This window comes from Lemur catta, chromosome 12 (assembly GCF_020740605.2).
Source record: "Lemur catta isolate mLemCat1 chromosome 12, mLemCat1.pri, whole genome shotgun sequence".
NCBI lineage: Eukaryota > Metazoa > Chordata > Mammalia > Primates > Lemuridae > Lemur > Lemur catta.
In genome coordinates, this window is record NC_059139.1 from 23819941 (window position 1) to 24108298 (window position 288358).

Sequence of the window (288358 nt, forward strand, 5' to 3'; positions counted from 1 at the left end):
TGCAGCAGGGTGTGGAGGCAGCTGTGGTTCCAGTTGTTTTGGCGCGTGCTCGACCTTGGGCCTCGAACCTCCCACGTCAAAATCCCCCAACTGCAACTGTTTAAGAGTACGCGTATCAATTACCTGGGTACTCCGAATAAATTATCTTATGAGAGCAGTTAGGAATTGGTAGCTGCTTGTTAGAAAGAGGTTACATGTGAACCAAAATTTCACTATATTTCTTGTGGACTTAAGCGGAAATTAAAATTCAGCAGGCTTTTCTGTTTGCACATCGCTATCTTTTGGTTTTGTGTCCGCTTATTGGGAAAAATATGTTTTAAGTTGGCGTAGGAGGCATTCGCTCCGTGCACAGAGGGGACTGCTGCCGTACTTTATTTTTCCATTGCAGAGAGGGAGCAGACAGTTCCTGATCTTTTCATCCCCAGCACGTTAGGGACAGGTGCGGGTTGTTAGCGCTAACTACAGCAAAAGAGGAGGAGGGCAAAATTGAGGAGGCGAATGAGTATTTAGAACCAAACTGGCAACAGCAGGAACTTGAGGTTAGGGACTTTTCCCGGTCAGTAGCATGGGCAGAAACTAGGAGCTCACGTTCAAAGGTAACCTTGTCTTCATTAAGTTCATTAGTACAGTAAAAAAAAAAAACCACACCCATCAGCGCCATGACAGTTTACAAATGTCATGGCAACCCCTCCAAGTTACCCTAGAAGGATAAAATAGGGGAGGGTCGTTAGCTCTAAGAACTCCCACCTTTTTCCCAGAGAAATAATGAGTATTCCACTCATCTAGCATATCATAAGGTGTATATATGAAACTAGAAGTGTGGTAAGACCCCAGGGTCTTCTCCACTGGCAGAGATAGACAAATGTTCCCTCAGGAAACGTACTTCTCTTTCTATTCTATGCTGACAAGCCTGCAATAAAAGCTGCTTGTCCTTAAGGTACTGCAAGCAGAGAAAGACAAGCAGAGCAATTAAAGTTCATCACTATAATTTTGCTAATGAAGTATGTAAAACAGCAGTAGTATGATTAGAGAAAGGAGCAAAGACAGGCTTCATGAAAAGGAAACTTAAATGGATAAATCAAGGGACCCTTCTTCAAAGTGCTCTTCAGTCATGTAATAGGTATTAGTTTCTTCCTTAAAATATGGTCAAAAGGTGAAGAACTGTGAGAGTTTCTTCATAGAGAAGGATAAGACGCAAAGAAAAGATTATTGACTTCTCTTTAGAATTCTCTGTGGATTAAAAGTCACCTTAGTGGTAAACGCGTCTTAAAAAGTAAAGGGTGTTACACAAACGCAGTACTTTGTCCCGGCAGTGGATCGAGTTGGAGACCTCGGCGGCGCTTCCCCGCCCTACCGCTAGGGTGGCGCTGTGGAGAAAACCGCGGTTTCTCTGCGTAAGGCGCCGCTCTTGACGTTGGCAGGGACGCTGGCGCTCGGAGGCGGTACTTCCTCCCCGGTTTGCCGCGGGTTTGCAGTTAGCCGCAGCTGTTTGGATGTGACTACGGCTGGTACTGGGTGTGTGGCCAGCCATGGAGCGCTCGGGGCCCAGCGAAGGTGGGTTTCGTGAGGCTAGTCCTGGCAGGGTGGGCGGTGCCGGGAAGCCGGGGGCGCAGCACTAATGAGACTCCTTTCTTTTCTTCTTTTGCCCCAGTGACAGGCTCAGACTCGTCGGGATCGGACCCGCAGCTGGCAGTTACCATGGGCTTCACCGGGTTCGGTGAGTGACTGTCCCAGGCAGAGTCTTGTGTCCTTTGGCAGAGGTTTTTAAGAGCCGTAGGTTAGGAGGGGAAGCCAAGCTGTCATTTCTGTCCGGCACCTTCCGCTGTACCAACTCGGAATGTCTTTAGCTCCCGTGTATACATTGCAGTTTCTGGACACTTCCCCGTTTGTCTTCTAACCTGCTTGTCTGTTGAAATCGGCTCAGGTGACACTTAGGAGAAGCTCTGAGAGAAAGGCAGATTGCTTTTGTGATCCACTCGGAGGATATTTGCGTCCTGAGACTTCGAACTGAGGATTGAGTAGTCCTTATAGAGGTTACCCTTTTGGCAATAAATGGGCCATTAAGTGATATTATAATGGTCATACAGGCCTTTTTGATTCAAATGTTTTTTGTGAGACAAGAGTCTCAGTCTGTCACCAGGCTAGAGTGCAGTCATCATAGCTCACTGCAGCCTCAAACTGTAGCTGGGACTACAGGACCCCACGACCACACCCAGCTAGTTTTTTCTATTTTTAGTAGAGACAGGTGGGGGGGGTGTCTCGCTCTTGCTCAGGCTGGTTTCGAACTCCTGAGCTCAAGTGATCCTCCTGCCTTGGCCTCCCAGAGTGCTCGGATTACAGGTGTGAGCACCTGCCCCACCCCCCACTAATTCAATTCTTTCTCTTCCAGAATGTTTCACTTCAGTCCCTCTGTAGATCCTAGTCATGGCATCTTATGAAGTTAAGAAAAAGATCTCAAATGGTCGTAGTCACCTGTTAAAAACATTACAGCCAGTAATAATCATATGTAAATTGTTTTTCCACAATTGAGTCTTAGAGAGAACAAATGTTAGGCTAATGTGTCTAGAGCTTCTGTTAATTCACTTATTCAGCTAATGTCTTGAGTTACTTATTTACTGTCTCCTAGGTGGTGAGGGCTACAAAAGGGTAATTATAGTACTTATTTTTGCTTTTTTTTTTTTTTTGAGACAGAGTCTTGCACTGTTGCCCAGGCTAGAGTGAGTGCAGTGGCGTCAGCCTGGCTCACAGCAACCTCAAACTCCTGGGTTCAAGCAATCCTTCTGCCTCAGCCTCCCGAGTAGCTGGGATTACAGGCATGTGCCACCATGCCCGGCTAATTTTTTCTATATATATATTTTTTTTAGTTGGCCAGATAATTTCTTTCTATTTTTAGTAGAGACGGGGTCTCACTCTTGCTCAGGCTGGTTTCGAACTCCTGAGCTCAAGTGATCCTCCTGCCTCGGCCTCCCAGAGTGCTAGGATTACGGGCATGAGCCACCACGCCTGGCCTTATAGTACTTATTTTTATTTTAGTTGTTTTTTAAAACTTTCCTCCCTACTTTCAGAATCAACACTTACTGGCCAGGCATGGTGGCTCACACCTGTAACCCCCCCAGCACTTTGAGAGGCCGAGGTGGGAGGATCACTTGAGGCCAGGAGTTCGAGACCATCCTAAGCAACATAGTGAGATTCCCATCTCTACACAAAATAGAAAAATCAGTCAGGTGTGGTGGCATGTGCCTGTAGTTTCAGCTACTTGGGAGGCTGAGGCAGGAGGATTACTTCAGCCCAGCCCAGGAGTTTGAGGCTGCAGTGAGCTATGACAATGCCACTGCACTGTCATGGGATAGAGTGAGACCCTGTTTCAAACAAACAAACAAACAAAAACCCACTTATTAATAATATAAGGATGAAAGTAAAAATACTTTCATAGTCTAGAAATCAAGACTTAAAATTTAAGTTGCTTTTCAGTGTTTTCTGTTGTATGTTAAAACATTAATATACTTATGAATAAGTTTATATTATTCTTAAATACTGTGAAGATTTTTGCATATTATAAAATGCTCTTCCAAAACATTTTTAATGACCGAATAGTAGACTGCCATAATTTGTAACGTTTTTTAACATTTCTCTAGTTTCTAATTTTAACTTATCAATAATGCTAAAATGAACATTTTTATGAATAACACTTTTCTTTCTTTTTGTAAAAGGATTTTTGATGTGTATTTCTATAGGGTAGGTTTCTAAAAGGGGGACTACTTTATTCAGAAATGTAAATATTAAAAACTAACTAAAAATTGGGTATGTTTTAAAGCTTCTTGATACTTACTGCTATAGTACCCTTCAGAAAAGTTGTTTCAGTTTACACCAAAGTCAACAATGTAAGAATGCCATTTTTACCATATCCCTACCAACATAAGAGTACATATTATTATGTTTAAAAAGTAGAAAAAACAATGAAAGTAAATAAATCTTTGGCAGCCTGATACATGAAAAATGTTTTTTCAAGTGCTATTCATCTAAACATTGCTTTGGCCAGGCCTGGTGCCTCACGCTTATAATATCAGCAATCTAGCAGGCTGAGGTGGGAGGATTCCTTGAGGCCAAGAGTTTGAGACCAGCCTGGGCAACATAGTGAGATCCTCATCTCTGCAAAAAGTAAAAATAAAAAAATAGCCAAGCATGGTGGTGGGTGCCTGTAGTCCCAGCTACTTGGCAGGCTTATGCAAGAGGATCCCTTGAACCCAAGATTTTGAGGCTACAGTGAGCTATGATCCTGCCATTGCACTCCAGCCTGGGCAACAGAGTGAGACCTGTCTCTAAAAAAAAAACAGAAAACAAAACAAACATTGAGACTCTTACTAATTTCCCTGAACTTTTTCTCAAGGTTTTGTTTTGATCAGTAGGTGTTAATTCTATGATAATAATGAAACATTAGATTTACATGTCTGAGGTCAATGTTTGAGGATTTATACTTTGCCTTGGGTTGTGTTCATACATACTTGGTCTATAGATTTTATTTTATTTGATGTTATGTTATTTGTGAGGGAGAGTCTCATTCTCCTGCCCAGGCTGGAGTGCAGTGGCATAATCATAGCTCCCTGCAGCCTCGAACTCCTGGGCTCAAGCAATCTTTCTGCCTCAGCGTCCCTAGTAGATGGAACTATTGGCACATGCCACCACACCTGGCTAATTTTTCTCATTTTTTGTAGAGATGGGTCTTTCTATGTTGTGCAGGCTGGTCTTGAACTCCTGACCTCAAGAGGTCCTCCTATCTTGACCTCCCAAAGTGTTGAGGTTACAGGCCTGAGCCACCACAGTTGGCCAGTCTATAATTTTTAAATCCTCCATTCTAGTATCTCATTCCTTTACTCAAGAGTGAGAAAAGCACGGTGCATATGTTTATGCCAAGTAGGGGAAAGTTCTAAGTGTTCTGATAAAGTTACTGGGGATCAACCCCAGTTCCTTTGCTTCACTACTCACATTTAGTGTTGGTTCTTTGGGAGTTTTGATATTACGTTTAACATAATGTACTCAAAAAGTTACCATTTGTATGTTTTTATTGTTGCTGTAATAAGTTGCTATAATAAGTTTAAAAAAATACAGATTTGTTATCTTATAGTTCTCTAGGTCAGAAGTCCAGATAGGCTATACTGATTTTTCTACTCTAGGTATCAAGCCTGAAATCAAGGTGTCAGGGGGCCTAGGCTCGTATTTGGGGACTGTGGTAGGGAGAGGGAGGTTTCTGCTTGCAGTGGAGCTGGGGTCTCTGTTTCCCTCCTGGCTATCAGGCTTAGCTCCTTAAAATACCTGCCTTGCTTCTCATGTTGTCCCCTTCATCTTCAAGCCAACAACACTGCCTCAAGTCCCTCTCACATTTTGAATCTCTCTGATGACTTCTGCTATATCTTTTTTTTTTTTTGAAGTGTGAAATGAAGTTTATTAAGGAAGGACAAGATAGGTTTACACAGCAAGAGCAAGGTACGTTCACCACAGATGATGAATGGACTCCCCTGTCATAACAAGAAGCACTTCTGCTATACCTATTGTGCATTTTTGCTTTTAAGGGCTAACTAGGATAATCTACCTATTTTAAAGTCCATAATTCTAGTTATATCTGCAAAGTACCTTTTGTTTGTGTACTGTAACATTTTTACAGGTTCCAGGGATTACGTTATGTGCATTCTCCATTCTGCCTGCCACTCCAGTGTTGTTGTTTCAAGGCAGGGGTGGGGCAGATCTAGGTAAATTAGAGAAGAACAGGAAAGTTGGCTGGTTAATGATATAGTGAAAAGATTGTCATTAAAAGTTATCTGTGAACTAAACTCTTTCTTCCTTGATGTTTTATGGTTATCTTGGAGCTATGCTATAAACTACACAGACCAAGTGGTTATTGGTCAATCAGTAAGTATTAAGTACCTAAAGTTTGGCCAGCTTATTGAAAGACAATCACAGTCTTTCACTTGTTCCTGTTTTAGGGAAAAAAGCTCGTACCTTTGACTTGGAAGCAATGTTTGAACAAACTCGAAGAACAGCTGTGGAAAGAAGTCGTAAAACACTGGGTAAGAAGTTCAGATATTTGTCCTATTATTGGTCTAAATACTGTGTATATTTTACACAATATGTTGGCAGTTATAAGACAGAAAATTACAAAATTGTTGAAAGACCCTATGTGTGGTTTCTTTTGGAAGCAGGCTTGAAGGGTTTTTTTTTTCTTTTAAAAATAGTAAAAGTTATATCTAAATAAGATTAGAAGTATGAGTACTAAAATCTTTTTAAAGTGTGTTCTATGAACAAACAAGAATTTTCACTTAATTTGTAGGAATCAAAAGCAATTTCTTTATTACCTCTCCTCCCACCTCTATCTGACTCTCATTTCCCTGTTTTCTTTCCTGCTTACAGTGGAACCAGTGTTTGGAAGGCTGGGCCTGAAGTGGCTCTCAGAGCCGTATACAATACTGACTGTTGACCCAGACAGCATAGAAAATTGAGACATACAGTGAATGTAGCTGCTGCTGTTGAATCCCTGCTTTAATGAGTTATAATAGACATTTAATGAAGTCCCCAGTTTTCAGACTGGTTTGATACCAGATGGTTGGCAATTCTAGGTACTACCTGAGGGTCTTCAGAGGAGGCTGACTCTTCTGCTTTCTTTGCATCTGATTCAGATCATTCTTATACTAGAGAAGGGTTAGATGTAACTTCATAGAGCAGAAGGGGTAGGAATCAGACAGGACTCCTGGAAAAATTTAAATGAATGTTGTTATGGTACTTACAGTTGTTGGTATAGCAGCAATGTCTAATATTTGGGCAGAGAACTTGTCACAAAATATTTTTGGTCTTTGAAAGAAAAACATTTTTTTTGTGTGGCGAAAAGAAAGCTACATATACTATTTTTTAAAAAACCTTCATTATTATGTGAAATTTCAAGCACAGTAGTATAGTAACAAGGTACCATATACCTATCACTCAGATTTAACTACTGTAACAATTCATGGCTAGTGTTATTTACTTCCCCCTTTTCAGATTATTTTGAGCAAATCCTATGCGTATCATTTTATCCATAAGTATTTTTATATATATCTTAAAGTGATATGGATTCTTTTAAAAAGCTTAACCAAAATTCCTGTAAAGGACAGGAAACAACAAATGTTTTTCCTACTCCACTCAATACTTTACTTTTGACACCAGATGTGTGGAACTTTTTCCCTAAACATCAAGCAGTTCTACAGTGAACACCAACTTGGTGTCTAATAACTCACTTCAGTTCTGACTCTATCTACCTGGAGACTACAGGAGAAGACTGTCTTCACTTCAGACACTAATTGCAGGTCCCAGGTTGTGACCTGTGTATCTGATCCACTAGCTATAAATTAGGATTCCCATGACTCCCTGCCTGGGTTTGATAATATGCTAGGACAGCTTACAGAACTGAGGGAAACACTTAGGTTTACCAGTTTATTATAAAGGATAATATAAAGGTTATAGATGAACAGTCAGATGAAGTGATGCATTGGGCAAGGTATTGGGTGGGGGAGGTGTGGAGCTTCCATGCCCTCTGTTGATATACCAATCCTCTAGCATCTCCATGTGTTCAACTACCCTGAGGCTCATCAAATCTAGTGGTTCAAGAGTTTATATAGAGCATAATCTCCTATTCCCCACCCTGTTCCTGAAGGTTGGTGGGTAGGGCTAAAAGTTTCAGTCATCAATCACTTGGTCTTGCTGATGAGTATCCCTATTCTGAGGCTATCTTGGGGTCCCACCCTAAGTTACTTTAGTAGCATAAACTCAGGTGGGATCAAAAGGGGCTCCTAGTGAATAACAAAAGACGATTCCTATCACTCAGGAAATTCCAAGGGGTTTAGGAGCTCTGACAGGAACACAGGGCAGAGTCCAAATATATTTCATATTATACTGTAATATTGTTACCATATCTAAAACAATCAGACAGGGAATGTATGTATATTCAGGGCAACTTGAAGCTGTGTTCCTGGGTTCAAAAAAAAGATGGAACAAATTTAATATCCTCAAACAAGTTACAAAGATATGCTATCTGAGGCATTTAAATAGTTTATAAACATTTTAGTGAATGTTTATACTATCGTAGGGTGTCTTGTATTTACCTCTTTAAGCATTTCATACAAAATGCTTTGAACAGGGATTGTCTTACTCAGTTTTATTAAATTTTATAGTCCGCAGTACCATGCCTTGCAAGATAGCTTCTCAGTATATATTTAAGGAGATTGAATTGAATTTAGAACTGTAAAACTACCTGTTAAAAAATAAAATCCTGCTTCTTTGGAGAATGTGTTAAAATGGCACAATCCATTGGAAAGAGTTTGGGATTTGGTTGGGGGGACCTGAGTTTGAGGCTCAGCCCCACGTTCTACTAGATGAGTAAGATCGGATGGGTTTTCAAATTTCTGATCCTTCATTTCCCCATCTGTTAGGTGGGTATAATGATAAGATCTAACTTGGAAGTTTCTTGAAGAGAATAAGATGTTGGGCATAGTACCTTATAAACAGTAAAATACTTCATAAGTATTATTTTTAATTCCTATAATTTTTCTTAGTAAAGCATGTAGACATTCTTCCTAGGAGGAATTTGGTTAGTTATTAGATGTTTTAATTTTTGGAAAATTATCTCAAGAGTGTGTCTGCCTTTGATGTTTGTGGACAAATTAAATGTATTGAACTTTCTTTGTTTTTTTTGAGACAGAGTCTCGCTCTGTTGCCCGGGCTAGAGTGCCGTGGCGTCAGCCTAGCTCACAGCAACCTCAAACTCCTGGGCTCGAGCAATCCTCCTGCCTCAGCCTCCTGAGTAGCTGGGACTACAGGCATGTGCCACCATGCTGGGCTAATTTTTTCTATATATATATATTTAGCTGTCCATATAATTTCTTTCTATTTTTAGTAGAGACGGGGTCTTGCTCATGCTCAGGCTGGTCTCGAACTCCTGAGCTCAAACAATCCGCCTGCCTCGGCCTCCCAGAGTGCTAGGATTACAGGCGTGAGCCACCGTGCCCAGCCTTAGATGTAGTGTTGTGCAGACACCACCACCATCCATCTCCATAACTGTTCATTTGTAAAACTGGAACTCTATATTCATTAAACAACAATTCTTCATTCTCTTTTCCCCTAGCCCCTGGTAACCACCATTCTACTTTCTGTCTCTGATTGTGACTACTCTAGGTTACCTCATTATGTGTGACATCAAACAATATTTGTCTTTTTATGCTTGGTTTATTTCACTTAGCAGAGTCTTCAAGGTTTATTTAAAATGTAGCATAAAACATAATTTCCTTCCTTTTTAAGGCTAGATAATATTCTATTGTATGGATATCCAACATTTTGCTAATCCATTGGACACTTTGGTTGTTTCCACATTTTTAGCCATTATGAACAACGCTCCTGTGAACATGGGTGTACAAATACCTTTTTGAGACCCTGCTTTTTTGCCAGAAGTGAAATTGCTGATCACATGGTAATTCTTTAACTTTTTGAGGAGCCGCCATACTGTTTTCTGCAGTAGCTCATACCATAGGTTGATAATTTTTTTGCTATTACTGGTAAAACTTTAAGTTACATCTTTATGACTATGTTAATTTTCAGCCTCTCTAATAGTGACAAATTTTGAAGTCTACCTGTTGGATTTTTTTTTTTAATCTTTTTAGAAGCAAGAGAAAAAGAGGAAGAAATGAACAGAGAGAAAGAATTGAGAAGACAAATTGAAGATATTGAACCAACATCTTCAGGCTCAACTGTGGTCAGGGATTGCTCAAAATCATCTTCCAGGTGCCTGATTTTCTCAAAATCCTGTTTTTAAAAAAGTATACTTCAAGAGCATCTATATTTACAGCAAAGCATAATCCAAGATGTTTTATACTATATTAGAATGCATATAATAAGTTATTTCTAGAATTTAGGACCTGGACCGAAAAAACTCTCTTTCTTTTCTAAATGATTTCTTTTATTATACCATTTCCCTTTTTGCTGTGCTTCCTAGGAAGCTTAGAATTCAATTTAGTGTTCTCTTGTGATTACCTCATCCTAGGGCTGCACTTTAGGGAACAGCTTGAAAAATTACTTTGAGCCTGGAACGAGGGTCACGTTCTGGGAATTGTTGGAACTACCTTGCTGCGGTTGAGTATTTAGTTAGTTATGGCAAATGTACTGGGCCTTTCCACTACTCAAAGCATCAGTAAATCAATGCCCCTAACATTTTTCATATTTAGGAAAGCACATGTAAACATTCAGAAATCAAGTAACTTTTACAGGGCAACAGGAGTCAGTGACCAAATTGGTAATGGACTCAAACAAAACGTTGTGACTTTTTGCCTGGCTATGAATTGTTTCTTAAGAAAAATTATGGCCGGGCGCGGTGGCTCATGCCTGTAATCCTAGCCCTCTGGGAGGCCGAGGCGGGTGGATCGCTCGAGGTCAGGAGTTCGAGACCAGCCTGAGCAAGACCCTGTCTCTACTAAAAATAGAAAGAAATTAGCTGGACAACTAAAATATATATAAAAAAAATTAGCTGGGCATGGTGGCGCATGCCTATAGTCCCAGCTACTTGGGAGGCTGACACAGAACGATTGCTTGAGCCCAGGAGTTTGAGGTTGCTGTGAGTTAGGCTGACGCCACGGCACTCTAGCCTGGGCAACAGAGTGAGACTATATCTCAAAAAAAAAAGTCAACTGAGAAATTAAAAAAAAAAAAGAATTTGACACAACTATTTTCTCATCCACTACGTACTGTTTCTCAGGCTCTAGTTCATGTCTTGGCACCATGTTGAATCAAGGCATATTTTAAACTTGGAATGTATTCTGTTTTCTGTCAGGGACATTTTTGAACATACTTTCATGGACTTTATTTTTCAGAATATGAAAATATGTTAAAAATTCTTTATTTTTTTGGTTTGTGCACTGTAGAAGCAAAAAGCCAGAAATGGAATTAGAAGCTGTATAGAACCTAATGCATTCCATCCAGATTTTATATGGGTATTAGTCCTGGATAATCAGCCATGAAGTCAATACAGATCCATTTAGCTCTCAGTTCAGTGCTTACTTCTGAACTAGTTAACTCAGTTAACTTAGCATGAGTGCTAAGGGTCAACATTTTAGTTTGTAGCTCTGGATGGCTTGAATAATTTTGTATTAAAGAAGTCTGTGACTTCTAAGCCAGTACAGCTGGGAACTTGTGCTTTAATCATAAGGGAGAAAATTTGAGTGGGAATAGCTTAATATAAATTTATTCAGTCATTCAACTATTATTTATTGAGCATGTGCTATGGGTTAGGCATTGTTTTAGGCACTGGGAAGATAGCAATTAGGAAGTCAGATGAGACCTCTGTTCTTGTTGAGCTCATATTGTGGTGGGGGTATTTGAAGGGATGGATAACAAATTATATACAAGTAAATAACTGGCCAAAGAAGATAATTTAGGTTGTAAATAATGAAGATAAAGTAAGGTAATGGGGACGGGTATATACATTAAAGTTTAGTGTACTTTGAGGCCTCTTTTAGGAGGAGACATTTGAGGAAACTTGAATGATGAGAAAGAGGCTGTGTAACTATCTCTGAGAAGAATGAGCCAGCAGAGGGAACTCTCAAGTGTGAAGACCCTCATTATAAACTAAGCTTAATTTGTTCAATTAGAAAGAAGGCTTTTGGTGCTGGAGATGGTGAGCTAAACCATTGCCTGGCTCAAATCTGGAAACTGACATCTTTATGGAGGTTTACTAGCTCTTATCTCTGTGAGAATTTATTCCTTTTAATTTTGAACCTAGTGTAAAACGAAAAGAAAAATCTCAGTTTTTCTTTCAATAGATACTGAGTACCTCTGCTATATGTCAGGCATCATTTAGGTGCTAGAAACACAACAAAGAACAAAACAGAAATTTTTCCTCTCTTGGAGCTTACATACCAGAGATAGTTCATTAGAAGGCAGTGACACTTTTAATCCTATAAGATATTTGAAAGATTAATTAATATAACTAGGAATGCTGAAATCTCAACTCTTTGGTGGGGAGTGGAGGGATAGTGGATGGTGGTGGCTTTCAGAATGCCTGGAGGTGTTTGATAGAGACTTTAACGAGAGTGGATAATAGTCCTTAGGTGAGGCAGATAGAAAAACAGTTGGGAATCAGTATGATATGCCCTAGAGTAAGGTGTTTTTAGAATCTGAAAATGCTACATTTAATGTTTTAGCAACTTGGCAAACTTGGATTAGCACTGAGAAATAATTTGTATTTCAGAAATTATATGGAAATATTTTGGGAGTAATATTAACTTTATTTGTTGGCTTTATTTGCTCCTGTGGCAAACAGTGATTGGATTAAAATTTTAGTTAATAGAGGCATTGGTTATCTCAGTGGTTTTCATTCTTATACATCTAGTATTTTGTAATTCTGCCACATTCTCTTGTTCTTTTGTTTCTTTAGTAATAATGATCTAATGAGCCTCTAACATATTTGCATTAAATATTTAATGTTTGAATTAAAAATTTTAAAATATTTATACAACCCAGTTGTTAAAAGGAAAGCAAGGTTTCCTGAGAAATCAATACTATCTCCAGAGTGTATTCTTTTTTTAATTTAAAAAATTTTTTATTTCAGCATATTACGGGGGTACAAATGTTTAGGTTACATATATTGACTTTGCCCCACCCTTGGAGCTTCAAGGGTGTCCATCCCCCAGGCGGTGCCCACCACATCCATTAGGTCTGAATATGCCCATCCCCTCCTGCCCCTCCCACCTGCCAGGCACCTGATGAATGTTACTACTATATGTGCACTTTAGTGTTGATCCGTTAATACCAATTTGATGGTGAGGACGTGTGGTGCTTGTTTTTCCATTCTTGTGATAACTTCGCTTAATAGAATGGGTTCTAGCTCTATCCAAGATAATGCAAGAGGTACTAGATCACCATTGTTTTTTATGACTGAGTAGAACTCCATGGTATACATATACCACGTTTTATGAATCCACTCATGTACTGATGGGCACTTGGGTTGTTTCCACATCTTTGCAATTGTGAATTGTGCTGCTATATTGTAGCAGAGGCAGAGAGTTTCTGTTTCTGTATTTTCAGGGACACAAGTAGCAGTGAAAGTGAAGAGAGTTCTGATTCTTCTGATGATGAGTTAATTGGCCCTCCTTTACCCCCTAAAATGATAGAAGAACCAGATAATCTTATGGAGGAAGATATCCTTGGTCCTTTACCTCCACCTCTTAATGAAGAAGAAGAAGCAGAGGAAGAAGAGGAGGAGGAAGACGAAGAGGAGGAAGTAAGTATTTCAGTGATAATTTAAGAATTCGGTAGAGTAGTACCTTTAAGGTAATGTAGGGATTAGTTCCCTGCTAAACTGTTATTCATGAGTAAGAGCCAATTAAAAAAAATCTGCATTTATTACTGAGAGCCCTTATTGAAAGAGCTTCAGGGGAAGGAAACAACTCAAAAATAATAAATGGAGAGAAGCCAGTGATGTGTTAAAAAGAAATTAGTAAAAGATTTTGTTAACTCTATTAAATACATATATATGTGCATATTGAGTATAAATAATAATGATGGTGAATAAATTTGAGGAGATTTAAAAACAATAAATCTAAAATTGTTATCAACAATGAAGTGGAAGATGGGAGAGTAGAATCAGAGTTCATTCATTCTGAGGTATTATTTGGGAGGAGGCTAGAGATAATACTTAACTTTAGTTTAAGCCAGCTATGCAAGTTATAATTTTAAGAGTAATTGCCCTAAGAATAGAAATAAAATATATAACCTCCAAAATAGTGAAAGGAAAAAGTAATAAGGAAAACTAATGGTGTACTTTGTGTATGTGACACCTGGAGGAGATAATTTTTTAACACATCCCTTCTCTATATGATGAAATATTTTCAGTAATAATTATGAGATAAAATGAAAACTGATAATAGAAAAGAAACACACAGCCTTTTTAAGTCTGTCACTGTCAAAATAGATATTGTTTACATATTCATGTTCAGTACACAGTATAGCAAATTTGTGTAGCAATATGTTTATCCATAGTTGATCAAATAGTTTTTAATTTCAATTTTATAAATTTTTCTTTCACATGAAACAACAGATATGTGTGTGTGTGTGTATATATATACACAGATGCACATATACATATTTGTGTGTGTCCATATGTAAAATTAGGAAAAGAGAAATTTAAGAATAAAAAAGGATAAATTTTATTAAAAATATGTTTTATGATAAATTCCAAAAATTGCAATGTTGACCGTATCTTTTTTCCTTTGATATCAATCCTAGTGGCTTTTAGGTATCTCTGTAGTCTAAATATTTTCACTAAACTCTCTTTACCAGAAAATTCATCATCTTCTGTTATATTTGGTGAAAACTTCTAAAGTTTTCTTCTGTAAAAATCAGAGAAAATGGCTAAATGATGACAAACATTGTCATTAAATGATTCATTGCTTTAGAATGTTTTTGGTGAAAGCAAAGCAGTTGAGGCATTCAAACTTTGCCTTTCTGAATTCTTTTGCCAACCTTGTACCATCTTTTTTTTTTTTTTCCTGGCATTCGTAGAAAACAATTGAATTTACTCCTTTTGTTTATTTGTCTTTATAATCATTGTTTATTTTGAATCTACTGTTTAAATGCAGGAATGTGAAGTACAACAGGGATTAAAGATATAAAGTTATCCTTGAAATAAGCTTGAGTGGTTCTGCACCATTAAAAACATTATCTGGAAACCTGCATGGCTAAGTGTGTTTGTACATGTGTGTGGTACAGGCTGTATAACTGAGAGTTCTCCAAATTAACTTCATGTAGAATACAATGTTTATTAAAAGATAAGTAATTAAAATGTGTTAATTGAAGCTCACACGTATATAATTAAAACTCAACCGTAACCATAATATTAAAAACAACAAAAAATAGTGTCTAAACTGACAATATTTAGAATTGCTATCACAGTGGGATAATAAAAGCCAGACTTATCTTTGTCGATTTCATTATTGTTTTAAGTTCCTTTTTTTTTTTTTTTTTTTTTTTGAGACAGTCTCGCTCTGTCACTCAGGCTAGAGTGTAGTTGCATCATCATGGCTCACTACAACCTCAGACTCCTGGGCTCAAGTGATCTGCCTGCCTCAGCCTTCCAAGTAGCTGGGACTACAGGCACGCACCACCACACCTGGCTAATTTTTTTTTCTATTTTTGTAGAGACCAGGTCTGGCACTTGCTCTGGCTGGTCTCAAACTCCTGGCCTCAAGCAATCCTCCCACCTCAGCCTCCGAGTGCTAGGATTACAGGCATGAGCCACCAAGCCCTGCTCTAATTTCCTTTCTTTTCGATATATACCCAGTAGTGGGATTGCTGGACCATATGATAGTTACATTTTTAGTGTTTTTTTTATTGATATGTAATAGATGTAAATATATTTTGGGTACATGTGATAGTTTTGATATATTCATATAATGTATAAAGATCAAATTAGTGTAATTGGATTATCCATCATCACCTTGAATATTTGTCTCTGTGCTAGGAACATATGAATTATGCTAGCTATGTACAATGAATTATTAACTGTAGTCACCCTACTGATTTATGGAACATTAGGCCTTATTTCTTCTATCTAACTATATATTTTGACACATTAATCAACGTCTTTTTATCTCCCCTGACCCCCTACCCTTCCTAGCCTCTGGTAACCACCAATCTCTATCTTCATAAGATCCACTTTTTTAGCTCCTACATATGAGTGAGAAAACATGCAATATTTGTCTTTTTGTGCTTAGCTTATTTCATTTACTATAATGACCTGCAGTTGCTGCAAATGACAAGATTTTATTCTTTTTTTGTGGCTAACATTCCATTCTGTATATATATATACACCACATTTTCTTTATTCATCCACTGATGGGCACATTGGTTGATCCCATATTTAAGCTATTGTGAATAGTGCTGCAGTAATAGATAATGTATAATAGATAGGTAATGTATAATAGATATCTCTCCAATATATTGATTTTCTTTCTTTTGTATACATACTCAGTAGTGGAACTGCTGGATCATATGCTAGTTCTATTTAGTTTTTTGAGGAACCTTCATACTGTTTTCCATAATGGCTATGCTAATTTCTATTCCTACTAAGAAGGCATAAGAGTTCCTTTTTCTCTGCATCTTCACCAGCATTGTTAAATTTTATGTCTTTTTAAAAATAGCCATTGTAAATGAGATGAAATAATATCTCATTTTGATTTTGATTTGCATTTCTCAGATGATTAGTGATGTTGAGTTTATATACCTTGTTGGCTATTTGTGTGTCATATTTTGGGAAATGTCTATTCAGATTATTTTTCCATTTAAAAATTAGATTGTGGTTTTTTTTTTTTTTTTTGCTGTTGAGTTAATTTGATTTCCTAATATATTCTGGATATGAATGCCTTGGATGAATAGTTTGTAAATATTTTCTCCCATTCTGTAGGTTGTCTTTTCACTTTTTTGATTGTTTCCTTTGCTGTGCAGCTTTTTAATTTGATGTAATTCCATTTGTCCATTTTTGCTTTTATTGTCTGTGCTTTGGACCTCTTATCTATAAAATCTGTCCCTAGACCAGTGTCCTGAAGTGTTTCCTCTGTTTTCTTCTAGTAATCTCACAGTTTTGGATCTTGCATTTAGGTCTTTAATCCATTTTAAGTTGAATTTTGTCTATGCCGAGAGATAGATGTCTGGTTTCGTTCTTCTACATATGGATGTCCAGTTTTCCCAACACCATTATTGAAGAGACTGTCCTTTCCCTAATATATGTTCTTGGTGCCTTTGTCAAACATCAGTTGGCTGTAAATACATGGATTTATTTCTGGGTTTTCTATTCTGCTCCATTGATTTATGTGTCTGCTTTAATGCTAGTACCATGCTGTGTGGTTGTTATAGCTTTGTAGTATATTTTGAAGTCAGGCAGTGTGATGCCTTCAGTGTTATTCTTTTTGCTCAGGATTGCTTTGGCTATTTGCAGTCTTGTTTAGGGGGACAAATGCTCAGGACTGGAACCAGACAAGGTTGCCTTCCATCACCACTTCTCTTCAACATAGTGCTGGAAGTCCTAGCCAGAGCAATCAGACAAGAGAAGGAAATCAAGGGTATCCACATGGGGCTAAAAGAGGTCAAACTATCACTTTTTGCTGATAGTATGACCTTATATCTAGAAAACCCCAAAGATTCTGCCACGAGACTACTGGAATTGATAAATTTAGCAAAGTCTCAGGTTAAAAATCAATGTGCACAAATCAGTAGCATTCACATACGCCAACAATGGTCAAACTGAGAACCGAATCAAAGACTCAGTACCTTTCACAATAGCAACAAAGAAAACAAAATACCTAAGAATATATTTAACTAAGGAGGTGAAAGACCTCTACAGGGAAAATGACAAAACAGTGAGGAAGGAAATAGCAGAGGACGTAAACAGGTGGAAAACGATACCATGCTCATGGATTGGCAGAATCAACATCGTTAAAATGTCTGTACTACCGAAAGTGATCTATAGATTCAATGCAATCCCTATTAAAATACCAATATCATTTTTCACAGATCTAGAAAAATATTCCTAGGTATTTTATTTTTGAGGGTTGTATTTTGATGGATATGATGGTTGTAGGTTATATAATGTCTAGGAAAAGTGAATGGAAGTAACAAAGGCACAATGTACAACATTATATTAGGATGATGGGAAAATCAGCACGTTTAGAACAGTGAATTGGTAAGGAAGATCAAATCTTTGACTTGGAACTGTTACATGAGTCAACCCAAAATGCAGCTAGGCAGAGAAGTTAAATCATGGTTGGATAAGAGGTTCAGAAGCCCACTTGGAAGCTTAAGCCTTTCACAGCTGGGATTAAAGTATATCAGGAAACTGACAGTTTTCTGGTTTTTATAGGATGATATGCACTGGTTCTTTTGGACGCAAATTTTTAAGTGTTTTTGTGGTTGTACCTTTTCTCTTATAAACATGGTAAGAAAGAAAATGCTGCTAAAATTATATGGAGGTCAAGGCAAGGCTGTTAGTGATATTTCTCAACAACTGCCTTAGTTTTGAAAGTGTGCACTGATTGATAACACAAAGCTTAGTAGCATTGTTGTTGAGTTATCTCTGAAACCTTTAGGAGGAAGACAAAACAGGAGTGGGTCCTTATTTCTTTTCCGTATCTCCTAGTTCTCTTTCTGACTTACAGCACAACCAGTATTTCAAAGGTTGGGGCAAGATGGTGGGTGAAACAGCTTAGAAATTTGGAAATCTGAATGTAACTTTGCAATGGCCTTCCACTGAATTATAACTAATTATATAAATTATATTGGCCTTGAATGAAGGTCTTCAATTTTCAGACTGTGTGGTTTGACACTAGATGGATGACAACCTCAGGTGGTTTTTTAGGTTTTGAGTGAGAACAACTTTTCTGCTTTGTTGTGTGTGTTCTCATGTTGATTCCGATATGGGAGATGTTGGCAGTCTTCTAGATCAAGCAATAATAGATCAGGGATAATTGACAAAGGAAATCTACTGATTAATGTCTTTAACCTGAATGTTACTGTGTGATATAGGTAGACAAGTTAGCATGCTTCCTTTTAGGTAATTTGCAGAGCAGCATTTGAGGCCCTTGTTTCAACATTGAATTCAAATATTTCTAACCTTGAAAGAATTTTGTTTTTTTGGTAGGACTTAAGGTCTAGTAGTTCTTTTCTTGTTGATGGAGAAACTGAATTTATTTCCTTCAGGAAATATAGTTTGAGGTAATACTAAGCAAAATTACTAGGGATTGATATCAGAATGCTAGTTATGGTTTTACAATTTGGGATACATCAGAATTGTCCCATTCACTTATCAAGGTTTAACTCTTCTATAGGTTCTCTTGATTTCCTCTCCTTTTATCTCTCATATTTGTATCCATCATTATTAACCTTTTGTATCTTTCGTTTCATTTTTTGCTTTCAGCCTTTTTTACTTTCTATTCCTCTTGGCTCAAAGCTTGCAAACATACCAATATCTTCCTGTAACTCAGTTTTCCCTCCATGCTACTGTCCAACCCACTCTTTCTCTTTATTGCCCAATGTCTCAAAAGAAGTATCGATATTTGCCACTGCTACTTCATCACCTGTTTTCTCCTTAAATCTTTTTTGTCAGCTTCTGCCCTTACTGTTTTACTGAAACTCTTCTCACAGAGCTCCCCAGTCACCAATCCAAATGTCCAAATTCAGAGACCTTTCTCATTCTACAACCTCTGCAATATTGGAGACTGCTGACATCTTCTTTGAAACTCTTCCTTTGCCATTTCTTTGGACTCTTGGTTTGCTGCATATGTCTTAGACTGTTTATTCAATAGATAGTTACTGAGCACCTCTTTGAGTCAGGCACTTTCAGGTGTTGGGGATACAGTAATAGATAAAGCAGACAGACCCCCTGCTCTGGCAGTGCTTATATTTCTGCTGCAGTCTTTTTTACTACTTCAAATTTCCCTACATTGCCTCAGTTATAGGCATTCTCTAAGGATCTGTCCTTGCTTGCTTTATCATTTCACATTTGGCCTGGGTTGAGTTTCTTACATCTTCTTTTCTCATGACTCTCATGTTCACTCAGGGCAACTGCAGGCATTGCTTCATCTTATTTTAACTTCATATACAACTTTCTAACCACTCATGAAACATGTCCAAATTTAAGCTCCAAGAATATTCTGAATTCAACACATCTAACATCCAACTCAGGCTGTTAGTTTCTCCTACTTAAACTTTTGCTGTAGCCATTTAGCTGGTCTCTTTCCCATTTTCTGTTTCAATCCCTTTTCCTCACTGCTGCAAGATTAAGCTATTTGTAACACAAGTCACATTGCAAATAATAGTATCCATCCCCTAAATGAGGGAAAACAAACCACGCTGCAGGCAGGGCACTATCTGGGGATTTCTGAATGCAATTTGAGTTTTTGTTGCTCAGAAACTTATAAAGTACTGTGCTTTTTAGAAAGACATTCTCCTTAATAGAAAAGCTGCCAAGGTCATATCATGAGTGGCTAAATATTTCAGAAAATATTATTGAAATTAATGGGATAATATTCTTAAAAATAACCTTTCTTTAACCCAGTGTTTCTTTTCTTTCTTTCTTTCTTTTTTTTTTTTCTGAGATAGAGTCTTGCTCTGTCACCGAGGCTAGAGTACAATGGCATCATCACAACCTCCAGCTCCTGGGCTCAAGCGGATACTTAAGGATATGGGATATTGCTTACAAGATATTGTTTCTTTAAAAAGAAAGTTATGAAATTGCTTCCTTGTTTCTCTAAGATAGTGAAGCAAGTTTGAAGTTTTCATATAAAATTTATGAAAATATTCTTTCAGGTAGCTGAGAATTCACATTTATTTTTTGGTCATCATTCTTTGAAAAAATATTTCTTCCATGATATGTGAAGGTTGGTGTCTTTAGAAGTGTTAGTGTTTAATTGCTTTGAAGATGACATGGGAGAGCCTGTAAGCTCCTGGTTTTTTGAATCTTATTCATTTTTATATCCTTTTAGTGCCTGAATTAATTATGCCTATTAAATTATCATATTCTCTGAAGGGCTATGAACATGTAGATTTCTAGGAATTGAGCCTATAGCTCTGACAGTTATTATTTTTATTGTTGAAACTATATTAGCATCAAGAGCCTTAAATATGTTCATTTCCTTTAAAGTCAATAATATTCCTTCTAGGATTCTCTCCTAAGGAAATAATAAAAGATTTGGACAGAGCTTTATGTGCAAAGATAATTATCACAGTACTACTTACAATAGTGGTTTTCAGAATGTCTTCGAAGCAGCACTATTGGGAGTGTGGTATAGTGTGGTGGAATTGGGTCCCTCATATCAGTTTTTAACTAGATTAACTCTGTTTTATATTAGGATTCCTCACAGCTGTCTCTTAATGGGAGAGTTCCATGTCTCAAAATTGAAAATAGCGAACATATATAAAATATTAGAATGATTGGAAATAATATAAATAATAATAAGGAGAAGGACAAATTGTGGTGTAGTCATATAAAATATTACGCAGTCACTAAATATCTTTAATAAGAATTTTCAGTAGCACTGGGAAAGGATGTAAAACTAAACAGTATGATTTCAACAATTTAAATGATACATATGTGTGGAACAAAATACTTCCATTGCTTGCTTCTGGATTGTGGGAGTGAGGATATTGTTTATTTGTGCCTTATACTTTTCCAGCTTCCACACTGATTGTGGCTATGCCCATAATTAGAAACAATTAATGAGATTACAAACAGTTAATTGTCCTTCATTATAAAGCAATTATGACCTCAGTTCAAAAACCTAGAAGAAATAGAGAAAAAACCCCAAAGAGAACAATATCAAACATGAATATAGAGTAAGTCCTAAGTACTAGTAAATAAACTTATTTATTGATATCTTACCTTGTCTCAAAAAAGGATCTAAGGAAGTGAAATGCCATAAGAAAGCATAAATTAGGAAGAATAAAGGGAAAAAGGAAAATCAAGGGACATAAATAAAAGTTAATATAAAAACATGAGAAACAGTTTCTAAACACTTGTTATAAGTAGGCCACAAAACCTAGTCACCATCATTCCTCTTTCTCTCATACCTCACATTCAGTCTCTAATCCATTATTAAGTCTGGTTGGCTCTGTCTTCAAAGCATATACCAGATCTCTCCACTTCTCTTTGTCGCCATTACTACCATCTTAGTCTAATCTAATATCACTTCAATGTTAGTAGCCACTAAAGTCTCAGCTTCCACTCTTGACTGAACTACTATAATAAAAATCCAGGCTAAAAAAATTAGCAAAATGTAGATATAAGGAGGCAATATAGAATAGTGATTAAGAGAGGGGATTCTAGAGTCAGATTGGGCTCTTTCATTTTAAAGCTGTGTGATATTTGGCAAATTACTTAACCTCGCTGTGTCTGTCTTTTCTCCTCTATAAAATGAGGCTGATAAAATTCTCAACTCAAGTTGTGTGGATAGATTAAATGAGTGAATGTGCTTGGTATTTAAAGTGCTCAATTAATGTTAGCTGTTATCATTAAGGTCATTTATTTTAATAGATAGCAAAAGGGAAATTGAACACAATTTAATAATCTCTTAATAAAAATATTTAAAAATGAAATTTTCATACCATGTGAAATAATTCATTCAAGGTTCATACCAAGAGTCAGTGTTATACATAATTAAGGAGGAATAGAGTTATTCTCTTTAAAATCAGGAATGAAATAAAGATGTATCTGTCATGTTATTAGTTAATATTATTCCAGACATTTTTGCCAATTAAATCAAACTGAAATGATCAACACTACATAGTGAGGAAGAGATGAGAATATTGTTGTAGTTGATATGACTTTACCTTAAAAGGGACTAATCAAAACTGTTATAACAGATTAATAGTGTCCAGTTTAAAGGATTAAAAATGAAAAAGAGATACCTTTTTCACAACAGGAATAACAACAAAGAATTAGGCATAAAGTTAAGGAGAGATGTACCTGAATATAAAGAATCCTGTAAGGCCGGGCGCGGTGGCTCACGCCTGTAATCCTAGCACTCTGGGAGGCCGAGGCGAGTGGATTGCTCGAGGTCAGGAGTTCAAGACCAGCCTCAGCAAGAGCGAGACCCCGTCTCTACTAAAAATAGAAAGAAATTATCTGGCCAACTAAAAATATATATAGAAAAAAGATTAGCCTGGCATGGTGGCGCATGCCTGTAGTCCCAGCTACTGGGGAGGCTGAGGCAGTAGGATTGCTTAAGCCCAGGAGTTTGAGGTTGCTGTGAGCTAGTCTGACGCCACGGCACTCACTCTAGCCTGGGCAACTTAGGGAGACTCTGTCTCAAAAAAAAAAAAAAAAAGAATCCTGTAAAGCTTTTCAATACATAAAATAATTTGAATAAGAATGACTAAATCAGTAAATATTTGTCAATTTTCTTCCCATAGGGATTAAATAATCAGCCCAACTATTTGCTCACTTAAATCTGGCTACTCATTCTGAACTTTATATCTTGTTTCATTTGAGAAGTATAGTATTTCTTTTTGGAAGCCAGGAATACAGCGAAAATTTAATGCTGCCAATACAAAGGATGGATAATGGGGGCACACAGCAACTGTGCAGTGAGCATATATTTATACTCAATGTTTGTTGCTTTCAGTTATAGCAATGACGAGTTATTTATTTATTTACTTTGGGTTTTTTTGTTCTTCTTAGCCCTATGAATAGTCCTTTAACATTAATTATATGACATGTTTATATATTCTGCATATTTGATTTTATTTCATGCATTGTGAACATTAGCTACGTTTCTCCAAAGGAACAAAAACCATAAAGTTTATGGATACTAATGCAATCTTTAAACTCTTATGATTTGATTACTATATTAACATAGATGAATTTCATTTGAATTCTTTTGTGTCTGTCTGGTTCTGCTGTTTATCTGTTGTTTTTCTTCAGAAATGAAGTGTAATCTTTTTTGGTTCATTTTATTAAGGAAAGCTTCCATAAACCTAGCCTCAGCTAAGACTTTAGTCAAGCTTGACTATGTATCTGTCAAAGTTCATTTATATAGAGAATCATTGAGACATTCATAAGAGAAATGAATGTACAGAAACTGACTATTTTTTTTCTAACTTTACAGAAGAATTCTCAGTAAGAGAATCTTAAGATCTCTCAGTAAGAGATCTTAACGAGGAAGTGTATTTTTAATGCTTCAGTTAAGGGAATGTGCCTTTTTAGTGAAGCAAATTATAGCTGTAAACAAAATAAGTTCAGTTTTCCCTCAGTTGAGTTCATGATTAACATTTTTTTAGAGGAAGTTTTAGTCACTCACCCTTTCCTCTAATTATTTTCCACAACTATCATACAATTCATTCCCTAGTTAGCACAGCTTCTATCAGTAATTCAGAATATTTTTTCAAGGATATGCCTAATCTTTTATAAGAATAGGCTGTCTTGAAGTCTACTAGCTTTGAGTTGATAATGACCAAAACTTTAATGCTACTTTCCCATTCTTCAGTTTTTGCTTGTTAAAATTCTGTCCAGCCTTTAGGGACCATTTCTAATGTGATTTCTTCCAGGCAACCTCTCCAGATGCCAGCAGCATGTGCTACTTCCCAGGCTTGGTTTCTGCCTTTTGTAGCAAACTTAAACTGTTTTCCTTGTTAAATCATTATTTGTGTGCTTGTCTTAACTCCTTTGTCTCTATTTTACGTATGTAATTACCTCAAGTACAGGGGGTTGCATGTAAACAGTTATGGTAATTTAAAAAAATTCCCATAGCCTCTGTAGCTATGCCTTATATATAGTGTGTACAGAGTAAATAGTTGTCAAGTGGAATTGAACATTTTTGGTTTTTATAATTGAAAAGTTCATTTTATGACATTTGAGTTTGTTTTTTCTTTATGACACATCAGTCCTTAGTTTTTACGTGGAAAGTGGAAGTAGTGATAGAGGAGTGAACAAAAGAAATGTAAGCATAGAAGTGTAAGTAAACATCTATTTCTGTAAGAACTATTATGTATGCCTTGCCCTAATCTTACAATTTAGTTTCTTAACAGTTTAATAATTGTAAGAGCTGCCACAAGGTAGAAGGAGATTAATTAATTAATTTAATTGTATAGATTGTAACTGCTGTGAACCTACCTGGCAAACGAGTAAGAAAAAAGTTGTAGTTTTCTCTCCTTACATACTTTTTTAAAAGTGTGATTTTGTTTTTTGAGGTGTAATTTAATAATGTGCACAGATCTTAAGAGTTCAGTTTGATGAGTTTTGACAATTGTATACGCTGTGTGTAACCACCATGCTAAAGATATAGGACATTTCTTCACCCATGTAGTTCCTTGTGCCCCCTCCTAGTCACAACATTTTTTTCAAATTTTTGGTAGCTCTATAATTGGAAGGAAGATAACCAGAGTACATATTAGTAGGTACATTATAAATTACACTGCCCAACTGTGATTAGTTTATTTTTAATCTATATTTTACTTCAATTACTGGTTAGTAGTTGCATATAATATTATTGCTGAAGTCACTGGATTGGAAATGTTAATGTATATCATAATTTCTTTTGATGACAAACTTGCTTTTTATTCATTCTGACTTATTTTACTTATCTACAATGGTAATAAAATCTTTCTTTCAAATAGAATTTGAAGGCTTTTGGTTATTTTTCTTGAAACTAAATAAGTAAATAAAAATCCAGGTGGGAAGGATCAGAGAAAAGAGGTGAAAAATCATTTCTTAAACCATTCCTTTTTTTTTTTTTTTTGAGACAGAGTCTCGCTCTGTTGCCCGGGCTAGAGTGAGTGCTGTGGCGTCAGCCTAGTTCACAGCAACCTCAAACTCCTGGGCTTAAGCAATCCTACTGCCTCAGCCTCCCGAGTAACTGGGACTACAGGCATGTGCCACCATGCCTGGCTAATTTTTTTTATATATATTTTTTAGTTGGCCAGCTAATTTCTTTCTATTTTTAGTAGAGATGGGGTCTCACTCTTACTCAGGCTGGTCTCGAACTCCTGACCTTGAGCGATCCACCTGCCTCGGCCTCCCAGAGTGCTAGGATTACAGGCATGAGCCACCACGCCCGGCCCCCTTTCTTTTTTTTTTTTAATTTTTAAATTTTTTTTTATAAAAATTTTTTTTGCCTGGAGCCACACCCAAGAAGCCTGTAGCAAGTGTACTCCTAAACCATTCCTATTACTTGTGCATGATTCTCTCCCTCTCTCTCCCCCTCCTTTTTTAAGATAAAGAAGAGTGTAACTCATAATTAAACGGAGACTTTGGGATTATTGAGGATTTCATTATTCTTGCTATCCTGTTTTCCATTACTACAGAAAATTGAAAGTTGTATTTTTATGACTGTAACTAAGGGCTGGATGTAACAGTGACTTTTTCGTTGTGAGCACCTGTTTTCCATGAACTTTGTCTGACTCCCTGGCTGGCACGTTCTGTGGTAGAGAGTCCAAGTTTGGGCCACCACTGTGCTTCTCTGTCTTCTGGTCTGAGGCTTCTCATCCCCATGGCCTTAGTCATTGCCAACTACCTGTATCAGTCAGTCTCTTTTCCCTCATATGGAAAGACTTCCTTTTAGTTTTCAGGAGTTGATATGAGAATGAGATGATTCCTATAAACTTGGCAACATAGGACATATACTAAACACTCAGAATTGCTGAGTTTTGTTATTGTTTTCATCATCATTACCAATAGTTGATTAATGACCAATTTTAATTTAATTGAAACTGATTGGGAAGAAAAGTTTTAAAGAACAGTATGAGGAAGCTTCATGATTTTAACTTCAGAGGTGAATTAATGGCCTTTAAAACAGAGCAGTTTAATTACACCTGCAAGATTCTGTCAGCAGAGGATGCTAGAAGCTCTATTCCAAAATTGAGCAATGTTGCTTAGCGTTTCCAAACTGCTGTGTGAAGGTCTTCATTCTTTAAAGTGGACACTAGGGGGCAGTAGAAGTATTTTGGCAAAAATCCATTTTTTTTCCCCAACTGTCTCCTGTCTACAGTGGAAGGAGAAAAAGAATCTTTTATAAATAATGTCTTCTACAAATTGGAACTAGTGAGGCTGACATTAATGCTGGAATAATTAGTATTTTTATTTGAAGAATAATTCAGAACAAATTCTTTGTATTCTTTTATGATTTGGTAATAACAAATATATTTAAAATTTCTTATTTAAAGCTTTTTAGATAAGTAACGGAGTCCTATATAGGAATTTTAAGGATAGGCTGTTAATAATTTAAGATTTAAGTTTATAAGGTCAAATAAGGTTTATTTCTCTGATCATCAGTGTAATCCAAACTTTAAAAAATGGATATCAGATCTTGTCACTTTCTTGCTCTAAACCTCCAGTTTATTCCTATCTCATTGTTAAGAAATCCAAGTTCCTTGCCTTGGCCTCTGCATATCTCATTGACATTATCCCCTCCCACTCCCTGATATACTCACTCGTCTTCAGCCACACTGACCTTTCTGATTTCCTTTGAATAACTCTATTCTTTTTCCTGTATGAAGTCTTTCTATTTACTCTTTTCTCTACATAGAATAATTCTCAGAGCTTCATGTGGCACCCTTATTTCATCTGGATCTTTAATCAAATGTTACCTTTGTTGACCACCTTAAAGCTCTTCCCACTCCCCATTCCCCATCCCAGTGATTTTCCTGTCATTGCTTTATGGTACTTAATCATTATCTAACATTTTTTTATTGGTTTATTGTATTTTTCCTCATAAAAATGTAAGTTCAGTGAGAGCAGTCACATTGTCTCTTTTACTACCGTATTCCCAGTGGCTTGACATATACCAGGCACACAGTAGGTATTCAAAAAATGTTTGTTGAATGGAAGAATGACCATCTTTGGCTGTGGTCATGGTTATTCTCTTCTCTCTAAACATTTTATTGAATCAAAACTAGCTTTTGATCTGGTCATAATTGTCCTTTAGAAACTTGGGAGCCAGTATTCCGCCCTCACATTTCCAGGCTGGTCCCACCACAGTTCCCTTGTCAAAAGGCTGCAATCTTTTTTAAGCTCTGCATTAAAAAAACATTACCAGGTAGGCTTTTGTATCCTCTCAAGGGTCCTTTCTGCCTCTGAGCAGTGGTTTTTATTTTGTTCAGCAAACGTTTTGTGTATCTACCTGCTATGTCAATGGACGCTGCTAGTATGAACTATTTTCTTTATTGTCAGTAATTAGGGTATTTTGAGGACAATGGACTAATTTATGCAGATAATACAAAACATACTTTAAGTGCAACGAAGAAGATGGGGATACTTTTTATCTGACTGTACGACTGTAGTTTCCTCCATTACCAGTTGTTTTAATATCCAAGTATTCAGCATTAAACTCTGGTAAACATCTGTCAATATAATGTATATACAATGAATTGTAAAATTTTACTTACAGATGTAAAATTTTATTATGTCTGTGGAAATACTAAAGAAGTTCTCCACGCTACCCAAAGCTATTGTCCAATGAGGATCTGGTTGAGTTAGAACAGTTCCTAATTGAGGAAGAGAATATTGACAAGAGTGATAAATGGATTGAATATCACAGGTTTAAGAGTCTTTGAAAAAATTTAGGAAAGGCCTTGAATATTTTTTGTGAGAACAGCTTGCTAAATGATAATCCTGCCAAAGTCAAGCCTGTAAAGTCCGGGATCCCATATTATCATAAATTTTAGTTGGAAAAATTACTCCACACTACCCACAAAATAATACCTGATTCAGTCTTTGTGGATTCTAACATTTATTCTGAGATTTGTAGCAATTATGACTTAAGTTTTGTTAAAGATTAAATAAACTCGGACCTAAAAATTTAAATTTCATTTAAAAATATTTTAATCAAAGCTTTTAATGCTCTGTCTTCTATGAAAATTTGGATCTCCTGTTTTTTCCCCCCCAAGACAGGGTTTCTGTTGCCTAGACGAGAGTGCAGTGGTGTCATCATAACTCACTGCAACTTCAAACTCCTGGGCTCAAGCAATCCTCCTGTTTTGGCCTCCTGGGTAGCTGGGACTACAGGTTTATGCTACTGTGCCTGGCTAATTTTTTTGTTTTTCATAGAGACAGGGTCAGACTGGTCTCAAACTCCTAGCCTTAAGCAATCTACGAGCCTCAGCATCCCGAAGTGCTAGGATTACAGGTGTAAGCCACTGTGCCTGGCCTAGATCTTCTTTTTAATTGACTACTACTCTTGTAATCATGAAAAAATGTTATCATGTTCTCCCTTGTATCCTTTATCATTTTTATAGCCATATACTTTCTTCCGTAGTCACAGTACCCTTGTTTATTTCTACAAAAATCCATTGGCATATCTAATACTATCTCAAAACTTTTTTTTCTTTTACCCAAAGATGTTTACTACCATCAGTACTTCCTATAAAGTAATGGAATTCCTCCTCTTTTTTGTCTTTCACTTTCATTTTTGTTTTCCTGTTTCAGTTCCTTATGTCTTCCTATGTATACCTCACCTCTTTGCTGTTTCGTTCATGTTTTATTTTACTTTAAAGCTTTTCTTTTTTTATTAAATTGAATTTAGTATAACATTTTCTCTCTTTTTCTTACTCTCAATTTATTATTTCTTAAATTTATTTTGGGCTGCTTTATTTATTGATCTCATTTTGTTTTCTGCCTTCCCAACTAGAAAATATTCTTAAGAATGAGACTCACATAATTATTTTATGACTCCTTTAAACGTTAATGAAGTTAGCCACAGAAACAGACACATCAGTTTTTCAATTTAGTAGGTATAAACACAGTCTTCAAAAGTAAAACAGCTCCCTTGATCTTTCACTCCTGTTTATGTGTGTAAAAGTAGAAAGTAGAAAATTTGCATATGTCAATCTTGAAAAAGACTTTTTTTTTTAAGGAACAGGGTCTCTGTCACCCAAGTTGGAATGCTATGGCATGATCATAGCTCACTGTAGTCTGGACCTACTGGGCTCAAGTGATCTTCCTGCCTCAGCCTTCTGAGTAGCTAGGACTAAAGGCATGTGCCACTATGCCTGGCTAATTTTTTTGTTTTTATTTTTTGTAGAGATGGGGTCTTGCTATGCTGGCCAGGCTTGTCTTGAACTCCTGGCCTCAAGTGATCCTCCCAGCTTGGCCTCCCAAAGTGCTGGGATTACAGGTGTGAGCTATTGCACCCAGCCTTGAAAACCATTTCTTAATGCTTAATCTTAAAATTCAAAAAAATGCTTTTAAAATCATGAATATTTACCAACATTGTTATAATTTTTTAGTGGAATTAGGTACTCTCCTGTTAACATGTTTATAAAATTTGTATTTGAATGCATTTTATTTTTTCAAAGTGCCAAATTGATGGAATAGCATACATACATATGAAAGTAGCACCAACAGAGCTGACTTTAAAATTTGTGTATAGACCTTGATCCTTATTTGGAAAGACTTTTTGTTCATACTGTTTGTTGCTGAGTGCTGAAAGTGCTGCTAATTGTGAATTTGAAAAGAGACCAAGACCACCAAGTTGATTCACGTAGCCTACCAGGCAGCTGTTGGATGGTAATTTTGCCATTTCACTACTGATCTGGATTCGAATCAGGGAGTCTTTATTCACTTTTGTATGCCACAGTGCCTTATACGTTGTAAATAGGGATTAAATGTTTTTTGATTAAATCAAGAAGTTAGTGGGATGGTCTTGGTTTTTACTATCATAAAAAGTGGTGCTCCAACAAGTCAGGAATTTACTGTTAAACCACAGTTCTGTATCTGTATCTTTAGTGTGAATGACGATAAAGAAGTAGCGTATACTCAAATCTAGGTCCAAACAATAGTCCCGACAGTGGATACCAACGTTGTGCAGTAATTTTCTAAGCACTTAAGATGAATTAACTCATTTAGTTCTCCCAGTACCCCTATGAAGTGATGGTACTATTATCCCCTTTTGACAGATAAGAAAGCTAATAAAAGTGCTGAGAAAGTTCTCCAAGGACTTACTCCAGCAGTAAGTGGCAAAGCCAGGTTTCAGATGTAGGGAATCTACTCTAGAATCCACGTGCTTAACCATTATGCCCTACTTCCCTACTGGTTGTGACCTATCCTGCTTCTCAGGGTCATCTCTTGCCTCTTTCCTACATTTGCCTCATGCCCTACCCCTACAAACTATTAATATGAACAGTCTTTGATTATGACTGTTTCATGTATTTCAACATGCTTTTTTTTCTGTCTGAATGCTTTCCAATGCTTAGTACAACTCCACTCCTTTGGCAGTCTAGGAAAGCAGTGACCCTTGGAGGGTACATTGTGGCAGAGCTATGTCTGTCAAGGAAAAACCTTTTCATTTTTCAAAATCTAGCTTTTTTTCCCTGTGAAAAGAAAGCATTTTCTCTTTGTGAAAACCTTCATTGACTCATAAAAGTAGAGCTGAATACCTCCTTCTTTGTACTATTTCTGTATTTGTTATATTTCTCTATTTTATATTTTTTATAACAGCATTCTTGAGATAAAATTCATATATCCTAAAATTCACTGTTTTCAAGTGTACAATTCAGTGGTGTTTAGTATATTCACTGTGTTGTGTAATCATCACTATCTAATTTTAAAACATTTTCATTCCCTAAAAAGAAACCCTGCACCCTTTACTTTCACTCCCTATTCTCCCCCTACTACCCCTTCTCCAATTCCTGGCAGTCACCAGTCTACTTTCTCTCTTTATGAATTTCCCTATTTTGGACATTTCACTTCAATAGTCTTTTGTATCTGGCTTTTTTCACTTAGCATTATGTTTTCAAGTTTCATCCATGCTGTACCATATGCACGTACCTTTTTATTGTCAAATAATGATCCATTGTATGGATGCTTATCTATCCATTCATCAGTTGATAGACAATTTGTATCGCTTTTTGACTGCTATGAATAATGTTGCTGTGAGCATTTATGCACAAATTTTTGTATGGATGTGTACTTTTTAAGAGGGTGTATCTAAAAGTGGAATTGCTGGGTCATATGGTGACTCTGTTTAATATTTTGAGAAACTGCAAAACTGTTTTTTGAAGTAGCTGCACTAGTAATCTCACTAGTAGTATATGAAGGTTCAATTTCTCCACGTCCTTATGAACTTTTTGTTCATATTTTTGATTATATCCATCCTAGTAGGTGTGAAGTGATATTGTGGTTTTGATTTGTGTTTTCCTAATAATGATGTTGAGCATCTTTTCATGTGATTATTGGTCACTAATATATCTTCTTTGGAGGAGTGTCCTGTTCAGATCTTTTGTGCATGTTTCAATTGCATTATTAATTTTTTAATTGTTGAATTATAATATATTTATATATTCTGGACACAAGTCCCCTATCAAATATATGATTTCAAAATATTTTCTCTCATTCTGTGGATTGTCTTGTTACTTTTTTGATGGTGTACTTTGAAGTACAAAAGTTTTAAATTTTTGTGAAGTACAATTTATATATTTTATTCATTATGGCTTGTGCTTTTGGTGTTATATCTAAGAAGCCTGACCCAAGGTCACAAAGATTTACTCCTGTGTATTCTTCTAAGAGTTTTATAGTTTTAGTTCTTACATTTAGGTCTTTGATCCGTTTTGAGTTAATTTTTGTATGTGGTTAGATGTAGGGCATTCTTCTATTATTGTACTTGTTACAGCAAGATAAAATTACTGTAATTGTGGTATAGTTATTTGTTTACAAGTGTGCACCTCTTTTAGCTTCTGATCTGTGTGAGGACAGGGCCTGTCTTCCTTGTTTTAGGATTCCTGGTATTTAGCATAGTAACTGGCACTATGCTTTATTAAGTATAGTTTTATTAAGTCTTTCTGTGGTTTTGAATGTTTTATCTTGAAAGTCTACAGACAGATTTTTCAGAGTAAATATAAAGTATTATGAATAATAAATATGTCCCCATGTCTTAGAATGATATATAAAACAGACTATGATAAGTATAAACCCTGATTGTGTATTATTACTGTATGGTTTACTATATTGTGGCAAGTGCTGCACATCCCTATCTCAGAGATATCAGTATTCTACCACAAATTCCAAAATAATTTAAAAGTCAAACAAATGAATTCTGGACTACTCCTATGTTGAATTATCTGAGACACTGCTCCCTTTGCAGTTGACAATATTTGTAAGCAATGAAAACTCATGTGTAAATGCTAAGTATTCTTGCAAGAAACAGGAGAACAGTTTAGTAATTACTTATTACTAATAAGTAATAAATGAAAAATAAACATTGCAAATGATAGGAACATTGCTAGGCTCTTTGGGGATTAGTATCTTATAATGAAAAAAAATCTGCTTTCTAATTATGTAAGAAACTTTTGAAATGTTAATTTTGTTTAACTTTACCTGAAACAATAGTTCAGTCAAATGTAGAAAACTTTCTAAAACAAAAATGTGTGAATGTTGTGAAAAGTTATTGATTGCTGCTAAAGGCAGTGGAGAGCCATTGAAGGTTTTTGATGAAAAATGACCTAGGAAGAGTAATATCATTGTAGTGAGCAGTGTGGAGAGAAGTGAAGAAGATGAAAGTCAGGGAGAGTCTTCTTAGTGACATAAGGTGGTGTTCACAGTTCCAGATATGAAGAAATTCAAGGTAAATCATGTCATCATTAGAAGGCATGGTTTACCTAGTTTATTTAACTTTTATAAGTAAAAAAGCTTGGTTTCAATGCAGTTAAATGACCTTCTGAAGATTGCAAGTGAAGTTATTTGCATAGTCCTGTCTAGATTCCAGGACTTTGGACTTAAGAAATAAGAGCTAAAATACTCATAAAATTATGAGAAATGATAAGGCATATGTTTGTGGTAGTTTTTGAAAATAAATGATCCTTTGATATAAATTCTGTTGGCTTATTACCTGCCATTGTTGTATGATACATAAATATAGATGTCATCTTTGTGTTTATTGATGCTGTCATGCAGTTTTTAAAAGATAAAATAATTTCTGAAAAAATATAAGAATTGACTGTCCTTTTTTGTGTTCTTTAGCCCTTACACAAGTGTAAAAATGTACCCTCAAGTCATGTTACTGAGAAATGTGCTCCAATATTGTAGCTTGCAATAGGATGTAAATAATTTGAAGATAATTTAGAGGTGGTTTGGGAATACTACTAATTGAAGGATTGGAACCAGCTGTGTGAACTTGAGAAGAAATTGTCTTTCCTTCCTGCAATATTTTAGACATGTAACTTCACATTTTTGAGGAAGCTTTTAAACATTTGATAAATGATTTGTTTAAAGCTTAACTAAAGTTTATTAGAGCACTTTAGAAGTATTCAGGGCTTAATATTATGCCTCTTCTAAACATTTTAAAATTTTTATTTATTTATTTATTTATTTAATTTGTTTTAAGGATGGCGTCTCATTATGTTGCCCAGACTGGAGTGCAGTGGCTATTCTTAGGCACAATCATAGCAAAATGCATCCTTGAACTCCTGGGTTCCAGTGATTCTGCCTCAGCCTCCTGAGTAGCTGGGAATACAGGCACATGCCACAGTGCCTGGCTATTTATTTATTTATTTTTTAGAGACAGGTCTTTGCTATGTTGCCCAGGCTATACTTGAACTCCTGGGCTCAAGCAATCCTCCTGCCACAGCCTCCCTAGTAGCTGGGACTATAGGTGCATGCCACTATGCCTAGCCACATCTTTTAAAAAAATCTTTTCTTGTTTGTTCATGTGGGTTGTATCTAATTTAAAAGTTTTCTAATTGTAGTAAAATATGCATAACCAAAAATTTACCGTCTTAACCATTTTTAATTATACATTTCAGCAATATTAAGTGCATTCACATTGTTTTGCAACTAATCTCCAGAACTTTTTCATCTTGCAAAACTGAAACTTTATACTCGTTAAACAACAACTTCCAAAAAAAACCACAACTTCCCATTTCCACTTCCCTCTCTGCCAGCCCCTGGCAGCCACCATTCTACTATCTATCTCTGAATTTGAGAGCTCTAGATACCTCACGTAAGTGGGATCATATTTTTTTTTTTTGCAGCTGGCTTAATTTCACTTAGCATAATGTCATCAAGGATGATGTAGCATGTGCCAGAATATCCTTCCTTTTTAATGCTGAATAATATTCTACTGTATGTATATACCACATTTTGTTGGTCCATTCATTCATCTGTGGACACTGGGTTGCTTCTACCTTTTGGTTATTGTGAATAATGCTGCTGTGAACATGAATGTACAAGTATCTTCTAACACCCTGCTTTCAGTTCTTTTGGGTATATACCTAGAAATGGAATTGCTGGATCATATGGTAATTCTATTTTTAAGTTTTTGAGGAAGCCCATACTGTTGTTTTCCATACTGGCTGCACCATTTTACATTTCTACCAATAGTGCACAAGGGTTCCAATGTCTCCACATCCTCACCAACCCATGTTATTTTCTGTTTGTTTCATAGTAAAGTTCTTTTGATCCTAATGAGTGTGAGGTGGTATCTCATTGTAGTTTCGATTTGCATTTCCCTAATGATTAGTCATGTTGAGCATCTTTTCATGTGTTTATTGGCCATTTTTATATATTCTATAGAGAAATGGCTATTCAAGTCCTTTGCCCATTTTTGAATCAGATTTTTTTATTGTTTTAGTTTTTAAAAAATATATTCTGGATATCATATATATGACTTGAACATATTTTCTCCCATTTTGTAGGTTGCCTTTTCACTATGTCATTTCTTTGTATGTACAGAACACCTTGGTAATTTTTTCAAAACTCAAATCTCCATGGCCTAGAGCTTAAATTTTAGATTTTTGGAATTGTATATAAACTGGCTCTTTTAACTACCTCTCTGGCTTAATTTTTTTAATACATACAGTCGGCCCTCTGTATCTGAAGGGGATTGGTTCTAGCACCCCATGCCAATATAAAAATCAAAGGATGCTGAAGTCCCTTATATAAAATGGCATAGTACTATACACACATAACACACACTCTTGCCCTTTTTTCTGCCTAGCAAGTTAAACTCTAGTCAGGAAGTATTTTTGTTTGAACATTTGAAGTTCAGAAGGTATCAAGAGATTTATCTCTCCTAGATGCCCTCCATATTCACCTAGAGAGCTTCTGTTTATTTTTCCCAAGACATTGCAAATATCTCTCTTTTAAACACCACCTGTTTCCCCAGGCAAAATGGAATTGAGCACTGAACCTTGTGTATATTTGTGTCATAGCATCCGAAACATTTTCATTTGCCTGTTTGTTTACTGGTCTGTTTTGCTTTACTGGACTGACAGTTCCTTGTGAACAGTCTTGTTATTGGTGTTTTATCTTTGATTATTTTTTATTTTTAATTTTTTTTTTTAGAGAAAGAGTCTCTCTGTGTTGCCCAGGCTGGAGTGCAGTGGCACAATCGTAGCTCCCTAAAGCCTCAAGTTCCTGGGCTCAAGTGATCTTTCCAAGTACCTGGGATGATAGGCATGTGCCACCATGGCTGGCTAGTTTCTTTTTTAAAAAAAATTTTGCAGAGATTGGGTGTTGCAATGTTGTCCAGGCTGATCCCAAACTCCTGGCCTCATGTAATCCACAGCGCTGGGGTTACAAGTGTGAGCCACTGCCTCCGGCATTGTTATTGGTGTTTTATTTTTAATCTGTTGTACCTGGTATGTGGAATGTAATTAAATAATAAGTGTTAAGTAAATGTATGATTAGTGAGTGAATGGATAAATGAATTAATGTTAAGTCAGTATTATTGGGTCTCCAGAGTTTCACTAGAATAGACTCTAATTCTGGTTGCCTTTGGTCCTGCATTGGTGACTATAATCTAAATGATTTCCGGGAGAAAAGAGCACTTATTTTCAAGCTCCTTTTTGGCAGTCCTCCCACTTCCCTCCCAACTCTCAGCAACTTTGTGGTGTGTCTTTGTTATTGGGTAGACTTTCTCAAAAAAAATTTTTTTTTTATTTTAATACATTATATTTGTACATAATTGTGGGGTACATGTGAAATTTTGTTACATGCCTAGAATATATATAATGATCAAGTCAGGGTGTTTAGGGTTTCCATCACCTGAGTATTTATCATTTCTATGTGTTGGTTGTTTCTGATTTGCAAGTCCTTTGTAAATATTGTAAGGATGTTCATCAGATAGAATTGCTCATGTTACTCTGGATATGTTTGCTATCATCGTTGTTATTGGGGGTAGATCAAAGAGCCTGGGAAATAAACCTTTGGTTGGTATTTAAAACTAAACCAAAACAAAAAGCGATATCTTTTACCCTCTTCCATTAAGACTGTAGCTCTTGTTCTGAATTCTGGTAATAAATTACTTCATTGAAGTCATGTAGTTATAATGTTCCTTGGCAGGAAAATCTTGAAAATATTTTACTGTTATAGCAAATTTCACACTAAGCCATATTTCAAAAAGTCATTAGTAAAAAAGTTCTGGAAAAAGAACAGTCACCATCAAGTGATATGCTACCAGAAGATGGATTGCTACTATTGTAGATGATTTAATTGTGCCAATTATATGGGATTTTTATGAGTTATGCCTTAAATTATTTTCAGTAAAACTTTGGTTTTAAATATAAACATTTATTTAAACATTTAATTCACTCCTAATGTAAATAGTAAGTTCAGCGTTCTTGTAAATTTTTTTTAATGTTAGAAATTGTCTATATATAGGCACATTCTGCACTGAATTAAATGAAATAATTTTCGTCCCAGCTTTTTGGTGACAGTATTTCTATTTGCTGAGTGATGAAAAAGTAATTAGTTATGAAACGAGACACAGACTATAATAGATTCTTCTCTAAGTAAAACATTTAAACTGTTCTCCTGTTTCTTGCAAGAGTACTTAGCATTTACACATGAGTTTTCATTGCTTACAAATATTGTCAACTGCAAAAGGAGCAGTGTCTCAGATAATTCAACATAGGAGTAGTCCAGAATTCATTTGTTTGACTTTTAAATTATTTTGGAATTTGTGGTAGGATACTGATATCTCTGAGATAGGGATGTGCAGCACTTTCCACAATATAGTAAACCATACAGTATGGCCTTTGTCTAGAAATAAACTGCAAATTCTCCAGCTGTTTCTTTATTCCCGTTCAGTGCCTTCTTGGTTTCTAATCTCCTTCTTCACTAATTTGTGGCAGTAATGGACGATAGTAACCTCTCATGTGCAAATAGTCTAAAACAAAACTGCCTTTATTCCTCTATCATTGCAATTTTCAATCTGCTTTTAGTTTGGGATAGAATAATTTGATCTTAAAAGGGTTTTAGTTTTTGAATTCTTCAATTATCCCCTGCCCTTCACTTACCAGGCTAACTTGATGTGATAGCACCTGCTTTTCTTTATGGACATACCCATTAATCTAAAATTTGACAGTAAATTAAACATTACAATCTAATGTGATCAACAAGGTGGACATTGGGTCATTTATTCATTCCTAAAACTTGTGTGTGTATGTTTGCCATAATACCTGCTGTTTTGTGTACTTGGGATCCAGACATGATAGATATATACATAGTCTTTGAGAAGTTTAATTTTACAATTTGTTTAGGGGATGGTGGGGAGGGAGATAGGTCAAAAATTATAAGGTATTGTGATAAGTTCTGTGATTGAGATAAGAAAAGGTTGTTAAGGGAGTGCATAGAAGAGTCATTTAACCCAGAGTTTGAAATGTTAAGAAATGCTTCCAGGAGCAGGTCACATCTGAATTGAGTATTGAAGGACGAGTAGAAATTAGCCAGGTAAAGAGGAAGAGAAGTCTGGAAAAAGACTAAGATGGTACGACCAGAGAGATAGGAGGTAAGCCTTGGAATAAATAGTGACTATCATTTATTGAGCCCTACCATGTGCCAAATTCTGTATTAGAAATTTTGAAACACTTACTTCACAGTAACCTATGGGATAGATGCTATTATCTGTAGTTTGCAAATGAGGAAACTGAGAATCATAACTTTCCTGAGGTCATGACATGGTTAATAAGTGGCAGAGTTAGATTCAAGAGCCCCAGCTTTTCTGGCTTTTTTTCTAGGCAGTTTCCTTCCAGCAAAGGACAGTTTCAAGATGGAGAAGATAGTTAAATAGTTACCACACTGTTGAAAGGTCAGGTATGTAGGTTAAGTTCTGAAGAGTGTCCAGGGGCATTTGGAGTGACTTGTTTATTCATTCCAAAAATATTTACTGAGACTCTCTTATGTGCCAAGAACTGTGCTGAGTATTAGGAATAAAATGACAAATGCCAAAGTGGTAGAGACAGAGGGTAAAAGAAAGTAGAGACACTGAGTGAAACTGTAGTTTGAAAAAGCTTAATTGCAAAGGAAAAGATAGTGATTGAGCATTAAATATAGGGGAAATCAGTAGTATTTTGTTTTTAAATATGGGAAGTATTTTCTTTATTTATATGCTGAAGAGAAGGAGCCATAGGTAGGAGGAGAAAGATTGAAGATATATAAGAAAGAACTATTTGATCACACTTGTTTAAGTAAGTAAATTAGAAGATGATTCATGAATTTGTAATAGACACAGAATTTTAGTATGATTATCCTGCTCTTGAGTAATGAGACGAGTAAACAATGAAATCTCTTATTCAAATGATCGCTGTGACCTCTTATGTCTGATTTATGCATCCCACTTCTCTATCCCTCAATTATTCTGTCCATACCCCTGTCTACCATAGTATTTGTTATATTGAATTAAGGTCATTGCTGTCTCCCTCTCAGATCATATGCTTCTTGGGAAGGGGAATGAGTAGAGACCATGTCTAAAGCCACCTAACATCTGGTATAATCTTACTTTAATAAATGCTTCTTGAAGCAGTGAAACAGTGAATGACTCTGAGTTTCTTATTTGTAACATTTCTGAATAAGACTTTTTTGTTTTTCATTTTTTTAACTTTGAAGGGTTGAAAGGTACATATCTACTTGGTGAAGATTTTGTTTTGTTATAAATTAAGTACTTAACACTTTAAGATATGCCCAAAAAGAGGACTTTCAACATTTTGAATGCGGAAAGGACCTTGTTGGTTATTTTTAAAGAAAATCTGTAATGATTATTTTATATATAGGTTACAGTATGCTTAAAAATATTTTTTGATATTGAAGTATGATAAGTGGTATCCTAATTTATTAATTTCCTTCAGTTTATGATTGTCTACTCTTTGTGAGATTTTTCTCTAGGCATAGTAAGACTGAAAAAGGATTGTATTTTAGGAAGATGTAACCAAATTTTAATGTAAATAGTAGTTCTATTTTATTATTTTTTATTGGGGAATAACATTTCATATAAAATATTTGTTTTAAATTTTAAGAGCAATCATAATTGTTAGGACATTTTATTTTATTTTTTATTTTTTTATTTTTTGAGACAGAGTCTCACTCTGTTGCCCGGGCTAGAGTGCTGTGGCGTCAGCCTAGCTCACAGCAACCTCAAACTCCTGGGCTCAAGCAATCCTGCCCCAGCCTCCCGAGTAGGTGGGACTACAGGCATGTGCCACCATGCCCGGCTAATTTTATATATATATATTTTTTTAGTTGTCCAGCTAATTTCTTTCTATTTTTAGTAGAGATGAGGTCTCGCTCTTGCTCAGGCTGGTCTCAAACTCCTGAGTTCAAACAATCCTCCCTCCGGCCTCCCAGAGTGCTAGGGTTACAGGAGTGAGACACTGCACGCAGCCTGTTAGGACATTTTAAAATGCCAGTTGTAAATAATGATGGTAATTAGTCTATTCTTTCTTCTATGTTTGTTAGATTCTCTTTGATTTTTATAATACATAATTTTGAAAATTACCTGGAAAAAGTTTTATGGTTTGTTCACCCTAAACATCAAAGTATGCTTCATTGAAAATATATATGTATATACAGAGAATGTTTTAACTTTATTCCAGATTTTATCAATGCAGACTTTTTGATGTTCTTTCTTGATTTCCATCAGCTGTGATTTAAAGGAAAAACTAATTCTTAATTTCTCTTTATGAATTATATTATCAGCAAGTACTGATTTATTTTTATTTTTGGTTTAAAAATTTATTTTAACAATAAGAATTTCATATAGCCTAAAGAGTTCTTTAGGCTTATCTTTTTAGAGGTTTAAAATCAATTTATCATCAGCTCAAAGAGACCAATTTTAGTGTATCTAGAAGTGCAGAAAAAAAGATGCCCTCGCACTTGTCTGCTGTTTTTTAAGCTTTGTGTAAAAGCCAGTGATGAAATCTTCAAAAATCATATTTTTCTGTGGTATTTAGTTCCCCATAAACACATTATTTTACTCATTAACATCACAGAATTTTCTTCTTTCAGAATCCTGTCCAAAAGATTCCCGACTCACATGAAATAACACTGAAGCATGGCACCAAAACAGTAAGTTTAAAAAATTTGGTTCTTTTCTCTAAATAACAGACCTCTCATGGAAAAGTGAACTAATAAGATACAGTTGTATTAAGGCTAATTACACAATCAACTGATGTCTTGAAATCTATCGACATTAAAAAATAGGTTATTTTTATGTTTAGTCAAAATAGCCGTTGCCTTTCATTTAATGTAAGAACACGTATTGTCATTGTTATTGTTGGCTTTAAAAACCTCTTTTTTGGATATAGGAGCATTACAAGTGGAAGAAAGATATGAAACTCAAACACAGTTTTGTTTTTTATGATGTGGGAAAATTTCTCATTACCCTTAGTTTTATTTCCATATCAGTAAAAGGCAGGAGTTTATTCATTTTTCAGATGAATGTTGAGATAAGAAATGAACTTTAAGTAGTTTCTGTATGTCTGTTACTTAGTTTATATATTACATTTTTATATTGTTATATTTACTTATGTTAAAGATGAATAATATAAAATATTTGAGATGTAAGATGAAACCATCATATCTTATTGCAAAGCCATTAAAAAGTGGCAGTTTGTGCATATGAAGTGAAGAAATAAAATTATCTTACTTTCCCTTTTCAGTGAAACTACCTTTTTCTAGATGTGTGGCATGTAAAGAAATAAGAAAATACATCCCATTATGAGAGGGAAACATCAATCAACAGAGATATACCCAGAAATTATACAAATGATAAAATTAATAGACAGGGATGTTAAAACAGGGTCACTCTTCTCACAAATTGTTTCTTTTGAAAATATTATTTCCATAAAAATATATGTTAAATATACAGGGTTTATTGTTAAGCAAGACTTGACCTGTGGTTTTGGAACCACTTAAATTTTTAAAAATATTTTAAATATTTTGCTAAAGAATTTATAATCACAAGAAAAACTGTCAAGTATGCAAACATTTATACAGTTAATATGCTATCAGATCAATTGAACTGCCTTATTATAGACTGAAGTCTAAAGCTTCTTGAAAGGAGAGGATTATAAAAATTAATTCTCTTAGCATTAAGATCAAAGCTGAAAATGTGCTGGTTCTCAAGTTGAAATAATAGACTTATTTTTATGGTATCTGACATTTCATGTAGTAAACAGTAAAACAAAAAGTTTAAAATATTTTATCTCTTAGTCAAAAAGTCTGGACCATCATCCAGAATAATTTGATATCATTTTTTAGTCGTTTATGTAAATTAAAATAATTATTCTTTCAACTCTATTGTAAACTATTGTTTTAGACCAACATTTATGTGAGTTTGTTTTTTATTTCAGTGTGATTAAAATGCAACTGAGAATTAATTAGACTTTCTGTGTTCTTAAACTCTTTGGGACATAAGGATTGAGAAGTAGTTTAGCAGATCTTGTGAATAAACATATGTTTTCTAACTGGGGGAGAGTACTTTTTACCTCTAAGCTCTGTTTTCTGTCTTGCTCATTACCTTCCATATCCTTTTGGTGGATGATGAATGATATATACAGCAGCGGTAGAGATCGTGATATTTCAGAGTGTTAGCATTGAAAACCTCATTTTGTAACTTTGCTGTAAAACTTGCCGTCCTTCTTTTCTTAGCTAGAATAGTCAACTTTGTGATTTATTCTGCTGTTGTTTCTTTTCTTCCTTTCTTTTTTTTTTTTTTTTTGAGACAGGGTCTTGCCACATTGCCCAGGTTGGCCTTGAACTCCTAGGCCCAAGCAGTCCTCAGTCTCCCAAGTACTTCAGGCACATCCCATTGGGATATTGTTCTTTCTTGATAAAGGGGAATTTATCTCATATTTGTCAGACTGCATTGCTTGTGTTACATAAGGTTTAAAAATTTTTAGTCTTCCTTCTTTCTTTTAAACAAATATTTATTAGAGTTTTTATTTTATGCCAGGTACTGTGCTGGGCATGGACATGGCCTTTGTCCATATGGGGCTTACACTTTTGATGGGAGAACAGATATACAATAGAGGAGCCACAAATGAATTTACAATTTCATGTTGTGCTATAATGAGATATAAACAGTGGTGGGGTTAGCCTTATCAGGAGAAGGGTACCTCTTTGACTGTAACAGGAGAGAAGCATAGCATAATGAGCATGGAGGCAAGTGAGTTTGCAGGTAGTGGTAGCAGAAGTCACTTTTTAGATTTCTAAAGCTACTGTTCATTTATTTCTATTTTTGATTGTTTTTTTATTTTAAGACATTATTGTTCAGGCATAAAAAATGACTTAGTTCTCATTTGTATGCTTTCCTTAACCACTTTATAGTCCATATCTAATTTTAATATGTAATAAGTTATTTATATATAATCCCCTTATGTTATGAAATCAGTGTTTGCAGATGGCAATTGAAATAAGTCTGAATTATTTTGTCAGTATCTGGCTTAGTTAATTATAATAATTATATTAATTGCATTTCAAGTCTATTAGAACTGGTTTATAGAAGTTTCATTTATATAAAACTTTAATATTTTTACTATGTCATATACGTGGTAGTCACATTGAATATTCCCAGTGCAGTTCTTTCCTTCTGAGAGGGCAGTATCCAAGGACTTCCTACTTTGACAGAACGTTAAATATAGTTCAAGAACAATGAGTTACACATTGGGTATTCACATATGAGTTGGACCTAGGAAAGTTCACAGGGAAAGCAAATATCTTGTGGAACTAAATGAGTACTATTGTAATGTGATTAGTCACTTATAAATTCAGCTTTAAAAATAATTGTTTAAGGGGAATATACTGAGTCATTTGGCTATATGCACCCGATAATAATTTATACTTTGTCCTACTTTGTTAAATAGATTTCTTAAAGCTGCCAGTAGCATTACTCATTTTGGTAATTTTAGATTCCTGTGGTCTTCATTCAGTTGTAGTTAAACTATCTTAAGAGGTTTCCTCAAGATTGCATATTGAAAAAACTGAATTATTTGTGAGATTTCTAGTTATATACTAAAGCAACTTAATTTAGCATATGGTACTGCAATGATAGCTCTTTTGAGTACATGTTTGATGAGTTGGGACAAAGCTGTCAATTAGATTAAATTTAAAATATTTTTGTTTTCTTTATTTCAAAAGAAATAATACTCATAATAACAAAGTCAAATAATATAGAAAACTGGCCATCCCCACTTTTCAGAAATAACAACAGTTGGTGGGCTGTCTGTCCAGTGCCTCTAAAATAGGGGGTGGAGTTAGAGAATGGAAATAGGAGTTATAATAGACTATATGTTGTTTTGCTCCAGTTCATTTTTTTTTTTAAATACCAGGTGTCTGCTTTGGGTCTGGATCCTTCAGGTGCCCGTTTGGTGACTGGAGGTTTTGACTATGATGTTAAGTTTTGGGATTTTGCTGGAATGGATGCTTCTTTTAAGGCGTTTCGATCCCTTCAGCCCTGTGAGTGGTATGTAGTCATTTACTTAATATCTTCATATTTGAATTAATATCTTCATACTTGAAGACAGAGTGCTGTTGTCATTTGAATTCCATCTACAGTGATTTTTACCATAGTACATTGTTTATATGACTGTATGCTGCCTTTCTTATTCAAATGAAAGTAAAATAAACCTTAAATTTCTTTCCTTTAGTTTCATTAACGTATGTTTTAAAGGTGTTTTCTGTCTTTTGTTGTTTTTTTAAAAATATTTTTATTTACAAATATTTACCTTGCTTAGTTTATTTTAAAACACTCCAATAAATACTATGTAATATTACATATTTGTGTATGACATATGTTAAGCCAGTGTTCAGGTGCTGATCCTTGCTATACTCTTCAGGTATGGTCAGCTAGCATTAAATTAGAAAGGGTCTTACATGTTGTTATCATAAGCCATCTTCTTATCTCTATTTTTGACCATATCTGATCTTTTAGCATATTACTTCCTTATGGTATCATTTAACGTGTTTCTTTATTTCCTGTCTAGTATTTCCTGTAGCAGATCAAAGGCTTGATCATAATTCATATTGTATCACATTAGGTGGTATTTACTGTGTAGTTATTCCACAGTTAATGACTAGAAATTAATATAGATTCTTGGATTAAGCTGGGGATATCTGATTCCTTCATTGTAGAGTAAATATTTTACTTGAGATAGGCAAGAAAATTTGTGGAGAGATACTTTGGTACCTTGTAAATATCCAAGTATTCGTCATCCTTTCACTTAATGCATTTAGCATCCATTGGTAATTCCTACCTGAATCAGTTATCTCATTGAGAGTTACAAATTGGTGATTTTGTTTTTCTCTTATTTCACTTGCATTTATTTCCTGGGATTCTTCTAAAAGTAGGACTTCTCCTCACTAACTAATACAATTTGGTTACCCTGAAATGCAGTTCCTACTGGAGAGGTGGAATAAATGCTTAGTTATCTTTCTTTAATTACTCATTTTCAGCTTAAAGGTTGGTGGTGATAAATGAGTTGTTTCTGTTATTGGTGGTATTTTTTTTTTTTTGCTTTATGTTTTTTCAGTATCAGTATTTATGATTTTTGAGTATCAGTATTTATGATTTTTAAATTTTCCTGTGTTTCAGTCAATTGCAGTCATTGTTCTTTCTGATGTTTAAATTGTCCCAGATTTGGCCAGCAGGAATCCTAGATTGCTATGTCATTTTGACATAACCTTATTAGTTTTTAAAAGCTTACTTCATTTCTGGCACAACATGAAGTAGGCTTCCTGGTACATTCCTTTCCAAGTCCTGAAATCAGTACTCTCCCAAGGAGCCCTATTTTCTTTTTGTGGGAATGGTATTTAGAGACCAAATCTGGATGCCAGGCATGCTCGCTGATATTGGGGTATCATTGCTTCTTGACCTTTTCACTGGAAAGAGGTAGAAAATAATAGGTGCCTTTGTGAGCACGCATGCGTGTGTCTATGTTTAAATGACAAGATCACGTTGATATTTCCATTTCAAAATTTTAGTAAACTTTTTACTTTACAATATTTTTTAATTTATAGAAAAGCTACAAAGGTAATACAGAGTTTATGTGTATTCCTCACTGTTTCCCTTATGGTTGACATCTTATATTACCACAGTCTGTTTGTCACAAGAAACCAATATTAGTCAATTGCTATTGATTAATCTCCAAACTTTATTTTGATTTTACTAGTTTTTCCACTAATGATTTCTCCAAGATACCACATTACATTTAGTTCTCATATTTGTTTAGTCTGCTGTGGTCTATAATATTTCTTAGTCTTTTATTGTGTTTCATTACCTTGACAGTTTTAAGGGGTACTGGTCAGGTATTTTGTAGAATGTCCCTCAATTTGGTTTTATCTGATGTTTTTCTCATGGTTAGACTGAGATTATGGGTCTTTGGGAAGAATATTACAGAGGTTGAAGTGCCTTTCTTATTATATCAGGGATACATGCTATCATGTTTTTCAGGTTTCTTCATTGTAAAGTTACTTTTTCCACCCCTTTCCATTTGCTATTCATTGGAAGCCAGTCATTAAGTACTGCTCACACTTAAGGGAGTGGAAAAATTCAGCTCCACTACCTATAGCCAATGATATTTAAATAAACATTTGATATTCTTCTGTAAGGACTATTTGTGTCTTCTTCCCCATTTATTTATGTAATCATTTATTTGTAACAATATCAACTACGGGCTATTTATTTTATATAATACTTTGGGTTATAATCCAATACTGTGATATTTATTTTGTTCCTCAGATTGTTTCAACTGTAACCATGAGGAGCTCTTGTAGTTTGGCTCTTATGTCCCTTTAACGTGTCTTCTTTCTTTCTTTTTTCTTGGAATACTTCCTTAATTTTTGGTACTATAAGATGCTCCAGACTCATATTTTCCCTGCCCCAGTCCTGTCCTAGAATCAGTCCTTTTCCTAGGAGGATGAGATCTAGGAAACAAGATCTAGGTTCTCAGTATGCTCATTGCTCCTCAGTCGTCATTGCTTTTAGGCTGCCTCAGCAGACAGAGCTAGGAAATATATGCATATATCTAACCTATGATATATATATAACATATTTATAATTGTTTATCTCTGTATCTGCATCCCCATTAAGCTAAACATGGGTTCATACTGATGTTTCTGATGTTAATTTAGTACCACATTGATTCATTTTAACCTCTCTTTTCTGTATCGTCACTTTCCAACAGTGGGAAACCTGGCTGTCATCATCACCATCTGTTTATTTATTCAGTGTTAGTATACACATAAAGTAGTTTCAGAATTGTTAATTGTACCTCTTTAAATTTAACCTTACAGAATTTTTCCTAATGTCTTTGATTTTGATACTCAAATTCAAGAATAGAACCTATTTTTGAGAGAAGACTTTTTGGTCAAAGCATTGGCAAACTTTTGCTGTAAAGGGCAGGATAATAAGTATTTTAGGCTTTACAGGCCACAAATGTTCTTTGTTCAATTTATCTGTGTGTGTGTGTGTATGTGTACATACATATATATAAACACACATATGCAATCCTTTAAAAATGTAAAAAGCATTCTTAACTCATAAACCTTACAAAAATAGGTTGTGGGCTGATTGTGTTGGGCTGTATATAGTTTTATGAGAGATTGGTAACTAGAATCTATATTTCAAATGGATTTTTTTCTGGGCATTTATGCTTTCTTTTGTTTTTCATGTTATCAATTAATTCTGAAAGAGAAACTGAAGATAGAATAAAGATTCCACTTGTAAAATTGGACCCATTATTTATGTGGAAGTTGATAGTGTAAGGAAGCAGGGTTATATAAATTTCAGTAATCATATCATTGTAACTGTCTCTCTTCTCCTAGATAAGAGCTCATTGAGTTCAGATTAATGACAAAATATTAATTGAAATTTTTATAATTGTCAGTGTATTGGTAGATTTGTTTTATGAGTTTCCTTATTAATATTATTTTCTAAATTATTAGATTTTGCAACTGTTAGAGTAAATAATCGTAAGGCTGTATGTGGCTTTTCCCCCACAGATATCACTGATGACCATTGATTAGGATCTATTTGATAAGCAAAGTAGAATATCAAATCTATCTAGCTACATTATTTTGCTCTGTTTTGTTCGTTTACAACTAATATTATTTTATTGTATTTTTGAGACAAGTTCTCACTCTATCACCCAGGCTGGAGTGCAGTGGCACGATTGGGTTTAAGGCTGATCTGTTTATCTGTTTTTAAAAACAAAAATAGGTTGTGTATTCTCATGGTAAGAGGTTAGTGAGTTTTATTGCATCTTATGATTTCCATTCATTTTATATTAAAAGTGATTGCCACTGAAAAGATTTTCACTTATTCAAATGGCATTTGCTGTTCTTGGCATATATTATCAGTCCCTTGATTAAACCGTTTCAGAGTTCAAACAACCTTTTACCCAGTATTTTGCCTTCTTGAGTCAATCCTACATTCAGAAAAATTTCTATTACTAGACATCAGAATGGATGAGTCAGTGCTCTAGCCAGTGGGCATGATACACTGTCTTCTCTGCTAATTTAACTGAGCTTGTGCCATACTGTACGTTTTAATGGAGAAGAGGAGGAAATTTCATTGCTCTTCCAGATTTTCACTGAAGCATTTTTTTCCCCCTCTTTCTTTTCCATAGCACACTGATTTATGTAAAATTTAGTTCTACAACTAAGTGTTACTATAGAGTCAATGTGCATATTAGGTAAGAGCATGGATTCTGAGTTATATAAGTCTAAATCTGAATTTTGTCTTGACAGTTCATTTGTTGTATGATTTTAGACAAGTTATTTAATCACTTAGACCCCTTGTTTTCTTGCTTGTAAAAATATAATTGATAGTGTCTATTTCTTTGGGTTGTGATAGATGATTAAATGACATACTGACTGCATATAAACTGCATGGCACAGTGTCTGGCACCTAGTAAAGCACTCAATAAATATTAATAGTAACTCATTTAGTATTTATTTAATATGAAAGAATTTCAGTGTATGGCCTCTTAAGTTGCTGCCTCTCATATCTTTCCAGTATTACTTCCCATTTCTAAGTTTTTGTTGGTATTGTAACATTGGGTTTTACCTCTGGAAGATCAGACTATTTTAGACTGTCATCTGCCCTGATTTCTTTTTTAGGAGTACAGGCTATCCAGTTTTGGCTTTTCGTTATCAGTTCTTCATTTCCCTTTTTCTCTCTCTGATCCAATTCTCTTTATCTTTTTTTTTTTTCCTTTGCTACAATTTGTGAAAATCTCTTAAACCAATCCACTTTACTAATTTCCTACCCTTTTTTTTCCTTTTTTTTTTTTAGGCTTCAGAGAGATTGTATAATTTCCTACTCTTTTAAAGAACTTTTTAGAAGTCATATTTATTCAGGTATAATTTACATATAGTAAAATTTATTCTTTATTAAGTGTATGATTCTATATGTTTTGAGAAATGCTTACAGTTATAGTTGTGTTACTACCACCACAATCAAAGTATAGAAAATTTCCATTCTCCCCTAAAGTTCCCTCCAGTTACTTTGCAGTCAGCCTCTTCTACTGACCCCCAAGCAACCACTGATCTGATTTTGTTGTTGCCTCTATTAATAGTCTTGTTCCCTTTTATTGCTGTGTGCTATTCCTTTTTATGACTATATTACAGTTTATCTGTTCACCAGTTGATACACATTGGGTTTATTTCCAGTTTTTAGCTATTATAAATAAAGCTTCTATACTTATTCCTGTACAGGTCTTTTTTGTGGACAGGTGTTTTTGTATCCTTTGGTAAATACCTAAGCATGAATTGCTGAGTCATATGGTATGTGTGTGTTAACTTTATAAGCAACTGCCTAACTTTTTCCTAGTGTTTTACCATTTTGCTTTCTTAGCCACAATGTATAAGAAGAATTCTATTTACTTCACATTCTTACCCACAGTTGGTATGATCAATATTTTAAATTTTAGCTGTTCATTTCGGTATGTAATGATAAGTCATTGGATTTTAATTTGAATTAGTGATTCAATTAGTGATGCTGAGCATCTTTTTATGTCCTTGTATTTATTTATTTATTTATTTTTTAGAGAAAGATTCTCAACTCTGTTGTTTGTAGCTCACTGCAGCCTGGAACTCCTGGGCTCAAGTCATCCTCCTATCTCAGCCTTCCAAGTAACTGGGACTACAGGCACGCACCACCACACCTGGCTAACTTTTTTTTTTGTTTTCGGTAGAGACAAAGTTTTGCTATATTGCCCAGGCTGGTGTTGAACTCTGGCCTCAAGTGATCTTTCCGCCTCGGCCTCCCAAAGTGCTGGGGTTATAGGCGTGAGCCACTGTGCCTAGCAGATAAAGTTATATGTGTCACAAATATTCTGGTCTGTGGCTTGCTTTCCATTTTCTTAACAGTGTCTTTTGAAGAGCAGTGTTAACGTACTTTTAAATATTGCTCCTTGCCTATTTTGTACTTATGTTAGTATAAACCATGTTTTCTTGAAATATTTTTAGATAGATTTCCACAAATATTTGTTAAATGGAAAAAAGCAATTTTCAAAAAAATTCCAATTTTTTGGTAACATATAACTTATATATTAATGTTTTTTAATCACTGTGGAAAGTTTGAGAGGTTATATCCTGGAAATGGAAGTGTATTATGTGGGGGAAATGAGGAAGTTTTACTTTCTACTTTTGCAGGACATAGCAAAACAGCATGAGTTGCTGTTTATAATCAAAAGGGTATTTTATTCTTTGGAAAACAAAGGACATCAAAAACGAAATTAAAAGACAAATTATAAACAAGACAAATTGTAACACATATTGAAAGCAATGGGCTACTAGCCATAATACATTTAATTTTTATAAATCAATACAGAAAGGGATATTTGACAACTGAAACTAGTTAAAAGAAATAAATAAATAACAGCAAAAGAAATACAGTTGGTCAATAAACATGCACAAAGATATTCAACTTTACTAATAAAGACAAAAAAATTAAAATGGCAATGAGGTACTATTTATCACCTATAAGATTGGTAAAATTGAAAATAATACACACTATCCAATGTGGGGAGAAGGCAAGGGTGGGTTATAAATTACCAAACTTTTTTCCCGCATAACAATTTGATACTATCTTATCCAGATGTAAAGTGTGAACTATGGATGGCAAGATTTGGAGAAACAAGCACTATCAGGCATTGCTGGTGGGAATGTAAATCAGCACCATCCTATAGAGGGCAATTTTTCATTCTCTGCCCCAAATTACAAACACAGATACCCTTTCACCTAGTAATCCACTTTTAGGAACTTTTCCAACAGATATACCCAGGTATGTGGAAATGATCAAGGAACAAGTTTATTTATTAGAGCGTTTATATAATAGCAACAGATATGTTTTCTTGAATTTTATTTTCAGCACAAAACACCTACAGTCTGAAAATATCTTCTCTCTCCTTTAATTCCACAGCTATATTCCTTCTCTTTTATGTTCTAGAATGGTGGTTGCCAAACTATGGTCTGAGGGCCAACTCTAGTCCATAGCCTGTTTTTGTATGGCACTTGAACTAAGAATGGTTCTTATACTTTTAAAGGGTTGTGAAACAACAACAACAATAAAACTTCCCGAACAACAACGAAGAACATGAGACACAGATTGTATATGGCCTTCAAAGCTTAAAATATTTATTATCTGGCCCTTCACAGAAAGCTTGCTGACCCATCTTTAGAATCTCTTCACAACCCATTATTATTTTACTCTTCTTGATTACTCTCCCTGCCTGATAAGAAACAGGCTGAATAGATTCTTCTTACATCTCCTTATTTTCTTAAACTTACTAGCTTATAGCTAGTGGAATGTGCCTGTGGTCTGAGGAAGATTTGAGGGAGCTGGGTCTGGAAGTAATCCGTGTAGGGCAGTCTCCTTTCTATGTGATGGATGGTCTGTTTTCAGGAAAGATACTCTGTTAGGTTTCTGACTAGTTGTTATATCTTTGTTTTATCAACCCTATATCATTTCTTGAAAATCCTTTTTCACTGCCCCCTGCCTAATGTTTGTGATAACTGTTTCCATAAGGGTGGCCTTGCTGCTTTGAGAATATGCTGCCCTAGGAATTCATAGTTTCTGGGATATTTTCACATGGCTGTTGTACGTTTTCTGGGAAGTGTTTTTCTAATCACTCTGATCTTTTCCTAATAGAAATTTTTGGATAGTTTTTACTTTTCAATAGTTCTTTTATTTCTCCCAAATTTTATATTTTTCCAGGTTATTTCTTTAGGCATTTTGGATAGGGAAGTCTAATGTATTCCTAATTAGATTCCTCAGCTATTTTTCCTTAGAAGTCGTCTGTATTTCCTATTTTTAAGTTCTTAAGAATCCTTTTGCACCCTCTGCAGAAACAATCTTATATTGACAAAATGTATTTTTATATTTTTGGTTGACCTTTCCCAAGTCCTTAATTTCTAAATCTTACATAAGTCTTGAGTATTTTGGTTAGTAATGATTAAAACATGAGCCAAACATACACTGTCTTGTAGAGAATTTGAAATAACATTGTATTTGGCTATCAAGATTTTATACCCCTCAAATAATCTTAGAGAGACCTTGGAAATAAAGAAGTAATGATAATTGTTACTTATTTCAGGTACTGTGCCTTGGTGCCTTTATATATATCATTATTAATCCTTACCTCAATCCTATAAGTTAAGTATTATCTCTCATGGTTTTTCAGTGGAGGAAACCAGAACTCATCAAAGTTATTCAACTAGTACACAAACTCTGTGACTCAGGAGCACCTCTGTATTGTGCTGCCATCTAGTCTCGTCTACTAATTTTCCATAAAATAAGGAGAATGAGTCTAGTGAAGCCAAAGGGCTTGCTCGTCATCACACAGCTAGTTAGCAGCAGAATGAGGACTTGGATCCCTGGACTTCTGACTCACATTCCGGTGCACTTTTCACTACAGCAGGACACCTTGGCTCCTGAGCCCTAAGTGACAGCCCCAAACAGCTGTGTTTATCTGTTTTGCATGTCCCAGCTTGTTTTGCTAGCTGAGCAAAAACTACTTAAAAGGATCCTCAATCTTCACCTTCCCACTCCCCTTCACTTACACTCATATACTCCTACTTGTCCCATGAATAACTTCACAGAAAGAGTTGTGCAATGTCACTAAGCCTTCCTCTGGTGTCAGAGTTACTCCCTGAGAGAACATTCACTTTCTCATGACTCCAGTTTACTGTCAGATTGGTTTTCCCTCTCTTCTCTTTGATCGGAATCTTAGTTGTTTAGGCAGGAATTTGAGGAGCAGATGTTATGGCCCTTGAACAAGCCCTTTAATTCTCCTTAGTACTGTGTCTAATGATTCTTAATCCTATCCTTTTAACTCTGTGGCTAGCAGAATTAAGAGTGAAGTGGGACAGGAATGGTAAGCTTGATGCTGAACATTTCATTTTAGTGTTGGCACAGTGGACTACAGAGAGTACATGAAGAGCAGTGAAAGAGAGGGAAAACATTAAAAGTATTCTTATATAGCTGAAAAGCAAGGTGAATATTAGTGTAGAATCACTGAGATTTTGGGTTTCCCTCCAAATGTAAATTTGGTAGAGCAATTGGCCAGAGAAATGGAGTCACTATTTCATTCTCTTGTCTTCTTAAAATTTGCTGTTTTTTAGATTTTCATTTCCCTTTAAAAATAAAAATGAGTCACCAGACAAAACAAAGTAGTTACTTATAGTCCTTGATCTTTCATGGTTAGTGAAGAAAATTTTAACACTTTCTCCCAATGGGAGTACCATTAACAAAGATATGTCCTGTCAGCTAACTAGTTCGTTCCATTCTTTCTTTAGAGACTTTGGTTTAGCAGTCTGAACTTTCTAATTATCAAAGATCTTATGTGTTTGCTTGTATATAAAAGAACAAATTGGACTAAACAGTCTATAATTTTCTCAGTTCCTGATTAATTGCATGAAATTTGATCTATCAGTCAGGGTCTGATTAGGATAGAGAAATAATATGTAATTTGAGCAGGGAAATCTTTTTTTGGCGGGGGAAGCAGGGGTAGAAGCTTGCTCTGTCACCCCAGCTAGAGTGCAGTGGCGTCATCACAGCTCACTACAACCTCAAACTCTTGGGCTCCAGTGACCCTCCTGCCTCAGCCTCCCAAGTAGCTGGGACTACAGGTGTGCAGCCCCACACCTGGCTAATTTTTGTAGAGAAGGGATCTCCCTCTTGCTCAGGCTGATCTCAAACTCCTGGCCTCAAGTGATCCTCCTGCCTTGGCCTCTTTAAAGTGTTAGGATTATAGGCATGAGCCACCGTGCCTGGCATAAATTTTTCTTTAATGAATAAAAGTTTACCTTTTGTAGTATAAAATTGCCTCAGATTAATTTATAAACACTGAATTTATTTAGCAATGGGTAAATAGAATTTTCCTCATAATTCTTGAACACCAAAGTATGCTCATTTAAGCAAAACAAACAAAAAAAACAACCAATTTAAACCAGAAAAAGTATTACATGTACTTTGCTTTCTTAGTTTATTCTGAGCATTTTCTAGTCTTTAAGGATTAAATTACATGGTGAAATATGGTAGTATCCTCACTTGATGTTCTTATTGGTGAATTAAGGACCTTAATGTAAAATTGCCTCAGATATCTCTCATTTTTATAACGTTTAAGTTAAAATATAACATTTAGAAAAATACATTAAGTCTAAGTTTATAGATTGATGACTACTATAAAATGAATACATCCCTCTAATCTCCATGTAGATCAAAGAAATAGTGTTACCAACACCAGAAGTTCATTTCCCCAATATTACCCCCACCCTTCTCATCCTGACTACTTACACCATAGATTAGTTTTGCCTGTATTTGAATGTTAATTAAATGAGAAAATCTAGCATATATAGTTTTTTGTCTGGTTTCTCTTGATTATATTTGTAAGATTTATCCATGTTGTATATAGCAGAAATTTGTTCATTTTAATTGCTATACAGTGTGTTACTGTATGAATATACATCTACTTAGCTATTTTCCTCCTATGGAAATTTGAGTTATTTTTAGTTTAGGGGTATTATGAATAGTTTTGCTGTGAATATTCTTGTAGATGTCTTTTGGAAGACATATTTGCATTTATATTGGATATATACTTGGCAGTGGAATTACTATGTCATTGGTTATGCATATACTCTGCTTTAGTAGGCACTTGCTAACAGATGATTGAAAATGATTATACCAATTTACCCTCCTGCCCGTAATGAACAAAAGTTACTTTATATTCTTGCCAACACTTTGTATTGTCACCCTTTAAAATTTTAGTCATTTTGGTGGATGTATAATAGTATCTCGTTATAGTTTTATTTTGAATTTTCCTGATGCATGATGAGATTGGACAATTTTTTATAACATGGTTGGGTATTTGTATATTCTTTGTTAAGCGGTTAAATCTTTCGGCCACTTTTCTAGTGATTGTTTCTTTCTTACTATTTTATAGGGATTTAAAAGATTATATTGTGAATCTGAGGACTTTTATTGGTTAAATATGAGGCACATCTTCACTCCCAATTTTTGGCTTATTTTTTCCACTGTCTTAGTGATGTCTCTTGATGAACAGAAGTTCCTAATTTTGATGAAGTTAAAATTTGCCTTGTTTTATTGTCAGAGGTTTTGTGCTCTATTTTAGAAAATCTTTCTCTAACCCAGTGTCATTAATGTTATCATTTAGAAGTTTAATTTTATTACCTTTAAAAAGTAATAATTAAGGCCTACACTGTACCTGGAATTGATTTCTATGTATGGTGTAAAATAGTGACCAAGATTTGTTTATTTTTACCGTATAGACATCTAATTGACTCAGCATCATTCATTGAAAAGACTTTTCTCATCACCTTTGTCATAAATCAAGTGGTCTTTTTACTATCATATTGCACTGGCAAGGACCTCTGTTATATGACGAATAATGTCAAAGGGAAGGCTTTTAACATGTCAACATTAAGGAAGATATTCGCCATAGTTTTTTTCTTAATGATACTCTTATCCGATTAAGAACATTCCCTTTTTTCCTAATTGCCAGGAGGTTTATAAAAATATTAGTGAATATTCTAATTTTTATATAAAAAATTTATTGAAGTACAATTTATATTCAACATTTTGCCATTCTTAAGGGCTTGAGTTGATAAGTTTTGATATTTGCATACACTTATGTAACCACTACTCAAAATGAGAGAGAGAACATATCTATCACCTCTGAAAATTCTCTTGATCCCCTTTCTAGTCCAGGTCCCTCCTCTCCATCGAGACAAGTCCTTTTTGATTTCTGTTGCCATAGTATTTTCCTATTCTTTGACTTTATATAATTGGGATTATTTCATATATAGTTTATATCTGTTTTATTTTACTTAATCATTTATGTGATTCATCTGTTATTATTTTTTATATTTCATTGCATGAATATACCAAATATACAAATTATATATATAATATATAAAATATACAAATTAGATGACTGTTTCTATTAATAGTTTTTGGCCATAATGAATAAAGCCGCTTTCAATGTTTTTCTACAATCCTTTTTGTGGATTATGAACATACCTAGAAATAGAACTGCTAGGTCATAGGATAGATGCATGTTTAATTTCATATGAAACTGCCAAACAGTTCTCCAACATGATTTTATCATGTTTCACTTTCCCAGCAATGTATGAGAATTGCTCCACATTCTTGACAGCATTTTATATTTTCAGTATCTTTGATTTATCTATTTTAGTGAGTGGGTATAAAATATTATCTTGTGTGGTTTTTTTTTTTTTTGCATTTCACAGATGGCTAATGATATTTAATGTTTTTATAGAACATTTGCATATATACTGTGAAGTGTCTATTCTTTTTATACACTTTTTAGCGGGTTGGTCTTTTTGTTTCTTAAAAATTGTATTTTATGAGTTCTTTATATATAAAATGTATAGATACATATTTACATATATATGACAGTAATCCTCTGTATTGTGTATGGTGCTTGGCCTATTCATATGGTTAAGGTTGTCTTTCAGTAAGTTTGATCAAATACATGAATTATTTTTCCTCCTTTATGCTAGCATTTTAGAAAGTCACATGAATTAACTTGAATGTTAAGCATGTCTTGCCTTCCTGTAATACATCTTACTTGATTGTGACGTTTTTTCCTTTTTATATATTGCTGGATTCAATTTGCTAGTATTTTGCTAGGAACATTTTTGTGTCTGTGTTCATGAGAGATATTGGTTTGTTATTTTCCTTTCTTATAATGCCCTTGTCAGGTTTTGGTATCAGAGTTTTTTTTTTTTGATCTTATGAAAAGAATTGGAAACCGTTCCTATTCTTTCTGTTCTCTGGAGACCTTTGGGTACAATTTACTGTTTCTGGCTTTTTGAAATGGTTGTTTAGATCATTTTGTAAAACTTTTTTTTAAGCAGAAAGAATAGGAATGGAATTAAAACTTTAAAAAAATACATGCATTGAAATCTGCAGATTTTCTGTTAAAATATGACTTTAAGTACATGCCATAAGTTCTAATCCATTGTATTTTTCATTATCATTCAATTAAAAACATTTTCTAATTTCTATTGTGTTTTCTACTTTGACCTAGGGATTATTTATGAGTATATTGCTTTATTTTCAAACATTTGGTTATTTTCAAATTATTTAAAAAATTACTTTTAATTCCAGTAGAATTAGAGAACATATTTTGCATGACTTTAGACTTTTGGCATTTAGTAAGACTTGATTTACAGACCTGCATATATCATTTTTTAAACATTATTTGTATACTTGAATGTATATTTTGTTATTGGTACAACATAGGTAAATTAGTTAAGTTTTTTAATTGTGTTGTTCAAATCTTCTATGTTCTTACTGATTTTTAAAATTTGCTTGCAGTATCAGTTATTGGGAAAGAGATGTTTGAATTTCCCAGTGTGATTATGGTTTTACCTGTTTCACCTTTTAGTTTTGTCATTTTTTGCTTTATATATTTGGAGGTATGTCATTTGGCACAAGTACATTTAGAATTGTTATATCTTCCTGGTGGATTGAACCTTTCTTATTATGAAATGTCTTTTTTATTTCCAGTAATGTTCCTTGCTTTTAAAATCCACTCTGCCTGATATTAGTAAGAAACACCGTCTTTATTTTAGTTGGTATTTGTGTGTATGTTTTTACATTCTTTTACTTTTATACATTTTCTCTCTCTATAGACAAAGTATTTTTTCTATGTGAAAGTTTTTTATTCATTCTGACAAACTTTGTCTTTTAATTGGAATGTTTAAGTTAGTTTATTTAACTTAATTATTGATAAATTTGGACATTAAACCATCCACTTATTTTTATTTGTCCAATTTGTTTTATTTCACTTTTACTGTCTTTTGCATTAATTTTTAATATTATATTTTCTCCCCTCTGTTAGCTTGTTAGTTTATTTTCTTTTACTATTCTTTTAGTGGCTAGCCTAAAGATTATAATTTAAGAAAGTCTATTATAGATTAGTACTTTTACCACTTCCCAGTCAGTGCAAAGACCTTGAAACGTTTACTTTGTGTAACTACACTTACTCCCTCCTATCTTTTTGCGGTGGTTTCTGTGTACATTTGTCCCTCAGTACATGTGGGGGTTTGGCTCCCAGACCCCTGCCTATATTCAGATCCACGTATACTCAAATCCTGCAGTTGGCCCTGAGGAACCCATGTATGTGAAAAGCTGACATTCTGTACATGCGGGTTTTGTATCCTGAGAATACTGTATTTTTCGATCCGCATTTGGTTGGAAAAAAAAGCCACATATAAGTGGACCTGCCCAGTTCAATCTCATGTTGCTCAAAAGAAAACTGTATTTCATTTTTATGTATGGTCATATGCATTTTAAACTCTATCAGGTATTATTATCTTATGCAGTCAATATTCATAGCTTATTAATTCATTTATGTACATATTCTCCCTTTCTATTATTCTTTATATCATACTGTGTCTCTGTATGTCTTTTATATGACATCATTTCTTTTTGCCTGAAGAACTCCTTGTGGTATTTCCTTTAAAGCAAGTCAACTGCTGACAAATTCTATTAGTTTTAAGTTTTTTGAAAATATCCTTGTTTTGCCTTTATTTTTAGTGATTCTATAACTCTAGCTACTCAATCACTTACTTCCTGACCACTCTATTTAAAATATTTATTCCTGTCCTCTTGGTCTACACTATCTGCCTTCCCTGATGTTTCACCTATATACTTATTATCATTTTTCTTATTTATTAGCTTAGTATTGATTTTGGGAGAGAGGGCTCACCATACGCCTCTGTTATTGGCAATTCGGACCTTGAATAGCAGCAACAGTTAGGTTAACTTTGGATAGTTGCTGTTGAGTCCATGAATAACTTCCATCCCTGCCTCCACAGCTATTTCATTTACAAGTCTATTGTGTTAACAGTGGAGTGGATGACGACAAAGCCTAGCTGAAGTAAACCGAACTGGCCAAGTCACTTTGTCTGCATTATTGTTCATTGCCTCTTTTAAGGTTGAGGCTCTCCGGGATTAATGTGATACACAGAGCTTTATACTTGTCAACTTTCATATGTCTGTCCACATGCATCTTCTCCACATCTCCTTATCTTAATCTCCTGATCTTTTATAGGGTTTATCTCTCATTTTCTGGAGAGCTTGCATCTCACCAATGTATGTGCTACTTCCTGCTCACTTGATTCAGTTAACATGATGTCATTTAGACCATGGATCAACAGGAATTTCTTTGCATTGTCCAGATGGTCCAGATCCTTTGGAACTATATTAAGACCAAGGGTAGGAAAATTAATATAGCCATGATTCAGGCACATAAATGTATGCTGCTGTTGGTTGCAATGTGACTGTCAAGTGCTTTTTGTCCTCCTTATTAATAGGAGTAGAAAAATACACTTTACCAGGTCAGTGAGTGCATGCCACTTACCTGAGAGAGAGAGACCAATAATCCTGTCTTTATATGCTGCGAAAGAGACCCCCTGGCTTTCACGCTGTAGTCTTTAGTTGGTGATTTATCACTTTCAGTCTTTCATTGTTTTTTCTCCATTTCATTGACTGCTCCTAGCAACAGCTATTCAGTTCCTAGTCCTTTTAATTACTTCTCTGTACTTCACAAATGCCTGAAGTATCGCACCTGCCGTGCCTTCTCTTTCACCAAAAAGTTTTAGCAATTGTGATTGCACTACTGCAGCACGTTAGAACCTATTTACCACCAGTGATGGGTTCCTCTTTGCTAGCCAGTCAGTGGTTTATATAGCTTCAGCATCCCATTTTGGAGTTGACTTCATAAGACCACTTTTGGTGTCAACTCTCCTAGGTCAGGTTCTGCAAAAACACATTTTGAAATTTCAAGATTTGCATGTAGGAAGTTTATTGGGGAGTGCTTCTGGGATCAACTCCTGTGAGAGAGGGTACAAGGAAAATAGCATTAGGAAGATGGAGAAATTGAATTGGTATATAGTTGCAACAGCAGCAGCTGATCCCACAGGGTGATCTAAAGCTGAAATAACCCAACATATTCCAGACTGAAGCACAGGGCTAGACCATTTTACTGCACATTGACCAGTTGTTGAGTTTGCACTACTTTGGGATGGTAGCATGACCCTGGGTAAGGCAGTTGCAACTCAGTCTGCAAGTCAGGGAAATTACTCAGAGTTCAGCTATTAGCCATTCAGCAAGCAAAATCCTGAAAGCTGGAAGAATGAATCCTTCAGTTCTGAAGGGGGAGTTCTGGCTGGTACACCACAGCATTCACTATTGCCACAATAGCAAGATCAGTCTTAGTGGTGTGGTGAAGGTATGTTACAGTCTGAGTTTCATGCAGAAAAATCATTAATCTGCCATTCTGCTTCTGTAAACCTGCTTGCTCCTGCTTACTCAAGATACTACCCCCCAACACAGAAATTCCTAAGTGACTACAACACCCATGTTCTGCGTAAAATGATTGCAGCCCCCACGTTTTGCGTGAAGCTATTACAGCACTCATGTTTTGCGTGAACAAGATATGGCCCAGAGCCCAAACTGCCCAGATCCTGTTACACCAAAGATAAGAAAATGATATAATGCTTACTCAAGGCTTTTTGTACACATGCTTACTCAATCTTAATAATTTTCCACCCACAAACCTACAATATAAAAACTTTCCATTTCAAAGCCTTGCTGCTGCTTTCTGTGCCGCCTTTCGGCGGTGCAGAGGGTAGTCTCTGGCCAGCTAATAAAGACTCCTGATTTGGCTCAATTCGGTCTTTAGGTGGTCATTTCTCACATCTCAGACCATAACAGGTAGAAAGAATCCTATAGTGCTAGAGATTTAAAAGAGATGTGGAAGACTGAAAACTTCTTCAAACAGCTTAGCTGTGAAGGGGAGGACAGAAAGAGGGTAGTCAGTAGAAGTTTCTGAGGAAACTGGGAGGGATGGGGTCTAAGATATAGGTACTATGATTTGCCTGGGGCAAGTTCATTGCTACCATTGTAATTGAAGAAGAGAAGGAAGAAAGGAGTTCAGGTATAGATAAATTTATAACATTAACCAGAGGAAGTTGAGGCAGCTCTTATTTGTTTCTTCTGGGAAAGAGCCAGAAGATTCAACAGTTAAAAGAGGGAGAGTTGGTTGGGTTGAAGGTGTAAGGTAAGATTTCAATAGCTTGCAGTGAGAGTGGGAAGATTTCAATAGCTTGCAGTGAGAGTGGGAAGAGAAAGCTAACAGAATAGCCAGTGGGTGCTTTGGGCCCATTTGAGGTTGATGTTCCTGACTTGTAGAATTACAAATTTGTGCAATTGTGTAACATTTTTTTCTGGCAGTTCTTAATATAGCAAAAATACAGACATTATGCTCAGTGTCTTACCAGACAATTTTCTTTTTCTTTTTGTATAGCCATCAGATCAAGTCACTACAGTATAGTAACACAGGAGACATGATTCTTGTTGTATCTGGAAGCTCTCAGGCCAAGGTGATTGACAGAGATGGTTTTGAAGTAATGGAATGTATAAAGGGAGACCAGTATATTGTGGACATGGCCAACACCAAGGTAAGATTAAACAAAACACTTTAATGAATTTAATTAATTCAGCACACATTTATTAACAACTTTTGTTTGGTTTGCCTTGTAATAATTTACCCCAAAAGTTAGTGTCTTAAAACAGTAAAAATTTATTATTTCTCATAATTGTATGGATTGACTGGGAAGTTATTCTGTTTACTATAGTATTAGCTGGGTCACTAGGATGGCTGTAGGATCCAAAATGGGCTCAGACAGTTTATAGTTGGTGTTCTACCCCATGACATCTCTGTCTCTCTCTCTTTTTGCTTTTTCCCCACTTCCAGCTTCCACCCCTGCCCCTTTTGCTCTTTTTCTCATTCTTTCTCTCTTGCCTCATGTCTAGTTTGGGCCTTTTCACTCTACAGTGATCTTAGTGGGATTTGACCTCTTGCTTGATTGCTAGGTTCCATAGAGGACGGATATGGAAACTGTAGATACCTTAACATCTGCTTCAGGTCTTACACAGCATCATAGGGCCAGCCCACATTTGAGGAGGGGGAGGTAGACTCCACTATTTGATGGGTGAATGTCAAGTTCAAACTATAAAAGATCATGTGGGATAGGAGATACTGATGCAGCCATCTTTGGAAACACAATCTACCCAGCTACTATGTGCTAGGCTTTAGGAAAAGAAGGAAAGAGAGGTCCAGGTGCAGTGGTGTGCACCTGTAGTCCCAGCTGCTTGAGAGGTTGAGGCAAGAGAATCACTTAAGCTCAGGAGTTCAAGGCCATAGTGTACTATGATTGTGCCTGTGAATAGCTACTGCCCTCTAACCTGGGCAACATAGCAACACTCCATCTCTAAGAAAAAAAGGGAAAAAAGAAGGAAAGAGATCTTATCAATTTTTTATATAAAGATTTTTAATGGGATAATAATCTTTTAAAATTAATGTGTATTCCATATCAGTTAATTATAGCCACAATAATGCTATTGAACTTATGGCTTAAAACAACAGTTACTTGTTTTTACTAACATGTCTGTGAGGTAACTGTTCTTGGCTGGGCATGGCTCCAAGCTGCACTTAGAGCCTAGGTCTTTTCCATGTGTCTCTCTTCCTCCGTGGATCAGTGGACTACCTGAGGACATATTTTTCTCATAGTGATAGCAAAAACACAAGGAAACCCAACTCTGGAAGTACATTTTAAGTCTTTGCTTATATCATCTCCACTAACATTCCATCAGCCAAAGCATATCTCATGGCCATGGCTAACATCAGGAGAATGGAGAAATATGCCTGGTTTCTAGTGGAAGAACTACAGTGTCATGTGGTAGTACTTACAGATATTGGAGGAGGGTGATGGATTGGGAACAGTAATACAGTCTACCACAAACACATTAAATTGTGAGTAGATATGGTTGGTGCACAATTTTGAGCCTTCATTTTAGGGGCCCAGCTAATTTTTTCTATTTTTAGTAGAGACGGTCTCACTCTTGCTCAGGCTGGTCTCAAACTCCTGACCTCAAGTGATCTTCCCACCTTGTCCTCTCAGAGTGCTAGAATTATAGGCATGAGCCACAGCACCCAGCCCCATTTTACATTTTTGATGTATGTGTTTATTGCTGTAAACTTCCCTTTTAACACTGATCTTGCTGTATTCCATAGGTTTTTGTATGTTGTATTCCTACGTTCATTTGTTTCAAGAAACTTTATTTCCTTCTTAATTTCTTTATTGACCGTTAATTTTTTTTTTTTTTTTTTTTTTTTTGAGACAGAGTGTCACTTTGTTGCCCGGGCTAGAGTGAGTGCCGTGGCATCAGCCTAGCTCACAGCAACCTCAGACTCCTGGGCTTAAGCGATCCTACTGCCTCAGCCTCCCTAGTAGCTGGGACTACAGGCATGAGCCACCATGCCTGGCTAATTTTTTTTTTTGTATATATATTTTTTAGTTGGCCAGATAATTTCTTTCTATTTTTAGTAGAGACGGGGTCTCACTCTTGCTCAGGCTGGTCTCGAACTCCTGACCTCGAGCGATCCACCCGCCTCGGCCTCCCAGAGCTAGGATTACAGGCGTGAGCCACCGCGCCCGGCCCCGTTAATTTCTTTATTGGTCATTCAGGAGCATGTTGTTTAATTTCCACATATTTGTAAAGTTTCCAAAGTTCCTCCTGTTATTGATTTCTAGTTTAATTCCATTGTGTTCTGAGAAGATACTTCATATGATTTCAAATATTTTTTATTTTTTGCGACAGGGTCTCTTTTTGTTGCCTAGGCTAGGGTGCAGTGGCATGATCATAGCTCACTACAACCTCCAACTCCTGGGCTCAAGCCATCTTCCTGTCCCAGCCTCCTGAGTAGCTAGGACTATGAGCATGTATCATGACACCTGCCTAATTTTTTAAAATTTTTTATAGAGACTGAGTATTGCTATGTTGTCCAGGCTGGTCTTGAATTCCTAGCCTCAAGCGATCTTCCCTCTTCAGCCTCCCAAAGTGCTAAGATTACAGGCATAAGCCACTGTGCCTGGCCTGATTTCAATTTTTTTTATTATAAATATTGTTTTATTACAGAAAAGAAGTAGTAGATCAAAAATATTTCTTATATATAACATATTACTAAACCACATTATTGCATGTATTTATCATATAGTTTTCCATGTAGATCACTTTATACTACTGGACATTAAATTTGCAAGATATCAGTTAGATACAGACTATTTTACCTCCTATGTAAACAAACTCTTCATAACCAATGACAATTATTTGCATTTTATAATCTCAAGTAACAGAAAACATTCTATTGAAAACAGTAATTGACATGTTATTCCTGTTCTGTACTGAAATGCTACATATTGAAATTTTATTTCTTTTTTTTCTTTATTTCAGGATATTATGAGGGTACAAACATTTTGGTTACATTTTATGTCTTTGCCTCACCCAAGTGAGGGTTAGAGGCATGCCCTTCCCCTCTGCAATGCTCACTGTGTCCATTAGTTGTGAGTTTACCTTCCACAACCCCCTAATCCCTGGAGAATATTACTACCATGTGAGCACCATAGTGTTGATCAGTCAATGCCAATTTAATGGCAAGTACACGTGGAGCCTGTTCTTCCAATCTTGTGATACCTCACTTCGGATAATGGGCTCAAGCTCTAACTAGGAAAATATAAGAGGTGCTAGATCACTGTTGTTTCTGATAACTGAGTAATATTCCATTGTATACATATACCAAACTATAATAATCCACTCATGAATGGACGGTCACTTGGATTGTTTCCACATCCTTGCAATAGTGAATTGTGCTGCCATAAACATTTGGGTGCAGATGTCTTTATTATAGAATGTCTTTTGCTTTTTGCTTTTTTGGGTAGATGCCTAATAGTGCTATTGCTGGATCGAATGATATTTCTATTTTTAGCTCTTTGAGGTATCTCCAAATTCTTTTCCCCAGAGGTTGCACCAATTTGCAGTCCCAGCAGCAGTGTAAAAGTGTTCCCATCTCTCCACATCCTTGCCAGCATTTGTTGTTTTGGGATTTTTCGATAGAGGCCAATGTCACTGGGATTAGGTGATATCTCATTGTGATTTTGATTTGCATTTCTCCAATGATTAGAGATATTGAGCATTTTTTTTATTCTTTTTTCGGCATATTGTAGGGGTACAAAAGTTTAGGTTACATATATTGCCCTTGCCCCCCCCACCCCCACTGAGTCAGAGCTTCAAACGTGTCCATCCCCTAGACAGTGCGCATCACACTCATTATGTATGTATACACCCATCCCCTCCCCACCCACATCTGCCCGACACCCGAGCAGTGTTATTCCTAAGTGTGCTCTTAGGTGATGATCAGTGAAACCAATTTGATGGTGAGTACATGTGGTGCTTATTTTTCCATTCTTGGGATACTTCACTTAGTAGAATGGGTTCCAACTCTTTCCAGGAAAATACAAGAGGTGCTATATCACCATTGTTTCTTATAGCTGAGTAGTACTCCATGGTATACATATATTATATTTTATTAATCCATTCATGTATTGATGGGCACTTGGGTTGTTTCCACATCTTTGCAATTGTGAATTGTGCTGCTATAAACATTCAAGCACAGATGTCTTTTTTTATAGAATGTCTTTTGTTCTTTTGGGTAGATGCCCAATAATGGGACTGTTGGATCAAATGGTAGGTCTATTTCTGTCTGTTTAAGGTATCTCCATATTGCTTTCCACAGAGGTTGCACTAGTTTGCAGTCCCACCAGCAGTGTATAAGTGTTCCTATCTCTCCGCATCCATGCCAACATTTATTGTTTTGGGACTCTTTAGGTCAAATTTCTCCATGCTGAGAATTTGGAAGGAGTACAGTGAGCTTCTCAATAAGGGTTTTTTCCCCCAAGGTTTTTTATTTTTTATTTTTTCTTAAGCATAAGCTGACAAATTTCTATTTTCAAAAGAGATTAATGGGACTCCTGGCAATCCTATGGATTTTAATCAACCAATTATTTAATTATTACTTTTCAGTACCTTAGTTACACAGAATTGAGGTAGACTTAACTCACTTCTCTTCATGGCACTCTATCATTATGCCGTATCTGAAGGTCAGTTCTCAGTTCTCATAATACTGTAAGCTTCAGTCACATTTGAAACAGTTGATTATTCCTCCTTGAAACACCTTTACTTGACTTCTAATTTACTGTACTCTCTTGGTTTTCTTCCTACCTCACTGAATGTTTCTTTTTATTCTTGTATTATCACTCCTCCTTCTCCCTTCACCCTCTCAATATTGGAGTATCCCAGGGCTCAGTGCTGAAGCCTTCTTTAGTATTTATACTTACTCCCCGATTGATCTCGTCAGGTCACATGAGTTTAAATATCATATATAGAGACACTGATGAATTACAAATTTAGAGTTTTTGCCCTGTCTTCTCACCTTTCCAGTATCACCAACTACCTATGTGACAAATTTGCATGTATGATAGGCATCACTACATGACATGCCAAGACAGGAAATCATGATTTTTTTCTTCCTAGATCTATTCCTTCTGCAGTTGTCTTTACCTAAGGTGATGGCATCATCATTCACCAGTTGATAAAGCCAAAAACCTATGAGTCATACTTGATTCCTCGCTTTCTCTTGCACCCCATATCTGTATCATTGGCAAAATATGTTTTACTGACAAAGCTTTATGAATGAAGCTATTAAAAACATTTGTGTGTAGGTTTTGTGTGGATAGGTTTTCACATCACCTAGGAGTGTGATTGCTGTTCTATGGTCAGACTGTTAAGACATTGCCAAACTGTCTTTCTAAGTGGCTGGCCTATTTTTGCATTACCACTAGGAATGAATGAGAGTTCCTGTTTTTCCGCATCCTTGCTAGCAATTGCTATTGTCAGGTTTTTAGAATTTAGCCATTCTAACAGGTGTTTAGTGGAATCTCGTTGTTTTAATTTGCATTAACTAATAATGTTGAGCAGCTTTTCATGTTTGTCATTCTTCCATCTTCTTTGATGGAGTGTCTGTTCTATTATTTTGCCCATTTTGGGGGAGAGGAAAGTGTTTGTTACTGCTTTTCAGAGTTAAAAAATATATATTCTGAATTTAAGTCCTTTTCAAATATGTGATTTGGCATATTTTCTCCCATCTGTGGCTTTTCTATTCATTTACAATGACAAGCAAAAGTTTTGTTTAATTTTAATGAGGTCCAGTTTATCAATTTGTTTTATATGGATTGTGTTTTGGTGTTGTATTTAAGAACTCTTTGCCAAACTGAAAGATTTTCTCTGGTTTTCCTTATAAGAATTTTACTGTTTTATGTCCTATATTCAGGGTTATCCATTTTGAATTGATGTTTGTATCTGGAGTGAGGAATAGGTTGAGATTCTTTTTTTTTTTGGCATACAAATGACCAGTTGTTTCAGCACCATTAGTGGAAAAGACTGTCCTTTCTTTATTAAGTTGCCTTTGCATCTTTGTCAAATATCAGTTAATGATATTTGAGTAAGTTTAATTCGGGGTTCTCTGTTCTGTTTCATGGGTATATGTTTATCCTTTCACTGATACAGTATTACCCTGTCTTTATTACTGTAGCTTTTTAGTATTTCTTAAAATTTGGTGAGTCTTCCAACTTTATTTTTATTTTTAAAAATTGGTTTGAGGCTGGGTGTGGTGGCTCACAACTGTAGTCCCAGCACTTTGGGAGGCCGAGGCAGGAGAATCAGTTAAGGCCAGGAGTTTGAGACCAGCCTGGGCAACAGAGTGAGACCCTGTATTTACGAAAAATAAAAAAAATTAGCCAGGTATTGTGGTACACACTTGTAGTCCTAGTTACTCAGGAGGCTGAGACAAGAGGATTGCTTGAGCCCAGGAGTTTGAAGCTGCAGTGAGGTATTATCATGCCACTACATTCCAGCACTCCAGCCTAGGTGACAGAGTGAGGCCCTATCTCAAAAAAAAAAAAAAAAAAAATTGTTTTGGCTATTTTAGTTTTTTTACTTTTTCAAATACATTTTAGAATCATCCTGTCTATATCTACAAAGAATCCTGTTGGAATTTTGGTTGGAATTGAGTATAAAGACCAATTTGCAGAGAACTGACATCTTAAGTACATTGTGACTTCCAACTTATCAACACAGTGTATCTCCCCACTTACTTAGGTCTTCTATATCTTTCATGTGGATTTTGACATAGAGATCCTGAACATCTTATTGATTTATACCTAAATATGGTGATTTTTCTTCTTCTTTCCATCATCCATTTTATATTTATTAATAGCATTCTATAGGGAGAGCTTTCTTTAATCAATTTGTTTGTTTATTAATTTATTATATCAGTATGCACTCAAGGGTTCTTGTTTTAGTCAGTGGTTTATAATCCGTTGCTGTCGTTATTTATTTTGATGCCCTAACTGTTCCAGGTTTAGCCAGGGGAAGCTCCTTCAGCATGCAATTTATATCTTTTAAACATATTGCCATTTAATGTAGTACTTTCTTATTTTTTGGCACAACAAAATGGTCCATGTTCATCTTGTTCTCTTTCCTACTCTAGCCCTATAATCGATAAGTTCTGCAAGAAGCCCTGGTTCATTTTAGTGGGCAATAATAGGTAGAAACCAGGATCTCTGTGCTTTTACTGGAGTGTATTGTTTCTAGACATTCTTAGCACATAGAGCTAGAGAATAACACACACACATATACATATACAACTATATATATATATATTACCTATTAAAAGTCATGAGTTCATATCGATACCCCTTATTTCATGTAAACACCACAGAGTTCATTCTGAGCTTCCCCCTTTCCACTTTTGTATAATAACTCTCTTCTTCTCCAATAGTAAGAAACCTGGCATCCCGTATCCTCAACATATTTCCTTCATTATATTGAAAGCAGTTTCAGAATTGTTAATGCATACCATTGCAAAAAAGAAACAAATGTATTAACTAGAATTCAATATTTATTTATAGTTCTTTAGTTTTAGACTGAGTGTATGTACTAGGTTCTTAGAGTTATGATAATTTCCACAGACTTTGTGGCTTAAACAACAGAAATTTATTCTTTCACAATTTTGGAGGCCAGAAGTCTGAAATCAAGGTGTTGGCAGGATTCCTCCAGTGGCTCTAGGGGAGAATGATTTTCTTTGACTTCTTTCAGCTTCTGGTGATTCCAGGTGTTTCTTGGCTTATGGCTACGTAACTCCAGCCTCTGCCTCCATCTTTACATAGCCTTCTCTTTGTGTCTTCTCCTCTTCTGTCTCTTATGAGGAAATGTGCCATTGGATTTAGGGCCCACACAGATAGCTCATCTAGAGACTCTTAATTATATCTGCAAATAATCTTTTTCCAAGTAAGGTCATGTTCACATGTTCCAGGGATTAGGATGTGGACATATCTTTTTGTAGACTACCATTGAACCCATTACAGGTATATATTAATAGTTACTTGGGTTATTATCTTTCGTTTATCTTTTCAGTATGTGTTATTAATATTTATTTGAAATATAGTGAGGTACATTTGTTTCTATTTATATTCAATTTTAGATTTCCCCATCTTTGTTTGTTTGTAAATATGTAAAATGTTACCACTGTTTCAAAAGTCAAATAACAAATGAATAGATAAAGAATTACAAACTATGGCAACTGTTATTAAGGAAGTGGACAGATTCTATGGTGAAGTACAACGGGGAGGAGTGTATTTACTTAGGGGGCCAGGGAATGCTTATTTGAGTAAGTGTCATGTAAACTGAGATCGGAAGAATGAGAAGGAGCTAGTCATGAGAAAGCACAACGAGCTTTCCAGCTGATGGGAAAGCATGTGAGAAGGCCCTGATTTGGGGAAAGAGCTGGGCGTGTTGGAAGAACTGAAAGGAAGGCAGTGGCTTGTGCGTGTTGGGCAGGAGGGAACACAAAATAACTGAAGTTGTAAGAAAAGCAGGAGCCACAAAATGTAATTTGTTGCAGACTGTGTAATAGATTAGAAAGCCTGAAGAGGGTTATATGCAGAGGAGTGGCATATTTTTAAAGGGTTCTACTGATTGTCATGTGGAACACATGAGGTAAGACTGAAAGCAAAGAGACAAATAACAGACCTGTTACAGTACATAATAATGGATACAGAAGTATAAGATACTGTTGAATCATTCAAGAGTGATAGTGGTGAAAAAGAAAAGTGGATAGAATTGAGATATATTTTGAATAGAATTGACAGGAGTAGATGGTGGGTTGAGTTTGGGTGGATAGAGAGAAGGGTTTGAGGTTATGGTTATGGGAGTTTTTAATGATAACTACCAAGGTTTTAGCCTGAGCTACTAGGAAAGAAAGTACTTGAAAATGAAGGGGGCAGAAAGAATCAGGATTTCTCTATTGGACCTATTATGTTTGAGATGCCTCTGATGTAGAAATGGAAATGTCAAGTAAACAGTTGGAGTTACAAGTCTTGAGTTCAGGTGTGGGAAATGAGACCCCAGGCTTCCTATCTAGTCTCTCTGTTCACTGCTTCAATCCATGCCTCCCCATTGCAGCTAAGAGTCTCTGCCTCTCCCCATTTGTATCCTGTAAACACGAACAGAATGTTAGGACTTGGCCAGATACTACTGGAGACATTGTGGGTACCTTAAACTGAAAATGATCTCCAGGCTCATGTGTGGGTACCCTAGTTGCATTTCATTCTTTCCGGAGAGTTGTTATTTTTCTTCTAAGTCATTTAAATATGTACGTTTTGCTTCTTTTAGCATAGTTTTATTTTGGACCCTGTCAGAATAAGGGATACTACCATTATTATACTAAAAAGTTATTAGGCTCTTTTTTTGCCCCACCTGAATCTGACTCCTGACTGTATGAGGCCACTCTACCTGTCTTTGCTGCCCAGGAGGGAAGGGGGAGAGAGAGAGAGAGAGAGAGAGAGAGAGAGAGAGAGAGAGAGAGAGAGTGTTTATGTTTCATATGTCCACTATAGTTGGTTTAGTGTGTATGTCAGTTTTTATACCAGCAACAGATTGTTTTAATTATAGTGTTTTTATGTTTTATTTGCTAATTTTCCTGAATCATTTTAAATATTGGGTTATCAAATATGTAATGTCTGATTTAAAATCATAAGTTTGTTTTATTATATTCCAAACAAGAAGTAGTAGAATTAATCAAAGTATGCGCCTAAACTATAGACACAGTTTTGTCATCTTAATGGTAGCTTGCTTATGCCAGCACCTTAGAAGCTGGCAAGCAAGTGGTGATGAAATCGTGAAAGGCATTTTCCACAGCTTGTTGAGAATTCAGTGTTTTCCCTTGCAAGAAGTGGTCCAAAGCCTGGAAAAAGTGGTAGTCAGTTGGTGCAAGCTTTAATGAATACGGTAGATGACAGAGAGTTTCCAAGTCCAGCTTCTGTAGTTTGAGCAGCATTGTTTTTTGTGACAGGCAGTCTTGCAACAGGATTGGCCTGTCTCTGTTGACCAATCTCAGCTGCTTAATCGTAAGCATTCTTATTATCATTTCATCCAATTGGTTGCAGTAGACATCTGCTATTATTGATTGACCAGGTTTCATGAAGTTGCAGTTAGCTTTTTTGGATGAATATCTGGTTTTGTACTGTGTTTCGACACTTCATTTTTATGCAACCATTGTGCCAAACGCTTGGAATTGTCAAAAAGAATCCATTTTTCATCACATGTAACAACACGGTGTAGAAATGGTTCACCTTCATGTCACAACAGCAAAGACAGGCAAGCTTCAAGATGATTTCTCTTCTGACGCTCGTTTAATTCATGCAGAACCCATCTATCCAGTTTCTTTGCCTTGCCCATTTGTTTAAAATGGTCCAATATTATTGGAATAGTACCGTCAAACCTTGCTGCTAATACACAGGTAGGATGAAATGGATTCACTTTCACTACAGCTTTCAGTTCATCATTATCCTCCTTGGTCTCAGGTCACCCACATGGCTCAGTTTCAAGATTAAAATCACCAGAATGGAACTTCTCAAACCATCGACATACTGTGCATTCATTAGCCACATCCTTCCTAAACACTTCATTGATATTTCTTTTTTTTTTATCTTCTCTCCTGTTTATTTATTTACTTATTTTTTATTTTTTTTATTTCAGCATGTTATGATGGTACAAAAGTTTGGGTTACGTATAGTGCCCTTCCCCCCCGCCCCCCCGCCCCCAAATCAGAGCTTCAAGCATGTCCATCCCCTAGACGGTGCACATTGCACTCATTATGTATGTATACACCCATCCCCCTCCCCACCCCCCACATCTTCCCACTGTCTGTGCTGCCTTGGTTCCATGAGGGAGCTCATATTCAAAGATAACATGAATTTTTGACTCATCCATGGTTTCGCAAAAATTGCTCTAAAAAAATTTGAAAGATAATCACAAGCCAAAATGTGTGTTTGAAAGAATGAGGATGTACCTTCAGAGTAAAAAAGAAAACAAGTAGTGTTAAAGTGAAATGTCAGCGATATCAACTGTCCAACTTAGTACTTAAGGAAATTGGACGTTTTATATGTAATAACCTAATATGTTTTTCCTTTTCTCACATATTTATTCATACAGAGATATTGTATTATAGAATCAAGATTGTTGGTACATTTTTGGGAAATAAATATCCTTTGCCTTTGTCTTACTTATTTGTAAATACTTCATATTCTTCTTAATTTCCAATAAAGAATCATGTTCCTTGAAGAAGAACCTATCTTTCTTATTGTGGTTTTACCTTTTCATTTTTTCTCCCAAAGAGAGGATGTCATTTTTCTCTCTTTTTCCCACCTTATTAAGTACCTGTTACATGCAAGTGCTGTGCTACTTCCTAAGTGGGCAGGGGGTGGTATACAAGTGGAATTAAATGAAGTGAAATAAAACATGTTATGAGGTAAAATTGGGATAAAATAATATCAGTTGGTAATTAAAGTGGTGTGGTTTTGGGAGGACTAAAAATTTTTACTTTTAAACATGATAGGCCAATTTCTCGTCAGTTTGTTATTTACCTTTTTAAACATCTTTTTTTCCCCTTGTCTTTATTTTTTTTAAGGGCCACACGGCAATGCTTCATACTGGTTCATGGCATCCCAAAATAAAGGGAGAATTTATGACTTGCTCAAATGATGCGTGAGTATTGTTGATAATTCATCTAATACATTCATATCTTTAAATATTTTCTTCAACATTTGTATTTTTACAGTCTTGGCAGTAAAGTAGCAAATAGAGTATTAGAAATCCTGCTGTTTATGCATTCTTATTCTTTACTTTGATTTTGCCTGTTAATATAAGGTTTGGTTAAATAAATGTGGGCACTATGGAAATGAAAGTTGGTATAAATTCCTGTCATTTATCAGGGAACACAATGGATCAGATTGATGCTATTAAGGAGACTCAAATGACTTTGAAATTGTGACTAATAATTTATATTTTTTATAGTAAAGACTGATTTCATTTGAGTTGAATAGCTAACATAAGCTTATTGACTAAATGATCGTTTTTGAAAGTAATAACTGAGAACATTGATTAAATGGGTATTAAGATTCTTTTGCATTTATATCTGCTGGTCTAGGACTCAAGAATATTATAGGGAATATTTGAGCAGCTGTTTCCTGTATTGTTATATTGCATGATTCATTCTAGTATTAAGAATAGCTTAGACTGAGTGCAGTGGCTCACATGTATAATCCCATCACTTTAGGAGGTTGAGGCTGTAGGATTATTTGAGGCCAGGAGTTCGAGACCATCCTGGGCAACATAGTGAGACCCCATCTCTACAAAAGTAAAAATTCGCTAGGTGTGGTGGCATGCTCCTGAAGTCCTAGCTACTTGGGAGGCTGAGGCAGGAGGGAGGATCTCTTGAGCCCAGGAGTTTGAGTGAGCTATGATTGCACCATTGCATGTTAGCCTGGGCAACAGAGCAAGACCCTGTGTCTTAAAAGGAAAAAGGAAAAAGAATAATTCATAAGAATGTACTATTTGTAACATTACACTGAAAATTATAATGAAAAATCTTGGCCGGGCGCGGTGGCTCACGCCTGTAATCCTAGCACTCTGGGAGGCCGAGGTGGGTGGATCGCTCAAGGTCAGGAGTTCGAGACCAGCCTGAGCAAGACCCCGTCTCTACTAAAAATAGAAAGAAATTATCTGGCCAACTAAAAATATATATAGAAAAAATTAGCCGGGCATGGTGGCACATGCCTGTAGTCCCAGCTACTGGGGAGGCTGAGGCAGTAGGATCGCTTAAGCCCAGGAGTTTGAGGTTGCTGTGAGCTAGGCAGATGCCATGGCACTCTAGCCCGGGCAACAAAGTGAGACTCTGACTCAAAAAAAAAAAAAAAAAAAAGAAAAATCTTATAAATTAAAAAAATATAGTTGGTGTTAATTTGATGGCCTGATATTTCTTTTTTAAAAAATCCACTTAATAATTTGTTAAGAATTTATTAGATACTAGATGTTGTTTAAGGTGTATATAAACCAGCTCTCAAATGCTTTCCTCACCTATTTGTTTGGTAGTACAATCTTTAATTTAGCATACTATTATTGAACACCACCTGTGTGCAAATAAGAATCAGAAATTCACAATTTTGACTTAATGAGGAGTTTTTTGATGTCATTTCTAATTTTCCTAGTGCTATTCTGGTTATACACTCTGATTTTTATGAGTCGTTACCATGACATTTTAGGGACAAGAAGGTGTTATGGGCTGCATTGTGTTTTCCCAAATTCATATGCTGAAGCCCTAACTGCCAGTACCTCAGACTGTGACTGTGTTTGGACTTAAGGTCATTAAAGAGATGATTATGAGGCTGTGAGGGTGAACCCTAATCCAACATGAATGGTATCCTGATAAGAAAAAGAGGATACATATCCATAGAAAAAAGGCCATGTGAGGACACGGTGAGAAGGTGACAATCCGCAAGCCAAGGAGAAAGGCCAGCAGAAACCAAAGCTGCTGACACCTTGACCTTGGACTTCTACCCTGCAGAATTGTGAGACAATAAATTTTTCTGTTTAAGCTATCCAGTCTGTGGCATTTTGTTATGGCTACCCTAGCAAACTAATAAAGGCAGGGGGAATGTTAGTGGAACTTAAGATTTGCATATGCGTGCAGACATGCACGTAGGAATGTGCCAAATAAAAGAATGTTCAGGAAAGTCTTATTGTTTGAGACTTCTTACCATTCTATTATGCCTTTAGCTAGTTTACCTGCTGCTGAGAGACATTAGTAAATCACTAATCCTTGTCTAATTTTTTTCTAGTGAGGATAAATACTAGAGCACAGGAATGGTTATAAGGTATTCAGAATTAGCCTCCTTCCCTAGATCATCTTTGCCCCGAAGTCCAAAAATAGTTTTAGTGCAGATCTGGCTACAGATTTGTGTGGTGGTCTTAGAGATTTCAGTTGAAAAGTTTCATGACTTTTGGTCTACTCAGTGTTTGATCATGAAAAATGAATAGTAGCAACTATTCTTTATTTTTTTGACTGGTTTATATTAAGTCGTTGGCAGATTACCGAAGTTTGGAATGATTCTATTTTCTTTTTGCCTTTTAACATTTTGACATAAGCCTACATGAAATATTGATGAGACTTAACAACTGGCAAATAACTGACAGTTGATTATAATCTATAGCCTCAGGATAAAACAGTAGTATTTTAATAACTTAAGATTCAGAAAATACATTTGTTGAATGACTGAAAGAATACTTGATGTTTGGCTATAAATCTCTGAATTTCCCTGCCTTTTCCCAGTTAACAATATCACATGTCTCATAAATCTTAAATCAGGACCTATCCTGAAATTTATATACCATCCATTTTCTACAGAAGCGTTCTTTTATATCTGAAATGGTTAGATTTCACTGTCATTTAACATAATTTTTTTATATGTTCTTTTACATGATTTTAAGTTGAGTTTTCAAAAACAGTTCCTGTCCAGAACTTGGAATAGAAAGGTGCTTCATGATGCTTTTTGTCAGCATGATGATATAATTGATATTTTTTCACAGATTGTGAATCTACATGTTACATGTTATGATATTTTCTTTCTTCCATTCCTTTTTTTTTTTTGAGACAGTGTAACTCTGTTGCCCAGGCTAGAGTGCAGTGGTGTCATCATAGCTCACTGCAACCTCATACTCCTGGGCTCAATCGATCCTTCTGCCTCAGCCCTCCGAGTAGCTTGGACTGCAGATGTGTGCCACCACGCTAATTTTTCTATTTTTGGTAGAGACAGGGTCTCGCTCTTGCTCAGGCTGGTCTCGAACTTAGGAAATCCTGCTACATAAAATCCAATGCAGACAATCCCTGACTACTAGATTCCCATAATCTAAACTAGCAGCGATGCACAGAAACTTAAAATACACTGAGAAAATATCCAAGAAAATACTTGATTAAATAGAGTGCAAATAACTATAATCTTCGTGACCCTTTTTTCTCCATCTCATGTTCAATTTATAGAGGAAAAGTTTCTTTTATCAGTGTTGTATAGTTTTTCCTGTAGAGATTTTTCACTTCTTGGTTAAATTTATTTGTAGGGTTTTTTTTTTTTTTTTTTTTGTGGCTCTTGTAAATGGGATTGATTTTTTGATTTCTTTTTCAGCTAGTTCTCTGGTGGTGTGTAAAATATTATTAATTTTTGTATGTTGATTTTGTATCCTGCAGTGTTTTTGAAATTAGTTCTAAGAATTTTTGTTGAAGTCTTTAGATATCTAGTTTCTGTATATAAGATTATATCATCTACAAACAATTTGACTTCTTCCTTTTCAATTTGAACACTCTTTAATTCTTTCTGTTGCCTATTGCTCTAGCTGGAACTTCCATTACTGTGTTGAAGAAGAGTGGTGAAAGTGTACATCTTTGTCTTGGTTCAGTTCTTAGAGGAAAAACTTTCTTTCAGCTTTTGCCCACTTAGTTATGATATTAGTTGTGGTTTTGTCATATATGGACTTTATTGGTTGAAATATGTTTCTTCTATACCTAATTTGTTGACAGTTTTTGTCATAAAGGGATGTTGTTTTTATCTAATGTTCTTTCTGTATCTATTGTGATGATCATATGATTTTTGTCCTTTATTCTGTTGCTGTCTCACATTTATTGATTTGTGTATATTGAACCATCCTTGCATCCCTGGGGTAAAATCCCATTTGATCATGGTGTATAATGTTTTTGATGTGATGTTTGATTCAGTTTGCTAGTATTCTGTTGAGTATTTTTGTACCTATGTTCATCAGGGATATTGGCCTGTAGTTTTATTTTCTTGGTGTTTTCTTATATGTGGTTTTGATGCCAGGGTAATACTGGCCTTGTAGAATGAATTTGGAAGAATTTCCTTCCCTTCAAATTTTGGGAATAGTTTGAATAGAATACCTATTAGTTCTTCTTTAAATGTTTAGAAGAATTCAGTAGTGAAGCCATGTGGTCCTGTGTTTTTCTTTGTTGAGACACTTTTTATTATTAATTGAATTTCATTACTCACTGTTGATCTGTTCAGGTTTTTTATTTCTTTTGGGTTCACTCTTGGTAGGTTGTATGTATGCAGGAATTTGTCCATTTCCTCTAGATTTTCCAATTTTTTGGTGTGTAGTTCATAATAGTCTCTAATGATCCTTTTTACTTCTGTGGTATCAGTTATATCTCATTTTTCACTTTTCATTTTATTTGGGTGTGATCTCTTTTCTTTGTGTAGCTCATGGTTTGTTGATTATGTTTATCTTTTTGAAAAACCAACTTTTCATTTGATTGATCTGTTGTATTTTTTTTTATTTCAATTTTGTTTATTTCTGCACTGATATTTCTTATTTCTTTCCTTCAACTAATTTTGTGTTTGGTTTGTTCTTGCTTTTACAGTTCCTTAAGGTGCATTGTTAGGTCGTTTATTTGAAATCTTTGTACTTTTTTTGATGTAGGCCTTTATTGCTGTAAACTTATTTCTTAATACTGTTTTTGCTGTTTCCCATAGGTTTTGGCATGTTGTGTACCTGTTTTCATTTGTTTCAAGAATTTTGAAATTTCTTTCTTAATATCTTCATTGACCCATTGGTTTTCAGTCCATGTTGTTTAATTTCCACGTATTTGTACAGTTTCAAGTATTCTTCTTGTTATTAATGTCTGCTTTTCTTCCATTGTTTACATGTTCTTTCATAAAAACTTGTCATTTAATAAGTAATGAGTTTATTAGTATTTTTAATGAGTTAATATTTAAAAATTTCTGTTTTAATGTCTCTTATGCTAAACATCCATAGATATGACACACATAAACAGAAACTCTTTGGTTTATGTGAACATTTTAATGGCTATTGATGTATTTTGTTACATTTCCATCTATTACCAGTCTTTTAAGGATTTCTTTGTCATAACAATTAGTTTGATTCTATTAGTGGTATGCAATTAAAAATTCTGTATTCACTAGATTTCTTTAAAATATATAACTCAGTTTTCAGTAATTCATACTGGGCTTCTCTAATTTGTACTGTTTAGTAAGGTTAATATATATGCACAGGTAGAAAAATTGCTTATGGATATCTCAGAGATCTATATTTTTTCATGTCACCCAGAGAATTAATAAGGTAAATATTTGTACAACTTTGGAGGTTTGTTGCAAGCTTTAAGTATAATAATGTCCTGAATGCACAGTATTTGGCACATGGTAGATGCTTAATACAATTACTCTGGGTTTTTTTTTTTTTTTTTTTTCCCCTTCAACCAAATGCATTTTAAATACAAAAAGCCAAGTTTGTTGTTACTGTAGTGCAGCATGGACCACAAATCAACTCAACATCTGTCATCTTGTAACTGTTAGAGCTTGGGCAACATATTTGCCCTTTCTGGACCAGTTTCTTTACCTGTGAAATAAAAGACGTAGACTACATTAATTTAATCCTGACCTTTCAAGAAATACCAGTTATCTATGTGAGGAACAATTCTTAAACTACAAAGAAGTAAGCCAGCACTAAATTTTTATTAAGAAGGACTTTGATTAGGAAGGAATAATGAAAGCATTGGATAGTTCAATATTGATTACCAAGAGTGATTACTTCCCATAAGAATGCAGGAGGAAAAGGCCAAAAAAGAAGTCCTATAGAAATGAAACAGGTAAATATAAGTTTGTATTTGGAGGACCCTTTCTGCACTGGCCAGAGCTTAAAATTTTTCTTCCATTAAACTCAGCAAACATTTATTTTACATCTATTGTTGTAGCTAATTCCCTGTGTTTGGCACCAAGCTTTGAGCTAAATGCACAAAGATGAGTTGAACATCGTCTTTCCAGAGTGCTTCCTAGTCTAGTCTAGTGATCATTGGGCACCCATGATACTAATTTTATAGCAAGGGAATAGGGGTGGTTTATTCTGGATTGTTGATTCAGAGTAACCTGAAGCCCTAATTGCTAAGAGACACAGATCCCATAGTGAAAGAGCAGTGTTTTCCTATAGGTACTTTTCAGCCTGGGAGTTAGCACAGAATCACCTGAGAAAGAGAAAGTTCTCTTCAGATAAGATAACGCTTGAGTCTTCAGTAAGTCGTAGAATCAATTTCTGGATCCTTTACTCATTTCAAAATAACCCCAGCCTTTGCTTTTACAAAAACTATTGTAAATGAACAGGGTAAACCCAAAATTTGGTGTGGGGGAGAAGATAGCCCTTTCTTTATGTGTGTTATATACTCTAACTTAATCCTCACAGCAGGTCACATATCTGTTTAGGGGTGGAGTTAGGGGGTTGGAACTCATGTCTCGCTCCATTATACCACATTACTCCCTAGCTTTTGTTATCTTAGGCACACGACCATCTGTGTCCTGTTAACTACATCTTCCTTCAGAGTGGATGGTTGTGTACTAAAGCTGATCCTAGGGTAGTGCATTGGTAAGACTGCATGGTAAGACCCTTTTTGAGTCATGACTAGCATTTTTACAAAGTAAAATAGAGTAGAAATTGTCAGAGTGTCTTATAAGTAGTACTGTTTCCTGAAATTTTTGTTTCAATAGTGTGTGTGTGTATGTGTGTCCTGGGTCTTGGTAAAATGTATCTCCTACTATGTGAATGTCACTCTCTTTTTTGAGTATAGAACACGGTCATGGGCTCAGCATTGTTCTTTTCTTTAGGCTTTGAAAACATTCCATATTTCTTTTGGTTACAAGGCAGTATACTGGAGTAGGTGTGAGGATGGGCTCTCAAGTCAGACTAGGTTTGAGTTTAACCTCTGCTGTTTACTAGGTGTGTGACCTGTGGTAAGTTATTTAATGTCTCAGTGCCTCCATTTTGTCTTCTATAAAATGGGGTTGTGTAAGCATTAATTGAGTTTATGCACCTAAAGTGCTTAGAATAGTGTCATCACATAATAGCACTCCATAAAAGTTAGTTGCCGTTATTATTATTATTGTTAGTGTTACTGAAAAGCTTTTATCTCTCTCAGAGGTATTATGGACATACTGCCTTAGTGACAGCCTTCCACAGAAAGAGATAGCTGATTGATTTGAATAATTAATGTGTTGCAACTTTTCATTGGCTAAAAGAGTGCCAAGTTTGCCATTGGTTTAGTGTAATACTCCTTTTTTATATACACTTAGATTGTTCCTACTTAGCCAAGGTCACCAAAGACAGCTACTAAGTCATGTTACCTGTTTAAGAATTATTGTGGAAAATTGTGAGCCTACCTCTACCAGGTCTTTGCCTATAAAGAACCGGCTGGCTTTATAGGCTGATTTAATCCTGGTCATAGGCCAGCATTGCCAGCTCTTAAAATATATGTGTATATCCTGGTCCACTGTCTTACAGAGAGCTCAGTAATTACTATAGGTCTATCTGATTCAAACTCTATGAGAGGATTGGAGGAAAATGTTACTTGATGATCAGGGGAGGCTTCACAATGGAAATAATATTTAAGTTTGAGATTGAAAGATGAATAGAAGTCTTCCAGGAAAGTAGTGAAAGGAAAATAATTTCAGGTACCAGTAAGATTTCATACTAAGCTCTGAATCCCAGAAGCCTTAAAATGGTTTTGCAAGGCAAAAGTAAGAAGAAGCAGTGAAAGAAGAAACTCTAGGCTGTTACCTTTTAGGAAGTGGGTTACAGATTTTTTTTTTTTTTTTTTTCTCTTTGAAGAGATGGAGTCTTGCTTTGTTGCCCAGGCTGGAATGAAGTGGCTATTTACAGGCACAATCATAGCACACCACAGCCCTGAACTCCTAGGCTCAAGCAATCCTGCCTCAGCCTCCTCAGTAGCTGAGACTATAGGCAGGCGTGCACCACTGTACCTGGCTTAATTACAGAGTTTTATAAGAACTTAATAGAAAAAAATAAACAATAGTTATATATATGGTTTAAATATATGTTAGATAATTATTTACATTCATTTAAATTATATTTCTTATGTGGCCAGCCATCTCTTACAGTGAATAGTTAGCTACATTTTATTATGATAGTTATTGATAAAATATTCTTGTGTTTACAGAATTATATTGTGTACTTAACCTCTTCTCTTTATTTGGGCCTTAGCTCCCATTAGCAGGCACCACCTAATGGCAGCTGCTAGAATTGTAGGCCGTAGATGCATTGTATAAATTCGCAGGACTTGACAGGAAAAGCCCAACTAGTTTACAGAATAATCAGTATAATATGGTGATATGGGCCAATCTTTTTTCATAGAATCCTCAAACACTTATATTAATAATTATTGACACGCAGTTATAAGCATTAAATAAATTGTATCTTTTCTTCACTTCCAACACAGCATTCTGATAATATAAACATAAGAGATGAAGTTTTCAAATGCTTAGACACACAAATGAATTTTTGAAGGTTACGAGGTTATAAATTCATGCTGTTTTTTTCTGGTGTCCTATGTATTTCCTTATTGTTTAAAATTTTAAAAAATTTTGTAATTATAAAATAGTATAACAACATTGCAGAAATCTTGGGCAATTCAGTGAGGCAAGCCCTCCTCTGTGATTCCCATGCTCTGGTACAACTACTAATATTTTGAAGAGGAGGCGATATTTTAAAGTATTTTACATGTACTTGAGTATGCTACTAAGTATAGTTTACAAAAAATTTTACTTTTCTTTTCCCTAACATTATACTGAAAGCCCTTTTCCCTGCTGTGATACAGTTTTTAGTTGTGGCATAATACACAGTTTTAAGTACCATAATTGGCAAAGCCATTCTGTTATCTGTGTTTCTCTATTATAAATAATGCTGTATTAAATATTCTTATATATGCAACTTTTTCCTTATTTTGAATTTTCTTCTTTTTTTTAAAAAAGAGTATATTTACTGTCATTGTCCACATTTAGATGCAAAAATGTATTTGAGAAAAAAGAATCTCACCTTCCAAAGAATTTATTTTTGTGTACTAATTCTTCTTTGGCTGTATTGTATGATTTGACTAATTCTGTGATAGTTACTACAATCCAGTTTTTGTCTTATAATATATGGCAGATCAGGGACTGGGTGGACTAGCAAGTCCCTTAATTTACCTTTTTGGACATGAAGTTCTTATCAAAAAGCTAATTAGTTTACTGATTTTGAGAAATAATTTTAAAAAATTATTTGGCTTCTCTTCTAGCACTTGTAATTGAAATATTTAATTTTTATATTTGAATTATAATAAAACATATTATTTTTAGTCACAAGTGATATTTTCTTTTAGAGTCCTTGATCTTAAGTAAACTTTTCAATGTTGTTTAAAATACCAAATGCTTTATTCATCTCCACATTTTTCAATAGAACACTATCTCTTTTAATCCATCTTATAATTTTAGTGAGGTGTTATTATCTCTTTTTAATTAATCTGTTAATATCCCTTTTAACCAGGCAGATGTCCTGGAACTGTGGAACCTTAGAGTAATAATAAGAGGAAAATGGGGAAGGGTGGGCTGGTAAGTCTTGGAGAACAGGAACACTGAAGCACACATCCAGGTGATGGTAAATAAATGGAGAGTTATAGTAAATTCTTTTATATGGAACTCAAACTTAAGAATATCATATGTCAATTATTGACACAGTAAAACCCTACCATAATACTATAAGAGTAGCCCCAAATACTGAGTTGTGTAAAATATGGGATGACATTAACCACAGGGTCATGTTATAAAATTTATGAAATGGCTGGGTTGAGCCTATTGTGGAGGATGGGAGCCAACTGTCTATTGCTTTAAATCCAAATTAGTGTTAAGAAAGGGCATAATATGGAGGAGTTTCATTGGATTTAGTATTTTTATTTCCTTTTTTAAATGGAATTATATATTAGAAATGAAATCATTGAGATTTTAAACATAACTTGCATAACTTCCAAAAGAAAAGATCAGCTAAACTGAATTGGCTCTATCTGGTGGTACTTGTAATATGGAATGAAATGTGTGGTCAGCCAGCATGAAAAGACATTAGCTGTTGTTTCAAAACAGCAAAGCTAGTGCTTGACATTTATGAAGTTCATTTAAAAAAAAAAAAGCTTAGTAAAATCACTGATGCTAATGACCACCCAAGTAGCCATTGTAATTAATGCTGATGGCCCTGAAGAGCATTGGCAAGACAGGAACCCTGCATAGATTGACCATGAGTTTACCAAATATGGGCTATTTATTTTTCTTAGAGAGTTTATGAAGGCCAGGATTTTTGTAAAACACTGTTTTTGTATAAAGGCAATAGCCAATGTTTTCAAGCACTTGCCATGTGCCAGGTGCAGTCTTGTAAGCACTTTGTTTGTATTAACTCATTTAATTCTCTTACAAGACAAGTCGAGCAATTGCAAGATCCTTCACTTTTTTCTTTTCTTCCTCACCTGCTTCTTGTGTAGGAATCTGACGTAGTTACTTTGTTCTGGGGAAACACTATTGGCAAAGGGTGGAAGGTATTACATACACTCTTAGTGGTTAAGAGGAAAGTTTCAACATTGTAGAGCCAGTGGTGGTAAGTCTTTGGTAACTGTATAGTTTCAAATGTTAAGTATCTTTTAATAAGGACGTTTCTGGTTCATGGTAATTCTAAATATCTTATTAAACATTTTCCATGGCTAACCCATACATCAGGTAATCTATCCTGCCAGAGTTGACTATATAATAAAAAATGAATTATTTAGATTTTGCATTGTGTGAGCATCTAATTTGATTTCCTCCTGGAGTATTATTTTCCAGAATTTTATGTTTATATATTATGAAATGTATGTAAAATGAATGTGTATGAAACTAATATTAGTTTATTAAAGAATATTACAATTCCTGTAAGAACTACATGACCTATTTCACTCTAAATATGCCAACTGCTTTGGCTATTCAAGTTCCATTAGTAGTAACATTCTGCAAGTATTTCAGTTGTTTTTATTTTATTTTTTTTTTTTTTTGAGACAGAGTCTCACTTTCTTGCCCGGGCTAGAGTGAGTGCCGTGGCATCAGCCTAGCTCACAGCAACCTCAAACTCCTGGGCTTAAGCGATCCTACTGCCTCAGCCTCCCGAGTAGCTGGGACTACAGGCATGAGCCACCATGCCCGGCTAATTTTTTTTTTTTTTTTTGTATATATATTTTTAGTTGGCCAGATAATTTCTTTCTATTTTTAGTAGAGACGGGGTCTCACTCTTGCTCAGGCTGGTCTAGAACTCCTGACCTCGAGCGATCCACCCGCCTCGGCCTCCCAGAGCTGGGATTACAGGCGTGAGCCACCGCGCCTGGCCTTCAGTTGTTTTTAGATGCAAACAAATCCTTTCTGAATGTCACCTTTAAAACAGATATCAATTAGCCTGGCATGGGGACACATGCCTGTAGTCCCACCTAGTTGGGAGGCTGAGGTAGGAGCATCACTTGAGCCCAGGAGTTTGCGGTTGCAGTGAGCTGTGGTGACACCACTGTACTCTAGCCTAGGTGACAGAGTGAGACTCAGAAGAAGAAAACAAAGGGGGAAAAAAAAAAAAAGAGAGAGAGATACCAGCCATTTGTTTAGGAATACTTATTGTGTAATCCATCTGACTTTTCTGACATATTTTGATGTTTACTTTTTGAAGATACTGAATTGCATGTAGTTGGCCCTAAATTTTTTTGTTTTGAACTCAGTATATTTAACTTTGATTCATTTTAAAAAAGTTTTTCTTTGGTTCATAAACACCCCCTTCTTGGTGAAAGATTATTTCTCTGTTCTGCATTATCAACCAGCCATCTGTATTATTCATAGAGATATATTTTATTTCCTCTGTAGAGAAAAGCAGGTGGCTCCATAGTGATCTCACACTTAGGCTAGTAGGCCTAGTTTTATTGCATTTTCTTGCTTATTCCTGTCCCCACCTCGTCCCTTTATCTAGAATATTAATAATTTATCTTCCCTTGGTATTAGTACTTATTCTCATAATTATGTATATTCTTATCCTAGGTTCCTCATCATTAAGCAAAATGTTTTGAACTTTTCTTTTAGTTTGGCCTGGCATAACTTATCACTCTTCATTTATTCTTTCCCCTTTTCTGTTCTTCCTCTCTCTCTCCTCTACCTCCTTCCTGTTTTCCTCCGTGCTTTGTTCTCCCATCCTGCTTGTCTTTCACCCCTTTTCCTCCTCCTCCTCACTTAATACCAAATATTAATCTAGAGCATACTCCTGTAAATTTATGTAGAAATATTGATTTATTTGGGTGTTGATTACCAGAAATGTGTTAGTCAGTAGAAATATAAATCTTTTTGCAAGTCTTGGGAAATTATGGCTTGACTGTTATTATCATTTAATAACATTAAACTCATTTTATTTTTCTTACATTTAAAAATGTCACCTGTTTTAGTTACTTATTTTGCGGTAACTGATAGACTCCATGTTATTATATTTATTGCTTATGCTTATAATTTAGAAGATATTTTTATAGGTTTTTGTAAATACCTTCTTTTTGATAGCAAAACAAAATTTTGATATTTTAACTAGTCAACTTAAGCAAAACTAGTGATAGTTACAGGGAGAATTTAAAACCAAGGAGCCAGCATGGTAGCTCATGCCTGCAATCCCAATATTATGGGTGGCCTAGGTGGGAGGATTGCTTGAGCCCAGGAGTTTGAGACCAGCCAGGGCAACATAGCAAGACCCCATCTCTATAAAAAATAAGAAAAAAATTAATCGGACATGATGGTGCATGCCTGTAGTCCCAGCTAGGCAGGCTGAGCAGGCTAGGCAGGATGATTGATTGAGTCCAGATGTTCAAGGTTGCAGTGAGCCTTGATTGTGCCATTGTACTCCAGCCTGGGTGACAGAGCAAGACCTTGTTCCTGGGGGAAAAAAAATGAAGAAGAAATAAATAAATAAAATCAAGGAAAGCTAATAGTAACTGAGCGTTCTCATTTAGCTTGAATTATGAATTTCTATACTTCAAGAGAGAGGTATAGATACTACATTTATTTTTGATGTAAATATTGTAAATTGCTAATATTGTATTGGTTTGGTGGACTAGGTCAGGGCTAGATAGTTTTTAAAATCGTTATAGATGACCTTTTAGTGAATTGTTTCCTTTCTGCTCTATTTAAAGCCATTTCTCTGACCTATTGGACCATATATTTTCCCTTCATTTAGTTCAGCTCCTGTTAAGATGTACAGTTTATAAGCTTTAGGGTACCTCTCTTTAGAATTCTGATTTTAAAGTAAAATATGAGGGTCTGCCTGGTAAGCCAAATATAAGCTATTATGTGTCTATACCAGATTGAAACCTTTCCTCTTATTTTTGTGCTGTTTCAAATCTTTAAAATATATACCTTTTGCTGACCAAACATAAATTTTTATTTCTTAGTGAACACTGGTTCCTACCCATAATTTATTCAAACTAGACAGCTGCGTATCCCAAATTATAAATGAACCTGTCTGGTATGCTTCAGTAGTTCATTATAGAAAATAGGGACTAGGTCTATTTGTTATAAGCTTTATGACAGCTGGAGTCACTGAGCCTTTCCTGGACATCCCACCAGCTACTCATTATTTATTTCATTACATGAACAAAGCTTACAGAAGCCAATCTTGAGGGAAAAAGATACATGTCAAAGCAGTTAGCTTATCTAGTCAGGCATTGACATTGGCTAAGCAAGCCATGTGGTACACCTATGACTGGTAGGCTCATGCATATGTCATTATTACTGTCTCAACTACATTCTTGTTTTAATTCCATGAGACAAGTGGTCTCATACACTGTCAGGAGGAGAATGATTGAGATGGCTATGATTGGCTATTATAGACTTGCCATGTGTCACATCATCAATTTTGCAGATGGAAAACCATTACGAAATAAAGTCTATAGTACCATACACTTAAATGTTTTTTAATTCTTTTCACCTCTGTTAATATTATTCCTTTAAATAATACTTTAAGTGCCTTGAAGGCTGGGATATTTTGTACTCTTGGTATCCCGTATAGCCTCTCTCAAAGTGCTAGAAAAATAGAACTAACTAATATAAACTGAAGGATGAGATTATTTTGGTCGAACTGTAAATCTATAATTTTGAATTCTTTTGGAAATAAAGTCTTCCTCACTGATTGATATCAGAGATACGGCATACACTGTGCTAAAATAACTAATTAAAATTGAATGAAATATTTGTATAAGATTCTTGGTCAAAACACATGGCAAAAATAGATAGGGTTAGCCACATTGGTGGGGAAATGGAGTGATAGTTCTCTAGAATAAGAAAGAATCCATTTTTGGCAGCTGTTTTGTTGGCATGGTGTTAAGGCTTGTTTTATCCCCAACAAGGACAAGATCTGCTGTAGGAGGGTCTTGGCAGCAGGCCATATCATTATGAGGGTTATTTTTGTAAAATAGGTCTTATTGTATTGGCAAAACTTAAGCCTCTGGTGGGTAGAATCCCTTTTATTATAGTTCATATTATGAAATATTGCTTTTTTAGTAATAAACTAGAAAGGTTCCCTCTGTTGATTTAACATAAAGATAACATCTGAAGTTGTAAGTGCTTTTGCTATTTATATCTATAAAAATTATATGTTAGAGTGGAAAAGGAAGAAAGAACTTGTGGATTTAGAGAGTTAAGGCTGAAAGAAACAGTGACGAGGAAAAAACAGGCACTTGAAAGGACAGGGTAAGCGCTCCAGATACCCATTATAAAGACACCTAAGATGCAGTTGTAGTTCTGGAGTCTACATATGAGCAGATGACACCAAATGCATGTTAAAATTTTGTGTAATTAAGTGGAAAATTTTCTTTTTTCTTTAAAATGACATCCTAGAAAAATTAGAAGACTTGGATTTGAAATCTGCAAGTTAATTAATGGCTTCGAATCTTAATTTCTTCAATCAGATGTGGACAAGTTAGATCTTTTTGGTAGAAGCTTAGCTCTTTAGACTGCAGACAGAAAAAAATCTTCTACTTCCTTTCTTTAGGTGAAATTGTGAATTGGTATAAGGATTGTGTGGGTTCTGATAAGATTTGTGATATAAAAAAGAGTGAAGTTATCTGTTTATACTGCTATTAATAGTTACAGTTTTCACTGATAGTTCTTTATCTTTTTTCATTTGATTATTTCTGAATTATGGTTTTAGGAAAGATTTTTTCTATTGATGTTAATTGATATTATTCTAGTTGTTTTATTTTAAAGGCAGCTTAAGTGCAGCTCATGTTTTTATGCATAAATATTTGCAGTAACTCATGTAGTTAAGATTTAAATACAAAATAAACTATTTTATAGCCTTTTAGAAATAGCATCACCATAAAACTAAACCACTTTCTATGACAGTTTATATGACAACAAAAGATGATGATCCTATAGATCTTGCTCTTTTCTTGATGTCTCGTTAGTAGCAAATTGACTGATATTATAAGGTAGCAGTAAGAAGGAACTGTTAATATTGCTGTAGTTTTGGTGAATTTGAAATATCTGCAGAGAGCTTACAGTTAAGGAAAAATTTATTGTGATGTTTGTTAGCACAATTCAGAAATAAAACTTTAAAGTCTAAATAAAAGTTACAAAGCAGTTTACAACCTTGACAAATCAGGTCTTTTACGAATCCCTTTTTGATATTTTTCTTCTTTTTTGTTGCTTCATGTAAGACTGCTTTTGTGTCATTAGTAACTGAGCTGGTGAAATAGTTTAGCTGGTAGACATATTTTGCTGCAAAAGTCATTCCCTTTTGATCTTAACAAGATGAGCTGTAGTCATTTATTGTTAGAGTCTGTTATCTTGATGAAAGAAGAACCTTGAGTAGATTTATTTTATTACACATCAGCTTGATGTGTGAAATTACTTATGTTGTCTGTATTTACAACTGTTAATTCCCAGGAAAACAGGTGTCTTTATATTATGTATCCCGCTGGTATTTAAACATTAAAAAAAAATGGGTTCATCAAGATGTCAAAATCTTCAATTATTTAGTGTCAATTCTGTGTTTTGAAAAGTTGTTAGAAGGCTGTGGATATTTAGATCATTTAGATCAAGGAATAATTTTCTAGAATGTAGAGAAAGCAGTAATTTTTTTAGGAATTCATGTTATTAATAAAAATGTTAGTGTTACTTGCTCTTTACAACAGCTTTATTGAGATAATTCACATATTATAAAATATACCATTTAAAGTGTTTTTTTAGTATATTCAGATAGTTATACAACCATCTTATTTAATTTTTAGAATATTTTCATTGCCTTCAAATGAAACCTTGTATGCATTATCAGTCACTCACCATTTTCCCTTTACCTGTAGTCCATAGCAACCACTAATTTACTTTTTGGATTTTAAAATGATGCATTGAAGGTCAAATAAATAATAGCTTAGTACCACTTATCCTTCATATTAATGAAATTATGTAATTAAATGCTATATGTATACATTAAATATTTGTAGTAATATGGTATTAAAGTGTTATTTTCCACGTATTGTAAATAATAGTTTATCATCACTGTATGCTCTAATTAAGCATAAGTAAATCACTAATTACCTAGTATTATTTAGTAAGATTTTGTTGATTCTACCTTTTTTTAATTTTTGTTTTGAAAATTTGAGATAAATGGTTCTTTCCTTTAACCCCGAAGTTGGGATAAATACAATAAACTTGATTGTATTTTTCTTTGCTTAGAATACTTTTTCCTTCATGTTATAAATAGGTATTTAGAGAGTGGTTATAATAGAAATAATGCTTAAAATACTTTAAAATAAACTTTGCAGTTTTTCTTAGTCTTAGAAACACCTCTGCAGACAAACAATTGGCATTCTTTACAGATCATGCTTATTTATTCACTAGAGCAAACTCTGAAGATTTTTGCTCAGTGTGCCACTTTGGGCACCTGATTATTTGAATGACCAGTGGGTTAGTAGAAATATGTACTTCCTATACAAGGTTAGTCTTGTTTTGCTTTGTTAAGTCCAAGGATTGGGAGTGAGAGGTAAAGGGAATACTTTTTGAAGTTGACACTTGTACCAAAAATTGTTAGTGTGAAGATCTGCTCTATCATTCACCTGGGATTTAGTTCAGCTAAAAACTGTCAGAATCATCCTGAGACTGTTACTGTAAAAAACTCCAACATATGTATGAAGTGAAGAGGGTGTTGTGAAGTGGATTATATAAGATTTCTGGGAGAAAGACATGTTTAAGGAACATCACTATAAGGCTTCTCTGAGTCTTCTTGGGAAGTGATAGTAGAACCCGGGGTCTCCAGAAATTAAAAATAGTGTAGTAATTGTTATTTTGACTATTCCTATAATAGCTATTTCACTGTCTCTGTGTTAATAAGCAATGGCTCATACCTTCAACAGCTAAAATACTAGAAGAACCCATAGGTTGAACAGATATTCCATTCCTGAATTCATGCCTCAGGTTTCTCCTCTGGATATATAAAAATCATAACATTATATTTGAGTTGTAAATACACAGAAGGGTAAAACATTGCCATTGCTGGATATTGACAGGTGATACTTGGAGCCTAGATTAACTGGGCAGGTGGAAGATGACTATCATCATACATGTGGTCATCACACCACAACTTTTATTGTGGTACACAAAAATATAACCTAAATCCATGGTCTCAGGAGCATGCTTATATATAGATACACATGTTGGATTTTATAATAGCTCTCAGAGGAAGAATGGGTTTCACTTTACAAAATTTTGTTCTGCCTACAGAATTTTAAGAATAAATCTCTTGTATAATTTGATGCTCTTATGTAAAATTAAAAAAAACGAAAAGCTGAGCTGTTTAAAAAATCACAAAATAGCTCCTGATAAGTGCTAACAATATAATCAGGTTCTGAGTTTTTTGTTTTATGTTAAAAAATTTTTTTTCATGCCAGATTAGCTACTCCATGTATAACCCCCAAAGATGCATTTTATTGCTGTGTCTCACATGCTTTTTCACTGAGTTTGAACAGGCATTTTCTCCATGCAGACTTTCACTGCTCCCAGTTATCATGCCTGGCTTGTGTAATTGGGTAGTCATCAGAAAAAAGAAGGGGGGGGAGATTTTTTTAACCTTTGAAAGTGATATCCTTTTCAGCCTTGGCAGATCCTCAGTGTTCTATCTTTGTCTCTAAAATCCACATCGGAAATGCTAAGAGTTCCCATGATGGAGTTAGGAGAGGTCGTTGTCAGGAGGATCCTGTAGCACTTTTCAGAAATTAGAGGGTCATCAAGCAAAACTAGGCCACATAGTCTAAGGATCAAGTGCACCCAGTAATATCACTTGGATTTGAAGATCTGCATGCTTTTAAGCTTATCTGTAATTTGGTCTGGTTTCTGTTTACCTATTCAAGCCCAGCACAGTTTTTGTGGTTGCTGAAAAATACTTCACCAATATCAGTTTGCACATATAAAAGTATTTTTCTATTTTCATCTAATTTTCTTTCTAGTAGGTTGCCAGGTTCATGTGTATTTGCAGTAGGAGCTCCTCATTTAGCCCAACCCACCCACTCGCCTGGCACCTTCTTGTGGTACAGGGGTATAGTGAGTGATTCCATGAATGTTTTTAGAGAATCTGTGTGGCAGGTGTGTGGGAAGTGTTGGCAGGTGTGGTGTTTGGAAATTGGCAGGTGTTGGGAAGGTCCATGGCCTTGTCCTTTTCTTAAAATTATATAAGTACAAGTTTTTCTATATATTTAAAAGATACTGAAATACTAAAAGATCTAACTTTGGTTTAGCCCTTGTTTATTTTAATTGAATCTTTCCCCGGTGGACTACCCTGTTAACTTTCTCAAACCTTGTTGATAGCACTCACAGAGAACAAACAGAATGCGCTGTATTACAATCACTATCCTCTAAAATCGGTGGGGAATGACACCACAATAAAATGAGTTATCTAGTGCGAATCTTTTAACCGTTGTTCTGATCATGGAAAGCTTTTTACAACATACTTCTCTGCCTATAATATACTGAGTGTTATTTAACTCCTTGCTGTATGAGAATCATCATTATAAATATCATATATTGAACTGTACTGCTCAAGGCAGATGCATGTGGAGGGCCAGAAAGGTACTGATCTAAGCAGTATATGGAAGATTGATTGCAAAAAATGGCCTTGATTATTCCCTGTCTGTATCTATGCCCCTTGCAATGTGACTCTGTATGTCTGTTTCCTTACTTCTTGAATCTGGACTGGCCTTATAACTTGGCTTTGGTTAATAGAAGTAGCAGAAGTGATGTTGTGTCAGTTATGAAGCTAAGCCCTAAGAGGCCTTGTGCATTTCTGCTCATGGAACCCTTCTAGACTGTGTGAGAATTAGCTTTAGCTAGCCTACTGGATGTCCCTCCCTCTCCCCGCCCATCTAAGGGCCACCCAACCACAATATGTGATATGTGAGAGAGGCCATTCTGGATAAGCCAGTCTTAGCCAATCTGTCAGACTGTTGCAGAATCATGAGAAAGCACAGCCAAAATGGAATTTCCAACTGACCTTTAGAGTTAAGAGCAACAAATGCTTATTGTTTTAAGCTACTGGGTTTGGATTAGTTTGTAAACTTCTACATAATGGGTGCCCTTAGAAAATGTTTCTTTGACAGGGAAAGAGGAGCTTCAGAAATCAGCTCACTTTTTGATCACTTGCTGCTTGCTTTTCTGCATTCAGAAAATTGTCCTGAATGATATTTTTGCAAAATTAGTGAATCAAAGACAAAAGTAACTTAGTTCCATTGTTGTTGGCTACCCCCAAGTGTTTGCTGAATTGACTTTCCCTCTTGCAAATAATCTTTTTCATTGTTGTTTTGGTGTCCTTTGACAATACTGTTTCATATATTGTCTGTTCTGTTGATCTTATCAGAAGGGGAACCATAAAAAGTCCCCTGTCATCCTGTATCTATTTTTCAACCTTATGTATGCTCAATGTTTTGATGAAGTGTGTTAAGGATTTCCTCATTTGTTTAATCATGACGCATTTAGTTTTTGATCACTTATAGTATGCATAGATATTGTGCCAAGGGCTTTTGTGAGCTTACTGTCTAGGAAGATACTGACTAGTAAACAGCAAATTAAAATAGTGGGCCTGGGTATGGTGGCTCATTCCTGTAATCCTAGCACTCTGGGAGGCTGAGGCAGTAGGATCACTTGAGGTTGGGAGTTTGAGAGCAGCCTGAGCAACAGTGAGACGCTGTGTCTACTAAAAATAGAAAAAATTAGCTGAGCGTGGTGGTGTGTGCCTGTAGTTCCAGCTACTCGGGAGGCTGAGGCAGTAGGATTGCTTGAGCCCAGGAGTTTGAGGTTGCTGTGAGCTATGATGACACCACTGCACTCTAGCTGGGGCAACAGAGTAAGACTTTGTCTCAAAAAATAGAAAAAATAATAAATACATACATACATACATACATACAGTGAGAGAAATTCCTATGATAGGAACACGTAAGAGGAAGCAGCTGAGGGATCAGTGGCTCCCCTGAGGAAGCGATGTAACTAAAGAATGAGTGGGGAGGCCGGGCGCGGTGGCTCATGCCTGTAATCCTAGCTCTGGGAGGCCGAGGCGGGTGGATCGCTCGAGGTCAGGAGTTCGAGACCAGCCTGAGCAAGAGTGAGACCCCGTCTCTACTAAAAATAGAAAGAAATTATCTGGCCAACTAAAACTATATATACAAAAAAATTAGCCGGGCATGGTGGCTCATGCCTGTAGTCCCAGCTACTCGGGAGGCTGAGGCAGTAGGATCGCTTAAGCCCAGGAGTCTGAGGTTGCTGTGAGCTAGGCTGATGCCACGGCACTCACTCTAGCCCGGGCAACAAAGTGAGACTCTGTCTCAAAAAAAAAATAAATAAATAAATAAAGAATGAGTGGGAAGTAGCCAGAAAAAGGGAACAGAAATAGCATTTTATGCACAGGAAATGTATTTAGAAAGACTTAAAGGCAAGATAAATGGTTGAATATGGCTAGAAATATAGGATAAGTAGGGGCTGTTGGCAAGAGATGAGTCTAGAGAATAATTAGAAACTAGCTCATGTGAGATGCTGTAAGACACCTTATTGTGGAGGGGAGATTGGAGGGAAGCAAGACTAGAAGCAGGGGGGCCAATTAAGAAGTTTTGCAGTAATTTATGCTAGAGGTGGTAGGACCATAAATTGGGGCACTACCATAAATTGGGATGAAAAGAAGTAGATTAATTCAAGTAAAAAAGGCAAAATTGACAACACAGGGACTGACTAAATGGTGAGCATAATATATAGAGAGGAGTAAAAATGATGGTTTGGACAACTTGCTGGATGGTTTACTGAGGTGAAGGGGCATTACAGGAGGAGGGGGATTTGGGAGGAGGACAATTTAATTTTTAAAGTGTTAAGTTTGAAATACGTGTGAAACTTTTAAGAAGTGTCCAGAGACAGCTAGTTTTTTGCCTCTGAAACTCAGAAAATATCTGTTCCAGAGACTTAACTTTGAGAGTCATGAGTATATGGTAATTGAAACCATGGAAGGGATGAGGTGAACCAGGCAGGGTGCTCTTCACTTTTGGCAAAAGGATCCAGTACTCAACCATGAGGAAATGACGACATTTAAGAGAAGAGTCCATAAAGAGCACCGAGAAACAGGAGGAAAACTAAGAGAGTGTAGCGTAACAGAGCTAAGAGAATGCATCGAGGGTATGAGAATGGTTATCAGGACCAAAGGCTGCTTTGAGGTCAAGTAAAGTGAGGTCCAAAGAATGTCCTTTGATTTTAGGAACATGGACATACCCTTTGTTTCTAAGTACAAGTTTTTCCCTCTATTTAGAATATTCTTTATTCTTTACCCTTTTTTGTACTTACTGAACTCTCAGTCTTCTTTCAAGATGTTTCTCAAATGTCCCGTTTTCAATGAAGCCTTTTCCCAGCAAAATTATTTCCTTGCACTAGTCTCACAGCTATCATAGCATATATAAGATTCTCACAAATGATTTTGGGTACATCTCTGTCCTGACAAGATAGTGAATTCCTGAATTCACCAAGTTTGTATTAATTTTTTTAGGATTAATTTATTAATCTTGTGTTACTCGTCTTTTTATTCTTAACATTCCACACAGTGGTTGGCAAGTAGGTAGATAGTGCTTAAAATATGTTGGTGGATGTAACAGCTAGATTTTGAATATGGTCCTAGGCAAAAGCAACGTTTAAAATTGCATATTAAAATTCACTTCAAAACCAAAATTTCTAAGTAGTGCTGCTTGTTGGATGAACTTTATCATATACTCATTTCTGTAATAACATTCATAATACAAATTACATCCTATTTCATAATATGCATTATTATTTAACATAGGGGGAGGGGGTGGGGTATATAGGTAACTTTTGATAATTGGCCAAGAATAGACAAGCTTTGTACTTTCTAGTAAGCTTCTGGATCCAAAATGATCTTGCAGGAAGGTACCAAAATATGTAAGAGTCAGTCAAAGAGTCTGTTGTTGCCTAGAGGTTAGGAATAAATTTGATGACCTCTAGAGGATTATTTTAAGTTCATGCATCCATTTGTGTTAAGTGCATTGAGTCACTTCGTATTGAATAATTAAGTTACCTCCATGGGTTTAAATTGGAAGATAGTTACTCTTAAAATCCACTGGAGTGTAATGGGATAGTGGTTACCTTTGACTCAGCATGCAACACTCATGATGTTGAATGAAAAAAAAACCATATACGCACCTTGTGTTTTTGGTTGTAACGTTGAAAATTGGTAACATCCCTTCTCCCTACCTCTTGGTAATTTAAGTGTACTTAATTTACTTAAATTCTTCTTTTCTACACCTTTTCTGATATTTTATTGCAGGAATTAATGGGACTTGATTATTTGTCATGCTTCTGTGTAAAGAATATTCAGAATTACAGGAGCAAAAAGAATGATCTCTGCGGTCATCTGTGGTCAGAAAAACAAAAAGCTAAAGAATGTTAAGATCTAGTTTGTGGAGTTTAATGATTGTTTTAGGTAACAGGAGCAAGGACCTGCTGAGGTTAAGTAAGGATTTCTAATTCCCGTGAAAGCCAAAAGGAGAAGCCAGTGATAACAGCTTCAGAAACCACCCATAAGTAAATTGCTGGGCCGAGGAATTACGTCCTGTCACTGAAATATGTGTAAAACTATATGTAAAGGTCAAGAGAGCAGCATTAATATGCATGACCAGATTCCAACACTAGTAGGCAATCCCTTCCCTTAGGCGTAAAATGAGATAGTTGAACAGTGAAGGAGAAAAAAGCTGTGTAAGCCTGTGTTGTATAATTCATTTAGTGTTATGACTGTTGAGGTGGGACTGGAAAGCCTTGTACCACTAAGAAAAGAGGCTACTGGATATATATGGTCTGTGAGAGCCCTGAGAAGTTGGTGTACCCCTACTGAGCATTATAACCAGCTCTGCTCAGTTGATTGAGCCAGAGTCTTAGGAATTATTCTTGATATTAATAACTCCCTTTCTTTTAACCCTACTTTCACCAGGCCTGTGAATTCTACCTCTAAAAATACATATTGAATCAATTTACTTCTCTATTAAATATTTGAATAGTGAATGACTGCATCAATTGCCCAAGTTCAAATTATCATCGGTTCTCAGCAGATCTTTCACTTCCCTTCCTGCTCCCCCTACTCCCCAACTTAAAATCTCTAGGCTTAGGCTAATATCCAAAATGTTTATTACTTCCTACATGATAGTGCATAATCTGGTCCTAGCTCTCTTTATTTCATCACAGCAACTGGTTTTCTGGTCCTCCAAATAAATCAAACTCATTCCCATCTCTTGGCTTTAGCACCTCTTCCTGGAATGTTCTTATATCCACTCTTCTGACAAACTTTACTTCCTCAACAATACCTTCTTCAGTCTAAATTAAGTTTTTCTGTTATGCTTTTTGAAATTCTTGCACTGTTCTTTCACGAGCACTTGTTAAAGCTGGGAGTTATATAAGCTAATCTGTGAGTCTTTTCTCCTGCGATTTATTCTGCTGCTTTGAAAGCTCAGGAAACTGTCCCGTCTTTTCTTCTTACAGGCATGCTCCTGCAGTTCTCGCCTTTCTCCAAGTCACCATCCTCCTTTATTGGCTCCTTTCAATCAACTTACTAATATATCCTTCTGTAGCTCTCATTAAACAGTAAGAATAACAAAAAGCCCCCTTTCACTCTACATCTTCCTTCAGTTACTGCCTCTTTAATTTTTTTTTTCTGTTCTCCCACAGCAAAACTTCCAAAGCGAGTTAGTTATCTGCAGTCTCTGTCTCATTCCTTGTCTGTCATTCAGCCCACAGCCTATTTCAGTTAAGTTTTGATTCACACCATTCCACTGAAAGTACCCTCTTCATGGTTCTCAGTGACCTTCATTTTGTCAAATTTACTGGTTTGTTCTCTCTCCTTTCCTAACTTGACCTCTCAGCAACGCTCAACACAGTGGACCATTCCTTCTTGAAACACTCTTTCCTCTTGGCTTTTGTGACTGTTTAATGTGGTTTTCCAGGATGCAGGTGCTGGGATGAAGAGAGGCTGTCAAGAAGCTTATTGAGGGGAGGGGATTGCCTGGGAAAGATACAAAGGGAAGGAAGCAACAAGATTGGTCAAACCTTCAGACCAAGTAACACCTGTGAACAGTGAGTGAGGAGGAAGTAGGATTGGGCAGGGAAAACCTCAGACCATGATGAAGTTCTAACAAAGTCTCTGACAACTCAACTGGGAGGTCTGGAGCAAAGGTTGCTTATTAGAGACAACCCATGTTAGACAGACTTGGCCAGGCCATACTACCCAAGGTGTGCTCAGTCGTTGCTGGGAAAGAGTATGTCCTTGTGTCAAAAGCTAAGCAGATCCTGAGGCTGTTAACAGCTGAAGGTTGTCAGTTATCTCCACTCCTTACAACTGAATGGCAAGTTGTTTCTTGAAGGGAAGTCCTAGCAGCACATCTCCCTCTGTGGCTTGCCCCAGTGACTGCACATTTCATTATCTTTCCCCTACTTCAGTAATCACTACTTCTCAGTTTCCTTTAGTTCCTTTTTACCCTGTGCTCAACTTGTTAAAGTTAGAATGTGTCAGGGTTTGATCCTGGACTCTCCCCTCATTTGTATGCTCTTCCTAAGTCCCATGGTTTTAAATACCATCTCTATGCCTGACTCCTAGCTTTATGTCTCTAGTTCTGCCCTCTCCACTAAACTCCAGACTCATATTACACTATGCTCCAGCCACACCTTATCTCTATTTCTTACACCAAGCTCTTTCCCACATTAGAAACTTTCACTTGTTGGTCCCTCTTCCTGGTGTGCTCTAAGGCAAGTTATAGCTCCTGATCATTTAGGTCTCAACTCCAGAATGTCATAGCTTCAGAGATACCTTCCCTGGCGGCTATATGTAATTTAGCACCTTTCCGCTGATTTTTGTCACACAGCTATATTTTATTTCTTCATACCAATTAATCTAATCTAGCTATTTAGTCTCTAAACTTTATTGTGACTTTGGGCAATACAACAACTAGGCTCTTTTCGATTTTTAATTAATTGCTAGCTAGTCCTTCATTCCAACTCTATCAAACAATCCTTTCTTACCCTCTAAAGGTATCTAAAACAGAGAGGCCAAAGTAACTGGATCAGATCCCAGAAAATTCAGTTTAGATTATGATCATTTTAGGAAGATCCTTGGGTGCTATGCCATAAGTATTTGGTACTTTGCCTTCTGAACTCTCAGAAGCTTCCTCCAGAGAGTGACATCATCAAATTTATTTTTATTTTTGTGATAAAAGGTCATTTTTATGACAAAATAAAGAAGAGCCAGGCTAAAGATAGGGAGCTCAGCTTCGTCACAAGGTTAGTTCTAGAGTCTAGACAACAGGAGAAATAGTCCAATCCTGGGAACTGGTGAAAGGCAGCGATGTTCAGCGTGTTTTATAATAGGATTCATCAGAACTTATCATCTGATCAGATATTCATTCAGTCATGAGTTACTAACACTTACTCCATGTCACAACCTGGTCTATGTTCTAGGGGAGGCTAGTGAGCAAGGTTCTCTGTATATAGTTGGGGAGAAAGACACTAATCAATTGATACTTATGGTTTATAAGCAATCCTTTGAAGCAAACAGGGTAAAATGGTATAGGATGCTGCTGCTGCTGCTACTAAAATAACAACAATAATAATTAGAGTAAAGAGAAGTCAGGGAAGACCTTCCCAAGGAGATGAAATTTTAATTGAGAATGGAGGAGGAAAGAGAAACAACTGTGAGGCAAAACGATATTCTAGACAAAAGGCTACATGGACACTGTGGGGATGGGGAGGAAGGAGTCAGGATGAATGAGATCACTTCCTTAAGCAGTTGCATTAATGCTCATTCTCTCCAAGTGAGACATGGACAGTAGGAGGAAAAGCCAGTCTGTGGGGAAAGATACTACATTCTGTTTTTGACATGTGGAGTTCTAGTTGCCTGCAGGAAAACCACATGTCTGGTTGGTAGTTGGAAATGTAGAATTGCAGCCCAGGCAACCAATAGATCCATGGATAGTAAACTTAGGCCTGAGTCATTATATAGGTGGCATTTGAACCCATAGGGATTTGTACAATTACTTTAGAACACTGAGAAACACCAGCTTTTTAAAGACAAAAGTCAGATGCAGTTTAACAGAAGAGATGTGAAAACTCAGTGGCAGAGGAGCAAAAGGCTTCAAGGAAAGAATAGGTCAAGGATGCTTGCAAGTGTTGTATTTGGCAGCCAGGGTGTAATTGCAGGTCTCACAGAATGTAGTTTCAGTAAAGTGACAGAGAAAAAAACAAGGCTGCATGGAAAACATGAAAGAAATGTTGATACAGAAGGAAAGAGGTGCAGAGAGGTGGAAATAATGGAAGAATTGTTAAGGTGCATGGCTACAGGCAGAGTGGAGAGGAAGAATGAAGCTAATACTTTGAATAATTATAAATGTGTCAACATTTTACAATTTTTGCTTTGTCTTTTTTCAATCTTTGTACCAGAGTACTGTCATTTTATTTTATAGTTCTAACAAACCCACTGTTAGTGGAGACCACATGAATGGCAAAAAGTTGTAGCGTAGCAGTATAATCAACATGTGGAAGCAGTCTTCCAGTAGTTAACCATTCAGCTGAAATTGTACCCTATTTATGAAATTTTAATTACATACTTACTGATTTCTTGGCAGTGTACTTTGTGGTTCTTAATTTTATTGAAGATCAAAGCAAGTTTGTGGTATTTTTATTATTTAATGATTAAGACATAACATTTAGGGTAATGTTCTTCCTATAATTAAATGCCATCAATTCGATAAACTTATTTGATTCTGTCATCAAGGAGTTCACAGCATGCTATGGAAGAGAAAAATGCACAATGTAAAATATTGTATGGTATGGCAAGTTTTATAGGAGGAGTGTAACACACTCAGCCCCATAGAAGCACAGAAAAGTAATACATTTAGCCTACAGAAGTCAGGAGGTGCTTTCACAGGTGGGCACTGACCTGAACCTGACTCACGTCTCTTCCACATATTGTGTTCTCATTTAAATAGACTACTTGAGATTTTAAATTTTCTGTATAATTTAAACCCTGATGTTGCTGTTAAATTGTTTCTCTAATTCTTAGTGTGTTTCTCCAAGCACACAATTAATGGAGATATTGGAATGAAGGAACAAGCAAATAAATTAAGGCATGTAACCAGACTAATAGCTTCCGAAGGATGTGGATTTTTGTCTGTTTTGTTTAGTGCTTTATTTCCAGCACTTAGAGTAGTACTTGGCATATTACTGGGTCATTTTAAATACTTTTTGACTGAATAGAAGGAAGAGGGAAGGAGGGAGAGAAGGAAAAGAGGAAATTTTTAATGTATTCACTTCTGGAAGAGTAAAAAAAAGAAAAATGACACAAAAATCCAATTCTGACAGTGAACAATTTTGGAAAAATTAAACATTTAAAATGAAGATTTGATTAGAGTCTGAAAAAATTGAATTTCGGTGTATTTAACTGTTACCTGTTTCATTATTGTGAATAGTCCAACACAGTGTCATTTTTTTTTCCTTAAAGCTTTCAGTAGATTGGGCACCCACGATGGAGTTTTTACAATAAACAACAGCTTTTATAAACAAGAAATCCTTCATTTTATAGTATGGTTTTCTTAGATTATTTTCACCTTGTCTTCAGTTTCTTCTGTTTTGTATCTCCTTAATGCTCCATTTTAATTTTGCTGTCCTAGGATTTTCAGATAATATATTTAAAAATTATTGGATTTTATTCTGCCTTATGATTCTTTAGAGGTCATACTTCTTGAAAAAACTTGTACTTCTCAAAAATTAGTATCTTATCTGTTGTATGCCCAAGGTAATATACAACTTATTATAAATACAGAATTACAGTATCCATAAAAACTCATGTATTCCTGATATCAACATACGTAGCAGTGAAACTGCTTTATCATTTTATCTATTTAATGAATTCACTTAATTTTAGTTTTTTTCATAGCTCTGTTTTTAATTTTCCACTCTACACATGTGAATCAAATTAAGATAGTTTATTTGGAAGCTGTTTTGCCAAGCAGCTATGGAAAGCTTCTTTGGCTTACATTTCAAAATTTTTTTCCTTTGTCTTTGGCCAACAGCTCAACCCCTTTGGTGTCCCATCTGCTTAACACACGACAACCATGGCATATTTCCATTTATCTGGGTCAGGAAATAAAGAGGCCTTCAACACAGTCTGGATATTACCTGCCATTGCTGAGGGTCCAATACAGTGTAAAATGGAAAGCTTTGTTTTTGTTTTTCCCAGGGATTGATGCAATTAAAGCATTACTGTGAAATGCCCTTCATTGAATTTTAGGTGTTACTTAACTTTCAGAACATATAAGTGGTCACCTCAAAGGAACAGCATGTCATTATACTTCGCTGTTACTTCATCATTCACTGTGTTAAGTTCTCATGATTATACCAGTGATTTGTTTTGCTTTTTGACTGATGACTCTTGACTTAGCTTTCCTTTGAGAGCCTAACTGGTCGAGGGAAGATCTTACTTTTAGAAGTTCAAAGAATTAAGTTTTCTCCGGTATAGTTAGTATATCTACACATTAGGAAAGTAACTTCTTTTTTCTTAAACACAAATTATTATCAGTTCAAAAACAGTACTATTTATTTTTTCTATTGATTTGTTAATTTGTTTGCTTATTTGTTTTCATGTACCTTACTTCATTCCAAAAAGAATTTAGAAGAAGCTCAAAATAATAAATGTAACACAAGATTATAAAAACGAAGCATTGGGGCCATGGGAAAGTAAGTGTAAAGGGTTAAAGTTAGTTCACAAGAACTTATTAGAAGAAGGTTTTGCTCCTTAGTGGTGAAGTTAGCTTGTAGATTCAGCTCCAAACTTACTAGTGACTGGAACAGAGATAGAGACATGCTCAGTTAAGAGTTCCAGGATCCCTAGGAGGAAGAAATAGACCTTTTCCTTTCAATAAAGTGTGAAAGAAAAACTTCCCAAGGACCCTTATTTTCCCAGGGACCGTCACTGGTTGATACAGACAATATCCTTAACAATAAACATAACAGTAAATTTTATAATAATTGGGAATTTGCTATGGACAAGATACTGTGCTAAGTGTTTCATGTATATTTTCTCATTCAATTCCTTAAAATAACTGTGAAGTAAGTATTTTTTTCAGATTAGGAAACTGAAAAACTGAGAGGTTAAGTGACTTATTCACGATCACACAGTAAAGGAGAGAGAAATTAAAAACAGGGAAATCTGACTTTATTGTCCTCACCCTTTATCATTTTTCTGTACTATATTCATGTTGCTATTTTTGTGCACCCCTTAATACAAGTCAAAGCAGAACCTAAAAATGTAATTCAAGAAAAGTCATTCTAAGAGAAGATCTAAGCAATGCAGTCTAAATAGAAAATCATCTCTCTGAAGGTCTTACTTGGGCAGAGGTTAAGATTACCTAGAGCTGTGTTTTTCGTCTTTATTTGGTCTTTTTGATGACCTAAGGCAGCGGTCTCTAATCTTTTTGGCACCAAGGACTGGTTTCATGGAACACAATTTTTCCACAGACCAGGGAGGGTGGGGAGGGGGGTGGTTTTGGGATTATTCAAGTGTGTTACATTTATTGTGCAGTCAAACCTCTCTGCTAATGATAATCTGTATTTGCAGCCACTCCCCAGCACTAGCATCACCACCCCAGCTCCACCTCAGATCATCAGGTATTAGATTCTCATAAGGAGCCTGCAACCTAGATCCCTCACATTCTTAGTTTATAGTAGGGTTGGCGAGCTCCTGTGAGAATCTGATGCTGCTACTGATCTGACAGGAGGCAGAGCTTATGTGGTGATGCAAGGAATTGGGAGGGGCTATAAATACAGATGAAGCTTTGCTTGCCTGCTGCTCACCTCCTGCTTTGTGGCCTGATTCCTAACAGGCCACTGACTGATAGCAGGCAGTGGCCAGGGGGTTGGGAACCACAGATCTAAGGGGAATCTACAGATCTTCTCTGCAAAAAATACACATAAATACTGTTTTAGGCAACTCACAAGCTCCCTCACCTAAAATTCAAAAAACTATCCACAGATCTAGAGTTGGGCAGCAAAGAGACCAAAGCTGTGAGTTTATTCTGATAAATATTAAGTGTGTCAAATGGAGATAGGTTCTTTTGCTTTAACTGGCTGCTGAATAATTTAGGTGGCATGACCCTTCTTAAGGCCTAAGTCAGGAGATATTTTACTAAATTCTAAATCCTAGATCTCACAATACCTCAGACAACTCTGTGGGATGGGAGAAGTATATGAAAACTTAAAAAAAAAATCTAAAGCAATATCTGCCTTACTACGATGTTTGACATTTGATGGTCTCCTGCTCAGTTATAGGAGGGATTGTTTTAGCAGTTGTATTCTGGTCTTCATTTCTCCTGGACTAAATTTCAATGTTGTGCTGTCCACTTTATTTAGACTAATTAACTATAGAGATAGTTAGAAACCAAAGTATGAAATCAAGACTTTTACTATTTTAGAAAGACATGTAGTAAAGTACAGTCCCTGGAAACTAAACTAACAATACTATAGTAATACTTTTCAAAGTCCCTCTATCAAATGTTTAGCAATGTAACCCAAGAATGCTCTGCTTACTTAGCAGTGTCTGGCCCAATTTTATACAATGATTGTACAACCAGAGATTCACACACAATTAACCTTTAGGTATTAAGGTAAAGGTAAGTGCTCTACATCTGGATTAACCTGGTTTAGAATCCTAACTCTGCCACTATTAACTGTATAACCATGGACAGATTGTGTAACTTCTCACACATCATCTGTAAAATGGGGATGGTAAAGGTACCCATCTCATAATGGTGAGCTCAAGATCAGATAACATGTGTAAAGCCCTTAACATAGTGCTGGTATAATAGAGACCTAATAAATGTTTAACTTTTATTAATATTATTGTACTTAACAGTAATGCTGCAGGCAAATAACATCTCTTTATGCTTGTTGGTGTAATTGTAAAGGCCTTACGTAACTGGCAATCAGGTGGAGAGTATGCTGATTTCAACCTCTGTTTTCACCATGGGCTATCCTTGTGTGTAGCACTTCCTTAGCATGTCCCCACCAGTGCCTTTTCTCATAGAGCCTGTTTCTGATGGCTTAGGTGGTTCCATTTGCTCTATTGATCCTAGTACTTCATAGCCTCTGTGCAAGGTTTTAAACTATGTTATGGTGCATTTTAAAACTGAGTTTTAAAACCTTTTCTGGTCCACCTTGTTTATTTCCCCATTTGAACTCTGTGCCTCAGCTGTTGCTGATTCTTCTCCTACATGCTGCTATTCCTCCTCTATACACAGAAAAATGTATCCCCTTGGAGATATTGAAGAGACTAGAACAGAGTTTATTCAGGGGAAAATGCCCGGCTTATGAACAAATGTGTCACAGGTCTGGGAGTGTGGAGAAAGTGTAAGGAATATGAGACAGAGACAGGCAATCACAGTATGTGGAATCCCTTATATTTGTGTTCTTTTGAAAATGTTTTCTCATTTATTATCTTCATTGAGAGATGAAAAGTTGGTTGTTTTGTTAAATAGGACTACATTTTTGTAACATAATACACTTTACAGTAGCAAGACTTTCAGAGTAACTCCTTATGCCTAAAATATGCAAAATACAAATAATATTTATCTTTATTTTGCATTAGTTTTATTGACACGAAAATTTTGCAGTATTCTTTCTCAACTGAAAGCAGTACTTGAACCATCAATATTTACAGCATATAAATCCAAAATTGTTATGGCCTTACCTGTTTTGTGGATGCATATAGATAAGACTATGAACCATGAGGTAGATAGTAATGTGCCTTGATGGCAGGTCCATTAGTTTATTATTCCATTCAACTGAATGTTGACGGTAATTATTACTTTCTTCTTTTGTGCCTTTTATCTCTACAAAATAGAGAAAATAATAGTACCTTCTTCAGAGAGAGTTGTAAATGATAAAGTGCTTAGAACAGTGCCTGCTTCATTATGAGTACTTAAATGATACCTCACGATTATGAGTCCACATCTTAGCTCTTATTTAGATTATTAGTCCAGTATTCTGAATTCAGTTTCAAACACATTTTGGGATTTCATGATTTCTGGGAATAATCCTCCAAGTGCAGGGTTCTATTGTAGATTAATTTGTTAGAGATATTGAAAAGGTTTACTATTTTTAGTGTAAACTTCTAATATAACATTGACTGCGCTACTTAACTCTACAACTTGATTAAGCATTGTTTAACTTTTCAGTCGGGAAAAACCATCCATTCCCTTTCAAAAAAAGTATTTATCTCATTTTCAAATTTGCACTGAATCACTCTTTGGCACATATAATTTTATCTTTTGAATCTGTTTTGCAGATGTGGAATCTGCTGCTTTTAAGCTTGGTTGGTTGAGTGAAAATTTTATATATGTATATTTCAGAGGCATTAAAAAATAATGATAGCTGTAATCATGTTAAACTTTAGCAGTTTGTTGGGAAGCCTGCCTGCAACTGCTGATACCCAGGCAGAAGTTGGTCCAGAAGCACTAGTGAGCCCTGGAAGTATCTGCAGTAAAGGAGTGGGTAGGGGCAAATTTCTGTAAGATTTTTCATACCCACTTTATCCTGTGCTGGCCACCATAATCTCTTTCCTCTGCCTCTGTATCTCCCATTCTCCACGTGTACCCACTGTGGTCTGCTTTGCTCTGGTCAGAAGGTAGTGACATAACATTACTTCTTAACATCAATAAAACAGTCATCTGTAATTATAGGCATACTACATCTTTCTCCACATTTTAAGGCCAAATCCACATATGATTTCTTATCTTGATACATGTTTTAGGAGTAATTAATTAAGGAAATAGAACTAATAACTTGCCTTATGCCCCAGTTGGATTCGTTGTGAGTTTCCCACTCCCCAGTCAAGTATGACAAAGAAATGTAGTTGGAAAATTATAATATTCTTCTGTCTGTTCTCATTGCCTCTCCAGAAGAGTTGAATTTCATCAGTGACTTCTTCATTTTCATTTCCAATTGGCCAGAAATATATACTAACAGAAAGACTGGATCTTTACCATTTTGATTTCATTTTTTAGTATATTTCTGTCTTCTCAAATTCTCCATTTATGTGAATAACAGCATCATTTTCCTATTGATTCAGTGCCTTTGTGGGACATGGTCTTCATTCCTTCTTGGCTCTATACCCTGGATGAGGCTCTGTTACTGGAGCATCATTCCAGACTGACTTTGGTGCCCACCACTTGTGCAGGAGGGCAGTTCAGGCCTGCCCATCATGAGCCCACACCCCTTATTGGTGTTGATTCTGTGTTGCCTTTCTAAGGTTTACAGAGTACTGTGCACACTTCCTAACTGGGCTTGCACAGCCTTATCCAACCTAGTCCTAGCCCGTTTCTACCTTCATCTCCAGATATGTGTGCATGACACACACACTCACATAAACACACATACACACTGCAACTATATCAGATTATTCACCATTCCTTTAAGTACTTTGATAGCTCATGGTTTTTCTTCTGCCATAAACTCTCTCCTTCAAATCTGTCTTTCAACTCCTTCTTATCATTTAGGAGCCAAATCAAATGTTACATCCTCTCCCTAGCCTCTCTTCCTCAGTTCCATTCCTTTTCCTTTTAGCCAGATTTTATTGATACCTATCTGTATGTAAATAGCATTTTATGCACGACCACTCATCACCTGCTCTCTCTCCCTCATTGCTCCTCACTCCTAATTCCATAGCATTCTTACTTCTGCCCCTATCATTCTACTGAAATTGATTTTGCAGAAGTCATCTGTGATCTCTATTAAATCTTGTGAAAGCCTTTCAGGTTTTTGTTTCTTTGGTTTTTTTTCTTTAGGATTGAAGGCCAGAATTCAATCCTAAAAAATTGCAATTGTTAATTTCTCTTTGGTTTGACACTCTTAATCACACCTTCCTTTTAAGCTTTCTCCTTTAGCTTCCTAACACTGCCTCTTTCCTCTTATCTCTTTCTTGTGTCCTATGTAGCTCCTTTTCATTTTTGCTCCCTATTCTCTAAATGAGTGTTCCACAAGGGTCTACCTTTGAAGTTCCCACAGTTTTATATCTCTGTGTATGTTGTAATGACGGCTGATTATATTTCTTTTCACCTAGACCCTATTTAACAAGATTCTCTACCTGGATATCACACAGTTATCTGAACCTTAACCTGCTATTACCTCCTCTACCAAAATTATCTTTTCTCTCATATCATACCTTCCACAGGCCTGACTCACTGGGTAGCACTGCCACTCTAGCCCACCTCAAAGTTCTTTTTTTTTCTCACTTTCCCTGCTCCATTTCCTTAGTACAGGTTGTGATCGTCTCTCACCTGGATTTTCTAACCTCCAGACTTGTCCCCTCCAAGCAGTCTTCCCCACTGCAGTCCAAGTGATTTTCTAAAAGACAAGTCTGATTATGTAATTTAAGTCACTCCTCTATTTAGTGGTTCTGTAATCTCCTAGAGTATAAAGCCTCTAATCCCAACAAATCTCAGAGGATACCCTTAACAATCTGGTACTTGCCAATAATTTTTACAGTCTCATCTTCCACTTATGTTCACTGTGCACTTCATCTTCTTGTCAAAGCAAAGTACTTTTTGTTCCTAGATAGACTGTGCTTTTTCAAGTCCTCTTATCTTTGAGTCTTTGACACCAATTTCTAGGATTCACTCTCACCCCCATCTGCATCCCCACCCTAACCTGTGAATTTTACCCACAGAATCTTAGCTCTCCCAAAATTCATACCTCTGTAGGATCCTTCCCAGCTCTTTCCCAGTGAAATACCTCTTTCTCTTCTCTGGGTGGCTGCCTCATGATGTGATGACATTTTTTCCAGTTTTTCTTCCCTTTTAGATTATGTGTTCTTAGAGAACAGGCTCTTTTGGATCCCGTGTATTGACCAAGGTACCTAGCCTATAGAAAGTATTAATATTAATATTTAATTTATATTTGTTGAATTGGGGCCCTATGGTTTATTGCTTATAATACATTTTCACCAGCCAGACTGTGATTTCCGTGAAGACAAAGGGCCTATTCTGTTCATCCTTTTTTCTTCAGGGGTAGGAACAGTGCTCATTGCCTCAACAAAAGTTAATTGAAGCAAATTGTTTTTAAGAACATTTCAAGTGAACTTACGAATAAAACATTACTAAGGTAGATAGATGGATAGATAGATACTAAGGTACATATAAAATTATATACATCTGATATAGAATTTTAGTTTTATTGAAAGTGTGTTATTTGTTAAAAAAAACTAGATGCTAGATGTTAAGAAAATAAAAAGATGTCAAAATGAGTATCTGTTTGGAAGATTTTAATTTGGTATTTTGGAAAGTGTATGAAGGTCTCCATATATTCTTTTGAAATAAATGTGAAGCATCTTTGCTGTAAGTCTGAACAGTACTGCATTTCCTGTTAACTTTATGATAGGTTAAATTAAAAGGCATTAAAGGAAAAAAAGGAACTTACTACATCAACATGCTTGGATGTATTTCAGTGTTCCCTTCTTGCCTTGCCCTCCTCTTCACCCATCTCCCTTCCCTTTTCCTTCCTTTTTCTTTCCTCCCTCCCTGCTATATTTAGGGTAACATTGAAATATAGATATGCATACATTATATAAAAGTATATAATATGTATTCTGTATATAGTACTCTATATGTACTGTATATATTTATATATCTGTATATCCTGTTTGTGTACCATCCTTTAAGTTGGTATACATTTGACATATGGTATAGGGTTTTAATTTGCTGTTGAGTACTATTTTCCTGCTGTGGTCCATCAAGTCACTTGGACTAGAACTCTCTGTGTAATGTGGGATTCTTTCCTTCTTAATCTATATACCAAATCTTGATCTTTCTTGCTATTTCATCTAATGAAATAAAATAAAAGTGCTTCATGAAGAGCTTTGGGGTTATTTAGATTATAAAAGCAGGGTATATTTTTTGTCTGAAAAGAATATTGGTATATATTTTAAATTGGGAATCCTTCCAGTTACATTTGATCAGCTTCCTCATCAGAGATTTCCTAAAATGTCCCTCAGAAATATTTAATTAATCAATGATGGTCTTTTCTGGGAATTTAATAGGATTTTCAGCTGTACTGATTCTGGCTGAAACTAGAAGAGGATGGGGCAATTCAATGATTTTTAGTATAGTTACGAAGTTGTGCAACCATCATAATAATCTGATTTATAACATTTCTGTCACCCTTCAAAGAGACCAAGTCTAGTCACTATCTATTTCTACCACCAGCCCTAGTCAGTCACTAATCTGCTATCTATATGTTTGCCTTTATGGACATTTCGGATAAATGGAATCATGTAATATGTGATCTCGTGTGTCTAGCTTATTTTACTTGAGATAATGTGTTTTGAGGTTCATCGATGCTGTAGTATACAGTGGGTTGAATGGCAGCCCCCTAAAAGATATGTCCATATCAAATCCCTGGAACTTGTGAATGGTACCTTATTTGGAAAATATAGACTGTACATCTACAATTATTTGCAGATGTAATTCTTAAGGATTTTAAGATGATAATCAATAAGTAGCCCTATAAGTGACAGAAAATGAGAAGACACACAGAGGCAAAACCATGTAAAGATGACAGCATAGATGGGAGTGTTGTGTTTGTAAGCCAAAGAATGCTGACAGCCACTAGCAGCTTGAAGAGGGAAGGAGGGATTCTCCCTAGAGCCTGCAGAAGTTGTGTGGCACTGAGGACACTTCAATTTCAGACTTCTGGCCTCCAAAACTGTGAAAGAATACATTTTTGTTGTTTTAAGTAACCCAACTGTGGTTATTTGTTATGAGAGCTTCAGGAAAATAATATTTAGCATGTATCATTACCGTGTTCCTTTTTATTGCCAAATAACATTTTATTGTATGGCAATTTCACATTTTGTTTATCTACTCACCAGCTGATGGACATTTGGGTTGAATAATGCCTCCATGAACATTCATATATACATTGTTAAGTGGGCATATACTTTCAATTCTGTTGGGTAGGTTTTGGGAAGTGTAGCCTTTGGGAGGTGATTAGGCCACGAGGGCAGAACCCTCATTAATGCCCCTATAGAAGACACCCAGGAGAGGTCTTGCCCTTCTGCCATGTGAGGTTATAGAGCAAATATGACCATCTGTGAACCAGGAAGTGGGCTCTCATTGGATACCAAATCTGCTGGCACCTTGGTCTTCGACTTCCCAGCTCCAGAACTGTGAGAAATAAATTTTTCTTGTTTATAAGCCACCTAGTTTATGGTATTTTTTAATAGCAGTCTGAATGAACTAAGACAATCTTCTAATCCATGAACATGGGATATCTTCCCATTTATTTGTATCTTCTTCAGTTTCCTTCATCAATGTTTTATGGTTTTCAGTATACAATTCTTTCACTTCCTTGTTTAAATTTATTCCTAAATTATTGTAAGTGGGATTATTTTCTTAATTTCTTTTTTGGACAGATTATTGTTAGTGTACAAGTAGAAAATCCAAACAGACCAATAATGAATAAGGAGACTGATTGGTAAAAAAGAAGTCTGCCATCAAAGAAAAGCCCAGGACCTGATGGCTTCATGCTGAATTCTATGAAGCATTTAAAAAACTAATACCAATTCTTCTCAAACTTTTCTAAAATATGAAGAGGAAGGAATATATCCAAACTCATTTTATGAGACCAGTATTTCCCTGATACCAAAGCCAGACAGGGACACTATAAGATAAGAAAGCTGCAGGATAATATCTGTGATGAACATAGATACAAAGAGCCTCAACAAAATACTAGCAACTGAATCCAACAGCATATTAAAAAGATCATTCACCAATTCAGTGGGATTTATCCCACGGATGCAAGGATAATTCAACATATGTAAATCAATAAGTGTGACACATCATAATAACAAAATGAAGGACAGAAACTACATGATCATCTTAATAGATGCATAAAAAGCATTTGATAAAATTTAATGTTCATTCATGATAAAAACCCACAACAAAATAGATATAGAAGGAATGTTTCTTGACACAATAAAGGCCATATATGACAAGAGTCAGTGTTGAAAAGTTGAAAAATTTTTCTCTAAGATCAGGAACAAGACAAGTATGCCAACTCTGACCACTTCTACTCAACAGTACTGGTAGTCCTAGCAAGGACAATTAGGCAAGAAGAAGAAAAGGCATCCAAACAGGAAAGGAAGAAGTTAAATTGTCTCTGTTTGCTGATGACATGATCTTATATATAGAAAACTCTAAAGACTTTACCAGAAAACTGTTAGGACTGGTAAACAAGTTTAGTATAGTTGCAGGTTACAAAATGTTTGTTTGATATTTTATAAAACCCCCCACCTGTTTTGCAAAGTGACTGTACCATTTTACATTTCTACCTGTAATATATGAGGCTTCCAGTGTCTCTGGTTCCTCACCAACCCTTTTTATTGTCTTTCTTTTTCATTATGGCCTTTCTAGTGGGTATGGAAAAATGCCATCATGATTTTGATTTGCATTTTCTTAATGACTGATGATGTCAAGCATCTTTTCATGTGCTTTTTGGGCATTTGTAAATTTTCTTTAGTGAAATATATATTCAAATCTTTTGCCCATTTAAGAAGTTGGTTGTCTTTTTAAATTCTTAAAAAATATTCTGGATACCAGTACCTGATATGTGATTTATAAATATTTTCCCCAAATCTGTGGCTTTTCTTTTCACTTTCTTGATGGTACATTTTGAAGCACATAAAGTATTAATTTGATGAAGTTCAGCTTATCTTTTTTCCCCTCTCTCATCATTTGGCTTTTGGTGGTATATCTAGGAATTCATGGCCTGATCCAAGATCATTAAGATTTACTCCTATATTTTCTTTTAAGATTTTTTTACATTTAAATCTATGATGCATTTTGAATTAATTTTTGTATATGTGGAGTAAAGGTCCAAATTCACCTTCTTACATATCGATAGCCAATTGTCCCAGCCTTATTTGTTGAAAAGACTATTCTTTTTCCATTGAATTGTTTTGATATCTTTGTTGAAAATTAATTGGCTATAAATGTAAGGGTGTAAGTGGTTACTTATTGTAGCATTCACTCCTAATTCTAACTCTAAATTTCATAAGTCCTTTTTACTTTTTCAAACCCTTTGATTGAATGAGTATTCTGAGAGTTTGTTCTAGAATCATATAACTTCCATAAATATAAAGTATACAACATTATCACCAAATAAATTTCTTCTAAATGCAATTCCATTCTTATTGCAATTAGTGTATACATGTATATGTGCATATGAATTATATGTGCCTTCAGTGTATGTTTATAAAAATTATTGTAGGTTTATATAGAAGCTAGAACATTTTCCCCATTTATCTGGAACTTCAGTACCTTAATGTTTAGGCATTTTTGAAAAGAAGTTCTTTCTTGTTGGATTTGTTCTTCCAAGAGAGCCAGCAAGTTTTAGACTTTTACATGGCTCACGTTCTTTGTATAGTCTTTCAAGAAAAATTAAACCAAGATCTCTTAAGTGATTTCCATGCAAAATTAATGCTTCCCTTGACTTCTGCCAAATGCTATGATGCATTTATGTAGCAGATGCCAGAAAGTTTAGAACTTGTATCTGGAAAGAATTCAGACTTTTAAGACAGAAAGCATTTGTGCCTGGGGCAATGTAGTGACCCCACCTGTGTCATTTTCCTGTCTTCTGGATGTTTTCATTGTATGTCCAGTAAGACCCAGGCAGATCCTTCTTCTATTTTTAAATCTTCTTTATGAAACACAGTTTTAATTTTACAAGACCAGATATCGCTCCAAGTTTCAAAATATGTGTTCTTCAGCATAAAATGTTTTGACAGATACCTAATGGCCTAGCACTTTAGCATCCATGTTTTAGGCATAGATTCAGAGAATAAGAGCCATAAAACCATAATGTAATTAGTCACTATCAGATGCTACATGAATTTGTATTTCATATATCTGTATTGTAGGTAAACTGCTTTGTTCCCCCTTTCCCTTATTTTGGTAACTAACTCAACCTGTTAATATACCACTGAAATAAATGGAAATACTTAGATGTTGGATTTATTAGCTTTGATATTTTATTTATGGTCTAAGAGGAAGAGCAAAAATGACCTAGTATTTATTGAGTGCCTACTGTGTTCCAAGTATAATCCTAGATGTGTTTACATCCCTAATCTCATTTAACCCTTACAGCCCCTCATTGTTGGTATTATTATCCTAGTTTTAAAGATGAAGAACTTTAAACAAGTCAGATAATGATACTTTATGCTTGTGTGGGGCCTTTCTCATCGTAATTCTAAAGTATGATCTGACATTCGGGGGTGTTCAGTTATAAAAAAGAGAAACTGACCATCATAATTTATCTCCACTGTTGCAGAGTTGCGGGTAGAAAGAAAAGACATGCAGTATTCCTCAACATTTTGTACTTATCTTCAAGAAACGTAGTGAATAGAGATAAGGGACAAGTAAGCAATATAGAATACATTTAATGGGGGAAGGCTTTGTAGTTCTCAGATACAGCTAGCACTGAAACAATTGGATATCCACATGCAAAAGAAAAAAGTCAACCTTGACTAATACCATACACTACATGTAAAAAATAATTCAAGTAAGTTATAGACCTAGTTGTAAAACTTAAAACTATCAAATTTGTGGGAGAAAGGAGAATTTCTATAACCTTGGGTTAGGCAAAGATTTCTTAGATGTGGTACCCAAAAATATTGATAAATTGGACTGCCTTAGCCTGTTTTGTGTTGCTGTAACAATACCTGAGGCTGGGTAATTTATAAGAAAAGAGGTTTATTTAGCTCATAGTTCTGCAGGCTGGAAAGTACAAGAAGCATGGTGCAGGCATTTCTTGGCTTCTGGTGAAGACCTCCTGCTGCTTCTACTCATGGCAGAAAGGGGAAGAGGAGCAGCATGTACAAAAAGATCACATGGTCAGGGAAGAAGCAAAAGAGAGAAACCCAAGAAGCCAGACTTTTTAAAAACAACCTACTCTTGTGGGAACTTATATCCAGAATATTTAAAGAACTCTCAAAATTCAAGAATAAGAAAATTCCTTAATATTTAAAATGGACAAAAGATTTGAACAAACACATCAAGGAAGAGAAATGGATGATAAATTATATGTGGAGAAAGATCCTCAACATCACTAGTCATTTTGTAAATGTAAATTAAAATCACTTACACTATCACTACATATCTGTTAAAATGACTTACGATATAATTTGGATATTTGTCCCCTCCAAATCTCATGAAATTTTATCTCCAATGTTGCAGGTGGGGGTCCGATGGGAGGTGTCTGGGTCATGAGGTAGATTCCTCATGAGTGATTTGGTGCCCTCCCAACAGTAATGGGTGAGTTCTCACTTTATCAGTTTATGTGAGAGCAGGTTGTTAAAAGAGCCCGACATACACTACTCTCTCTGTCTTACTCCTTCTCTAGCCATGTGACACATCTGCTCCCCCTTCACCTTCTGATTGGAAGCTCCTTGATGCCCTCACCAGAAGCAGATGCTGGCACCATGATTCTTGTATAGTCTGCAGAACCACGAGCCAAATAAACCTGTTTTCCTTATAAATTACGCAGCCTCACATATTTCCCTTATAGTAATGCAAAATGGACTGATGCAACTTAAAACACACACACACACACACACACACACACACACACACACACAAAATGGTTGACCAAGTGCTGATAAGGATATGGAGCAGTTGGAATGCTCATACATTGCTGGTGGGAATGCAGAATGGAACAGACACTTTGGAAAACAGTTTTTTATAAAGTTAAATATATACTTCCCATATGACCAGGTGGGAAGTATATAGGTATTATCTCCTTTCACCTATCTGCTTCCTAGGTGTTTATCTAAGAGAAATAAAAATTAATTTTTATTTAAAAAAACAAAACTAACAACAAAAAGAAACTGTACATGAATAATTAGAGAAACTTTGTTCATAACTGTGAAGCAACCCCAAAATCTTCATTTGGTGAATGGATAAACAAAATTGTTACGTCTATACAGTGGAATTTTATTCAGGAACAAAAAGGAATGGAGTACTGATACATATAACAACAAGGCAGATAAATCGTGCTTAGCTAAAGAAGTCAGACTCAGAAGGATACATACTGTGTAATTCCAGTTATATCACATTCTGGAAAAGTCATAATTGTAGGGATACAAAATAGGCCAATAGTTGCCCATGGTTAAAGGTGGGGAGACAAGGGGTTTCTATAAAGGGACATCACAAGAGAAGTTTTTAGAGTGATAGAACCATTCATTTGTCAAAGCACATAAAACTGTACATTTAAAAAAGTGAATTTTAAGACAGTGTTGTGTATATATAAATAAAAGAAAAATATTTCTCTCTCATTAAGAGATGTCTAGATATAGCCACTCCAGAGCTGGTTTGGTGGTTCCAGGATCATCAAGGATCAGGGAACCTTCTATTTTGTTGCTCTGACAAGTGCTGCTTGTGCCCAGCCATCAAGTCCAGATTACGGGCAGAGGAAGGAATACAAAAGAAGAGGTGAAGACTTTTAGAGACTTCCTCAAAGTTCTACACTACCCTTTCATTTACACCTCATTGGTCAAAATATAGTGGCCACACTTCATCACATCTAGCTGCAAGAGAGGCTGGGAAATACTAAGAAGAAAGGAGAATGGATTTGGCGTATGTTATACTTATGGTGGCTTCTAGCTGCCAAGGTGTCTGGTAACATTGAATTTCTGTCTTCTTGCTTTTCAGTACTTATTTCTTGTTGAATGATTATTGGTAATTTGTGTCTTTTAAAGGAAATTTGTCCATTTTATCTGAATTATCAAATTTATTTGTATAGAGTTATTCATAAAACTGTAATTTTCTATTTTCCCTTTAATGTCATTAAGCTTTATAGTGATGTCTCCTCCCCCATTCAAGATATTGATGTTTGATATTGTCTCCAATTTCCATTTTTATTATCAGTCCAGCTACTGGCTTATTAATTTTATTGACCTTCTCAAAGAACCAGCTTTTGGTTTCTCTACTGTTTTTTTCTTTTCTGTTTTATACATTTGCACTCTGATTTTCATTATTTCCTTCCTTCTTGCTTTGGATTTAATTCTCTCTTTCTTTCTTTCTCTCTCTTTCTCTCTCTCTCTCTCTCTCTCTCTCTCTCTCTTCCTAGTTTCTTAAGATTGAATCTTGGGTAATTGATCTGAGGCCTTTTTGGTTCTTCTAATATATGCAGTTAATGCTGTATTTTCCTTCTATGCTCTGTTTTAGCTGAGTACCATAAATTTTGATATGCTGCATTTTCATTTTTGTTGGAGTCAAAGTATTTTCTAATATCTCGTGTTTTTTCTGTGACTCATGGATTATTTAGAAGTATAATCTTTTAATTCCAAATATTTAGGAAAAGATATATTTCCAGATACATTTCTGTTATTGATTGGTTATTTAATTTTTGGATAGTGTACATACTTTGTATGATTTTAGCCATTTTTAATTTGGTTAGATTTGTTTTATGACCCAGAATATGCTCTATATTGATGAATGTTCAATGTGCACCTGAAAAGAATGTATATATAGTTGTACAATTGAAGTGTTCTATAAATGTTCATTAGCTCAAGTTAATCAGCTAATGTGGGCTTTTCAGGTCTGCTGTATACTTACTGATTTTTGGGGGATGGGGGAGTCCACTTTTCTACCAGTTACTGAGAAAGGAGTCCTGAATTATATGGTTATAAATATGGATTTGATATTTCACCTTCTATTTCTATTAAGTTTGCTTTCTTATTTTGAAATTCTGTTATTAGGTGTATATGTATTTAGGATTGTTATTTCTGTTGATCACTTGACTATTATTATAGAAACTTTTCTCTTTGTCTTTGGTTATACTCCTTGTTCTGAAGTCTAGTTTGACATTAATGTAGTTATTCCAAGTTTTTTTTTGATTGTTTACATGATGCTTTCCTTCTGTCCTTTTACTATTAACCTAAGTCTTTATATATGTAATTATATATAAAAACATATATAGTTATATAAAGATAGAATAGGTACATATTATATATTACATATTAATATATAATTTATATCTACCTATAGATATAGATATCTCTATGTAACCATATAGATATATAATGATATATCTATATATAACTATATCTATACATATATATACATATGTATATAAAGATTTAGATAGGTTAATATTAATAGTAAAAGGATGGAAAGAGAGTACCATGCAAACAATCAAAAAACCCCTGGAATGACAATATTATTATCTATTTGTATATATAATATACATTCTATATATTATGTATATTAATATATTAACTGATTAGTATATTAATTAAAGATAGAATCAGCTTGTGTCTTGCTTTTCTTTAATCCAATATAATAACCTTTTTCTTTAATTGGAGTTTTCAGGATATTTTCAATTAATGTAATTATTCATAATGGATTTATATCTACCATGTTTTTGTTTGTTTTGTATTTATCACATTGTTTTCATTTCTCTTTTTCTGTTTTTGATAAAGTTAATATTTTTGTTTTCATTTTATGTCCATTATTAGGTATTCATTAAAAAATGTGTTAGCATTCGCTTTAGGGTTTGTAATAAATGTCTTTAATATATCATATTCTCTTTTCAAATAATATGCTTTTTTTTTTTTTGAGACAGAGTCTCGCTTTGTTGCCCAAACTAGAATGAGTGCCGTGGCGTCAGCGTAGCTCACAGAAACCTCAAACTCCCGGTCTTAAGCGATCCTCCTGCCTCAGCCTCCTGAGTAGCTGGGACTACAGGCATGCGCCACTATGCCCGGCTAATTTTTTCTATATAGATTTTTTAGTTGTCCAGATAATTTCTTTCTATTTTTAGTAGAGACGGGGTCTCGCTCTTGCTGAGGCTGGTCTCGAACTCCTGACCTCGAGCAATCCACCCGCCTCGGCCTGCCAGAGTGCTAGGATTACAGGCGTCAGCCACCTCGCCCGGCCAATATGCCATTTTGAGTATAACATTAAACTATATACTTTCATTCTTCCCTCCCAACCTTTGTTCTATTATTGCCATGTATTTTATTTGGACATATGTTATAAACCTCACAATACATTATTACTATTTTTGCTTTACAGCCTTTTATTTTTTAAAGAGATTTAAACATTTTTAAAAAATGCCTTTTACATTTATTCATATTTTTACGTTTGTGACATTCTTCACTTCTTTATGTAGATTCAGATTTCCATTTGTGTCATATTTGTTCTGCCTTAAGAACTTCCTTTAACGTTTCTTATAGTACATGACTGATGGCAGTGAATTGCCTCAGCTTTTTTCTATCTGAAGTTGAAGTTGATTTCAATTTATTTTTGAAATATATTTTCACTGACTATAAAATATTGGATTGAGAATTTGTTTTTTCTTTCAGAACTTCAAAGCTGTTGTTCCGTAGTGGTTTGGTTTGCATAGTTTCTACCAAGAAGTTGCTGACCTCATCTTTATTTTTCTCTATTTTATGCTTTTTCCGCCATCCCTCTGGGTCATATGGCTTTTGTTCTACCCTCGCTCAGTGGCGGTGCTCATTTACCTGGGACTGTGAGTTAGGGAAGTGTTCTGCCCCTGCCCCAGGCCTATACTGCTGTTGTTTGTTACTTGGTGAAAGCTCAGGCACAGACAGCTGCATTTCTACTCCTCCCCAAGAGGCATTAGGTCTTTGCTTGGGCTCTAGAGCATGACTTTTTTAGTGACTTATTTTTCAGTGTGTTTTCTGGTATTATAGAACAGTGCATTAACACATGCAAGTAATTTACAAATTAATGTACCTATATAGAGGGCATACATTTAACAGTTTTACTGATCAGCATGTATAGTCACAAGAGTTTGGAAGCCACTGCATTAGAGGGTCAGAACTAATAACTGAAAGATTTGAAGTAGAAATTGCTACTTTGTGATTTGATGACAACATGACTCAGATGGCTCATTTTGTTTCTGTGAGTAACCACATTTATAAATGGAGAATGTTTTACAGTGCATGTCTTATTTTAAAATAATTATTAGATTTATGTACTTAAAAGGTAAGGCAGTGTTTATGGACTCTTTTTTATTTTAAATTCCTTTCTTTTTTATCAATGAAAAATCTCCTGGTCGTTTTTAGGACTGTGAGGACGTGGGAAGTTGAAAATCCAAAGAAGCAAAAAAGTGTCTTTAAGCCACGGACAATGCAGGGTAAAAAAGTCATTCCCACTACGTGCACATATAGCAGAGATGGAAACCTCATAGCAGCTGCCTGCCAGAATGGAAGCATACAGATCTGGGACCGAAATTTGACTGTAAGTCAAGGATATTTAAATATTCTTTCCTTAGAAGATAACTACCTTATAAAGACAAACATGTTAAAATATTATGAAGGTCAATTTCCTGAGTTTAGACCTAATTTAAACTTCAGTGTTAGTTGATCAAACATTGGGACTTTTGCAGTAAACAGCATTTCAGCAAGCATTCCAGCTCAGTATTTTCCAGTGTGTATTAGATTTTGTTTTTAAAATAAGTTTGCTCTTTTGGGAATAAAAGTTAAAGAGCACAGTGCAGTTTATTATATGGCATCTCAATTTATTTGATTCTGAAAGTGAAGAACTTGACAGTAATATCAAACAAGAGTTAAGTAGAGCCTTTGAAAGAATACCCTTTGAAAGGTTTAAGAAAAATTCAAAAAGTCCAGGATGATCTGTGAGCTTTTTTTGCAATTATTTCCATAGTAATTTAAATAATATTTTGTTTTAATATTCTATGATGTTCCATTTGAATAGGTTTTACATTTTTTCTATACAGTTTTAGGTCATTATTAGAATTAATAAATTTTGGAATTGGAAAGGATCATAGAATCTATGGAAATAATGGATACAAAATCCCTCAGCTCATTTTGTGAATTACCAATAAGCTTTAAAAAGGAGTTTTGTTGTATGTATAGATGGTAAAATTTTGGAATGAGGCTAGATTACCAGTGTTAAAATTCTACACAAATGTTATAATACAATTTGGATAGCTTCATTTTAGTAAGAGGATCTAGTCAAATTATTAATTCAATAAATATTTGTTGAATATATACTATGTGCTAGATACTATTCTAGTGCTGAGAGTACTTAACAAAAATTTCTGCCCTCATAGAGTTTTCATTCTAGGTTTTAAAAAAATTAGAAAAATAATCTTCCTTTTAGCTTTGCCCATCAAAAGTTTACATTTTGAAAGGGACCCCAGGAAACAGATGTGTTAAAGTCAGTTGTGTTGGAAGAAGGTAAAAAGTAACAGTGGGGGTAAAAATCCATGCTTATAATGCTGCAAATATCTTTGGCATTTTCTGTTTGTCAGATCATTTTATTTCTGTTTTCATCTCCATTATAAACCCCATAAAGCTTCATAACAGCACAGAGATTTTAAAACTCCTTTGAATTGTAAACTGAGTTTTAACCAAGCAATAAATTTTTTAGTAACTGGCTTTCGTCGACTCTGGGTGCTGTTGATTTAAACATGGAAATTCTAAAACACGTAGTTTTCTTGTGTAGCTTTAATAATAATGTTTTTGGTATATATAGTGCATATGTATCTGCCTTTCTCTTAAAACCCACATAATTTTATAAGTTGAATGTAGTTTTTAAAGATTGGCCTTGCATATCTTAAAGTAATATCTCCTATTACCAATTTTATAAAAAACAAAGCCATTTTAATGACAGTTTCTAAAAAGTATCTCTTAAGCCCTTCTGCTAATCATAGTATTTTATTCTATTTTGTTAGAATTTATTTCACAAATGAATGTATAATTTATTACACCACATCCCATTTGTTATATTTTACTCATATTTTTACATTTGCATGTAAATGTGTATTAACTAAAAACAAATCAAATTGAGAAGAAAAACTTGCAAGCAGGAAACACAGCTTAATGTAATAACAGATTATTAAAAAATTTCTTAACTATTATTTCAACAATAAAAAAATCGTCTACAGAGAAACACTAAAGCTGAAGTAAGAAAGCCTAATAGCAGTAGTTTTTCTATGCGGTATCCAAAGAATTATGTGTTAAATGATGACTAATACATGTTTTGTGATGATTAACTAAAGCTTTCATAATTGCTACATTTAATCATAGAATTCTTATTGGACCGACTTAAACTTTAGCAATTAAACAAAACATTTCTTTAGAATTAAGGTGTCTCTATTAATGATAAATTCCCATGTTCTCAAGACCTACATTTGCTTTAAAATTATACTGGCCAGTATGCTAGCTACTAGCCGTGTTTGCCTATTTTGGTTTCAGTTAATTAAAATAAAATAAAATAAAATTAGAATGTCAGTTCCTTAGTCACACTAGCCGCTTTTCAAGTACCCAACAGCCTCATGTGACTAGTGGCTCCTTATTGGACAGCATAGATATAGAACATTTCCGTCATTGCAGAAAGATCTGTTGGACATTGCTGCCCAAGAGGAGTTTTTGTTTGCCCAAGGTCCCTTTCATTCATATGATGATGGCCTGCCTTTCAATCTGAGGAGAAGGCCACTTCAGAAGAACTTCAGAGGAGCTTCTGAGGGTCTGCACTGCATCCCTGGTTCCCCACTCCGCATTCACCAGCATAATTTGAGCAACAGCAAGGAGGTCATTGCCTGGTTGGAGTAAAGTGAGGGAGGGGCAGAACAGTGGGAGATGACATTGGAGAGAGAACAGCATGTACCCTGACTTTTCACGTGTTGAACCCTTGCCTGTGGTGAACCCCTCAGTCTGTAATGCTCTTCTCCCAAATATTCACATGGTGTTTTGCCTCACCTTTTCCGGTTCAGAGGACTGAAATTTTCTCTCCTCAGCAAGGCCTTCCCTGACCACATTTTATTTAAAATTGCAGCCTTCTCCCTACCAGTGCCACTCTCTATCACTCTTATTTTCTTTCTTAGTGCTGATCACCATCTGACATGTTAGCTATATGTTTCGTCTACTTTTTTATTGAATGTTTCCTTCCAGTAGGATATTGGCTCCATGAGGGAAAGGATTGCTGTCTGTTTTGCTCCCTGCCGTATTCCCAGAGCAAAGAGCGGCCTAGTACATAGCAGGCCTTCAATAACTATTTGTTGAATGAATGAGTGAATGAATGCATGCATTCTAAAAAGGTAACATAAAAGAGATAGTTTATTTCTAAGAAGACATTAAAAAATAGTAGCACAAAAAATATCCTAGTTTTGTGAAAACTCAGTGAGATAAAGTTGTGTGTGTTTGAGTCTTGGGGGTGTGGGGAAGAGGAGAGAGATTGAGGTAATTTTTGGTGTATCCTTAATGATATATAAATACACAATCTGTATATATGACTAATTTTGTATTAGCAAATAAGTGAATTTTTAAAAACTATTTTTATGTCTCTCTCCAGTATAATTTTTGGGCTTTAAAGTAATTCGGACATATAGTCTTACAAATATTTAATGACTTCTGTTCATATAAAAACATTTATCAAATTCATTCTTTTGACTTATTTTGTTAAAAGCAATGTTGCTGGTCTTTAATGTCTATCAAGAATCTACAATATGATGGACTCTTTACTAAAAGAACATACTGTATTTTCTTATATTGAAATCACTATGTGTAGACTAAGTTTTTGTCAGGAAAATGAGATTTATCACATTCACAGAGTTTTGCCTTCCCTAGACACAGGTGGTGGGAGGGAATAATATTTGAGGTTGTTTGATTTGGCAGTAGGCACTACCAACAGCTCGACCCACTGTCTGCCTGACTGCCTCCTACTGCTGTTTTGACCTGCAACCCCTGCATAGATTCTGGGGCTGTCCCTTTTGGGAAAATCAACACACACCATAGTCCCTTAGCAGGAAAGCTCAAGATACGTACTAGATACTACAGGGACATTTCTCCAGCTCAGGGGCTGGTCAGTGCCCATACTCTCAGCTATGCCAGCGAGTGGATCAGAGAAAGCTGAGGCAAGGACTGGTAATCACATCAGAAGATTAGCCTCTGGGCAAATCAAACCCCTGATAAATAAGAAAACAGCAATGAAGGAGAGAGAAATATCCAACACACCAAAAATCTTTAACTGCTGTCAGATAACCCATTTTAAAGGTTGATTTATGTTTTTCTACACCTGTCCTCTTATGAATGCATGTATATACAGGTATATAGATTAAAAAGTTCTGTTTTTACACAGAGACAGAATTTGCAATTTGTTTTTTTCACTTGAAATCATAAAACAGCCTTGTAAGTGAATAGATATAGCTCTATTTCTTTGCTTTTTTAAAATAATTTCTTTATTTAAATGGAATCATGTAGTTTTACATATATAAAATATATACTTTTTCAAGAAATGTTTGGTTTTTTATTATTATTTTATTTGCTATCTCATCTCTTACCATCATTGCCCCATCTCTATCCCATAATGCTTGTAAATTACCTGGTATGTACCTTTCTGTATTTCTCTCCCTATTTGTGTATCAATATTTATCTGCCTATCTATGTCAGGAACATTTCAGCTGATATTTTTGAGCAACTACCACCTCACGGAGAATGAGACAAAGGAAATTTAAACCCCTAAGTAGTTTGTAAAAACATTAGAGAATGATCTGTAAAGATAATTTATGACCAGATGCTGCCTGTAGATGGAGGAATTAGGGAAGGCAGAGGTCATAGTGGGCAGTCATAGTCAGGGCCTCTGGGAGATGTTCAGTCTGGTTAAGTAACATGATTAATTGGGATTGCAGAGTAATAATGTTGATATTTCACTAAGCAGAATATAACGAACTATCCTGCATAAAAAGTGACATAGAAAGTCTCTTTTGAAATTGTTGCTTCTTAAAAGTCTAGAATCTTCTCTGTTAGAATCACCTGGTTAATTTGATACAATGATAAATGCTACAAAGAAAAACAAACCAGAATAAAGACATGTTTGGAAAAGTCCCTGGGAGCCCTCAAGTTGCTTAAAGTCTCTCCCAAATCACTCCTCACGGTTGGATACTATCTGCTGTGCCTTAACATATTAAATATAATTTTTCAAAATTTAAAAACTTGCTTTTAGTAATTTTCTGTTAAATTTTCATAATGTAGCTTTGATCCTTCTTCTTTCACACTTTAAGTAATTTAAGCCAAATTCACATACTATTTGTTAACTACTTTTTGTAGTGATTTTTTTAGTGGATAGTACTTGCTTCTTTTTGCTGCTTTTTGAACATTCTTATGATGTTGTCATAGCCACTGAAAATAAAAGCAATATTTACTTTTATGCCAATTCTGTAAGTATGTGTACTAAGATGAACTATGAGCTAGAAGGAAGAATTTTATGAAGAAAGATTCTTAATATTTACTTCATATTTCTCATTTATACCAATTAGAACAACCTAACCTTTCCTTAAATGGAGTGTTTTAATATCTTTTGATATTAAAGATTTGGAAGATTTTAAAAGAATAATGCATCGAAATATTTTTAGCATATAATGTTTTATCCTTGTTTTGTGATAAATTTGTCGTCTATTGCACAAATTTAGAGTCATACAACTTTGATTTGGAAAACATTTTATGAGACAGTTGTTTATCATTTGCTACCATCTATAAATGTGAAGCTATGTGAACTCATGTTTCACTTAAAAATTTCCCTTTGAGATCATTTTAACCAAAAATAATTGTTTTCAGCGTGTTTTTTTTTTTTTTTTAATTTCTGTGACTTACCAGTTTAGCTACCAATCTTGGGAATAATGTATGCAGAGCTTTTTAAGATTTGATTACTCTGTATTCTTTGAGTATCCTTTATCTTCCTGATAGTAATATGGTCAGAGTGCTTATGAGTTAGACATGACTCCAATGGCTAAGACTGTGCTTGCAGCCCAGGCTAGTGGCCTCCTCCAGGTGCCTTCTCCCTTCTGTCCTCAAAGACTGATCACTTAAAAATAATGAACAACTTTTACCCAAAAATAGGTGTTCAAGTTAAAGTAACAATATTCATTATGAGAGAAGAGAGTAGTTATAGAGGAAAAAACTGTATTTTATTTTTAAAATAATTTTAAAAAGCCAAATTATTTAGAAAATGTTTCTAGTATCCTCCTTTGAGAAGAAATGACCTATCTCTAGGAAGAATATAAAGAGCAATGTTAGAAATCCAAATGCAGATTTTTGTCTCTTCATTAGGCCTAATATTGGGAGTCTAGAAAAATGGACAGTTAAAAGTCTACTGCATAGTTTTCTATAGCACATTGTATAAATGACACCTGAGACATACAATTATATTTATACATTACTTCAGACTTTTCTGTCGCTCAATCCTGACTTTCCTAAGCTCTGTTCTCCTCCTTGTTTTCTTTATTCATGAAATGAGGGCATGATCCCCACCATGTGTGGTTATTATGAGGATTATATTAGGTAATATATTTAAAGCAGCCACACAGGGCATGCACATAACAGGTTCTTAATAACTGTCAGTCTTCCTCCTTTTTCTTTTTAGCTGCTAGGCTACTTATAGTTTTTATAGAATGGTAAAGTTAGACCCCAGGATATTGTTTAACTCTGGCTGTTAAAGTCTTATGAATCTGCGTTTGACAGATTCCTTGATGACTAAAGGTTTAGTTTAGGAAGATAAGAATGTAGGTCCCTTGCCAGTTATTCGTCATATGAAAATACAGCTACTATCAGTAAATTACAACATCACGGACCCAATTTTCAGTTATACCTAAGTAAATATATGAATTATAATTTTTTTTACAAATATTCAAGAGAAAACATATGACATAGAATCTATTCCATAGTATTTTGACATGTATATTTTTCAATGATTACTTTTCAAAAATGCATTATTAATTATTAATTCAAACTCAAAAGTAACCACCAAAACTGCAAAATTACTTGCAGGCTCTAAACTTAAGTTCTGTTTTTTTTTCTCTTATTTTTATTTTTTATTTTTTATTTTATTTTTTTGGTATCAGAAGATGAACTTAAATTCTAATTTGTCCATTATTTTAATGAAAGCTATAAAGTTTTAATGGTAATCCTTTTGTAAAATGCTCTTGTAAATGCTCTTTGTCACATACTATTGGAAGCAACATTTATTAAATGAAAAAATACTGGCTTTTGAAAAAGTTGAGCTAAAAGGTTTTTGAAAAATATGGATTACTATTATCTTTGTTTTTTAACACCAGGTATGTATAAGATAATAATTGAATTTAAAACTTCTGGTTAAACACGGTAAGTTAAACACATTTGTTGGATCCCAGCTACCTCCTGAAACCTCACTAAAGTGACAAGAAAGGCATTTTTTAAAGCATGAACCCACATGAATGAAGAGAACTAGGAGATGATAGCAGAAAAGAGTAGCCAAGACACATTTGGAAGCTGTGAGTGAGATGCATGAATGGTAACTGACTTAGCCACCTAGAGAAAACTGAAACCTTAGCAATGCTGGGGGAAGCCAGTAAAAGACAAACTGGTTTATCTTGCAGTGCTCTCCTCTACCTGTGGCACCAAATTGCTGCGCTCCTCTTGCCATCACAGAAGCCTAAAGAATTACTTTTAGAGAGGGTCTATTACAGAGACCCTATATTTTAGGCAAAGCTGAGATGAGATAAAGATCTTCATATAGAGCTATACTTCCTCTCCCCTTCCTCTGTTGTTCTTATTGTTGTTACATTTACTGAGTGCTTATGTGGGCTAGGCAATATTTTAAGCACTTTACATGTAATATTTCATTTAATCCCTACAGCAACCCTCTCATGCACATACTGTCATTATCATTTTACAGATGAGGAAACCCAGACACAAAGAGATTGAGTTGCCTACTCAGGATTACAGTTAGTATGAGGTATAACTGGTGTTCAGTCCCATGCAGTCCAGCTCAAGAGCCTCTACCAGGCATCAAAAAACTATGGCCCATGTACCAAATCTAGCCCATTACCTGTTTTTGTATGGCCTGCAAGCTGAGAATGGTTTTTAGATTTTAAAATGGTTATATTATTTTTCTATAGCTTCTATAACAAACTACCACAAATTTAGTGACTTAAAACAGCACAAATGTATATTATAATTCTGTAGGTTAGAAGTCTCATTGGGCTAAAATCAAGGTATTGATAGGGTTGTGTTCCTTTCTGGAGAGACTACCTGTATTCCTTGGCTCTTGGTCTCCTCTGTCATCAAGGCTAGGAAGAGTGAGAAGAGTGTGAGTCCTTCTCACATTGTAACACTGAGACCTTTGTTTCTGCTTATGTCTGCCACTTTTAAAGAATCTGTGGTTACTTCGAGCCTACTTGGATAATCCAGGATAATCTCCCTGTTTTAGTCAGTTGATTGGCAACATTAATTCTATCTGAAACCTTAATTTCCCTTTGCCACATAAAATAACATATTGACAGGTTCCAGGCACTAGAACATGGAAATCTCTTGGGGTGCCTACCATGATGGTTTAAAAAAAACTCAAAATATGAAAAATATTTCATGACATATGAAAATTATATGAAATTCAACTTTCAGTGTCCATACATAAATTTTATTAGAATAGCCTTGCTCATTCATTTATATATTATCTGTGACTGTTTTTGCCCTATAATAGCAGAGTTGAATAGTTGCAACAGAGAATATAGTCCTTAAAGACTAAATTATTTACTATCTGGCTTTTACAGAAAAAGATTTTGACCCCTGGTGTAAAGTTTCTAATTTGCTTTTTAGTGTCTTACTCTTAAATATTAATGGGCAGATAAGGATCACCAGACATTTGAGGAAATCCTCTAACATGAAATACAGAGACTAAAGCAAATAGAATAAATAACTCAGAGTGATAATGTAGGAAACTGAAGAAATTTACAAGGAAAAAAGCCCCTTATGATTAATACTCTCAGAGAGAAAAGAGAGTAGTACAGCTGGGAAACTAAAACAGAATACTACTAAAAAAAAAATGTGAACATTTAAAGATCAAGAAAGAGCTCTTGGATAATAAATAAGTGATAGCAGGGTTGGTGGGGTTGGCAAATTCCTGGGAGTATTGAAATCTCCTAGAAAGTAGATATAAATATAGTCAAGGAAATCTCCTAGAAAGTAGAATAAAAGAGAAAAAAGATAGGAGACTTAAAGGGTCGATCCAGTGTTCCATGTTTGACTAGGAAGCTCTAGAAAAAGAAAGTACAGGGGAAGGAGGATGGACTTACATAAGAAGTAGTTACCAACAACAAACAAAAAGGTCTCAGATGCGAAAAAACATGACTTTCCAGGTGGGAAGGACTCATCTGGAAAGAATGAAAAAGACAAACCAAGCCATGCATCATGAAATTTCAGGACACCAGGGATATAGAGAAGATCCTAAGAGCTCACAGAGAGAGAATAAAATAAGAAACATGTGACAGAAGAATAACGGGACCATGTAAGATAGGATGTTGGCAAGATAGTTGCTCAAATGTAGGACCATGGACTCCATATTAGTGGAAATTGTCTTTCTCAGTCTCCTTTTGAGAGGATGAACTGTTTTAAATTCAGTTGTCACTACTTTTAGACTGTTAACTGAATCTGTTTCTCTTAATTCTAGCCTAAGCATTCTTCATTCCAGACATACATTCAAATGCTTATGGAACAACCCACCAAGGCGATATGCCAGAACTTAAGCTCAGTATACTCAAAACACAACTTATCTCTTTTAGAACCTATTCTTTCCTTTCACTTTGCTGTTTCTCTTAATTATTTCCCCATTTAGAACCTGAGAATATTCTCTACCTCCTCTAAACAGTGTCAGTCTTAAAAATTCTGTGTTTTAGTGTCCCTCATGTCTCTCCCCTCAATTTCATCTCTCTTGCCCTCACTCTACTTCATTGTCTCTAACCTGTGTTGCTAGAGAGCCTCCTCACCCATGTCTGTCCATCCTCTGTGATATGCCCAGCCCTAGTTTAAATCATCTTAAATGCAACATTCACTGCTTCAGTGCTTACCATGTACTGAAGGAAGTTCACATTTCTTCAGACTGACACCTACAGCCTTTCAGTTTATATCTTTTTCCAACCTTTGAGTATCTCCCACAACTTTCTTTATAAATAGAAAATCTTTTTAAAATCAGACTGGATTACACGCTGTTCCCTTATGATAATCCTCTAATTTACTGCTTTGGTGCCTTTCCAAAGCACTCTGCCCTTTGTGCCTCTCCCCCAAGGCCCCCACTGCTGGTGGAAATCTCCTCCCCTGAAGAAGGATGCCATTCCCTCCATGATGCTCTCGAACAGTCGTGATGCTCTATTAAAGACCGGAAGATTATATATCTAGGAGTGTAAACCCTGATAATCTTCAAATAACATAATTTGTTCAAATGTTTTTTTTAAAAAGTCTTTCATTTAAAAATCTCATCTTTTTAATAAATGAAGAGTGCTTTGCCAACCCGTGGTGATGGTGAGTTTGCCCAGGCTGCAGACATGTCCAACTAGTGACATAACTTTGGCTCAAGATGTTCAATAGGGAAGGGGTGATTCAGTAGTGAAATAATGCAGTGATCTGGTATCTGTTTACTTTTTCTACCCGTCTGCCTCATGTTTACTAAGCTCTAGGCTAGCTGGCCTCTTTTCATTTGTCAAATATTGCTAGGCTCTGTCCCACCTTGGGGCCTTTGCACTTGTTATCCTTGCTGTAGGTAGACCTTTGCCATGGTTATTGCCTTAGATGTGGCTGTTAACTTCTCATTCTGGCCTCTGGTGAAATGTCATCTCAAAAAAACCACAAAGCAGGGTAGTAGAAGAGAGAATAGATTTAAAAGGCTGGTTCTAGAGCCAAACTGCCTGGCTAGAGTAGTAGCCTGTCCTTTCTCCTATACCTGTATCTCTGTCTCATTGCCTTCTTTTATTGTCTTTATAACACTTACCACTGTGTAACTATTTTGTTTTATTTTTTGTTTACCTGTGTTTTCATTTTGTCTCCCGTTCAACTTTGTACAGTCAGGGACTTTTTGTCTTGTTTGCTGTTTCCCTATGCCTAAGATGAGCATGACATATCAATACATATTTTTTGAATAAATGGGTAAATGAATGAATGAATAAATGCTATCAGAGCATCGTTAGTTTTATCTTAAATTGGTTTGGTTTTCAATTGCTTTATTCTTGCTTGTAAATTTTAAATTACTATTAATCAAATTTCATTATTATCAAATAAGTGTGTTGTTACAAGTTGTTTGATTTAGCCTTCAGAATGTCATGATACTTATTTGCATAAATAGTATTTTCAGCCTATTGTTTTCCAATAACTAGATTTAAAGCATATAATATTAACAGTAGGTAATATTTATTGAAGACTTACTTGGTGCCAGGGACTGTTCCAAGGGCTTTACATATATATTAATTCATTTGACTCTCAGAACAATACTGTGAAGTACTACCATTAACCATATATTTTAGATGAGAAAAAACTAAAGTATAGCAGAAAAAGACTGAACAACTTGGTCATGCAGCTAGTAAGTTGCGGAGCCAGAAATTCTGACTCTGGAATCTGTACTCCTAAATTGCTGTGTTCAACTGTTTTATGGTTCAAAAATGAATGATCCTGATAGAAATGTTCTAAAACTAGATTATGGTGATGGTTGCATACAACTCTGCAAATTAACTAAAAATTGTCAAATTGTACAGTTAAAATGGGTAAATTTTATGGTCTTAAATTATACTATTATAATGATATTTAAAAAGTAAATGATCCATATTTTTATTGTTAAAATGGATTATACTCTTTTCAAAATTGTATGTCAGTGGAACTTTTAACCCTGAGTACTCTTGTCATTGGAATATGGGAATAGATGAAGTAGGTAATCTTTTGCCTTGCCTAAGTTTGCTAAGGACACAAAAGTTTATGTGTCACTGTTATGAGCTCTTTTGGGGTAAGCTCTTTTTCTTCATTACCTTTGAATCCTTTGGTATGCAAAACATATATAGTAGGGACTTTTCTTCTTTTTTCTTTTTTTCTTTTCTTTTCTTTTTTTTTTTTTTAGGTATTAGGGACTTGATAAGTATTTGTTGAATTGAACCTCAAGGGGTTAATTTACTTGCATCTAGATATTTAAATTGTGTTACTCCAGATCCTTGAATTTATACTCTAATTTTGAAATATAGACCTTGTGCAATATACTTAAAAGCCAAAACTTATGCACTGCCTAGATGGATAGATATTAACATATAGAAGGGAAAAAATGTAACCGATGAAAACAATGTATACAAAAACTTGTGGGTTTAGGTGACTGTGTGCTGATCAAAGTTGCTTGAGGAAGCCTGAAGAAAAAATTGAGTTAACATAAGTATTTACTTATAAAGATATTAAAAAGTATTGTTAAAACATTTTAGCTCACAAGTTAGAAGAATTAAAATTTTCTGCTAAACACAACAGGAGTAGAAAATGTATATTAATATTTATAGGTATGTGTTGATATTTAGGACAGAAAAACTGAAAATTAGTTATGAACCAAAAATTCCAGTTTAAAATATATGAATAAGAGATGCTGTTATGGAGTCAAATGTTGGAGCAGTTAATATAATCTTACATTTTCATTACATTGACTAAAGAGACCAAAGGGGCTACTAAGATTCAGAGAAGGATGTAATTCTGCTTTGTCACTATTTGGTGACTTGAATTTAGCCAAAACGTAAAGGTCAAAATGAAATATCTATAAAAAAAGAGAAGATGTTTTTATCTGCATTGCTTGTAATTATGTTTAGAGACAGTCATTTGGTAACTGTCTGCAATTTCATTAGACAATGTATCCAACACACATAGCTTATGATTTCCTCTGAAAATCTGGTCCCAAGTTTTGCCTCTTTAATGGGCTCAAAGAAAGTTAATTTTGGCTATTTTTTATATTGTAAAAGTAATTTATATTTTTTTGTAAAAAATATTCATCTAAAATAGAAAAGCGTATGAAAAAATAAGTCACCTATAACTATGCCACCCAGAGATGACCATTCCTAGATTATTTTCTGTATTGACATACAAGGTGTGTGTGCCTTGCATGTGCATGTGTTTCAGTTTATTAGGGTTTTTAGTAGCCTTTATAATTAGCACCCCTCTTCCCTACCTGAGTTCTAAACAAATTGGGAAATAAGACTAATCACTAAAGCATGGCAGATGAAGGCCAGAATCTACCTTTCTCTATAGATTCCACAATTAAAGGAGGAGGAGGAAAGCCAGAAGTGCTTGCTGACTAACTCCTGCAGTGGGATAGATTGCCCACCAGCCTTAGCTAACACTGAGCCTCACCAGGCCCCAGGAGGATTTAGGGCATGGAGCCCAGAGGAAAATTACTCCCAAAGGGCAGCTTGCACCCAAGAAGGAAAAGGAAAGAGCTGACATTCTCAGTTATTTTTCCAACATCACAAATCAGATTAATCAGCTAACTTCTTTCCCTAGAGAAGAGTGAATGAGGAAATGGGAAAAAGTTGGAGTGGGAATATATCAGGTCAAATAGGGCTTTTTTTGGCTATTTAAAGGAGTTTGGATACTCTTCTGAGGATAATGGGAAGCCATTAGATGGATTTGTGGAGAGAATTGATGTGATCCAAGTTACATTTTTAAAAGAATCATTCTGGCTGTTCTACATGGGGAATAACAATAGAGAAAGAAAGGTAGAAGCAGGATGACTGGTTAGGGGCTATTTCAGACATTCCGGTAATTTCCTGAATGAGAGTGGTAATGGTAGAAGTGTTGTTTTGATTCTGAATTTTTTTTGAAGCCAGAGTTACCAAATGGATATTAATGTAAAGCTCATTTTTCACAATATTTTAAATTACACCCTTTAAAAAAGAGTTGTGCACTTGTATAAAATAGAAAATTTAATTTGGACAATGATTCCATAAAACACATTGATCCTTCCCTGTCATGGTGCCTGATTTTCTAATGGTTAGTAGGCCCTTAGCGAGTTGAGAATTTGGGTTGCAAGAAACAGAGGAAGACTTTTTTGATTTGTGTTATTCTGGCTAATTTCAAAGTTAACTTTATTTTTATTATTATCTTGTATCAATTGGCAATATGGAGTAAATGCTCCCTAATTCTTTTTCTTTTTTTAAAAAAAAGACTTTTGGCATCTTATAAAGCACAAGTAAAGTTTTCTGTGGTTGTCTAGATAGGACCGTTACGTCGTCTAAAATGGTCAGATTCTCTGCAGGATGACTGTAGTCTCTAGAAAGCCTATAAAAGGGATGCCTCTCTCTAGTAGAGATATTTCCTGAGCCATGGTTCTCAGCTTCAGGACAGCTATGATTTATTTTGTAAGCTGATGAGGCCAAACATTACTGTTTTAACCATTATAAACAAAATAGTAAATGTTAAATGTTCACTTAATAGAGCCACTAGTAGGGCTTTTATATACAGAAGTAAGGTCTGAGCCAAAAATGTGAAACAGTTCTCTGGTCTGTGTGCATTCTCTTTTAACCTGCTCTTTGATTCATTGCAACTGGAGAAGTGATGCAACTAGTGATGATTTGAGCTCCAAAACTTTTGGTGCTACTGTGAGTCCTCCCTGGGTTTCTTTTTTTTTATTATTATTATTTTTTGCTTCTACTAATTACCCAAGCCTTAGTAATTTGCCATATTTCTTAAAACTTTTATTATGTTAGACCCAAATTAAAAAGCATTGCACAATTCCGTTAAACCTCAACATTTCAGAGTATTTTTAATATTTACAAGGTTTGTTCTGTATCAGTTTTTGTGGCTTTGAGCTCTAGCTCACAAAATCATACAAGTATAAAATCTTAATTCAGACACAATTTTAAAGTTATTGCCCAAATTTCTGTATAGTTATTTTTAAAAACTATTTTTCACTCTGAATGGTGTAATTTTTTTTTCTGTCAAAATTTTAACTTGGATGGAAAACACTGATGCTGCACGGATGCTCATGAGGCAGGTGGTTGAGAAGCCAGTCACTGCATTCATCATGTGGTAACCTGGTTTTGTTCCAAAAAAACAGTTTTTATATCCTCTCAATCTGAAAACATAACAGAGAGAAAGGACCTACTTGTCTTGGAAAGCTGTATTTTTTTTTAACCACAGAAAATTACATTTTACATTCTGACCAACTACACACATCTTTGCACAGACACACAGGCATATAAAACTGAAAAAGAAATGTACTATAACAATTTCTAATCTTGCAGTGTGCAGTCTAGTTTTGTTTCATTCCACTCCAGTCCATTTTTTAAACTGCTGATCACAATCTATTGAATTGATTTTATGACCTACTAATGAGTTAGAATCCAGAGTCTGAAAAACACCTCTAAGGCATGCCCCAAATAAAATTCGATCTTCACAGCAGCCTTGTGAGGTAGGCAAGGCTAATATTAATCTTTTTAAAACATAGCTAAAGCCTACACTTAGAAGTTGAACTGAAGAACTGAAGACAGAAGAAATGGTTTGGGGCCCTGAATGAGCAGAGGGCATCATGAACACAATGTGCACTTCAATGGTCATGGAGGAGAAGTGGAGTTGCAGGGATTTAGAATAGGAGGCAGATGGATCCAAAAGACATTTTGCTTGCCTTGGGATTTTTGCCTTAGCTCTGGAACACATCTGGTATGTCCCCAGAAATCACCTGTGGTTAGAATATACCAGCCTGTTGGTGTCTTGAAAACCTACCAAACTTATAATAGTTTGCAGGGCTCCACTCCTTAGCTTCTTATAGTTCACACCCAGAAATCTCATCTATACCAATCTACTCCAGTTTCTCTAGGTAAGTCTATTTCCCTACTTCATTTATTTGCATTATTTGCAATTCTGGCCATCTCTATACATCACCTTACTGTTTTTTAATTGTTAAAAATTGATTTATTTAAAAATTCTAAATAATTTTAAAAATTGAGACAAAATTCACATAACATATAATAAAATTAACCAAGTAAAGCATACAGTTCAGTGGTATTTATTGTATTCACAATGTTGTGTAATAACTACCACTGTCTAGTTTCAAAACTGTTTCATTACCTCAAAAAACCACTCCATACCTATTAAGTAATCATTCCTCATTCCCGTATTCTTTTGTGAGGGGGGTAGGGGGCCCAGATCTCACTCTGTCACCCAGGCAGGAGTGTAATGGCATGATCATAACTTACTGCAGCCTCAAACTCCTGGGCACAAACGATCCTCCTGCCTCAGCCTCCCAAGTAGCTGGGACTACAGGCATGCACCACCATGCCTGGCTAATTTTTAAAAATCTTTTATAGAGACAAGGTCTCTCTCTGTTGCCCAAGCTGATCTTGAACACCTGGCCTCAAGTGATCCTCCTGCCTTGGCCTTCCAAAGCACTGTGATTACAGGCATGAGCCACCTCGTCCAGTCACCCCATTCTTAAAGGAAACATTATAACACTACCGTAAATAAAAAGCAATGTTACTGTAAATAGAACATAGTGAATATGTTAAATGCATTAAAAATACAGCAATTACAAATACCTGCTAGGTACTATTATCTGCCAAGGCTCTGTGTCTGAGATTTTTCTGTGTTAAAAGGGATATTAGCAAAAGTTAATGGAGATATTCAAGACAAATTAGTGCTAAATCAAGACTTTCTGCTTGATGTAATTAGAAGAATTGAAGGAGAATTTTAAAAATATAACTTTCTCACTGTGAGATTCACTGCTATTTAATGCTATTTCCTTTACCATCTAAAATCTGTCTTGGTGTAGCTGAATTCATCCTTTCCTTGACTTCATTATTAAAGGGATTGTATATTATTCCCAGAGTCTTCTATAACTGAATTCCTGGAATCCAGAGTGTGTTCTACTAAGTATGGTATTATAGTTTTCATTATTATCCTTGATCATATAAAATCAGGTATTTACCAAATAGTGACCTTTAGGTGCTTTGGGAGTTTTAAAGAAAAAAACACACATACTACTCTCAAATAATATAAATCTTTGTTGTGAAAATCAATTTATATACAGTTAACATTTAGATAATAGTCAATAGACAAGTGGATTGTATTCTAAAAGTTCTCTGGTTTAAATTGTTTGGAACTTGTATCCTTGGAAACTGTGCTAATATTGGCTATTATTATGAATATTCCACACTAGCCCAATGTAGCTCATCTTTTTGTGCTCTTCTTTAAGCTCCCCAGAGGTAGCTCTGGTAAAATAAAAGAGTATTTGTATCTCAAATCTCAGTTTCCCTGTCTGAACAATACGCTTCATTTCTACCTGGTTATAAGGATCAAATAAGATAATCTTTGTGAAAGTGCACAGCACAATACTTAGTTGAAGGTCAATAAGTGTGCATTCATTTTTTCCATCACTCATATTCATAGTCTTGTTAATATGTGATAGAACTACATCAAGACAGTTTGCCCGAGCTATAAGAAACAATGGTGATATAGCACCTCTTGTATTTTCTTGGATAGACCTGGAACCCATTCTACTAAGTGAAGTATCCCAAGAATGGAAAAATTAGCACCACATGTACTCACCATCAAATTGGTTTCACTGATCATCACCTAAGAGCACATTTAGGAATAACATTAATAGGGTGTTGAGCAGATGTGGCGGGGGATGGGTGTATACATACATAATAAGTGCGATGCGCACTGTCTAGGGGATGGACACGCTTGAAGCTCTGATTTGGAGGGGAGGGGGTCAAGGGCAATATATGTAACCTAAACTTTTGTACCCTCATAATATGCTGAAATAAAAAAAAAAAAGACAGTTTGCCCAAAGAAGTCAGTTAGCTTTGTTCTAATGTGATATATAGAGCTTGACCAGAGAATTTGCCTCCTTCTTACTGCTACCTACCTCAATCAACATTAGTAGTGGTAGCAGTGATAGCAATATTAGTAGTAGTAATTTTTATTATTATTATATTAATAGCAGCTAACATTGTTCAGCTACTATGTACCAGGAATTATTCTAAATGCTTTTAGTGTACTTGCTCATTGTTATAGCTCTGTGAGGTTAGTATTCTTGTCCCTATTTTAAGGGCAAATTAACTGAGATTAAGTAATTTACCTAAGGACACACAGTAAGAGGTAGGTAGATCTGGGATTTGACACTACGCAGTCTGGCTCCAGAGTCTATATTTTTAACCATGAACTCTAGGGCCTCTCAGAGAATGGGATCCCATTCATCCACCCGAACTGAAAGGGCTGTCAGTAAGGGAGAGACTCTGGAGGGCTCATTCTTCTCTACAGGTTGTTCAAAAGCCAGAAAATGTATATTATCAAGGGCAAAATTGTCTGTCAGAGGATCTGGCTCACATAGAAAAATCTTACTTCCCATGTGTTCTCCCACAGAGTGCCAGCATATCTGGGTGAGTGGAGAATAGAACCAGGAGAGAGGAAGGGGGAGGGAACACAGTGTGAAGATAATTCCCTGGGTCCTTCTATTACAGTTAATGAGGAATAGAGGTTGAAGAAGGAAAGAGATCAGTTTTGACTCAAGTACAGTCAGGTGCCACATAATGACGTTTCAGTCAATGATGGACCATATATATGATGGTGGTCCCCTAAGATTATAATGGAACTGAAAAATTCCTATTGCCTGCTGACTATCTACCATTATAGCACAATGCATTACTCACGTGTTTGTGGTGATGTTGGTGTACACAAACCTACTGCGCTGCCCGCCATGTAAAAGTTGTGCATAATTATGTACAGTACCTAATACTTGCTAATGATAAAAAATTGCTGTTACTGGTTTATGTATTTACCATACTTTTATTGTCAGAGTGTACTCCTACTTATTAAAAACAAAAAAGTTAACTGTAAAACAGCCTCAGGCAGGTCCTTCAGGGGATAGTCCAGAAGAAGGCGTTGTTATCATAGGAGATGACAGCTCCATGTGTGTCATTGCTCCTGAAGACCTTCCAGTGGGATAAGATGTAGAGGTGGAAGAAAGTGATATTGATGATCCTGACCCTGTGTAGGCCTAGGCTAATGTGTGTGTTTGTGTCTTAGTTTTAACCAAAAAAAAAAAAAGGTTAAAACATTAAAAAAAATTAAAAATAGAAAAGAACTTACAGAATAAGGATATAAAGAAAGAAAATATTTTTGTACAGTTATACAGTGTGTTTTGTGTTTTAAGCTATGTGTTATCACAAAAGAATCAAAAAATTAAAAACATTTAAAAGTTTATAAAATAAAAAGTTACAGTAAACTAAGGTTAATTTATTATTGAAGAAAGAAAAATATTTTTAATAAATTTAGTATAGTCTAAGTGTACAGTGTTTACAACGTCTACAATATTGTACAGTAATGTCCTAAGCCTTCACATTCACAAACCACTCAGTGACTCACCCAGAGCAACTTTTAGTCCTGTAAGCTCCATTCATGGTAAGTGCCCTATATAGGTATGCCATTTTTTAAAATCTTTCATACTGTATTTTTACTGTACCTTTTCTATGCTTAGATATGTTTAGATAAACAAATACTTACTATTGTATAACAGTTGCCTACAGTATTCAGTACAGTAACATGCTGTGCAGGGCTGTAGCCTAGGATCAATAGGCTTTCCCCTATGACCTAAGTGTGTAATAGGCTATACCATCAGGTTGTGTAAGTACACTCTGTGATGTTTGTACAAGAAAGAAATCACCTAAGGACACATTTCTCAGAACTTATCCCCATCGTTAAGCAATGCATGACTATAATTAGGCAAGGAGAGACTACCAGAGTTTTTTCCCTCAGCCATTTTTCCAAGTGCTATCGCTTAAATTGACTGTATTAGAAGTACTTATAAATTTTATATCTCTTTCCCTTAAGGAAAATAATGTGTCAAGCCCACATACATTGAAAGAAATAATTTATTCTATACTATATCTATGCATTATATATTTAATTACTGAGGTAGTGAAGCAAGATTATAGAAATGGCATAAAATTAAAACACTTTGCTAAGTTTAAATGGCCATAACTTAAGTGGAATTCTTTGTCATTGACTATATCTAGTGGTGAGATGACATTTTACTATTTTTACTTTTAAACCTAGGAAAGTTAGCCTGTAAACCATTTAGTAGTACAGCAAGCTTTCCAAATGCTATGAGTTAAAACATATGGAGATACTAAAGATACTTGGATGGGGTGTGAATGTTTTCCCACACACATAAAATGTGTGTCTCAAAGAAGGAAAGATATTTTAGACATTTCACTGAATACTAGTTTAAAGCTACAGCAAAATACATGATAGTCACTATTTTCATATTTATAAATTAAGAATACTTTTGTTATATAAGATATGATAAGCCAAAAAATAAAAAAATTATCTACTGTATTCCTAAATCCATATTCTTAGACAGTGCCCCCCTTGTATAAACCTGAAACAAATAGGGCTGTGTGTGCGCATGTATGTATGTTCAAGTTTGATAGTGATTGCCAACTTGTGTAAAGTTTCCCCACTTACAAAAACTTGGACCAATTTTTATCTATGTTATCTTACAGGAGAGTATTTTTTAATATTTTAAAAACCAACACATATTTTGTGTTTTCCATTGGTCTCTAAAGACTTTGTTAAGCTTTGCTTTTTATACTCTGTGTGTCACAAAAACAGTGGATACATTAAATATGCTTTTTAAAATAAATCTCTAACCCACATAGTGATTTGCTATCACCCTCTTGGTGGTATTGAGGTGGAATAATGTTGAGAGGGAAGCCTATTTTTTTTCCCCTTTTAGTAAATGGCTTTAAGCAAGAGAGATGCATGATAAGACATGCGTTTTTGAGGAATTACTTTGTTGTCTATATGGAAGATAGGTTGGAAGAAATTAAGGCAAGAAGCGGGGGCCAGTCAAGAGCTATCTGATGAGTCCAATCCCAAGTGAGAGGTGATGAGAATCTCAACCAAGTATGGGAGTAAGAATGGAGACCAGAGAATGTATTGGAAAGAGATTTAGGGTATAGATCACATATGATACAACTTGGTAAATGTTTGTATATAAGTAATGAAGTATGAGTGGTTTATGAGAATAAGTAATTGGAGACCCAAGCTACCTGTCAAGGTAGGAAGATTTGCCTGTGGAAATGGAGGGAGAAGGAAAGGCTGTAATAAATTCAGTTTTGGATGTGAGTCACAAAATCTCAACTCCGTATCCAACTTAGTTGATAAATAAATGAATTAATTTACTAATTCTTGGGGTTTGTATACACACCCCTGGATCCTAAGAAAAACACCCAAACCGTTCTGACCTGGGGCTAGATATCTGCTTCCAAAACTTCACTGAGATCTGATTCTTTCCTCCAGAGTCCTCTAGCCTAATTTCCTTGTTTTTGCTGGTTGACTCTCCATGCCTTGACCTTGTGCCTCCTGTACCTGTGTTACTACTTTGCTGAAGACCTCTACCCATGTTTAACTATAATCTTTACTAGCTTTCTTCCTGCCCTACTCAACTTTGGATCAAATTTCCTTCTGGATGCATATCCTTGAGTGAGATGGCACAATGAACCTCATAAAAGATGTATTTCTCAGTGTGTCTGTGGGCTAAATTTGATAGGGGGTAGAAGAGGACACCACACTGTAGTATAGAAGAAGAGCACTGTGTAACAGGTCTTTTTTACTGCTGTTTTAAAACTATTAATAGCTGTTTAAAGTAAAGTGCTGAACCTCTCCATGCCTCAGTCTCCTTCTGTAAAATAAGTAGGTTAGCTAAAGGACCACTAAAACTCCACTTCCAGTTGTAAAACTTCATCACAGAATTTACATCTGCAATATTTGGCTCTATAGAATTGGACTTGATAAAACTGTGGCCACAAAAGAAAATTCCCAGTGTACTTTAAAAAAATAGATAAATTAAATCTTTGTTATAGAAGTTAGATGGAAGAATAAATCTCAATGAGAATAATTTCAGTAAAATTAAATTGAAAAGGAAAAACACTGGAAATGGTGTATTTGTACTGCAAAGGTAATTGATTAAAGAATTAAGTTAGCTTAAGGGAGCTCACTCTGGAATATATTTTCTCAATGGTATTAGTCAAAGTTGAAATAACTTGATTTAAAAAATGATGGGGGCATTTCAAAAGGACACACTAGCCAACTGGAAGGAACTCCCAGTGGCCAAATCTGGACAAGCGTATAAACTATAACCCATAGAATAAATTAAAGATTCATGAATTTACATGGATATAAATAATTTAATAAGTAGAGAAGAAATAATTCCTTATAATAAAATTCCAATTAATAAATGTAGAGGAAATTATAGAAATAGAAAATCACCATGAGGCAAATACCACAGTAATAATTATTGCAATCAAGAATCACTGATGGATGCTAAAGTTAGTTGGACAAAGATATAATGAGAAATAGAATATTTATGTAGTCTCAAGAGTATAAAGGAGGCCGGGTGCGGTGGCTCACACCTGTAATCCTAGCACTCTGGGAGGCCGAGGCGGGTGGATCGTTTGAGCTAAGGAGTTCTAGACCAGCCTGAGCAAGAGCGAGACCCCGTCTCTACTAAAAATAGAAAAAAATTATCTGGACAGCTAAAAATATACATAGAAAAAATTAGCCGGGTGTGGTGGTGCATGCCTGTAGTCCCAGCTACTCGGAAGGCTGAGGCAGGAGGATTGCTTGAGCCCAGGAGTTTGAGGTTGCTGTGAGCTAGGCTGATGCCACGGCACTCTAGCCTGGGCAACAGAGTAAGACTCTGTCTCAAAAAAAAAAAAAAAAAGTATAAAAGGAAAATAGGAACTTTACACTGAATAAACCTGCCAGACACCACCTTAACCAAGTGATTAAAGGTAGCATCACCTGTATACTGACATCATGTAACTCCTGATATGATGCATGAGAAGGGACAACATTGCTTCTGTTACATTCTTGCCAAAATGTATAACCTCAGCGTAATAATGAGAAAACATCAGACAAATCCTACTTGAGAGACAGTCTGTAAAATAACTGGCCAGTACTCTTCACATGTGTCAAAATCATGAGCTATCCCAGAGTGGTGGAGTCTAACATGACAACTAAATGCAATGTGGGATCCTGGGTTTGATATGGACCATAAGAAGCACACTAGTGGGAAAACTGGTGAAATTGGAATAAGGTCTATAATTAATTAGTTAATAGAATTCTGTCAATGTTAATTTTCTGCTTTGTCAATAGTTATACCATGGTTATGGTAGAAGTTAACATTAGGAGAAGTTGGGGGAAGGGTACATGAGGGGAGCTCTCTGTAATATTTTTAACAACGTTTCTTTAGGTCTAGAATTATTGTAAAATGAACAGTTTAAAATTGTATTTTAACCTCAAAAAAATGTTTTTGAAACAGCCTTGCTGTCAACATAGCAAGATTAAGTCAGTTCACACAAACCCTCCTCTCCCACATACCTATACATTAAGACTGAAAACACTAAAATTAATCATTTTGAAAAAATTGAAAGAGATAATTTTAGGACAGCAAGAAGTTCTGTATAATAAATAGAGAGGTAAACTTTAGGTCCTTAACATCCCTGAAGATTAGTAAAAACTTAAAATAGGAATATATTCAAGAAGCACATGTATGTACAAATGATTTACCTTTTGAGAGTGACCTTCTGGAGGACAATCACATCTCCTGGTGTCACTAAATGGGTCATAGAGTACATGAGTCTTGGAAGCAGAGCACAGTTCCCGCTCCAAAAGCCAACAAGGCCAAATGCTTATTTTCCTGGCCTCCTTTGTGTTACTAGAATGCCGGTGTTGAACCTAGGCTTGGCCAGTCAAATCCATCCCCTCTGGGCTTTGAGTCAGGAGCTAGTGAGAGGGAAGAATACATTCCAGTGTGGCAGCAGGAGTAGTGGCAACATCCACTTTTCAGGTGTCACATTCAGCATTCTAGAGTGTCAGTGATATCTTCCATGATGGTTCTGGGTCTTGAATCTGTCTGGGGTCTGGGCTGTGCCAAGCCTTCCTTATTCCCATATATTTTCTGAGCCTGCTTGTTTAGCTTCCTTGGCAATTTGGGGATCTACTTTTTATTCTTTCAGTAATTTCGTTTTCTGCTACAATTGAGAACTCCAACTGCTATGTATTGCTATACAAAAGTTTAGACGTGGTATCTTTCTATCTCCATCCCACCAAAATAAATTTATGTTTTAAGACTTGTTTTAAGTTATGTATATTTTTCACCATTTCAAGTTTTAATTTGCTTTTATATATATTATTCTTAGCTAGTGAGTTGAGTTTGAGTATTATTATAGTGCAGTGATTAATAGTGTGGACTCTGGAGTTTATGCCTGGATTTAAATTCAGGCTCTGCCATTTATTATTAATAGCTGATTGAGTTTTTAGTAGTTATAAAATGGGGATAATAGCAGTACCCACCCCAAGATTTGTAAGGAGGACTAAATATATACATACACACACATGCATGTACACACAAAGAGCTTAGAGCGGTGCTTGGCCGGTAGTAAGCTCTATATTTCAGTATTAGCTATTGTTATTATTTTAATTCTAATATCAGCTTAGAAGTTTACATATGTTTTTTTTCTGATTTTAATATGCCAAGTTCTGAAACTCCTTTTGTGTCAGCAGTACCTTTCCTCTTGGTAAACCTCTCTAGTAAGTATCTTACAGGAGAAAGTTCACACTGATGCTGAAATCTGAGATCAGATTTTGTGAATTGGTATATGAATGAATTGATGACATTCTTGACAGTTGTTGGAATCTATACAGCATCTGAGTTTTTGCCTGATTTGCTTAAAAGGAGAAATGATAACTAGGACCTAAATTTAAGAAGGAAATGGAGCTGTTGTTTTCAAAAACAAAACAAAATACTAGTTAATTAAAGTCAATTAATTAACTTTGAGCATTTCTAGAATAATTTAATATATATGGTATTTAAAAGAAAAATTATCTAAATTAATTAAATGGATTTTTTAAGCCTGATGAACAAAATTAGGCTATTCACTGCCTTCCCAAGGGATAAGTTGGAACATTTAGAAGAAATGTAGACCATAAAAACAAACCCAGGGAGAATATTCATTTAAATAATGAACAGCAGCATCATTATGTCAAAGCTTTGAAATTCTTTCCCTAGTTGCCTATTGGAATAAGTTTTCCTTAAAGAACTATCATAACAACATGATGGGAAAACGTGAGAAACTTCCTTACAACTTTACACATTCTGATCATGTGATTAAGACTCAGGGAAGTGGTTTTAATCATTATAAGTAATATGACCATGATTCTTTCCCAGTGGATATGGACCTCATTATCCATCTCTGAAGACTCATCAAAACTTTCCTCACAGTTTTATTGTAGTAAACAGTCTATAAAAGGAAAGCCAGAGTTCTCACTGGGACTACTGGTAAGACAGGAAAAAGTTAAAAATTACTCTCTAACTACTTTTCCTGCCTCATTTGTGGATCGAAGAACTCTGATCTGTGAACCTTATGTATGCATGAGTGTTTTTAAGTCTTAATTCCTTCACTTTCTTGGCTCTTACACTCTTTCTGATATAACTTTATTGTACAATTCTCTGTCAATGGCTCTTGGCTTTTACATGTTAGTTGATGCCAGTGTCATCTGTTTTGGATTATAAGCTCCTTGAGGGCAGTGACTCTTGGCTTGGGTTCTACAACACTCTTTGATGGTGATCATGATGACAAATTGGTTTCCTCCTTTGATTTGAAGTATACCCTTGACGTTAGCATATTCTGAGAATTACTAATATAGCAACTGTTTCTCAATATTCATTTACTTTTAAATTTCCTTGTGTCATATCAAAACAAAAGAATAGCTATCGTTTGTTGATTATTTTCTGGGTACCAGAAGTGTGTTTGAGCACTGTACATTTGTTATTTCATCTAATTCTCACCAAAACTCACTGAAATTGGTATTATCATTTTTATTCTCATTTTACAGATGAGAAAACTAAGGCTTAAAGAGGTTAAATAACTTGCCTATTGTTGTTCAGCTAGAAGTATTATAGCCAAGAAACCTGGGTCTATCTGACTTTAAAGATACTGCTTTCAACCACTGTATCATGGTTTTCTTTGAGTCCCCATGGACATTTGCATTTGATTGTTTTATGTCTCTAAAATCTATATTTAAAAATTTTTTTTTCTCATACAGTGCTTACTATTACCATGATTGTAATAGCATAACCTTAAAAAACAAAAAAGTATTTTACTGATTTGTCTTTATTTACTAGGGGAAAAATTCTAAAAATGTCTCAAATATCTATTCTATTTATCTAACATTGAAAAACCTATTATTTTAATTTTTAATGCTGTTTAGAAAATGAGAGTGAACATTCCTGACGGTCACTGTACATGCTGACACATTTTATATTTTCATGATAATTCTTCTATAGATATGTCTTATTTTTTCTGATGTGGTATTCACTAGTTTTTGGTAAATAGGCTATATTGTGTGGGGTTTTTTTTTTCGTTGAGAGAATGATGGAGTTAAAAATAATCACAATAATAATTTTAAAAGAACATGCTGACATTTAGATCTAAAGACTTTTCCTCTAGGCTATAAAGTCTTAAAAGTAGGTCACACATTGGGTTTAAACTCTGAGCAGATACTTGCTCTCTGTATTAGCTTACCTTTTGATCTTAAAGCAGCACTTATTCTTGACTTCAGTAAATTTTAAATTGTCCTTCCAAATTTGGAAATACTGTATGACATGAAAAGTCACCAGTCATTTTAAAAGGAGAAAATTAAAGAAACAAGTTCTGCACTTTCCTGTTCTGTCTCATTGAAGAATTGGAAGTTTTCTTCTATCAGTGATTTAAGCTAGAAATACAAGACAGTTAAAAAATACAGAAGTTCATGCTCACTTGAATAAAGTTGAAGTATAGGGTAGCATCCTTAAAATTCTCTATAGGATTACTTTTCATTAACCAGAGGACAGTAGAGAAAGAGAATGTTTATAGGCTACAGCCTGCGTCATGAGTTAGCATAATTGCCAATTCACTTGCTTCCCAATACTCTATTCATTACAAGAAAACTACTGTAGGTCTTTGGAACTAGTTTTCCTCAGTTCCAACACCACTACAAACCACTGAAGAATATGACCTTGAGCCTTTTCTCTTTTATTTCCCTGATTCATAGCATACTTTCTTATACTTAGAATTTCTCTTCCAGCCTCTCCTGCCCTATACTGCTTAGTTCCATTAAGTGTAAACATCAGGCTCATTTCTCTGCTGTAGGTACTGGTGACTGAAGCACTTATTTTTGCAAACTGATTATTGTTCTGTAGTAGCATAACTATTTTATATGCCAATTATTTTTAGAAAGGCCTTTTCTGTGGCCAGAGGGAGTTGGTGAAGTTGGAGTTGTAATTAAAGTTTATTTAAAAAGTTTTAGATCTAGTAACTTTCAATATACTATTTGATTTAAATCTACCTATAGGAATTTTGAAAGGATGATTGCTGAAGGTGTGGTTACCTGTTTACTTACAGTGGCAATTCCTTTATTAGTACAAACTTCATGCAATTATGCAAATTTAATAAGTATTTATTTCAATAATAACTAACTGGTGATGATTCATTTCATATTTTAGTTTTTTTTAGCCCTCTGTTACCGCCTCCTGCAGCCCCCCCACCCTGTATTACCCTGTCTGCTCTTCTGCTATTCTCCATATTCTATTTTTTCCTTCCAAATGCTTAGTAGAATTTGTTCTATCCTTTGTTTCTTCCTCCATCTCTTCATCATCTTATTTACTGAAAATAGTAGTTAATTAAATTCTTAAGTTTAGAGAATAAGACTCATATTCTTATTATTTATATTTGGCATTATAATCTTGATCTCTGTTGCCAGGATATAAAATAGGAGACAGTTGAAAATGAGCATATAAATTATAATCCTATTTCCAGATAGGGGTCCCAATTTAAGATGATCTTAAAAAATATTTCCAGTATGAAACTGTCTCGGTAAGATACATAGCAGGTACTCATATGACAATTAGGAAATGGTGAAGTGTAATTAGAATCAGAAAAAGAGAACTGTGTTAGAGGCACAATGCCTAGGCAGTACACAGTGAGCATGCATTCTATCTATACCTACTCACAGAATGCAAAAAGTGAGAAGGCTGTCTTTTTCCTGCTTATCTAAGAAATACAAAGGAAGTAATAGGAAGAATGTCTTAGGGGAAAAAAGAGCAGAAAGAGCAATAAATACTTATCCTGAAGATGTTTTTATGTCTTCAGTATTTCAACGGTTTATTTTTTTTGCTGCCAGCTTCAATTAATTTCATCTTATGTTCATAGAGAAAATGACCCAGCATCCTCAATTCAACTGATATTTAGTGCATAAATACTATTACTTGTGTCCATTATCTTCATAAAATCATGATCCAAATGAAACTGTGAAAACAATTTAAAACTGACCAGAATTATGCCTATGCATATTTTTGTTTGTTTGGTTTGGTTTTTGGTGAGCAATAAGTAGGTGTTTTCTTAAAAGGAATGAAATCTTATTTGCTAATTAATTAGTAAACCTAGAAGTATTTTGAGCTTCAAATGACAGTTCTTACATTCCAAATACAGGCATACCTTGGAGATATGGTTTAGTTCCAGACCACCTCAATAAAGCAAATATCACAATAATGTGAGCTACACAAATTTTTGGTTTCCTAGGACATATAAAAGTTATGTTTATAGTGTAGTGTAGTCTATTAAGTGTGCAATAGTATTATGTCTAAAAAACCAATGTATTAAAATACATCTTAATTAAAACATACTTTATTACTAAAAATGCTAAAAATTATCTGAGCCTTCAAAGAATCATAATTTTTTGCTAATGGAGGGACTTGATGTTGATGGCTGCTGACTGATTAGGGTGATGGTTGCTGAAAGTTAGAGTGGCTGTGGCAATTTCTTAAAATGAGACAACAGTGAAATTTACTGTGTCAATTAGCTTCTGTTCATGAAAGATTTCTCTGTTTGATGGCATTTTTCCCAGAGTGGAACTTCCTTCAGAATTGGAGTCAGTCTTCCCAAACCTTGCTGCTACTTTGTCAAGTAGGTTTATGTAAAATTCTAAATCCTTTGTTGTAATTTCAACAGTGTCCACAGCATCTTCACTAGGAGTAGATTCTGTCTCCAGAACCCACTTTCTTTGCTGATCCATAAGAAGCAACTCATCTGTTCAAGTTTTATCATGAGATTATAGCAATTTAGTCCTATCTTCAGGCTCTACTTCTATTAATAATTCTAGTTCTATACTCTTTCTACCACATCTGCAGTGACTTCTTCCCCTGAAGTCTTGAACCCCTCAAAGTCATCCATAAGTGTCGGAGTCAACTTTTTCCAAACTCCTATTAATGTTTCTACTTTGATCTCCTCCCATAAATAGTGAATGTTTTTAATGGCATCTAGGATGGTGAATTCTTTCTGGAAGATCTTCAATTTACTTTGCCCAGATCCATCAGAATCACAATCTATGGCAGCTATGGCCTTACAAAATGTATTTATTTCTTTTTTAGAGGCAGGGTCTCACTCTGTCATCCAGGCTGGAGTGCAGTAGCCTGATCATAGCTCACTGTGACCTTGAATTCATAGACTCAAGTGATCCTCCCACCTCAGCCTCTGGAGTAGCTGGGACTACAGGCATGTACCACCACACCTGGCTACTTTTTAAAAAATTTTTTGTAGAGATGGGGGTCTCACTATGTTGCCTAGGCTGGTCTCAAACTGCTGGACTCAAACAATCTTCCCACCTGGCCTTCCAAAGTGCTGGTATTACAGGTGTGAACAACCACACCCAGCCAAATGTGTATTTCTTGAAAAATAAGACTTGAAAGTCAAAGTTACTTCTTGATCTGTGGGCTGCAGAATGGATGTTGTATTAGAGGCCATGAAAACAACATTAATCTCCTTGTATATCTCCATCAGAGCTCTTAAGTGACTAGGTATGTTGTCAATGAGCAATGATATTTTGCAAGAAATCTTTCTTACTATTCAGTAAACCATGCTATAAACAGATGTGCTATCATCCAGGCTTTGTTGTTCCATTATGACCAGAAGCAGAGTAGATTTAGCATAATTCTTAAGGGTCTTAGGATTTTCAGAATGTTAAATGAACGTTGGCGTCAACTTAAAGTCACCAGCTATATTAGCCACTCACAAGAGAGTCAGCCTGTCCTTCGAAGCTTTGAAGCTGGGTATTGACTTTTCCTCTATAGCTATCAAGGTCCTCTACGGTATCTTCTTCCAGTAGAAAGCTGTTTTGTTTCCATTTAAATTCTGTTGTTTAGTGTAGCCACTTTGATCAATGATCTTAGCTAGATCCTCTGGACAGCTTGCTGCAGCTTCTGCATCAGCACTTGCTGCTTCGTCTTGCACTTTTTTGTTACAGAGACAGCTTCTTTCCTTAAATCTCATGAAACAACCTCTGCTAGCTTAAAACTTTTCTTCTGCAGCATTCCTCACCTCTCTCAGCCTTCATAGAATTGCAGAGAGTTGGGGCCTTGCTCTGGATTAGGCTTTTGCTTAAGGGAATGTTGTGGCTGGTTTGATAGTCTATCCAGACCACTCAAACTTTCTCCTTATCAGCAATAAGGTTATTTTGTTTATTTATCATTCATGTATTTACTGGAGTATCACTTTTGAAAAATTCTACTGGAGTGGAACTTTTTCTTTTATTCACAACTTGACTAACCGTTTGGTGCAAAAGACCTATCTTTTGGCCTTTCTTAGCTTTTAAGATTCCTTTCTAAGCTTAATCATTTCTCACTTTTGACTTAAAGTGAAAGATGTGCAACTCTCCCTTTTACTTGAACACTTAGAGGCCATTGTAGGGTTATTAATTGTTATTTCTTAGGGAATAGGGAGGCCCAATGAGAGGGAGAGAGATGGCATAGCAGGCAGTCAGTGGAGCAGTCAGAGCACATACAATATTTATCAATTAAGTTCATGGTCTTCTATGGATGCAGTTCGTGGCACCCCAAAATAATTACAATAGTAATATCAAAGATCTCTGATTACATATCACCATAACAGATGTAATAATAGTGATGAAAAGTTGGAAATAATGTGAGAATTACCAAAATATGACATGAAGTGTGCTTGTATAGTGTTAGATAAGAGGTAAATCATTGTCCTTCCAGAAATGAACATTTATAGTTTCAGAAAAATATTCAGACTTTAGTTTTTATGACTTCCTTTGGCATTTTAGAAAATAGTTTTTAGGTTTTCTAAAATCTCTTTACATTTAAAAACAAAACTATGCATGTGTTTGCTCCTTTATATACTCTCCCTCATATGCTTTGCTCCCTATTTTGAGGAAGAAAAGAAACAGTCCTTTATAACTCCTTCTACTGCCCCATCTATCCACTTTTTTAAAAATCCTGTCTTAAAACAGCAACACTTCTTTCAACAGAGCTTCCTTGAGGGCTTTCAGAACATCAATCAACAGAATGTGCCTCATTTTTATAGGGGCAGAATATTAAAGGATTTAACTAGCTACTTACCGTGAGCTTTGAAAGGGGAAAGAGAGGACTTGTTATCTCTGGATAGATCCTTCTCCCACTTCATTTGTACTGATTTGGAGAGTCTGATACTAACCTTGTCTTGATAGTAAGAAAGGTTGAGAAGCATTCAGCTGATGTGGTCCTGGGGACAAGATATGACCCCTTAGTCTGGATCATAGTAGCAGGACCATCTGGTAGGATTGTACAGATTTGCCTTGTCTTCTCTGCCTTAACGTCTACCTTTCTATATTCCAACCAAACAAGTTTGTGTAATGTTTCCAAAACATGCTGTGTACTTGCCCACCTCCATACCTTTGACTAGGTAGTATCCTCTGCCTTAATACCTCCTCCCTACCTTCTCTAGCCATGGAAAACCACTCTTTCTTCAAGGCCAACTCAAATAATGGTCCCTGCCTTTGTTTACCCAAAACATTTTGTATCAGGTGTAAATAATAGGTCAGACTCTAGAATCAGACTGTTTAAATTTAAATCCTGGATCTAACTAAGTATATTGCCTATTTCCTCATTTGCAAAATGGGGTTTTATGAAGACAAAGTAAAATAATGTAAGTAAAAGGCTTAGCCTAGGCCTGGCACATAGTAAGTGCTTAATAAATGATATTTTATGTTGATAATTATACCTTCTGAATATAGCAGTGATTTCATTCTTTGTTATTAGTTATTGGTTGTATTATTTTGTCTCTTTTGCAAGATTGGGAGATCTGGGGATCAAGGACCCCGTCATAGTCATCTTGCTTTCCAAAGGGCCTAGTGCAGTGCCTTACTTTCAGTAGAAACTCAGTAATTGTTTGATGATATGAATTGAGAAGCCAGTTAACTGTTGATATGGAACAACAGCAGCTGTCTAGTCTGTCTTCCACTAAAACTGCAGCGTCTTCAAATCCGAATTTAAAAGGATAACGTTTTGTTTTATTTCCTTTATGAATTACTGCCTACTTTCACTCTGACACCCTCTTAACAAATATCATAACATACATACCTTAATTGTGTCACACACAGAATCCTCACTGTATGTGTGTAATTAATGTGTTTCTATCTAAGTGATAACTCTTCAAAAAGGAATTAGGACTATAAATCATGTAGAGAAATGACAGGAAACTCAAATTTGTTAACTTTTTATTATTTAGGTGAGCTGTTTTTAATTAAACATTGGTAAGAGTTTTTAAAATCATGAAAATGGATTAATGTGATTATATATTAATGCTCCCACATTATCTTTTACAATGAAAATGGAAAATATTTAGGTACATATGCTCTCATTTTCCCACAAAATAATATACAGTTGACCCTTGAACAATGCAGGGGTTGGGGTACTGACCCCCCCCCACTGTTGATCAGCACCCTAACTGATAATATAGTCCCAATTATTTTGTGTGTTATATACCATATACTATATTCTTAAAGTAAGCTAAAGAAAGAAAATGTTATTAAGAAAACTGTAAGGAAGAGAAAATGTATTTACTATTCATTAAGTGGAGGTGGATCATCATAAAGGTCTTAATCCTCATCATCTTAACTTCAAGTAGGCTGAGGAGGAGGGAGAGGGGGAGAGATTGGTCTTGCTCTCTCAGGGGTGGCAGAGGCGGGAGAATCCACGTTTAGGTGTACCTGTATAGTTCAAGCCCATGTTGTTCAAAGGTCAAATGTAGATACTAGTTAAATGACACTTATATAGTCACAAAAGAGACCTTTTCAGTGGAAATTAAAATATAGTCAACTCTCTAGTCCTAGATAGTGGTGAGAAGGGACAGCATGACTATTAGGCTACCGAGCAATTGCTTGTCATTTCTAAACATACTATGCCCTTTCCCACTCCTTGCCTTAGAAAATAATGTTCCCTCTGCCTAGAATATGTTTTGCCCCTTTTTTTGTCTGGTGACCTAGTTATCCTTCAACCTCCCCCTTAAATGTCATCACCTCAGTAAAGACATTCCTGCCATCTAGGCAGAATTAGTCACTTCCTCCTCTCAATCTGTCTGTGTGAGAGTCCTTAGAACTCTCCTGCTACACTCCACTGTGAGTTCCCCTAAACAGGTACCATTTCTCTAGCCCTCGCTTCAAAAGTGCATAGGTGCTCCAAATGTTTAGAAAATGTATGAGTTAATGAATGAGTTAATTAATAATATAGAAGCCTACAAATGATCAAAAGTTCAGATTTTTGGACAAGAATGATAGTCCAGCAACCTCCCCTTCCCCAACCGTTTGCCAGCCATGGTATTTGTTTTATTTTAATACAAAATTAAATGTTTGAAGTTGTAATTTTTAATTTTTGTCTTCCTGTGTTCTGCTGGAAGACCATTTAATTAACGGGAAAGCCTGAAGAAGGGGGTGTAGACAATTTGCATTTGGGCTAATTAATTCTTGATGTCCATACTAGAAGGTTCTATTTAGTACTAATCATATTTTCTATCAGTAGGAGGAGTCTTAATGATCTGCAGAAAATTCATTCCATTATTTTCCCTTCAGCTAGTTTATTTAGAAGACTATTATTATTTTAGTTTCCTAAGGGGAAAAAGCATGTTCTAATTACTTAGTGGCACATACTGTATATTGGTTTTAAGGTAAATGCTTCTATAGTCAGAAAACGTTGTGAATACAACAATCAAGTAATAACACTGACATTTTTGTCTTGATTAATTTCTCTGTATTGTTAACCAAGGAAGTCATAGTTTGGTATAGATTTTTATTTGATTTGTATTTTCTTGATACTCTTGAAAATGGTGTTTTTTATTTTAATTTCCAATTATTCATTGATTCTTTTCTCTGTTTTTCTATTTTTTTTAATTTCTACTCTTTATTTTCTTTGTTCTTATTTGCTCATCTTTTTCGAATTTCTTAAAGTAGAAGTTTAGGACTTTTATTTGAGACCTCTTTTCTAATATATACATTAAATGTCTTAAATTTCCCTCTAAATATACTGCTTTGTGTCTTAGCTCAGGCTGCCATAACAAAATATTGTAGACTGGGTGGCCTAAACAACAGACATTTATTTCTAACAGTTCTGGAGACTGGGAAGTCCAAGATCCAGGTGCCAACAGATTTGGTTCTTAGTGAAAGTTCTCTTCCTGGCTTGCAGACAGCCTCCTCACTGTTTCACATGAATGAGAGAAGGTGGGATGGGAAGGGACATGCAGTGGTCTCTCTTCCTTTCCTATAAGGACACTGATTCCATTATGGGGGGACCTACCATCTAAATCTTATTACCTATGAAAATATTTACCTTCAGACATTAAAACATTAGTTGTTAGAGCTTCAACATATCAATTTTGGGCCAAATATTGAATCCATAACAATCCCCTAAAGCTTGATTTTTGTGTTTATGTTTTTAAGGAATTCAAAATATTTTCTAATTCCTTGTATGATTTCTTTTTGAGCTATGGAATATTTAGAAGTATGTGGTATAATTTCTAAATATTTTGGTTCTTCTAATATCATTCTGTTAATTGATTTATATTTTAATTCCATTCTGGTCTGAGAATATACTTTTTATGTTTATGATTTTAAACTTTTAAATTTATAGTAATTTATTTGTTGAGATTTTTTTGGAGGGGTTTCAGAATGTAGTCTACCTTAGTAAATACCCTGTTTATACGTAGAAAGAATGTGTATTCTGTTTTGGGATGGAGTGTCCTATAAGTGTCAATTAGGGTCAAGTTGGTTGATAGTATTAATCATGTCACCTATATCTTTAGTGATTTCATTTCTACTTATTTTGTCAGTTACTGAGAGAAATGTTGAAATCTCAACTATAATATAATTGTGGATATGTCTATTTCTCCTTTCAGTTCTTCCTTTCTGTATTTTGAGACTCTTTTATCGGGTGTAAACACATTTAGAATTATGTTTTTTAGCTGAATTGACCTCTAATTCATTATGTAAAATATCTTGATTCCTGGTAATATTTTTTGTTCTTTAGAGCATCTACTTTGTCTGATAGTAATATAGCTACTATACGTTTCTTATGATTTTTATTTGCCCGATGCGTTTTTTTTCCATTCTTTTGCCTTTAAACTAACTTAAAGTGGATTTTTTATAGGTGTGTATAGTTGAATCTTGTTTTTTTATCCCGTATAACAACTTTGCTTTTTAATTGGAACATTTAGATCTGTGCTATCCAATATATGTGACTATAGTCAGCCCAACATATCTGTGGCTTCTGCATCAGTGGATTTGACCAACCACAGACTAAAAATATTCAGGAAAACAATTACAATACAACAATAAAAAAATACAAATTTTAAAATGTAGTATAACAACTATATAGCATTTACATTGTATTAGGTATTATAAGTAATCTAGAGATGATTAAAATATACAGGAGAATGTGCATAGGTTACGAGCAAATACTATGCCATTTTATATAAGGGACTTGAGCACCCTCAGATTTAGTTATCTCTAGGGGGTCTTGGAACCAATCCTCCAGGATACCTAGGAACAACTATATTTAAATGTAAATTAGTTAAAATTAAAATTCAGTTTATTAATCACAATAGCCATTTTTTATGATCTCAATGACTACATGTGGCAAGTGGCCGTCATGTTGGACAGTGTTAGTCTAGAACCCAGGCAGGTTTTGTGCCTTTATGTCAGCTGAACTCTGTTTTGTGTCTGTAGGGGATCTTGGGTGAGAGCAAGTTCTTCCCTTTTCTCTGTGAAGGGGCAGAGGGTAGGAGGGTTTCCTGCCCCTTTGTCAAGAGCAGATAGTTTTTGCCATAAGTCAGAGTAGTATCTAGCCCATGGCCCTGGGCCAAAGCTTACCACCAGGGCCTTCCATCAGTGAGTGGATGGCGTGAAGGGTCTTAGGAGCAAATGCACTTGTGAATAGACTTTTAGAACATGACATATTGATAAATAGCAAAGCTTCTCTGCTTTTCCATTGAAATTCAGGTGAACAGGAGAACTTAAGAGAATATCCTGAGCTTGTGGAAATAGCACAAGTTTACAGATAAATAAATGTTTTCTGGGATAAAGGTAAATACTAAATACCTGGAAGAGAATTTTTTAGATCTCAACTTTGAATCAAAATAAAGACTGATTTGTGTCCATCCCTAAAACTTAGTCTGCCCAAAGGAGGAAATGACCTGGCCTGCCTGAACTAAAATGGTTTCAGTGCATCCCTGTGCTTATATTTAATGATTTACTAATAAATGACTTGCATCTTCTTTACTTCAAAATAAGACAATTTTTTTTGTCATGTTACCGTAAGGCAGCCTCTTTCCTCCATTAGCCTATTGTTGCAATGTGGAAATAAGGGGCGGTAGATCCTGTAGGTCTTTTCCATTTATTAGGAGAAGCTGGAAATCCCTAATTTTTTGAATGCCTAGAAATTGTTATAAATTTTCATTCATTTCTGCCATTTTCTTTCTTTTTCAAATTAAAAAATAAATGGAAATACAATTTTATTTTTAGTTTTTCTGTGATAGTTATTACTTGGTCAGTGTTTGTTTTTGTGATTTTAGTTGTAAGGGTCACATCACTAGGATCGTTATCAAATGTAAGAAGTTTTTTTTATAAGAAAAAAAGTTACTAAAACACTTAAAGTGTGAATTAGAGTGTAATCTTTTTGAAGGCAGGGATTGTGTTTCCCATCTATTCCCACAGCCTGGCATATGCCAGGGATCTAGAAGGCCACCAGTCAATAATTGCTTCAAATTGATTTCTTAAGTAAGTAAAATTGGAGCTCCTGCTTTTTAAAAATAAGTTAATGTGATGCTCAAAATAAACAAAATATTGGTACTCTCTTTTATTATGAGGGCATTTTCCCTAACAAGGTGAACATCTGAAAAGGAAAAATGGCTTTAGTTTTGTAGTAGAGCCACCCAGTTGCATTATACTGACTGAAGTTTTATCTTTTGAGGGAAAAATGCAAATTTAAACCAGTTAACTCTGGGACACAGTCCTTGGAAAAAAGGTGAAAGGTCATTTGATTTCTGCAGTATACATTTTACCAACATTTTAAAGTATGCTTTGTTTTCTTCTATTTTTTATGCTTTAACCCCAATAGTATGGTTTATTTGCTTCTTTGCTCTGGTCTACGTCTAACCTGAGAAAACCTACAGTTTTGCAGGTTGGCACCATTCCAGATTTATGATTTATGTTTCTTTTTGAGCCCTCTAGGCCTTGGCAATCCCTTCCTTTTTCCTTGTCTAGTTAGCCCTGTCATTGATCTCATCAGGTGTTTTCAAACTTTCCCAGCTCTTCTTTGGTCCACCTTATAACTGCTACTTCCTACTCAATTATCTCCTCTCCTTTACATGGAAAAATAGGGACAAATAGGCTGGCTTTCCGTTAGAATTTGCACCCTTGTATGTATAAATGTGTCTCTGTATTCATACTGCCTTGGTCTCTCAGCCACCTTCTCTGCAGTCTCCAAGGAAGAGGTCTTTCTCTTCTCCTTCCCCACTAATCCTTCCACCTGTGCATTAGAGCACGTCCTTCCTGCTTCCTCTGGGACCTAATTCTATCAGTTACTCCCTTTCCTGTATTTTTATCCTTTTCATCTCTGCTGGCTCCTAGAAAATATGCTCAAGTTTCTGCTTTTTATTTATTTTATTTAACAGAAGCCTTCAGCTCTTCTTTCATTGCCAGGTTCTTACCCAGAGTAGACGATATTTGCTGCATCCACTTCACAAATTAGCTGGAACTGTGCATATCAAAGTCACTGAGAACAACTTAGATTGTTCTCTTACATACTCCTCCATTACCCAGCTTTAAGCCCTCACCTGGACTCACCTGGACCACTGCAGGTATTTCTTGACTTATCTCCCTGCCCTTAGTCATCACTTTTTCAGTTTATCTTTCCCACCACTGCAGGGTGATCTTTTAAAATACTGATGTGATGAGATATTATTCCCCTGTCCTTAAAACCCTTCTGAGGCTCAACATTGCCTATAAAGTAAAAATTCAAACTCCACCAAAGGGCATATGAGGCCACTAATGATTTAACCTCTCCTCTCCAGTCTTATCTACTACTGATTTGTTATTGAGTCCACCTGTCGTTCCAAAAGTAATGTGCTGTTTCACACTTCTGGGCCTTTTATATTCTGTGTTCTCTAGTGGAATAACATTTCCTTGTATCCCTAGCTATCTTCTGCTTAACCTTCAAAGACCACGCATGGTAAGCCTCACCAAGCTTTACTGGCCTTCTCTTTCCTCCCTTCCTAACCTAGCACCATCTTACTACCATGTTGTAGTTTTGGTGGTTTTACTATAGTTTTTGGAATTATTTATTGTAGATATTTGTTTTTATGTTTGCCTCCCTTTCTAGAGAGATCTCCTTGAGAGTAGGAGCCATTTTACTAATCTTGCCAGTTGCCACACCTAGCATAGTGCCTTGCACATAGCAATGACTCCATAAATGTTTTTAGAATGAATGAATTTCAGCAAATACTAGTTGGTGCTTCTTCCATAGGCTCAGTATTATATTTTTAAATTTAGATGGTAAGTTTTGGATTGTATGTCTTTAATGTCACTGAATTTAATGCTAGCTGCTGTCGCATACAGTTCAAGGAGATCTAAAGAGCAGGGAAGATGAGTTTGTATCTAGTAGCTAGTGACTTAATAAGATAATCTATCTGAATATTGAGGTCTTTTGTCCATATTGTTATAGTGTAGGGTACCAGCTCATCCATGCATTCCTTTGCTAATCAATTTGTACTAAACTAGAGAAAAGATTTAATGAAATTTATGATTATTTTTCTCCTGGCTTCTAAAGATTAGTCTCCCTCTCCTTTATATCACTGCCAGAGGACTTTATCTAAAATGCAAATCTGATGATTTATTCTTCTGCTCAGGACCCTTCAGTTCTTTCTTTCCATTCACCTATGTTCTAGTCACTTTAATAGTCTCCCACTTTACCAAATTTAAGATCTTGTTCTTGATTAGACTTCTTTTAAAAATTTCTTGTCACTAGCAGCACTGTTCTGCATCCCTTTTGCACCTGCAGCCGATAATGCTCACTATTCTCTAATTTAAGCATATGGTTCAAGCGGATAAACATAACAACACATTGGTAATGTTTATGTTAAATGAGCCAGTCTTCTGCAAGCATCTGCTGCACAGGCGCAGAAACAGATAAGTTGTTTCAGCTATTGGCTGCCAGGGGAACAGAAGGGTTGCCACAACAAAGTCAGCAAACAACCCCCAAAAATCTCTAAGAAGGGTAAACTCATGCTGCTAGAAAATCAAAATCAGTTAAAAACTACATTTTTGGTGCTTGACCTTGGCTTGCTCCCCATATCCCTATGTAAAGATTGGACTGTTTTCTGCAGCAACTGGGCCATCTTTAGAAGAATACATTTGAGATTCATTCAGCTTTTGAAGGCAAGTGTGTGTGAAATCTCCCTGGGCTCTGTGGAGTTGCCTTGCAGTGTAGCTGGATTGTGCTCCCCTTGGAAGCTTGGTCTTTTGACTGACTTTGATAAGGTCGGCTCCAAGGAAACCCAGCATCCTCTCTTCCCTGGCGCCGCTGGGCCCGCCACCCTCTCACCCCCCTTTCCTCGCCCTCCTTTCCCTACCACCTCTCTATCCCTCACTTGGACTGGCTGCCAGGGTTCACAGACAGCTGGGCAGAGAGTGGCTAAATCTGCCCAGCTGCCCGGGAAGCTTGGCGGCCAGGCTGAGGGAAGGAAGCATCGGCTCTCTTTGAAGGTTGGCTGCCAGTGAATCTCAGGCAGCTGGACTTCAAAGGGGAGACCGCTGGGCTTTCCCTCCCGTCTAGGCAGGTCATTCCACGGCACTGTGCTTCCGGTGTTGGCATGGTGGCTTTCAAGTTCCTCTTCAATTAAAGTGCTGAATTGGGAGCTGCACTTGTGTTCACATTTGTGTTTCTTATGTGATATAGACAGCCTAAGACCCCCAACCCCTGTTATACCAAACTTAAGAGTTAAAGATAGAAGAGAAAAGGAAACAGCTAAGGAGATCTACATCAGTGAGTGGGATTTCCTCACTGTCAGTTTGCAACTGTGTTATTTACCAAGTTTTGAATTACTTCAGGGACTCTTGGAGTGATCTTCTTGAATAAAGGATAATCAGCTTATGCTCATGCACTGAATTTAGCCAGTGGCCTGGAATTAGATATAGCCACAGATGATAGTTTTGTTTCCAGAAACTGCTATAGCACTCACCCACTATATCTTAATTAATTTATTCATTCTTTTTAGAGACAGTGTCTCACTCTGTCACCCAGGCTGGAGTGCGGTGGCACAATCATAGCTCACTGCAACTTTGAACTCCCGGGCTTAAGTGATCCTCCCACTTCAGCCTCCCAAGTGTTAATAGCTAGGACTTCAGGTGCTTACCATCATGCCTGGCTAATTTGTTTGTTTTTTGTAGAGATGGGGGTCTTACTAGATTGCCCAGGCTTGTCTGGGCGCTGGGATTATGGGTGTGAGCCACTGTGCCTAGCCACTGTCCTATACTTGACTCTTGCTACACTTCCCTGCTTTTCACCTTCAAATTCCATTGGTGGTTGGGGAGAGGACTTGCCTAGTAAAGGAAGAACAAGAGTGGTGCATGAACAGAGTGCAGGCCCACTTTAGTTGCAAATGGAGGTCAGAGCAGAGGGAGCCAGAGTCAGAAGAGCCATGATTTGTACCACCTGTAGTGGTGGTTAAGAGTGCAGGCCCTGGAGCCAGGCTACCTGGGTTCAAATTCTGGTTTTACCACTTACTGGCCATATGACTTAAGGCAACTAACTATACCTTTCTGTACTCCATACCGCCCCCCAGAAAGAGGGGATAATAATAGTACTTATGTCGTAGGACTGTTGAGAAGACTTAAAGGGTTAATAGATACCATGTACTTAGGACAGTATCTAGCCCATAGTAAGTACCCAATAAATGTTAACTGCTATTATGTACCGTGTCCCATTTACTGAGGGAGGTAACAAATGACTGGTTTGTGATTTTTACTGCCTCTAATTGGATAAAAGACTGCTAGTTTCTTCCTTAGATTGAATTTGTAATAGAACTTTTTGAGAAATCTTTAATAGTGTAAAAAATGTATTATGTAATTTGTTATTTCATATTATCCATTCCTCTCCTTGCACTACCCTCCCTGGGGATACAAGGAGGCGAGACTTATTGAAGGCTATCACTAAAACAATCTCTAACATACACATCAAAAAGAAGAAATATTGCAGTTTATTATAAAGGGGTGTTTTGGTGAAGAGTACAGGTTTTGGAGTTAGAATTAGGATTTGAATTTTTGCTCTGACAATTTCTAGTCATATAATATGTCTTTGGGTGAGTCACTCAGACTCAGTGTTCTTGTTTGTAAAATGAAATAATTACATATATCCCAGGAGGCTTGTTTTAATGATGAAATTAGAAAATGTATATTTTACTGCACTGAGTAGCAACATGTTTAATAAATGTAGCTGTTATAATTATCATTATTACTATTACCACCTAGCATTAGTGTCATATTAATAATTGAAAATTGTCATTAAATCACAAGGAAGCTTTTAATTTAGCTAACAATAACATGACAAAGAGAGACCTTTTCCTAAGGTTTTTCTTCTCTCTAGATCAGAGGTGAGCTAATAGCAGGCCAAATTCAGCCTGCCACCTCTTTTTGTAAATAGAGTTTTATTGGAGCACACAGTTGTATCCATTTGTTTATGTATTGTCTCTGGCTGTTTTCATCCTGCAATAGCAGAAGTGAATAGTTGCAACAGAAACTGTATGATCCTCAAAGCCTAAAATACTTACTATCTGTACCTTTCCAGAAAATGTTTGCCAACCCTTGTTCTAGATATATGTTTCCCCAATTAAGGCCCAGAGAAAGTTCAATCTGTGCTGATATGTACTATCTGAAAAAATGGCTATATAGTCAAATAAGCTTTGGAAATGTTGAAGAGGTTGATTTATTCTAGGACTACTACTTAAAAGACTCTGGCTTTTAATATACTGATGTTTATTGTGAATCTTCTCAAGACAAGGTTATGGTATGCAAATAAACTCTAGTTTCCCAGGCTTACTTGGCTATAGCCCCCTGATATGATGATGTTACACAAAACATTCTCTGGGAAACCCTGCTGTTGGGCTGTCTCTCTGGAAGGACTTTCTTCTTAAATCATTCCTTATGGTGATTTAGGTGATATCCTCATTTGGAGACCTACAGACTGTCATATGAGATTTTGCATTAGTTACCTCATTTTTTCCCAGTAAAAATTGTATTTTGCTTGAAATCAGAACGGTACAATATACCAGATATTTAAATAGTCTAATCAGATAATATTCCCATCTTTTAATGTTTCTGTATGATGTCTCAAGATTGTAAGTTAGAGTCTCAATGTCCAAAAAAGACAGGATGTTTCATTTCATGCCTTCTTGAAATTCCAGAAGCATGGTTCTTCTGTAGGGCTTTAAAATTTTTTTGCATCCAGATTTCTGAAGCATAAATTTAGAGTGCCTAACTGGTATACCAACTGATCTCAGCTATGGTTTATAAGAAGAGAGATTAATGTGAAGGTAACTTGTGCCCTAGCCATAAGGGGTTTGTTTTATAGACTAAAGTAAACACCTTGAATTTCAAGTTGCAAGCACATGGGGAGCCAAAAGATTCCCGAGCAGTGGCATCATATTCTGCCTATGACTCACACTTCTCAGTGGCTGAGCTTTCTCCCACAGCTGCAGCTTCCAGCTGGTCATCAGTTAGAGCCCTAGGTAGTCACACACTGCAATCACCTTGTTTGAGATGACCACACAGGCATATAATTGCAACATAGTCCAGTTATGAATGAAGGCTGTGCTATCTCTTTGCCAAACACAGAATGAAAAATAAATGCTAGGTCATAGCTGTTTTCTGAAATCCCAGTGGTTGCAACAGTGAACCTGGACTGAGAGTGGAGAACCCTGCTGGAAAGTTCAGGCTTGGTAATAAATACACATTCTCTTTCTCATTCCCCCCATTAATGTCACAGACCATTCTTCGTCATTTTGGTGTCCTCCAAATCTGATATAATACCTGGCTAATAGTTGGGGCAGTAAATATTTTATGAAAGAATATGAGGTCATACATGTTTTCCTCCTTTCCAAACTTGCAAATTATTTCAAGAAAATCCCAGGTCTTCTCTTCATTTATGTATCTCAGTGTTGTGTATATAATGGGTCATCAGTAAATGTGGTTGATGTTGTAAATGTAGATTGTAAAACTTTCATTATCTCACTTTACTTTATGGAGATGTTGAGTGGACTTTTCAGAAATCTTTTTTAGATCTCACTGTCTTTTGTCTTTAAGTTCTTTAAAAGAAAAGAAGAAGAAAAAGAAGGAAGGAGGAAAGGGAAAATCATCTTGGCCTGGAACATAATTATCTTTGTTTAAAAAATTGGAAACCTGGAAATCTGTCAACTTACTATGAAACATATTGTTTTCTTGAAATATGCTGAAAAGTTCAGTTTCATTTGCTATATTTATTAAATATGTTCCTATTTTCAGTACCATGATATGTGATGTATAACATATTATACTGTACTCTAAGACTCTCACGGGGGTTCTTGCAGTTCAGATGATATAACTGGGAGAAAAATAATCTGAGGCTGATCTACGTGAAAGAAGGGATCAGAAATCTGGGGAAAGTATTCATTTAGTGCCATACAGAAAAGTAGCTTAAGCACAGTCCTTCTGTGTCTTCCAAGATGGATCTATTTCTAAGCTTTCTCTTCTATCACTTCTATATTATCTGCTGGAATCATTTTCTTACTTGGTGTTAAAGAATACATAGAAGAAATGGCTGCAACTTGTGGGAAACAGACTGCAGCGTCCTAGGCACAATGGTTATCCAAAGCTAACCTACAACAAGCACTAAGAAACATTGCTAGAAAGAATTCTTACTTTGACAGGCAGGTACAAAAAAGGCAAGAGAGGAATGTAGTGATTATATAAAGTATAAGACATGGGAAAGTTGAATAAATTTGAATTGTAGGGTCACAGGACTAGTTTATGATGGATGTTATTTGGTAGAATGTTAAGTACAGGATAAAGAATCGACCTTCTTAAAAAGTCAATAATAATGCTCCCATAGTATCATCCGATTTATAATAAAGACAAACATGTATATGATGTTTACTATGTTCCAGGCATTGTTCACATCCTTTATATGTTGCAGTAGCTAACTTTTACTACATAAACAAACTACCCTAAAACTAAGTGGGTTAAAACAACTGTTTCTCACAATTCTGTGGGTCAGTTGAGCAGTATTAGGCAGGACTTCTGATCCGAACTAGTTTGGCTGATTTCTGCTGGGCACTCTATTGCATTTGGAGTTAACCAGCAGCTTAGTTGGAGCTGGATGGGCTAGGATGGCCTCCCTCACATGTCTGGCTGTTGCCTAATGTCAGCTGATGCTACGGGGATGACTGAGCACGTGTCTCTGATCATCCAGGAAGCTAGCCCATTCTTTTCATCTGACACGTGGGTTCCAAAAGCAGCAAGAGAGCAATCCGATGTACAGTACATGTCTTTACAATCCTCTTCTTGTATCTTGTTTGCTAGTGAGAAGCAGATGCCAAGGCAGCATTTGATGTGTATGAGATTTATTGCCAAAATGTCAGTGAAGGAAAAATGGGTAGGGAGCCAGAGGAGGCTGGAGAGTGTCAGATGGTGATTTAGGTCTAACCTCTAGGAAAGAAAGAGGGAAGGAAAGAAGGAGGGTTGGGTAGGAAGAATCTCAGACTGCAGTGCAGTTCTAAGAAAGCTTTGGCTAGGCCAGTGGGAAGTCCTTAAGTCACAGTCACCCCAAAGCTTTATTAATCCACTCTAGCTATGATATTCCATTTGGCACAGCATTTATACCTGGGACTACTATTTGAGTAAGCCTGTAGTAGTCAAAAATCTCCTTGTGGAAAGACTAGGGGAATTATCACAATGTATACTTGCCCCAGTGAGTAGTCCTTTCTTAGGAATCCGACTACTTCTGTCATCAATAGATTTTTGATCTGAAAATTGGCTCGGATATATGAGTACAGAGCAAGGGATCATGACTTTTTATTAGGATGATCACCCTCAGCCTCCTACTCTTCCATTTGTTTCTCTCTTTGATTGTAGATATTAAGCAATATCTTTATTGGCTGCCAATTTATTCTGTCCCTAGGGATGCCATGTTCTATCTGGCATCTCTGCAGCTCCCTGCACATCAAGCCCTCTTGGTTGCCTCTCTGACCTTGCCAGTAATTGCAGCCTCTTGCTTCTAGTAGTTTGCACACCACAAGTTGAGGATCATGGGACCCGAAATCATGGATATTAATGACTCAGCTCTATGACTAGCCTTGGGCTGCAGAGGAGAGCTGCCTTTGAACTTCTTGCTGTCTTCCTCTCATCTATACATTCCTGATAGCCTTGGTCAATGGTATGTCCTCTGGGCCCTCCCATAAAAAATAATCTGTGTTTTCTGGTTTGAGAAATATATCCATTCCAGCATGCCCACTTCCTCCAACCTTATTTTTTTCTGAACCGTCTGCCAGGGCGTGCAGGGCAGTTTTACTTTACTCAACATTGGCCATCACTTTTCCAGGCCTCTAATCCTAGTAGCAAGTTTGCCCATCCTCTGGGATCCTTGTGAGGCTGTTAAATTCTGTGTCCAAAAATGTGTCCTCAAATCAGCGAATCAAGGTGTTGAAGTACCTAGTCTTATATCCCAGTCCTCTTGACCAAACATCCTCAAAATTCAAACTAAAGGTCTTCCATAGTGCTAGCTAATTCCTGTATCTCCTTGGTGTATAATCTTGTTCCTCCCAGGACTTTCCTAGCTGAGTAATACTGGGATTTAACTCTAGTTATTGGTCTAGCAGCCAGGAGGAAGAGGTAAAGGCAAGTCCTACAAGGAGGTACCTGTTGCTTTGTGGGGGAGGGGCATTAGCAGCATTTCCTAGCACAGAGGAAGTTCTGGCTCTTATTAGGCCACAGTAGGTCACCTTTTTAAGCTGTGAGGGTTCTCAGGAGTTGGGAGGGGGCGGTGTCTGCAGATCCAGCATCCTGTAGGGTGTCCATCCAAATATCCTCCTCTTATGTTTCAGGGTCCCAGATTTTCGCAGCTGGAGCTCTGACCTTAGAATAATAGACCTTCCTTGTCTGAGCATTTGAATGTCTCTGGAACTCTATAAATCTAACTACTAGATCCTCTGTTTGTTGCTTAGCTGTGTCAGCTCTTTCACTGCAGGAGATGATGGCCTCTTTGAAAGCTGCTCAAGTGGTTGTCTGGTTCTCCCACTTAGTCTTTGACTGTTAATGGCTCTCAGTTTCTCATTATCCTTCTTTGGGATGTCAGTAAAACTTAACAGTAACTGACCAACACTGCTGTCTTTGTAGCCAGTGTTCCTTCCCATGGTTTTTAAATGCCTAAAACATTGCACCCACGAGGACATTCCCTCCACTCAGGTCACCTCCAGTAAAATCTGTAGCAGTTGGACCACTACCAAGTGCTAGGGTCTGTCTGCACTCCATATTCCCACCAGGAAATGAGCAAGGCCAACAGTGGCATGTCGAATACTTATGCCTTGAATCTCTTTGACTTGTTCTTCTGTCACATCTGTATGACATTCTTTTTGGCCCTCTGGCTTATGTGGCTACTTTGGCCCCACCTGGAATCCATGGTAATCTCCCTATTTTAAGATCAGCTGATTAGTAACCTCAATTACACCTGCCAAGTCCCCTTGACCATATAAGATATTCATGGGCATGACACTAGGAGGCAGATGTCATGGGAGTCAGATTTCTGTCTACCTTTGCTCAATTTAGTGTTTACCATATAGTTGATGTCCGGTAAAAAAATGTTGAATCAATGAGTCCTTTTTATCCATGAAAGATAGAAGCATGATAATTAATATAAAATTCTAATACTGTTTGTTACCCAGAGGAAGAACTGAGAGGCCAATTTTCACTCAATGTATACAAATTATTAAAACTTTAAAAAGAGCTGGCTTTTGTAAGATAGTATGCCCCTCATTAGTAGATGGTTTTAAGTATAAGCCCAGTGACAGGGTATCAGGAATATTGTTGGGAGGGTAAAGTACATGAGCTCTGTTTTGTGACTCATTCTTTGTTAGAGTTGCTGCAAGACCAATGGAGATGGTATCACTTGCATTCCCATACCTGTGGCTCCCAGAAGAGGTCCACATGCTGTCATTACTGTCAATGGCCGTATCTTTTGCTATAGAATTACCCTAAAAAAATTGGTAATGACTTACAGCCATTGTGTAATCACCCAGTATGGCATGTGTGCATGCCTACACAGGTGCACATAAACACACACACACACAATTAGCTATCATAGAGAGTACTCTGTTAGTGATAGCTATGGAGGGGACAAAGTTTTTAATAGACCAGATATTTTTGTTCATGTAGACTATACTTTTGGGGATAACTGACTTCTTAGTACTTTGGCTATGCTGGTTGGTCATAAATGAATGGCAAGATTGGTGTAGCAGAGTTATTAAATACTTCTACAAGTCATTAACTGTGCAAAAGCAATGTTAGAAGTAAAAAGACTATTAAGATAGATCAATAAGAGAAGGGTTATCATGCAGTATTTAAGGATAGGCTTTTTGGGTTCAAACCCCCAGCTCTACTACTTACAAACTGTGTGGCCTTGGACAAGGTCTCGGTGCTTTGTTTCCTAAACTATAAAATGGCATGACAATAGTAGAACCTAACTTAAAGAGTGATTGTAAGGATTAAATAGGCAAGACAGTAAACGATATAGTACCTGGGATATAATAAGCATGTGTGAGGGTTAGCTGTATTATTATTATTAACATCATCATCATCTAACAGGCACATGAAAGATAGTTCAAGACGTACAACCATGTGCACAGTGTCTGGCATATACTAGGAATACAATACATATTTTTGAGGAAATAAATAATATGCTCATTTGTAATTTTTATTTACATTTGCTCTTTCAGATAAATGCAGGAAATGGTCCCAACAACTTTATAAGCATACTACAAAAAACTAAATGCAGTTGTAATCTTGAGTTGCTCAGAGCTTGCTAAGGCAGTCTGAAAAATGTCTCCTCCTAGGACTTAACCTTCTCTATTCTTTATTAAAGCAAATAGGTGTTTTTAAAAGCCTTTTGGATTTTTTTTGGAAGGAAAGCAAACTATAATTATGTGAAATTAGTACTTTACCTATAGGTGTATATCATTTTCATCATGATAAAGTGAAATTTTCTTGCCTTAAAAATGTTCTTTTCTGAATTTAGGTGAAATGTTAACACTTTGCTTATCTTCACAAACAGGTTCATCCCAAGTTCCACTATAAACAGGCTCATGACCCAGGCACAGACACTTCTTGCGTGACTTTTTCCTATGATGGTAATGTCCTTGCCTCTCGTGGAGGTAGGTTACAAACTTTCTTTTTGATATTTTTCTATATGTAAAATGACCATATTTAACTCTAACAAATGTCTTACTAATATCCTAGCGCTTAGTAAAGCTAGCTATGCTTTTTGTTAATAAACCTTTGCCAGGCTGAGTTTTTCATTTAAATGCATTTCCAACTTGGCAACATTGTGTTAAAAATTATCAAGTAAAATTTAGAATATATTACCTTTTTTTGCCTAAGTTTTTATTTTAGCTTCAAATTCCATAAGAGTTTGAAGTCTCCACAAATGACCTTTGCCTCTACCTTAGGAATTTTATAGATGATCATCTACATTCTTTCTATGCCATTTTATAATTTTTTTTAAAGAGACAAGGTCTCACTTTGTCACCCAGGTTGGAGTACAATGGTGTGATCATAGCTCACTGTAGCCTCGAACCTCCCTGCTTCAGCCTCCTGAGTAGCTAGGACTACAGGTGTGAGTCACCATGCCTGGCTAATTCTTTTTTAAAAAATTTTTGTAGAGACAAGGTCTTGCTATTTTGCCCAGGCTGGTCTCAAACTCCTGGTCTCGAGCGATCCTCCTGCCTCGGCCTCCCAGTGCTGGGATTACAGGCATGAACTACCACACCTGGCCCCATTTGATAATTCTGCATCTGGTATTTCAAAGTCTTCTATTGACCATTGATTTTTTTTCACTTCAAATACTAATTCAGTTAAAAAAAATTGTATATCTATATGTTATTTTTTAAATAGTTCAATATGGTCATATTATAAATTTACTTACCCACACTCATAAGGTTGGATATCATCAGTTGTTTCTAATCTTTTACAAAATCTTTCCCACATGGGTATGCTGTGTGTTGACAGAGGGAGATGGAGAATCTCCCCAAGCATCTCCCTTTATGGGGAGAGAAAAGAAATATCAGGATAAGTAGGTTGGAGCTGTGTTACAGAGGGCCTTAAATATCACATAAAAGGTTTAGTCTTATCCTGTAGGCCAAAAAAGGACCAACACTTTAGACAGCTGAATCTAGCAATGCTATATTTAGCTATTCATTCACTCACTCAGCTACTGTATATTGAGTACCAATGAGTTAGCATCATGCTAGGTGCTACATATAAACTGTGAACATCATGCACAGGGTCCCTCTCCTGAAAGAATTTACGACCTAGTGTAGAGGGTAGTGGAAGTGAGGAGAGATAAGACACTTTGCACAGCTTTTCCCTTTTCCCTAGTTTAACTAGTCCATGTCTTTTTACCTATGGGAACTCCATTCAGATTCTCTTTCCTCTAAGGAAACCTTACTGATGTAGCCAAACTGCCCTCACTTGCATAATTTTAAAAAAATCAAAGCACATGTGCATGTAACTTTCCATTTATGTTATACATGTCAGCTGTGGATATGTATAAACTATATGGTTTGGTCCATCAATTCTAACATGCTACTCAAGTACAGAGATGACTCCCAATTAAAACTACATATATATATATATTCTTTTTTTTTTTTTTTTGTGAGACAGAGTCTCGCTCTGTTGCCCGGGCTAGAGTGAGTGCCGTGGCGTCAGCCTAGCTCACAGCAACCTCAAACTCCTGGGCTTAAGCGATCCTCCTGCCTCAGCCTCCTGAGTAGCTGGGATTACAGGCATGCACCACCATGCCCAGCTAATTTTTTCTGTATATATTTTTAGTTGTCCATATAATTTTCTTGCTATTTTTAGTAGACGGGGTCTCGCTCTTGCTTGGGTTGGTCTCAAACTCCTGACCTCGAGCAATCCACCCGCCTCGGCCTCCCAGAGTGCTAGGATTACAGGCGTGAGCCACTGTGCCCGGCCTTAAAAACTATGGTTCTCATCCCAAGAATGTATTTGAATCCCCTGGGAAGGTTTTTCAAATGATAAATGCTCCATTTAGAAATTCTCACATTCACTGTTGCGTCTTTAGGGTGGTATACCCAAATCTCTGAGGTAAAATCAGGAGAGAAGAAGTGATAAAAAGGGGAGTTTATTTTGAAAATTCTTCCCATAGAATTCTAAAACAGGCAAGCCCTCACTCAATTGACACTGCCTTAGAAGTACAGGACTAACTCTATTTCAGTCAAAGCCATTTTGATGATGATTCTTACCTTCCCCTTTCATCCCATAATAGCCATTGGATAATTGAATTGGTCAACACAACATGCATACTGTATTCCATCATTTTCCTTCCTGGATGTATAGAGTATGGCAGATGAAGTCTATTCATCAAGGAGTCCCCAGTGTGTTACAAGGTGCTCCTGCTAGCTCCAGAACCTGCTGAGTTAACTGAAATTAATGCAGATTAATGTATTCTTATTCTTTGAGTATTGTGGGGTTGTGTAACCTTTTTTAAAGACTAAAAGCAAGAAGGTAACATTCCAAAGGCGAGTCTTCCAAAGTTCCCCCAGAACAAGCAGGTCCTGAGTCCAGCCAGTTGTGGATTAGTGCACCTGCCAAAGTTGGGTTTCAGAGGAAGGGTCGCTGGGGAGAGAAGGGGGATTTTTATTGAACTCTCCACTCACCTCATTTGCACCTGATTCTGATTCTTTATTGGACCTGAGGGGTTTGAGGCAGGTCTCAGCTGTGGGCACTGGGGAGAAAGAACAGCAAAAACATTACTTGTGTGAGTTTGGCTTTTGTTCTAGTCAGGAATTAGTTAGTAGCCCTATAGAAATATAAAAAAGTGATTCTTAAAAGAATATTCATTATTCTTTAAATGACTTGGAAAAGTTATTTAAAGTACTCCCCAGCAAAGTGAAGAATGATAGCTATGGGTAGAATTACACTGGAGGGAAAGGAAGCACATGGCTCACCCCCATTAATGTTAATGGATACCTTTACCCACACACTAGTGGGAAAAGGAATCTGTTGTGAATTGAACTATTTTCAGTCCTGATGGTTATTAAATTAAAATATTCTCAAGAAGTCAGGTTATGCTCAAATATACCACAGAGGAACTACCATCTGCTCTAAAATCACTCTTTAGAGTAGATTCTCCAGGGTTCCTTTTAGCCTACAGATGCTACATTAATCTGGAAAGTAATTTCTAGAAGACCGATTCATTATCTTACAGCTTTCTACTGTTCTTGCAACTACTGTGTTTGAGCTCCTTGAACAGTTAAAAAAGTAAAACATGCTTGTGTGCATCTGGCTTCTTTCTCTCTTTCCTTTTTCTTTCCTTCTTTCTTTTCTTTCTTTCCTCCCCTGACTCCTTCTTTTCTTCCTTACTTCCCTCCTGTGCTAAGTTTTGCAGACTCCAAATTTGGAGTGAGTTCTTTTTGCACGATTCACTTTTCTTTTTTTCCTCTCATTCTTTCGTTAGGTGATGATACATTAAAATTATGGGACGTCCGACAATTTAATAAGCCACTTTTTTCAGCCTTGGGTCTTCCCACCATGTTCCCAATGTAAGTAGCATATTTTTAATATTTGATCAGCATAGAGGAATGGAAAAGAAATTTTTTCACCTTAATGTTAATTTGTATCATATGTCTTTAAATCTTCTAGAGAAGAGACTTGAGTGATTAAAATCTGCTTTTTGAAAGATGCATTTTTTTTCATTTTGTGCATTCTTCAGACTATAAAAACTTTTAAAGTTAGTATGTGTGTTCGTGTGTTCATGTGTTTGTGTGGGTATGTATTGTGTGCATGCACAGGTCTTGAGGTAGTAAAATATATATTGAGAGATTTAATCTTTTAATATTGTATAAATGATAGGGTAGGCCTGTGTATTTGTAGTTTTTTTAAAATTTGAAGCCTCTCATACCATTAAAACAGTTTCTAATAGTTACTAAGCATTTATAATACAGCTCATTTTCTCAAATTTTTATCATTCCAATCAATAATTCAGCATCCTTCAGACTGTCTTGCTCTGGGTAACTGAACCCTATCTCCATTCTACTCATTCGGCAACTGAAGCATTTAAAGATTTTGGTGGGGTGGGTAGCTAAGGTGGGATTTGACCTCCAAATCCTATAGTTGGTGCCTAGGCAAATTTTTCTATTTTGGTAGAAATGAAATTCCACATCTGTGTTAAATAATGACCAACAGGAAGAATGTGAAAGTAATGGAAGCATCAAGTGAAGGGAGTTTTATAATAATACAGCACTAAGTCTAACATGGTCCACTGCCTATGGCATTTATCTGTTCAAACAAACAAACAAACAAACAAACATGAATTGATAGCTGATGAGAATTTTTTGAGCTATTATGCCTGCTAAAGTAATGCTAACTACATCACTGCTTTGGGTCATGCCTTAGCTTACCACCCTCAGGCGGCCAGTCCTCTCATAACAAGAGCTGTTGTATTGTAGTCATCAATTAGGTTCCAGCAGTATAACCTGCTCCTTGTTTCATGGTGCCTGACTTGATATAATTCAGATTACTTGGGGCCATGGTGTGGTGGTAGTAAAAATAGTTCAAAAAAATGACCAAAATAATCAGTACTTAGACATTAGTCATATATGACTCTTAGTAGAAACTCTCAATGTTATGTTGGGTTTTTCCCATGCTCCCTTTGCATTAAAAATATTATAATGTAGATGTTAAAAAGCACAGATTCTAGAGTCAGACTGCCTAAGTTTGAATCCCAGCTGCACCACTTACTTGTGTTATTGTGGGCAAGGTTTATTTAACCTCTTTGCTTCGGTTTCCTGATCAGTAAAATGGGGATAATATCTACCTCATAGAATTATTGTGAAGATTAAACAAATTAATATGCGTGCTTGACTCATAAGCCCTATGTAGGCATTAGCTCTTATTACAGTGATGTTTATATTTTATTTAATTCACTCATTATGTCTGGGGGGGTCATAAGCTTATAAACTCTTTTTGTCTGTAGGACTGACTGCTGTTTCAGTCCAGATGATAAACTCGTAGTCACTGGTACATCTGTTCAAAGAGGATGTGGTAGCGGCAAACTTGTTTTCTTTGAGCGTAGGACTTTCCAAAGGGTGTATGAAATAGACATCACAGATGCGGTATGTATATTTTTTTCTTCCTAGCCTTGAGAATGAAGTGAAGTTTGCATCTTAGCCATCTTTTGTTTGTTTGTTTGTTTGTTTGTTTATTTAATAGAACATAAGCGCCAGCCCTTATAGCATGATGGCGGCTGCTTTTTTCTCTGCACAGGGGGTATCAGTACATTGCAGACTACCTGATCTACCCTATCCCTTTTCCAGTGTTTCCCATGGGCTCACACTTTAGTTGGAATTTCAGCTGGGCTTGAGATGTTTCCCCTTCTCTGACAACCAGTTTGAGGAAGGAAGAATCTGATCATCGTGTAGGATATGGAAAGGAGCTTTCCACAATGTTTGTGAGGATCTAGAGGCTGACAGAAGTGAAAGGTTATGCCCCCAGAAAGTGATGAAGTTTATCATTCTTTTCTAAACCCTGAAGACTTTGACAGAATTTTGCTTGTCAGAGTTGTAGTCATTAAGGTACGGCTCAGCATCCAGTGAGCTTAATTGCTATTTAGTTATTTGACAATTTAAAACATTTCAGATTTAACTTCTACATCTAAAAAGACACAACAAATTATTAGTTTTGTTTACATATATATGTGAACACTGAAAGACCAGCATTCATTCATTCATGTCCTGACACTGGAACCACATGTAATACAGTAATAGTGAAGATTCTCACAACAATTTGAATTCTTTTAAAGTATGTATTATTATTTAGATGGTAAGGCAAATCATTGTAATTTTCTGAGTATGAAACAGGCCAATTAATGCCTGTGTAAATTTTCTTTGGCTCATTGTCAGATCCCTTAGTAATATCCTATATCTTAAACAGTGCTCTTATGTAAGTTTCTCCAGTTGCTTCAACTCTTTGTAAACAGTTGAGATGTATTATGCACTTAAGTGACTCAGACAATTGAACAACTGTTTTTAAATCACCAGCAAAAAGCTCCTGTCTCTAATGTTCTAGTATTACTATGGAGTCTTAATTTGTAGGCCCTAAATTTGAAACCACAGTATAGTTAGAGTACTATAGAAAAAGTGAAATAACAATGAGACTAAATCTAAATGAGTTCCTAAGTTTAATAGATTCTAATCTCATGACATAATTTGAAATGTGCCGGTACTCATAATTTCATTGGGTGCATTCAGGAGCCAACTAAAACACTAGAATCAAAGAAAAACAATCAACTCCCTCAACTTTAATCTCAAAAAGTAAAATTATTATAATTAGTTGTTCCAAAAGTAAGCTATGTTCTGCTGTGCCTCTCAACAACTGTATGTTACAGTATCATTCTTGGTGTTGTGTTTTTAACTTATAATTTAAGTTGAAATATAAATAAATTGAGGAATGTAGAAGTATGATTGCATTTTTAAAGACATGCTGGGCTTCTGTAGTTTAAAGGAAGAACATGCTGGAAAAATCAGTTTCTCATAATGTGATAAATTTTTGTTCTCTGAGTTGCTTTTCTAGCAAGATCTTTTTCTCCATAGCACTTATAGCCACCTCGTGTATCGTATGTTTGTTTGTTTTTGTCTGCCTTCTTCCACCAGGAAGTAAGTCACACATACAAGGGCAGAAACTTTGTTTTATTCACTGTGGGATCCTTGGTGCTTTGAACAGTGCCTGGCACATAGCTCATAATATTTATTGAATGAGTGATTGGTATAGTTGGGAAGTAGAAGTAATGTATATTTTAGATCATAGGTGTATCTTTGGAGAGTGGGGCAGGAGAGAGGATAGGGATGGAAAGGTAAAATTGGCCTTGTATACTCCATAAGAAAAAGATGACTTTATCTTGTGGCTTTTTTAAAGCAAGGAATGACACATTCAGATCCAAGTTTTAGAACTGTTAATTCTTTTGAAATGTAAAGGTTGGACTTAAAAGAGTTGGTGAGCATTTGTAGATGAAGCCTGAGGTTTATAACTTAGGAGACTGGGTAAATGTTCCTTCAGATAAATATATATAGAGAGAAAATAAAGCAGATTTTGGAAGAGAGTTCTGTTGTTGATATGTTGACCTTGAAGTACCTGTAGGACTTCTGGGTAGAGATGTTGCATACACAGATGGGTAAATAAGTTTGGTGCTTAAGAGAAAGAAGACAGTTTTGGAAGAAACATTTATAATTTAGAGTTGAAATGTTGATTGCTGATGAATTTGATTGAGGAAACAGCATAAAGAATAGAAAAGATGAGTCCTAAGAAACATTGGCATTTAGGAGATAAGCAAATGACGAGAAGCTAACAAAGGAGAAGGTTCATTAGATATCATATATCGAGTCATCTTAGAAAAGTCAGAAAACAAATTTTGAGATCCATTTTAATAGATGGATGAAGAGAGAGCTTAAAATAGGAACAAAACCACTGCACCTTAGAGTGGCCTTTTAAATTGTTGATTTAGTGGGGGTGGCAGGTTGTTGTTGTTAGCATCAAATAGCATCATTTTTCTGTTTATATAGTAGAATGTTATGTTGTTATCTTTAAAGGGGCTTTAAACTGCCCTTTTGATCTGTTGTCTCAAGTTTTGAGTCTTCTTGGAATTTAAGAAAATAAATACATTCCTTGGAATGGATAAAGGGTGGACACTTTGCTAGAAGAGCCAAAAATTGCCTCTTTTATTTTGTTGTGTTTTTGTCATTAAAAATCAGGATAGTTGTCATTCTTTTGGAAATATCACACTCCTTGTAGTAAGTTACTTACTGTATGTTGAGTTTTAATTTGCATAAAAGACAGTCTTTCCTATTCTTAATATCAACAGTTGGTAGCAACTTGTTTGACTGAGGCACAGACAATGATGGCATTATGTCTATCCTAGATGTGTCTGTTTACCTTAATGAAGTATGATTGGTTACACTCTTCCTACGCCATCTTCTAAAACAGAATAAACCCCTATGTATATGGAGCCAAACATGGTTTTCAGTCAGAGAATATTAACAAATATTATATTTGAAAACACAGCTGTAGCATCTAGCACAATGGATCTAACATGTGCCCTTGGAGGGGAGGGGAGAGGGAAGAGAAAGGAAAGGGGGAAGGGAAGGGAAGAAAGAGAAGGGAAGGGGAAATTTCCTTCAATATTTTCGACTAGTCTACTTGGACATTCAAGGTTGATTGAAAGTCTTAGTACTAACATAAGAGTATATGATAGTCAAAAGTTCTTTTAAGGAAGAAAGAAATTCATTTTTGATCCCTAAAAAGTATTTGATTATCTTTAGGAATGTTTTTTAACCACTGAAGAGAATAGATAGCAAAGAACAAGGGTTATCTTAGGTTTTTACTTCCTTCTACCACTATTTGTTCTCCAGAATATTCCCTTCCTTTGGGAAATGAAATTTAGATTATGCACACCTCATTCATGTTCTTTAAAAAAGAAAGCTCAGAATGTGAACTATTAGGTATCTTCTATCAGTTTGAAATCTTGTGGTGGTGGTTTCCACGGAGCTAACTCCGCAGTTTGCGAAAGTATATACGCTGGACCTGCATTCCTGGAATTTTATCATTTATTTTCATCTTCGTCAAGTGGAAGAAAATGAAATAAAAATAGTGACTTTGTTATTAACTCTGGGCTTCTCCCAAAAGATAAGGAGAACTTGAAATTTTTATACAAGATTTGAGATTTATTTATTTACTCATTTGCTTACTACGGACTTTATCCTTGCCCCTTATTTTTAACCATGAGGATTATTTGAGATATATATATATATATATATATATACACATATATATATAATTATTGTTAAAAATTATGTTAAGTTAAAGTTCATATCTTTACCAAAAAGAAAAGAAAAATTCGTATTTAGGACCCATGTCTCCCAATTAAAGAGATAGCCTACTATGTATATACCGAGGAACCATATTTTGTGTTAAAAAAATTTATTTAAAAAAAAATTTTTTTCCGTGAAAATAATACCAGCTGTGTTTCCTTCTTTATTTAATTATGTGAGTTCTGAGATCTTGAGGTCACATTAATTTTAATCACCTTATAAGATCTGATTCTTCATATTTACAGTTCGATGAAAACCATATCAATGAAAACTACATATTAACTTTTTATATATTAATTGTATTTTTCTGATTGTAAAAGTATTATAGTACATATTAAATCTAAAAAATTGACAAAGATAAAGAAGATCATAAAAAAGTAAATATCATATTTAATCCTACCATCCACAAATTATTCTAGTTATGACATTTAAATTAATAAATTTTAATGTTCAAGAAAATTGCCATGTGCGGCTATTATAATGCAACTATTAGGACAGTGTTTTACTCTCAGGAAGCACAGTGGTCATTCAGAAAATGACATATAACATAAAATGAAAGTGTTACAAAGATGTGACATATAATTACATACATAAAATGGAAGTGTTAGCACTTTTAATTTCACAAAAAAAGATTAGGAGAGAATATTGATATTTTAAATCCAAAGAAATTGAAGAAGAAGAATTAATGGATAAAAAAAGGGCCATGAAATAATAGATCCTTAATGAAGCTAGCTGTTTATCTTAATTTATAAGTGTAAGGGACACACTGACCATTCAGACTATAGTCAAGCTCTGTTATTTGTACTTATGGAGAGGAACAGAAAGGTAATTCAAATTAATGGATATTCCAGAAGGTCCTCAGATTTGGCTCTGGAATGTATCTTCGTTCTTACATTTGAATATAGATATATTTGATCAGGGAATTCACTTCAAACAAATTAATGATGCTATGCCTATGAAAGCTTGACTCTGAAGGAGCTGAGGAAATCATCTGTTCTTTCATTTCACACTGGGAATAGACTAATCATCTGTCTCACTGATATAAAGTCCCAGCTCAGGCAGAATTGTACATCCTTAAAAGTTTGCTAGAAATAAAGAAGTCAAGCAGTGTCTCTGCCTAGTCAGGGTCATACAAGGAATAGTACACAGAGAGAACTTGAGCTATCAGCAGTGCAAATGCCAACTGAAAATAAACTTGAAACTGTATTTGGCATTTATCTGCCTTCTAAAATATAGCGAAACCTTGTTAATGTGAAACACAAGGAGATGGAAAATATGGGCTTTGAATTAACTAGCTTTCCATTATCTGATTTTTATTATAGAGCAATCAGGCAGCTGGTTGATTAGGGAATAGCAGTTGCTTTGAATTATGTATTATTTTGAATAAAGTGATATCAGCTTAATGAAATTTTACTGTAATTCACAGGATTAAACAATGCAGATCCTAGAGGGAGCCTAATTAACATATCTGTATTTATTAAAATATATGTATTTGCCCACAGCCAAGTTATAGGACAGTATACTCAACATAGGTGTATGAAGCATTTGCTTATTGAGAAAAGAAAAGCAGAGTATGAGAGCACTAGTTGTTTCCTGGTCTTCCAAGATGTATAGAATATTTGATAGGGAACCTGGGAGTGAGTAGAAGGTGATAGAATTTTAGTGTAAATCTGCCAATGTGCAGTTACACATTTCTTTCTCTTAGCACTGTCTTTTCCAGGGTCAAGAGTTAACTTTCAGCATAGCTGTAAGGAGAATGTTTTATTGTCAGGGAGCACAATGGTTATTCAGTACTACTTCCTCTAGAGTGTTTTCTTTAATTACTGGAGAAAAGAGATGCCAGTAGGATATGGTGAAAAACAACATTGCATTTTTGCTGCCTTCATAATTTGGATTACGAGGCCATCATGAAGACACTAAACTCTTTCTTGGGATTTCCTGAAGCAAGCAGCATGCATATATTAACAAAATTCAAACAGTAGCTGGAACTCAGCTGGAGTTACTTCACAGTTAGCTTCACAGTTTGGCGGGGGTGGGTGGGGGGGTGGTAGCTGGTATAAGTAAGACTTGATTAAATTACTTCTTGGTTCTCATTGTACCTTACGGTATTATGTTACGGAAGTTCCAGAGTAGTCATTCTCAAGATTTGAAGAATACAGTTGAATTTTCATCTGTAGGCACATGAGAGTAAAGAGAAAAGAAATTACAGATTTCATGATCATTTAACTGTTAATATCTACCTTATCAAATCTTAAAATATTTTAGGTAGGGAAAATGACAAGAACTAAATTAATGCTGATTCTTCATTATTTTAAAAAATTGTGATATAGTAAAATTGACCTTTTTGAAGTGTGCAGTTCTGTGATTTTTATTTATGATATATGTGTAGAGTCATGTGTTTACCATCAACACAATCAGGATACAGAACAGTTCTATCACCCCCCAAAAACTCCTTTTTGCTATCCCTCCATAGTCATCTACTCACCCCCTCTTCTACCCCTCACTCCTAACTACTGGCGTTCACTGATCTGTTCTTCTTCACTATTGTATTGTCTTTTCAAGAATGTCATATAAATGGACTCATATAGTATGTAACTTTTGGCTTCTTTCAACAGAATGCCTTTGAGATTAATCCAGGTTGTTATGTATATCGGTACTTTGTTACATTCTATTGCTGAGTGGTATTCGACTGTACAGATGGACCACAGTTTTTTAATCCATTAAAGGACGTTTGATTGTTTTTTGTTGTTGGAGATTATGGGTAGAGCTTCCATAAGCATTCATATACAGGTTTTCATGTGAACATAAGTTTTCATTTCTCTAGGGTAAATACCTAAGAGTAGGATTTCTGGGTTATATGGTAAATGTGTATTTATTTTTATAACAAACTGCCAAACCATATTTTAGAGTGGCCATACATACTATTTTACATTCCCACCCACAGTGTGTGCATTTTTCATTTGCTCCACATCCTTACCAACACATTGTATTGTCAGCATTTTTATCTATTCTAATGGATGTAGAATGGTATCTCATTATGGTTATAATTTGCATTTCCTTAATAGCTAAGGATGTTGAATAACTTCATGTGCTCATTTTCCATCCTTATGTTGTGGTAAAGTGACTGTCCAAGGCTTTTGCCCATTTTTAAAGTGTTTTTTTCCTTACTGTTAAGTTTTGAGAATTCTTTATATATTCTAGATACCAAGTTCTTTGTTGGACGTGTGATTTGCAAATATTTTTTCCCAATCTGTTGCTTGTTTTCATTTTTTTAATAGTGTCTTTTACAAAACAAAAGTTTTTAATTGTGATGAAGTCAAATTTATCAATTTTTTTCTTTTATGGATTGTACTTTTTTTCACATCAAAGAACCACTTGACTAACCCCAAGGTCACATAAATTTCCTTCTATGTTTTCTTCTAAAAGTTTCATAATTTTCTGTTTTACATTTAGGGCTATCCATTTTAAGTTAATTTTTGTATAATAGAGTGAAGTATAGGTCGAGGCAGGGCTAGGACTCAGGTGAGGCAAGTGAGATACTTGCCTCAAGTGAAAAATTTAAGGAGATGCCAAAAAAACTCAGTAATCAAGATAAATAACAGTTTAATGCAACATTATAAAAATCAAAATTTATGCAAAAAGCCATAATTAATAAAATATCAAAATTTTAAATAAAAACGGTTTAAGTAACAGTGCTGTGCCAAGCTGTATTCAAGTCTGAGGCCAAAGGAAAACTCATTGGACTGATCCTGTTTTTATTTAAAATTTTGATGTTTTGTTCATAATACACTTTTTTGGGGGGGGAGGGAATGGAGAAGTAGAGTGAGGGAAATCATGACTCACTTCTGCTTTAGTAATACTTTGAATTCTGGACTTCTTCCCAAATCCACCTACTGCTGTTTACTTTTCAGAGTCCTCAAATAGGTAGGCTATGCCTTCTGTCCAGGTTTTTTAACTGTATTCAGAGGGAGAGACTGAATGAGATGCGTTTCCGTTATCCTACGCAGAACCAGAAGCTTTTTTAAATTAAAAAAATTACAGTGGTGATGGAAAACACAAAATTAAACAGTACAAATTATAGCAGTTGTGCCTACGAGGAAACTTCTAAGTTAGCTGCACATTTGGAGGGACATTCATATGGTAGAAAATAAAGTAATATCAGTGATCCTAGTGTGAGTCACCTCTCTTATTCTGGTGGTATGTTCCCTTGACATACTATGCCACAACACAGAGCTACTGGCTTTTGCTTCATTTGCTGCCATTGGTATGAAGCATCCTTTGCTTAATTTCTCAGTATTATTTTCCAAAGCCCATCTCCCTGTCTGCCTGAGAACTATGATTTAACTCTCCTATATAAAAATTTAACTTACTTTTAACAGTTTTTATAGCCTCCCTAAAGAGTTCATTTCTGTGTATGAAATCTCTTACCGTCAGATCGTTTTTTTCCTTGACTTTTAGCCTCAGATTCTCATGTTTAGAGCCCATATCCTTTACTCTAGTCCTCATGGAGTTGGAGAACAGCTGGTCAACATCCTCTGTTCCCTCAAAGATTATAAAGTTACTGTTGTCTTGTCTGAGGGAACCAGACTTAGTCTTTTGTTCTTCTTTTTTAAGCATTTCCTTGTGGATCATATTTTCTCAACATTTCTATTATCTGTGCTACTCCCTTCTCAGCCATTTCTAGATTCTCCAGTAACCAAATTGGAGGAAGGGTCTCATCAGGGCTGATGGTGCCGTGTGGGTTGGTAAGGGCATCATATTCCTAATGCTTATTAATAACAATACATAGCACATAGTAGGTATTTGGTGAGTATGTATTTGTTAATTTTGCTTTGTCTTTTATTACATTTTATTCTAGCATATTCTTATTGGGACTTACTGTAATGGCCTATTCCTGACCACCTTCTCTTGATTTTGTATTTTTGTTAATAGTTTTTTAATTTGTGTTTTTGTTAATAATTTTTTAAAGTTAATTTGGAATTTCAGAGCATAAATATATTTACTTTTAGATTAATTGTCTACTTCTTTAAAACAAGATAGATGATCCTTTTTCAGACTTACTAAAAATAGCTGTGTTTTGAGTTCAGGGGAGGAGATACAAATTTACTGTGGATGCTTAAAGTACTGGCAATTTAATGAATATAATTTGTTGTGGTTGTTATACTATTAATGAATATGATCTATTCCCTGGGTCTACTTTGTAAAATATACTCTGCTTTGAAATAAAATCATTTATTGGAATTTGACACTATATTTTATGAGAAGTCTAATCATTATTCTTCCTTAGTATAGAAGACAAATACTGATATAGTGCTTACGCTTTCTTTTCTCATCTCTAGTTTCTCAAAAGAATAAATTTGTAAATTTTTTTGGACTAATAGATTCTTAATTCAGGTATGGTTATGTAGATTTTCTGTTCAACGTTCTCTCTGATGTAGTATTTACTGTAGGAATCCAGATTCAAACCCTATAGTGAGGTGTCTTTCCTATGATCATCTATTTGACAATGATCTCATTTGGGGAGTTACAATATGAGATGAGGGGCTAATCACATGCTGCCTCAGGCTTCAAGAGCAAAAGAATGAGAACCAAAAGGAGGCCTTGTCCAGTTTAATGGTTTTTCCATATCATTTAATCCCGTAACAAGCTATATTAAAAGGCATCCACTACTCCTTGGTGTCAGCATTTGCAAATGAAGATTTTTTGCTTCTATTCCTCGTCCTTCAAAGCAATAGAAATAGTATTTCCTTTTTGATTAAATAGAGACTGTTTTTTTCTCTTTGTAAGAATTTGTTTTATTTAATAGGTGTTTAAACTTATCTACATTTCCTTGTATAGTCATGATGGCCACAAATGGCAAAGCTGGGTAAAAAATCAGCCACTAGATATCATAACCCTGAAGGAGAAGTATACTTAACTCATCTATAAAATAGAGGGGGGCGGAAAAAAGAGGACCTGATTTTGTAGATGTTTAAAGATGTTCAGAATGACACACTGTTTTTTACATAATATGTAAACATATAATAGAGACATACTTAACTCCTCTATAAAATAGCAACAAAAAAGAGAGAGAGAACCTGATTTTGTAGATGTTTAAAGATGTTCAGAATGACACACTGTTCTTTACATAATGTGTAAACATATAATAGAGTGATGACTACTGCTCTGTTGTCTAACTCCAGCACCATATTGTGTCCTGCGGATGGGCCTAATGAAGGACTTTATGTCTTGTGGGATTTTCTGACAGTTTTTCCTCTCTCAACCTGAATCTGATGAATGATCTTTGGTAACAAGTTTTTTTTCCAGCTGTTCTATAAGAACTCTGGCCAAACTTTCACAATTACATATAGTGTGGGGAAGAAAGAGGCCTGTAATTAACATATATCCCTGTGTAGTGTTTTCCGTTTTTTGGAATGATAGATAATAGTCTTGTCAGAGGAGGGCTAAATAAAAGAGGATGATATTTAAAACATCTTTACCTATACTATATTAAGGTAAATAATATTTTACATGTCCTGTGTAATTCATCTACATGGGAAGATTTAGCTTTCCTTTATTTTATCGGTTTTACATGCTGATTGATGATTTCCAACATACATTTCTTATCTAGTAGTTAGGGATTTATTAAGTTTCATGCATTTGTGCTTTGCTCATATAAACACAGTACTGGTGCTTATTATCTTTATGCCCATCTCCAATTGTTGATAAATGAAGAAAGGTAAAGGGGCCTGGGTCTATGTAGATAAGATTGAGAAAGATGGCCATAGGTAGTGCTTCCGAAGCTTTTTCACAACCTAGTCCTTGTAATAAATGATGATATGTGATGTAAATGGATTAGGCTACTCTTTGCTAAAAATGACTAGCCTGAGGCTCCAGCACCCCAGGCCCCTCTCAAGTACGAGGAGCTCCATATCTTGACTCACCTACAACCCATTCTGTGCCCACCAGTGGGAAGCTCTGCTGCTCTAAGTGGATCCCCTGGTATGGGACCTCTAGGGTGTTGGCCTTGCAGGATGACCACCCGTCCATGCCACTCACCCTGTGGACTCCAGCTTCCAGCTCCTGTTTGTTTCCTGCTCCCAGATTATCATTAATAAGAGTAATCACCAGACTTTCTTCAGTCATTACTTGTGCTTTCTTTGCTTTCATAAATTCTTCTCAAGTAACAGGATTGGAGCGAACTAACATTTAGTGTTTTGAATTAGATGAGGAAAATTGTATTTAATTTTCTTACCCAAGAGACCTTCTATTTTCTCTGAGAACTTTTTCTTGTGATGAGATTCTTTAGGCAGGTTTATTATCAGATACAGATGTGATTCATTTCATGCCAAGAACAGCTGCCGGTTTCCAGATTTTGCTACTTTAATGATTCCCTTAATTTTAGAGCACAGACTATAAATGAATTGCCTTTAATAAATGCATTTTCCATGAGTTTGATGGGAATTAATTTGATAATTAGATGTCAATTTTTTAAAAAACCATAATCCATGCATCTGTACCAAATATTTACGGCAGGTGCAAAGCAACACTTTTCCTCGCTTGGTTTTTCTGCAGCATGCCCTACATTTATGAAAGTGCTATAGCATTTTTTTTTCTTCACTATTGGGCTCTATATGGCTTATCAGGGAGAGGATTTTTCAGGACAGGAAAGGGAAAAGATTGAGAAGATTTCTGGCAAAAAAATGGCAATTGCTGTAAGTGTGGCCCAGGTAGAACTTCCTTGGAGTTGGAGGAATGTGGAGGAGAAAATGTGGAGGGCAGGCGTGGGCTCACTTCAAGAGAAGTGTAGAGAAAATGTCTGCCTTTAATCTTTTCCATTTTGAGGATGTCTCCATGGAGATCAGGTGGGTGTTGAGGAGTCTTACTTACTGGAGACTGAGGCTTCCTCACCAGATTTGCTTCCTGAACTTTAGAGATATGAGGCCAAGTCCCATGGCCCATGCATGTTGCAAAGCCATCCCAAGTTTGGGAAGAGCAAGGCTTTGGGAGAGAGTGGAGAGACAAGGACAGGCCAAATGGTCTGGAAAACAATTCCCATCTTACTTTCTACATTTTTGGTCCAATATCTTAATGTAGAAAACCATTTTTTTTTCTCTGTGAAGTAAATCTTGGGCTTGTGGCAATCTGAAGAAAGTTCTTTCTCTAATACCTGTCTGTTTTTATCTGCCTTCTTTTTATTTGTTTTGGGCTCACATCTTGATCTGTGTTCTTATCGCTGGAGATCTGTGCATACAGCGCCATTCCGATGTGTTGGAGAGTCGTGAGGATGTCTGTGACTCACAGGCTGCCACTATACAAGTGTGCAAATGTGTGTGATAATCTCCTTCATGGACAGGTGTCAGGCTTTTTATTTGAAAATTCTGAAATATGCTTGTTCTCCCAAGGAATTGCTGAGTTAGCTTATCCATTCTTGTACTACATGACAAAAACCAAATGTGAAAAAAACAGATGGAGTTTGGTTTACAGTGTGGGTCAGCAGCTGGGGAGGATCAGGAAATGGTGTTTCAACATAATCATGCTTAAGGTATAAAATTATGAAGACGGTTGGGCTTCTTTTAGCATGTAAAGTAGAATAAGGGTGGTGTTTAGATATGCGCTGTACAGACACCTAAGATATTATGCAGGCATTGATTTCCTTTATAGTAACATTTGTGAACTGGGAACTCTAGTGGGCTTTTTCTTTTATGATTTTAGTAGTACCATCTGCTTTTTAATGTAAACTTGCTCAGATTTTTACTTCTGGGTTAGGTGGGTTTGGAAATGATTTAAAAACTCCTCTCCTCCCCGCCACCCCCACCCTCACCCCCATCTCCCAATCTTTCAAAATAGGACTTTTCGTGGCTAAGTAGTATAAGGGAACGAACAGTGGAAATGAAGAAACCTGCCCACCAGTCCAGCACCTCTATGAACAAGTGACCTTGGGAAAGTTATCCACCGTGCTACAGCCTCAGTTTCTTCACCAGTGAGATGGGATGAGATTACTAACTTTGCAGTATTGTGAGGACTCAATTACATTAGATAATATAAAGTTCCAGATGCTTAATATGATAGTTCCCTTCCCACCATGTCCTAAAATGTAAATCCATTTCTCTCTTTAGTTTTCCTCCACCCCTTATTTGCTTAAATGATTTCACTTAAAGTAAACCCAAAAACCACAGAAATAAATTATTTGGAATTTTTTGTGGCCTTTTTACTTTTGCTAAGGGGTAATTCCAAAATTCCTGTTTTGGAATCTTGACCCTGCTAGTTGTACATTGTGCTTTCTTCTTCCTCAGCCTGCCCCATCTTTTCTCATTGGTCTAGACAAGGAAGAAAGATCTCTGTGTTGAGCACATGAAGGTCTTGTAACTCCTTCTAGTCATCTTGCTTATGATTTCCTATTCTGGTTACCATCTCTTAGTAGCCACTGCTAAAACAATGTACTTTTTGGGCAGTTTGTGGTTATTCTGTGCCAAATTATAAGGCTAAAATGAATGTGGGCTTTGGTTTAAAAGAATAAACCTAATTTGGTGCTGAAATGAAATTTTGCTTCAACATCTAAGGGAAGCCATTAGTGGACTCCCGTGTTTTGGTAAGATGAAGTACATTAGAGTAAGAATAAAACACTTTATCAATTTAATGAAGCAAATCAATATATTAAAATATGCAGACTAATTTCAGAATTTGGTTCTTTGTATTGTAATGGCCTTCTGCCATTTGAATCTCATGATATGTGAGGGCTTTCTCTTTGATCCTTATAGATCTCATGTCTTGATGTTCTTCTCTGGTTCTTTGATTCAGATGTTCTCCCTACCCTTATTTGCTGCATTTCTCAACAAATCTGTAGGTCTGAATGTGTCAGGCCCCCAGCCGAAGAAGCACCTTTTTAAGAACAGGGTAAAGGAAGTTTGGGGTGGTTGGCTGATTGAGTGATTGCACTCTTTCTAAGTATTTATAGCTTATCTGTCTCCTGATGGTTCCTTGGGCTTCTAGCAGGCACGTGTCCCATTGTTGTTAAGCAAAGCCTGGTATGTATGTTTGACAAGTTAGCAGCGTGGCAGCTCAGCTTGCTCCCCAGCCCCAGCCCCAGCCGCAGTCTCAGGGATTGTTTGGTTTGGCAGCTGGCCAGCGCTCTGCTATAAGATGCATTTCCTTGACAGGACAAAGTGTGGAGCCGCATTAGCTGCAAAGTTTACAAAGGTTAGCCAAACACACACAATAAATATTAATAAACAAAAAAGGCCCACCCACCTTTGACTTTGAATTCTGTTTCTTCATTCCGTGTTTTAGAATCCCTGTAGTGTTTGATTAATAACCAGTCTTAGGGTAATTGGGCCTTAAGTATCCTTTGCCTGAGTCAGACTTCTCACAGGCCTCTCATTGGCGGCTTTGGTGACTCATCGCCACAGTAGATGGAGCTCTGGAATGACTGTTTAGAGCAAGGGATCTTATTTGCCTCTCCCTGCTTCGATGTGAAAGGAGGGTAAATGTGCTTCTTTATAAGAGGTTATACTAACCAGCCATGTGTGTGTCTAAGAGCTCTGGAGGGTAAAGGATGTGAAAAGTAATAGAGGCACAGTGCCCTTGAACTCCCTGGAAAGCAATTGGAACTTGGTCTGTTGGCCTGGGCACTTGCCTCTCTCTAACATTTACACCCTCACCATAGAGAGAGAGAGAGTAACAGTAACCTGCTGCCCCTGGAAACTGCCTATTTGGCTGGGTGTCTTGGAATTTATCAGGCCTACATTGTGGATCTTTTCCAATTCTGCACCCTGCTCACTTGAAAACATATTTGAGAACCAGTAATCTTAGACTGCTTAGCCAGACCTCTAGAGAACCAAGAAAGAGAAATAACTTTAATACTATGTCCTTAAGATAGTCCTGGGGCCATTTGTGGGTGGCTGAGATTTCTGAAAGCCCTTGAAACCCCTCTCATTGTCTTCTCATGATCTCTGGTTCCTGCACATTCTGTCTCTAGGACCACATTGGGAGGGAACTAACCTCACTGCATTTGTAGGATACCTGAGTATAATAATGATATGAGAAAATCAAATTATTCCTCATGAAAGAGTAATGATTTTAACTTGAAAATTGTCTCCAGTTCTACCTAGCAAAGCAATCCATGTAGGCATGAGTGAACTGTACCTTTTAATTCATTCCTTCAGCAAACATTTGTTGAGCACCAGACACTAATCAAGGTACTTGGTATGCATTGCCAAACAAAATTGACTGAGATCTCTGCCCATGGAACATATGTTCTAGTGGGGGAGGCAGACAATTAGTGCCATTAATAAGCAAGTTATGTATTTTGTTAAAAGGTGATACATGCCATAAAAAAAAGAAAAAGAAAAAAAAACAGTAAGAGGAGTTCTGGGGCACAATTTTAAATTGGATGGTCTGAGTAGCAATGACATTTAAGCAAAGACTTAAAGAGACGAGTCTTGGCTCAGATGAACTTATTCTAGATAGGGTTACATGAACATGACTTTATGAAGTTATGTTTGTGACTCTCCTCATGTTTCCATATACCTGGCTGTGACCATCTGGGAATTTCCAGTGGTATAGGCGTGGTTCTCAGATTAGTCTCAGTGGTAGAGCACCTGGAAGTCAGACTGTACTTTGTAGACTGTGAGCTTATTTCTGTCTTCCAACCAAGAGCAGTTTTATTAGGAGCAAATGTGACTTTTATATGCATGTATTATAAAGTATGTTTTATAAACATATATACAAAACAACCATAAAAACCCAAACTATCAAATTAAATATAATTTACAATTTTCTAGTTTTTATGTTTATATTTACCCACTGTTGTATCTCACTTATCATTTTTTAGCACGTGCTAGCAAACACTGGGTAGCAGGCACCATAGAGCAAAGGAAAATTGTGGATAGAAAACCTAAAATTATGAAAACCTGCCCTTTTATCTTAATTTTCTCCCTACCGCAGGAAAAACACAACCACTCTGATTTGATTTTCTTTGTAGAACATCTCAATCCTCTTTAGCAGTGTGTAGCTTAAAAACTACTTTTCTAGAGTATTGTCAGATATGAATTAGAAGTCTTGCAAACTCTTTTCAGCTTTCTCCTTAGTTCCTCTGGAATGTCAGAGAAGGATCTGTGGCCATTTAACTATACTCACATTTTTTGCAAGTCAGATAAGAGTCAGAATTTCTATCAAAAGGGATCTCAGAGATTCTCAGATAGTCTGTTTTAACAAAACAGTGGGATGATTTGAGACAAGGAACCAAAGAAATTCAGCCCAAGGTAGATTTAAGAGATAGAAGTTATACAGTTTTTCCCTTAGTCCCTGTACATAGCTTGGCAAATCGTAGGTTATTACTAAATGTTGAATTAATGTTTTTGTTCATCCCTTGCTCTATCAGAATGAGTACATGATGTTTCCGCTTAGCAATGTTAGCTTCATCTTTTTTCCCTTTAATTCTATCCATGCTATCCCTTCCACCTCTGCCCTCTTACTGCAGACAAAAATTAAAAACAGGTTGTAGTTCTCACTGAGAACTCATGGTTCTTTTTGACCCGAAAGCACCACTTATTTTTCTCACCAGTAATGAATTCAGAGGATCATAACTTCCAGCGAACCTTCTCTTAAACAGCTTTGCATTGAGGTTAACATCAAGTCTTTGTATTCTGTATCTCTGTGTTACTTCTGCTATTATGCTGCTGTTTTATCTCAGAGATAGGGAGAAATTATTAAATGCCTACAAATATGTGTTGTTTCTGAAAAAGCTTTAAGACATTTGGATCTTTGTGAACTAAAAACAATAACCACCTGGCCTCAATCTGCTGTCCAGAGGGACATATTTAATGTGTGTAAAAGCATGAAACACTAAGATCTAAATCTGCTTCGGTGGTAAGCGTGACTGAGTGATGTGGATTCAGCATTCCATGATGCCAGCCTCATGGTAATGGAGCTAGGAAGCCTCACCATTGTGGTTTCAAGGCTGTCAGGAAGGGGAGTAATGTCAGGAAGGGAACATCGTTTTTGCTTTTATAGAGTATCACACAGATAATAAGTGATGGAATGGAACTTAACCTCAGGAGTACAACTTCATGGTTTAGAAGAAAACGTCCTTAAAGTTACAGGTAACCATCAGGATGATAGCTGATTTACTAAACTAGCCATCACAGTAACAGCAGATTTTTTTCCACTTTATTTGGCCTCTTTAGTTGACTACCGTGTCTTTCCTTTTCAGAGTGTTGTCCGCTGCCTTTGGCATCCAAAGCTGAACCAGATCATGGTTGGAACTGGAAACGGATTGGCTAAAGTCTATTATGACCCCAACAAGAGTCAGAGGTATTTCATAAGTATTGCCTGTTTTAGATGGATGACAACAACTGGGGGGGAGGGCTTTTTTCACCCCTGCTTTTATTTATTTTTCCCCCTTTGATGGGGACCCACCCTTTTAGAAAATGCAGCTGGCACAGAGTAAAGCCTCAAACTCCTAGGATTGTGCTTTAAAGAGGATTTGGATATCACCCTTGATCTGTACTGAATTCAAAGTAAAAGTTTCCTGGGGATTTGCAGTTCTTCAGCTAAAATGTTGAGTGCAAGGGGGAAAAGTGCTGCCCACTTTGCATACCACCCTGGACAGTGGCATTAGCAGTGATGCATGTAAGGGATTAACAAAGCATGGAACGCACCACTTAGAGGAAATGGAAACGGTTTGTCTATTTTGTTTCTTCTTTTTGGCTTTTAGTAGTTACTGATTTGGATGTTTGGCAAGGTTATCTCTGCCAGCAGAAAGGGACAGCAAAAATAATTTCCCTCTTAACCCACATGCCCACCCCAAGTGTCAAACTTAAGTATGCCAATGCATTTCAAAGGTCTGAAACTTCACTGGAAGCTCACTCAGTTCCTCAGTTATTTCCATTTTCCTTAGGCACAAAGGTGGACTTGTGTCACCACCCAAAAAAGGATGGTTTTATTTCTTTCTCTCAAAGTATAGTGATTGATTTACTCTTTAGAGTAAGCACTGGTTAGCGAGTATTAAAATTCACATATTAAATTCACTGGACTCCCATATAAATGTGTTTGGAAGGTCCTTAGTCCTTTCTGAGGAAAGGGAAGCCGTTCTCTGTTAATGAATATTCATTGACCATAGTTTTGCTCTGAATAAAAAGCAGACAGCCCTCTCTTCCTTCAGAGCGTCCTAGACTAGGGTTGGAACCCTCACCCTATAAAATAAAGTCTATATTATGGTATTTAAGAACAAATAGGATTTTATTTGTTTTTCAACACAGAAATTGAAAATGCTAATATAATTAGGATCAGAAGAAGTCTGTTTCACTTGAGGAAATGATGAGCCTCATTTAGAAGGCTCCCAATGAGACACCCATTTAGAAGACACTCTCTTTGAAATCTTATAGAAATTTGCATATTTATATCTGCTTCTCTTGAAAGCGATAGCTCAGTATTGCTAAGGAGAGGTGAAATGTCCTAAATACACTTGTGGTTAACCCCACGAGTTCTTGAGCGGTAGCCCCTAGGCAATGCTGTCCAGCTAAGTCAGTTCCAGACACTTGTATTTGAGATGTGCACATATGCCGCTTGGGGTGTAGACCACCCAGGTTGCTTTCATCTGGGACATAAACTAAAACTTGAACCCTGGGACCTGTAGGGTGAAATGGTTAGTTAATTTTATTAATATTTCTTTAAGATCTTAAATTTTTAACTTATTGCTATAGGTTTTTTTAGCTTATGTCCTGTTACCTTGTTACCCCTGCAACCCTTTTGCTTGGTAGTAACCACTGACTGACAGACTTGCTTTTCTATAAGTTTAATCCCTTGTCACTGAGGCCCCATCTGTTGCCATCCCTCAGAAAGTCAAGGACTTCACTAGACAGAGTATGTGCAGAGTATGTTCCTGAAAATATCTAATGCTTTTGACATAGACTCTCTGTTTCTAAGACCAAATAAAGGAAATTATTTGCTTTTACCTCTTTAGAGGAGCAAAATTATGTGTGGTTAAAACCCAGCGGAAGGCAAAACAAGCTGAGACTCTAACCCAGGACTACATCATCACCCGTAAGTTGTTAGCATGTCTCCATCACTCTTCTCTCTTCTACTCTCATATGGTATTGATTGCACCGTTTTAGAGATGGAAAAAGCCCTCACAGTTCCGGCATGTATTACAAAATCTTGCCATTCATGTGGATGGACTACGAGTCATGTAGCAGCTAACCCTGTTAACTTCTGTGACTCATCACAGGGACAGGGTTATTTCATGTAACTTTCAGCCCAAAAGGGAAAAGCTTATTTGAGCCTAATGCATTATACTACAGCAGCCTTTTAAAGAATAACAGTCTGTTCTAAGAATAAACAAGGAGTGCTGGTCTTGGAATCAGGAGGCCTGGGTTTGTCCAGTTCTACCTTTGACTGGCAGTGTGATGTTAAACAACTCAACTTCATCAGGAGAGTGACGAGATGAGCTGAAGGGTCCCCTTCCATCTGAATTTCCTTCTGAAATTCTATGCCCATGTGCTAGACTGCTCCAGAGGCATTTATATAAAATTTACTACCTGGGGTATGAGCAGAAAACTTCCTAGGCGAGAGTGGCTTCTCTCACATTTGTTACACAACTTAATTAATCTGACAGATCTATGTTCTCAGAGCCGCCATCCCAAACCTGCAACAGGTGACAGCTAGGAAGGAAATCTTGGATGCAGTAGCCATTGTCATTAGCAGATGACCCTGTGGACTTTATCAGTGAATCAGTCTAAAGACCAGGGGGCACTGTATTGCTGGGTTTTCTCCCTGGTGGTGGGGCTCATGTAAGACCAAGTCCCTTGGAGCTTATGATCAGTAAAGAGATCCCATGACACTTTTTGCAAGAGTAGAAGTGTTAAAGTCGGTGTCATAACCAGTCTAGCTCATGTAATTACATGCGGCCTACTTAAATTCCTTCAGTCGTTTGAAGTGAAAAGCTATTTTTCCCCCTCCTAAAAATACTGTTGTGTTGTGTTGCCCGATAGAGTGACGGGCGGCTGTGTTTCTCAGCTCCCCTGACTCAAGGCAGGCATGTTTTCTGGGTGAGTGATATGGTCTGCCCCTGGCTGGCAGTAGGGTTAGAAGGTAGGAGGGGATACTGAAAGAGTTTTTGAGGAGTTATAGGTATTTCATTCATATTATAAATTCCCATTAAGCCTTTATCTTCCTTTTGCTGGTCCCCTGGAAAAAGTTTCCCTTTTAAAAGAGGTTTTAATCTGCATGTAATGGTTGAAAGAAATTATGCTGGTACTTTTTGGGGCAAGGAAAAGATAGTTATTTAATACTTTACCCTTTTCCTTCACGCCCAGAATATTATACTGTTTCCCTTATAAATTTGTATACTCTTTTATACTCTGAAATTTGATTTTGACACTGAGTAAAAGACAACAGCAGTGGAACAAATGTCACTCTGGGTTTGATTCTCTCGTTTTGTCCACCATGTAGAAGGAGGGACAAGGCCCCATCAAGTCCCCATGCCAGGAGATGTAGTCACCGCTTGTATGCAAGGCAACCTTTATCCCAGTTTCAGTGGGACAAGTGCTTCTCTATTCCGGTTACTCAGTGTTGTCAACTCCTTCTGAGAGGTGGTCACATTTCAGAAACGTGTGAAGTGATTCCAGTGTTTATGAGGCATCTGAGGAAACTTCAGGGCTGACAGCAAGCTGCTGGCATTGTTCACATTTGGGTCCTGAAAGAAAAAATAAGAGGCAGTCCCAATAAGAGTTTCTTTTCAAAACCACAGAAATTAAGTTTTTTTGTTTGTTTGTTTTTTGAGACAGAGTCTCACTTTGTTGCCCGGGCTAGAGTGAGTGCCGTGGCATCAGCCTAGCTCACAGCAACCTCAAACTCCTGGGCTTAAGCGATCCTCCTGCCTCAGCCTCCCGAGTAGCTGGGACTACAGGCATGCGCCACCATGCCCGGCTAATTTTTTTTTTTCTATATACATTTTTAGTTGTCCAGATAATTTATTTCTATTTTTAATAGAGACGGGGTCTCGCCCAGGCTGGTCTCGAATTCCTGACCTTGAGCGATCCACCTGCCTCAGCCTCCCAGAGGGCTAGGATTACAGACGTGAGCCACCGCGCCCAGCCCAGAAATTAAGTTTTAACGCTACTCGTGGTCTGGGAGATGGGGCTCCTTACCAATGTTTCCGTGACAGTATCTGACAGTATTTCCTGAGTGCCATTAGCTGCCAGGAGAGGTGAACAATGAATCTGGTCTCAAACAAAATAGGCTAATTGGTTACAGTAAGACTGTCTTTTATTATTAGATGAAGGCTGTCATTATGACTTCCATTTCATCTTTCAGTTAGTCATGCTTTAGCTATGTTTTTGGATGGAAGTGTTATTATTATAATGAAATTTTTCAAATGTTACTTCTTGCAGCTCATGCCTTGCCTATGTTCCGTGAGCCCCGCCAACGGAGTACAAGGAAACAGCTGGAGAAGGACAGGCTGGATCCCCTGAAGTCGCACAAACCCGAACCTCCTGTAGCAGGCCCAGGTGACTGTGATCTAGCTAATGCCTGCAAAGGGGGTTGAGGAGCAGGATCGGGTAATTGATACAGAACTGGGAGGATCTTCTGGACCTGGATGCTTCTTTGTCTTCAGAGACATTTTACTAGATAGTGGTTTTCATAGTTTTCTTTTTTAGCCACAGAACTTTAAAGATCTGATGCAGAACCCCAGTGTATAAAACTGATAAAAATGTAGCTGCTGTGCTGAAGTAGGGAGGAAGCCTGGAGCTCTTTCTGCTGAGTCTCCAACTTGAGCCCTTGTAGGTGACCTCAGTGGCCCTCCGGGGCTCCTTGGAACCCAGTGTTAAAACCACTGCTCTCAGTATTGGCTTAATATATAACACTGGGCACTTTGACCAGAATCCTGGCTGGATTAGGTTTCACACAAGGCAGAAAGTTGCCATCCATTTAATTTTGTGTTAATAAAATGGAGCTGCCCATTATCACTAGAATAAAATGAATAAAAGTCCTTAGAGTTTTTAAGAAATAGGTACCAGAAGAAAAGAAGGCAACACTGGCTATAGTACAGCACATACCTGTTTCTGTTTTCACCTGTGTGGTTTCCCTTTGTCCTAGGCTCCCAAGCCTTAGTTTTGGACTTGTTCATTCATCTGAGCCTGAGTTTTGGACCTGCATATATTTGGCCTGCCCTTTCAGCACTGAAAACATCTCGCATATTGATCTCAATTATTTTTTTTTCCATTTTCTCTGCCACTGTCCTAATCAAAGTTCCTAAATAATGTTCTTGCTTGAATTATTGTGAACTCTTCTAACTCAGCACCTTATCTCAAGTCACTCCTCCCCCACCCCACCTCCATTCATCTTACACACAGCTTTCATCTCTAACTCCTCTAGCTTTCACGTTCCTACTGCCCCAGAACCTTCACAGAGCTTCCCACTGTCCAATTATATTTTCAGAGATTCAAGATTCTTTACAATCTGACACTAACCTACCTTTGTAGCTTTACACCTCACTTGTCTTCTACTCTGACCTTCTGATATGACTGCTGATTCACTCCTGTCCCCAAATACCCCCTGGATTCTTTCTGCATTTTTGTACTTAACCCATTCTGCTCATTGGATGTAACCTTCTCTACCTTCTGAGCTTTCCCAAATTGAATCCATCTCTTGTTCATAAAGACCTGCTCAACCACTTCGGCCTGAAGTTGTATGTTCTTCCTCTAAGTGCTATAATAGTTACTGGCCACACAAATTCTCTGGCAGTTAATTATTTCCTGCTGTATTTAGTTTCTTCTTAACTTGATTTGGGAAATTAATTGTGTAGTGTTATTTGGCTTTTCATGTGTTTATTTTATCATCCTAAAAAGTCATACTTTTTTTTTCAGTACCACGCACCATTCTAACTGCTAGAGAGCCAGCAGGAACAAACCCCTGCCCTTAAGGCACTTCCTGTATACCAGGGCAATTATAGTACAGTAAAGTAATATGAATCAGTGTGTTCAACATGTTTATTTTCATTCATAATATCCAGCAAAGTACCTATAAGGTACTTGCAAGATGGCAAGCCCTAAGATATGTTTGTTTAAAACTAAAATAGCATCTAATGGTATTGGTTATTTTCATTAATTGAATTTCAAATGTTCATGCTGGAAGAGTTTTTTTAAGGCATGTATTAATACATAGCAAATTATTTGTAATTTGTTTCTATATTGGTATCATTCTATAAATTAAGCAAATGGGACATAACAATAAAAAAAGTCTCTACCTATTTAAAAATGTTATGGGGAAGTTGAGGTTTGGTGGTCTCTTACTTTGGTTCTGATTATCATAAATGAAAGCTGATAGGAAGGTACTCAAAAACTCTTGCAGTTTGTGCTCAAATAAGTACAGTGTACACAGTATGCCTTGTGTTCAGTTTCTAATTTGATTTTTTTTTTTTCTTTTGAAATAGGTCGTGGTGGCCGAGTTGGAACCCATGGGGGCACTCTGTCATCCTACATTGTGAAGAACATTGCTTTGGACAAGACTGATGACAGTAACCCCCGGGAAGCCATTTTGCGTCATGCCAAAGCAGCAGAAGACAATCCATACTGGGTTTCTCCAGCATATTCCAAGTAAGAACATAGCTTTTTAAAATAGAAAAACCGTTATGTGTAATGAATCGGGAAGGACATAGCAGTGGTGTTTTGGGGTTCTAACTTCTCCATTTCTTCTTTCATACTTGAGCATGAAAAATAGGCTGGGCACTCATAGCCTTGAAACCTAGGCATTTGTTTATATCGTAAGACTCTAAAATAGTGATTTTTAAAACTAAGCCAGTTCCATCAGAGTTATAGCCTAGTATAAACCATTACGTGAATCCCTTCCTGCCTATGATTAAAACAAACAAACAAACAAACAAATCACTACTGATGTGCATTATCTTGGTTGAGGAGGATTAAAATCAAATGAAGGGGAGTAGTTTTGGTAGTTCGGATATTAATAGAGCTGTATATGTAAGTAACACTGCAGAATAGATCCTGCCTGCTCAGATTCCCTAAGATAGTGTGACATGGGAGAACATGTGGTGATCCTTAAAGCCACTAAACCAGCTACATTTTACACTAAAGAAAGGTACTATTGTAGAATTTTCAGTTTTTAAATTTTTAAACTTTTTATTTGAATTAATTTTAGACTTACAGAAAAGTTGCAAAAATAGTACAGGGAGTATAAATATACTCTTCACCCAACTTCCTCCTGATGTTAGTACCTTACATAACCATGAAACTAGCACTGTACAATACTGTTAACTAAGCTACAGACCTTAACTTGTTCACCAGTTCTTCCTTTCTCTGTTCCAGGATCTCACAATGCATGTAGTTGTTATTTTGCCTTAGTCTCCTCCAATCATAACAGTTTTTCTTATCTTTCATGACCCTGATGCTTTTAATGAATACTGGTCAGTTATTTTGTAGACTTTCTCTCAGTTTGGGTTTGCTTGATATTTTCTCATATTTGGAATGAAGCCATGGATGTTTGGCAAAAATAACACAGAAGTGTTGTGTCCTTCTCGGTGCGTCATATCAAGGTCTTCACAATGTTAACATGTCTTATTACTGGTGATGCTAATTTTGGTCACTTTGTTAAAGTGATGTCTGCCAAATTTCTCCACTGTAAAGTTGCTGTCATTCCTTTTGAGTTGATAAGTTTGGAGGGGAGGGGATGATATTTTAAGACTATGCGCATCCTGTTTCTTCTCAAACTTTTGCTATCTAATTTTATCATCCATGAATGGATTTGCCTATGACAGTTATTCCTGTGGCGTTTGCCTAACAGTGATTTTCTGTTTCCCTCTTTTCTTCTATGTCTACTAATTGGAATTTTACCTAAAGGAAGAGTTATCCCTTCTCTCACATTTATTTATTTTTCAATTTTTTTATATTGGCATGGTCTCTAAAATATTTACTTGATTCTATGAGTTTAAATTCAATACCATCTCTAGCTTTGGCCAATAGAAGCTCCTTCAGAATGGCTCCTGTCATCTTTCAACAAGCCCCTATATATTTTTTTGAGCACTTACTTACTTTTTGGCACTACAAGATGTTCTAGGCTCATCTTTGTTTTTCTTTGTCCCCATCCTGGAATCTACCACTTCTCCAAAGATCTGATTCCTTTTGCTGGAGGATAGTATTTAGAAGCCCAGGGCTATGTCCTGGATGTGCTCATTGCTACTAGAGTGCCATTGCTTCTAGGGCCTCTCTGCTGACAAAGCTAGGAGGCATACGTATGCACACTAACCTGCTCATATGCACACATCTGTATTTCTGAATATACCAATCTGTATTTATATTTTAAGAACCATGAGTTTAAATTGATGCTTCTGACTTCAGTCCTATACCACAGGGTTCACTTGGCTTTCCTCTCTTCCATATTTGTAACTTCTTTCTCCATTAGTGAGAAACACAGCTTGTAATTGTTCAATTCTAGTGTACACATAGTTTCAGAATTGTTAACCCGTATCCACGTAAGAAACACTTTTCCTATCTAGATTACAGCATTTGTGTACAGTCCTTTTTGTCTTTAGCCTTACAGTATCTAGTCAAGATACTGTAAAAGTAACTTTTCCAAAGTTACTTAGATTAAATCTTTTCTTCACCACCTCAGTCAATATGGCTGTGTTATTCAGTCGAAATGCACTTCGGTTTATATGTTAGTGTTTATATTCCTTTTTTAGGTTTCTCCCACATTCTGTTTATTTTTAGGGGTACGTGAAATATTACTGTGGTGCCAGAAGTCAGAGCTTTAGAAGAGGTACACTAGGAGAGGTGTCTCATCCTCTTAGTTCATGTTCCCCATTCCCATTCCCAGTCCCCCTTGCCCACCACCCCCTACAGCTAACCGGTCTCTTTAGTGCCTGGTTTTTCTTTTGTTCAAATGTGCAGATATGTATTTTCTTTTTTTTTTTTTTGAGACAGAGTCTCACTCTGTTGCCTGGGCTAGAGTGCCGTGGCATCAGCCTAGCTCACAGCAACCTCAAACTCCTGGGCTTAAGCGATCCTACTGCCTAAGCCTCCTGAGTAGCTGGGACTACAGGCATGCACCACCATGCCCGGCTAATTTTTTCTATATATATTTTTTAGCCATCCAAATAATTTCTTTCTATTTTTAGTAGAGATGGCGTCTCGCTCTTGCTCAGGCTGCCCTCGAACTCCTGACCTCGAGCGATCCACCCGCCTCGGCCTCCCAGAGTGCTAGGATTACAGGCGTGAGCCACCACGCCCGGCCTCAGATATATATTTTCTTATATCCCCATATTTCTTACATGAAGGGTAGCAGAGTCTAAATACTCTGTTTTCTTCTATTTTTTGTCTAAGTTCTATTTGAAAATCTATAGTGAGGGCCGGGCATGGTGGTTCACGCCTGTAATCCTAGCACTTGGAAGGCCAAGGTGGGTAGATCGTTTGAGCTCAGGAGTTCGAGACCAGCCTGAGCAAGAGTGAGACCCCATCTCTACTAAAAAAATAGAAAGAAATTAGCTGGACAACTAAAAATATAGAGAAAAAATTAGCCGGGCATGGTGGCGCAAGCCTGTACTCCCAGCTACTTGGGAGGCTGAGGCAGTAGGATCACTTGAGCCCAGGAGTTTGAGGTTGCTGTGAGCTAGGCTGACGCCATGGCACTCTAGCCGGGCGACAGAGTGAGACTCTGACTCAAAAAAAGTAAAAAAAATAAAAAATAAATAAATAAAAGAAAATCTATAGTGAGGTATAATTACATCATATGAACACATACAAAGTAAAATATCATTATTTTCTAATATAATAGTATTATCCAAATCCAGCTTTTATCACAAAATAGTTTCTAATCTGTGATTATCTACAAAGTAGTTTGTTATCTAAATGTTTCTTCATTAACATTTTAGTATGAAATTTAACTTTGAGAGTAGTATTTTTAAATACGTTATGTCAACTACTTTTTTGTTATGCCATTTTTAAAATTTGAATTTATCAGTTTAGGACTCTGTTTTATTCCCAATCTTTACTGGGGTATGATTAATAAAAATATATATATATTTAGCTGTATGAATTGATGTGAATAGTCTTTTGGGCTTTGTGTTTTCTTCCCCACATAACAATATGCCCTAGAAATCATCCTACATCACTTCATACAGCCATTCTCATTCTTTTTCACAGTTCCTTAGTACTTCATTGTGCGAATGTGTCACAGTTTATTCATCCATTCTCTTATGTGCAGATATTAGGTTGTTTCCAATATTTTGTAATTACTAACAATACTACAGTAAATAAACTTATACACATGTATTTTTGTATTGTTAGAGGTATATTCAGCTTTTTTCTTGATGTCTTTATGTATTACTAAAGTTTTCTCTTTAATTATGAGGAAACTGGACCCTGATTACTTTTTAAAACATTCATATGTTGGAAAAAATCTCTTATGAACCACTCAGCCTACATGTTGTACTGATATCAGTCCCCTATCTGCTGATCATTAGGAGCTACTTTTCATAAAATAAAATAAAAAATACATTGTCTTACCTTGGGCTCCTTAGAAGCAGACCCTCAGATAAAGCTTCATGTAAAGGTGATTTGTTAGGATATGTTCCCAGAGAAAACCAGTAGGAGAGTAGAAAAGTGTAACGAATCCAAGCAAGGGTATAGTGTCAAGCCAAGTCCCAGGGACTTTGGCTCAGTCCTGCAGGGTAACCCTGAAGACTGTGGTCAGAGTTGTCCTGGTCAGGGGCATGGAAGCTATAAGGGAGTACTTTTACTCCCTTATTTGTTAGCCATTGGTGATGGCTGGAGATGGGGTAGGGGAAGACATTTCTAGGCACTGCCAGCTCTCCAGGGCTTTGGAGATAGGTGCTGCAGAAAGCACACTGTCCAAAAATGCTAAAGGTATTTGAGGGTATTTGGGGTGGCGGGGGTGGGGGGGAGGCACTGCATCCTCTGCTGTATATATTGTAGCAGAGCAGGCTTTACTGTGTAATGGCAAGGGTGGTTCACAATGTGTATTAATAACGAAACAATACAGATGGAACATATCTGAACAATGAGTTAGATAATGTTACAACAGCTAAAAGGGCCATTTCAAGGCTGGCCAGCTAAATAGTATGCCTTTAGCCTTCATTTATATAGAATTTATGTGTGTATAAGTTAATATATGTCAGTACATCATTGGCAGTCAGATAAACTTATAGATTATGCCTATGTTGACACTTCTATTTTTAATGAAGTATTTTCCATTATTATTAGGAGTTTTTTATACTTCAGAAACCTTGTAAAACCTTTCGTATTAGAAACATACCAAAGATTAGTTGAGAAGAGAAAAGAGAGCAGTAGTTTAAAATTTGCTAAACATGGTGAGCATCATTTTGTTGGCTAACTCCTTCAAATATGTGTGTATGTGTTTACACACAAAATAAGTCATTGAGGATGCCTTCAAAAATATTGAAATAATACTGTTTTCTGATTACTGGTTGATACTAGCAATACATAATTCAGAGGAAAGTGTCAAAGACCTAACTTACCATTGAAGAAAAAGAAACACTGAGAAGATTACTTTTAGAAACTGGATAGCAAGTCATTGCTGGAACCCAGGTCAGGAACCTTGCCTTAGAATTTCCAGGTTATTGTTCGGACAACTAATTATTTTGATAAAGGATTAACTTTAATTTAGCATGTAATTTTCATGTCTGAGTTTTTAAATAGTACATACAATTTTTTAAAAAATTCCCATAGTACTAAAGGGTTACAATGAAAATCTGAAAGCCTCCCTGTCACTTAATCTCCAGCTCTTTCTACTGCTTAGAGATAACAACCGCCACAGGTTCTTATAATCTATCTTGAGTTAATGTTTGTATATGGTGAGAGATTGTGGTCTAGTTTTCATTCTTCTGCAATCTAATTTTCCCATCACTATTTATTGAAGAGGGTGTTCTTTCCCCTGTGTATGTTTTTGCTGACTTTCTCAAAGATCAGTTAGCTGTAGGTATTTGACTTTATTCTAGAGTCTCTATTCTGTTCCATTGGTCCATGTGTCTACTTTTACACCAGTACCATGCTGTTTAGTTACTATCACCTTGTGGTGTAATTTTAGAGTCAGGTAATGTTGTCATGCTTCCAGCTTTGTTCTTTTTGCTTAGGATTACTTTAGCTATTTGACTCCTTTTGTGGTTCCATGGTAATTATAGAATTATTTTTTCTAATTTTGTGAAAAATGATGTTGGTATTTTGACAGGACTGATTACAGTGAATCCATAGATTGCTTTGGGCGGTAGAGTCATTTTAGTGATATTGATTCTTCTGATCCATGAGCATGGGATGTTTTTCCATTTGTTTGGTTCATCTATAATTTCTTTCATCATTGTTTTGTAGTTTTCCTTTATACTTTATGTAGGGGTATGTTATGCTTTTCTAAAACAATACCCTCTTAGAGAACAGTTACATTGTTTTCAGTCTTTTACTTTCATAAACAATACTGAAATTAATATCTTTGGACGTACATATTTCCCCATATGTGCAAAACTTCTAGAAATAGAATTGCTAAATCAAAGGGTATTTGCATTTTAAATTTGTTTAGATAGTGCCAAATTTTTCTCCAAATAGAATTTTTAAACAACTTGTCCAATGTGTCAATGCCTCTTTTCCCTCATCCTTACTAAGAGAGCATATTAATTTTTATCTTTGTCAGTCTAATAGGTGAAAATTTTTAATTTGTAGTTCTCACCTAATTTTTATAATTTTTGAGCATCTTTATACATTAAAAGCTCTTTTTCCTGTGAACATTCTATTTGTGTCTTTTGCCCATTTGTCTATTGGTTGATTGGTCTTTCTCTTATTGATTTATAAGAGTTCTTTATATTAAGAAGGTATGTCATGTATTGCAGATATTTCTCCCAGTCATTTTTTGTTTTACTTTGTTTATGGCATTTTTCCTAGGTAAAAAATTTATTTTAAGGTAGTCAGATTTAGAAATTTTTTCTTTTGGGGCTTTTTTGGGTTTTAGTTAGGAAGGTATCTATCACATAAGATTATTTTTTAAATTCTTCCATATTTCTATTTAATACTTTTATGGTTTCATTTTCTAGAGTTAAACCTTTGATTCACGTGGCATTATTTTAGTGAAAAGAATGAAGTAGGTGTATTAATTACCACAAATGTGGTGTCCTAAAAACCAGAAACTGATTTTCTTACAGTTCTGGAGGCCAGTAGTTGGAAATCAAGGTATTGGCAGGACTGTAATTTCTACAGAGGCTGTAGGAGAAATTCTGTTCCGTATATCTTCTGGCTCCTAGAGGTTACCTGGTTCCTTGGCTTATAGACACATCACTCTAATCTTTGCCCAGTCCTCACATTGCCTTCTCCTTTGTATTGGTCTTCTCCTTTTCTCTCTTATAAGGATACTTGTAATGACATTTAGGGCCTACCCAAGATAATCCAGGATTATTGCCTTATCTCAAGATATTGCTCCTTTTTCCAAATAAGGTAACATTCACAGCTTCCAGGGATTTAAGGTTGATACCTTTGAGGGGACCATTTTTCAGCCTACCATAGTAGAGCTTCAGTTTGATTTTTTCCAATTGGTTAGCCAGTTGCTATAACACTTTTTATTAGATAATCTAATTTTCCTCAATAAATTGAAATGACACCTTTATTACTATACACAATGTCCTTACATATGAATTTTAATCAATTTCTGGCCTCTTTGTTCTGTTAATTGGTCTGTCTGTTCAAGTGTCAGTACCAGTTTTCATTATTGTGGATCTGCCTACTCTCATTGTTTTTATCAGAATTTTTCAATCTAATTCTTGCAGGTCTCCATAACTTTACTCTCTAAATTATTTAATAACCCCCCCAAAATTAATGATGGTTTTTTAGTGGAATTGAATTACATGTATGTATTAATTTAAATAGATAGAATTTTACAATATTGATTCCTTCAAACTAAGAACAGAGTTTATCTTTCTATTTAGTCACATCACTGTATCCCTCAGTAGAATTTTGAAGTTTTCTTGATGTAGATATTTCACATTTTCTTTTAAGTTTATTCCTACTTATTTTATCTTTTTCTGTTGTAAAAAGGAACTTTTCTTACACTCAATGTATAACTCCTTTGTATGTGGAAACACTATGTGGCTACATATATGTGTATTATGTATATATATAAATTTTGTTTCTAGTTACTTATTGTATTTTCCTATGGTTTTAAATAATTTTTTATCCAGTTAGTTTGGTTGGAGTTTACAGGTATAAAATTATATCATATGCAAATAGTTTTACCTACTTCTTTCCAATTTTTATAGTTGCTATTTCTTTTTCTTATCTAATTGCATTGACTACTGCCAGAACAATATTAAGTAATATCAATGATAGTGCACATCCTTTTCTCAATTTGAACTTTAACAGGAGTGATTCTATTACATTAAACCATATGAAATTTCCCGTTTTGTAGGTGAAAAAAAGTCAAGTATCAGCAATTTCATATTATTCAATCTAATGGCATTTCCCCATAAAACATAACTTTTAAAAAACACATACAAGATGTTAAGGAAGAGTCCATTGCTCTCTATTTTGTTTATTAGTTCACCAGTGATTTACTGAACACCTACTGTGTGTCAGGTGCTATTCTAGGATGTGAGGATATGCTTATATTTGAATAGCAGACAATAAATAAATCCATAAATATTAGATGGTAGCAGTGCTAAGAAAACTAAAATATGGATAAGGAGAGCGTAGAGTAACTGGGAGGAGAATAGGGTGCTGTTTTAGATATGGTGTCCAGGGTAGAACCTCTACCAAAATGGTTTTTGACCTGAGTGAAATGAGGGAGTGAGCCATGCAGATACCCAGGGGAAGAGGGTCCCATGCAGGGAAAACAGAGGCCTTTATCAAATTCCTGTATCCCTATGGAAGTGATCATAATGTGATTTTTCTACTTTGATCTATGAATATGATGAACTATATTACTAGATTTCCTACTACTGAACCATCCTGACATCATTGATATGAGCCTCATGTGGTTGTGGTTTATTCTTTGTCAGGTGTTAGGCTGGCTTCCTAAAAATTCTGCATGTTTTTCTTTTCTATATATACTCTCAAACTGTTTTAATACCATTAAACTTATCTATTTTGTAAATATTTGATAGAATCCACCTGTAAAACTGTCAAAGCCTGGTGTTTTTGTGGAGTGGAGGGTGGGTAGGAATTCCTTAATTTATCTCTCTCTTTCCAATCCCCTCCTGGCAAATAGTCTATTTGAATTTTCTGACTTGAGGATGCTTGATAATTAATATTTTGGGGGACAGTTATTCATCCACATTTTCAACTTTCTTCAAATAGAGTTAATTGAAGCCAAAAATGTTTTTGTTCATTGGTGGCCATTACCTACAGATATTTTTCTGTACTATAGGTGATTCATTGTATTTACAATTGAGTGATGTCCTAGCTTAATAGTAGCTCTGCAAGGTGGGTAGAACAGATACTGTCATATCCTTACCTTACTTGTGAGGACACTGCAGCTTTGAGATTTGCTGTTAACAGTGACTGAAACTAAAAGTAGTCTTCAGTTCTCATGATCCTTAACCTGATGAGCTTTCCAGAGGACTGGGCTCTCTCTTAATATATACCTTTCTGCTGCTGCATTTTTCTCTCATCTCTTTTTTTCCACCCAATTTCGTCACCTTGCATTTATTGCATACTAACTAAGTTCAGGGCACCATCTCTCCGTGGCATGTAATTTGTTAGCCAGGATCACAGTGCTATTTCTCCCGTGTTCACCTGCTAGAGTATACTATTTACTGCCAAGTGGCAAAGTGTTTGAAAGGAAGCTAATATTTAAAAGGATCTTTTCATAAAGGTCACTGTAATTGAGAGTGTGTGTCTGGTTGTTTTTCTTCACTGCAGTTGACTTCTGCCAGTGATGAAATGAAGATTTATTTACTGTATCTGGCTTTATCACAGAAAAATGCGGACGTTCCACAAATCTACCTGCCTGCACATAACATATACACACCTGTATTCTCCAGTGATGATAATGAAGAAAGAGTCTTTGAACACTTTACATTTTTCAATTGAGTATTTAAGTTTCATTTCTGGCACTAGCAGTATAATAGCCATGAAAATTTTCGAACACAGCAGGATCACAGAGGACTCTTGTTCAGCCACACATGGGCAGATTCAGTTACAGTTTCTTGTTAAAAGATGCTGCTGGAGGGAGAGGAAAGGAGCTGGTTAGGGAGTGGGCAGGATGTAGATCCAGAATGCTATTAGCTTACACATCAGACAGGGATAGATGTGTGTGGGAGCCTGGACTCTGGCCAGCAGCCTGCCAGCCTGACAGCTCTGTCAGCCGTGGTCACTTTTCTTGCCAGATAAGCTGCCATTATTGCTGGCTCAGTCAATTTCATTTTCAGTGTGCATGTCTTGTCTGATACTGGATATGTGAATATGTGTGTGTATGTATTAGAATATCATTCCCACCTATAAAGGATTCATTTAAGTCATGTTGAGTTAGTAGGCAATATTTAAAGAGGTCACTCTGTGAGCAAGTGAAGGTTGTTCATATATTATTTGTGTCAGGAAGTGATACAAATACACAGAGAGAAAAATATCTTTTTTCCTGAGTTATATTTAGGTGACTAATTGTCACTGTCCACCATATTCCTATGCAGAGGCCAATGTTTCTCAGCATGGTTTTGTGCACTGCCTGCATCAGAGTTGCGTATGTGTTTGGGGGCGGGGATGGGGGGCGGGGGTGGTGATGGTGGGGCCGGTGCTTAAAAATGCAGATTTCTAGACTCTGTCCCGACCAACTCAATTAGTCTTTGTGGGATTGGGACTAGGAATCTACATTTTAAGAAGTGCCCCAGGTGGCTGTTTTGCACACTACTATTTTGTAGTAATACAAAAGTAATTATGTAAAACAAACCACAAATGATTCTCCCTTAAGAAAATTCGAACTTACAGACTAGATTATTTCAATTATAGAAATTAATAGTCAAGAAGTATTATTTACATAGCAAAAGAATTTCCCCCAGGTTTTTTTAAATAGCAAGCTGATATGTTGTGTTTAATATATAAATTATTTTATCAAATATGTTCTACATATAACTTTTTGAAAATACATCTGTTATTTGAAGTGAAGAAAACCTGATATCCAAAAGCAAGGTATATAATAATAATGATACTTTTTTGCACTTACACTATGTTGGGCTTGTTTAAAAACTTAATATGTATTATTCATTTAATCTTGCAGCAGCCCTGTAAGGTAAGTGGTATTATTGTCTCCATTTTACAGATGAAGAGACTGAGGCTTATCATTTGACCAAAGCCACATGGGTAGCAGGTGGCAGAATGGAGATTTGAATGCAGGTGTTCTGGCTTCAGAGTCAGGCCTATGATTTTTAGCTACTACAGTGTGCTGCTTCTCATCACATAGCAGCTAATAGTAGCTATTGGAAAAATTGAGTAATAGCAAAGCTGAGAAGATTATTGTGTGAGCCAGCCAGGCATAGCAGAGGGAATACTAGACTAAGAATCAGAAGTCCTGGGGTTTAGTTCTGGCTCTGCCACCCCCTGGTGAGTCTCTTACCTTCACTGAGGTTATTTTCCTTATCCATGAAGTAATAGGATACGCCAATGCCTGGCTTTCATGTATGTGTTTGAACAGGAATTGTGATACACAGTTATGTATTTTATAAATGAGAACTTAGAGAGGGCTTTGGTGATATCTGGGCTGTTTCAGGCCTGTATGTTCTTCAAAGGTTTTGTCATGCTAACTTGTTTACCCATTTGGTGATAAGGTAGCTAATGATGAGTTTATAGGGTTCTTTCTTTCTCTTTCTTTTTTTCCTCTTTCCACAACTTCCATAGGTCTCGTGTTCGTCCCTTTCTCCTTCCTCACACAGTCTTTGAACTCTCACACGTAGCATTATGAGTCAGTATGCCCTACTTATGAGTCTGAGATGTGTTTATTTATTTTCTAAAATATTATGTGTTCATTTCCTGAAGAAAATAGAAAATTGTTTATCTAGAAACATCTTGTTGCCTCTTATCTAATGTGTCCCTATTATTAAAAAATAAAATCTTTGATTAGCTCTTCAGCAGAAAGAAGGAATCATTTCAAGTGGAATCTTTTGGTCAAGGCTTTTATTTAATCTTAATAATTCTGCAATTGTTGATGACTGGGTCAGAGTTCATTTGGGCCGTATTCTTTCTAACAGGGTTAACAAGTGTGTCAGATTGTCAAGTCATGGCTATAATTGACTTTGGCTTTGAGGTTTTCCTTCATAATAAACAATGGGCCCTGAGCCAAAAAAGCTTGTGGTTTATACTCACATACTGATGACTAAATAATGCAAGTGATTTCCCCTCATACTGATTCTGTTACCCTGAAGCTTGCTTTATGCTTTTGGAATGAATCATATTAGAAGAACATCTATAATTAAAAAGAATTTGACCTGTGGACTTTTCCATCACAGCTGAAAACATTTTGATGACTTCACTCTGGCCTGAGTGCTAGAGAAAGAGTGTAGAAGGCACAGGTTTGTCAGAAAGTCCTGCCAATACTTTGAATCTCTTACCAGTGCGCCCAAAAATGCTCTTTTAGGTTGCAAAGGGAATCTTTATTCATTACTGCTCTACACACAGTTCCTCTGGATGGAAACACTGAAGGTGGAACTCAGTCTGTTGGGTTTGTCATTTTCCTGTGGCACAGAGTTGCTGGAAAAGACTCACTTTGTACAAATAGTCTTAAAAAATGTTTTTTTTCTGTTTCTCTGTTTTTGCACAAGGGTAAAATTAATCAGCACAAAGTATCAGCTAATCAGAATTTATAGATTTAAGAAAGACATATGCTTAAGCTTTTTTATTTGCTTTATGAAATCATATTAACTATTAGCAAATGCAGAGTTACTGAAGCTAAAGCAAAATAACCCTTCTCTGATTTGTTTATTTAATGGTTGGCAGCAATAATTATGTTGATACTAATCTACTCTCCTTTTCTTGGTAACTCTGGTAAACAAGTTGACATATGTAGTCGAGTGCAAAATGTTTACTATTCTCCAAATGAGTGAATCAAACTGGAAAATGCAAGTTTCACATCAGCCCTCTGTAAGTTTAGGTTTTAGATTAACATTTAGAAACGCGCAAGTCTGGGCCATAAACCAGTAAAAGAAATAGTGTGGATAAAAGTGACTTCATTTAGGTAGATACTTCACTGGTTCTCCAGTGAGGCTTACTGGATCCTCATTAACCTGTTGAGCACCCACAGTGACTATCCATGTGGCTGAATGAAATGATCCCCTTACCTCCTTTTCCTTCAAGTCAGTCCTTTCATAGGGTTTTGTTTTGGGCAAGGGAGATAAATCTACCATGAGGCTGTAAGCTTGAGTTGATGACTTCTTGTCTCTTGAGAAATAAGGTATAGAATTCTGGAGGAATTGATTAAATAGAAGACAAGGAATAGTTGGATAATATTATAGATATGCTTTGTTGAATTGGTGGAATATATTTCTTACACATTATTTGTTTATTTATTTGTATTTTTCGTAAGTTGCTGCCGTGTCTTCAGTGGTCATTTGGTTTGGTTTGTTCTACTCTTCCTTGTGGAAGCACCCAGCAGAGTCTATGTTAAAATCAGTGTACAAATTCCATTTCTTCAAACAGCCCAAAAGGAAATCCATTTCTGTGGCCATCAACAATGTTTATAGAGCCTTAGAAGGTATATTGGTTGTTATTGTCGTTTATTTGTTTCCTATTGGGTTTAAAAGCAAGTTTTTGGACCAGCTTTTAAGTGTTTTCAAATCCATTAATGTTTTATCTTTTTTTATGAGTCATTTTACTTTTGCTTGACATTGTTGATTTATTTTTATAGTAGTTTTCTATGCCAAGGACAAATCAGGCCATCCCCCAGGGAAGAAATCTCCTGTTCTGTTCCTAACTTTGCTAGAGGTTGCCTAATCATCTCTGTTCCTCATTGTCTTGATACAGTGGTGACTAAAGAAATCCATTTAAAATGTCCTAGATAGTCCTGAATTGAATTTTTAAAATATTTCTTATATGTGGATTTCCAAACTTTTTTAAAAGAATAACTGCTGGAAATAAATTCAAAGATAAAAATTGCTAAAAAAATAAAAAAAAAAAAGAATAGCTGCAAGTTTAAAGCCATAATTCCCTCACTGTGCTCCTATAAAACACTGGTGTTCCTTAGGCTAGATAGAAATGTTCAAATGTGCTAAAGTTGAATAATCTTTTTTGAAGAACCCTGTCTTTATTCAGCAAACAACATACAGCTCTTATTAAAGGCTCTGAACTATGCTGTAAGAATGTTAGTTTTGAGAGCAAGATGGATTGGAATGAGGCCTCTTCATGCCTATACCCAAGATTCAAAGACAACTCCTTAAAGGATGGGCCTGTGAGTGCAACCCCAAACTTTATTCCTTCACCAAGTCTTCACTAGCATCATACAGGGCCAACTTTTCCAGATAGGAGAAATATTTTCCTACAGCTGGAGGAAGGCAAATTTATTAAGAAGAAAAGTTCTTACTCCACAGACTTATTTCAAAGCCCTGCTTTTCTCTTTTTCTTTCTCAAGCTAGGGGAGGATGGAGTTCTCAACAGGTACCACTCAGTGTGGTCCATCAACCAGTTCTGACAAGGTGAATGTAGGAATTGAAAGTTAACACTTAAGACTTTTTTTTTTAAGAGACAGGGTCTCACTCCGTCGCTCAGGCTGGAGTGCAATGGCATAGTCATCTCATTGCAACCTTGAATTCCTAGGCTCAAGGGATCCTCCTGCCTCAGCATCCCAGGTAGCTGAGACTACAAGCCTGCACCACCACACCTAATTTTTAAAATTTTTTATAGAGATGGGAATCTCATGATCTTGCCCAGGCTGGTCTTGAACTTCTGGCTCCAAGCGATCCTCCCATCTTAGCCTCCCAAAGTGCTGGGATTACAGGCGTGAGCCACTCACTTGGCCCACTTAAGACATTTTATAGCCATTTGATGTTATTTGTTGAATCTAATAAAAATTTGGATTTATATTTTGTAGTCTTTCAACTGTATTTTTCTAGAAATATAATATTTGTCTGAAAGGGATTGGAAATTGGAAAACAAAGACAGCCCTGCACCACAGATAGTTTGAGAAGCACTGCCCTAGGCACAGCCCTCGGTTGGAGGCTAAGGCACTCTCCAAGGTGCCTCCTTTTTGTCCCAGGAGGGGGATTTGTTCTTCCTTACTCTGAGGCCCAAGAGCCTGGTTCTTTTTTAAAAAATAATTTTTAAAAAGTATTTAATTTTGGTAGAATATACATAAGATAAATTTATTATCTTAATCATTTTTAAGTATACAGTAGTGTTAAATATATTCACATTGTTGTACAGCCAATCTCCAGAACTCTTCATATTACAAAACTAAAACTTTATATCCGTTAAACAACTCTCCATTTCCCCCTCCACCCAGTCCCTGGCAAATACCATTCTACTTTTTATCTCTATGAATTCGATCACTCTAGGTACCTCATGGAATCATACAGTATTTGTCTTTTTGTGACTGGCTTATTTCACTTAGCATAATGTCCTCAAGGTTCATCCATGTTGCAGTGTGTGTCAGAATTTCTTTCCTTTTTCAGGATGAATAATAATGTACAGATCATATTTTGCCTATCCATTCATCTATCAATGGATACTTGAGTTGCTTCCACCCTTTGACTGTTGTGAATGATGCTGCTATAAATATGGGTGTGCAAATGTCTCTTCAAGATTGTCCTTTCAGTTTTGGGGATACATACCCAGAAATGGAATTGCTAGATTACATAGTAATCTTATTTTTAATTTTTTGAAGAACTACCGTACTGTTTTCTGTAGCATCTGTACCATTTTACATTCCTACCAACAGTGTGCAAGGGTTCCAGTTTTCTCCACATCCTGGCCAACACTTACTATTTTCTGTTTTTTTGATAGTACCATCCTAGTGGGTATGAGGTGGTATCTCATTGTAGTTTAGGCCTGAACTTCCCTAATAGTGATGTTGAGCATCTTTTCATGAGCTCGTTGGCTGTTTGTATATCTTTGGAGAAATGTCTATCCAAGTTCTTTGCCCATTTTTTAATAGAGGAGTTTGGTTTTTTGTTGTAGGAGTTCTTATATATTCTGGATATTAATCCCTTATGAGGGAGGTATATGATTTACAGATATTGTCTCCCATTCTCTAGGTTGCCTTTTCACTCTATTGATTGTGTCCTTTGATGCACAGAAGTTTTTAATTTTTATGTAGTCCATTTTACCTATTTTTTTCTTTTGTTGTCTGGGTTTTTGGTGTCATGTGCAACAAATCATTGCTAAATCTAACATATAAAGCTTTTTGCCTGTGTTTTCTTCTAAGAGTTTTATAGTTTTAGTTCTTATGGTTAGGTCTTTGATCCATTTTGAGGCAATTTTTGTACATAGTATATGGTGAGGGTCTAACTTCATTCATTGCTTTGCCAACACCATGTGTTGATAGGAACCTAGTTCTTTCACTCAGTTATTCCCTAATTAGCCAACAGAATAAAGAACAAGTGGTAAATAAGCATTGAGAAAATTTCTGAGGAAATTTGGACACTGATTTGTGCCTTCATTTTGACAATTTGGGGAAATAGACCATGGCAACTTGAAAGTTAGGTGTCACGACTTGATATTGCAAACACATAGTATGGCCATTTTGATGGCAACATTGTGATTAGTTCAAAAATGGAAATTAAAATAAATGTCATGGATTTTTGCAAAAAAGAGTATGATATTTATATCTTCCATCTTCGAGACAACTTGATATTCCCTAAATTTAAATTCCTGGTAAAGACAAAGGAAATTGTTGTGGTGTGGTGATTGAAAGTGACAGCCTGAGTGACCCTGATATACACATTTACTCAATGAATTCACTGAGTTCAATGCTAGACAAAAAGATACCTCCTTTGAAAAACTAATTGTTTGTCCTTTTTGTTTTCTTTTGCTTTGGCTGCTGGGAAATTCAGGGCTAAATTTTATGTTCAGTTACGTGCCCTTTCTTTCATTCCTTGGTTCTTGATCATTTCATTTGTTATGTTTTGATTTTCTTTACAAATCAACTTTACTGAGATACAATTTACATACAATAAAATGCACCCATTTCACATTTTGACGAATGCTTGTACCTGTGTACTTACCACCTCAATCAAGATGATAGAACATTTTCATCCCACCAAAACACTCCCAAATGCTTCTTCATAATCATTACTATCATTCTACCTGTCGTTAAATAGTTCTGTTGATTCTGTGCCCTTTAATGTTAGCCACCACCCTGCTACAAATGCTCTTGGAAGTAGATGGAATATAAAAAAGTAACCCTTAAATGAAATAGCCTTCTCAAGCTCTAGGTTTTTCTCCTGTAACCTGTCATTTAAGTTCCTTTTTTATATCCAAGAAAAAGCAGCATTGCAACCTCTTAGTACTTAAATTTCACTACGAATAACATTGATGAGTTAGTGTCTTATAAAGCATTGCCAGATATTTTTGGAAGACCATGTTCCTTTTTTTCCTCTTAGAAATTAAACGTCTAATTCAAAGAATTTTTTTACACCAGATAAATTTGCTCCTGTATGGGTTTGTCCATACCTAAGTGGTCAACATCTGAAATATAGTAACAAGCATCAATTGCCTTGTTGTAGCACATTAGAAAACCAGTGTCTGCTTTCTAGTAATCCAGCAAATCACATCATACGAAAATCTGTAGCTGCTGTTTGAAATGTTAGAGCTATGACCTATATGTAAATGTCATAACTGTGCCTTGAGGTGACAGCAAGTTTAACCAACCAGATTGTATATGGGGACAGCTTAGGCTCTAGGTAGCTGTATTAGGTAACTGGAGAAACAAGAATGATAATTAACTTATGCATGAGGAATTCCAGCATGTAACTCATGTCAGCATGAGTTGTGGATGGTTTCTACTTCTTCCTCCAGATAGTAAAGAAACAGCAAGAGGTAATATAAAGTTTTAACCCTGTTTATGCTTGCCAAATAAAAGGAGTTATTGTTCTTATCACTCTGGAATTACCTTGACATAATGAATTGAACTGTAAATGAAGATATAAGCCAAAATATATAATCTTCAGATATTATGCTTTAATGTTTCTTTATAATATGATACAGCTATTTTTTTTAAAAAGGAATTCAGCAGTAGCATAACAAAAAAGAGCATACATTATAACCATGTGACATTTTCTTGGATTATTTCCTGTGTGAATGGTATAAAAAGGAATGGCATGGAACCACGGTGTTTACAAAGCACAGGAGGTCGTCATGCAAAGATTGCTTGATGTCCTGTGTGGCAATATTTCAGCAGTGACACTGTATGGCAGTATTATAGCCAGTGCAACGACATATCCTAAAATACTTGGCTTTTCTATGCCTTGACCCAAGTGTGGGGGTGTAAGGGGTATTCATTTGTTTGTTTTGTTTTTTAATTTTGCTGGCTCAAATTCATTAGAAAGGAAAACTACTAACTCAAATTCTCCTATTTGTGTGCACCATAATCACATGTATGTGGACTGCTTAAGTCTGGGAACAACGCAGAGAGCTGTGCGCAGCGATCATGTAGATTCTTGCTTGGCAATGGTTTGTCCTTCCAAACGGTTCCAGTTAGCCTGAATTTGAGGTGGAGGGTGGTTATGATGTGTGAGGTTCCACTGAATTTGATGTGTCTTCATTTTATTTAAGGAAAGGACAGTGTACACAGTCTGCCACAGAGCGAAAACCTTTAAAAGAATCTTTGGCTCTTTTCCTGAACGTAATTAAATTTCCACTATTCTTTTCTTTGCCAGAAGTTTAACGATTTATGTTGAATAATTGAGATGTAATTTGTTCTCCACATTTGCTCCCACTTGGTGAAAAAAGCACAGTCTAATATAATAAACACTTGCTGACTAAATTTTTCCTCGTCTTATTTAACTTTTGTTTTAGGACTCAGCCCAAAACCATGTTTGCCCAAGTTGAATCTGATGATGAAGATGCAAAGAATGAGCCAGAATGGAAAAAACGTAAAATTTGAAGAATCTCATTTGGGAGCTGTTTGCGTGAGGGGGAGGGACATGGGACAGGATTTTTTTTTTTTTTTTTATGCTTATGGAATAAAAAATACGTTTTTATGAACAGATTTGCCCATTGCATTATCACACCATTCAAAAGATTGGTAGCTACTCTTCACTAAAATTGTGCTTACATTTTCTTATCTACAATTATTAAACTGTATTACAAGTAAATGAGAAACAGATTCTTAGCCTATTACCAAGTGATTTAGGTATTTGGAAACTTGAATGTATTCCACAATTATTGGTCTTGTACAGATTCTCATAACCTTAGAGGGGAAGATGTACATTGAGATATATATCTGTCTTGAGCAGTTCTGGGAACATAATAAAGAAATAGAGATCAAAAAGTTTAATATTCTGTATAGTTTCACAACAGCTGTTTACATGACTGTAAATAATTAGACTGAGTTCAAACCAAAAGCATTGCCATACTAGGAAAGAACATGTATCTGATTATCCTTCAACAGCAGAATTCGTGGTTAGGCGTTAGGAGAACGAGCTTTGAAGTCAGACCAATGTGGATTCGAGTCCTGGCTTTACTCTTTACTTCTGAGTCACCTTGGGAGAGTTATTAAACTTCTCTCTTCTAGCCTCAGATGACAGTGTACCTAGTTTGTAGGTTTGTTGGAAGGATTAAATGGGACACACCTCATGGAGCCTTTAGTACAGTACCTGGCACTCAGTAAATACACACTAAATATTTGCTATTTTAAAGTAGGGCTAATGAGATTTACTTTTTATCTGAATTAAGTTAGAAAAATATAGAAATGTTTTGTAAATGTAAGGGCTAAGTAGAAGTCATTAAAAATCATTCTTAAAAATCCTTGTGCTTTTGTGACTAGAAAACTAAAACAAAAGTTGGCAGTTTGTCCAAAATAATACAGAGTCAGTAGAATAAAATTCTGTGGCTTGGTTTCACATAGACATGGGGTAGTTTTTACATTTGAAATAGTCCCATCTAGACAATTCAGGTTTTTTAGCACTTGCCTTTTGCCCTCCTGCTCTCATTTGTTCTAGCGAATTCAATAATTATAAAAGTGAATGAAGATCCAAAAAGTATGTCAGCAAGCTCCTGGTTCCACAGGCTTCACATACCCCCTCCTGCTTCCCAAAAAATCTTTTTTAACCACTTGCGCTCACACAGCTCTCTTGTCTCTGCATATTCTGAGGTGGCAGTATGCATTCTTCTATAGATAAATCCTAAAAAACTACATTTTTGTACACTTTATCCTTCTTCCCTCCTACCCCCATCCCCATCCCTTTTTCCTTCCCCTGTGCCTTAGCCTGTATGTAATAGAGAATGAACTAACATTTGCTGAGTGCCTTCTGTATGGCAGGTGCTACTCCAAGCGTTTTTCTTGCATTACCTGACATAATCCTCACAGAAACCCAGTGAGTGGGTAAAATTGTTAAACCCATTTTACAGATGAGGCAAAAGAGGTTCAAGGTGTCAGATAATCTGTCTGAGGTCATAGCCAAGGAAGGCCATGTGAAGACACTCAAGATCTGTAAACATCAGTAATTAACTGTCCCAAGTTTTCTATTCCTATTGTAATGCACTTCACCCAAAATCAATTACAAACCATTATTTAGTTCCAGCTGCTTAAGATTTATAAATTTATTGCTTCTTGGATAAAATTTACTGAAAGCATCTCACGTCTTCCCCCATATTAACATAAACATTGTACCATATGGAAGTATTCGTCTTGTATAGCCAAAAGTTGCAGTGGAGGGTTGGGGGGAGGAATAAAAACTTGATCATAGTGGTCTTGGCTGAGTCCACCATGATGTAAGAGGAGAGAAAGGCATTTGTAGCACAAAGATGATTATCTCATTGTTACCCACAGCACAAGTGGGCCTTTTCATGTTTGAGAGGATCTATCTCACTCTAGAGAGTTTAATAAAGTGTTATTTTTTCCACAAAATATTTGCAAAACACACATAAGTGTTTAAATTTTGAATTTGGTGAGGGTGGACCTTAGAACCAGGACTAGACAAATGGTGTTCATTTGACCTATAGTCCTGTCACCAGGGTGGACATCCCACAGGCCCTCACACTCTGCATATCCCTCAGGGCTCATTATCTTCTCCCATACAACCTTGCATTCCTTGGTCAACTAGATTTCTAGCTGATCAAAGAAGAAACCTGGAAGTTATAATGAGTCTTCCCTTATCCCCCGCCACCCCATTTAATTACTTGCCAATTTCTGCCCATGCTATATTCTGATTCTTCCATATTTGTATTGTCCTTATTCTCTTTCCCTAACACCCCTGCCAGGATTTAGACTCTTTTTAGCTTTCACCTAAAAGTGAAGTGGGAGAACCACTCAGGAGCCTCCCTCCCAAGAAATCTCCCTGTTTTTCATTAGGCCCTTATCTAATCCATCTTTCATTCTGCCATCAGAGTTAGCCTTCTAAAACCAAAGTCTATCATTTCATTCTTTCACCTAGAGCCTTCCAGAGGCTCTGTGTCAGTGGTTCTAATTCATTTGTGTGGCACTTAAGGATTTGGCCTCCCTGTCTTTCTTGCTTTAACTCCTGCTGATCTGGCACATGCTTCTGAGGGCCAGCCGCACTGAACCCAGAAGGAACCATGTTTTTCGGCATCTGAATATCTGTGTGTGTGTGTTGCTCCTTCCTCTGCCCTTGTCTGCCTGGAGTTCCTATTTGTTTTTGGAAATGGGAATCAGTTTCACCTTCCCTGAGCAGCCTTCTATGATCCACCCAGGCAATGTCTGCTCCCTCGTCTGCTCCCATAGTTGCTTACATCTCTCTCCACCATAGCCTCCTTTTACATTGCGTTGTAATTGTATACACATGAATAGCTTGTGGGTCAAGTGTGTGTGTCCTCCACTAGGATGTAGATTGCAAAAACTAAAGAGCATTGGGTTCAGTAAATAATAAATAGTTCAATGAAAGAGAGGAGCCATGTTCTACGCACAGTTGTATTCCTAGACCCCAGCCCTGAGAAAGGGGTTTAGAAGAGGTTTATTCAATCTTTGGCAGAGGGATGAAAAGAAACAGGAGGATGGGGAAGAATGGGAAGAGAATTGGGAGGTGAGAAGAGCTTCTGCCTCACAGTTGGAAAGGAGAATAATTAGTACCAAAGGTTGGTCTGTATCCAGGCTGCCTCATCTCTTCTCTGTTGGGATTTATTCACAGGTAACTGTTGTGATGGCTTGAGGAAGAAGCAGGATTGTCTCTGCTGTTCCTGGCATGGCACAATAAGCCCCAAGCCACCCTGAAATCCTCAAGCACTCACCTCCTGTCCCATTGGGCTTGGTACCATGAAGGTCATGAGACCCCAAGTTACCAAAGATCTGAGATATCTCTAGCATGGGGACTCTAACCTAGGCAGGGTGTCTGTGAACTCCCTCAAATCTTAGGAGGCATACTTTGCTTATACTCACATTTTTCTGTGGAGAGGATCCATAAATCTAATTCAATTCTGGGATATTGGGTGTGGCTGGTAGCTCTTTGATCTCCCAAGAGAACTGTCTAAAATTGGGCCATTCAGACTTGAAAACCAGGACATAACTCTCATACATTCACACATAACACAGAATACCTAACAAAACAAACTAAACTAAAACCTCTAACGCACTGGTCCCCACTTAATCTTAGGCGATCAGTGATATTGCTTTGTAGTCAGACCTTAATATTTATTCTTTGAAAGGTTATTAGCCTTCTGTCCCATTGAAAACAAAGTAGTTCAGCTTCACAATCACATGAAGGCAGCATCCAAGTTGAGCACTTTTTTATGTGATCTAAGAACGAATATTATGAGACTTGAGCCAATCTGAGAAAAGCTTTTAAGAATCAATATGATTATCTCAGGTAACTGTGAGCCTTCCAGTGTTTAATAACCAATGAGTCGGATGGGGTGGGAGAAAGGGAGGGCAACCAGGTGCCTGCTTATAAATGTGCAAACAGCGTGGGTCAGTAGCCCTGTAGAGGTGATATGCCTCCTTCGTTTATCAGCCTTCTTGTGGGTATGGAGGTCAGGAAATGGGAAAGAGCTGTTAACTGACACCTTTTGAAAAATATCTGTCTGGAATAGGGCACACTACAAACCAGTATGACTGGAACTTTAATTTTTAGTCAACACTTTCACCAAAGAACTGAGAGGAAGACCAGACCAGCAGAGAAGTGCCTGAAGATGGGAGATTTTGCAAGATCGTGTGTGTGTGTGTGTGTGTGTGTCTGTCTAGAGGTATGTAACTGGAGAAGAGGTTCTAAGGCAAAGAGTAGAGAAATTTGCTATTCTAAGTAGTTTTCTGAATTATCAGAGAGTTTATATTATGGGACTTTCAATTTTTAAATAAAAGTATTTTAAAGGTACTTCATATGCCCCCACTTGTAATAATACTCATTAAAGAAAATTTGGAAAATGCTGGCTTATAATGGTAGATTGAAGATGGCTACAAATTCTTTGACACTTTCCTCTTCTTAAATCTAAGCAGCTCTGTGACAGCTAGACCAATAGAACATGGCAGAAATGATGTGTTGTGAGTTGCCAGCCCCAAGCCTTAGGGGACTTGCATGTCCTTTCTCCTGGGACACTTGTTATTGAAATATGGCAGCCATGCTGTGAGGAAGCCCAAGCAGTCCCAGGGAGAGGCCCACCTGGAAAGGAAAGTAGGACCCTGGCCAACAACCCCAACTGAGCTCCCCATAGCTGAACCAGAACGAGGACCAACATGTTATTGAGCCATCTTGGAAAGTAGAACCTTCAGTTCCAGCTTAGTCACATCAGCTGTTGTCACATGAGGTAGAGATGAGCCAATCCCTACAAAGCCCTGCCCAAATTTCAGATTAATGAGCAAAATAAAGTTATTGTCATTTTAAACTACTAAATTTGAGGTTGGTTGTTATACGGAAATGTATAACTGGAACAACTTAAAAGATAAACAATTATTGAAGCATTCAAATACAAACAGTACTAATATTTTGATGAATTATCTTCCAATTTTTTTCTTTTATATACAGTTTTGAGATTTATTTTCTCCTCTTCTTAGAATATAATTACATTTATGAACAATATGGTATATTTTTCACTTGTTAAATAAGCATGTATAATTTCTACATTATTACAAACCTCATATATAACTTTAGTAGCTACATAGTAGTTCATTATATAGGTGTATCTTCTATACTTAACCATTGTCCTGTTATTGGAAATATAGATTATTTTTGAATTCGCTATCATAAGCAACGCTGCTTTGGATAGCACTATGCCTAAAGTTTCTTTACGTATGTAGAATTCTTTTCTTAGAATTGGTTACCAAAAATGGATTTGTGGTAGGGAGGTCAAAAAGAATAACTCATGTTTACTAAATAGGTTCATTGTAATTTCAGTAGTTACCTTATCAGTGGATGCCCAGTTGAAGAGGACAAAGGTGGTTCTGCACAATATTGCTAGTATACTGGGCTGAATAGCGTCCCCCTAAAATTCATGTTCACCCAGAACCTCAGAATGTGATCTTTCTTGGAAATAGGGTCTTGGCAGATACAATTAATTAAGATGAGGTCATACTAGATTGAGGTGGGTCCTAAATCCAACAGCTGGTGTCCTGATAAGAAGGCCACGTGCAGACATAGAGACAGACAGACACACGCAGAGGGGAAAAGACCATTTGAAGATGGCGGCAGAAGTTGGAGCGATGTAGCTGCAAGTCAAGGAACTCCCAGAATCACTGTGACCACCAGAAGCTAGGAAGGGGCAAGGAAGAATTCTTCTCTAAAGCCTGCCAGCACCTTGATTTCACACTTCTAGCCTCCAGAACTCAGAGAATACGTTTCTGTTGTTTTAAGCCACCCAGTTCATGAAACATGTGATGGAAGCCCCAGGAACCTGGTAAATCTAACAACAAGACGTGAGGAAAGCTCGAATCCAGATGGGGCCTTTCAAGGCTGCGTGTTGCCACAGTTCACCAATGGCTCAGAACAAGAAAAAATAAAATCAGAAGAAGATCCTCAAGGTCCAACACCGGAGTTTAGAATTCTCTCCTCCCTCTCAGTATGGACTTGAGTTGTAATTGCTTTTTTTAAGCCACTAAATTGTGTGTTGGGGGGTAATTTTTTATGCAGCAATAGACAACTATTACAATTTCTAATGCTGCTAATTCATCTTATGCTTTGAATATGTAACTGCCAGTTTCCAGAGTATCTCCCTGTGCAATCTTCTGAGGGTGAACTCATTAAGAATTTGTCTTCAGGTAGTGAATTCACTTGACTTTTCTTGATGGGATGGCGGTGAGGGGACAGATATTATTCTGTAAGGTGGGAAGACTGTCATGAACCACATGAAGCAGCCCAGAGATGATAAGTAAAGGAAATAACTGTAATATTCTTTCCTTCTGTTCTGTCAAGTCGGCAGAGTAGCTGCTGCCTTCCCCTCGGTTGACTTGCCTGTGCTGCCGTGGCTTCCACGCTTGCTCTTAGACCCTTGTCCTTGGGACATCCAACACTGTAGCTTCCTAATCCAAAGTACCCAGGAGGTTGCAAGCTGTTAAGTCTTCCTCACAGCCTTTTTTACTCTGAGGTGTCTACGGCTGAATGGTTTTGCCATTTATAAGTCACTTTGAAGCATGGGATGCTAACAAATGGACTCTCTCCTCATATCTGCCTGACAGTGCTGATGTGAGCAGATATCTGGCGCTGCTCCTTACATCTCTCAAGTTCATCAGCCCTGGCAAAAAATAAACATGTGATGGAATACTATGTGCTACATTAATCAGGGAGTCTCACTCAGTGGTATGGCTGGTATGTTGGAAGTAGTATGAAATGTGAATTCAGAGTTTTTGGTTCATGTTCCTCCTTTGCTATTTAGTAATTTTGTGAGCTCAGGGAAATCACATAAACTGTGAACCTCAGTTTCTTTGTCTATAGAATGGAGGCAATGTTAACCTCCCAGCCGACATCCAGAAGGATGTTTTGTGATTGAAGTAAGAGAATGTATGTGTGAAAGAGCTTTGCAAACTCTCAAATGCTAATATAATTGTTGCCTCTTGTGGTTATTAATTATTAGTATCTTGGTGACTATACATGAAGGACATATTCTTGGAAAACATGCTCAATTCTGTAATAGCTGCATAATCAAGAATCACTGTGGTGGCAGAGAAGATGCTCCAGTGACAGGGAGAATTTGACTCTGTGTGTCTGAGAGGTTGCCATTCACTGTGAAGGTTCTCCAAGACTTGGCTAAGGATGTCTTGGGTGGAGCTCTGGTCCTGGTCTATTCAGCTTCTCACGGAGCCAACTGGGCCCCTGATCTAGCTGCTGTCGGCCTTGCCGTTGGCCATGTTCGACACAATGGCCCTCATGGTGCTGGCAGTGACAGCATCTGAAACCTTTCCAAATTTAGAATAATGGGAAAGTTGTCTTCTATATTTCTCATAGGCTATTTTGATATTGCTTTTTTCTCTTTTGCCCTTGTTTCTCCCCAGCATTAAAAAGTATTGTGTTCTCTTCATTGGGTGCTGGTCTTTCCCTTGGTTTGTTCTTTCCCTTGGACTCTATTGCCTCTTGTTTATGAAAAATAGCAAGTCAACCATGACAAATGACCAGCAGCAATCTTGCTTCCAAAGTACAGTGACTTTTTTCTTCCCCTTATTTTGTTTTAAAAATAAGAAAGCTTTTTTCCTTTGGAGAAACAAATCTTATTATTCAGAGAGATATAGTGCAGAGAAAAGATCTGAAGTCAGGAGACCTGCGTTCAAATCCCAGGTTGGGCAAGTTCCATAAGCTCTTTGGAGCCTCAGTGACTCTGGGGGATGCTGTGAGGATCAGAGTGTGAAAGCTCTTTGCGAGCAACAAAACGCTGCACCGGTTGTTCTCATTGCTGCGTCTCTTCTCAGAGGGACCCTGAAAAGGCAGGAGTAGGCAGGCTTTCAGACATTCCGGTTCAGGGCATTGCTTAGAAATGCTGTATTATGGCACATGTGTGTTTGATCTGAAACAAGAAAGTCCTGAAGAACACGTTGCAGATCTATTTCTTCACTTCAAACATGTGCAACCCTACTTTTGAAATCCAGCCTCTGCCTGATCAGGGCCCACCAACAGCTGTGGACCCTCCTGGGGGTTGGAGAGGAGCCTGTGACCCCTGCCCTGAGCCTTTCTCCTGTCAGCCTGCCCCAGGGGCCATGTTCTTCCTTTTATCCTGCTCCAGGCTGGCTGAACCCCAGCAGGTTCACACGGGATAACTCTCTTTTTCGCCTGACAATGTGGCCTGGAGGTGAGACTTGGGAATCTGCTTCAGAGCCAGACGTGAGGTCCTAATCCAGCTGTGACTGGATTTCCTCACATCACCTAAGCTCTTTGTCACTGTAAACAGTCAACAACAATCAACAGCATTCTTTTAATTTATGTGTAGTCATGACGCTTTCATTTTTTCTCCTTTACTGAGGATAACAGAACTGTAAACGATGAGAAGACAGAACAGCACAAAAAGCAGATGGGACTGCTTTTATCTCTGGTGATGTCTGACAAGCAGACCCGCACCTTTGCCTCTGTGTGCCCCGGGGGCAGCATCACAACTTGTGCTGTGGCAGAACAGGTGCCTGCCAAGCAGATTGTGTTTTACCTACAAGAACAACGTTGTAATTGGGATGCCGCGGAGATCGAGAACTAAGCATCCTCTAAGTCATGGCTATGACCAGCCATGTGTCATGAAATCCAGAGAGGGAAGACAGTAATGTGAAAGAGCAAAGCTGTCATTAGAGACCGTAGACCTGGAATGGATATTGGAGGTCAGCTACTCTGAGCTTCATATTTTACAGATGAGAAAACGGGGGCCTGAAGGGTTGCCCACTTGTGCCGGGATGCACTGTTCGTTAGTTCATGGTCGAGCTGGGACCATAACCAAGATCTTTGACACTGGCCCAATGTTCCTTTATACTTGGGGGTCAGTGTCCTACATTCACTGATTGGAATGAGACCGATCCCAGCTCTGCCATGTATTGTGTGACTGTGGGCAAGTTATTAATATTTCACTGCTTTGGGCCTCGATGTCCCTAGTATGGGCTGAATTGTGTCCCCCTCAAATTCATATGTTAAAGCCCTAACCCTAGCTCCTCAGAATGTGACTGTATTTGGAGATAGGGCCTTGATGGAAGTGACTAAGTTAAAATGATTAAGTTAAACCATGAAGATGCACTTGAATCCAATCTTACTGGTGTCCTTATAAGAAGGGGAAATATGGACTCCAGAAGGGACAGCAGGGTGGGACATGCACACAGAGGATCCACCGTGCACAGAAAGACACAGCGAGAACGTGGCCATCTGCAAGCCAAAGAAAGAGGCCTCAGGAGAAACCAAACCTGCCGACACCTCAATTCTGGATTTCCAGACTCCAGACTGTGAGGAAATAAATTTCTGTTGTTTAAACCACTCAGTCTGTGGTATTTTGTTATGGCAGTCCTAGCAAACCAATACAGTCCCATCTATAAAACTGAGATATGAGTACTTAACTCATGGGGTTGTTAGCAAGGTTAAACTAGATAATTAATCTAAGAAAAAAACTTAACCAATGGCCAAAACACAGAAAACGCTCAGCAAGTGGCAGTTATTATGGCTATGCAAAGAGCCAATAAAATATACAAAAATCACTCTACTGTGACATAAACTTGGCCTCACTAAAATGAATTTGCCAGCAGTTCTAGACTAAGCCCCCAGTCTTCTCGCAGTTTGGTTTGCTTTCTTTCTGTTGGTCTTTGAATGGCTTTGGAGGTGGATCCGATTGTCTTTGCAGAAGAATTTTAAATACAGTCCAGAGAAACTGAAGTCAGTTTCTTCATTTTATCTTGACAACTCTCTTAGCCATAATTAGTCATATTAGAGTCTTTCCATTAAGCTGAGACATCTACTTAAAATTCAGATTGTTCTTTTAAAAATAGACATTGGAGAATGCAAATATTTAGAGGCCTCGCTAGAGAGTTCAGATTTTTGAGAATTTTGAGCACAGATCACTGTTGAATCTGCTCTCTCTGCTCTCTTTTTAAACCACCAACAATTTCGAGACTGCTTTGAAAGGAAGAAACCTCCCAGGACCATGTGAGAGGGGGGTGCAGCAGCAAGGGAAGGGGCTCGCCAGCTGTTGCCTGGTGGCGGCATACGAAACCAGTGTGTTCCAGCAGTGATTGCTGAAGTCACCTCCCTCCCTGCGCTGTCCGGCTGTCCAGTGTTGGCAGGGGACCACCACGGGCCAAAGGGACTGACTAAGAGGGGCCGTGGGGCTTTTGACTTGAGTGTGCTGAAGGAGTGGAGCATACAAGGCCAAGTGCTGAAACCCCAGAGGTCCTTGTGCAGGATTAGGAGGGGCAGCTGGCGCCCCTTTGGTTCTATTCTCTGGGTGTGCTGCTTGGCAAGACCCAGAGCGTGTGCTTGGCAGGCAGAGTCCATGTCAGTTTTCACCTTATTCCAGAGTGTGTAGTTCACACAAGGGGCATCTGAGTGTGGGCTGAGGTTTCTCCTCTGCACCACTCAGCTTTCTGCCAATCCTGCCTCTTTATCCCGGCCACTCCCCTCAGAGGCAGGGCGGCCAGGGAGTTTCTGTTTTGCTTCTAAAGAAACCGAGGCACAGGGACTTAAACTAGACTTAAACTAGCAGGTGTGGCTAAGCTGACCCTGAGATCAAGCGTTTCTGTAGCCCTCAAGGCAGCATTTTATGGGCATTGTTCATAAATATCTTGTTAACCCTCAAATGTAGGGAAAGTGATCTGGTCTTAGAAGAATGCAGACCAGAGCCCCTGCAAAAGTCAAAGCCATGACTGGGGCGGCATCTGTCTGGGGGGTACATACTTGTGGTCATGGCTACATTACTAACCTCTCCCTCAGCCATTTGTTGAAACAGCCATTCTTTGGCAATGGGAGTCGAACCCTCTCCCCTTCTGAAATTCAAAACACCACCAGTGATGTCCTTCTCCGGACAGCCCATTCTGATGGCGTGTGGTGTGTTACAAGCTGCTGAAAGAATGTTGCCCAGAGGGAGGCTGTGTGGGTAGAGACATGCTATGGATTCAGTCTTCCAGTGCTGGGTCGTGACGTGACAGGGCAACCCAATAAAAGGAGACACAGATTCTAAAACGTTAGCCTATGCCAGTCACCTGGGGGCAATGATTAGAAGTGCGTATCCAGGGCCCCAGCCCCAGTCATTCCAATTCAGTGAGTTCCGGGGGCACAGCCCAGAAATCTGCATTTGCATCATCTGCATTTGCAACTGCTGTCCCAGAGGCCTGTGACACAGGAAGTCGGGACACAGCTCCAGGAAACACACTGCTCAAGGCCATATAGAGCATTCACCACGTTCCTTCTGATCCTGAACTTGAGTAAATGGGACACTTGGTGCCTCTGGTGCCCTCAAGGCCCTGCCGGCAACGTGGCTGGTCTGTGAAGACCCAGGAGTGTTTCAGTCTCGGCCCCACCGCAGCCTCTATTTTTCTGCCTATAAAATGGAACAGCCCATACTTTCAGTTTTAAGAGGAAAGGTGCTGTATGATAATAGCGGTAATGTTGATAAAAGAGCATGCCACCTTAAACTTAGACACAATTTAGCAATAGCCTTTACTTTATCTTTTGATTCTCACAATAACCTCAACAGAATTTCATAATAAATTATTTTACTCATGAGGAAACTGAGGCACAGAAATATATTCTGGAGTGAACAGTGACACCCAACATTATCCCGCTGACTGGAAAGCGGAACTTAAGGTTGGAGAAGGGTGCTTGACGGCCTCACCAAGGGGTTTGGTTGTGGTGTTTGGCTATGAGGGGTCCCGGGGGTCTGGGCCTGTTGTTTTCCATTTCTGTGCTCCTGTCTGCCCAGCTCCCACGGCACTAGACCTGGGGCTGCAATGCCGTCCAGTCACCGGGGTGGGGGTCTTCCTGGTAGGCCCTTCTGCCTTTCTGCATAAAATCCAGAGTGTAATCTGTGGCTATCAGTACTGATTATTGGGTACAGGAGTTGTATGATTACCTTAAGCCAGAGAGTTATCTAAAAGACATTTAAAATGACCAGGAAAAAATTTTAAACCTTTCATGCGACCAGATTCTCTTTCCTGAAATTGGACCAGGCGTAGCGGAATAGTCTACCTCCATTCTCTTAACAGAGGTATCTCAGGTTTGACATAGATTATAGTAGGATTGTGGAGACCTGAGTTCTGGCCCAGGCCTGACCAATAATCTGCTGTGATTTTGGGAATGTTGCTAATCTCTTTGAGTTTTGGTTTCCTCATCTATAACGTGAATTTTCTTACTCCGTGCTTTCTGGGTCTAATATTCTTCAGTGTAACTCCCACCAAGTCACTGGAATGTTAGGGATATATGATTAAGTGCCTTGCCTAGGAGCCAGTGTGAGGATAAAACATTCCCAGAGGTACAGAAGGCAGAAGCCTCAGGGCTGAGAAAAGATTTGGGAGTGAGGTAGGTTTATACTTTCTTGCCCACTGGGCATACACAGATACCCGCTGCCTCTACCATTCATTTTGCCTTCAGCTTTTGTTTCCGACCTGAGGGAAGCCCAGAGCCTCTTGCAGTCAGAGCAGGGCATGGCAAGGAAGAAGTTAATGAGGTGACATTGGATGCTCTCACACCTGGAAGTGAAAAAGACAGTGGTGGGCATCTCTAGCTACAGGGCAGTCTTGGGTCTCTCCTGTGGGCTGGTCACGATCATAACCAGGCACGAGGATGTTGTCCAGGACTGACGAGTCAATCACAGAGAGGCGGGGCCTTAGCAGGCACCTACCCCACCTCCAAGTATATTGGAAGTACATTCACTAGAATCTGACTTAGAGTAAGTCAAGGGCAGAGATTATGTTTTAATGATATCCTCAGTGCCTCAGTAGTAGGCACTCAATAGATGCCTACTAGAGGAATGATGATCCTTACAGAATGGGATCATAAAAACTAGAGAGAAACTATCCCTGGGCACAGCTGTTCCCAAGACTGGACCATGAAATGTCAGGACCAAGGGTGTGGGTCCCATTTTAATTTCCCTTTGTCCCTCTTCATTTTGTGTTGGTGCCAGCTTTCTTTATTACAAGAACTTCTTAAGAAGAAAGATGGCTGAGGACCCTTTGGGGTTTTTTATATATTTGTTTAAAAAGTTTTTATTGTATTAAAAAAACATATAACATAAAATTTACCATTTTTAAGTATATAAAGCTTAGTAGTGGTAGATATATTCACATCATTGTGGAGAGACATACAAAATACTTACATTTTCAGAAACAGAATGTTGTAGGAGAAATGGATCTACACCTACTTTCTAAAATTTAAATTCTATTTTCTAAAAAATTATTAAAGAGTTGGAGCTATGTTCTTATGATGAGAAAAAAGTCCTTTAATAGCTTGAGTTGAAAAGAAAGAGTTAACATGGTGGCCATGACTACTACAGATGTCTCTGCTACATCTTTCAATTTGAGGCTCTCTCCTAGGACATGAAATCCTTAGATATCACATTCTTATATATTTCCTCTTTGGCTAAGTGAGCCTTTTCCAAGTCAGATAAAGCTGGGTTGCAGTACCACATACCACCATTAGGTGCTGCTATTTGACATGATAGTAAAGGGACTGGAAGTAACTGAAGGAAACTTTTCTTCCTCCCTTTCTTCTCTTTCTGTACCTACGGGGTGCCAGGCTATGCTGGGCCCTGCAGATACAGCAATAGACAAGAGGAAGCCGCTGGGTGAAGCACACAAGCCATTACAATAGGAGGGGGTAAGTTTAAAAGAGTGTATATCCATGATGCCTTGTGCACACCTGTGTAGAATGTGTTCTACAAAAGCAGGTGAGGCATGAGGTAACCTGAACCAGGGCAGGGGCTGTGGGGTGGGGAGAAATTTGGGCTTTTAGAACAACCAGGAGGGCTCCTGTTTCTGTGGAGGCCATGGGTCCACGTGGCCCTGACCCTTTGATCACAGTCCCATGCTGTTCACCAGAGTTTGTAAAATGCCTATGTGGAGACCTATTTGCTTTGGCTCTCACGGTATTATTATTTTTTTAATGTGCATTACTTGCCAAAATGAAATACAGATTTTTAACTTCTCGTGAAAAACCAGAAGGTCTAGCAGCAATTGACTGGGACCAAGTCATGGTTGCCCTCCTAGCTGGTCATCAGTGCTTCAGCCAGCTGTTCCCCCATTTTGGTTCTTGCCAGGTTCCTCTGGGCAGGACCAATATTTAGTGGGTGTGAGTGGGCACAGCTCTACCAGCTGGCACAGGGTGATCAGTGGAGAGCTTCCCTGAGTTCTCTCAGTGTCGCCCATGCTCCGGGCCATTCCCCAGCAGCGCCTCCCCAACCCATTCCCTGCAGTCTGGCTCACAAGGTTCCAGCTGGCATTGCAGGGCCTCCAGCTCCCTGCTCCAATGCCAGGTCCAATGTCTGTTTTCTGATTAGTCCTTGCCCTGTGCTATAAAGCTTGGTCACTATTTTGAATATCCCCCCTGCCTTTAGGGAACCGGCTGCGTGTGACCTCTGGGCTGGAGTGTTCCTGCCTCCAGGCACAGGCAAATGCAGGGCAGACCCGGGGCAGGGGATGTGCTCCATCCTAGATGGCTCTGGGGTTTGGGTTGGTTGTTTTTTTCAAACTTCTAATTATAAAATCTGTTTCATTTTTAGAAACGTTTACATTTCCATAGCATGGGCTGCATGTGATCAGTCTGGAGAAGATTATGTAAATTTTTATAACCTGAGGGAGACAGGAAATGATTTTTTTATTTTTGCAGCTCTACCCCATTAAAATAATGGGATTTCTTTTTTCATCTATGGAATGCCATTCCAGAGACACATTTAAGTTCTTTGTGGTCAGCGTCAGTGGCAGTACAGCTAAAATAATAATGGTAATAATTAATAATAGCCATGATAAAATCTATAATACTTATACTTTTTAAAACCAGCCTGATTGCCTTTCCTTCACAAACGGCTTTCCACGTGAGACCTGAAGGCCAGCCTGAGAGGAACCTGTTGTTTCTCCTCCAAGAAATTGTTGTGTGTCTAGAGAAACACTTGTCGCGTTTTAATTAGAAACCGGTGGGGCTGGCCAGCGGCGGTGCGCGCTGCAGACCCGGAGGGCTGAGCGGAGGCCAGAGTCTGAGCATATCTGCGCGGTGAGATATTTGATTGCACAAGGGAGATGGTTGCCAGTCCTCCCATCTGGAAAACAATTTCTGGGTGGCAGGAGCTGAGGACAGGGCGAAAGAAAGTGATGCACCGAGGAGAGTGGGGTGAGGAGAGGCGAGGGGGCTGGGCCCGGCTGGCCCTGAGGAGGCCAGCCCTGCCTCTGCCCGGTGTTCATCGGGTGGAGCTGAAGGGACCCGGTCCTGTGGGCTCCGGCGTGCTCTTCCCAGCGCCCTGCCGCTCTCTCTCCTCACGCTCGCCTGGACGAACCCGCTTCTCACCACGCTGGCTAACGGGGTGACCTCTGGGTCTTCTTCAGACGGGGGCATTGAGGCAAAGGCAGACCCTTCTTGCACACCCCTGCCGCCGTCTTTCCCCCACAGCTGGAATTTCCTGCTTGCACGGCTCTCATCACAGCGAATCCTCCCTGGGCTCACAGGCCTCTCTGCCCACTGGAACGTGAAGCGCGTGATGGCATCGTGATGACCACACTGCCGCTCTTCCGTGCAGCCAGCATCTAGCGCCGTGTCTGGCACAAACAAACCTGCAGTGAGTGTTTGTCAACTGAAGGAAGGAGAAGGGCAGGGGAGGGCAGGGGAGGGCAGAACCCGCGCTGGCACACTGCTGCCTGCGTCCCCACAACTGCGCTGCTTTCAGGGGTCCAAAGCATGGCCAGACCTCCAAGCGCTTGGGCAATCGGGAACAAGGGATGAGTCCTACAGGGAGAGCAGAGTGGTGCAGGTATGACCAGCAGCATTGTAGCCAGTGCATTGTTTGAGAGTGTGCAAATGGGCTGTGGCACTATGTTAAATAATAGCTCAAATGTACGAGTGACCCTCAAATGTGTCTCAGCCATTCTGAATAAATCAGAATATTTATATTCCATTTATGTCATCGTCTATTTGTTTTAATTCCAGTCTGAGGTTTTCACGTACTCTATTGCATCGGCCCTGTGATGAGCTCTCACCGCGAGCCAGGCCCTGCGCAAGACACTTTCCACGTGGTCACCGCCACTGCAGTGCCGCTAGGCAGGTTGTCCTCGTGCCCGAGAGGAGCCTGCGGCTGGGGTCGGCGCAGAGGCAGCACGGTGCTGTGGAGCAGCTTGGCCCTGAGCGAGGGGAGACTCAGTTTCCAACCTCTGCCTCATATAATTATGGGACTTTGGGGAAGTTACTTAACTACCGTCATTGAAACCAGAATATGTGGAAAGAAATCAGTGTTCATCTTGGCCAAATCACGCTGGATTGGCGCAGAGGAGCGCTGGTATGTGAATGGCTCTCTTCGGATCAGATGCACACATATTTACGTGAACTTTGTGACTTCTTTGTCCCCTTTCTTTGGGTCATGGGGAGAGAAAGCTCTAAGGTCAGGTGTACTTTTAATTGTGCTAGTTCCAGAGTTTGGAAGAGGCTGTTCAATGAATAGGGCTTTCTCTTGGACATGAAAGATTTATGACCTGTTCAGCCAAAAGCTTCACCACAAAAACCTCATTGAGCTTGTTACACATTGTCTTCCAAATATCAACTCAGATGAAAAGTGCCGGCTGGCCCACGGACAGTGATTCATCGGCTTCTGTGCAGTGGAGCATTGCGGGGCTTCCTTAGGATCTATTAATACAATTGCGGGATCCCGTAGGAAGGCTGCAGTGCACGTCTGAATAGCGACTCCATTTAATTCATGATGTCACTTGCTCGCTCTGGTCCCCTCTCGTCATATGGCCTTTGCCGTGGTGCGGTTGGATTTCAATACAAGTGGAATCAGACACTCAGTGTTTTAGGATGAATTCCTTGGGACATACCTGAAGTCATTATGGCCCAAGAGTCAGGAGTTCCGGGAATCCCTCTTTTAGCTGTTCAACCTGGACAAGTCACTCAGCCTTTCAGAGACTCAGTTTGTTCATCCTGAAATTGGAGTTCAAGGTACCAGCACCCTCAGTGGGTTGTAATATATAGTGTGTGAATTACCTCCCTCTTCTTCCCCTCCAATACCCAATCAATGCCATATCCTGAGCATTCCAGCTCTTAAACACCTCTCAACTCTTTCCATGTTTCTCTGTCTCCACAGTCACCCACTGGGCCCAGCCTTAGACCCCTGCACCAGCTGCTGGCCGGCTTCCCTGTACCGACCCCTACAGCCCTCTAACACACTTGCTGCTTCCACAAGGATCTTTCCAGACAATCACTTGGAACATGTTCTGTAGCTCAAAACCTTCCAGTGGCATCTCTGTGCCCTTATAGGTCAAATTCCTAATCTTGACCTAGAAGACCCAGCATGATCTATCCCTGTCTGTATCTAGAACTCATGTCATGCCACGCTTCCCCTCACTGCCAGCATTCCAGCCCAAGCAGCTTACTTTCAGCAACTCAAATATTAATACATCAAGAACTCTTCTCTTTGAAAGACCTTTGCACTAGATGTCCTTTGCCTAGAGCATTCCCCACTCCCCCCCAACCCCTTGCATGCCCTGCTAATCCAGATCATCCTTCAAGAACTAGCTTGAAATGTCATTTCCTTGGGGAATCCTCCTGAGGACTGCCCCCCCCATTATATAATTTCCTGGTAAACAGTCCTACTCCTTCGTAGAACATGTCATAACTCCAAAGAAATAATTATCTGGGTAAACATTTAAATTTCTTTTTCTTTTCTAAAGATAGGGTCTCATCCTGTCACCCATGCTGGAGTGCAGTGGTGTGATCACTGCTCACTGTAACCTTGAATTCCTGGACTCAAGCAATCCTCCTGAGTAGCAGGGACTACAGGCACACAGCACCACACCCGGCTAATTTTTCTATTTTTTATAGAGATGGGGTCTCACTATGTTGCTCAGGCTGGTCTCGAACTCCTGGCCTCAAGTGATCCTCCTGCCTTGGCCTCCCAAAGTGCTGGGATTACAGGCATAAGCCACTGTGTGCAGCTTAGTAAACATTCATTTAAAATCTCTCTCCCCCTCTGGACAGTTTCTTGAACATAGTCTTATTCCCAAAATACCATGTGGCTCTTAACGTTCATCAGTAAACATTGTGGAGGGAATAAGTTTATCATTTCTCTTTGAACTTAATTCTGCCTTTTTTTTTTTTTTTTTTTTTTTTTGCATTTGAACATCCTTGAAGGGCACTTTTGCTCTTTAATCTTCATCCCCTTCTTGACTGAGAGGAGACACAGCTGTGTGAAGGGAACCCCGTTCCTGGGGTTTCTTAGCCACCAAGACCCGGTTGGAAAGCATGGCAGGAGTCAGGAAGGGCCATTGATCTGCTGAACATCACAGCTAGAAAGGAGCTTACAGGTCAATGTGCCCTCCAGCCACATTTTACATATGGGGAAACTGAGGCCAAGAGAAATTGAACATCATTATGTCAAAGGGCAGAGCTAACAAATGAATTCAATGTCCCTAAAATCTTGTTTTGTCAGGCACATATATATACACATACGTACAATACATGTATTTATACATGATATGGTTTGTACAAAATTTTGTAATTTTCATTTCTATTGACTCATTGATCCTCATAGCAGCCTTGAAAAGAAGGCATTGTTTATTGTCATTGTACAGATGAGGAAACAATAGAGAATAAGAGTAACTTGAGTCAACCCAACTTAGAAGTGCCACAGCCTGACTGAACCCCTGAGCTTCTGGTTTTGGGGGGACTGTTCTTCCCATGGTACCGCTGTGTACTTCCTACAGATAAGTACACTGGTCAGGGAGCCCCAGCAAAAACCAGAGTTCTGCTTCATTCCCTTCCTTGCTCCTGTGGTGGCTGTGACTTCTGTAACTCGCCCCGATGTCTGTTAAATGGAACCGCCTCATGTCAGCGGGGCGTGATGGGAAGAGAGTGTAGGTGCTTCGGAGTCAGACTCCCCTGGGTTTGCATCTGGCCCTGCTGCTTACAGCTGGGCCACCTGGCCAGGTTACCGGAACCCGGCTGAGCCTTAGGCTCCGCTTTAGATTTTGGGGACTAATTGCCTTCCTCTAGGTTTGTTTAGGATTAAATGAGGTAGCGCTTATGAGATACAGGGAAAGCAGAAGGCACCATAAACGCTATTTATCCCAACAGTCTAAGGTAGCCTAGAGCAACAGAGTTGAGCAGATAAATGTCAGAAAAAGTCATCCACTGGGTAGGAAAAGTGCAGGGAGTTGTCAGAAGGGCAGAATGCAGCCCAGGGGTGTGAGCAGTCTGCAGGCTGGTGTGGATTATACTGCAGCCGCAGGTCTCAGAGGCTGCCTCCTGACTTCATGTCTGTGCCCCCATCTGTCACGCCCATTGCGTGTGTGCTGCGTGTGCACGTGTGTGCACGCGTGCTCATGGGGAGGCCGGGTTCAGGGGCCAGGCAACGCCTCAGCAGCATCAGCACATTTCTGCACAAATTGTGTTTCCCATCTCTGCATTTGGATGGATGGTTAAAAAAAAAAATGTGAGAAATGTTTATAAATTCATTTGATTGCCAATCTAAAAACAGTTTCATTATTAAAGACATTTGGGAGCTTTTGTTTTTCTAAGCTATGACTCTACAAAATGTATCCAGAAATTGTATTTTAAGGAACTTAACTCAACTGAGCTGTGAATACTATCATTTTATGAGTACCCTTTTCCCAGTGTGGAAGTGAAAATCTAAAAATGCCATCCCCAAATATTAAACTAGACAATATCATTAATAATTTAGAATGGTTTATTATTACCAACATTAAAATTACAATTTCATGGCAGACTCAGGAGAAAGGAGGAGGGGTTGTGGAAAGAGACGGCAGGTGATCCGAGTAGAGAGACCCAGTTATAAAAAGGAGAGCCCCCGTCATTCCTGGGGAAATGCAAGCAGGACGGAGCCCAGTGGCCTCCTGGGCAGGCAGAAGTCCTGCCCCGGGGGATTTACCAGGTCGAAGGGCTGAGCCTCAGCCGCAGGCTCTGTCACTGCCTTTCTACAGATGAAGGGCAAGTCCAGGGGCAGCCCCATCCTCCCCCAGCTCCCAAGGCCGACATGAAAGCAGAAGCTGGATCAGTTAATTTCCAGCGAGAAATCACCGTGGCAAGGTCTGGAATCTCACACTGGCATAACAGACTCCTTCCCTCTGTGCATGGAGCAGACACCAGGAGTCAAATGTCTAACAGGGGTGCATGGGGAGGGGGAGAGAGAATTGAGTGGGCCTTGTCCCCGGGGCCCAAAGGCGGGAAGTCCCCAAACCCAGGCCCTCTTTCCTTGGGAGGCCACTGCCCACGCCGGCACCCGTGAGTGTTCTCTCTGCTCCCATTGCCCACAAACCCCATGTGGACGGGCACATCCTTCTTCTAAGGAGAAGACAAAGCTTTTTCTCCTCCACAAAATCGTGTAGTCATGGATTCCCCAAAGATTGAAAATGATGAATTCAAGTTAATGAACAAGATATTCACGATGGCAAAGAAATCAAGGCATTTACATATTCCTTAAAATATCTTCTAATATCTTCTATGTATAAAGGAAAAGAAAGCAGATGATATTTCTACATGGAGGTGGGTGGAGAGGGGAGGAAGGTGATCTCTGACCTGGAAAATTAAATTCGGGCTGGCTTTGGTTAGTTCAACTGTTGAGAAAAAGGAACCACGTGGTAAGTATGTCAGTGGATCAGGGAAGGCACGGCGGTTGGCCAGGGAGATTACACATGGGTGTCCCCAGGGCGCATCTGCAGGCCCCTGCTCTTCCACTCTTGTGTCGATGGTCACTCGGGTGCTGGTGACCCTGAGTTCGCTATCACCCTCCCTTCTCTCCTGACTGCTGTTCATCGTCACCTTCACGTCCCCAGGCATCTTAAAGGGACCACATTCAGCATGGAGGATGCATTGCCAAGCAGTGGTGCCTGCTGTGCCCACCAGTGGTGGCCACTCCATGCTAAAGCATGGACGAACCTCAAAAACATTATGCTAAGTGAAAGGAGACAGACACAAAAGGTCACGTGTATGATTCCTTTTATATGAAATAGTCCGAACAGGCAAGGCCATGGAGATAGAAAGCAGATTAGCTGTTAACATGAAGTGGAGGGCAGAGGGACTAGGAAATAATGACTTAATGGATAAGGGGTGTTTTTCTGGGGTGATGAAAAAGTTTTAAAACTAGAGAGAAGTGGTGGTGGCATAGCATTGCGAATGCACTAAACACCACTGAATCGTAACTGTAAAGTGGTTAATTGTATGTTACATGAATTTCATCTCAACTAACAAAAAAAAAACAGGTAAAGGGAGATGAGAATTTGAAAGAGATGCAACAAAGCTCAAGTTTTATCTGCTTATAATTTGGTTGAATTCCTTTATTATCACATTTTTCCAAAAGTGAGTTATTGAGTTGACTAAAAAGTAAGATGATTCATTCATTGACCCCGCAAATATTTATGCAATGACTCTGTTATGGGCACTGGAGATACAAAGTTTCTGCTCTCAGGGAGTTTATATTGAGGGAGACAGAGATCAATAAATAAAGAAATATTTACATTATTTTAGTTAAGTTAGGTAAAGAAAAATAAATCAGGATAACAGGATAGAGAATGATGTACAAAGGGGTTTTTTTAGTTAGCAGGGTCAGGGGGAAGCCTCTTTAATGGGGTGACATTTGAGCAGAGACAGAAGGAAGCGAGGGAGAGAACCGTGTGGAACTGGAGGGAGAGAGTGCCAGGTGGATGGAATGGTGAATGCCAAGGCCCTGAGGCAGGAGTGTGCTCAGCTCATTTAAGGACCAGCCAGTGGGCCCTGGGCTGTTATGCTCAGAAGGGTCCCATGCTTGGTTTAATGCTCTGCTGCTACAGAAATTCTTAACAATTTTTGAATAAGGGGTTCTGCATTTTCATGTTGCACTGGGCCCTGCAAATTATGTGGCTGGTCACGGAGATAGGAGGTGGAGGTAGAGGAACCCCCTGTTAAATTAATGAAGCAGGAGGCCATTGGCTTGAGGCTGTCTCCATACTTAGTTCCTACTTAAGGAACTGCAACCTAACTTAGTATGTAAACAAACTGAAAACCTCACTTAGGAGCATAACGAACAGCTGAATGTCAGCCAATCACAAGTGTCAACTGATCAGACCATATCCAGATAAGACAATCACGGAGCTGTAACCAATCATGCTGATTCCTTACCTTACTTCCATTTTTGGTCTTAAAAGTACTGACTGCCAACTTTGCAGAGGGGAACTCTCTGAACTCCTCCTAGTTCTAAATGTTGCCCAATTCATGAATCATTCTTTGCTCAGATGAACTCTGCAAAGTTTATAATAATTTGTTGAGAGTCCCTGAACACAGCTCGGATACCTGGATAGCATTTGCCACTTTGGGACTTTTAAAGTGCCTTGACGCTGCATTTTCATCAGAAACCTAGGGGTAAGTTTGGGCTTGTAGAAAACAACCTTCTAACAGTCTACTCCAAAGTGACATCAGTGAACACAGGCCTGAAATACTAGGATTTGGATGGGAAAGGGGAAAATCATTCCAAACGACAGCCTGTGTGGGCAGATGACCAGGCAAATACCAGGAAGATGGGGGGGGGCGGCGGGTAGGGCAGGGGACAGGAGGATTCTTGTTCCATTGTTCAGAAAGGGGTAGGATGGAGAGGGAGGAGGAGGGGTGGGTAAGGTTCTGTGGCCACCAGGGTGTGTGATCCACACTTTGTGGGAAGGGTGGCCCTGAAGCCAGGCAGTGAATGAACAGTGAGACCCAAACCAAAGGGCCTTGGGAGACAAATAATGGGTTTGGGAAGGATTTGTGGCCATGATTTAGAAATTTTGGGGAAAATAGGTAGTTTTAAGGAAGAGGCTCCAACTGTGGGGAATGTTCAGCAAGATGAGGCTGCAATGAATCGGTCTGTGGGATCCAGTACAGAGTCTGCACCTAAAAGCAGGGCAGCTCCACCAGCCAAGGTGTTGACAGCCTACGTGGAGACGGCAGACACTAGGGGTGTGTGATAGCAGAAGCCTGGGCTAGGGAGGGGGCTGCCAGATGCCCTCATGCAGAATACATGTCTCAGTTCTCCAACTCCTATTCCCCAAGGATTCTAACTGGAAATGTTGAAACTGAGTCCACATGGCATTATCTCCTTTGGGTCCCTGCAGTCTTTGGTACCCACTTCAGTTTTACCTTGTATTTTGACCAATCACCTGTGAATCCTTCTTTCCAAGTAGACTGGGAGCATCTTGAGGGAAGAGGCTGGGTCTTGGTCACCACATGGTATAGGCACGAAGCAGTCACTCTGCTCATTTGGGAGAACAGAATCTAATTATTTAGGGAAAAGGCCTCCCTTGCAGATAACCACAGAAAGTGAAAATTCCTTCCCAATGGATTTCTGGAAATGGCATACCTGACTTGCCTGGTGGGGAGAGGAAGTAGAACTAACATCCATCCTCTAAAGGAGTGACTAAGTTGCTAGGAGAGGTTAAAGGGTCATCTCTTTTTCATTCCTCCCAGCTCTTTTATTTTTGCACACATTTTGGTGTATCTTGGAAGACCTTTTCTCAGGTCTTGGATAGTGGGGATGTTTGATTTGGAAGTAAAGGAGACCTGATATGTGAAGACAGGAGAAAAGAACTAGAAAGAGCTCAGCTTGCAAGACCTTGAAGTGCAGATGGGCCAGGCCAAAGACTTTTGTGGCAGTGAGATTGTGATCAGGGATCCCTTACTCAGTGTTACAGAGTCAAGGCAGCTTCACCTCTGAATTCCCTGTTCCCAAAAGGCAGCAACTATCTGCTCTTCCAACTGTTTTTACTTACCCAATAGGGCTTTGCATACAAACTATTCAGCTTACAGTGTTAACTCTGCACACGACTATGTAGCCTCACACTCAGGCCAGAAAGGTGTTCAGAACCAGCACACCCTTGTTAAACATATTTCCAGATGAGTATTCTTCAATGATTATTTTCACTAGGTCTTTCCTCTGCTCAAACATCTCCAATGGTCTGCATCCTTGCTACCCAAAGCTTGGTTTGAGGACCAGCAGCACTGAAATCACCTGGGAAATTGTTAGAAATGCAGAATCTCAGGCTCCATCCTAGGCTTGCTGAATCAGAATCTGCCTTTTAACAACATCCCTGGGTGCTTTGCATGCATATTGAAATTGGAGGAGGTTTGGTTGACATGACCAACTGAGAAAAGCACAACTCCTTATCTGACCCCATATCACTCATTACTCCTCCAAATAAATATTCATTCCAGGATATCCTGGTCTAAATCAGCTTGGTGCCCTTAAAAGCTCTCTCCTAATGTGTGTGCTCTGGCTCTTAGTTTCAGACTTCATTCTTATTTTTGTGTCTTTCTGAACACAGAAACTTGTTCAGTACTTATTCTTCCATAACCTATTTCGTCTGAGATGCTGCTTTTATTTCCACATTATTTCATGTTCCACAGCCAGTCCCATGCCCTCCCAACTTCCACACCAAACCTGAAATTACAGAACGCTAAACCAGTTCAGAGCCAAAGTCCTTCTCTCTGACTAGGAAAGAACTTTGGACAGCTTTCAGAACATGCCATGATCAATGATTCACATTTCTGTATCTTTGTCCAGTTGGGGTCCCCTATGGGAGTCCTTTTGCCCCTTGGCCCATGCTTTCAAAGTCCAGCTAAAGCCACATGACTTGGCCTGAAGTCCTTCCTAGAGATATCAAAGGTACCAAGGCTACACTTCTCCTTCCCTCCTCCAAACTGTAAGAACATTTGTCTGTGCCTATTACCCAGGCACTAAATCCTATGGACCTTTGTACTGTGGTGGCAGTACACTGGTCTATCAGTTTACTAAGGACTCACATAATGGTTTTATTTTTTAAGCTTTAATTTTGAAATAATTTTAGAATAACAGAAAAGCTGTAAACAATAATAAGATAATTTCCATATGCCCTTCACACAGTTTCCACTAATGTTAACATATTCCATAATGATGGTACAATGGACAAAACCAGAAAATTATTAATAATTTCAGATCAATGCTATTAACTAAACTACAGACATTTTAAGATTTCTCCAGTTTTCCCATAATCCTAACCCGCAAAGTGATGGCATTAGGAAGTGGGGCCTTTAGTCAGGTGATTAGTTCATGAGGGTAGAGCCCTCATGAATGAGAGTAATGACCTTATAAAAGAGGCCCCAGAGAACTGCCCCTTCCACTATGCAAGGAGACAGGGAGAAGGTGCTGTTTTGTTCTGTGAACCAGGAAGTGAGCCCCCACCAGACACCAAATCTATCAGTGCCTTGATCTTGGACATTCCCACCACCAGAACAGCAAGAAATAAATTTTTGTTGTTTATAAGCCACCTAGTTTATAGTATTTTGCTAGAGCAGCCCAAGAATTAATACATATTCTTTTCCTATTTCAGGATCCAATCCATGATTCCACATTAATTTTGTTGCCATGTCTCCTTAGTTTCCTCCAATCTGGGAACATACCTTTTGTTTTGACTTTTCTCTCACATACTTTGGTGCTGGTCAGTTATTTTGCAGAATATGACTGGACTGAGGTTTTGCATTTTGGGGAAAAATAACACAGGAGTGATGTTGTGCCCTTCTCAGTGCATCATTTTATCAGGGAATATAATATCAACATATCTATCCTATTACTGGTGATCTTAGCCATGGTCACTTGGTTAAGGTGGTATCTGCTGGGTTTCTCTACTATAAAGTTATGGTTTTTCCCTTTGTAATTAATAAATATCTTAGGAGAAATACTTTGAGATTATGCAAATATCCGTTTCTCCTCAAACATTTGCCCACTAATTTTATTAATAACAGTCATGTGTAGATCTGCCTGCAAAAATTATTACTGTGACATACACTATGTACATATTCATAAATGTTTGATTGCATAAGATAAATAAAACCCTATTTAATAGCTACTGCAGGAGGGTTTTCCATTAATTGGACCTTCTTTGAACTGTTTTTATAATGGGGTCCATTATAACAGGATTTGAATCTGATAAATGGCACAAAGAAATAAGTAAAACACTCGTTTATTCATCCACATATCCAATCATCCATCCAAACATCCATCCATTCATCCAATGCTCCTTTTTTTTTTGTAAAAAAAAATTGAGGTGCCAATACTCATATTTCTCTCAGTTATGCTTTAACCATTCTCTCTACTTCCTGATGCTCTGTTTGAATTGTTATGTGAACTTGCTGTTATGGCTGAATGAGTTTGCCAAGATAGGAGCCTTAATTTCTTTGAGCAGATGGTTGTAAAAGTCAATCTGAAAAAAAGAGGTGCCAATTTGTTTTGCTGGAATGTACCATTACAGAGAAATGACTCTGTCATGGACATCTGTTGTTTTTGCCTGACTGGCATCCCTTATCCCTTCTTTAGGTCACAGCACGCAGATTTCTTTTTCAGAATTTTACCTCCCATGTTCTTAGTCCATGCAGTGCACACACCCAAGACAGAATTATTCATCCCCTATGCCATAGTGATTGGTCAAGAAATTAGCTCTAGTTGACCAATCAGAGTCCCCCAAAGATTCTTGCTGGAATTATCAAATAAGAAACTCACTCTTTCTACTGGGGGAGCTCTGAGAGTGGGATCCAAGCCTGTAGCTTCCACTGCACGTCTTTGCTACCATGAAGGGCACACCAGTCTGAGAGTGATCCTAACACAGAGGAAGACAGTGAAGTGGGAGAATGGCAGAGGTACCTATTCCTCAAGACATCAATCGATCACCCGGGTCTAGCTTTCTCTCCAGATCCACCCCAGGACTTTTCAGTTACATAAGCCAATCAATTCCTTTTCATTGTTTAAGGTACCTTGAGTTGAGTTTCTGTTACTTGCAAGTCGAAGTCCTGACAAATACAGATGCTTTTTGAGCATCTGCTGTGGTGAGGCAGATGCCCACAGTGAGGCAGATGCCCACAGCTCAGCCTGATTTAAAAATGAGCCAGACATGGCCTTTCCCCTCGAGGAGCCCTCAACTTAGCAGAGAACTCAGGATCAACATATATCTCATCTACATATTTGCAAGAACTATCTACCAGAAAAAGCGTCTGTGTCATCAGTCTGACCCACATGAAAAGCTTTGATTATAGGATCACAGCAAAGCAAGTGATAGATACCAGCTTGGAAGAATTTGGAGCATTGACGATGTCAGGGACATTATTTCCTGCAGAGGAAATGGCTTGGGCAAGGGTACAATAGTGAGAAAATACCAAAAGCTCCGTGTGTATTTTGAAGTTCTATAGGACATCCCTAGTGACTGAAGGGTTGAGTTTAGGTTAAAAAGGAAGATTTCAGGGACACAAAACAAAAACAGAAACAAAACAAAATAAAAAAAAAACTAGAAAAAAGCATTGTTTGAAGCAAATAGTGGAGGCTCTCATTGGCAGTTGAGTGATTTGTGTGGCAGTGGGATCAGGGAGCCCCGGGAGGGGGCTGGCTCCACGGTCTGGTTGAACCTTTGTGCAGGGCTGGAGGTGGATGGAATCCCAGCCCCCAGAACATTCTGCAGAGAGGCTTTGGCCATATTTGCTCAAGAATCTTCCTCGTGGTATCATTTGAAAGCCATACTTTTTATTTCATGCTAAACATTGTCAGAGGGAGCGGTGGCAGATTCATCCCAGAACGTGAGCCAACCCGCCGGGCATGCACTTTAATGGCATTCCAGACCTGGGGCTGGCAGCTCCCTCAGATCCTCATCCGCACCAGCTCCTGCCTTACCCAGAGCTGGGATGTCAGGAGGGAGCATCTGTCTTCTTATCTTCCCCACAGAGAAGGTCGGGGACCGGCTCCCGCCCTTCCCCGCTCAGCCTTGCAGAGATGCGACTGCCCTGGCGTCAGACCCGGTGCTCTTGCGACCTTGCTCTTCCTCACTCCTCTTCCCTTCTGCCCTCCTCACGCCCGGTCCTTGCACGCGTCCTGAGCACATGGCCGTGGCACTGCCACGGCTTCACTCTGGCCCAAGTCAGCGCCATCGCGCCCATGGATTCTGCCCTGCCCCCTGCAGTCTGGCCTCAAGCACCTTTAAGGACACACCTAGATCCTGTCACCGCTCTGCTCGAAACCTTCCACGGCTTGCTGTGTGCTTCAGAGTGAAGCCAGAGACTCTACATGATCTGACCCTTGGCTATTTTCAGCTCTGTCTCCTTCCCCACCCCCCGCCACAGCCCTCAATCCGCTGTGGCCTTTGCATTTGCTGTCCCTCCTTCCGCCGGCGGCTGTCCTCTTCGGAGCCCGCAACACGCTCCTCGCAACGCGGGCCTGTATGTGTCAGGGGAGGCGAAGACAGGCCGCGGCGACGGCCTCGCGTCTCAGTGGCTCCGAATAACAAAGGTTTACTCGTTCACCACCACGCCTGCCGTGGGCTGTCGGGGGCTCTGCCGGTGGTCGTCACTCACAGCGGGCAGAGCAGCCGGGGCCTTGATCGTCGGAGCTGCGGCCTCAGAGGGAAAGCAGGAGGCTCGGGAGGGTCTCAGCGCGGCAGCCAGACGCTGGGCTCCGACGCTTTTGCGGTTCGTAACCCTGAGGGCCGGGTTTTCCCGCGCATGCGTGCGATGTGCCGCCCACCATCCTTGTGACGACGTCGGCACGTTGCCGGTGTGACATGAATGAATGAATGAACGAATGCATGGATGAATAAATAAACAAACAAACAAACGCTGGGCTCAGAACCTAATGTCTTGCTCCTCACTTCTTCTCACGCGCTTTGGTCAGTCACTGGCCTCAGTCAGCCACCAGGGTGCCCAAGGATGCAGTTGCACCACGTGCCCAGAAGGGAAGGGACCTGTCATTTGGCGAACGCACTAGCAGCGACCACGACCGTGGACACGCAGGGTCGCCGGGTCGGGAGAGGTGGAGGTGGGCGGAGAGCGAGGCCGGGGAGCGGCGCTGTCGCCGCAGCTCCAGCTCGGGGCGAAATGAGCACATGGCTGAGTGCGGCTGCTCACTGGCCCAGTGCGAATGACGAGGGTAAGAAACTCGGTGGCCGTTTCCAGGTCCTTCTGGCCAAGGTGTCTTTACACAGAGGGTGGGCTGGGGAGACCCCCCTGCCCAGAAATCACTTTCCTTCTGGTGTTCACAATTCTTCCATTAGGGATTCATTCCTTTGGTTCCAGAGTAGCATTCCCCACGTTGTGTGCAGCAGAACGCTTTAATCAGATGCCAACAGATGCTCCTTGGTCAAATAAGCACGTGAGATGCTGGGTTGGATGAGATAAAACGGGGTTTTCCTCCGCAGGCCTTCTCAGAGCTTTGTTTAATATGCTGATGTGTGTTGTAGCTCCCTGAGAGAAGATCCGGGTAGGCAGCATTTCCCCAATTTTCAGAATCAGGGAATCCCTGCCTCCATGGATGCCTCCTCCTGCTCCATGCGCAGTCTGGACTGGGGCTCTTGGGGGAGATGCAAGCAGCACAGACAGGCTTTGAGAGAATGTACTGGTAAGGGGCTGGGGAGGCACTGGGTCTGACGGGGAGAGGGCAGGTGTGAGGATCAAAGTGGTCCTTTGGAGCCCACAGAACCAGAGCTCCCTGTCCTCAGCCCCAGTGCTCCTACCTCGCAGCTGCCTTTCCCAGGGAAGGCCTCTCTCCCCTCTCCTTCCTGCCCAGGGAAGCTCGTTAGCCTTGCATTCCAGGCCTCTGTCCTTTCCCTGGCTGTGTCTAATGGTCATGGCCAAGCTCTGCAGTCCCTCCTGCCTGGAATGCCCTCCCCTCCCCCTGCCGCTCTCTGGGAATTCCTACTCACCCTTTAATTGTCTGTTTAGGCAGCCGCCTCCAGGAACCTTCCCTGATAGCTTGTCCCCTAATGGCTCCCCACCCTCAGCTGGATTTGTTTTCCCTCCTTGAAGCTCCCATTGCATACTGCCTGTCTTTATCACTGCCCTCGGCACTTCTTCATGCTCTATTTCTGTCCTGTAACCCAGGAGCCCCTTGAGGGCTTTGTCTTTATATCTTTATATTCTCCCCTGGCAGGAGAGAGCTGCTGTAATTAATTGAATGAATGAGACCCATACACGGAGCAGGGAGTGGGTTAAAACCCCCTACATATACCACTTTAAAGAATTTCTCAAGTTAAAGTAATCTATTCCACATGTTCAAAAACCTCATCCTCCTACTCTTTGCTCAGCTCTACTGGTTCTCTGATTTGCTGGAGGCTGAAGTCTTCTCTCTGTCCCTCTCACCATCTGTCTATCCTGTCCACCTCCCATGTGACCTGCTCTTCCTTCTGTTGCCATTTGCTTGATGGCCAGTCTGCTCTGGGACATCTGGTTCATATTGTCCTTTCTCAAAAATCATGAATGAATCTTAGTTATATAAATGGTTTGGCTTTAGGTTTATGCTTCCCTAAGTAGCAAGTAAATGCAAATATCTTGAGAAAATAATCTAACTTGAAGGGTGGGAAGGTTTGTTTGGTGGTTATTTTCTAAGGACGAGGTTAACTTTAATGATTAATGAGAAAGAAAAAACTAGAAGGAAACTGGAAGCAGAGGATGCAGAAAATTTGTGGTTGACAGCCCCTCTAGGGCTGCGTTGTGATTTGCATGGGTTCTAGGCACTTTTGTCTTTGTGGGCCCTTCTCCATTAAAAAAAAATTAAAAATTATATGACTGCATTGCAATAAAGACAAATATAATCCAGGCTGGATTCATTATTATATGTTCATTATTGTTATACTCATTTTTTCTTCTGATTTTAAAATATTTACATTAAAACATTTTGGAGCCCCTAAAAGCATTGTGGCCCCTAGGCACTGCAAGCCTACCACCCTGCCCTGGTTCGTTAAATGTACAGTGCCTTTCTGGGTCACATTGTTCCTTCTGCCAGGAGTCCCCTAGCCCAGCCTACCCTTGCCCCAACTTTTGCCCCTGTCCACGTGACAGATTCCTACTCATACTCACGGTCCAGCCCAAACATCACTTTTCTTGCCCAAATCAGCAAATTGAAATACAGGATGTCCAATTAAATTTGAATTTCAGATAAATAACAAATATTTTAGTATGAGTATGTCCTACACATTACATGTCCCAAATATTGCATGAGACATAACTGTCCTAAGAAATTATGCATGTCTGTCTGCAATTCAAATTTAATTGAGTGCCCTGTATTGTATGTGGCAACCCTACTCTGTAGCTGTCTCTGACTCATTTTCCTTCCAGTTCTTCTTCCCACCTGCTGCTCCCTCCCAGGCACCCTAGCACTCTCTCCACACCTCTGTCCCCACACAGCTCACCTTCCCCCTGGTCTGCACTCCCACCCTCATGATGCTCAGCCGCCACGGGCCCGGGACCATGGCAGCATATTAGTTGTCATGTACAAGTAAATGTGTGCTATCCCTTTATTTCCCCAACTGTCTATTTTCAGGGATGACTTGGCAGCATTTGGTTTTAATTTCATTCTGATGCTGTGTGGCCAAGACTAAAGATGAGTTAACTATTGCATGGGACTACAGTAGCACCTCTGTTAGCAATAGTATGTTTCAGGAAGACACTTTGTGGACAGACATTTCATTACCTGATGGAAAAAAGCCAGAGACCTTTGGCTGAGACCTGTGTCCCCTCCCTGCCATTGTGCTCTGAGAAGCAAGGGTGGGCTGCAAGTGGAGGATCTCAGGCTCCCTGCCCCCCATGATCCTGGTGTCAGAGAGAAAATCAATTGTAGCCCAAGGAGGACCCAGTGTGTGAAGAGGGGTCTTTCTGTTTTTGAGATTTAGGTCCAGGAAATTCTGATTTTCCACCTCTATCTTGGAAGCAGATTGATTCATGTAAAAGTGTTCACTCAGCACATACCACACTGCAGTGTACCTCCTTAACAGGGGGGATACCAGCCCGAGATGGTCTCCTGGGCACAAGCCACAGGGGGCTGCCGGAGCCTGGTGTCCAGGTCTCTAATCTGGTGCTCTTCCTCTGTTCTCAGCAGCAGGGAATTCAGAGCCCAACACCCCAAGAGAGAGGCCTTCCCTCGCTGTGAGGGGAGCAAGCCCTCAGGACCATAGGCCAGGCAAAGCACAAGTGGTCTCAAACTGGAGCCCAGGAACGATTTGGGGGAAGCATGGTGAAAGTGCTCTTTTTCATGCTGCTAAAGATTTCTCAGCTTTCTGACACATTCTCCCTTTCTCAGTTGAATGACACTTCTAAAGTTGACCACAGGTTAGTCATTTTGTTATTCATGCTGAGCAAGACACCAACGTCTAAGTATCCAGAAATGGTGTGTGGTGCATGCGTGTGTGTGTGTGTGTGTGTGTGTGTGTGTTTGGGGAGAAGTGTTCCTCCCTGTGGGGAGCTGCCCAGCACTTTCTTCCTCTTCATTAATCTCTAGTCCAGCTTTTGACTCACCCTGAAGCTTACAGGAACAGGCAACATGGCCCAAAGTAGTTTCCAGGGACGGTCACCAGGGGTTATGAGAAAGAAAGCAAAACAATGAGTGGTTTCATGGTCAAGTCCATACTGGGAAATTCTGTACATTACACCCCTCCTGGACTATTAAAATTCTTATTGGTCTAGTAAAGACTCTGATAAGCTATACAGTTATCTCTTAAACTTTAAAAATTGGGTTGATGTTGTTTAACTCAATGTTTTCAAAAGTGACTTGATCAGAGAACCATCCCGTCCTCCTTTTTCTTTTAGGAGCATCTCCCAGGTTAGTAATCCTGGGCACAATTTGGAAAAAAAGGAGTGGAGGTAAGGAAGAGCTCTACCATCTTTCTGTTTCTTTTCCAAGTTACTGACTCCGTACTGGAATTTTGGCTTAGAGAAAACACAGTTGGCTTCAGCACTGCCCTCGGGCCTCTTCCAGCCGTCCTGGCAGGAGGACTCTAAATGCCTGGGCCCTCGAGTCCGTACCAGTGATTCCTTCTGAGTCCCCATGGGAGGGATGACGTGCATTGCAAAAAGGGGTGCATTTCAGGCCAAGCCGCCTTTTAATAGCCACACGGCGGTCGGTGACATAACTCGGAGTTTGGTACAAGTTGTTTCCTTGCCTGGGATGCTCGTGATTTGTTGGCAATATTTCTTAAGTTCAGTCTTGATGTCACCTTTAATTAAAGCAGGCTCCCCTATTACTGTCTATTGTAGCATCCTGTTTGTATTCTTTTAGCATTTATCATTGCTTGGAGCACTACGTATTTTACTTTTTTTAAATATTGTCTGTCTCCCCCGCAAATAAAATATCAACTCCACAACGCAGAGATTTTTGTTTTGGCCACTGTTAGATCCCCAGTGCCTGGTACAGTGTAGGCACACTTTAAGGGTTTATTGAATGAATAAGAACAATTTTGCAAGTTTTTTCCCTACCTGGGTGGTGACTGGTTTCAGGGAGTTGATGGGCAAAGCCATTGACCAATGCGTGGACTGTGTGTTGCGAAGGGGGCGGCTCATAATAAATGCTCGGGGATAGCTGCCTGGCCCAGCACACGAGGAAGTACAGGAGTACAGAGAGCGATAGAAATGAGTTTTTATTTGTAAAAAGTTACAAAATGATATTGTACAAAAATAAAGTCTGTAGAGAACTTTGGTTGTATAACACAAACGACCGAGACAGATCAGAGAAGTCAGAACTTCCAAAGAAGTGCACTCCTTACTCTACCAGATGGTAATCGCCATGATAAAGAAAAATCACAAACTTTACCCTTTTGTGGATTTGGTGGAGCAATTGCTTCCGTTAAAACCTGATTTACGGTGTGGGGGTGATGCCGGGAACGAGTTGTCAACACCCACTGGATCGTACAGTCCCTTTGGGCAGGGACTCTGTCCATGGGGAGCTGGGGGACCAGCTGAGGTTGACACTGGGAACATCGGCCACACCTCTGCCAGGATTCTCTGAATTGGACAGAGGACCCTGGGGCTGCTTCCAAATTGTGCTTCCCGAATGGCTGGGGTTGTCACTGTTTTGAGCAGGCCCCAGGAGAGGGTGGGAGGGAAGCCCTTTTCTCTATTTCCCAGTCGTGCAAGGGGAGCAGAAAGGACAGAGAGGGGCCGAGCGATGGAGAACGTGGGTCTCCTGGGGCAGGGGGAGGGGATGTCTGCTGCTGCTTGGTTACTTTGTAAAATTAACATGATTATTTGAGGAAGGCCAGTGGGTCATTCAATTACTAAATCTGTCATATTTTTGTGGCTAATTGCCACTAAGGTAGATTATCTCCTGGATGGAAATCCCTTTTATGAAATGTGTAACAAGCTCTAATACAGGGCATCGCGCAGGTGTCGGCGCCCGGACAAATGCACGAGCCGGAGCACGTGGGAGCCTGCTCTTCCCACCCTCTGCTTCCTCCCCTCGAGCTCCTTCACCGTGAAGGTGGCGCACTCTGAGCGCGAGGCTCTGCGCGTGGACACGCCGGCCACGTGGCTTCCTCAGCACCCTTCTTCTTCCTGGGGAGCAACTGGGTGGACAGGAGCAGCGGCTTCGGGCCCCAGGCGACAGCCACAGGCCTTGAACCCCCTCCTGGGAGGCTGTCCTTGTGACCTTCGGCTGCACTGGGTGGCCGACAGTTAGGAAGGCGGTGGGGGGCAAGGATGGAGGAAGAGTCTCCACGGGTCAGGCAAAACCCTTGGCTCCCTGATAGAATTGTTTACTTTACTTCTAGGTCAACATTAAATTCTGGACTACCTACTAAGAGGAATTTAACCTTTCATATATATGGTTATGCATATTATAGAGAGATACACGTGGAGGGGAGTAAGAGCTTAAATACAACAGAAGGTGGAGCATAGGGCACTTCAGTTCAGCGATGGAGCAACGAAGGAATAAGCCGAGTGCCAGTGGTCTCTACTGCCTCCAGGAAACGGGGCCTGCCAGGATGCTCCTCTAACATTTCTTTTTTTAACTGGGAAAAATGCTGAAATCTGAGGGAAATTAATGAGGGATTTTCTTAAAAAGGTAAAGTAAGTGATTTTTGCCTAGCAAAAAACTTTTTAATACTTTGAAAAGCATGGACCCTTGTTCCCAATTCAAATTTCCTTTTGTCACCTTTCTTTGCATTTTGCGAGCACATGTACTTTGGCACCTTTGAAAAGAAACTTTAATAAATAAGGGAAAAAAGAGAAACTCATTAGTGAACGGTAATAAATAACAATAACTTAAATCTCAATAAATATTCTTCTCTATATTTCTGTATCTGAAACAGATGCATTGCATCGAGTAGCTTCTCTGGTCACTGGTGACCACGCATCAACGGAGCTGGGTATGTAACATCTGTCTCTCTGTAAACTGACAGACCTGAGGCGGCTCCCCCTGCCCGGGGCGGCGGGGGCCTTCCCTATCTCTCTCCTACAAGAATGTGGCCGAAAACCACAATTGGTTTCCTGTTTCCAAGGACATAAAGGAAATACCTTCAGGTTTGGTTTTAATCATAGCACAGCCTTTTTGGTTCCTAGCCAATTTCTTCCCACCCCACACACCATGTTCAAAATCAATCTCCAACCATTCACAAAAACGCTGGTTGTAGTAGACCTCAGGCCTCAGCTTTCAAATTCAAAGGTTATTATCTCTTGTGTTTTTGCCTTTTTTTTTTTTTTTTTTTTTTTGCTTTTCCTCTCCTTTCCGGGGTATGTCTCCACTGAGTGACAGAAATATAACCTTTCTTACTTTCAGCAGTAAAACGTAATGACGAGGAGTGACACCAAGATTACCGTTTCCCTGGTGTCTTCAGACATGTGAAAACAAACCACAGAAGATACACTGGTTTGGTTCTTCGAGTGCATCCGCAACTGCGCCCGAGATCGGTGACAGTGGACTGTATCAGCTGAAACGATGGCAACAGCCAACCAGGAACATCAAGCCCTGAGCTTCTGGTGACATCGGCTGCCGTCCTGGAGAATGCAGACGGCCATTTTATCTCTCTCCTGTCCAGTTTTCTGTAGCTGGATCTCCCCCTACCAGGCTCCCACGACGGCTGCCTTCTTCCTCCTCCTCCTCCTCCTCCTCCTTCTCAGCCTCCGCTTCCTTGGTCCTTATCTTCCATTCTGGGCAAACATTTCCTGGGAACCTTGGTCCCTTTCTTTGCACTGTAGCAGGAATGCAATACACAGCAGTCTCTGGAGCCGGAGTCAGATACATCCACATCTTTTAGCGGAATGCTTTCTTAGAATATGGTAAACCAGGTTATCATCTAAAAACGACAGGTCGTCATCGAAGGCAATGGGTCTGCAACATGCCTGCCCTACTTTATCACTCACCAGCCTTCTATTTCTGGATAAGTTTTTTAATATTTTGTCATACATTGTCTCAGCTGCATCGCAAGAGCCGCTGCAGTATCTAAAAATAAGTTCCTCCTTGGTTTCGTAGCCCAAACCCAAGTCAGTGACATTTAAATGTATTGCAGTTAAGACACAACCCCGATTTTTGCCCTTCTGGCCTCTCCGACCTTTTCCTCTGGAATTCTCCGGGTTGGCAGCTGCAGCCTGCCGATGCCGCTCTCTTCTAGGAAGCACTGCCATTTGTTTATCTGGTGACCTTTTCAGTCTTTTAATGGTGGCTTGAATGAAATCCATGACATCATCAAACTGATCAGGATAATCCTCTGGCATATTTGCTGTTCAACAAGAAAACAGAAAATGTTCCATGAGATAACAATGATCATTTCAAGCAGTTTTCTAGATCAAAGTGCCCCCTAAACTCAGCCAGAATTGGACCCATAGCAAAACTATCAGCCAGTTAAGCCAAGTGTCCACTGTAATCCTCCAAGAACAGAGGCTAAAATGCACAGAAGAAAGATGACTTAGTTGGAAGAGGAGACTAATGTGGTGGTGACATGCTTCCTTGTAGTAAACAAATCCTTAGAAGCATAGTGTTCATTTTAATACCATCTGCCATTTTTAGCAAGTCAATAGAGAGGTCGCTGTGAGCAGGCCCATCCTCTAAGGCCATTTTTCTTGCCTGGTCACATAACCTAGAGTGGTGGTTCTCAAATGTGAGCATGCAGGAAAATGGCCTGGAGACTCACTGAAATGCAGATTCCTGGCCCTACCTTTGGAGACCCTGAGTTACTTGGGCTGCATTGAGGCCAAGGAATCTGCATTTTCAACAAGCCGTTGAGGGATTGTGATGTCGATGATCCATGGACCAAACTTTGAGAAACACCATCTTAGAGAATGAAAAAAGGTGACGTCTTCCAACATTGCTACTTTCATCTGGAATATTGAGTGCTCTTCCCTGAAATCTCCCTGGCTCTGCACAGCTGAGGCAGACAAGACCAGAACAAATGAAGAGCTCAGGAATGCAAACATATTTTAAAACTTCCTTAAAAAACATTAAAGAACAGAAAAGCAGCTTTTAGTTCACTAACAAAGAGACTAATTTACCACTTCCTTTCAACAGCATGACTTTAATAAAAGTCCAGTGATACTGCCCAATGGCATTCAAATGTATCACAGCAATAAATGAAATGAGATGTCATTTGCGGATAGATGCAGCTCTGACCCCAGGGGTGAGGTCCAGCCTCTGCTGCAACCTGTCACACGGCTCCTGCTGGCTGCAAGCAGGACAAGAGATGTGCCCTTCAGGGAGATCATGTGGAGGAACGAGGAGGGGGCATTAAGATGTCTGAGACCTTTGGTAAAAGGATGAATCTCTTGGTGTTTTCTGCCATATTTTGGCATTTGCTTTGGCCAATCCAGTAAGAGAAAAGTAACTATTGGAACAATTTAATACATTTCTAAAAGAGGAAAACAATTTAAACTCCTATTTATTAGGTATCAGGCTTTTTATGCTCCCCTCACCTCATTTTCAGATAATTTATTAATAGTATATTTAGGGTTACAAGTGGCTTGGAGAAATAGATCTCAGAAGAGTTGTTAGCAAGAGTAAAGGTTCTTTGCCAAGACTGTGTTAAAACAAAGAAAGATTACATTGTGTCTAACCTACGTGGAATTGTTTTGTCATAAACCTAACCTATTTAATTGTTAAAACATATCAAGTGTCCTATGTGTAGAACAAAATCTAGCTAAAGCAACATAACCACACATATGTGTGTGTATGGTATATGAAATATATAATAATGAAAAGATTGGGGATTGGAATCCCAAGAATGCCTCATTGCTTGATATCTGAAATTTAGCACTGGCTGGTTTGGCTGACCAGAAATCACAAAGCTGGTTCTGCCCTGGCTGAAGCCCCACCATTTCTTGCCTGGATAACCACAGTAGCCCCTAAACTAGTCTCCCTCATTCCACCCTTACCCCACCCAGCACCCAGAGAGATACTCTTAAAATGGTAACTCAGATCAGGCGGGGTGTGGTGGCTCAGGCCTGTAATCCTAGCACTCTGGGAGGCAGAGGCAGGAGGATCTCTTGAGCTCAGGAGTTAGAGACCAGCCTGAGCAAGAGCAAGATCCCGTCTCTACTAAAAATAGAAAAATTAGCCAGTCATGGTAGTGCACATCTGTAGTCCCAGCTACTCGGGAGGCTGAGGCAGGAGGATCCCTTGAGCCCAGGAGTTTGAGGTTGCAGATGATGCCACTGCACTCTACCCAGGGCCACAGAATGAGACTGTCTCAAAAAAAAAAAAAAAAAAAAAAGTAACTCAGATCATACCTCCCTCCACTGAAAATGCTCCAAAGGCTCCCTGATCCTTTTGGAATAAAAGCCAAAGTCCACACTGCCCTCTAAGGCCCTGCCTGACCTGTCTGCCCTACTCCGCCAGCCTTCCTTACCTCTGGCCCTCTCTTTTCCTCCTACTCTCTCCCCTCCAGCTGCCCTAGCTTCCTTACCGTTCCTCAAACCTTCTCAACCTGAATTAGTCTTTGTCATGAGAGGTTAGCCTGTGCGTTATAGGGTGTTTAGTTGCATCCCTGGCCTGCACCCAGAAGAGGCTAGTAGCATCCTTCCCGCCTACTCCAACCTAGCCATGACAAACTAAAGTGTCTCTAGTCTTTGCAAGTGTTCCCTGGGGGCAAAATCATCTGGATAGAGAATCACAGCTCAAACAGCCAGCGACTCAGGGCCTTTGTGCTGGCTATTCCCTGTGGCCACTCCTATATCTCCTTCAAGTCTTTGCTCAAATGCCACAGTCAACAAGTCCTACTCTGACCTCCCTGTTTAGAACACAATCCCTCTCCAACTCCCAATCCAGGTCCGCTGCCTGCTCTCCCCCACTCCCAGTACAATCCTTACTACTTTCTAACACACTATCAAACTTATTTCTTAGGTTTGGTATTCATCATCTTTCTTCTCTGATGCAATGTCAACTCCAAGAAGCGGAAACTTAGGCTTGTTCCCTGATGGATCCCACGCACTTAGAATAGGGTCTGGTGCCTGTAGGCCTTCATAACTGTAGGTTAAATGAATCAGGTCACTTTAAGAGGTGGAAAGCAAGAGTTCTTAATTTTTCAAGGGGACACCAGGACTTCAGCTGAGAACGGCATCATTATGAAATGAAAGCCTCTGAAATAAACAACCCACATCACCTGGAAAGGCCATTCTGCCCCAAATGGCACAGCCGTTGCCCACCTGACTGCTGAAGAACCATCTCCAAACTGACCTTCTCTCCCCGGCTTCCTGCAGCTTTAAAGAATTAACTCTCACGGCACCTCATCCTGAGCCTCTCACTTTCTCAAGGGGGCCGGGGAGAGTGGGATGGCGTTCTTAATTTGTCCTTTCCTTTGGACTGCTTTCTAACTGGACTGGCTGTAGGAAATTTTCTTTAAAAACAAAACAAAACAAAAACCTTTAAATCACTCTGATTTCAAGAAACAAACTACTTGTTAAAATGCTCTTTGTGATTTCTTTCAATAACTTATTAAAGAGGAAATAAATACAGGTGTGCCCAGCTTCAAAAAACCGTGCTTGTATAGAAGTCTGAACTTATAAAACAGATATATTAGGGGTGATTAATCAAAATACAAGAGCCTTCAAATTCCAAAAAATAAAAAAGATTTTGTTTCACAAAAGAACTCACACCATGGGCTCCCTGGGGTCTAGTCAAAAATTCCTGAATAGATCATTAATTTAGGAACCTGGGAACATAAAAAGTTAAGATTAATAACCAACTGAAGGTTAATCAGAAGTGAGTATGAAACATCACTAAAATTTTAACATAAGCTAATGGGAAAACATTTGAGTTGTAAATGTTCAACTCACACTGGTTTAGAGACTCATTAATTTATCTAAGTGACATAATTTTATATTGCTAGAGTTATGATAAGGATTTGAGGCAGCACTTACAGTCTTATTTACCTCTGGGTACTTTCCAAGTTCTCAGGAAACACTCCCTCCTCCCCCTTTTAAAGACATTTTGACTGCATGACTTTTTTTTTGCCAGATAAAATACAGAAAGCCCAGTTAAATTTGAATTTTGGTAAATAGTGAATAAAATTTTAATATAAATAATCTCAAATATTGCAATATTTGGGACATACTTATACTTCATTATGGAAAGTTTAGTCCCTTTTTCCTTATTTTAAATTCCACTTGGCCTTTTCGGGGTGACCCATATAGCAATATGAATGCCCAGACCACTCATGGTTTTGAATGATGTGGTGAACAGATTACTAACCCTGAGTTAAAAGGCTTCCTGGTAGTGGTGGATACGTGTCATAATAAATTTGTCCAAACCCACGGCATGTACCACACCAAGAGTGAACCCCATGTAAACTGTGGACTTTGGGTGATTATGATATGTCAATGTACGTTCCTCAGTTGTAACAAATGCACCCCTCTGCTGGGGATGTTGATAAGGGAGGGAAGTTATGAAAGTGTTGGGGGAGGGGGTATAGAACTCTCTGTACCCTCCTTTCAATTTTGCTATGAACCTAAAACTGCTCTAAAAAACAGTCTGTTAAAAAAAAAAAAAAAGCAGCTTCCTGGCCTGTGGCTAATGAGGACTCCTCCCTTTGATGGGAAAATCTCCCTCATACCTCGTTGCTAATGTGGAAATATTATTTAAACCCCAAGTTCAGGCCACAGGCGACTCTTACTGCACTGCAGGCATTTCTTTCTCCTTCACATTCTTGAAAAATAGAACAACAAATATTTATGCTGAAAGTTTTACATGGGTATGAATTCTAGAAGCTAGGAAAGGGCAACACTATATTTTTCAAACCACAAAGTAACTAAATTCCTAATTTCAGGCCTTTAGATGCCAGTTGAGTTCATTCTTAGACAGAGCCTCAGTTTATCCATGCTGAGCACTTGCCATCCACCTCTGCAAAGGCGAGCTGGCAAACTCACTGAGCCTGGCCTCAGGAATTCTGCAGAAGCCTCTAACCAGACCAGGCAAGAGAGTCCCGGTGATGAACAGAGATGCATCAATCTTCCAGGAACTCACAGAGCTGAGGGGAAAGAAGACGGCTTTGGGTTTGGATTAGTTCCCCAAATTAAGACTTAAAGGCGTATCAGGCAGGATGTCAGCTACACAAACAGCCCTCATTAGTATTAACTTTGATAGTAAAATACTTGCAAACCACAAAAGAAGAGCATCACTTAAAAAAAAATAGGGCAAACATTTGCTCATTTCCCAGTTCCACTTGGACGATATATCTTGGAAAACATGTCTGTCTAAAAGCTAAAGTTTCTGAAAATTCAAAATGCTCAAATGCATTTAAGTCATTCTTCAGAGTGCAACCAAATATTTTGGCATTATTCTATTTAAAATATTTCAACTTTGATGTGTCCTTTATATAAACAGTGTTATTTAAACAAATGAAACCTTGTACTGGGGCACAACTCTGGGAACAAACCGTTCACTGCAGACTTTGCCTCCCTCGATTATGGGGGAAAAATAGTAATGTCATCTCAGGAACAAAGGACGAGGATAGTGACTATTTTGTAAAGTCAACTGAGTTTTTATAGGAACAGTGGTGAGGGCTCAGAGTACTGCCATTAATAGCTGAACTAAAAGTTACATAATTCAGAACATTACCTTGGTTAAGCGGGCATCAGTAGACAAAGTATTTTCCTAAAATATCAAATTTCTCTTAAAAAACAGTACAGGTTAACTATATTTAAATCAAAGGGTCATTTTTATATTCATAGCTGGGTTATGCCCTCCTCACTCTGGCCAGGCCGCCTTCAGTCTGTGGGCCCAACAAGGGGGCAGCATGAGGTTGTCCATGAAGGACAAAGCAGTGAGGACATGACTCCTTAGCCAGAGTGGCAGGGGGCTCCAAGGACAGAGGGAAGGTCTCTGAGGCTCCGAGGGTCTCAGGAAAGAGAGGGCCTGACCCTAGTACTACAGTGTCTCTCTCTGAGAAAAGAGGTCTTCCAGGCCAGGCTCGGCGGATGCAGGTGCCTCAGAGAGATGGTCCAGGTGTTTCTTCCTCTGCGAGGGATACCCTCTCTACTTCTCTGTAAAGTGTCCAGCTTCTGTGTCTGCAAGGGCAAGGGATACTATGCTGGAGTTCGTAGGGGTGAGCTGCTGCCCGAGCCACGGCCGCACAGGTGAGAGGTATGTCTGGAACTAGCACCTAGGTGCTCTCGGTCTGGGAACTGCCAGCTCTGAGCTGGGGTTGGACGCTGGGTGTGAGGCCACAGAATGCTGCACCTGGCTGCCAAGGTGCTGAGCAGTCTGTCCTGACATGTAGAGCTTCCCATGGAAGGCTGTCCAAAGACAGGAGGAAAATGGAAACCCACCTGGTGGCTCAAGACATTTAATCTGGTATTCTTTGCCTACCTATACTGCAGGTAAAGTACAAATTGCTCTGTAGGCCAAGTATCTGAAAAATAGAAGTTCTCTCTCTCTCTCTCTACTCACACACACACACACACACACACACACACGCATACCTATGTGTCTACACACAGACACACACATTTACATACATATTTATATGAAAAGAAAAGATCAGCCTAGGACTGATGTAACTTTTTAAGAAGAATCCCGACTAATGTCATTTTTGGGGAGAATAAGTTATTTTAGCCTTTTGATAAGATAGAAACATGATTTTCTTTCCCTAATATTGAAATATTATTATAAAAACTACATGGCTGAGTCTTACCTTTAACATTCCTCACATTGCAAGATTTCATCAGGCTATACCTTAAATAATGACTTCTTTGAAGCACTAAAAAATATTACCAACATAAAGGTGGAATAGATACCTACTTTCATACAACATTAACTTTAAACCTGACAACTTCCCTGCAAGGCTAAAGTAAGGATCAAATATTATCTCCACTTTACAGCTTGGGAAACTGAGGCTCAGAGAAGACAAACATTTGCTCAAGGCCACATGACTAGTAAAGGTGGACTTGGTTCAGCTTCAAAGCTCAAATTTGTTCTGCTGCTGCCTGCTGCCCCCAAATTCTACCACCACGTGCTTTCCAAGTCTTGCGGCATATGGTAAATTACTCTGAAACAAGTGCAAGATGAGCTGGTTTCACCTATACACATTTACCAAATTCAGAACAGGAAGCGAGAAATACACTTTCTATTGAAAAATCCAGTATGAAGGTGGGTACATTAAGCAGATCCTAAAGTCAGGCTGCCGTGGGCCACAGAAGACAGTAAATTGCCTCTGAAAGGGGAAAAGCCATGCCATTCAGGGCCATCGCTCCCGTGTCCTGGTTCTTGCATATCACTCTGAGGCGGATCTGGCCATTTCCCAGTTAAAACCGGAAAAGCAGCAGCCAGCGCGGCGGCAGATTCAGACAGACAGGCCCCGTCTCCGGAAGCTCCTCAAACTCACTCTGGCACCAAATGACGAGGCTCTTGCTGCAGAGCTGGAGAGGACAGAGGCCTGGATTCCAGTCCTGGGTCAGTCCCTGACCAGCCGCGTGACCTTGGACTAGTCGCTTAACCCTTCCCAGGTCAACTGCATGCTCTCCGGGGCTCTCCCCAGCTCTGGGGCCCTAAGAAGCAGACAGTCTAAGTCTTGGCCAGAAAGTTCTGCCAGACATGGGTTTTCAGTCACCTCCGTCAGGGAGAAGACCACCTTTGGCTGATGTCCCAGCAGCACTCAGCTCAGCCGCCACCAGCACAGGCCCCATGAAGCCCCACAGGAGGTATTTTAGGACCTAGCAGTACTCAGCCTCTTCTGTTTACCTCTTGGCTCAGCATCTCTGCTACATTTAAAATAATCACCACCAACCGGCTCTCAAATTGTCAAGTCATCTTCCTGTGCCCTATTTAAGAGAGATGAAAAGGTGTGTAGAGAGGACCCTGTATTTGCATCTGAAAACATCCGGATTCTAGTGCGAGGCATTCTTAAACCTCAGCTTCCATCTGTAAAAATAGAGACAGACCCAATGACCTCTGACAGGACATACCGCCCCAGCATGCTATAATTCCCTCAGTCTCCATCACCCAAGACTCCAACACTAAACTTGCCATTTTCTTAGAATCTTAATTTTGTTCGTTTCTGTTTTTGCTGCTTCAAGTATGTTTAGGTCATACCCTGCTCATGGCTCCAAAGCTAGAATCGCTCACTGCCACTGGCACAAAACGGGTGGTGAGAGCCCCACAGCTTGTTCTGGAAGCTGTTTGATGTGCTGTCAACGCTTTCTCTTATTTAACCTTTAGGGACCTCTAAAATGTGCAGTGTGCATCCATGAGAATGTTCCAGTTCTCTGAAAAATTCTGTAGTTTTGTTATCTGCTACTATTTACAAGTGATGATGTTGCCACTTATTTGAATTAATTTTTTTTAAAAAAAGGCCACAGGTCACTAAGCACTGAATGCTGATGCATCTTATGTAATGACCATTCTTGGTTTCCTATTTTGGACACAGGACTCATCTAGCATTAGGTAGAATGTCCTGATTATAGGCTGCTCTTGAGTTAACTTCAAGAAAGGTCCACAGCATCTATTTTCCTAAAAACAATGGGCAGCTGAGGCAATTTACTAAGTCACTGTAACCATTCCAGAGCTACCAGTGCAGTCTCTCCATGACCAGTGGTTTGTTGACAATAAGGCATGACATCGGTTTATTTGAAAAGTATTTGTGTTGTAAAAACATCAGTGTTTTGTTGTTCTAAAAAAGCATTTCTGGATTCTCTCAAGGCAGAGGAAAAAGATCAATCAGAATGCAAAACACTCCAGAATATAGAAAAAAGAGCCTTGGGTATACTTTTAAAAGCCACTTTGCCCACCCAAATGCCATCTTATTTACCATCTCCACCCTCTCTGACCAACACTGCATGTGCTTGCTAGTTATGCTTATACCTTGAACTATTATCCTATGACTCAACTGAGAAAACTAGTAATAAATGCACTGGCAATTACTGCATGAACACGAATAGCCAGAAAACCCTACTCAGGGAGACACAGGCAGCATATTCCTTTTGCTACTCAGCTTCCCACTGAGACTGCCTTGTTCTGATTTCTATGCATGTGGTCCATGCTTTTATTATTGTTATGCTAATAATTTTACAGTAATACACCATGGTCCCCCTGGGAGCAAAATGTCCATTCTTTTGCTTTTAAGTCAGGAAAACACCCAACAGGGTGTTCATTTGTCAGCTAGTCCATGAACACCTGGTGTGAGCTAAAAGCACTCCACAGTGGGTAGTAAACACCTCACATTAACGAGCACACACCATGAGCTCTGCTGCTGTCCTTATAAAAAACAACAGGGAAGGGCGAGAGAGTTACTCAGTAAAATTAAGTGCACAAAAATCCACTAGGGAAAATAATCCCTGTGGTGTTATCAGAGGCAGGTGAGTGAGGGAAGACTCCAAAGGAACCTGGTAGAAACTCTCTGCTTTGTCCTTCTGACAAAGCCCTGCCCCCAGCCTGAGAGTCGAGGATCCCACTGGGATTTTGTACTCAACTTCCCTCGGCCCTTGGGGGACCAGCTGAGCAGTGGGTGAAAGGAAGGTCGAGGGCCTTAGTGATTTGGGCAAGAAGAAGGGGGGACTAAGAGAAGATGACAGGAAAACAAGAGAGTGAAAAAATGTTCTTTATCATTTGAACTTGTTTGATAGATTCCTGTGGTCAGATATGAGGAGGGACTTTCTACCCCCAGTGAATCAATTTACTGGAATCTCAAAGACTCTCCAGGTAATCAGATATGGGTATCATTCTAAAACCACTGCATTTGCACAGCCCCATGGCCTGATTTTTCTCTTTGCTGACTTTTTGATGCAGTCAAAAGGGTGACATCAGAGTGTCCTGGGCTGGCAGGTGATCTTGGGCAGGGTGACAGGCCTGAGTGCTGCACTCAGGCTGCCCTGGGCCCAGACCCTAAGTTGCTTAACCCTGTAAGCCTGGATCTCCCCATCTTTAGAATGGGGACAGTCACACCTTTACCTTCAGGTCAAGATTAATATCATAAGCCTGGAGTGGTGACTTATGCCTGTAATCCCAGCACTTTGTGAGGCTGAGGTGGGAGGATTGCTTGAGGCCAAGAGTTTCAGAACAGCCTGAGCAATATAGGAAGATCCTGTCTTTACAAAAAATAGAAACATTAGCCGGGCGTGGTGACATGCACCTGCAGCCCTAGCTACTTGGGAGGCTGAGGCAGGAGGATCTCTTGAGTCCAGGAGTTTGAGATTGCAGTGAGCTATGATGACACAGCCGCACTTTAGCTGGGCAACAGAGTGAGATCCTATCTCAAAAAAAAAAAATGATTAATATGATACTATAAGAAAAGCTTTCAGCTCAGTACCTGGCCCCACAGAAAGCATTTAACAAATGGTGCCTAAAGTCAGTCAGTGTGGTTGTCATGGCTGAGATAATCCTTCAGTGATGTTTACCCAGGGGGCAGCAGCACAAAGATCAACTTTATGGTCTCTAGAAGAGATAAGATTACCCCAGAGGAGATCCAGACACTGGCTCTTTTTTAGTCTAGCATGTTCTCTGCAGAGGGGAGCCCTCTGTCCATGGCCTGCAGCCCCTGGCGTGGCGGTCTGTGGGCAGAAAGTGCAGGCCTGTCTGGGGAGTCTGTGTTCCTTAAAATGCCTGACAACTGACCACACAAATGTCAACAGATCCCACAGCCCATAACAATATTTCTGCGTCCTCTATAGTTTAAAGCAGTGTCTTCAAACAGAGGCCCATGTCCCTCTGGGGGTACATGAAGACTTTCTGCAGCACTTGTGAGAAGTTTTCAGGGAACCAGCGTCCATTTCCTCCACTTCAACCTTACTGAGAGGCTGTGTGCTTCTCAGCCACCCCATTCACTCTGCTGTGGGGCTCTGCCCCGGGATAAGCAGCTTCAGGTGCGTACAAAGGCCTTCAGGTGTGCAGGGCTCCTTGGGACAAACTGTTACCGTGCTCCTCATGTGAGGACACAGCATCGCTAACAGAGTATTCCAAGGATGTTAACCTGAATCTGACCACGTGGAAATAATCAGACAAAGCCAAACTGAAGGGCAGTCTGGGAAACAGCAGGTAAGAGAGCCTAAACTTTTCAAAAATGTCAACATCATGGGGGAACCATTCTAGATTAAAGAAGAATAAAGAGACCAGATAGTCAAATGCAATTTGTGGTGGTGGATTAAAAAAAAAATCCAGAAAGAACATTATTGCCACATTTGATCTATTGGATGACAGTATTATATCAATGTTAAGTTTCCTGAGACCGATAACTGAATTGTGGTTATATAAGACATTGTCCTTGTTCTTAGAAGGTACATGCTGGAGTATTTAATGTTATGACATTTGCAACAAATTCTCAAATGGTACAGGAAAAAAATGAAGCAAAATGCTAAAATGAGGTCAATCTTAGTGACGGGCATGTGGGTGTTGTACTATGAACATTTCCGAGAAAGACACTATAAATAAACCAAACCAAGCAATGCTGAAGCGGGTGGCCCCAGGTTTCATCCTGGCCGAGCTCTCATGGCAGGCCGTGGTGCTCTATCCGCTTGTCTGTCCATCCACCCATCCATCTATTCTCCTTATAATTAGGACCCAGAAGTGCAATGGTTGCCAGAGGGTGTATGTTAACAAACATATTTGAATTGAAAATGAAGTCAGACCTTTTCTGATAGAAACGCCAATTGATTTGAACTGATTAGTTTGACAGTTTTCCATGTATTGAATAAACTAAATTTGCAGGTACAAGGTTTTGCCAAAAGTATATTTAAAGCATATACATACAGTTCCCAAAAAGGCTGGAAATGGTATCTGGTACAACTATTTAAATTTAGGAGGAAAAATTTTAGAAAACTTCAAAATGTACAATCATTTTTCAACATTCTTATTTGTAGGTTTGCAGGCAAAAAAATTTGAAGACCATGGACTTTTAAAACCATGCTTTTCCACTTCAGTTATCTCATTAAAGTCATACAAAAGTGTTTTGCCTCTGCTGAGCTAACTAGTTGTTTCCCGGTGGTGACTCAAACTCTGCTCATGCAAGCCAACTTCTATTCCCACCGAGGCCATAGGCCATCACAGCACTTGTGCAGTCACACTTGGTGTCCACGTGGATGTCCCCCCTTCCTGGGCAGAATGGGAGGGGGCTGAGAACTCGTATCTCCACAAGGCCTTCCAAAGGCTGTCTGCCTACCAGGCACTTAAGGAGACCTTGCTTTGCAGCAAAGAGTGAGGGAGCCTTCTTTTATTGCAAAAAGCATCAACATTATAGGAATACTTAGAGAAATTCATGTTTCTCTTCTTAAAACATCCTGGATGTGGACTTTGAAGTAGCCGTTAATAATGCTGGCCTAGGCCCACTGTGGCCCAAATAGAAATTAAAAAAAAAAAAAGATTTAATAGTGTAAAGGAATTTAATAGTCGTCTCTGCTTCTCCTTTCTATTCACTTGCTCATTTGATTTTCCTGGAAATACGTGTTTTAGGCTTATTGAGTATATTTTCAGCAAGCCAAATGTTTATGCTTTCTTAATCTACTAACTTGGGCACAAAGTCTATATGAAGTAAAAAAATACTGGCTTTGGAACTAGAAGTCTGAGGTTTGCATTCTGGCTTCACTACTTACTATATTTATGACCTGGAACAACTCTCTAGGTTTCATTTCTTCACCTGTAAAATGGGGATAATAGTATCTCCCCTTATCCAGTAGGGCTCAAACTGACTTGATTTCAGGACAAGATATAAACCTATTTGTTCAAAACTGGGTTAACCATATGGATAATTAAGAGGTGCTATGACACTAACTTTAAATTATTATTCACTTAGTTTAGGGTTAATAGGTTGATTCAATTGTGCCTATGCCTGGAAGCTTTTTTAAAATAAGAACACAATACTTCAAAATAAAAGACAGGCCTATGCTATAGACCCCACTTATGAGCAGCTGGGTATTTAGGTAACCTTTGCTCCAAGTCAGCTTTGAAGCAAGATCCCACTTGCTGTCACCTGTCTGCTCTGGAGGCACCCCACCGATATAGAAATCAGAGCAGCAAACACCTTCTTTTCCTGGATTTTATAGTGCCCCATAATCTAGATACCACCTACCAAGAAATCTTATATTTCCCACCACTTCTCAGCACTTCTTCCTAGTACTTAGAGACTGGTCTGTCCTCCTCCTCATGTCTACCACCTACCCCTTCTCCATACCACGGTCACAAATTTTCCTATGCTGCTCCCTAGTCTGGAATGTCCCCCTTTCCTATTCTTTTCCCTTCCCAATACCATTTTTCAAGCAGCAGGTCAAATCTTCCCTCTTCCCTGAATTCTTTCCTGCTGTGATCTCCCAATCCCAGTGACCTCATTGCTAGGCATTCTTACTGTGACCATAGCTAACATAAACCCTCTCATGTATCTATCTGTCTCACTGATGATCTGCCCACCCATCCACCCATCAGCCCATTCAGCTATCTATAGTTTACATCTAGATCACAAGCTATTTCAAAGTTCAAAATGTAGCCTTTTTGAAGTTGCATAGCATTTAGCACATGAAAGATGTTTAATACCTGCTTCTTCTTTTTCTTTTTTTGAGATGGAGATCTCTCTGTGCTGCCCAGGCTGGACTTGAACTCCTGGGCTCAAGTGATCCTCCTGCCTCAGCCTCCTGAGTAGCTGGGACTACAGGTGCGTGCTGCACTAGTTTCTTGATTGAGTTCAAGTGATTAATTAAACAGTAAGTATTTTAGTCAAATGAAGGTGCTAGGTACTGTGAGTACTAAATAAACAAAGACCAAAAGGACATTAGGATAGGACAATACCAGATAGCTTTTATTTTTTATCAGCTAAAGGAAAATATTTTGAGCATATTGTTGTGCCTCTTGGTTTGATTGGCCTAAGGTCCTCAGATTGGCCAATTCAAATTAAGCCTCAAATAGATTTCTCTAAACAATAACAGTTTGAAATAGGTTTCTAGACTGCGGCTAAAGTGAGATACTAGTCTCAGATCTCACGTAAGGAATCAATGCCTCTGAAAAGAGTCTGATATGTAATTTCTTGATTCCAAGAGACCCTCCCCAAGGGGCAGACCCCTTTTCAGCTTAGGTGCTTTGTTATAGTATTGTTCATTCATACAGTCCCTAAGCAATAAGAAGTGATAGATGGATAGTGCTCATTTATTCTGAAATCTATATCTCATAATATCAGATTTGAAAGCTTAACATTTGACCAGCTTGTTGCACTATAAGCTTCGTTAACTGTATAATGGTGGGCAGTTTACTAAAGTTTACTAAAAGTTTTTTGCTGGGTTTATGAAGCTAAGTAAATATCCAGCTGGGATCATTAACAACAGAAATGCTCCATCTCAACACAGGTAGCCTCCAACTCACAACCCTCTTATCACTTCCATAGAAGGATCTCACCCTGCTCCAGCTCCCTTCTTCCCACGGGTGAAGAAGTTCTCCCTAACATGACCGTGGGAGTCTGGTGGGAAAAATTCCACAGGAAATATGCAGGCCCAGAAACAGGGGAAGGGACAGAGCTGTGAAACCAGGGAAGAGCTAGGGGCAGCTGACCCAGGGGCAGAATCCCAGGCAAGGCTGGCCTGCCTACGTGCTGACCAACCAACTGCGGGGCCCAAAATAGCCTCCCCGCAAGGCCTGCATTTCTTTCACTCTGTGCTGTGCTGTGCTGCTTGAAATTCCACCATTTAGAGCAGAATCCTGCAGTTGGTATGGCAGAAGGGAGTTCATTGGGTGCCCAGGGAGATTGTCATTAACTGGAAGTAGGAGGGTGGAAAGTAACAACTATGATTCCTATTCATGGAGCACAGGTTTTTACAAAGCAATATCTCATTTAACCCTCACACCAACCCCATGAGGCAGGTTTGCTATTATCTCTATTTTACAGGGAGGAAACGAGGTGTAAGAGATGTTAAATAACAGCTTAACATCTTGGTTAAGCGGCAAGGCTGAGAGTCAAACCCCTATTCTGATATGTGTTACCTTGAGCTCTTACTTGTCACCCCCCCCCCCAATTTCTTGTTCTATGCCTTCCTTCTGCAGATTATGGGATGCAGCACCAAGGGCAGAGACGCTCACCTGGTAATATTGTGAATTATAGTTCAGCCATACCATGGCTTACATAGGTTTTTGTGGGGTAGCCTGAGAACTCAATAACTTGACTTAAAAGATTGTTTCTATAGGCAATTTTGTGACCTGCTGCCAAGCTGGTGGACTATAATCCCATTATATTACACTAACTTGAGAATTACCTGTAATTACAATTTAACAATGCTCAATGTCACTTCTATTAATAGTTGGCTTCCAATGGTACAAAAAATTAAGCCCACCTTCCAGCTCAAGGGTCTTTCATGTTTAGTTTTTCATGTACATTTACTAGAAACTATGTTCCGTAAGGGCAGGGACTTTTCTCTATTAGGCATTTCAAGGTATCCCTAGTACCTAGGATAGTGCCTAGCACATCCAGGCATACGTTAACTATTTGTTGAATGAATATCTGCATTTAGATCGCAAATTTTTAAAACCACATGCACTTTATGCATCTGTGAAATACATTTAGAGTTGAGATATGGAATATGACAACAGTGAATGAACCTTCAATAAATTCAGACAATCTTGTGCAGTATGGTCTTAATCATTAGCTGAAGACCTTCCTCCCACATAAAGTGTTTTCCCCTTCCCGTATAAAGTACATTTCAGGGGTTCGGGGAAACTGGTCCCAGCTTCAGCAGACCTGCATCCTGCTATCATGGAACTCTAGCACTTTGGACAAGTTGATTTACCTCTTTAGGTCTCAGGACAGAAGAGATTTCTTTTCAGCTCTAAAATGTTATGGCATCTGAAAGTTTCACCTTGTAGATTCCTCACACCTGTTCTAATTGTCCTTTGGAAAAGGTACTGGCTAAAAGCAAAATAAATGAACAAAGATAGCAAAAGAAAAGTCTTGGGTGCCCCAAAGGAAAATCACAATTCATTGAGTTTAGATAGGTTAGAAGTTGCTACAGGAGGCAGCCATGGACCATTTACTTTATAGCCAACCTCTAGGCAAGCAAGTTAGCCAAATTACAAATTCTATTTGGTTAGTTCACACTAAAATAATACTAGGAATAGAATTCTGAATGTTTCATTTACATTGGAACCAGCAGAATACACGCAGTCTCACAGGTGAGTGTGCAGACCGGGTATAGTCCAAATAGTTCCTGTTTGAAAAGTGAAGAATGACTGTTAACATGGTGCAAAAGATCTTTTGCTCAATCACTAAGTTACAAGCATTTGAAGGGAACTAGAGGAACCAGAATTTATGGTGCTTTCTATTTTTAAATGAAATGCAGTGACTTAATGTTTTTCTACATAAGCCTTAACCAGTTGCACTGTGTATGGTGCAGGATATAAATGTCAGCATTGTGACAGGGGCATGTTGACACTGGTTGAGTGTTCAAAGTCTGCACACTGTCATTATTTTGCCTTCCGTGCACTGACAGCCTGCTACCGAATTGAACATACCTGGAAAGAATTCAATTTGGCTTAGAATGCAGCTCGGCTTCTCTTTGGGAACATCTTTCAGGTTTCCTCTAGGATCTAGTGGGTCTTCACATAGACAAAACAGAATGGGGTGTGTTCTGCTGGTTCAAAGTGTAAATAGAGTAGTGAGAATCTCCCCCATTGATGAGATAGCATCAGTTTTGGAAAAGGGAAGTAATCCCTTCCCCTACAACATAACCCCCCACCCCAAAGCAGTGCTAACTTGCTTGCTTTGTGACTGGTTGTACCTTGTATAAGCTACAGATCTTCTTAGGGTATTACCAAGCCATAGTGATTCAACCCTGGCTGCACAGTAGACTCATCTGAGGGAACATCTAAAAATCCAGATGCCCAGGCCACACCCCAAACTGAGTAAGTCAGAATTCACTGGGGTAAGGTCTAACATCAGTATTCTTTAATGTACTCCAGTCTCTTCTTAGGAATCTCTTCCTAAAGAACACTTAGGATAGGTGCCTGAAGGTCTACGGTCAAATCTCATAGCACTGGCATTGTGGAGCCCAAAGGCCTCCCTTTATCGTACAGTCATAGACTGTTCTTGAGTTCTAAAGTAAGTAAGTAATTTGTTCAAAGTCACCGACTTAGTTGAAAGAAGAGCCAGAAGCAGGAGCCAGTATTAAATGAGCCTAGCTAGATAGGACACTCATATGACAATTAAGCCTCCCTAAATTAATCAGTTTCATAATCAGGCACAGTCATTTTTCTCTCCAGAAGGTTGGGGTTTGAGAACCATTATCTGCCCATATTCCTGTCCCTCTCATCTGCCTTGGCTGTTCCAATGAATGAAGAGTCAGTTACTCAGCTCTCCTAGGCACTGCTCAGAAGACAATGGCACTAGGAGCATTTTAATTTAAGTTTCTATAGGAGAAACACTAAATTTGTGATTGAAATGAGAGGCTTTACAAACAGGTTTATACAGTTAATAGAAACTCTTGGAACAGGTACTTTAATTTCAAGGGATCAACCATGATCTCTTTCTAACCCTAAATCACTCTTGAAGTCTTAATTTGCTTTATTAAAAAATACAGTTTTTCTCTTTCTTGGAACTTGTGAAAGAAGATGCTTTTGTTTCTGTTATTAAGCATAAACTAAGCACATCCCATTAATCAGGTTGTTTCCTAGCCCAAGGCCACTGGGTTTGGGGCACTCCTAGCACTTTGGCTGACTTGCCCCGACTTCTATTGTAGTTATGAGCACAGTATGTTTCAGGTGCAAAATAGCTGGATAACTCTAGGGGATGAGGAGGAGAAGGAATAGCCAGGGTGGTATCCTGGCTACATACAGCTCCCTGTAGCTTTATTTTGGGATTGTGTCAAATTGTCTATTGCTACCTTTGTTACCCTCATACTTCCCCAATAGCCTTTAGAACTTGTAAGGTAGCATGCCTCCATTTACGCAGCAGCAAACTTCTGAAGAGTGGAGCATAAATCAGAATTGACATGCCCTAATTGGCTTGCTTCTAAAATATGCTAATTTTTGAGAGGTAAATCACAGACTCATTTTCTACTAAGAATAACCCGGCCGGTCTTTTCTTAAGAAAGAGTTAGCATTGTCATATGTGGAGTGAGCTACAGCTTTTTCCCTAGTCCTAGCCAGCACTATTTACGGTTAAGTCTTTCTAGAACCGGAACTTTTCTGAACAGATTTGACACTACCCAGATGCTTGTTTTGGAAATCGAAGCCCTTCTGTGTTTTCTCTGTCTCTGGCTTGGTTTTGTGAAAAGCCGGCCTCTCTTTCTGCAGGCACAGTTTAGGTTGAAAGTACAATAGTTTTCAGAAATAAGCACAGCCAGGCACAGAGAAACAGATAAAGGGCTTTTTGGAAGAAAGAAAACCTGGGAGTGTGTATATACAGTGGGAAAGCGGAGAAAAGGGGACAACTGTGTGGGTATTCCTGCGGTGGTGGTGGCAGTGGTGAGGGTATTTGTTCATGGGACCGCTTAAAAGGATCACATAAAAATTTGACACCCTCTGAGCTGGGGAAAGCAATACGTGTCATTTTCAGGCACGGCGTGCGCGGGGGCCTCCGGGCAGCCACGCATCCCTGCGGGCTTTGCCCACGGTCCGGCGACCTCACAGCCGCCACCGCTGGCTCCGGGTGCGTGCGGGCGGGTGGGGTGCGAGGGGTCGCCGGCGGCTCCCCGCGGGGAGGGAACGGTTCTTACAGTCACTGCTCAGCGCGAAGGGCGCGCGGCGGCGGCCAAGGGAGCGGTCTTCGGCGGGCGCCTCGGGAGGCCTCTTACCGGCGGGCAGCGGGAAGGCGGACGCGGTGTGGAGCAGCACCAGGCAGACAGCCACGACATCCCATAACTTCATCTTAGAGTCCCGTCCGGCGGCGGCACCTGCGCGGGCGGGCGGGGGGAGAACCGCAGAAGACTCGTTAGGCCTGGGCTCCCAGGGCCGCTGTGCTGCCTCCGGCGCTGCAGCCCCGTGGGTCCCCGCGTCCCCCTCCAAACTTGCCACCGCTCTCCTCCCCAGCCAGCATTTCCTCCGGGATCCCCTGTCCTCCTTCCAAGTCCTCCGCTTGCTTAACCCTCCCCGGAGCGCCCCAGGAACTGCTCGCACTCGCGGTTCGGGCCGCGGCTATCCTTCTCCTCCACCATCTAGACCGAGGGGTCAGAATTTCCAGTAGGGCCGCTGTTCCCTCCAGTAAACTCCCAAACTCCACGACACCAGGATTCCCGTCCATTCCCCTCTACTGGTGCGCAACACCCCCTCTTTCCCAGGGAGGCAACCGGGCAGCCCTGTCCCTGCGTCCTTCCACCCAGCCAGAGATCTCCCCTCCCCGCCCTGCCCCGCAGCTCCCGTAGGCCCGGAAGGAGCCCTTGATCCAGGCGAGGACGGGTCTTTCTCTTCGGGAATAAATCAAGCAAAGCACCCCTCCGCCCTGGTCCCAGCCGACCCTGCTTCCAGCTAGGCAGGGGGCAGGCTTCGCGGCGCTCCTCACCCCGCCCGCCGCCCACACTTCATTCTTCCCACCTTAATAGGTATTTAGTTGCCAGAACAAGAACTTAGCAGGGACGTGGAGATTTTGGGGCTGCATGGGACTATCTGGGTTAAGTTATTTAAACTTTCTGAAGCATCGAGTTGGTTTAAAATACTACTTCCACCTCTTAAGGTTATGAACATTAAATAATGCATGAAAAGGTCTAAAGGAACATAAAGTAAGTGCTCAATAAATGCTTCATCATTGCTGTTAGGCAAAGATTGCGTCTGTCTTGAAAATTTTAATCCTCTGTGGTATACCTGAAAACCCCCCCTTGATTTGATTTTTGCAGTTTGGCGAGATTCTGGCCCTAGTCCCTTCCCCTCCCAGAGGCGCCCCTGTCACGCCTGGACGACTGCACCCAGTCCCAGACGCTTCGGAGGCGTTCGGGCACCGGAGTCCTAAACCTTGAGACCGTGCAGAGCGGGGCTCAGCTCTTCTCAGCCCGGGACAGGGGGCGGGGAGGGCTCCATTTGGCTTTTTAATCCTCATGTCCTTAGAAAGGAGAGCCACGCAGTCGGGAGTGGGCAAGAGAAAGGCAGTGTAAACTGGGGGCAAGCTCCAGCCAATGAGGAGATGGGGAGGAATAGAGGCACCTCGAGGTGCGGTGTTACCCAGTCCCTTCCTAATTCCAGTGCCCCAGTCTCCAGGGGACTAGTAGCTAGAGAGCATTCTCAAGCGGGAACTATGAGATTGATGCGGTTGATTATCTCCACTCCCCGCCCCCCCGCACCCCACAAAAGAGAGCGGATTCCTAGGAAAACCTCCCTGAAGTTTAGCCATGGGGGAGGGAAAATTTCCAGGTGAACGCAAGACTCTCAGCACCCACCTTTCCTCTTCATTAGTTCCTAGGCAACCCCACCTCCCTGTCTGGGTCCTCCTCCTCACAGCTACCCAGAACCCTGGCCCGGGTCCCAGGGCAGGCCACCCCGGGAAGCGTTTAATTGGGCCGCCACCTCCCACTGCTGCGGAGACGAATGCATTTTCCGTCCCTTGGACGTCTGTTTGTTCGCTATGCAGCTGTTGGGCTAGGGTGTGTGTAGGGACTAGGAACTCTGTGCGATCTGCGTTTCTGAGCGCCTCTCGCCGCGCGGGCTGGCTTGCAAACCCAGGAAAGAGCATCGGCTCTGGCCGGGCACGCAGGCCCAGGAAAACTGCACCAGGCGGTGCGAAATGAGCAGAGAGAGGCGTTTTGGCAGCCGGGACCGGGCAAAGGCGAGGCCTCCCGCGCCCTCGGTGCCAGCTCCCGGGTGCGTGCGAAATGGCTGGCGGTCCAGAGGGGCAGGGAGGCGCGGGGTTAATACGCCATTCCAAATCGCTGTGCCCGCCAGCAGGAAGCGACAGAAGCACCAGATTTCCCCTCCGTCTTAAAAGGGTTTTCCCTTTTTTCCTGCTTGGCAGACGGAGGGCTTTTTAATTGGACGTGGAACCCTCTATTAGAAGTGTGGCGAAGCTGGCAAAAGAGGAAGCAGTGGAAAACTCCCCGCCTCGCCAGAGGAGTCTCCCTGCGCCCGTTCCCGCCCTCGGCCAGGTGCCGCAGGCGCCCCGGAGAGGTCCCCCTCCTCCCCGGGACGGGGAGGGCGCATTCCTCTCTCCGAGTGCCGCCGGGGCCGGCTCCAGTCGGAGCGGCTCTCTAGTTCTCGGTATTTGCGGGGCGGGGGAAGGGGATGCAGTTCTGGGGACTCGGCGCACGCAGCGGTCTACTAGGACGTTTTCCTCAGAGTCCATCTGGGCCCCACCCCGCGGCTTCCCAGTCAATCTCTTTATCGCTTTCCCCAAACACATCCACTACTGCCCGACGGGTTTTCCCCGCAACCATGGCCGTTGCTATTCGTGCCAATTGCTTAACCGGCTGCAACGTGCGGGAACCAAGCTCTCCTCCCGAAGTCGGCTCCACCAGGTGACCCCGCACCCTTTGTCGTGCCTGGCGGTCTGGTCCCCCTCTCGGTTCAGGACTAACGCTCCCCGGCAGGGCAAAAGGGGCTCGCCGTGGGCGCCAGCAGGCGGGTCCCAAGCCTGGGGTGGAAAGGACGCCAGGGAGAGCGGGAGAAGGGTCCGCAGAAGCCACCGCTCGCCCAAGGGCGCTTCCGAGTTCCCGGCACCAGGGGGCACCAGAAACCTTCTGAGTCCTGTAGCGCCCACGCGGCCGGGAGGCTGCGTTGTCATTTTAAGTATAAAACTGGGGAACAACCACTCCCTCTACAATCCTTCCTAAATCCGAATTAGCCTGGGAACCTGTGGATGTTCTTATCAGCATCCTTGCTTTTCAGGCGTCTACCCCTCCGTTCTTTCTCCCTAGCTTTCCTCCTCGCACTTCACCTGAGCTGGTTTCTTGGCAACCTGCTTTTAGACCCCCCTCACCCCTTCCCCGCGTAGCCGTGACAGCTTCGCAGCCAGCGAGCTCTCCCGCCGTCAGTGCCCCCACACCTTCTCGTGCCTGGCAGGCTGGGAGGTTTGTTTGGGCTTTGCCTTCAAGATCCTGGTTTCAGGGAGAGAAAAAGGAAGCAGTGGGGCAGGGAGGGGCTCGCTATAAACTCGGAGGTTTTCTTTTGGGGTGAGGACAGAAATTGCTGGGGTACCTATTGCTTTTCTTAACAGTCCTTGACTGATGGAGGACGTATTCTCCCCCTAACCTCCCATAACCGCGGGGCCCAAGATGAAGGAAGGAGGAAGAATGCTGGACACTTCTCAAAGGCAAGCTGGGGAGGGGGCGGTCTGTGTGTTGGAGGGCCCAAAGCTGGGTTCCAGGTCCTGGAGCACCCGAATCTCTTTCAGGAGCAGGCTAGGGACGCGAGGGGCTTCAACACTCGCCACTTGATAAAAAGGCGACACCCCCCTGTCAAAGCGAAGGAGCAGCAAAACAGTGAGGGCTTGGTCCGGGCCAGGAGGGAGCCCGGGGGCACCCACTTTGAGGGCTTTGCAGGAAAAAGTGTGTGCATGTGGTTGGAAGCAGCACCTTTTCCTAGAAATACTTAAGCATATATTCAAAATACAGGGTAAGAGTAGAGCGCTCTAACACACCCGCGGCAGAGGCCGGATGAGTTGCATTTGTCCTCGTCAATGAGCAAAAACGTAGTGAGCTCGGAGCCAGGCAGCCCTCCGGGGGCGCACACATCGGCTCTGCAGGCGGATTCTGCCACAGCAGAAACAAGCGAGGAGGCTGGGGGAGACCACCCGAAAGTCCATTCCCGGCCCGAATGAGGGTTCCTTTGCACTTGCTGGAAACCAAACCACCCCTGAATTAGCCCCGAGGTAGTGTAAGGTAGTGGTGGTGGTGCTGGTGGTGGGGTGTTATTGGGGAGCAGGCACAGAGTACTGGAGAAAAGAGGTCCTTAAAATAATCACCTAGATGGCTTAGTGGAGACCTTGAGGAGTTCCAAGAGTCTGTTCGAGGCCGAGACCTGAGTCCAGGGCCGCCAAAGGCTCCCCTCTCCTCACCTCGACGGGGATGGTTAGTTGGGGTTGAGGGCATTAGGAAAGCACAAGCAACAGGGTTATGAAAAGGGCGAGGAATGTAGCTTTGCAGGACCGCCCCGGGAGGAGGTGAGCCCTCTATTTTTAGATTCTCAACACCTTTGCAGCAGCCCCTTCCTGGCCTGCACTTTCCCTTGGAACAGACCAAAACAAGCTCAACAGTAAGTTAAACTCTTGGCAATGATAATATCTCTTCTGCGACACGTCCAGAGGGGCCGTAGGTTCAAAGATGACCCAAGCCCGCACCGTTCTGGGACTTGACAGGAGCACTCTGCAGGGAAGGAAACTGCCCCTCTTGGGCATTCCGGAGTCCAGGGGCATCAGGGGCTCCAAAGTTCTTTGCCCACGTGGAAAAGGCAACCCTGGCCCTCCGCAAGGCCAGCCCCTCTCCGGTTCAACTTCTCTCTCTCCTCTGTCCTCCTGGAGCCTCGGCTCTTTCTAGTCTTTCCACTTTCTACTCTCACCGCCTGTTCTGGGGGTCCAGATGCGTCCCTCTATCCCGGGCTCTTTACAGCCAGCCGCGCCCGCAGGCGACGCAGGCGCCACCCGCCTCCTCCACCCTGGCCCGTTCTCCCACTTACCTCGGATCGGGTCTCTCCAGACCCCCAGGTGGACATTAACTCCAGGTGCCCCAAGTCCCAACCAGGAGACCCATTCGGGCCGATGGCTGGAGCGCAGAGCCCCGCCCAACAGGTCAGCTGCAAGAGTTCGCAATCCTGGGGTCGCGCGGGGCAGCGACCGAGCGCAGGAGGCGGCGACCAGGGCTCCCGCCGCCTCCTCCGCCGGGAGAAGGACGAGGGCTAACGACAACTCCCCCGCTGGCCCCCTGTACTCCCAGAAGCTGCGGTCCGAGCAGCCGCCGCAGTCTTGGGTGGGGGATGACAGGGCTGAGAGTGCTGCGCTCTCGGCTGGGGCTCCGCGGGCCCGGGGCGCTGCGGGAGGCTCAGCGGCGGCTGCCGCGCTCTGCGCCTCCTCGGGGCGCAGTGCCTGGGAGCACAAGACGGGCCTGTCTGATGCCGCGGGAGCTGAGGTCTTGCCTGGAGAGCCGAACGAGACACCACTTCAACAGGCGCGGGGAGTCCCGTGAAGACATGAGGGCTCCAGGAGCGCAGGATGGTCGTCGAGAGCCCGGGCTGGGGGGCCGAGGTGGGGGAGGGGAGGCGCGGGGCCCTGGGAGGGGAGGGGTCGGGAGGCTGCGGCGGGGCCGGGCGGTGGGGGAGAGAGAGGAGAGCAGCGAGGAGGCGCTGGAGCTCCGAGGTGGGAGCGCAGGGTGCAAGTGGGTGACGCGAGGCGGCCCTCCCTGGGGTGCAGGGAGAGCGCTGAGCGCGTGGAGACGCCGCCGGGCTCGCGCCTTCTCCCCGCTGGGTAGATCCGAAGGAATGTGCGGAGCTCCGCTCAGACCAACCGAAGGGGGCAATCCGAACTTGACCGCGGCGCCCGCGCCAGGCTTCGCCCCTGCGCCCCGCGGTCGGAGGGAGGGCGCTCTGCCGGGTGGAGGGCTGCACTGGGCTTTCCTCGCGCCTGTCGAAGGCTTTCCTTCCTCCTCGGGTGTCTCGCCTTCTCGCTTTTCTGCAGGGCAGAAGGCAGCGGCGAGAAGAGGAGCTGCTGGCTGGAATTCTAGCACCAAGGAGGAGAGATGTGGAGCGGCCCAGTGAGGGAAGCCGAGTGTTTGCCAGGGGACGCTGCGAGTTAGGATGAATTTATAGGGCTCTCACTCCGTGACGTGCCCTCCAGTGGCTTTTCTGATTCGCTTTCTGACCTAAACACACATTAGTTTAGTCCCCATGCTAAGGCCAACACGGTCTCCAAATATCTGCTGGCTGAAGTCAGAGGCTTTGCATATCATGTATTACATGGCAGGCAGTGAAGAAGGCTTCTGAAGCTGGCCGGCTCCTCAGTCCTAGGCTCCATTTTCATGCTGTTGTAATATAATACCAGACATGGGGTAGGCACATACATTCAAAATCCCAATTCCAGAGGCGTAAGATCACTTTATCAGAAACAGGTCAGGGGAGATTGGGCTAAACCTGCTTTTATCCAGATTTCCAAAAATGCAGTGGGAAACCTAAAGCAAGCACCCCCTTGGGTGCTGTTTCCAGAGAGCAGGGATCCAGCCCCCATCCCAGAGCTCAGTAAATGGGAGAAGTGAGACCTTCTCAGCATTCCTTTTGTTGGTTAGCTCACCACCAGAAGCAGCCGGAGCTGCCTTTTGTAGAGGACATGAGGAGGGCAAGTCCTTACATACCCTGTATACGGCTACAACCATAAATACAAGTTTCATTCATATGGGGTATAAAATTAGCTCTACCTTTAAAATAATGTACTAAATAAGGTATGTCTTTGCTAAGCAGAAACCTGCTTTCCGGAAGCCACTGGACCTGAATTCAGTGGGACCTCTTTTATTTTATTAGCTGGGGCCAAGGAAAGTGTAAACAGGCTCAGTTTACATCCATGTACCTCTTATTTTATGACTCTTCCGGTTGTTGGGGAGTACGTGTTCTTCAAGTAGCTGATACAGACAATAGACAGGGGAAATGCGTGTGGCAATGTGGGGGGAAGATCTACTTTGGAGGTTTGTCAGTGAAGTTAGCGTGGGAGGAAAATTGTTCTTACTAACATTGCTGTGATTTAAGATTAGCGAAGTGAAAATCAAGTCATCCAAACATACCTTAGCTGAAATTAGGATGCTCTCTGCAGTTCTGCGGAATGTGACATTTCCTTCTTTGATAGATTTATGGTAGAAATGTAGATGGATTTGGAAATAGGAGGAAAAATTAAGCTTAATATATTTATCCCAAGTTAGCATTGTTTTTGGAATTTGAAGACGACCCTAATCAGTGTTCTTACCAGGAATGACTTCTTTATTTTCGGAAGGCTTTTCACTGGGGATAGTCAGGCCCCTCCAAGCACCTGCAATTATTAACACTTGCTATGTGGCAGGCAAAGTGCTAGACCCTGGGAATTGTGCTGATTGGGCTTTTTGGGTTGCAAGAAGCAGATGCCACTGAGTTTACCCTAAGTAATGGGAGTTGACTGTGGAAGGAAGGCTGACCGGAATCTCCACCACTCAGCCACGTGTCCCCGAAAAGCCTTCCGGAAAGGCCACCCAGCCAGGCCTCACGAAAACTGGATTGAAGTTCAGGAACTGGGAGGTCATTCAGGATACGGCTCTGTGACTGGGTTATCACGCTGCCCCCTCAGCAGCAGGCATCTGCCGATCCCTACTAACAGGCTTAGCCACCAAGGAGATTCAGTTCCTCTCTCGCTGTTTTTCTCCGGGTGTCCTTTGGCTTCTGCCCCTGCTACCAATTGCTCAGCTCTCTGTTGATCTCACATTTAAACTCCTTTAGTGAGAGGATCTAATTGGCCCCACTGGGCACTCACCAGGTGCTAGGGTTGGACTGAGCCTTTTTGTCAGGCCTCCTTGTAGGGCTGGACACCCTGTAGATCCGCAGATCTTGGTCAGGTGCCTGTTCCTGGGCCAATCATTTGTGTCCTGGTTGTTGGCATCACAGGGTACAGAGCCTGGCCACCTTTGCTTAGGGAACTTCTCAGGGTTCCTCACCCTCTTCCCTCCACAGTGGGTTCCCTCAGAAGGAGCTGGGTTAATGGCAGGCACTTTTTGACAGCCCTCTCCTGGCCCTGCATAAGCTTACCATCTATAAGGAGAGGGAGACATGCTCCCAAGTCATCATGGTAGAAGATGACAAATACTCTAACAGAAGTACATATGAGGTTCTCATGGACTGGAGTCTGATTTTCACATGACCAGTGAAGCACTGGGGAGATTACCAAAAACACTCAGACCTGGGCCCCATCTGGGTCAATTAAATCAGAATCTTTTAAAGAATGAAGCCCAGGAGTTGATATTTTTAAAACGCTCCCCAGGTTTATCAATTAGCCTTATTTTTTCTAATGTTGCAATAACTTTATGATTCCTTTTGAAAGCAAAACTAAGAAACCATATTTTGATGGGTTCTAGGACTAATACTCTTCCAAAACATTAAATTCCTTTTGAAATACTACTAATTGTCTTAAGACAGTAATATAAAGCAAAATATAAAATTTAACTTAGAATTAAAACAAATATTTCTAATTTTGAAAGGGCATTTATTTATTTTAGTAAAAAGGTTCAAAACCTTCCCATTTTACTGTTATCATTGTCTTCACTGGGATTTCTTGTGGGTAACTGAAATATGTTTAAATGATCGGTGCTCTCTGTGTTCAAGGATCTTATAGGCCTTGGGAGGAGAAAACACAAACATGAAATAATAAAAAATAATTCAAGGTATCATGAGGCTTGGAATTCAGAGTAGGCCTTGATTGCAGTAGGTAAGCAGAGAGGAGGAGGTGGGGGGGAGCATTCCAGGCTAGCTGAAAGGGAGTGGGGGGAGACTCAGTGCTAAGTGCTGCCACATTCTTGCTCAGCCTCTGTGGCTCCATAGGGCTGCAGCCTGTAGAGACGGTGGGGCGGGTGGGTCAGCCTTTGGCCATTCACAGAGTCCTTGGAGAGCTCCCAGTGGGGCTTTGCAGCTGCTTTGACTATAAGGGCCAGGACCCGGGTCCCTGGACTGCCTCATAACTTGGGTCATGACGACTGAAACAGAATCCATCACTTAAGCAGGGCAATTTCCTTTTCAAAGTCACTGCTTTATTGGACAGCGATTTGTTCCATGCTTGCTTGCTCTTTAACAGTCATTTTCACCAATGATACTATTACTCATGAGGAAAAGATAAATTTGCCCTCAGATCACTTAAAAAAAAAGAAAAAGAGAAAGGAAAGGGAAAAATGCACTGTATTGGACTTTTTTGCAAAGTAATGGGAAGAGACAAATTCTTTGGAGTAAATTGTTTCTTGTAAGAAATCAATCCTGACATTGGCAAAGTAGATTCATCAATGATTTCCAGCAGTTTCTTTTATAAGAATCAGATTGTCTAATCATCCATTAGTTTTGTTTTTGATTTCTGAGATTAGTTTATGAGACTCCTCTTTTCCTGAAATAAACTTCAATCAGGTAAGAGCTTTACAGCAGACTTGGTTACTGTGCAAATAGTCTAATGGCTTATGTCTGGGGTTGTCAAACTTCTGTAGAGGGAAAGCATTTTCTGTAAAGATAGTAAATATTTTAGGCTTTACAAGCCGTACTTTCTCTGTTGGAACCACTCAACTCTTTCCTTGTGTTACGAAGCCATGGATAATATTTAAATGAATGAGTGTGGCTGTGTTCCAATAAAACTTTGTTTATGGACACTGAAATTTGAATTATATATGTATTTTTTACATGTCATGAAATACTATTCTTTTGATTTTTTTCCCCAACCATTTAAAATGTAAAAACTATTCTTAGCTCATGGACCATATAAAAAAGCAGTCAGTGGGTGGGATTTGACTCAAGGGCCATAGTTTGTTGACTCCAGTTTAGGTTAAAGTTGTAACTTTGAGGAGATATATCAGCTCTAGAATTATGAAATTCCAGAACTTTTTGTCCAATCTCCTCATTTTACCAGGAGAGAAAATGAAGGCAAAATAATAGTTAAATGACTTACCTAAGGTCACTCTTTGAGTGACTGATGTACCCCTATTATCCAAGTAAGTGTGCGATCAAATTACTTTACTAGTTGGGTATGGTGGGAAGGGGGCACAAGGAGTGTGTGTGTTGTGTCATCTTTCAAATTGTGATTTAGTATATTTTATTGAGGTAAGTAATTGGTCAAAATTCAGAGAAATCAACCAGGATCTTTATTGGTGGCAGAAGTTGATGTTAGGCTGAATGGGAAGCAGAATTTTGTAAAGAAGTTGATTGCCTTTTGGAACATAGCAAAGCACCTAGACAGAGTACAGCACTAAACAGAGTTTTTCTTCTCCTTAGAAGGCTATTTCTGTGGTTGGCTTTTAGACAACCATCACAAAAGCACAGATACATGTATATATATATATATATATACATATATATATATATATGAAAGAGAGAGAGAGAGATTTGAGCAGGGAACCAAGATACCTGTAACCTAGGTGGTCTTTGGCAGACTACCTAGTGTCATTGCAAAGCTTTTGGCAGTGTCCTAAAGAACTGTAATTCACAGGCAATGGTTAGAGAATACTGCCATAGTGGATAGTTGACTCTGAGATAAGGACTCAGTATTTGGACCGTTAAGCCACAATATTCTAAGGGACTTCTTTGCCATGTATTAATCACATAATAAACAGACTTCAAGTTAGACTCTGCTCCTCTTACCTAAAATAGACGAAGTGTTTGGCCATTTCCAAGTGTGGCAACAGAACAAAATGACAGCCACTCTTCTCTACTCTCAAACCCACTCCTCCATTGCCTTCTCCACTTTCCCTCAGTGTGGGAAAAGTAATTAGTCAACTCATGAATCCTCATTGATATTTATGGGTTTAATAACAGCGAGTAGTAAATGTAAGTGTGGATTTTGTCCCTTGAGTGTTTCAAGCTAATACATCCCTTACCTAATTACCAGCAGGGCCAGGACTCAGATGGGACAACTGAGGCACCTCACTCACCTTGCCCTAGTCATGGCCCTGATTAGCAGAGACTTCCAAGTTGAGAGCCCCAAATTCCACAGCCACAACTGGGAGGAAGTCATGCTGGTGATCAGGCAATTTGAGCTGGAGCTCTGCCCCTAACAAGCGTGGGAGCTTGGGGAACTTCTAGCATCCTCAGTCTCATCCATTTTTCTACCTATTTTTCTCTTCTCTCTCTCACTGGGAGACTGTGAATAGATGAGATAATAAACCAGATTTTCTGAGTTCGTAAATTACACTCTGGGAATAATTTATATTGCACAAGTACTTTCTGGCCACTGGGATACTATTTGGTAAATTACTGCCCTCCTGCAGTGCTGTGAGTGGAACCCTAGTGACCTGAAAGAGTTAATGCCTCCCTCCAAGCAATTAACTTACTCCTGGGGCATAATTTACACTCTGAGAGGATCTGGCCAACCATATGTGAAGCACTTGGACTTCTTTGAAAGTCAGCTCTAGAAATGTAAAGAATTACTATTACACAAAGCGCATTTGCAGAGAATGGAGTCCATCATGTAACTTCCCAGAACAATGCTGTCAGATAGTCAGGGGTCCCCAGCCTATGGTGAATTGTACAATTATTTCATTATATATTACAATGTAATAATAATAGAAATAAAGTGCACAATAAATGTAATGCACTTGACTCATCTCGAAACCATCCCTCTCCACTCCCCCACCCAGCAGTCTGTGGAAAAATTGTCTTCCATGAAAATGGCCCTTGGTGTCAAAAAGTTTGGGGACTGCTGCTAGCCAATGAAAAATCAGCCCATAATATACCCATCATGAGCTTAAGGAATAACATATTTGTGGAATGACTTCACTATTTGAAAAATAATGCGTGAAAGATTGGGAAGTGCATTTTAGAAATCGTAGTAAAAAACAAAAGCTAAAGGTAAGGTAACTATAATAAGTATTTGTTTTATAATCTTGCATAGTACGAATGTGATCTAAATATAATGGGTCAATTTTTTACACAAACTCAGGAACACTAACATATTAGAATGTGGCATCCGTTTCAAAATGGTCATCTGAGGAGACTATCTGTGTATCCTAATATGCATCTATCACTAAAAAAACACTTTTATAATATGCAAACACAGTTCAGTCATCCAACAAATATAATTTAGGCATCTCTGTTTGTAAGGCCCTGTATTGGCAATTGCTGAGAGACAAAAAACAGTCAAGAGATAGCATCTCTATAGTCAGGAGTGGCAATTCTCTGGATTTTGAGGATGGGTTTAATTTTGGGCAAAGACTTTCGGAAATCAATTCTAGTGAAAGAGATGGGTTAAAGCCAAGAGAAGGTAAAGCACAGACTGCTCTTCTGTTATGACTTGTTGGTAAATTGCAATGGTGGCCTCCATTCTTCATCCTTCTCTGTCTCTATGCTCTTTGCTGTGTGACTTTGCCATTCCTCTTGCTCAAGCGATGGTGTCTATTTCCCCATCCCATGAATCTGAACTGGCATTATGGCTTGTTTTGGCCAGTGGAATGCAATGGTAGTGAGGATATGCTAGTTTTGCACCAAGACCTACGAGATTAACATGTCCCCACTTACTCTTTCAAACCTATGCCATTGCCAGGAGAACATGCCTGGGCTAGCCTGCTGGAGGATGAGGGACACATGGAACAGAATAGCATTGCTCCGTTTGTCACAGCCAAGGTCAGTTTAGATGAGCAGAGAGCCCACTGACTCTCCCACCTCCATCCCCAGACACGTACACGAGCCTAGTGAAGATCAGCAGCCCTGGATAGGTGACCAGTAAATCCTTATTGTTGTAAGCCGGCGGAATTTTGTGGTAGTTGTGCTTCATTGTGATGGCAATAAATAACTGATACAGCTTGTAAATTGATTCCTAAAGAAGAACTCTCGATGCTGAACAATCTCAGCCTTCCTGGAATAAGTGAATGGAATCTTCAGGTGACTACCAGGAGGCTGTAGCATGCATTTGGGGTATATGTCCCAACGTTTATTGGGCATCCTTCCCCTGTTCTACTGCACTGTTTGCTCATTGTATGCAATTGCTCATATGCATAGCCATGGCTACATTAGACCAAATGTTCTGTAGGGGCAGGAACCGCTTAAGTTCCTTAGTATCTAGCACATAAATGGTACTTGTTAAATGAATGAAAGAATGAGGATTCTCATTAGAAGTTGTACCTTGCATTGTGTGCTTTTAGTAATTGTGGTCTATTCATGATCTGTTGGATGTTAATATGTAATCTTAAAAACTTAATTAATTAATGCAATTACTTGACTAGATTATATATGCACATTACACCTTTCAAAATGTGCAAAAGTATTTTCAGTGATAAGCAAATCTTTCTCTCATGCTGTCTTTAAGCCATCCACTTCCCTGGTAACACAATTGCCAGCTTCTTATCAATTCTTCCAGAGAATGTGCAATCATTAAAGTAAAGCTTTTGTCTAGAAAAGAAAGAATATTTTCAACCATTATTTTTTAAAGGTCTGCACATTTTATAATTCCTTTTCTTGTGGATAGCTGGGCCTATTGGATGTAGCCTTTAGGCTCTTTGTTAGCATGTTTTAAGAGGTACTCCCCCTGAGTTTGTTCCTTTTTAAAAAAAAGTTTTATTTATTTTTAATTGACAAATATTTATTATATCTATTATGAGTACAATGTGATGTTTTGATACATGTGTACATGGTAGAATGATCAAATTAGGCTAACATGCTCATCACTTCAAATACTTGTTGTTCCTTTGTGGTGAGAACATTCAAAATCCATTCTGCTAGCTATTTTGAAAATACAATGCATTATCATTAACTGCCTTCACCATGCTGTGCAATAGGTCACCAAAAGCTATTCCTCCTGTCTAGCTAAGACTTTGCATGATTTTATCAGCATTTCCCCTCTTCTTTCCTTGTCCCCTTCATCCCCAGCCTCAGGTAACCACCATTCTACTCTCTACTTCTGAGGGTTTGACAGTTTTAGATTCCATTTTTGATTCAGCAACTTTTCCTCAGCTTGTTTAAGGTTTGAACGCCACTGGAATTCACACAGCTGTTTGTTTCTTTCTTTGCTTGTGTACTTCCATCACAAGAGATGTCAGGCAGGCACTGGGAGCCTGGTAATTACCATGGAACCAGACCACAGAGGGAACAGATAAACCCAAAACATTGAGTTCTCCAGGTGACAGGGAGCCAGGAGTTCTGAAGCCCTAAAAACAACCTTTTATCATGGGGAACTCATGCCCTCTATTTGATGATAGTGGGGTGAGTATAATTTTTATTTAGAACTCTTAAAGGAATTTTGCAGTCTAGCATGTTGTTTCTGTTTTGCAGCAATGCAAAGATTTATAAACTGTGGCAAAACCATGTTGGCTTGCTCTGGAATAAAGTTGGCATTGTAGCTCTTAAGGCATGTTTTAGGGGTTCTGTGAAGTGGTTTAAACCAAAGCCACAAAAACGAGAAAAAATTTATTTTCAGATGAATCTTAGTAGACTGCCGACTCTTAGAATTTACGTGCTAAGGATGTATACTTTTTTTCTTTTCAATAATTAAGTGGTTTAAAAATATTCTTCCTCATGGCTCATGGAATTTCAGGTTCAACTAATTTGGTACTATATTTAATGTTTGTTTATATATTACTCTCTTCAACTGAACTGTAGTGTTCATTAAATGTTATGTTACAAAGATCAAAATAAGGACATGATTAAGAAATGAAATGACTTGTTTTATATCTGCTTTGTATAGTTTGCATAATCTCAGTTTGTATAACGTGGTTATTCATAATCTCTCCAGAAGTCTCTTGTAGGTTTTACACCAGATTGAGCATGACTCATTTACATTCATATGATGGCAAATCTCAGAGAAGAAAAACTGCAGCATGGCATGCATGGGATGTTGGTTTTTCCTTTTTGATTGAGGGACTGTTTCATCAAAACATTGTTTCAAACAGATGTGTTCTGGTGTTTACTGAGGGGAGAATTCAAGCCAGACTGATTAATTAGCAGTCAGTCAAACCCTTTCCCTGCTAACTATCTGGGTAGTCTGGGGGTTATGAAGCTGTCAGTTAGTTATAGTCAGAGGATGAAAAAAAATGACAAACAGCAAACCAAACCTCAGATCACCATTCTAGAGTGTACAATATGGTATCTTAACCACTCTGCATAGTTTTTACTGGAGCATGAGTGTTTTTGAGTGGGCATAATAGAACCAAAGCAGAGGTTGGCAAACTTTTTCTGTAAAGGGCCAGACAGTAGACATTTTAGGCTTTGTGGGCCTTATAGTTAGTCACAACTACTGAACTCCACAATTACAACACCAAAGCAGTCACAGACAATAAATAAACAAATGAGCATAGGTGTATTCCAATAAATCTGTAAATATAGGCACTAAAATTTGAATTTCATGTAATTTTCACGTCATGAAATATTGTTCTTTCAATTTTTTTCCAGCCATTTAAAAATGCAAAAACATATTCTTAGTTCACTGGCTGCCCATTTGGCCTGTGGACCATAGTTTGCCAACTCCTGGACTGAAGCAAAGAATCTTGAATCACCTCTAGTCCTGGTTCTTTTGATATTTTACATGAGATTAATTTTTCCTAAATCTTAGTTTCTATATTTGTAAAAATGAGGGATCATAATAGTTGCACTATCTCTTCACAGGATTGTTGGCAGGATTTGATTATACATAGCTGAGAACTGGTTCAACAGTGGTTTAAGCCATAAAGACATTATTAGTTCATTTACCTGGATGTGCAAGTTCCCAGGCTTGGTGCACTGGCTTGATGAGGTCATTAAAGATCTGATGTTTGTTCTTTACATTCTGCTGATATCCATGTGTTGGTGACACCTCTTTTCATGGTGCCAAATGGATGTCATGTCCTTATATGACAGCATCCAAAACAAGAAGGAAGTGGGGAATGGAGTAAAAAGGGATCTCCTTCCAGCCCTCTCTTTAATCAAGGAGGAAAGTCTTTTCTTGCATCCTTCTAGTAGCCTTCGCTTCACATCTCATTGGTTAAAACTTGTTCATGGGCTCATCCTAGACTAGTCACTGGCAAAGGGGAAGAGGATGAATGTGCCTGGCTTGTAGACCAATCACGAATCAACTTCTAGAACTATGCACGATGGGAGTGAGGAAGATGGAGGAGCAACTAATGTTGTCACCACATTATTTTTCTTCCCTATTACAAGATGTATGTCTGGTATCAGGTTGGGGGAAGAGCTGATGAGCTAATTCCCTAAGAACGCTCTGGGTGCCATATAAGCTGTCCTCACAGGCACATAACAGATGAAGACCATTGTAGTCAGCTGACAGGGCCAGGCTGTGAGTTGAGACTGCATCAGGACGGAATCTCCACATCGCTAATTGAGAAGGAAGCAAAGAAAGGAAGAATCTGAGGGTTGCCTCCATGTGACTTCTGGAACATACTAGAAAGAACCAATTTAATCCTCAAATATTATATACGAAGGTAAAATGCTTCACAGTCATTTTTCTGAGGAATCCCTTCATTGCAAGATCTAGTACTGAGGGTATCTTTGTAGATGTGTCTCATTTTTAGAAAACTCAGATTAAAAATCTCTGCTCACAAAACACCCATTAGGTTCAAATAGTCTGTAGTTTAAAATATTCTTCATTTTATAGAAGAATATACTTTAAAATTTCTTTAAATATTTCATTGATGAAAATATGACTTCCACATAATTTAGTTTATATAGTGTGTACTACACTGTATGTGTGTTTATATACACACACAAACATACACGTACACCTGTTGCTTTGCATTGAGCTAGGTAAGACCTATAAACCAATTAATTGAAAAATTTTGAATAAAATAATCTTTTAGAATAAAATGTGCTCTAATATGAACTAAATTAACATCTTAGGGTTTTAGGGTACCATATCAAATGACATTTTCCAAGGAATTAAATGCCTAGTCTAAAAATCAAGTTTTACACAAATTATACACTCTGTTCCTATAGGTCAAACATCATGAGAGTGCAGATATTCCTATATTGCATAGGTGATTGAACCAAAAGTTCCTCAAAACTCTTAAGATTTTTTTTATTGTATGAGTGCTCTTTGACCTTGAAGTTCCCTTTTTGTCTTAAATTCTATGATTAGAGTAGAAACAGCTATATAACCAAGTTCCAAGCTTATAGCCCACTCTTCATACATTCATCTATCCATTCATTTATTCATTTTTTAAAGCTCATACATTGTCCTGCTCTCATGGAATTTATGACCTAGAAGAGGTGAACACTAAGCATCTGTGTGATTATACTGATGAATTCATGACTGGATTTAGATTAGTGCTATGAGGAAAGGAACACAGTGTTATGAAAGGACATGATGAAGGAACTTGACCTTGAAACCTCTGAGAGAGCAAAGCTTGAGCTGAGAATCAATATGTGAGTGGGACTTAATTAGGTGAAAGGGGTACAGTGGGATGGAAAGAGCATTCCTAACAGAGGTACAATGTGTGTGTTAGCCTGTTCACCTGTCCATCCATTCACCCATCCATCCATCCATCCAGTTTTACAAAACAGTACAGTACCAGGTGATAATAGAGATGTAAACAAGTAGAAGTTGTCTGTGTTTTCTAAGTCTGTAAGTCCATTTGGAGAGACCAGAGAAGTGCGTTTGTGGAAAAAAAAAAAAAAACAAACCTCAGAAAATGTTAGGAGGTTATTTTAAGTAACAATGGGTGTGAGGCAATTCAGCACATGCTCTTGCTCTTATGGGAATGAGATTTGCCTCCATGAACACCCAGAGGCAGCTCTCCAGGGCTTCGACCTCACTCTGCTGTTTTCCCGTGGGGAAGGTGCAGAGTGCAGAGCCTAAGATTCAGGTGCCAGCAGCATGACAACGCTTCCATGGGAACTGCAATTTGCAGTTAAAAATTGAAGAAAAATCTTGCATTAACACAGGAATTTATTTAATTTTACAATGAATTACTTTTCCCAGTGCATTAAAATTAGCCAAAACTCAAAACCCAGTATTTTAAAAATGTAGGAATTAAATTGGTATCTATTCTACATAGAGAGATTTCATCATCTCATTGTGACCTCTAAGAATATGGTTGCTCATTCTGCAATCAGGAGTAGTTTGGGGCTCACTTAT

At 38.3% G+C, this 288358-nt stretch overlaps 2 protein-coding genes and 1 non-coding gene across 4 annotated transcripts; 2 read left to right on the forward strand and 1 right to left on the reverse strand.

The window, feature by feature from the left end:
- Positions 1-1430: 1430 nt before the first annotated feature.
- Positions 1431-215556, forward strand: WDR70 (WD repeat domain 70). Its single transcript, XM_045566608.1, has 18 exons — positions 1431-1554; positions 1652-1717; positions 5979-6062; positions 9678-9798; positions 13093-13288; positions 40760-40819; positions 44083-44216; positions 61615-61768; positions 73234-73310; positions 120174-120348; positions 168604-168703; positions 172027-172111; positions 173545-173683; positions 190623-190723; positions 192375-192454; positions 194803-194919; positions 196845-197007; positions 215368-215556. The coding sequence occupies exons 1-18, from the start codon at positions 1530-1532 to the stop codon at positions 215453-215455; spliced, it is 1965 nt and encodes a 654-aa protein (XP_045422564.1). The 5' UTR covers positions 1431-1529; the 3' UTR covers positions 215456-215556.
- A 28467-nt stretch (positions 215557-244023) lies between these two features.
- Positions 244024-244127, forward strand: LOC123648754. Its single transcript, XR_006738768.1, has one exon. It is a non-coding gene; the product is annotated as a small nucleolar RNA U13 (small nucleolar RNA).
- Positions 244128-251451: 7324 nt separating this feature from the next.
- On the reverse strand, positions 251452-271295 carry GDNF (glial cell derived neurotrophic factor). Of its 2 annotated transcripts, XM_045565788.1 has the most exons (3): positions 271199-271295; positions 270495-270593; positions 251452-252043 (listed from the first exon to the last, which is right to left on the reverse strand). In XM_045565788.1, the coding sequence occupies exons 2-3, from the start codon at positions 270565-270567 to the stop codon at positions 251559-251561; spliced, it is 558 nt and encodes a 185-aa protein (XP_045421744.1). In that variant the 5' UTR covers positions 270568-270593; positions 271199-271295; the 3' UTR covers positions 251452-251558. The 2 variants fall into 2 exon arrangements, with proteins under 2 accessions (XP_045421744.1, XP_045421745.1); XM_045565789.1 differs by lacking the exon at positions 271199-271295 and having other exon boundaries at positions 270417-270582.
- Between the last annotated feature and the right edge of the window lie 17063 nt (positions 271296-288358).

Bases quoted from the DNA above. Each gene is read 5' to 3' on its own strand.
- GDNF (XM_045565789.1), bottom strand. From the start codon at position 270,567: ATGAAGTTATGGGATGTCGTGGCTGTCTGCCTGGTGCTGCTCCACACC. The intron at 252,044-270,416 runs GTAAGAACCGTT...CTTGTTGAACAG, and splicing joins CTTCGCGCTGAGCAGTGACT to CAAATATGCCAGAGGATTAT.
- WDR70 (XM_045566608.1), top strand. From the start codon at position 1,530: ATGGAGCGCTCGGGGCCCAGCGAAG. The intron at 6,063-9,677 runs GTAAGAAGTTCA...TAATCTTTTTAG, and splicing joins AAGAAGTCGTAAAACACTGG to AAGCAAGAGAAAAAGAGGAA. The intron at 197,008-215,367 runs GTAAGAACATAG...CTTTTGTTTTAG, and splicing joins GTTTCTCCAGCATATTCCAA to GACTCAGCCCAAAACCATGT.